This window comes from Delphinus delphis, chromosome 6, assembly GCF_949987515.2.
Source record: "Delphinus delphis chromosome 6, mDelDel1.2, whole genome shotgun sequence".
Lineage (NCBI taxonomy): Eukaryota > Metazoa > Chordata > Mammalia > Artiodactyla > Delphinidae > Delphinus > Delphinus delphis.
The window spans coordinates 98,957,803-99,234,817 of NC_082688.1; the positions used below are offsets into that span (position 1 = coordinate 98,957,803).

The 277,015-nt window shown below is 51.7% G+C and overlaps 14 protein-coding genes and 1 pseudogene across 28 annotated transcripts; 9 read left to right on the forward strand and 6 right to left on the reverse strand.

Moving 5' to 3' along the window:
- Positions 1–7,492: 7,492 nt before the first annotated feature.
- XPO7 (exportin 7) lies at positions 7,493–46,175 on the forward strand. 2 transcript variants are annotated; one of them, XM_060015116.1, is made up of 28 exons: positions 7,493–8,035; positions 8,552–8,698; positions 10,979–11,072; positions 11,611–11,777; positions 12,811–12,903; positions 15,218–15,322; positions 16,945–17,110; positions 18,965–19,038; positions 20,819–20,938; positions 22,664–22,810; positions 23,574–23,746; positions 25,317–25,510; positions 25,966–26,071; positions 28,393–28,528; positions 29,045–29,118; positions 30,284–30,364; positions 31,289–31,352; positions 31,767–31,875; positions 32,851–32,957; positions 35,242–35,330; positions 36,069–36,176; positions 38,366–38,448; positions 38,622–38,836; positions 39,068–39,206; positions 41,045–41,205; positions 42,554–42,652; positions 43,191–43,318; positions 44,565–46,175. In XM_060015116.1, exons 1-28 carry the CDS (start codon positions 8,015–8,017, stop codon positions 44,656–44,658), a joined length of 3,294 nt encoding a protein of 1,097 aa, XP_059871099.1. In that variant the 5' UTR covers positions 7,493–8,014; the 3' UTR covers positions 44,659–46,175. The 2 variants fall into 2 exon arrangements, with proteins under 2 accessions (XP_059871099.1, XP_059871100.1); XM_060015117.1 differs by having other exon boundaries at positions 7,497–8,035; positions 12,811–12,876.
- LOC132427530 (mitochondrial transcription rescue factor 1 pseudogene) lies at positions 17,154–18,938 on the forward strand (annotated as a pseudogene).
- An 8,159-nt stretch (positions 46,176–54,334) lies between the features above and the next one.
- Positions 54,335–73,352, forward strand: NPM2 (nucleophosmin/nucleoplasmin 2). The gene is given in 7 exon segments (XM_060013555.1): positions 54,335–54,603; positions 54,870–54,950; positions 55,107–55,192; positions 55,359–55,484; positions 71,872–71,965; positions 72,753–72,948; positions 72,950–73,352. Coding segments are annotated over 6 exon segments (744 nt in total). The 5' UTR covers positions 54,335–54,603; positions 54,870–54,892; the 3' UTR covers positions 73,134–73,352.
- A 6,885-nt stretch (positions 73,353–80,237) lies between these two features.
- FGF17 (fibroblast growth factor 17) lies at positions 80,238–85,255 on the forward strand. 2 transcript variants are annotated; one of them, XM_060013556.1, is made up of 5 exons: positions 80,238–80,272; positions 80,444–80,480; positions 83,424–83,601; positions 83,842–83,948; positions 84,962–85,255. In XM_060013556.1, the coding sequence occupies exons 1-5, from the start codon at positions 80,238–80,240 to the stop codon at positions 85,253–85,255; spliced, it is 651 nt and encodes a 216-aa protein (XP_059869539.1). The 2 variants fall into 2 exon arrangements, with proteins under 2 accessions (XP_059869539.1, XP_059869540.1); XM_060013557.1 differs by having other exon boundaries at positions 83,457–83,601.
- A 7,378-nt stretch (positions 85,256–92,633) lies between these two features.
- Positions 92,634–115,144, forward strand: DMTN (dematin actin binding protein). The gene is made up of 16 exons (XM_060015119.1): positions 92,634–92,773; positions 103,239–103,444; positions 103,682–103,756; positions 104,149–104,304; positions 105,231–105,275; positions 105,615–105,714; positions 106,099–106,155; positions 106,410–106,562; positions 107,031–107,155; positions 107,777–107,882; positions 112,727–112,791; positions 112,959–113,007; positions 113,181–113,188; positions 113,370–113,435; positions 113,719–113,799; positions 113,934–115,144. The coding sequence occupies exons 2-16, from the start codon at positions 103,427–103,429 to the stop codon at positions 114,045–114,047; spliced, it is 1,218 nt and encodes a 405-aa protein (XP_059871102.1). The 5' UTR covers positions 92,634–92,773; positions 103,239–103,426; the 3' UTR covers positions 114,048–115,144.
- A 4,125-nt stretch (positions 115,145–119,269) lies between these two features.
- On the forward strand, positions 119,270–132,308 carry FHIP2B (FHF complex subunit HOOK interacting protein 2B). Of its 3 annotated transcripts, none has more exons than XM_060015120.2 (17): positions 119,270–119,363; positions 123,836–123,914; positions 126,073–126,245; positions 126,907–127,011; positions 127,297–127,419; positions 127,637–127,864; positions 127,971–128,167; positions 128,480–128,588; positions 128,821–128,897; positions 129,225–129,447; positions 130,042–130,187; positions 130,277–130,405; positions 130,572–130,662; positions 130,865–131,008; positions 131,348–131,488; positions 131,701–131,801; positions 131,931–132,308. In XM_060015120.2, exons 1-17 carry the CDS (start codon positions 119,319–119,321, stop codon positions 132,172–132,174), a joined length of 2,355 nt encoding a protein of 784 aa, XP_059871103.1. In that variant the 5' UTR covers positions 119,270–119,318; the 3' UTR covers positions 132,175–132,308. The 3 variants fall into 3 exon arrangements, with proteins under 3 accessions (XP_059871103.1, XP_059871104.1, XP_059871105.1); XM_060015121.2 differs by having other exon boundaries at positions 132,036–132,308; XM_060015122.2 differs by having other exon boundaries at positions 129,258–129,447; positions 132,036–132,308.
- A 2,857-nt stretch (positions 132,309–135,165) lies between these two features.
- On the reverse strand, positions 135,166–137,961 carry NUDT18 (nudix hydrolase 18). The gene is made up of 3 exons (XM_060015130.1): positions 137,709–137,961; positions 136,565–136,778; positions 135,166–136,315 (listed from the first exon to the last, which is right to left on the reverse strand). The coding sequence occupies exons 1-3, from the start codon at positions 137,868–137,870 to the stop codon at positions 135,720–135,722; spliced, it is 972 nt and encodes a 323-aa protein (XP_059871113.1). The 5' UTR covers positions 137,871–137,961; the 3' UTR covers positions 135,166–135,719.
- Positions 137,962–143,473: 5,512 nt separating this feature from the next.
- HR (HR lysine demethylase and nuclear receptor corepressor) lies at positions 143,474–158,126 on the reverse strand. Of its 6 annotated transcripts, none has more exons than XM_060015127.1 (19): positions 157,988–158,126; positions 156,059–156,709; positions 154,537–155,320; positions 153,178–153,328; positions 152,912–153,099; positions 151,339–151,503; positions 150,380–150,469; positions 150,086–150,201; positions 149,159–149,240; positions 148,602–148,765; positions 148,267–148,485; positions 147,903–148,068; positions 147,634–147,703; positions 147,328–147,458; positions 147,087–147,206; positions 146,779–146,988; positions 144,857–145,021; positions 144,317–144,445; positions 143,474–144,179 (listed from the first exon to the last, which is right to left on the reverse strand). In XM_060015127.1, the coding sequence occupies exons 2-18, from the start codon at positions 156,668–156,670 to the stop codon at positions 144,339–144,341; spliced, it is 3,540 nt and encodes a 1,179-aa protein (XP_059871110.1). In that variant the 5' UTR covers positions 156,671–156,709; positions 157,988–158,126; the 3' UTR covers positions 143,474–144,179; positions 144,317–144,338. The 6 variants fall into 6 exon arrangements, with proteins under 6 accessions (XP_059871110.1, XP_059871106.1, XP_059871112.1 ...); XM_060015123.1 differs by having other exon boundaries at positions 151,339–151,506; XM_060015129.1 differs by having other exon boundaries at positions 146,873–146,988; positions 157,988–158,123.
- A 26-nt stretch (positions 158,127–158,152) lies between these two features.
- On the reverse strand, positions 158,153–158,659 carry HRURF (HR upstream open reading frame). The gene has a single exon (XM_060015131.1). It carries the CDS (start codon positions 158,268–158,270, stop codon positions 158,166–158,168), a length of 105 nt encoding a protein of 34 aa, XP_059871114.1. The 5' UTR covers positions 158,271–158,659; the 3' UTR covers positions 158,153–158,165.
- A 7,080-nt stretch (positions 158,660–165,739) lies between these two features.
- Positions 165,740–169,567, reverse strand: REEP4 (receptor accessory protein 4). 4 transcript variants are annotated; one of them, XM_060015133.1, is made up of 9 exons: positions 169,549–169,567; positions 169,079–169,176; positions 168,191–168,263; positions 167,721–167,797; positions 167,509–167,629; positions 166,979–167,092; positions 166,429–166,564; positions 166,109–166,263; positions 165,740–166,015 (listed from the first exon to the last, which is right to left on the reverse strand). In XM_060015133.1, the coding sequence occupies exons 2-9, from the start codon at positions 169,108–169,110 to the stop codon at positions 165,950–165,952; spliced, it is 774 nt and encodes a 257-aa protein (XP_059871116.1). In that variant the 5' UTR covers positions 169,111–169,176; positions 169,549–169,567; the 3' UTR covers positions 165,740–165,949. The 4 variants fall into 4 exon arrangements, with proteins under 4 accessions (XP_059871116.1, XP_059871115.1, XP_059871117.1 ...); XM_060015132.1 differs by lacking the exon at positions 169,549–169,567 and adding an exon at positions 169,340–169,542; XM_060015134.1 differs by lacking the exon at positions 169,549–169,567 and having other exon boundaries at positions 166,118–166,263; positions 169,079–169,542.
- Positions 169,568–172,968: 3,401 nt separating this feature from the next.
- On the reverse strand, positions 172,969–181,486 carry LGI3 (leucine rich repeat LGI family member 3). Its single transcript, XM_060013558.1, has 8 exons — positions 181,266–181,486; positions 180,319–180,390; positions 179,434–179,505; positions 179,047–179,118; positions 178,875–178,946; positions 178,050–178,219; positions 177,732–177,896; positions 172,969–175,658 (listed from the first exon to the last, which is right to left on the reverse strand). Exons 1-8 carry the CDS (start codon positions 181,469–181,471, stop codon positions 174,841–174,843), a joined length of 1,647 nt encoding a protein of 548 aa, XP_059869541.1. The 5' UTR covers positions 181,472–181,486; the 3' UTR covers positions 172,969–174,840.
- Positions 181,487–187,671: 6,185 nt separating this feature from the next.
- SFTPC (surfactant protein C) lies at positions 187,672–190,348 on the forward strand. The gene is made up of 6 exons (XM_060013560.1): positions 187,672–187,784; positions 188,507–188,662; positions 189,005–189,127; positions 189,356–189,466; positions 189,817–189,964; positions 190,152–190,348. Exons 1-5 carry the CDS (start codon positions 187,743–187,745, stop codon positions 189,952–189,954), a joined length of 570 nt encoding a protein of 189 aa, XP_059869543.1. The 5' UTR covers positions 187,672–187,742; the 3' UTR covers positions 189,955–189,964; positions 190,152–190,348.
- Positions 190,349–190,887: 539 nt separating this feature from the next.
- On the forward strand, positions 190,888–231,342 carry BMP1 (bone morphogenetic protein 1). 2 transcript variants are annotated; one of them, XM_060015136.1, is made up of 20 exons: positions 190,888–191,383; positions 198,460–198,573; positions 201,492–201,656; positions 201,846–201,963; positions 202,266–202,444; positions 203,189–203,294; positions 204,794–204,918; positions 205,426–205,541; positions 213,547–213,649; positions 215,118–215,234; positions 215,497–215,642; positions 215,744–215,939; positions 217,202–217,327; positions 218,104–218,264; positions 218,664–218,844; positions 222,666–222,791; positions 225,862–225,989; positions 226,375–226,588; positions 228,452–228,702; positions 230,621–231,342. In XM_060015136.1, exons 1-20 carry the CDS (start codon positions 191,230–191,232, stop codon positions 230,753–230,755), a joined length of 2,961 nt encoding a protein of 986 aa, XP_059871119.1. In that variant the 5' UTR covers positions 190,888–191,229; the 3' UTR covers positions 230,756–231,342. The 2 variants fall into 2 exon arrangements, with proteins under 2 accessions (XP_059871119.1, XP_059871120.1); XM_060015137.1 differs by lacking the exons at positions 222,666–222,791; positions 225,862–225,989; positions 226,375–226,588; positions 228,452–228,702; positions 230,621–231,342 and adding an exon at positions 221,975–222,197.
- A 5,231-nt stretch (positions 231,343–236,573) lies between these two features.
- On the reverse strand, positions 236,574–247,499 carry PHYHIP (phytanoyl-CoA 2-hydroxylase interacting protein). Of its 2 annotated transcripts, none has more exons than XM_060013562.1 (5): positions 246,948–247,499; positions 243,269–243,462; positions 241,906–242,080; positions 239,931–240,048; positions 236,574–238,771 (listed from the first exon to the last, which is right to left on the reverse strand). In XM_060013562.1, the coding sequence occupies exons 2-5, from the start codon at positions 243,431–243,433 to the stop codon at positions 238,237–238,239; spliced, it is 993 nt and encodes a 330-aa protein (XP_059869545.1). In that variant the 5' UTR covers positions 243,434–243,462; positions 246,948–247,499; the 3' UTR covers positions 236,574–238,236. The 2 variants fall into 2 exon arrangements, with proteins under 2 accessions (XP_059869545.1, XP_059869544.1); XM_060013561.1 differs by lacking the exon at positions 246,948–247,499 and adding an exon at positions 246,058–246,190.
- An 8,572-nt stretch (positions 247,500–256,071) lies between these two features.
- POLR3D (RNA polymerase III subunit D) lies at positions 256,072–263,673 on the forward strand. The gene is made up of 9 exons (XM_060015138.1): positions 256,072–256,195; positions 256,423–256,592; positions 257,576–257,619; positions 258,232–258,383; positions 258,546–258,670; positions 258,881–259,049; positions 259,382–259,647; positions 260,064–260,216; positions 260,389–263,673. Exons 2-9 carry the CDS (start codon positions 256,428–256,430, stop codon positions 260,509–260,511), a joined length of 1,197 nt encoding a protein of 398 aa, XP_059871121.1. The 5' UTR covers positions 256,072–256,195; positions 256,423–256,427; the 3' UTR covers positions 260,512–263,673.
- The last annotated feature ends 13,342 nt before the right edge of the window (positions 263,674–277,015 follow it).

Genomic DNA, 277,015 nt, shown 5'->3' on the forward strand with positions numbered 1-277,015 from the left:
ATGCAGTGTGTGCGTTAGTGCTCATTTACTAAAATCACAGTACCTAAATAGTATAAATGGCCATTTAAACAAACATTTGAGTCATCTGCAAGAGTTTGAGGGTTACGTAGTTACATAAGTTAATAAATACCTCTCTTTGAACAGATGCCTACAACAATGGTAATATAGTCCTGTTTCTATGGGGAAATATGTACTGAATATCACCCAGTACTGGAAATGTGTGGAAATACAACTGATCCTCATTATTTATGGTAGTTTGTTCTATAAAGTCGCTGAGAACACTGAATTAGCAAATACTGAACCCTTTCTCCTATAGGATATATAGGGTTAAGTTCCTGCCAACCTCTGGTCACATTTTCATCAGACAACCTATAACCTTGTTTTATTTGTATTTCTATTTACAGACACCTTTTTAACACACCTGAATGAAGCTTATCTAACACGTTTTTTCACACAGCCTTCTTGAGCTTAGCAGCACTAGACAGCACTGCAGCACTGTTCCTGGGGCCATTTTAAATGGCAAAATCGGCAACAAAAAGCACAAAACCGCAAAAAAACGTGTCATTAAGTAAACTACAGAAAGGACACTTATACTCTCATTGTTTACGGTATGAGAGCTGAAGCAAGAACACAAAGCATTGCCTTGTTCCACCTCAGCTGGGAACATGTGTGTCTGGCCACTCAAGATTTTCACCATTCTGTGCGTGTCTACAAATGACTGCACAATTGCTGAGAGTTTTGATTTGGGGATTACAAATAAATTTCAGCAGGTAGGTAAATTTGCAAATAGGGGACCCATAAACAATAAGGGTCAATCGTATATCCTGTCCCCTAGCCCTGCAGGGAAAGGCATTTATAACCCCTCTAGAAGAAACTGCAGATTTTATATGCATTTATGCACGTGCTTAAAAAGCTGCTGTTCTCCAGTTGTTAGTAACCAGTGTATGCCATATGAGCAAGTAATAAACGCAGTTTACATAACTTACCTCATTGACTTTTACATTGATTGTGAAACAGATATTATTTCTACTTAAAAGAAATGAAAACTAGTTTGAAAGATTTGAGGGGAGTGGGGATTTGCCTGACATCTGAGGTCTTAACTCAGATTGTACTGAACCTCCACTCCAAAAGGATCCTTGTTCCTGCTGCTAGGTCACGGGATGTGTGGGAGTGTTCACCTGGTTTATTTTTTGTTGAATTCTCTCTTTTAAAAATATTTGCCTGATTGTTTTCATGATCTTTTTAATTTTAGTATTTGCTTACTTTTAAATCTGATTTACTTGTATAGTTAAAAAGTATAGAATTTAGAGGCTTCCCTGGTGGCGCAGTGATTGAGAGTCTGCCTGCCAATGCAGGGGACACGGGTTCGTGCCCCGGTCTGGGAAGATCCCACATGCCGCGGAGCGGCTGGGCCCGTGAGTCATGGCCGCTGAGCCTGTGCGTCCAGAGCCTGTGCTCCGCAACGGGAGAGGCCACAACAGTGAGAGGCCCACTTACCGCAAAAAAAAAAAAAAAAGTATAGAATTTAGAACCGGGAGTATCTTTGTTCAATAACATAATAAAATTCATTTACTTTACCCATGAGAAAACTGAAGCTTCAGGAAATAAACTTGCCCAAAGTCACACCGTTAGTTACTAAGACCAGTATCCACATTGCTTAACTCTCAATCTAATTCTTTTCTCTGCCTAAGCTTTATGTAGCCCCGTGTACTCAAAAGATTGTTTTAACCAAGTTTGACAAAGAGTTAGTACCCAAAGTTAAGTCAAAATCTATTGTAATATGATATGCTCACTACTTTTTAACTTTGACATCCGGGAGTGAACCACTGATATGAGACAAAATTGCATTACAGCAGGTGGAGAAAACTCCGCTGTCTACAGGGGCCAGACGCTTAGGAACTGAGTCAACTAGAGAGAGCCTGTCCCCTGGGAAGCACTGTGCTCTTACCGTCATTTGATTAGTGACACTTGAAAATGCAGGTCCAGTGTAATCAGATCTTCTAATTTTTCATGGAAAGCTAGAAAACCAGATATCACTATGAAATATTGGCAACTATGTCAGACTTTAAAATGACACTGTAAGACGAAAAACAAAAATGTCTGTGGGCCAGTTGGAGGCTACCAGTTTGAAACCTGTACTTTAGAGGATTCAGCTCATACTGCAGCTTTCATTTCTCTGCACCATTAGTGACTATGAGAAGGAACCAAAACTGGGTTCTAGTGACATGTTAAATGGAAACTCTTGAGTTAAATTTATAAGTCAATAAGCCAGGCACAGTTAGTCTGGCTGTTTACCTCATGAAATAAGTTTTTTACATGTGTTCTGGCTATGTGTTACCCACAGTGCAAACATCATATGTGTTTATTACAAGTTAGGATTGATACATATTTTGAAGTTAAGTGTAGAATTTTGCAGTCTCATATGTTAGCAGACTTGCTGTCCTTATCTAATGCACGCAAGGCTCTGGCACTGCGTTATCACCTACTGAAATACGTATTTTATCTAGATTTACGACAGTAGACATTACATAGCATCTGCAGCCAAAAAACTTCACTCACCCTCTTAGTACCCTCAGAAATAGAATGTCCCCACGTGCATCCAAAAATCTTACCTTATTTATTTCCTGAGCAAATAATGGGGGTTACAGTTTTAAAAGCAGGAATTGGTGTAAAACTAAAGCATTCTAAACCTAATGTGCAATTGTCAGTTATTGATGCACTTCTTTTCCATAAGTATCAGAAAGAAATAGATGAGAGTAAATACCTGAAGAATTTGGGGAGAACTGTGTTATTCTTCCATCTTTCTTAAAAACGCATTGAAGTATAACATACTTATACAAAAATACCCAAATTACAAATGTACAACTCAATGAATTTTCTCAAAATGGACGTGCCTCTGTAATCAGCGCCCAAATTAAGGAATGACACATTTATCCATATTACTATTGGTGGACATTTGGCTTTCACATTTGGGAACTATTACATTTAGTGCTGCCATGAACATTCCTATACAAGTGTTTTTAGCATGTATCTCTGTTGGGTATATACATAGGAGTGGAATAGCTGGGTCATAGGATATTTATATGTTTAGCTTTAATAGATCCTGCCAGTTTTCCAATGTGTTTGAACCAATTCCGACTCCACTGGCACTGTGTGACAGTTCCAGCATCCTAACCAGTGCTTGATGTTGGCCTTTTCATTTGAGTCATTCTAATGGATATCTCCTTGTGGTTTGGATTTACATTTCCTGATGATTATCGAGTTGAGCACCTTTCACTTATTGGCCCTTTGGATATTTTCTCGTAAAGTACAGATTCAGGTCTTCTGCACTGGCTTTGTAAACTTTTTTTTTAACTTTTTAAAAATAAATAGTCTGCCTATATAAATATTCTCATTCAAAAAATGAGAATATTCCCCCCCCCCCCGCATTGACTCCACTGCAGTTGTTAACATCTTAGAGATCTGCTGATGTATGTATAAAACTAAAATGGCTTTGGCCCACAAGATTGCCTTCTAGGTAACTTTATAAACAAGAAGAAACCTTGCGTGGAATGTTCTTTTCAGGCCATTTAAACTATCAGCATTTATTATTAGTAAGAAAGAACAAAATAAAAGTAGTAATAAACACAGACATAACTTTTTAAAACTTCAGCCATTAGAATATATTGCCTTTTTGGTTTCATGGATTTGTTTTATGAATTCTGATTGGAAACAATCAGCTGGTAATATTACTAATTAGAGTAGTTAATTTAGAAAAAGAAGGTAGCTTAAATTTTTCCTTTTAAAAAATATTTATCTGTATAATTGTTGGGGTTTTTTTCTGCTTACAAGTGATACCTGGTTGTGGTCAAAATTTTTAAAGTTATGGAAATACATGACAGAAATTAAAAGTCTCCCATAACCTCAGTTCCCAGAGATAATTGTTGCTGTGTTTTCATCCAGATTTTCCTTTATGAATTTGCCAACATATATCACAAATAATATACTCTACATACTGTTTTCCCACTTGCTTTTTTTTTAATTAGAGTATAGTTGATTTACACTGTTGTGTTAGTTTCTGCTATACAGCAAAGTGAATCAGTTATACATATACATATATCCACTCTCTTTTAGATTATTTTCCCATATCGGTCATTACAGAGTACTGAGTAGAGTTCCCTGTGCTATACAGTAGGTCCTTATTAGTTATCTATTTTATATATAATAGTGTGTATATGTCGATCCCAATCACTCACTTTTATCCCCTCTGCTTTCCCCCCTGGTAACCATAAGTTTGTTTTTTACATTTGTGACTGTATTTCTGTTTTGTAAATAAGTTCATTTGTACCATTTTTTTAGATTCCACATATAAGCGATATCATATGATATTTGTCTTTCTCTGCTACTTGCTTTTTTATACATATAAATTTTTTTTAAATTTATTTTTGGCTGTGTTGGGTCTTCGTTGCTGCACGCTGGCTTTCTCTAGTTGCGGCGAGCGGGGGCTACTCTTCATTGTGGTGCGTGGGCTTCTCATCGCTGTGGCTTCTCTTGTTGCGGAGCATGGGTTCTAGGCGTGCAGGCTTCAGGAGTTGTGGCACGTGGGCTCAATAGTTGTGGCTCGCGGGCTCTCGAGCGCAGGCTCGGTAGTTGTGGCGCATGGGCTTTGTTGCTCTGCGGCATGTGGGATCTTCTGGGCCCAGGGCTCGAACCCGCGTCCCCTGCATTGACAGGCGGATGCTTAACCACTACACCTGCCACTTGCTTTTTTAACCTAACAATAGTTGTTGTTACTGGATTTTTAGGAGTTTTGAAAAACATTATCTATGATAATTGGATATTCATTATTGACAATAGGAACGCTTTATTGAATAGATAAAAATAAAATTTAATTAGTATATCAATTTTATTAGCCTTATACACCTCTTAAATCATTCATTTTCTGGCAGGTTCAGTATGCATCTTTTAATTTACCCAACACAGTTTTTTTCCGAATACACAGAAAAATTTCAACTAAGGAAGATCTAAATTAATAGAGTTTATGAACAGGTTGGAAGTGGCTTGATTTTTCAGCAATTCTTTTTATATTTCAGGCATCCTAATCATGAAAATTCAGCTACCAAATTGATAATTCTGACTACATATTCTTCGTGAGAACTTCTCTGGATTGAACCTGTACTTTTCACTTTGTAATAGGGTGGTGCTTCTGATCATTTCAGGTGGTTTGGGTGGCTGTCAGATCAAGGATGTACTTTGTAGAGAACCTAGTCATCCAAGGGTTATGCTTGTTTTCTAGTTCACTACTCAGCATTATTGGGAATGTCATCAAATCCTTCCTAAAAGCGAGTATCCTGGTGTCTGATTGGAAATCTCCAAGTGGATTTTTTTTTCCAAACAGTGAGGCTGAAAGTGTATACTGTCGGGCTTTTTAAAGCAATATGTGACAAATTAAAATAAATTCCAAGGTATTCTGCTTTCTGGTGTAGTATAACATCTAATGCAGAGACAAAGTCCTCATTTTCCTGTAACGTACAGGCAACTCTCCGGATAAATCATTAAATTCTGAGGTCTGTAGTCTCAACTGGTTGCACCTTATATTGAAATGAGAATAATTGAGCTGCATTTTCTCTATCCAGGCTTAAAAAACTGTATAAAATAACATTGTTGCTAAATATTAAGGAAGATATATTCATTTAATACCTTCATGGTAACTATTGTTGGTGAAATCCAGGTGGTTTAGGTTTGGAGGTTTGACTATCTTGAGTTTCTTGTACTAAAGTAGTGCTTTGCTAGTTGAAGATCACTTTCCAGTTTTGTTAAGTATTTCACCCAGACATGCTTTTATGTTCCAGTGGGACCAGATGGACGTTTCTCTGTGGATTATCAATTTGGCAGCCTCAGGAATAGAAAATAGACATTCTTCTCTGGAGGCTCTTCTGTGACTGAACCGGCATCATGTAATAGATGTCCTTATTAAGAACTGGTTGAATGGAAGAAGGGACTGCGTCAAAGGGGAAACACGGTGGTGTGTTGGCTGCTAAATGTGAAATAACTAGTTTCAATGGCTAATCAAACATTGTAGGGTAAATTGTTTTATTCTGGGTCCCCAAAAAAGGTGATTCAAAGTAATCTGTTAGATTTGCTTTTGAAACATTAGGATCCAAGAGAACAGAAATGTAAACGTCTCATTCCCCTCTCCTTCAATGCGTAGTACTGGCAACCCAAATAAAATGACTTCGTTTTTAGATGTTTTCACTAATTGTTTGGGAAAACAAGATTGTTTCCCATTTGTTCTTCTGGAAACAAAGAAATAGAGCTTCGGTTCTTCAAACTGTTTGTGTAAATGGTCAAATTACTCTTTTGTTTTTTGTTTTTTGTTTTTTTCTTTTTTTACTCTTTTGTTTTTTAAACGGTCTTGTTTCCTAAGCTGAGAACTCATTAACAGACTTACCCTGCAGTATGTTTTTGTCTGCTAAATTAAAGCAAATCAAAACAAAGCAACAACCAAAAAGCCCACCATAACCTGCATGTAGTTTTTTAGCAGTAAGGAACTACCGGTGACAGATGCTTAGCCATCGTCTTGTGAACAACTTTGTTGTAGTAAACGAAAACAAGAGTTGCACTGGGGGAGCTACCAGAACTGATTGATCAGACTTCAAGGACAGTCTATACCTTAAGCAGCCGGACTCTTTAGGGAGTGTCTGTTGAGGATATTGGGAAGCTCGTAGTGCGTGGTAGCTGTGGAGGTTAGGAGGCTACTGCTGCTCCCTGACACCTAATACCAGATTGTATAACTATCTTTCAGTTTCAGTTAGGGTGTCTTTCTACTGATGTCTTCTGTGTTACCTATTTTGAAAATAATTTGTCCCCTTTTAAGTTAGTCATTTCATGGGGTCGGGGAGGGGGGAACCAGCCTGCTGGGTTGAAACAAAAACGTTGTGAAAGAGATTTAATCCCTTGCTTAGGAATGTGGGGATTTATAATTAAACCGATTCATTGGATGTTTGGCCAGTACTGGCAGGCCTAACACTGACTTTCACATGTGTTTTATGGAATAAATGTAGTTAATTAGCCTTATTATCTATCCCTTGTATTTATATGCTATATGAAAAAATCAGCTGTTGCTTATAGAACTTTCATTACTTGAGATCTGGCTTTGCAAGTAATTTTCTCTGTGCTTTTGAATTGAGGAGGGTATTAAGGGGGACCTCTGGAAGTCAGAGAGGAACAGATTAAACGGGAGCCTAATCAGAGTCCCAGGATGTTTTGAAGGGTGGTTTGTTTATCTTGTTTTGGAGTGCAGGTGGTTGGTTTTTAGAGAGCTCCCTGAAGTGAGACTGGTGATCTCCGTGGGTCAGTATTTGTCTTTCTTGTTTTCTTTAGGTTAATGTTTGAAATTTATTAATCAGATTGAATAAAATAGGTATCCTGCCCTAAGGGCTTTACTGCTTAGTAGAAAAGCTGTGATTTATAAAGTTACAGCATAATGAAATAAAGTGATAATGAAAAGCCTTGGGCAGACTGTGTAATGTATTTTAGGCTATTTACACAGGTTGGTTTGTCTAATTATTATTTTGTTGTTGTTGTTCTTGTCAGAATTGTCTTTTCTAATAGTAGGATCCATCAAACTATTTAAACCAGATCTTGCTCGCTACCGTAGAAAATACGCTCAGAATTTCTTCGTAACGTCCAAACTGGTCCTTTGAAAACTAGCAGATGTTTGCCCTTCTCTCCAGTCAGTGAAAGGTGACAGTTACTTGAACCCTTACACATTCCTTTCCTCTTCGCTTTTGAACACATTAAGTGGAAGTGGATTTGCATCCCTTTGGGGTTTTGACCAAAGCACGTACCCACCTCCTTCCTGCCTCCCTGGAACTGGTTCAAGATTTGGAAAGAAGGGTTTGTTTGAGGGCGTTTCCCATGTCTTATCTCTGAGCACATGCTAGGGTTGAATTTATTTTGACCCTGCGTTTTAAATTTGGATCCAAAGCAAGAGTTTAAAGTGCAACAGAAGAGAGTCCTCTGAACTTTAGACATGAGGGATCCGGGGAGGAAGGTACGTACTTGCATTCGGAAGCTTTCTCATAGAGGTTGGCCATCTTTGTGCATACACATAATTGTAAACTGATGACTACTAGGCAAAGTATGTAAAGATCTGTGTGATGCTTACATTGTGTGTTTATGTGCTTAATTGTACAGTGATGACTCTAGTATTCATAATCTTGAAATTGATGGCGGAGCAAGTAAATTCTGAATTTTTATTTGAAAACCTTTTGGAAAAGCTTAGGATAGGTATTTGCAAGGAAAAAAATATGTCATTTGTGATTGATCTTTAAGGGAATGACTGAAAAAGTATCTAGATATTTTAGGCATTCTATCATTTTGTCTTCTAAAGCATCAAATAAAGAAGGCTATAAATGGTTATTATTAAAGGTCACCCAGATTCTCCTTCATGTTGAGAAGCAAGTCTCTCTTCATTGATTATTATTTATCTTTATCCAGTAATTTCGAGCACAGTACCTTGTATCTATAGTAGGCTCGACTGATTTCTTTTTTGACTGATCTTTTCCAGAGCCTGGCCCAACTAGAGAATCTGTGCAAACAGCTGTATGAAACAACAGATACAACCACTCGACTCCAGGCAGAGAAAGCCTTGGTTGAATTCACCAACAGCCCTGATTGCCTGAGCAAGTGCCAGCTACTCCTCGAAAGAGGAAGTGTACGTAAGATTTGAAAAATCCTAAAGGGTAACAGCTTCAGGAAAATATATTCTGGTTCTGAGTTTAGGGGTGGATTGGGATAACTTCTGTTCCTTGATTTTTCTAAGTACCTCTGCCTTCTTAATTTCACTTTTAAAACGCACCACACCTGCCAGGTTGGCAAAAAAGGCCTTACAGACTCATCAGGGAAAATCTCATTGAGGAAGAAAAAAAAAAAATGTCATCGAGCGTATATTTTTGTCCTGTAATTTTTCGTCTTGAATCAAATTTCTGGGACTCCTTTTCTGTTTTTTACACTTAAGTACCACTTCGTATCCTTTACAAAGAAGACAGGGCTGTATATAATTGACATTTCTTATCCACAAAGTTCATGTCACCTTGTAAGATCCCTAGTCTTCTCTGTTTTTCCTCCCCTGTACCACAGCTGCTTCTTGTCTTAGAAGTGTAGGGGAAGAAATTACCTCAACAATGAAAATTACAGGAAGTTACAGTTTTTAAAACGGAATTAGAACCTCTTCCAGCTTAAAAATGGCATGCAATGATCAATAATGCTCTTAATGAGACATGATTTGATTAAGTTAATATTTTTGGCAAGATGGAGGTCTTGGGAAGGGTAAGCATCCAACCAGGGTATCACGAAAGGGCATCAAGAGAGGTAGAATCCCAGCTAGACCGGGAGCCAGCAGAGTAGACTAGAAGGAAATGTGAAAAGGAGGAAAGCAGTTAATTTGTTGAGAGTATAGAATTCTAGATGACTTCATTTTTGAATTTGGTTAGTAGTGTTACAGAATTTATTCAGTAAACTGAACCAATTATAGTTGGCTAAATAATATCCTTTAGTAGCTGAGGGAGCTAACTGTTTTCCCAAGTTTACAAGATTAACAGTCATGGTCAGAGATTGTGTAGGGGCTCTGTTCTATTTTCAGATTTTTTTGTATTTCCTTTCAGTGCCTTGGTTCTAGGATTGATCCACTTAGATTTGTACTGTGGGAGATGCACAGCTAGCTCTCATTTGACTCCCACTGGAGCCCCACAGTGTATTTGTGACACGGTTAACTCCAGTTCCTCATGTTGTCAGTCAACAGGCTGGAATAAAACAGGGTTGGTGCAATACTAAAAACACTTAATTATAGTGGGTTCTTCCTTTTTAATCTCTGTTGACTTCTTAGTGACTTAGCAGATTTATTGGAATTATATGCAGAAACCATTTACATGTTATATAGTGTATAGATATACACTATGTTCTATAGTTATAGTAGCCTCTCTTGCATTATTAGTGATTCGACACACCTGCTTTAGTCAGTTTAAACCATGTTCAAGGGTGTTGAATAAAAATCACATGTCAGAGTCACTTTTATAGATTTTTTCCATAAATTTAAGTTATTTTTATAACTGATGCGATGATGTAATGCGTATGGATAGCCTACTGTCTTAAGGACTTACAGTTTTATGGGAAATTATGTTTGACCCTTGATTAAATTATTTTGATGATTCTGAGTCTGTCCCTGTTATGTGACATTATATAATATAGCCACATGGGGGAATCTGAATTTGCACATGGCTCCTCCTTATACATTATGATCAGATAGAATACTCTGATTCTCCGTAAGGTTAAAATTCATTAAAATCCACACTTGAGAATGATAATGCTATTCCATTGCTTAGGGCATAATTTTTCTTTCTCATAAATAATTGTTATGAATTTACTACTAAAACCAGCATATACATTCCCCAAAGCTGTAGCTGATTGGTAGTTGTGTTGATGGGAAGATAGAATTGGGGGATTAACTACCCAGCATAACGTGGTGGTTCCTTCTAAAACTACTTCTTCTTGTCTTCTTTTTTTTTTTTCCCCCTCTTTCTAATGCCATACTATAGGAATATTATGAGGTGGAACTTTTTGAAACATCATTATAACAAGGCTGTTGGAGGGAGAAGATTGCTTGATTTAAATGAAAGAAGAGATCTAGCTTCTTTTCTGAAAAGAGCCCGTCTAACTTCTGCCCCCTCAAAGTGATACAGATACCTGTATTAGATTCAGTTTGATCAGCCATTCACTTTATCCTGCCCTTGGTTCATGATTGAAATCAGCTTATGAGCACATATGCTTTGTGGGGCTCATTTTTCCTTAGTATGTGACCCTTTAAAATCCTGAGGATTAAGTATAGCAAAACCGATTAATTTTCTTGAATTTGAGAACAGATCTCCAAGTTAAAAACTTTATGACTGACTAACTCAATAAAATTGAATTCTAAGTCCTTTCCCCCCTCTTTTCACAGTCATCTTACTCCCAGTTACTGGCAGCTACATGCCTTACAAAGCTTGTATCGCGCACAAATAACCCTCTACCATTGGAACAACGAATAGATATTCGTAAGTAGAGAGTTGTCTTTTTTCTCTTAAAGAAATTAGTTTAGTGGTGTTCTGGTAATAGTTACATTTATGTTGCTTGTCTGATAATGTTCTGAAATTGCTAAGCATACAGAATATCTAGAATCCAGTTTCTTTCCAGAATTTGGGCTTAAAAGTGAAGAGGACCCAATATAACTGCTTCTAGATAAAGCCTGCATTATCCCTTCAGTTTTCAGAAGGTTTCTTTCATTCAGTCTTTACTGTCGCTAATAACTAAGAAAAACATTGTTATGGATTTTGAATTCTGTGCAGACCATGCTATTTAACCATCGAGGGATAGATTCAAGGCTGCCTTACCTCAGATTCTTCATTGTGACACATTGTATATTCTGAGTTGGAAAGCCTATGAATCTTAAATTCCAAGGCCCATTTCTCAGTAGTGTGAATAATTAGGGAAGTTTAGAGTAAATAGTTTAAATTTACCACTTCTTAGACATTTAAAGATGTACACCCTTCCCTGGCAGAGCCTTCTACGACGTAGATTACTTTTGTTTTATAGGGAACTATGTGCTCAACTACCTTGCCACTCGGCCAAAGTTGGCTACTTTCGTGACACAAGCACTTATTCAGTTATATGCCAGAATCACAAAACTGGGCTGGTTTGACTGTCAGAAGGATGACTATGTCTTCAGAAATGCAATCACAGATGTCACAAGGTTTTTACAGGTATGATTTATGTATTTCATGGACTAAAAATGGGTGAAGCAATATATGCTTACTTATATATTGATCTGTAAGTGGAATTACTTGGTATATATTCTTCTGTGTCTTTTTAACTCTTCATGTGTCTCGGCTTTACATGTTTAGATGTCAGTACAAAACCTGCTTCATTCTTTCTAATGCTTACATACCATTCCAGTTTAAAATACCATAATTCATTTAACTCTTATAGGTGGGCATTTAGTTAGTATCTATATCTTGACTTAAATAAATACTTCAGTGAATATCCTAGTGTGCGTGTGTGTGTGTATATATATATATATATATATATATATATATATATCTTTTTATACTTTGAGTTAAGTGTGTTTATAGTCTGAATTCCCAGCCTTTGAACTATTCAATCAGAGGGATGTGTGTATTTTGGGTTTGCAAGGATATTTCCAAATTACCCTCAAAAAAAAGTTGTTCCCTGCACAATTAAAAGAATGCCTATTTCCCTGTACCTCCACCCTGTGACCTCAGCTTTTTTATTTTTCCAGTTTGGTAGGTAGAAAGAATTGGTAGCTCAGCATTTGAGTTACAAATGAGACAGAACAAATTTTCATATGCTGATTTACTACTTATTTTTGTTTTTCTGTGAACTTCCTGTTTATATCTTACGTACATTTTTTTATTGGGTTCTTTGTCCTTTTTTGTATACAGTCTCTTTGTAAATTATCTTACACGTTCATCGTTTATCTTAAATGTGATTTGCTAGTTTCTCTTTCTGTGATATGTATGGTATGATACTTAAGGGTATTTTTTAAATACATAGGGTTTCAATTTTGATGAAGTCAGATTTAGCAGTCTTCTTTTATGGCAGGTTAGATTTTATGTCCTGCAAAGCAGCAGTTTTAAACTACAGTTTCTTGCTACATTGTCTAGGCAGTTTTAATAGCAGCACGGGACTCTGTTATTTCAAAAGTATGACTGCATTCCAAATGCTGAAATCAAGCTGCACAGGCCAACTCTTTCTGCCTTTTTTTTTTTAAACCAGGATAGTGTTGAATACTGCATCATTGGTGTCACAATTTTATCTCAGCTAACCAATGAAATTAATCAAGTAAGTGCTACAGCCTTCCTCATTGAAGTAAGTGCCATATTTTTTCTCAGTATTGGTGTTTTCTGCTGTGTGTGGGATGATCTTTTTTGGCAGTTGTGTGCTTTTGCGGTAAGTGATTAATGCCCTTTTGAAACAAAATAGTTCCATTGGGTTTCCCTCTGTAAGTGCAGTCTACCTCACTCTTAATATCCAGATCCCCTTCTGTCTCCAGAATATTTTTTCCTCTCATCTCAGCTTTCCTCAGTGGTATTAATGTTCATTGTTAGAGATGAGAGCAATGGTCCTAAGTCAGAACTTAGGAAACCAGCATCATTGGTGTGCCCCTTCTGCTGTATAAATTAATGTGTTTGTAAAGATTCAAAAATCAGTTCTCATGTGCTATTATTGAAGATTTTGCTGATAATCTTTTCAGAATGCACGAAACGTTCTGCTAAATGCCAGGTAATTTTTTTAAATAGTCATTGACGTCACAGATAACTACAGAGGAAACACCAGTGGCTTTCTTTTGCTCTGGCTATTATTTTTAGTCATTTACTTCTGTATCCAGCTAAAATGTTATAATTATTGAACAGGCCAGAATTAATATTAATTGTAACATCTCACCCTTCAGTTGTCAGCTATTAATTACATTGGCATCATTGTTGCTACTGCTCATATTTATGCAGACATTTCTATTAACCCTGAGAAATTTTAACTGTGAGTTGGTACTATTTTAAATGCACTAGCTTATAGTCTTTTAAAATCTGGAGTCCATATTGTGTTCTCTGTCACATGCAATCCCCATTGTGTTTGGTAATTATCGAAATAATAGCTCACACTTCTGAGTGATTTCTATGTGACAGGCACTGTTGTAAGCACTTTACTTATATTAATTTTATTCTCACGGTAGTCCTGTGAGATAGGGACTCTGGTTATCCCATTTCCTAGATAAGGAAACTGAGGCTCATAAAGGTTGAATAATTTGCCTACAGTGTCACAGTTACCTGGCAACAGTATATGAATTCAAACCCATATAGGCTTATTGCAGAGCCTGTGCTCTTAGCAACTAACTTATTATTACCCACTATTACCCCTGTAGTAAGAGAGCATGCGTTAACTAAGTACAGAAATTGTGGGGTTAATGCTCTCCCCTTTGAAGCTTGGTTCCAGAAAATCCATCAGTGTTGGTATTTTTAAAATCTTCGAAATTTTGTCTTTTTTAAGAAAATAATAGAAATGTGTGTGACATACTTAAGATGTAATTATTCTCTGTATTATGATCAGTATAACAGATTGTATATAGCATCTGGTATATAATCTAGCATCACCTTTTTATCCAAGACATTTATGATAACACAGTGACACTGAAGCTAAAATTGGAACACTTTGAACCTCTATGTAACTTAGTTTTCTGTTGGCTTTTTTTTTTTTTTGGTTGTCATTTAAATCAGAAAGCATATTTCTGTTACCATTCCTATTTGAACTTAGAAATAAAATTAAGGGGGCATTCCATAACTTGGTTGTCTATCAGAAATCTTGCTGCATTTTTTCTTTAATGTGCCAGAAGCAAAATGAGCTCCCTCCTGGTTGAACTGAACAGTATATAGAAGAGATTTAAGCTTACAGTAAATGGTTGGACTGAAATTACTCTAGGCAACCTTGAAATTCCTTTATTGCACTCATTGAGTACCTACTGTGTGTCAGAAATAGAGGGCATACTAAAGAAGTAAAAGACTTAATCCCTGACCACAAAAACCTTTAAAATATGACGAAGAGACAAGAACAGAGGAGTGAATGAGAGACGAATACAACCACTTAAGTACTCACTTCTGTGGTATAGACTACATGTTGAAATAGGTTAGAGAAGGAAGAGAGTATTACAGGCTATCGTCTATCTTAAGTTCATGGCTGTTAGTCAATGACTGTTTTAGAAATTTTGTAGTAACTTCAGCCCTGACTGGATTGTTTACCAAAACCCAAGCCTTGCTACTGTCTGGTTTTGAGACTAAGCCACAATACAACATGATAGAAATTATTAGCAATGTCTTCCAACAGTTTGTTAAATTTTACCTCCCTGAGTGCAGAGGAAATTAAAATTTTGCAGTGGAGATACTCACCTCTCCTTCTGTCTTCCCTCTGTATGCGGTAGAGACATGATATCCTGGCTAGCTGTTATTAGCAGCTTACTGTCATCTGCATTCTCTCACTAAATATGGTCTAACAGTAACTTAAATGTTTAAAATGTATTTTGTTATTTATGTTGGTCTTATTGAAAATCCTTCTAGTTTACTTGAAGTCTACATGAAAATTTTTTTCTTTGCAACTAATTCTAAAACTTGCGTTGGTTTGTTTTTCTGCACAGGCAGACACCACCCATCCTTTAACCAAGCACAGAAAAATAGCCTCTTCTTTCCGAGATTCATCGTTATTTGATATCTTCACTCTTTCCTGCAATCTGCTAAAACAGGTGAGATTGTATGCTGGGACCTGATTCACAGATCCTTTTGAAAGGATGAGAATAAGTGGGGACTTGTTATGACCCCATGAGAGTTTATGCATCTCTTTAATCATCGTCATGTCTCACGTAATACATATGTCCTAGCTGTTGAAGAAACTTACCAAACTGAAAGAAAGAATTGTGATTTCCCTATTTCACATCTATTCCCCTAGGTAAAGAGCAGTATGTGAACACTTATCCCATGCTCCTATTTTAAAGGAACTAGTTTACCACGAAGTTTGAGGTTTTTCTTGTTTGCTTTTTTTATATCCACATAAGACCTTCCTATGTGGAGTAAAAGCATCTTCACTTTATGGTGTTTGGATTCTCAGTGCTTTGAAAGCAGTCTCAGACTACATTGTTAGCATACTAAAACAAGCTGGCTCCCCTGTCCCCTGCTGAGTTACAGGCAGCAAATAAACAAGCAACATCTGTAAGGAAAAGTAGATTTTGAATTTTTAACATCCACTTAGACTTCATAACCTGAAGGGGTAGACAGTGTCACAGAAGGAAATTACCAGTTTTAAAATAGCAAGTTGGTATTTCATTTATTGATAGACTTGAACTGAGGAAGAAATGTTAACTTGTGAGTTCTACACATGTATAACCATGTTTGGATGCTTTGTCGCTCTAGAAAGCCAAATGGAATTAGCCTCTGGCTTCGTGTTCGTTTGGGGGTTTTTTGTTTGTTTGTTTTCTTGTTCTTGTTCTCATTTTCCAGTGTGTCTCAATTGTAGTATTAGAAGCAGGTTTGGATTTTTCTTTTGTCCCAGTTAATGATGTCCATCTTTTCCTTCAGTTACCTAGTTTTACTTCAGAATTCCCAAAAAATTCTCAGTTTGGGCAAGCTGCCTCGCAAAAGCTGTTGTAGCTCACAAGCTGCCTCGCAAAAGCTGTTTCTAGAGGGAAAAAGCTTTTGAGAAAACTGAGCCTTGAAACCTCCTCTAATACTGATTCTGTCAAAAACAATGAGCCAGCCAGTCACTGAGGTCACAGCTGGTAGAAATTTGAATCTCATAGTCACCGTAGCTCTGGACCACTATTGAGCTATAGGCCGGTACACTGCTGATGAATAAATAAAATTCAGTGGTGATTTTGTTTTGATTGTGGTTTGAAAGATTTTTGTTGATGCTGGCTATGGTAATGTTAAAAAGAGGAAGGAAGATGGGGCAGGGTGTAAAATTTACTAGAACTCCCTCCAGAGTTTAGTCCCAGCCCTGTCTAGAAATAATAAGGATCTAAAATTCAAATAAAGTAACCAAACATCCCATATTGCTTCAGAATTCACTGTGGCCACGATGCCTACAGCATATAAAGAGTAAGTGTCAAAGGGGGAATTTCTTTAAATACCAGCTTCATGTTTTTATAGTAAATATGTTTTAATAGTAAATAAGGAGCTAGGAGTTTCATAGTGATGGAAGGACTTTGAAGGTGATGGAAGTGCAGCATCTTTGGGGAGAGAAACGTCACTTGACTGTGTTGGAATACCTCCCTCCTTTTCTGGCTTAGCAGCCTCCTCGTAAGTAAGTCTGGTAGCAAGCTTGGAAGAGAAGAGTGATTGTTTGGGGCTCATTATGTGGTCATTTTTACAGGCTTCTGGAAAGAATCTGAACTTGAATGATGAAAGTCAGCATGGCTTGCTGATGCAACTGCTCAAACTCACTCATAACTGCCTAAACTTTGATTTCATTGGCACTTCTACTGATGAGTCCTCAGATGACCTGTGCACGGTACAGATTCCCACCAGCTGGCGATCAGGTAATACAGTCGCGCCCTCTGAAACAGGTGGCCTCTCCACTCTACCTGGAGTCTGCAGGGTGGTCTCAGGAACCCCTGGCAAATCCCCTGCTTGCTCTTAGAGAAAACTTAGGATGTCAGTATGGGTCTTTTTAAAGTCAGAGAGAGGCTGTTGGAGGATCCTCCAGCCGGGGAGAAGTCTTTAATTACTGGGTTCCTGGCGGATGTGAGTTTGACCTTGTGTTGATCACCTAGAGACTTCTGATATCTTACTCATTTGAGGGAATTTCTAACTTTAAAAACAAAATCAAATAAAAGAACTTGTGCTTATGCTTGGTATTGTATTCCTAAGGATAAAAATTCTTGCTATGAACAGAGTTCTGATTGTCTTAAGTTGTTTGAGAATCAGAAGAATGAATCCATTTCTTAGAGGAGCTAAAAACAAGTGCTTAAAAAAAAAAACAGAAAACAAAAAGCCCCTATTAGCTTATCACTTTCAAATGAAATAAACATTCTGTAAGATAAGAAAGCAGGAAGATGTGTGGAGTCCTGCGCTCGGCGAAGCCATGGGGTGGGGGGGCGGGGAGGGGGGAGAGGCGCTGACGTACAGGTAACTGCGCCGCTGCCCGGTGTGCGGTGCCCCCTGTCCGCTCCCGCTTCTGTTTCTTCACAGCAAGCACATGGGAAATACGGGCAAGGCGAGCTCCAGTCCCCCGCCCGCGCTCCTGCCAGGTCTCCGCGTGAGTCTCTGGCGTCCTGCCCCAGCCGGGCCAGCTCGGGACACCCCGTGGATCTGGGGGCTCTTAGGGGCCTTGCGAACCCGGCGGGCCGAGGCCGTCTTCCCCTGGACCCGGCCGTTCCTGTTGGCTGCAGGCGCAGACCGCGAGCTCGAGGACGCTGGTGTCCAGTTTCCCTTGACCTTGAGGACCCGGGAAGGTCGTATGAGCCATGGCTATGACTAGCGTCAGATTGCCCAGCAGCGTTTTAAGAAAGCCAGATGCCTGGATTGGGCTCTGCAGAGCGCTACGAGGGACACCTTCACATAAACACTGTGCTTCCTGGAATCGATACTTATATTTGTCTAGTACCAAGTTAAATGCTTCAAATTATAAAACACTTTTGCATAACATTTTCTCACTGAGACTCTCAGGGCTTTTAATATCTCAAGAATATATTTTCCCATTTTCCATAAGACTCAAAAGTAATGTAAGCTCTAAAAAATCCACTAAAAAGACTCTGCAAAAAGTGGAAGATGAAGGGGACTCTGATGAAGACAGTGAGCATCATGAGATGAGTGAGCCGGAAGAGGAGCCAGAGGACGACCCCAGTGCGGTCAGAGAGCATAGGGACCTGGGCAAAGTAGTGCAGTCTTTCCGATATGATGTTACCCTGAAGACGGGCCTGGATATCGGGAGAAACAAAGTGGAAGATGCATTCTACAAAGGTGAACTCAGGCTGAACGGGGAAAAATTATGGAAGAAAAGCAGAACGGTGAAAGTGGGAGATACATTGGATCTTCTAATTGGAGAGGATAGAGAAGCAGAAACAGAGACAGTGATGAGGATTCTCCTGGAAAAAGTGTTTGAAGACCAGCAGTGAGAAATACAGAGTGGTGTTACGGCGGTGGCAAAAGTTAAAATTGCCTAAAAAAGTACGCTCAAATAAATGGATTGCTTTTTAGCGATAAAGCTGCTTTCTAGTGGTGGAGGAAGGGGCCAGGTTAAAAAGAGGACGTTTTTATTAAAATAAGGTTCTCCTACCAAAAAAAAAAAAGCAAGCAAGCAGGAAGATATGCTCCCCGATGACTGTATAGCACCAGAGTGTGCCAGCGGCATTGTGCAGACATACTCAGCAAAGTGCTCTTTTGTCTTTCAGCGTTCTTAGATTCTTCAACTCTGCAACTGTTTTTTGACCTGTATCATTCCATCCCTCCTTCGTTTTCACCTCTGGTGAGTCAGGACCACAATTTCTATTTCTAGAACGTAGCAATGGTGAATGAGCCTTATGTTCATTTTGTTGTACAAAATCATAAAAGTAAAGCATAGAAATACTAGGGTTAGTTATCTAGGCTTTTGAGATAAAGCTTGTCACCTAAAGGTTCTCACAGTAAAGTCTTAATTCCTTCTAAATTGTTCCTGGGAATTCCTTGGCGGTCCAGTGGTTAGGAATTCACGCTTTCACTGCAGGGACCCAGGTTCAGTCCCTGGTTGGGGAACTAAGATCCCACAAGCCGCACAGTGCGGCCAAAAATAATTGTTCCTGTCATTAATGACAGATTGCTGCAGATATCAAGCTCTTTCGGTCTCCCTTTGTATCTGACTTTATACTATACCTCAAATTGACACAGGCTAGAATGTGGGGAATTCACCTTATATTGTCTATTTGAAGATTGTCAAGACTTAAGAAAATTTCTGAAAATCCCTCAAGCATATGTTACATAAATGCTAAATGGAAGCTGTATTGGGAAGGCATATTTGCATACTTATCCTGAATAACATTTGAAACCTCTTGGGAATGCTGCATTTCTCCTTTAAAGCAATAATTAACCTCCTCAAATCTCAAAATTCAGGTCCTAAAAGGCGTTGGTCTGATATTTCAGATTGTTGGTATAAAATACCATTGTACAAAACATGCAGAGAAAATACAGTAAAGTAAATGGGTGTTTCGCATAGTTTTTCTGCAGTAGACTACTTTCCTGGTAGTAGTACTTTTCCAAATTAATGTGGACCTTCACTTTAGCAGAAACATGAGTTCGTGTTTTTTGTATCGTTAAGTTTACTTCAGGAGAAGGTAACACACTTAAGAAGGGTAATTAATGAAAGGACTGTTTGTAAAGGGGTGGGCAAAATTAAGGGAATCCAACAAGGGGTGGTGATGTACGCCCCCTGGGGCTAGCAATAGTGGGGAGCCTCAAGGGGCAAGGGAAAGAAACCCTGGAGAGAGCTGAAGCTGGGACTTAGGGGAGGGCTGTTCACCAGAGGTAGAGAAACTCTGCCAACCATGGCCCAGCTGGGGATGGGGAGGGGGCTCCTCTTTCTTCCTGCCCTTGATCTCCTGCTGGTACTTTCCAGTGGTTGAAGCCAATGAGAAGCAAGAAGGCAAGGGAACTTGGCTGTTGTTAGTCAACAGAGGTCAGCCTCCCAGGGAGCAGAACAGGGAGGAGAAGGGCAGAAAATAGATCTGGAGGGGCAAACAGAATATAAATATCTAGCACAGTGGGGAAAGGGGAAAATGTTTTCATTATAAAACCTGTTTTCTTTAGGGCACAGATTGACTTGGTTATTTCATTATAGCACTACAGAGCAAAGGCTGATCAGCCAAAAGGCCTTAATAAAAACAGAAAAAAAAACTAAATCTAAAGCATTATTTAAACTATGAATTGCTTGGTATTTTCAAGCTTTAAATATATATCTTAAACACAAATCAAAGAAGCCATCAGGGTGGTCAAAGAATAAAACGTAGATGAATTTCCAAACTATGGATTTAACTAGTTGTTACAATCAACCTGGATCTGATGCTCTTTTTATTTTTCTTTTAATAAAGCTGTTTCAGATATCCTAAGCTACATCCCCCTTGATCGTTTTTTTATATCATTATAATGGTAGCAGGGGTTGAAACAACAGCATTAGTGCCATATGTAAAGAAGAATATTTACAGCAGGGGAAAGGGTAATGAAAATAGCTATACAGTCTTTTTGATCATTTGTGTTTGGGTTGTGCCCTGCTTTAGGTATTATCCTGCTTAGTACAGATTGCCTCAGTTAGAAGATCCCTGTTTAACAATGCAGAGAGGGCCAAGTTTCTCTCTCACCTTGTTGATGGTGTTAAACGAATACTGGAAAACCCACAGGTAAGATTTTTGAGAATGTATTTTTATTTGTGTGTGTATATGTGTGTATGATTAGTATATGCCTATCTGTTACGGCTCCAAAGAAAAATCAATCTAGAGGTCACACTTAGCAGAAATCATAGAAAACAGTTCAGTCTGTTTAAATCTTCAGAAGATTTAAGTGAATCTTAATTTTTGTAGATTTAAATAATACCCAGAAGAGGAGCTTGTATCCTCTAGCTTCAGGAATGTAGGAATTGTGGGAAGGGATCCCCTTTGGTTGTTGTTGTTGTTCATTTTTATTGGAGTATAGTTGATTTACAATGTTGTGTTAGTTTCAGGTGTACAGCAGAGTGAATCAGTTATACATATACATATATCCACTCTTTTTTTTTAGATTCTTTTCCCACATAGTCCATTACAAGGTATTGAGTAGAGTTCCCTGTGCTATACAGCAAGTTCTTATTACCTATTTTATATATAGTAGTGTGTATGTATCAATCCCAGTCTCCCAATTTATCCCTCCCCCTCTTATCCCCTGGTAACCATAAGTTTGTTTTCTACATCCGTGACTTTACTTCTGTTTTGTAAGTAAGTTCATTTGTACCCTTTTTTTTAGATTCCACATGTAAGCGGTATCATACAATATTTGTCTTTCCTTGTCTGACTTTACTTCACTCAGTATGACAATCTCTAGGTCCACCCATGTTGCTGCAAATGGCATTATTTTAGGGAAGGGATCACTTTGAAGGAAAACAAGGACAGAGCTAGTCATTTTTCCCAAAGAAACTAAGAATCTAAAATTTGTTTTTTGTTTTCATTTCCATTTTTTTGAATGTACATTATTTACCTAAGTATATAGGGCTACATTTAGGTGGGAGGGGAGTTATTTCTCGTTCAAATATTTATTCCATAACTCAGTTGCCCTTTTTGTCTTTTTCAGTCCCAGAGACTCAGCTAACACCTCCTTTTTTTACGTATTTCTTCTTCACACTAGAAAATACCATAAAAACAGTTCACTTTTAAATATACTCTGTTCTCTCCCTCTTTTTAAAAATTCATTTATTCTATCAACAAATTGTATGGAGCCGCCTACCATGTGCCAGGGACTCAGTGGCAGCAAAACAAAACCTGCCCTCCTTCTCTAATAGAGGAGGACATATGTAAGGAAACAAGTATGCTGGTGTAGTGTGCAAACAGATGAAAAGTGTTTGATATAAGTATATAATAAAATACATAAACACACTAATATAGGAGTATGTTTATTGTAGCAAAGATGATATAATATATGAAATATTTGTGTAACTTTGCTACTGTAGTTTAGTTGTGCTTAATGACAGATTTGACAGATGTGAAAATAAAAATCTCATTACTTTTCATTTGATTGGTGGGAAGCAAACAGACCAGTCACATCTTAGATCGTGCCCGTTTTCTGCCATTAATCAACTTTACAGCCCTGGGCAAGTAGTGTTGTCCTCCTGGGCTTCTGTTTCAGACTTTTCCAATTGAGACTAATAACCCCATCTCACAGGATGATTATTATGGACAGATGAGATAATAGATGTAATAATCCCTTTTAAAAGTGACTTTTTAAAAAAATGCTTTTAAACATTATACAAATGTGTCATTCTGAATGATGACCTGCAGCAGATTCCCCCCTCTCCTCATGCCATCCCAGATGTCATTCGGGAAGAAGTATAATGAACCACATTTTACATTTTATTTTCCTCCCTGTGCTGTCACCAGAGTTTATCAGACCCAAACAATTACCATGAGTTTTGCAGACTACTGGCCCGATTGAAGAGTAACTATCAACTGGGAGAACTAGTAAAGGTGGAAAACTACCCTGAGGTCATCCGATTGATAGCTAACTTCACAGTGACCAGCCTACAGGTTTGTCTTTAATTGCTTGTCCTTTTCTTCCTAAACATTGGAACCTCTTCTCTTACTCACTGGTTTTATTTAACCTTGTAAGAATTTTTTTTTCCCTTGGCAGAAGTGAATGTAAGTATAGGGCAACCCTGCACAGAGTGCTTACTATTGCAGCCTACTCATTCACATTACAGAAGTTCAAGGAGTGTGGTTAGAGGAGCATAAGGGAACTGCAAGAGTAATATTTAGATTCAAGACTGGGAGAATTCCCTTGTAGTCCCCCAAAAAAGGCAAGATTGCAACAGGGAGCTGGGCAGAAGAGTGAAGAGAGACTCAGCGCCCTCTCTTTCTTAGTCACGTGTAGGCAGTGGTTCTCACAGGCGACGGCTTGCATCAAAATCATCTGGGGAGCTTGATGAGAAATGCAGGTGCTTGGGTCCTACCCCCATAATTTCTGGCTCACTAGGTCCAGGGTGGAGCCTTGGCGTCTCTGTTGCTAACAAGCTCTCCACGAGATGCTCGTGCTACTGATGTTTGAGAGCCAGTTACTCAGCCAGCTCAAAACAGCTCTTGTCATTGGATGTTTAATCTCTGAAATACCACTAAACACATTAGACTAGTTGCCATGCACAGAACAAAGCCCATCAAAGTTTATCCTCATTCTCTCGCTCTCTTTTTTTTTTTTTTTAAGAAAACTCTTTATCCTTTGTGTCAGATGGCATGGGACTAATGTATTATGTACAAAAATGAGAACTGTGCCTCCTATTCTCTTGGTTTTCCTTAGCATTGGGAATTTGCCCCAAATAGCGTGCACTATCTCCTGAGCCTGTGGCAGCGGCTGGCAGCCTCCGTGCCATACGTGAAAGCCACAGAGCCCCACATGCTGGAGACTTACACTCCTGAGGTCACCAAAGCCTACATCACATCCCGTTTGGAATCTGTGCACATCATACTGAGGTAAGGAAACTGGGCCAGCCTCCCTCTTTCCCCACAGGTATCCTGGCATCCGACTTGCCAGAGATCAGACACCCAGTTGGCAAAAGCGTACTTGATATGAGTCATATCGGAGCTAACACCATAATGGGCATTTTTTTCACGTTAGCACAATAGCTGAGGAGAGCATAAAGTCCAAAAGAAGAGTTTTTCTCTTTAATATCCTATTCATGTCCCTACTTCACCAACCACAGCAGTATCTTTGAATACAAAGTATATCAGTATAATGTTTGTCCTTGCCAGTGATTTCCTTTAAACATGAGAGAAGCATTTATAAGCTATAGATGACAACAATTATGATGTGTAAAATATAGGTGCTTAATGTGAACTTATAAAGAAATGAGTAGATAAATAAGCTACACAATGCAGAGCTTACTAGAAGATGTAAGAATTCCAGGCAGCCGATCACTGACTGCATTATACTGACACATGGTTTCTGTCTTCCTTGACTACTAACTGGACCAGAAGTCTATAGTAAAGAAATGTCAGACCCTTTAGAAATGACCTATGTAAAATGGAGTTATTCTAGGGACTTCCCTGGCGGGGAATGGTTTAAGACTCTGAGCTTCCTGCGGGGGGCATGGGTTCGATCCCTGGTCAGGGAACTGAGATCCCACCTGCTGCATGGCGTGGCCAAAAAAAAAAAAGAATGAGGCTATTCTTTGTGTAGGGACTTATCTTGTATACTTTTTTCATTGGCTATTTCTCAGGGGAATTTACTTGGACTCTGAAGGTTTGGGGTGTTTTGGGGTTTTTTTAACTCAGATTCTTAATTTGCTCAGAATCAAATACTTTTTTTTTTTTTTTTTTTGCGGTACGTGGGCCTCTCACTGTTTTGGCCTCTCCCGTTGCGGAGCACAGGCTCCGGATGCGCAGGCTCAGCGGCCATGGCTCACGGGCCCAGCCGCTCCGCGGCATGTGGGATCTTCCCGGACCGGGGCACGAACCCACGTCCCCTGCATCGGCAGGCGGACTCTCAACCACTGCACCACCAGGGAAGCCCTATAGTCATTTTTTTTTAATTCTACTTCGTTTGACTATTCATAATATTTATACATTTTGCTACAGGAATATTGTATTTGACATGCCACAGCCCAGGGAGGGTTCGTATTACATGGTAGAAGCATCATAGTGCCTCCCTAAAATCTGAAGATTTCTGAATTCCAAAACACATGTGGTCACAATGGCCTCACACAAGGGACAGGTTACTTGTAGTCACAAAGTTTACTTAGTCAGGAACAAACAAGAGGCTGAGAACCAAGAGCTTTTAGGGGTGAGAAGCATAGGACTGAGAGGATCATGGCAGACAAATGTTAAGCAACTGGGAATTGGAAGACTGGACACCAATGGGCAGAGCATACCTACAGGAGACTGATGCTAGGTTGAGACACCTTCCTTCCTTGGTAAAAAGTGGGGTTGGGATCTGGGCCTCTACAACGGCACGGGGTGGATAAATGGAGAAGGAGAACTGCTGCGACAGAGAAATCAGTAGGCATATTTTAAGAGAGCGCCTTCCTTCTTCCCTTGGGAGTAGAGATGGACTGGAAGATCCCCTGGAGGATACAGGTCTGGTCCAGCAGCAGTTGGACCAGCTGTCTACAATCGGGCGCTGTGAATATGAGAAGACGTGTGCACTCCTCGTGCAGTTGTTTGACCAGTCTGCCCAGTCCTATCAGGAGCTGCTCCAGAGTGCCAGCGCCAGCCCCATGGACATTGCAGTGCAGGAGGGTGAGTGGACAGTGGACTGGGCCTGGCAGAAGGTGCTGTCAGCACGCTTTCGCTCGTTGCTACCTCTCTTTCACCCTTCCCCCCAGAATTCTTCCATCATCAGTTAGCTCCATACACACAAAAGAATATTTGATAATAAATGCCACAGGGAACTAGGGAGGAGCACCTGAAATCATACCTGCAGCGGGTATGTTTAACTTTAAGAAAGTACTGCACTGTAAAAATAACGACCCTGTCTGATAGGGGAGCCTTGGTCATCTAATGAATTTCGCCCTTGGCATCACCCTTACCGGAGCAGAGGAGTAGCTATTCTCTGGAAGAAAAGTTAAACTTTATGACTTTTTCAGTTTCTTGAGATTAAGGAAGCTCATAGTAAGAAATGAACCTCACAGTGTGGAATTTCTTCATGAAATGATCACTGGTGGTGACACTAATGGGTCTTCTTCCTGTTGCAGGAAGGCTGACATGGCTGGTTTATATCATTGGTGCAGTGATTGGTGGCCGGGTCTCTTTTGCCAGCACTGATGAGCAAGATGCTATGGACGGTGAGCTTGTCTGTCGGTAAGTGCTCCCATGGAGGCTTCCTATTTCACTGCTATGACCCTCCCACCCCCTTTTGGGTCGTGAGACCAGGGAACTTGACATGCTTCTGTTAGTGCATTTCTCCCCATTTATAGAATATAAATATAATCTAAGCTGATTGACCATGAAGAACTCTTACAAGTTCAAATTCAAACCTTTTATTAAGTACAGCAACAACCATGCCTGCAGTCCTTACTAAAAAACCATCTGCAGTAATTCAGCAAAGGAAATGATGGATATAGAATTAAGCATATTGGATACAGAGTGGAGAGTAGCTTTTAGTTCTGTTTAAGTGCAGCATCTCAGAGTTAATGAAATGTGGACTGCTTTTGCCTTACCAGAGTAAGTCTAATAGGAAGCTGTGGGTCTTCAACTATCCCCAAAAATGGAATTACAGAATTTCTACAGCCTTTCAAATCTCTTGACCATACACTTTCCCTCATACAGGATCTCAAGTTACTTCGTGTCTGTGATTCTAATCTTACTAAAAACCTGTAAATGAGCATTTAGTGATTTCTGAAACTTTACTTAACATAGAAATAAAAAGGCAGGACTTTTTAATAGCCTGCAGAGGTTCTCAAACCTTTTCTTCAGGACTCTTTACCTTCTTAAAAAGTATGGAGGCCCTCAAAGAGCTTCTGTTTATGTAAGCTATATCTATCGATACTTATTGTATTAGAAAGTAAAACTGAGAAGTTTTTAAAATATTTATGAATTTGTTTAAAAATAACAATAAGCCCATTTCATGTCAACATATGTTTTTTCGTTGTTGTTTTATTTTTTGTTGTTGTTGTTTGTTTCTATTGTGTGTGTTACGCGGGCCTCTCACTGTTGTGGCCTCTCCCGTTGCGGAGCACAGGCTCTGGACGCGCAGGCTCAGCGGCCATGGCTCACGGGCCCAGCCGCTCCACGGCATGTGGGATCTTCCTGGACCGGGGCACGAACCCACGTCCCCTGCATCGGCAGGCAGACTCTCAACCACTATGCCACCAGGGAAGCCCCATAATGTTGTTTTTAATAACTATTTTTTCAGAAGAAGTGAATGAGAAAACTGGCTTTGTTTTAATGTCTGGCATAGTAGAAGTCAGCTGGATTCTCCTTTCTGCTTCTGCATTCAGTCTGTTGTGGTATCACATGTCTTACAGCCTCTGGAAAACCTCACTGCAGCCCTCATGTGAGAATGCGAGTGAAAGGGCAAATAATGTTTTAGTATTTTTATGAAAGTGGTTTTGTTACCTTGCAGAGAACTGCTACCCTGAAGGGTTCTAAACTTTCAGATGCTCTCCTTAGAGATAAACACATTTTAACATGATGCCTTAGAATTTATTGGTCCCCAGACATTTCAATCCATAATTTTTATTCTTATTCTGAAAATCCCCATTGGTCTCTTTCCACCCCCACTTTATCTGTCAGATGCCTATCTGCCCTTAGGTGCCTTAATCCTGACTAAAGTCTCCACGGCATATCACACTGGCATTTTTTGAAGAGTTGATCAAAGATTTAATAAAGATGAAATCCAATACCTTTCTGATTCTGTAGCCTGCTGTGATACTGTGTGTCATAATATAGATTGAGTTTAGACAGTGTCTCATATACTGGTTCTCAACTTGAGTGTTCCAACACGATGAATGAGTCCAATTCACTCATGATGTCACAAATAGTTTGTTACCTATTTTCACTATCAAAATGCCAAGTGACTCACTTGTAATCGCATCATTCTTATTCATCCCAGCATTCCAGTATGCTTTCTTTTGAGGGGATGGGTGCAGGGAAGAGGGATGAAGTCACAGGTAGCATATCTGCTCTTGGTCCCTGGAAGTGTCACCTGCCTGTGAACATCGTCCTTCATGTGTCTCCTTTCCTTTTATGGCTCCATGAGAAAAAAGATTGAGAGCCACTGGTATTTAGTCCAATTGACCTCATTTTATAAATGAGGAAGTGGGGCTCAGAAAATAAATTGCTTTACCCAGGGTCTCACAGAAGTTTCAAGGATGACCATAACCCTGGTACTAGTGTTTTTTCCACTATTTTTAAGCAATTATGAGTTCTGCCTCCATCTACAGTCTCGGGCGACTGGAAGTTTTAAACATGTAACCGGTCCTTCATACTCCTTGGCTGAGGTTCCTGTAGGTCAGAAATGGAGAATTTTGTTCCCTCAGTGGAGCTTAGAGCCTGCAGAGAATGCCTTTCCAATAGGATGGGTGAGGAGAGGGGACGTGTGCCTACTTCAGGGGAGGTTGGTTTTCTGCAGTGACCAGGATATCCTGCTGTTGAGAGAATCATTGCTCTTCCACCTCTAGGGTGCTCCAGCTGATGAACCTAACAGACTCTCGCTTGGCTCAGGCGGGTAACGAGAAACTAGAATTGGCCATGCTGAGCTTTTTTGAACAGTTTCGTAAGATCTACATTGGGGACCAGGTGCAGAAATCCTCTAAGGTAACAGACTCTCAGTTGGCTCCATTTAGTTCTCACTTCTGGTTGTGGCATTTCTGATTAAGAGAAATGACAGAGAGCAGTTTAGATACAATCTCCAGATTTCATGTATCAGGATAAACCAAATAGCTCCTCTCGGTCTGTAGAATTTGGGGAGACTCATCAAAAAATTGGGTCCATTTTTCTAGTACTTCATGTGCTTAATAAATGACCAGTCAAAACATCTGTTGGTCTCCCCCAAATTGGCAATTCTCAGTCTCTGTACATGAGTTGATGTTCAGAACAACAAAAGGTTTTGACAGTCTTTTTGTAATTTCAGGGTTGAAGATAACTCAGCATCTATCCAGTATTTAGTAATACTTAGAAACTAGCTCATTCCTTCAGTAAAGACTTCCCCAGCATTGTTGTCCATTTTCTTCTTATATCTTAGGCTCCTGAATGAGGACAAAACAATACTGGGATATGATTTTTCTAATCCATATTTTCTGGTTACTTTCTCTTCCCTAAACACACCACCAGCTGTACCGCCGACTCTCAGAAGTTCTGGGCTTGAATGATGAGACCATGGTCTTAAGCGTCTTCATAGGAAAAATGTAAGTGTTTTGGCTTGCCATCAGCAAGAGTCCCTTGCAATCCTGTTGCAACTGTAAAATGTGATCTTGGCATTGTGCTGCCAGTGCCTTGGTATTCCGGCATTGATCGTTTGCGTCAGAAAATTGTGCATTTGAGTGTGTGACAAGCTGTGCTTAGAGATATGGCCCGGCCCCAGAGCATTCCAGGCTTGTACAGGCAAGGATTTCATTTTGTTCACACGGAATCTCATCTACAGCCTCTGGAATCACGGGTGAAGCCCTGCCATGGCATTAGCAAAACAGACCTTCCTCCCCAGCGATTGGTGCTCAGCTCCTCACCAGATCACCCTGCTGCCAGGATGCCCAGAGTGGGCTTTCACTTTCTGGCACTGATTTCCACTAGGTGTGCCCCCAGGAGCAGAGCCCCCCTCTAAAACAAGGCTTACTCCTCTCAAGAAGCATAACACCCTTCGAGAGTCTTGAATCTCCAAAATCTAGTGCTATTGTTTGGATTGTCATCAAAGTTGGACCTCCTGATTGGCCCTTTTTTATTTTTTGTTTGTTTGTTTGTTTGTTTTTTAAGTTATGCCCCTTTGTTTACATTTCCCCCTTTTTAGGAGCTCAATTTATCAAAGCACACATTAGGAGCCAAATAAATATATTACCCAGGGCTGTGTGCAATGTGACGTTTTGCCTCCTTCCAACCATCCCAATCCTAAACACTCGTATCCATGAGCTGGTTAATCACTTAAGATGAAAAAAGCAAAGGGGGTCTAAAGGACTCTGCCAGCCAAGAACCCAGAAGCAAGGGCTACTAGAATTCTGCAGCTGACAGTGGATGGTGCAGGTGCAGAATTGCATACGTCTGCATGTTATCACTGCCGCAGAAATCTCTTACCCTTGCTGCAGAAATCAGCCCTGGAGTGCCCCAGAATTCCAAGGGCCTGGGTATGGGCCAGTGTAGCTTTGGAACCAAGTAGTGAAGATTATCTGAAGGATAATTTTTCTAGTCAACCAAATGTAAGTACGGAGATTTTATACCCATTTTTTGTGGTTGTGATGTCTGTGAAGTGGTGATGCAGATGTGTGGTGACTCTTGATGGATGATTTTCTTCTTCTCCCAACTCTCAAAGATACCAGGCACATCAAAAGTGTCTCCTGCTTTTTTTTTCTTTTTGTCCTCCAGCATCACCAACCTGAAGTACTGGGGCCGTTGTGAACCAATCACCTCCAAGACACTACAGCTTCTCAATGACCTCTCCATTGGATATCCTTTTCTAAGCTGGCTTCTGGGCGAAACAGGAACTGTGGAGTGCCACAGTCTTAGAGATCATGGCCTCCTCCATTTCTCTTTTAATTTAGCTGTATGTGTACTTAAGTATCTTCCATTCTCATAGGAACCAAAGACAATACCCAAACAGAATCCAGGAATAATTCCAGACCCTAAAAAATGAGCCAACAGACAAGCTAATAGTCTACCACAGATTAATTCCTGTCTATCTCTAAGATCCAGAAATACCCAACAGGTCTGTCTGATAGGTACACACTCTTTGTAAACAAGGTTTTAGCATAGGTGGCAGCAAAGTCCATCTGAATTTTTCTATCAGCTTATAGGTGGAAGCTGCCTGATTACAAACTTTGCAATAAAAGTAGCCACTACACTTCCTCTTGACTTGGACTCAGTCTGCTGTAAAGGTTGAATTGCTCTAAGACAGCCTTTCACAACCAGGGGTCTGCAAGAGAAGTAAACCCTATAAAAATGATCTGAGTGACTTTTTTCTCAGTTCTCCCAAAGATCGTACATAGCTAGTCTCATTCTAAATGCATAGGAGAGAGGTTAATTCACCACACAGTGGATGCCTGACGTGGGCTTTAGGGCTTAATTCTCTCTTAGAAGCCCCATTGAGAAAAGCTACTCTAGGATATCATGATTCTTGGGGGAAACTGCTGAGTTTTATCTCTTTTCTTACAGATAGGACTTTGGTATGGGTATTCTCTCACTAATCAGTTAAATTCTGCTTAAAAGAGAACACCTGTTTTTCCCATTTGGCAGTGCCATACTCAAATGGTTAAGAAAAATAAGATAGCTGGGTATGGAATTCATAGTACTCTAACCTAGAAAGTGCGCATCCTGCATTAAAGATTCTTCGTTTGCCTCACACTTTCCTTGACCCTCTTCCTTTGTCTTTACATACAGTAGTGTAAGGAAACTGGTGAAGCTGAGTGCGGTACAGTTCATGCTGAACAATCACACGGTGAGTGGTTGAGCCCCTCGTCCTGGTTCTGCTCTCCAGCCACACACACACACACACTCTCAGCAAACAAGGGAGATGTTTAAGTTGAGCTGTTCCGCGCTGCTGCCGCCAAAGGCTGTGCCCTGACTCCTGTCACACTGCCAGGTTACACTTACTGTCGTGAGAGCTGCTGTTTGGGATCCAGATAACCTGAGTTATGGTGAAGTCACCGACTGTTACTCATATGGAGATAAGTTAGTTGTAGGTAACAATAACAACAGTTTTTTTAAAAAAATTTTAATACCCCTTACACCCTTAAGGAATGATAATAGAGCCATTAGCTTGAAAGGGCTCAGTAATTCTGAAATTACTGGCTTGCATTCTACCTCTGACCCATGTTTTTATCTTTTTAACTTGTTTTCTTTTTTTCAATAGAGCGAGCACTTTTCATTTTTGGGTATTAACAATCAGTCCAACCTGACAGACATGCGGTGTCGAACTACCTTCTACACAGCACTTGGGCGTCTCCTCATGGTGGATTTAGGTACTGCAATAAGTCCTAGAGGCTCATGAAGTAATCTGGCATGGTTCTAAATTTTCACTTGAGGCTAGAAAACTAGATGTGGGGGAGGTCTTTTTTGTTGTTTCAACAGTAACAAAACTAGCTGAAATGACAGTCTGATTTCACCAAGAACAGATCATGCTATCATGGTCCCTGTAACTGGAAGAGAAAAACAGTATGAGTCTGAAGTTTTCATTTGATGTGCAGTGGTTCTAAAATTCTATTCATAATTCTCATCTATAAAATAAGGGAATTGAGAATTCCTAAATGCATCTTGTTAGCCAGATAATCCTCTCCTCCCACACTGAGGTGCAACCCACCTGAGCCGGCCAGCACTCCTCAGTACCCACTTCACTGGCACATGTGAACCAGGAGAGCTTAAGCACCTTTCTGGCTCTGGTTGTGATATTAGCAGTTTGGGCTCAACTTATAAACTGAAGCTTAATAGTATCATAATTTTTTAGCTATTTAAATTTAATCCTACTAAAATTACATTATAAAACCTTCTATATTTACGAAAGATTACTTAAAAAAACAAAAAGAAAGGTATAAAAAGAAGGGCCTCTCCACAAGCGCCTGAATGAAGTTCAAGTCTCATCTAGTTCTCATACCCCAGCCTCAGTCCTTTCTCAACTGACTATAGTTCTCAATTAAGGAAACATAAGCAACATAGTACGTTGTACACATCAGAATCTCCGATATTGAATCTCAGTATTGAAAAAATTGGGGCATCCCCAGACTAGATGATTTCTGCCGTGACGATTTTTCTAGTTTAAAAATTATTTCTATACATACATTTTATTCTGAAATTGCTACTAGTACCTATTGGGATTATCAAGGGACCCCCTCTGAATTATCCTTGGGTCTGCTCATCTGTCATACCATCTTATTTTCCATGCATACACAGCCTTGCATTTTTTTCTGTTGGGGTCACACCCCGGCTTGTTTTCCTTGCAGGAGAGGATGAAGATCAGTATGAGCAGTTCATGCTGCCGCTCACAGCAGCGTTTGAGGCTGTGGCCCAGATGTTTAGTACTAATAGTTTCAACGAGCAAGAGGCAAAGGTGAGTCCTTCACCCACTGATTGATCAGCTTCTGGTTGAGGGCAGTCCCTGAGAGAGACTTGATTGGGTAGCACTGCAGAAAATAGTGCTTATCCATAAATTTTCCACTAATTTAGCTTTTTACTCAATCTCTTGGACTCCAAGGATTTTGAAATAGAAGAACCAGTGTAAGTTTATAAACTCTATTTTTATGTTAAAGTGTGTTCTTAAAACAGCCCTTAGGATTTTTTATCTAAGTTTTTAAATGTATTAGCATCAAGTTATTTTATATGTTTTCTCATTGCCTTTTTAATCTCTGTTGTATATTTAGTTATGCCCCCTTTTCATTTTCAATACTGCTTATTAGTGCTTTCTCTCTTTTTTCTAGACGTCTTGCCAGAGATTTGTTACTTTTTGCTTTGTTTTAGCTCCATTTTATCTGTGTTTTGTATTTCATTCATTTCTACTCTTTATCGTCATACTTTTTCCTTGGTGTTATTCTGTGGTTGTAACTTCTTAACTTTTCAGCCCTTCTTTCCTAATGTAATCATTTAAAACTATAAATATCCCTCTAGGTATATTATTCCACAAGTACTTTTTGGTTTTGGTTTTGGTTTTTTTAATTGGCATAAAACTTACTGTCTTAGCCGTTTTTAAGTGAATGGTTTAGTAGCATTAAGTATATTCATATTGTTGTGGAACAGGTCTCCAGAATCCACAAGTTTTGGTAGGTAACATTTTCCATTAGCATTCAGTTCTCTGTATTTTCTAATTTCCATTAAGATTTCTTCTTTGACCCACGAGTCATTTAGAAGGGTTTGTGAATTTCCATACAAATGGAATTTTAAAGTTACCTTTAGTTATTGATTTCTGGCTGTCAGAATGGTCATTTCTTGGTTTTTTGCTTTCCTCATCTTTTTACTTCATGCACACCTGCTCTCTTTACCTATAGATCTCTGTACCAAAACCAGAAAACACTAGACTATTAATATTTGTAGGACTTTTTTGCAGTGTTCATAATGATACTGATACTGAATTTTAGACCCACCAAATAGCTCAGGGGTATTGCCCCCCAAAATGCCAGACTTTACCTGACATTCTAAAATTCTCCTTTTTCATCTTTAGAAAGCCTCTTAGTTTTCTCTCTCCAGATTAGCAGGGAAGTCAGAGAGCAACACCATTTGCCCAACTCGCTCCTCTTTACTTCAGTGTTCTGGGGTCTGAGATGGGTACCATTCAAAGCTAAGGTTAATGTGGAACAGATCAATAACAGGATAGAGTATCAACCACTGTCAAGGATAAATGAGGGATATCAGTGAATATCAGCCCTTTCCCCCATCAAAAAACAAGTAAAATTAATGAAAGAACCACCTTGGCCATGAACTACAACCATCACCATATCTCTCTCGTGCCTCATATAACAAGTCTTTTAGATTGCCCATGTCTTAGACTTAAAATTGAGCTTATGGTATCTGTTCAGGAATAGAACTGTTTGCTTAAAGCAGACTGTTGGCAGAAGTGCAGACATTTTTGATAAATGAGTCAGAATACCCAACTGTGCCTACTGACGACTGTTAGCTTTTGAAAGCGCTTTTATTGCTGTTCAGAGCCCACTAGTAAAAGTTCTGCTGAGAAAGAGAGCACTGGATTTGGAGTCTTGGTGTTGTAAGTCCTAATCCTGGCCCTCTTGCCACCTGCCAGCACAACTATGGGCAAATTATTTGACCTCATTGGGTCTCACTCTTTTTCTGTAAAAGTATAGTATTAGTACTTTTATAGGTCCAAGATCCGGCACATCAGTCTAATTTCCAGACACCCCAACCAAAGGGCAGATACCTGTAGACTCTTGTCTTGCTTCTGGCGGAGTCTACATTTGCATTCCTGTGGCACTGGCACCTTTGTAATTAGATGTGGACCAGACCTTTAGGAATATGCCTCTTCTCCCTCTTCTTGTATGTACTTTTTTGCCTTTTTTTTCCCTTATTCTTCCTGAATAAGCTTTTTTGCTTTTCTCCTTGTTACATATGATTTATCACATTAATGTCTTAAAATTTTATCAGCCTCTATTTTTGCCATGATGGGCCAGGAACCATCCCTTTCTCTTGGAATAAAAAGCTTCCAAAATTAATTTTCCAAGTGAAGAGATTCCATTCTAGTATGGAAGAGATCGATTGAGAATATTTGGGAAGGAGTATTTGTTGAATGATGGGAGGAAGAATTTGATTACAGATATGTGAAATCCCCATCAGGTGGTTACAGGTTTGGTTTTTCTTGTATCTTAACATATTTTTGCCTTCTACTACAGCGAACTCTAGTTGGCCTAGTAAGAGACCTGAGAGGGATAGCTTTCGCCTTCAATGCCAAGACCAGCTTCATGATGCTGTTTGAATGGATGTATCCTAACTCAAACTAGGAGCGTACCACAGCAAGCCTTGACTGGAGTGTGAATGGGTGATGAAGTCATCAGGGAAGGTGGGGGGAAGGAGTTGTGAGGCAAAAGAAGGTGAAGAGTTACCCAGAAGGCCTGCCATATGTCTTGTAAGCTGTCATTCCACAGTGGTCCAATAATATGATGCCGCCTGCTTTGGTCACTGAGATTGGGAAATGAGTGAGGTGGCTTCTCAGTTTCTCTTTTGGGTCCCAGTTATATACATGCCTGTGGAATTGTTGCATGGGAATTTTGCTACACTTAGAAAAGAGAGACATTACAATCTACTAAAAAAAGACAGCTGTACTAGGAATTAGAAAGTCTGACCTTACTAACTTCATAACCTTCAGCAAATCACTTCAAATCTAAGTGCCTCTGTCTCTCGGATAGTTAGGTAAAGGAACTAGCTGCTCCCCTGTCACATTACAGAAGTGGTAAGAGGACAGAACAGTATGAAATACATTGTGCTCCTCAGAAGAAAGGCATTATGTAAATTACAGTGTGTCATTAGATGCCTATTACAAGTTAAAGGACACACATGGCTTTAGCACCTTCTGGTTAGAAAGACTCTTAAGATTAGCAAGGAAGAGACGGGAAATTAGAGAACTATAATTTGGCAGACTGTGCTTGACCAGTGCTGAGAAATTATTGTAAGTTCTGTACCTTTCTGGATTCAGAATTCTTCCTTAGCTTTTCATTTACAGCTACCCATCCTACATGCCAATTCTCCAGCGGGCAATTGAGCTATGGTACCATGATCCAGCCTGTACCACACCTGTGCTCAAGCTAATGGCTGAATTGGTTCATAATAGGTAAGCAGGGAGATTTTCAAAGGGTACAGCTGCCCTTTTATCTGAAAGATCCCTAAGATAATTTGCTTTATCTAGTGTTTTCAGCAGATTGTGGAAGATATTAAGATTCACTGCTATCAAAATTTGAAAACCTCTAAAAGATTATAGTGTATGTTTTTATTTGTTTGAAAGAAGGGTGTCCCCAACCACACAATGCCATAGCTGCATGCAGGAAATAAGTCACTTTAAAAAGAGTCTCAAGGGGCCTCCCTGGTGGCGCAGTGGTTGAGAGTCCGCCTGCCGATGCAGGGGACACGGGTTCATGCCCCGGTCCGGAAAGATCCCACATGCCGCAGAGCGGCTGGGCCCGTGAGCCATGGCCGCTGAGCCTGCGCGTCCGGAGGCTGTGCTCCGCAACGGGAGAGGCCGCAACAGTGAGAGGCCCGCGTACCGCAAAAAAAAAAAAAAAAAAAAAAGGTTTCAAGATAGCCACTCTTAAGAGAAGTGAATTTGGCGACCAAAATTCTGATTTCCCTGCCCACATGTATAAAAGTTAACATTTAGTGATGGTGCCACGTCCATCACATTCTATAGTTCACATTTCATAGAGACTGTTGAGAGGGATGCAGACATGTTAGAACACTCAACACTCTTTCTGCAGAAAGGGATTTGTTGGGCAGATTACAGCTGGATTGGTAAAGGTTTATCTTAAAAGTGAGAAAGATTTCCAAAATACCACATTCTAGATTTGCCCAGCAACTTAGGGATGGAAAGGAAAGAAAACTCTAGCACCTTGACTTCACTAGGATTTCAGGTCTGTATCTGCCTCTTAAGGCACCCTGAGAATTAATAATTTTTAAAACTGTCTTAGTGAAGAAGTGGGTAATATTCATAGAAGCTATAGCCTCCCATGAGGCTTATAGTTAAGACTTGTTCATTTATACAATAGACATTTAAGAACATCTACTCTTTGCCACTTAGGCACTTTCATCTCGATTGTGCCAGACAAAACCCCTGCCCACTTAGATGTTGCATTCTGGGGGGACGACAGTAAAAACAAAGTGTGGAAGATAATTTCAGACAGTGGTACATGCTATGAAAAGTTAAATAAGGCAATAAAACAGAGGGGAATTGGAAGGAGAGAAGGCCTCTCAGAGAAGGTAATATGAATGAGCAGAAAGATTCTGGTATCCCTGCAAGGATAAGGGGGGAAAGCATTCTAAACAGAAAACAACTGCAGAGGTCCCAAGATGGGATGAACTTGCTGAGACAGCAGAATGCCACTGGCTGGAGCCTGGTGAAGGAGGGGAGGTCAAGGTAGGCGACGAGTCAGACAGATCGTGTGGTGACTTAGTACAGCAGTAGTGAAGAATGGCGTGTACTCTCATTACACGGGAAGCTACTGGAGTATATTAAGCAGGAATTAAAACGGTATCATTGACATTATTTAAAGGTCTCATTCTGGCTACATGTGGAGAATGAGACTACAGGGGCAGGAGTGGAAGCAGAAGGACCACACGGGAGACGGGTGGGTTCAGGGCATATGGTAGAGCTGGATCTTGGTGGATTCTGTGTAGGGAGGGGAGGAAGAAAGAATCAAGAGGACTTCTGGGTTTGAGGCCTTAGCAGCCATGAGGTCCGTGACGCTCATTAAGCAGGAGAACAGACCAAGGAGGAGGAGCTCTGGTCTAGGGCACAGTCAGGAACCCGAAACTCAGGTTGTCGACATTGTCTGCCCTTCTGACCCCACTCCCCTTGTAACATTCTCAGTTCCTTTACAGCTTTTCCTCTTCTAAAGTGGACACGATGCTCGTACCCCTCCTTCAGTTGCCACTGAAGCTGTAAAGGTGAATGTAGATTAAAGTCTGAAGGGCTGTGAGCTAGTACGACCAAGAAGTGACTGTGATAAAAGCTAAACTTTAAGCAAATTGAGAATTTTAAGAGAATAATTTTATATACTGCCTCATTTTCTTTGTTTCTTTTAAACGTTTTCAGCTTGAGCAGCAGAACTTGAATCTAGTATGTTGGTCTTCAAGATACAAGCCACATCACTGTTATCTTGGGTTAACTTGGTTATTTCACATTAGGATAAGTAATCTGCATGTCTTCGTGCAAAAAGTATCACCTAACGTACTCAGGGGAGAGCCTGAAGTAGCCTAGTCTTCCAGCAACATACCTCTGACTTTGTCTCCTCTGTGTTCTCTGCTCAGATCCCAGCGACTCCAGTTTGATGTCTCTTCCCCCAATGGCATCTTACTCTTCAGAGAAACCAGCAAGATGATAACAATGTATGGTAAGTGCTTAAGAGGAGCAGAACCCTGGAAGTGAGTTCCAGCTCAGTCACCACTCTGCAGTGTGGGTCTCATACGCTCGTGTCACAGCGCCAGCTGGTGCCAAGAGGACTGAGGCAGTATGTGAACTGTCAGTTACCACATGATTGAGTAAATATGTATCTTGTCTACTCAGGCAATCGCATCCTGACACTAGGAGAGGTCCCAAAGGATCAGGTCTATGCACTGAAGCTCAAGGGCATCTCCATCTGCTTCTCCATGCTGAAGGCTGCTCTCAGTGGGAGTTACGTCAATTTTGGAGTCTTCCGTCTCTATGGGGATGACGCCCTGGACAATGCTCTACAGACCTTCATCAAGCTGCTTCTCTCTATTCCCCACAGCGACCTCCTGGTAAGCCCTAAGTGTCGTTGACAGGATCCGAGCCCTACGTCATGTCAGTCTTTTTTTTTTTTTCCTGCTGAGACCATGATTGAATGTTTCTCTGAAGAACTAGAAGCTGGCTCCACCTAGGTCTTCTGTCTTCCCGTCTGAAGGGAGCTAAGCTATTTTACTGAAGATCTTGCTCCACACATGCTGAGGTACACAGCAGCTAAGCCGATTTTCGTCCTCCTTCTCCCACAGGATTACCCCAAGCTCAGCCAGTCTTACTATTCACTACTGGAAGTCCTGACCCAGGACCACATGAACTTTATTGCAAGCCTGGAACCTCATGTCATCATGTATATTCTCTCTTCCATTTCTGAAGGACTTACTGCACTTGGTAAGTACCTGGGTGGGCGGGCGGGTGAGTTGGTTGGTTGGTTTTTACCACTTAGCTAAACAGAAGAGAGAGTCTTGCCCCAGCATCCAAAAGGATTACTGCTTTGGGGAGCGCATCCTAACAACAGAGTGTATAATTCATGGGTACGTTCTCAGGCAGCAAATACTTAGTGATGCCTTCCTGTGGACCAGGCACTGTGCTTGGCACTAAGGGTACAGTAATCAGTCCTGTCCTTTAGGAGTTTTTTATCTGGTAGATGAAATAGACATGTAAACAGACAACTGCCTGTTTACCACCCTTACCTGTGTACACACAGCAGTAGGGTAGGTACGGAGTGCTGTGGGAGGGCTCGGGAAGAATACCTAAACTCCTGGCTTTGAGGAGGTAGGGTCCTGCAAGGCTGGCTGAAAGAGTTGGCATCAAAGCGTAAACCTAACAGGTGAACCGGCCTTATCAGATTAGTGGAGGAAGAAGCTTCCTAGGAGCAGGAACTGCAAGTACTAGCACCTGTTGGCAAAAAAAACCCCAGGAAATCCAGATGGCTGGCACACTCGTGCAGAAGAGAAGAGGGGGAATGAAGTGAAGCCGGAGGGAGAGAGAGAAGCAGGGGCAAATCTGGAGATCACAAAGGCTGCCCTTAAGCCATATCAGTATGTTTGGGTTCTATCCTTGGGGCAGTGGAAGGTTTTACACAGCTAGCTCCATAAGTCTTTTCATCCTGTTCTACCTGGTTCTTGTCAACCATTTTGTTACCAAGCTGCATTCCAGCAGTCTTAGTCAGTGTGTATGTGTTCAGAGAATACAGTACATTTTTATCTTAGGCTGAGCAAAACATAAATAGGAAGATTAAGTCAACTGCAAAATAATCACAAAATATTGCAAATGCACAGAGAATGACTTTGGATTGTCTGCTGTGGTGAGTTAGCCACACCTCTGCTCTGGGCCACTTCTTTGATACGCACTTACCTCCAGCAGGGGGCGTAGCCGTATCTAGAACAGTCCAGCCGGGGTATCAGACCCTGCTTTGGAAGGCTGTTTTTTAGCTTCTTGAAAATAGAGGGACCTCTGCATGAACGGAAGCAGCATGCTTTACTCTTTTAGGCCTGTGCCTCACCTAGTCAGCTCTGTCTGCAGGCTGTGCTGCAGTGTCCCCTTAATAAAATGAATAGACAAGTCTGCAGCTTCCCACCGCACACTCCCCCAGAGATGCTATAGATAAACAAATATTACAGCGCCCCACTCTAACGAACTGTAGGTGTTGATAGGCTGTATTAGTTTAGTGACAGTCACCCAGGTAACTCAGAATATAGGCTCACACTTCAGACTTGGATTCTAATCACAGCTCTTCCAGTGACTAGCAGTGTGACCTGGAGGCAAGTCACATAACCTCTCCAAACTTCAGTTTACTCATTGGTAAAATGGAACACCTACCTCCTGGAGTTCTCAAGAGGATGAAATAGAGATGATAACCTGTAAAGTCCTTAGCACAATGTCTGGCACAATAAAAATACTTGCTATATTGTAAGCTATTTGATATTTTTTATGAAGCATAAGACATAAATCCACATCATATTGAGTCAATAATTTCAATATTGTTTATACTATTATCTATTGTGACAGGCTCATTTTCAAACTTAGAATTGGACCTTGCTGTATGATGAGGGTGAGAGGTTAACAGGCAGCATCCCAAGCCGTGGTCTTGGCTGCACTGACCACAGTTCCCAGTCTGACTGGGGACCTCTGTGGGAGCTCAGCTAAGGGCAACTTATGTTCACCCGAGTCACCATGAGCAGCTTAGCATCCCTGCTCTATTCCACCCCTCCCCCTCTTTCTTCCAGACACCATGGTATGCACAGGCTGCTGCTCCTGCTTGGACCACATTGTGACATACCTCTTCAAGCAGCTTTCACGTAGCACCAAGAAGAGGACAACGCCCCTGAACCAGGAGAGTGACCGCTTTCTGCATATCATGCAGCAGCATCCAGAGATGATCCAGCAGGTAAGGAGTATGAGGGCTAGGAGGAGTATGAGGGCTAGGAGGCAGTGTGGGTGTCCCACGGTGCGAGAACCTCTCTGTGAGAGAGGAGAGGCCAAGCGAGATGAAGAGTCTGACTAACATCTCACCTGGTTAATGCTGCCAAGCTGAATTTTACACCTTAAAATTGCAGTGGATTTTCAGTTACCTGAGTAATCACTGGATATGGATATAGAAAATCTGAAAAAATCAAATTCTGAATTGTTCTCCGAGTGTCACACTAACCCCCATGCCTTGGGCCTGTCCCATGAGCACTATCCTCCTTCCGTGACAGTGACTTTGCTCATCCATTGCTGTAAATGGAGCATGAGTTAGCAGTATCCAGCTGTAAAACTTGTACTGCCACTTGCAAAACAAAAACAAGAGTGCAGGACAGGGAATTTCCTGGCGGTCCAGTGGTTAGGAGTCCAAGCTTTAACTGCCAAGGGCGTGGGCTCGTTCCCTGGTTGGGGAACTAAGATCCCCGCAGTCCTCGTGGCGCAGCCAAAAATAGATTGTACCACCTTTGCTTTCAATTTAAAAAAAAAAAAAAGAGGGGCTTCCCTGGTGGCGCAGTGTTTGAGAGTCCGCCTGCCGATGCAGGGGACACGGGTTCGTGCCCCGGTCCGGGAAGATCCCACATGCCGCAGAGCGGCTGGGCCCATGAGCCACGGCCGCTGAGCCTGCGCTTCCGGAACCTGTACTCCGCAACGGGAGAGGCCACAACAGTGAGAGGCCCGCGTACTGCAAAAAAAAAAGTGCAGGACAAAAAGAGATAACTGACCATGTGGAGATCAAACCATATGCTTACCCTAATTTTATTTGTATGCAACATCTTTTCAAAAATAAGATTTGCAGGAATGTACCAGATAAAAATACATAAGGAAAAAGAATCAATGGAAGTAGACTTTTAGCCAATAATATTTTAACCAATCTCATCTTTGTCTACGTTGTTCTCTAAAGGAGTAGTGAACATCCCCAAAATGTTATAAAGCTCTCTCTTCTGAGAAAAGATCCTGGGAGCTATAGTGCAAGGTGATTTTGCCTATTATAATCATTTACTTGACCCATCCCATTACCCACAAAACTCTAGGTTAACTGGAAAGGCCCATTTTTAATTGAATTTTCAAACCAATTTAAAGAACAAGAAAGGAAGTATCTTAGAAACAAAACTTACCTTGTAATAGAAGATTTAAATGAAGCTTCATGAAATATTCGTCTGGTTTACTCTAGATAGAAAAGACCTTCAACCTAATGAACACCTGTTTGGAATCTGTAATTCTATCTTGAGTAGCCACACACTAGGTCACTGCCTCAGATTCTCCATTTCCAGATGCTGTCAACGGTGCTGAACATCATCATCTTCGAAGACTGTAGGAACCAGTGGTCTATGTCCCGACCCCTACTCGGCTTGATACTACTTAATGAAAAGGTAAGAGAACAGCTCCCTGGTGTCCAGGGCACTGAGAAACACTTACAGCAACACCCTACGGTGGTGAAAGAGGGAAAGTGGCCCATTCTCTGAGCATGTCCTATTCATGCTCTGAAAGGCATATAATCACTTAACGGTTAGAAGTCAGCACCTGTGGCAGTTCAGACAAAAGGGAAAGGATGAGGAAGTGTGACAAGGAGAGGAGATACCTAGAAATCAGAGCACCTAAGGCCTAAGGTCTAGTTCCAGCTCTGCCATAAACAGACATAAATAAGTCTAGAGATTCCTATGAAAGAAGAATCTGGATCAGATGATCCTCACAGCATTTACAAATTTAAAACTCTAGATTTTTAAGTAAGATAAAGATATATTATCCTACAGGTACTTGCTTGAACTTTAAGAAAAACCAAGTATCCAATTTTAATAGATATTCCATTTCTTGGAGGAGAACACTCCTTCCACTCTGCAGATGATGGAGGGCTAGTCAGCCTTTCCCCATCTTCTCTCCTTACTGCCCGCCCCCCACTTTGCCCTACAGTATTTTTCTGACCTAAGGAACAGTATCGTGAACAGCCAGCCACCAGAGAAGCAGCAGGCTATGCATCTGTGTTTCGAAAACCTGATGGAAGGCATTGAGCGAAATCTTCTAACGAAAAACAGAGACAGGTGAGTGTAGAAGGCTCTGGCAAGAAACCCTAGGCAAGTGTTACTTTTCAAATCATTGAAATGAGGGAGACTCCTTAAAAGTCTTTTAGAGGCCGTCTAAAGCAGTGCTGCCCAATAGAAAAGCAAGCCACAAAGTAATTTTAAATTTTCTAGTTGCCACAACTAAAAAGGCTAAAAAGAAACAGACAACATTCATTTTAATATATTTTATTTAACCCATGTATCCAAAATAATGTGTCCATGTGTAATCAATATTTTTAAATTGAGAATTTTAAGATTCTTTTTGTTGTACTAAGTCTTCAAGATCCTGTGTATTTTACACTTAACAGGGCATCTCAATTCATATGCTACCTTTTTTTTTTTTTTTTTTTTTTTGGTGGTACGCGGGCCTCTCACTGTTGTGGCCTCTCCCGTTGCGGAGCACAGGCTCCAGACGCGCAGGCTCAGCCGCCATGGCTCACGGGCCTAGCCGCTCCACGGCATGTGGGATCTTCCCGGACCGGGGCACGAACCCGTGTCCCCTGCATCGGCAGGCGGACTCTCAACCACTGCACCACCAGGGAAGCCCCATATGCTACATTTTCATCGGAAATACTTGATTTGTATTTAGATTTCATAAAACTTACAGTTGCAATTAGATTCCCATACTCAAGTTGTTCCAAACATACTTAGAAGTTGTCCAATAACTGAATTGAACGTCAGGTTTTTCTAAATTGATTTTTAAATTTTCTTTAATTTTAATTAATTTAAAAATGGCATTTTAATTAAGGTGCGATTGGGGAACTGAATTTTAAATTTCTTTTAATTGGATTCGGTTCCTCAGTTGCACTGAGCACAGTTCAGGTGGTCTACAGCCACGTGTGGCTAATGGCTGCCATACTGGACAGCACAGGTCTCTTGGCATTAAGAAATGAGACAGCTTCATCCTCTCCCAGCTCTCACTTTGTGAGGGTTACTTCCCGTCTCTGTCAGTGAGATTCCTTTTGTGCTGCCATGAACCCAAGGTGATCCTCAGAGCCCCAGATTTGACCACATCTCGAGGCCTGCCATGAAGTTGTCAGGTAGAAAGGGGTGCAAAACTAGCCCAAACTTTCCCTTAAAGTCTTAAGACTGAGATTAACTGACCTTAGAAACAACCGATTCATACGTTCTGCCTCTCAGTAGGCACTTGTCTGCTAGAAGCATTTTAGGCAAAGATCTTTCCCTTCCACCCTGCTCCCCCAACCTACATGCATCCTCTCTGTAGGTTCACCCAGAATCTGTCAGCATTCCGTCGAGAAGTCAACGACTCGATGAAGAATTCCACTTACGGCGTGAATAGCAATGATATGATGAGCTGACACCTCCTTGGACTCTACCTGTACAGAGCAGCGTCCCTTTGGTCTGGCTCAGAGGGGCGAACAATTACAGTGGAGAGGGCCTGGCTGATCCCGGCCCCCTCCTCCAGGGGTGTGGGGAAAATGGCAAAGGTCAACTAGCTTCTTCCCCAGGGAATAGGGGTGTGAGTGCACTCACTAGGGGGGGCAGGGCGCTGCTGGTTCCTGGGGGATTGGGTGGGAAGGGTGGTGGGAGGAGATAGAGACACAAATGTGTGAGACTCCAGCCCCCTCCTCCTGGGGCCGCCCACGGGGAAAGAACCCCAGTGTCCTGTCACAACCTGCCTTGTATAAACATGTACATTTTTTCATAACATTTTGAACAAGGTTTATATTGACTCAAGTTTAAAAACAAAGTGTGACTGAAAAATTTTTACAGAGTCTAGTGCACCAATGCTGATGTGAGGGGTTATGTATGCGAGTGAGGAAAAAATGTGTATTCTGGTGGCCTGAAGCTTTACTGGACGAGGATGTGTGAACGTGCAGAGATATATTTAGTGACACAGTGTAGAGAGGCAAAAAGAAAAAAAAGACAAAAAAAAGTAAAAATTCCAAATGTATATTTTTTCTTATTACCCTTTCCTTGCCCCCCAAATTATCACTTCCTGTTACTGTATCACCCTTGTTATTAGGAACTCTAAGCCATGCGGAGCACCATCCCTCCCCCTTCAACCTAGATGCTGCCCTAGGTCCCTTGGCCTCTTGCGGTGACAGACAACTCCAGCTAAAAGTGTTTGGTGTTCTTAGCTTCATCCTCTTTCCCACTTTGCTTATCCCCATCCTCAGACATATGCCTCTTGCTTTTAAAAGCCAGATGTAACTCTATGATTTAGGGTTCTCGGTCTCTGTACAAGTGGAGACCAGAGAGAAGGAATTAAGCCAGTTGCTCTCCTGTTGAGCAATCTGGATGAGTCCACCAGAGGCCCAGTCGTGTGTGGCCAATAACGTTTAGTCTTCCCCAGCCCTCGAGGCAGTGTGTGTGGATGTGTGCGTGTGGATATTTATATATGTACCCTGCACTCGTGAATGTATGAACTGGAGGAAGTTACTACAGCGGAGGGGTTCTTAATAACAAGGTCTACCTAGCATGAAGTATTTAACATTCTCCCACCCCTTTAAAAATATACATTTTTATAAAATGAAAACCATAATAAATGTTTTGAATATTAAAAAAAATTAACCTACGGAGGAAAATTAATGGAGAAAGCTATTTGCCTTGTACTTTTTCCACAATTGTTGCTGCTAGTTGTACGCATCTCTAGTTCAGCTCTTGCCCATGGGACACTCATCAATTAGGTTTTTTTTTTATTTCTCTCCTCTACCCCCAGAAACAAGCCTGTTAATTTTTTTTTCCTTCTCCTCTGGCGACTGTGTGGTGAATCCTTTCTTGCGTGATCAGGTTGCGGATAGACTTGTAAGGGTGTTTGCTGCATACAGTGTAAGCATTGTGACCGCCAATAAACTTCAATGGTTTCTACTGACCTGGTTTCAGCAATCAAGTCTAGTGTGTCTGCAGGGACATGTCTCACTCTGAACTCATGAAGATGTTTGGAACATGCATTCCTAAAAGCTAGTGGGTGACAGGCATCCCTCAACCTTGTGAAATTAGCTTCTCATTGGACTAAGTCTGACTCAATGTCATTTAAAAATAGGATTCATTTAGTTGATATATATCTGTATGTAAAAAATGTGCTGGGTCCACAGTTATAAAAGTGAAGCCACTTTACGAGCTTCCAGGTGGTAACCAAGAAAGAATAATTGCAGAAATCCCAGTTTAGTTAATGTTCTGACATATGCTCCTTAATGTGGGCTGGGTTTCACTCATTAGACCCCGACAAGTTCAAGGATAAGTCTTATCCCCCAAAATACTTGGCAGACCTCATGAGCCAGAACTGTCAAATGAAGAACACTACCAGGAACAGGGACTGTTCCTCATCCCCCATGCTATGTAGTGCCTAGGTGTTAAAGAATTTAGTTGCCAGGAACACTGAAAAGTATTAAGGTTCTGCGATACCTACCTGTACCTTAATGCAGAGTTGTATTCAATAATCACAGACTCTAGAGAGCCACTCTTGTCCACTACACATACTGCTTACCTTTGTCTGCTGTTTCGGTCTCTGGCCCAAAGTTATTTCACACGCCCCCCCCCCCAAAAAAAATGTATTCTAATAGCTGGAAGGCAAATAGAATTGATTCATCTTAGCCAAGTCTATCTCTAAACCGAATAGAAAATGGTCAGGCTGCATTAATATGTAGAACACACCAGTCACATGTTCCAGTGACCTGGAATTCTAATTCTGCAGTAAATAAGACCAAAAAATAACTTTCTCACGGGTACTTGAAGAAGAAACCGTCTCCCCCAACTATCCTGAGCTGCTGATTGACCAGCAAAACCCCATACCCCTCCCTTTCCTTCCACAAAAACAATTTCAGAAGAAACTCACCAGAGCTGGTGTCTCCTCAGTGCAGCCCTAAGCACAGTCCAGTCATGACTAACTGCCATGGGGAAAATCTTCCCCAACCACATCAAACTTTTTAAACAGTGAAGCTGCTCCTTTCTTAATTGACAGTTATAAGAGGGTGACCCAGAAAACAGCCTTTCTTTCTGATCAGTTATCAGCAATTTCACATGACTCAACCTAGTAAATGTGCAGGCCAGTTATCTTTAAACCTTGGTTTCCTCAAGACATCTTGTGGAGGTCTTATTCAGTTGAAGCATGAGTTTATTACCGTCTAGGCTATCCTGGGCATCAAGTCAAGTGTCTTTTGGCAGTGTTTCCTGACACAAACTGTACACTGACAAAACACCTAAAGTCTTGACTAAGGATTATTAAACTGTGTTATGTATGTATGTATATATTGGTTTGCTGGCTCTGCCAACGAATAGGGTTATTTATTCCCACGAAAGTATAAATCAGACAAAGGATGAAGGATGAAATTTTAGGTTTTTAGATTTTAAGAAGCAAGGACTTTCAGCCAAGTATCATTTTTCTAATGACAAATGACAACCTACTAAGAAATAATAGTTTTGTATTCTGCAAACACAAACTTATTCTTCAGAACTTGTTTTCTTCCCCCCAAGTGGAAAAATATTCTAATACCTTATGAAGTTTCAACCAAGTTGAAAAACAGACCACTTTTCAAAATATCCATGGTCATGGGGTAAGATGAATTAACTCCAGAGAGCCCAAACACCTCTCTATATCCTATCTACCACCAGCCAACCCTCCCGCCACCCAAGATTTTCAGCTAGATCTACAAACGTTAAGTTGCCATGTGCAGCTACCCAAGTGCCAAAGCAGAAAAAGAAAGCAAAGATAATTACAGGGAAACTGCAAAAGCCGTAACTGATTAACAGGGCCTGGGAAAATGTAAATGACTGTAACTATTTTAAAGTCCTAGTTCTTTAAATATTTTTAAAGTAAACTTGAAAGGATAAAAATGTACTCACCAGCCATAATTAATACAACAACCGATTAGGTGGTAAATAACGTCTAAGAGGATTCTTGCCTCCGTAGCATGTCTCCTGGGTCCATCACATCTACTTTGGGTTTCTTAGATACCCTGGAATTCACTGGTCAGCCACTTTTGTGTATTTCAGGTCAATGGGTCACTAAACAAATCAGCTGCCAGACAGTGGGACATCAAATGATCAGACTGGAGGATGAAATCAAGCTTGCAATATTATGCCTCCTTCCTCAGAAAACCCTTATGGTTCTCAGGACTGCCTGACTGCTGCCGTCTGTTCATTCATCAGCATCCACTATAAGCCAAATATCTTTTTGAGGGTCAGCAACAGAAAAGGAAACTAAACAGAAAAGCAAAGAACATCATTTGCAAAAGGCAAATTCATTGCCACTCTTGTGTGTAAGATCCCCAACAGTACAAACTGATTCCAAAACAGTGTAGTGAACAATACTTATACAAGCACCGTACACAGTTATACTTTAAATTCTGCTTGACAATCATGAAGACAGACAACTCATAATAAATGTTAAGCATAACAGCATCACCTGTATGGCCCAAACCATCCCATTACTGGGTTACAAAAGAATGAAGAGTGACAAGTGGGGAATCTCCTAACCCCTGCTACTGGATAACAAATTAATCAAGTCCATGCATATCTGGATTCAAGGTCTGGAGGACAACCAAACCCAGGATAAAAACTGATTAACTGGACAATGGATTTGGCCTTATGTAAAGCTCGGAGGGGCCACTCTTCCCACGTCTGATAGCAGTGAAAGGGTGGGCAAAGGTAAGAGCAGTACCTTCGAAGCCAGAACCCACACCATACCTCCTCAGCTCTTAAAGACTGATGACACTGCAGTGAGAGTAAGGCCTCCTCAAGGCTGAATTAGTTCACCTGGAAAATTAGTGGCAATGAAATCACTTTTCAGTTTAAGTATATAACAGGCCATTATCATTTATATTTACCAGGAAACCAGTTCCCGACCCTTTAACACCTTGCAGTCTGGGACATGTCACACAGCAAACAAGTCATAAACTACCAGCCGAGGAGCTGGGTGCAGGAGAACGCTTCCACCCAACTAGGCCGCGGCCGCTGCCATATCTTCCTCCACATCCTACCTCGTGCCTTTAACCCCGTCTGCAGGGCCCTCTCCTCTCCGTCTAAACTTTCTTGCCCTTTGCTCACCTTTACAAACCCAAAGTAGAGTCCCACTTCCTCTGTGAAGTCTCCCCCTACTGTCCCTAAGTCTCACGGGTTTATCTGAGTTATTGCTAACCCCACTCCCTCCTCGTCCCAGCAACCAAAACGTGCTCCTCGGGAGCCGGGGCCACACGGAAAAGATCATAATGATTGAAAGGATGTGTATCTGGGGCGTGGGAAAGTCTGCAGAAGATGGGAAGTGGGAGTTGGAGAGTAACCGCACCTTCATTTGGGTGAAGCCCCTGCAAAGCGAGCCCTGGGCTGCCTGCGTTGAGCGGGTTAAATTCACATCGTTACCACAGGCCTCTACCAAACGGAAAAGAGCAGAAGCCTCTGACACCAGCCGCACGCGCTGCGAAGGAAAGAGAAACAACTCACCCCCAACCCGGCACAACTTCCGAACAAGCCTCCGCGCCCCGGAGGCGTTTCGGGGCGTTCCTTCCGTCCCCGCCGCGCCTGCGCACTCTCCCCAGGCGCGTCCTCTCCGCGTCGACGCTCACCCCACTTCCGCCGCTGTGCGCAGGCGCAGTCATGACTCCTTAAGGCTGGTGTCCTCTTTGGTTGCCGGGGCGTTCTTCTTGGGCAAGGCCCCAGTTGGGCCGTGTGCCCGGTGGGGGTATCCACGGTGATAGTCACAGAGGCACTGTTCAAGGACTTGATCCCTGGATGGGAAGAACTCAGTGGAGTGGGCAAACAAGCTGAAAAGGTTGATCATTGCGCGCTCTGTTTGCTCTGGGATAACTGAGGAGCCACCAAGAGGAGCGTTAACGCAGGAACGAGCTAATCGGAAGAAGGGAAGAACACTCAAGCAGCGCAAAAACCCTGAGGCATGAAACATCTTGTACCTTTTTAGGAGCTGCAAAAACAGTATGACTGGAGGGAGAGTGCAGTCCCCTACGTGTCTGGATGAAGGGTGGGGCACAAGAGGTTGGGATTTGATCCTAAAAGCCATTAAGTTTGAAAGCAGCCTAGTAACCAGTCTGTAACTCACCAACTAGTGAGTAATAAAGATTTGAACCAAGACGAGGGCTGTGGAGAGAGCTGGGAAATACTGGGGTCAAGGGGTGGAATCAACAGGACTTTGGGAGAGTACAGGAAAGTGGATTGTAGTATGATTCAATTGTAGTATGCTTCTGCTTTTGCAAGCAGAGCACCTGGAATTCAACAAAAAAATCAGAAAATAGAAGAGGGAACACTCCCAATCATTTTATGAAACAAGCACTCCCTCATACCAAAACCAAAGACATTATAGAAGAAAAAAGAAAACTTCAGGCTGATATCCTCATGAACATGAATGCAAAAATACTTAACAAAATATAAACAAATCAAATCCAGGAATATATAAAAAAGCATAATACATCGTGACCAAGTGGGATTGGTCCTAGAAATGCCAGGTTGGTTTAAAACATTCAAAAAATCAGTAACTAATTCATATAAACAAAGGCAAAAATGTTGGTCCTCTCGATAGATAAAAAGCATATGGCAAAATTCAATACTCATTCATAATAAAAAAAATTCTCAGCAAACTAGGATTAGAAAGAAACATTCTTAAGAAGACATCCATGAAAAACCTACCACCAACAACATACTTAAAGGCGAAAGACTGAATGTTTCCCCTAAGATGGAAAACAAGGAAAGGATGCCCACTGTTACCACTTCTATTCAACATTGTACCTGAGGTCCTAACTAGAGCAAATAGGCACAAAAATAAATAAATATACAAATAAAAGACACACAGATCAAAAAGGAAGAAGTAAAACTGTCTTTGTTCACAGATGTTGTGATTTGGGGTACAAAAAAGCTACTGGAACTAATAAATGAATTTAGCAAAATCAGAATACAAGGTCAGTATATGAAAGCCAACTGTATTTCTATATACTAAAAACAAATTATTAGGACATGAAATTTTGAAGTATATACTATTTGGTATAGCATCTGAAAACATGAAATACATAGGAATAAATTTAATAAGAGGTGTGCCGGATCTGAACACTAAAATCTGTAAAACATCGCTGAGAAAATTAAAGATCTAAATAAATGAAGCGATTACAACGTGTTCATGCATTGGATGTCTCAAAATCGGGATGACAATTCTCCCAAAATTGAACTATGCATGCAACAGGATCCCAATAAAATCCCAGAAGGCTTTTTTTTTTTTTTTTAGAAACTGGCAAGCTGATTCTAAAATTTATAAGAAAATGCAAAGACTCTGGAAGAGCCAAAACAGTTTTGAAATAGAAGAACAGAGTTGAAGGACTCAACTACCTGATTTCAAGATTTACTATAATGCTACAGTAGTCAAGACAGTGTGGTATCAGCACTAGGGTAGACAGACCAATGTAACAATAAAATCCAGAAATAGACCAACATATATGGTTAATTGATTTTTGACAAAAATGCCAAGGTAGTTCAATAGAGAAAGAGTCTTTTCCAAAAATGGTGCTAGAGGAATTAGATAACCACTTAGGAGGAAAAAAAGGAACCTTGACCCTTACCAAACACTATGCACAAAAATTAACTTCAAATGGATCACAGTTTTAAAAGTGAAAGCTCAAACTACAAGGCTTCTAGAAGGAAACAGGAAAATTTTTAATGGGTTAAGCAAAGATTTCTTAAAATACCAAAAGCATAAGGCATAAAAGAAAGAAATATTTGACTTCATCAAATTTTTAAATTTCTGCTCTCCAAATGATACCATTTTTTTAAATGAAAAGACAAGCCATAGATGGGAGTGAAAAATCTTTGGAATACGTATACTTGACACAGAACAGGCATCCAAATATATATAAAGAACCACAATTCAATAAGAATAACTCAATTTTAAAATGAACAAAATATTTGAACAGGTATTTTTGCAAAAGAAGATACACAAATGACCAATAAACATTTGAAAAAATACTCAACATCATTTGTCATCAAAAAAAGATAAAAACCACATGTCACTATATACATCCACTAGAATGGCTAAAATTAAGAAGACTGACAATGCCAAGTGCTGACAAAGATGTAAAGCAACTGGAATTTTCATACATTTCTGGTAGTAATGCAAACTGGTACAGGATTTTTTTAAATAGTTTTACAGTTTCACATAAAGTTTAATGCACACCAAATGATCCAGCAATTCCACTCCTAGGTATTTATCCTAGAAAAACTAAAACATATATCCATGCAAAGACTTGCTCTCAAATGTTCATAGCATTTTTATTCATAATAGTCCACAACTGGAAACTACCCAAAATATCCATCAACAGGTGTTATCAGTCAGGGATGTAGCACAAGGAATTGGCTAATGCAATCATAAGAGGTGGCTAGGCAAGTCTGAGATCGGTAGGACAGGTTGTCAGGAAGAGCAGGCTGGAAGCTCTCTGGCAGGAGCTGAAGCTGCAGACCACACGCAAAACATCTTCAGGGAAACTTCAGTTCTGCTCTTAAGGCCTTTCAACTGATTGGATCAGACCCACCCATGGTACTGAAGGTAATCTTTCCATAAAGGCAACTGATTGTAGATGTTAATCACATCCACAAAATACCTTCAGTAGCAACTGCCAAGTAGAAGGTGTCAGCCACACCCTCAGTGTGATTGAATAACTGGGTGCAATAGCCTAGCCAAGCTGACACATAAAACTGACTAGCAGGGCTTCCCTGGTGGCGCAGTTGTTGAGAGTCCGCTTGCCATTGCAGGGGACACGGGTTCGTGCCCCGGTCTGGGAGGATCCCACATGCCGCGGAGCGGCTGGGCCCGTGAGCCATGGCCGCTGAGCCTGCACGTCCGGAGCCTGCGCTCCGCAACGGGAGAGGCCACAACAGTGAGAGGCCCGCATACCAAAAAAAAAAAAAAAAATTGACTAGCAGGTATCTGGATATACAAGTGTGGAGCACTACTCAACGATACACAGAAACAAACTACTGATACCACAACTATGGATAAATGAATCTCAAACATTCTGCCCAGCGAAAGAGGGCAGACCAAAAGACCCTGTATGATTCTACTTATATGAACTTTAGGACAGTCTACTAATCTACAGTGTCAGAAAACAGGTAAGTGTCTGATGCCAAGTAGACAGTAAGGGGAGGATATGCACTGCAAAGGGAAACGAGAAAATTTGGGGGCGTAACAGAAATTGTGACTTGGCTGTGGTGATGGCCACATGGTGTATACATCTGTCAAAATTCAAATTATACACTTTAAACTGGTACATTTTTGTATATGAATTATTGCTCAATAAAGCTGGCATTTTAAAAAGAAAAAAAAAACTGATTCTTGCACAGCAGAAGCTCCAATCAGGGTTGCAGAAAGATAAATCCAGTTCCTCCAGCACCATTTTTGGAAAAGACTATCCTTTCCCTTGACACCTTGGTTGAAAATCAGTGAACTTTATATGCAGGTGAGAAGTTTCCAGGATGCAAATGATGGATATGAATGCAATGAGAGAGATTCCTGGTTATTTCTGTCTCCCAAACAGAGGTGTTACTTGAGGGCGGTGGTCAGCTGAAAAGCTTCCTCCTCTTCACTACCCCCCACCCAAACAAACGTTTAAGGGCATCACTGTGCTGTGTGAACTGCTGTTTGTGAAATGACGCCCTTGTAAGGTCACTCGCAGTGCCCCGTGGTGTATTCCACCCCTTCCTAGCCTTGGGAGAAGTCATCCTTCTGGAAACAGGGCTCTTCCTCTCCGAGGACCACAGCCCTGAGGGTCAGGCCCTCTGGGCCTGGCAAGAGGCCCACACTTAGAGGGTAGGGAAAGGACACGAAGAAAGACGATGAGCACGAAGGGCCGACAAGGCTGCGCTTCCTACCTGGTAGCAAAGCATCTCCACGCTGGGCGCTGGGCGGGCTCCGGCAGCAGACCTCAGTCAGTCCCTATTGGTCAGGACCGTGGTTCTCACGGTGCGGTCCTGGCCCACCGGCGTCCGCCTCACCTGGCACCTGTTAGAAATGCTAATTCTCTGGGTCACACCCAGACCTCCCCGTGGGAAACGATGGAGGTGGGTGAGGCCTAGCGCTTTGTGTTTTAACGAGCTCTCCAGGTGCTTCTGAGGAGCGGAGAGGAGGAAAGAGTGGAAGAACGGAATGGGGCTGATGAGACATCTCCCGTTGCCCCTTCCCAGGCTTCATAACCGCCCGCTGTGGGCGGCCGGCCCTCAGGTGAGGCCAGGATGAGGCCGGAGGGAGGGAGCCCAAGAGGGAAGCGATCCGAGGAGGAGCCTATGGCGTGAGCCTTGCACGCGGAGTAGCGACGGTGAGGTGGAGGAGGGGTTGCGAGAGGGCCGGGGCCCGGGGCCGAGTGGACATGAGACCGGGCACCGAGCCGCCTTGCCCGCGGCTGACCGGCGCTGCACCCCTGGGGTGCTGGGAGGGCCGGCGGGGCAGCCGGGCGCCTCGGTCACCTCTCCCGCTCTGGGCGATCTAAGCACCGTCCTTTGGCGGAGCGCTCCGCCGGGGTGTCCCCAGCTCGGGTGTGGGCTGCCTTGTCGGCCGGGGGTTGTAACGCGCCCTTCCTCGCAGCTGCTCGGCCCCCGCCCCGCATCATGAATCGCAGCCGTACTAGCAGCACCTCCGAAAAGGCGACACTGGCCTTGCTCTGGGGTGAGTGAGGCTCCAGGCTGTTCTCGGAGCACCTGGGGGGCTGGGGGTACGTCACCGGGGGCAGGGGGTGCACCTAGGGCTGGAGGCAGAGAGGCGCGCCTCCCTGGAGCCTGCCCGCCCCACGCCACGCCTTCCGCCCTCCGTCTCCCTTCGCAGGCTGTGAGCTGAGCCAGGAGAAGCCGACTTGGACCTTCAGACCCCAGAAGGTGGGGAAGCAGAACTGTATGCTGCTGCTTAGTACGGTGGGTACCCCCCAGCCCCAAGGAGGGGCGGAAGGACGGAGCAGGGAGGGACTTGGACAGCCACAGAGGAGCAGGTGGGATTGTCCCGTGCCCGCAGCTGGAACAGGGTTTGCCTCCTCCGCCCTCTGGGTGAAGAGGAGCCCTGCTCGTTTTCCACCCCTCTCAGATTTGCCTGGGGGAGAAAGCCAAAGAGGAGATGAACCTCGTGGAGATCCTGCCCCCAGCAAGCCAGGACGACAGAAGGAGGAAGCCCATCACCCTGGCCTCTCTTCGGGCCTCCGTCCTCCCCATGGTGAGCCTTTCCCTGCGGGCCTAGGACACCCTGGCTCCAGCCCTAGGAGGCCCTGCTCAGGCCTCACCCGCTGCGTGGGAACGGACCCAAAGGTGGGGTACAGGCTCCTGTACAAGTACAACCAGTGCTAGAGAGGCATATAGCCCAGGACTAAAAGCTTGGACCCAGGAGGCAGGGAGCCCTGTTTCCATCCTAGTCCATAATTTTTTTTTTTTTTTTGGTGGGCCGGGGGCGGGGTGGCCGGCTGAGTCCTAACCACTGGACCGCCAGGGAACTCCCTCCTAGTCGGCTCTTTACCAGCCGTGTGACTTTGGGCAAGTTAAATAACCTCTCTCCAAATCACATTTTTCAACTGTTTACTGTTGGAGACCAGTGTTGACGATTTACATACTGCCTGTGTATCCAGATTGTGTATCCAGAAAGTCTCACTCTAATAACTTATTTTGAGTTTTCTATGCAGATCTTCTTTGTGAGTAATGGCAGTCTTTGTGTTGTTTGTTGTTGTTGTTGTTGTTGTTTCTTTTAAATCCAGGTACACTGGCTAGGACCTCCAGTATAATATTGGATAAAATGATAATGGTAGATGTCCTCGTTTCATTCCTGATTTATTTATTTTTGGCTGCGTTGGGTCTTCGTTGCTGCTTGCAGGCTCTCTCTAGTTGCGGCGAGCGGGGGCTACTCTTCGTTGCAGTGCAAGGGCTTCTCATTGCAGTGGCTTCTCTTGCTGCGAAGCATGTCCTCTAGGCACACGGGCTTCAGTAGTTGTGGCACGCAGGCTCAGTAGTTGTGGCTCGCGGGCTCTAGAGCGCAGGTTCAGTAGTTGCAGCACACGGGCTTAGTTGCTCTGCGGCATGTGGGATCTTCCCTGACTAGGGCTCGAACCCATGTCCCCTGCATTGGCAGGCAGATTCGTAACCACTGCGCCACCAGGGAAGTCCCCCCCCATACCTGATTTTTTTTAAAAGGAATGCTTCTAATGTTTCTCCGTTAAGTATGAAGTGTTTGGTAGATACCTTTTGTCAGGTTAAGGAAATCTCCGTCTAATCCTACTCTACTTTGAAAAATTGAATTTTCTTCTTTTTAATCATGATTATCAAATTGGTTATCAAATGCTTTCCTATTCATATTATCAGGGGCTCTCTCTTCTTTAATCTGTTAATGTGGTAAGTTATACTAATAGAATAATATTCAATCAACTTTGCATTCCTGAGATAAACATTACTGATCGTATTATAAACTTCTAGATTTGCTTTGTTAATAAGACTTTTCTTTAAAACTTATATACTCATAAGTGAGGTTGGCCTATAAATTCCACATCTTATTTGGATGTCAAGGCATATTAGCCTCATGAACCAAGGCGTGGCGTGTTCCCTCCTTCCATGCAGCAGAACAGTGAATATGAGACCAGGATTATCTGCCCTTAAAGACCTGGGAGGCTGATCTGTAAAACTGCCCTCAAACCTATTTTTTTTCTCTATCTATGAGATCTCCCTAAATCTCATCCATTCCCATAGTTTTAAAGACCACCTATGCAAATGAAGACTCTGACATTTATTCTGTAAACCCAGCCTCTCTGTTGTGCTCCAGATCCTCTGTCCAACTCAAAACACTTAACAGATATCTCATAGATATTCCAAACTTAGCATGTCTAAATCCAAATTCTTGATTTCTATCTATAATCTCTTCCCCCATCCCCAGACCTGATCCTCTCCCAGTAAATAGCTATTCCTCCAATTAGCCAGGATAAAACCCTCTTTCTCTAACACCCCATATCTGACCCACCAGCAAATCCTGTTGGCTCTACCTTCATCTAACCACATCTCACCACCTCCCTGCTACGCTCTGGTCCAGGTGACCATCACCTCTTGCTCAGGCTTATTGCAGGGCCTCCTATGAGATATACCTGCCTTCATCATTGGTCCCCTTTAGTCAATTTCATGTCCCCCCATGCCAGGGACACACTTGCCCCCGACTTCAATCTGGTCTTTGTTCAAATGTCATCTCATTGAAGGGTCTTCCCTGGCCACAAACAGCGCCCCCATTTCTACCCCACCCATGATCACTTTTTCCCCCATAGGACCCATTACTGACATGAGGTTTCATTTGTGCATTGTCTGTTCCCCCCAACCAGGATATAGACTCCAAGAGAGCAAGGATTTTGCCTGCTTTGCTGCATTATCCATACAGCCCCTATACTAGTGTCTGGTATGTTGTAGGAACTCAATAGATAATGAATGAGTGAGTAAATAAGTGAATGAACTGTGTGGGACTGGTTTGATTTTTAAACTATTGTGATTTATTTAATAGGTTTAGGTCTTCTCAGATGTTTCTATTTCTTTGAGTCAGTTCTTTTATTAGCTATATTGAGATATAATTTATATACAGTTAGATTCACCAGTGTTAAGTGTGCAGCTCGATGCATTTGACAAATTGTGCAATAGCCACCAACATCAAGGTAGGGAATTTCCACCGCCCTGCCCCCAGTTCCTCATGCCTCATGCAGTCTGTTCCTTCCACCTACTACTGCCTCTGGCAACCATTGATCTACTTTCTGTCACTATCGTTTTGCCTTTTCTATAATTTCATTTAAATGGAACCATACAATATGTAGTCTCTTGTGCTGGCTTTTTTCACTTAGCACAATGCTTTTGAGATTTATCCCCGTTGTTGATAAAACAGTAATATGCTCCTTTTTTATATCTGAGTAATATGCCACTCTACAATTTATATAAAATTTGTTCGTTCACCTGTTAATGGACATATGGACATTTTGGGTAGTTTCCGGTTTTTGGACTATTGTCAATCAAGCTGCTAGGAATGTTTGAGTGTATTTGTATAGACGTGTTTTCATTTCTCTTAGGTAAATACCTAGGAGTGATATTGCTGGATCACATAGGAAGCATATGTTAAACTTTATACAAAACTGCTAAACTATTTTCCAAATTGCTGTACCATTCTGCATTTCTACCAGCAGTCTATGAGAATTCCAGTTGGTCCACATCCTCACCAACACTTGGCATTGTCAGTCTTCTTAATTTTAGCCAATCTAGTACATATACAGTGGCACCTCATTGTGGTTTTTATTGTTCCTTGAGGGTTGGTGATATTAACCGTCTTCTTATTTGGGTTTTGGTCTTTTGTGTATCTTCTTCTGCAAAATACCTGTTTAGATGTTTTGCCCATTTTTAAATAATTGAGTTATTCTTATTGACTTGTAGGAGTTTTTTTTAATATATTTTGGATATAAGTCCTTTATTACAAATATTTTCTCCTGATGTGTGGCTTGCCTTTTCATTTTTGTAATAATGTTTTTTGAAGAGCACAAGTTTTTAATTTTGATAAAGTTCAACTTAACATTTTTTTCTCTTATGGTTCATCCTTTTGGTGTCCGAAGAAATCATTGCTTAAACTAAGGTCACAAAGGTTTCCTTTTATGTTTTCTTCTAGAAATGCTATTGTTTTAGCTCTTATATTTAAGTCTATGATCCGTTTCAAGATAAGTTTCTTGTATAGTATGAAATGAGGATAGAAGGACATTTTTTCCAAATTGATATCTAATGCTCCAGTATTGAAAAGACTGCTCTTTCACCGACACAGTTACCTTGGCATTTGCCAAAAATTGGTTGACCAGATGTGTATGCATATATGTCTATACACTATTCTGTTTCATTGATTTATGTTTACCCTCATTCCATACCAAACTAATTTGATTATTGTGCTTTTATAGTAAGTCTTAAAATTAGATCGTGTGAGTCCTCCAATTTTGTTATTCTTTTCCAGAACTGGGTTGACAAGTCTAGGTCCTTAGCATTTCCGTATAAGTTTCAGAATCAGCTTTCTTTAAAAATAAGTCTGATGGGATTTTGATTGAGATTGTATTGAATCTATAGATTACTTTGGGGGGAATTGCCATCTTGACAATTTTGAGTCATCGATAATTGAACATGATATATTTCTCCATTTGTTTACATCTTTAGCTTTTCCCAGGAATGTTTTGTAATTTTCAGGGTCCTGGTCCCCTATGTACTTTGTAAAGTTTACCCCCACATATTTCATGATTTGGGGTGCTATTAAAAATGAGATTAGCATATTTATTGGAAGAAAATTCACATACCATAAGCTTCACTCATTAGAGTATATAATTCAGTGATTTTTAGTAAATTCAGAGTTGTGCAACAATCACAATCTAGGTTTAGAACACTTTCATCAACCCAAAAAGGAACTCCATACCTACCAGTGGTCACTTCCCATTTCCCACATTCACTTACCCCCAGCCTTAGGCAACCACTAATTTACTTTATGTCTATAGGTTTGCCTATTCTGGCAAATCATATAAATGGAATCATAAACTGTATGGTCTTTTGTGACCACTTTCTTTCACTTAGTACAATGTTTTTAAGGTTTATCCATGTTGTCGCATGTATCAGTACTTGACTCCTTTTTATTGCCAAATAATATTCCATTGTATTGATATACAACGTTTTGTTTATCTGTTCAGTTGGTGGACATTTGGGTTGTTTCTACCACTTGGCTATTAGGAATGCTGTTATTAACATTAATGTACAAATTTTTGTATGAACATAAGTTTTTTTTAACATTTTATTTATTTATTTATTTCTGGCTGTGTTGGGTCTTCGTTGCTGCATGCAGACTTTCTCTAGTTGCGGCAAGCGGGGGCTACTCTTCGTTGCGGTGCGCAGGCTTCTCATTGCGGTGGCTTCTCTTGTTGTGGAGCATGGGCTCTAGGCATGTGGGCTTCAGTAGTTGTGGCTCACGGGCTCTAGAACGCAGGCTCAGTAGCTGTGGCTCATGGGCTTAGTCGCTCCACAGCATGTGGGATCTTCCCAGACCAGGGCTTGAACCCATGTCCCCTGCATTGGCAGGCGGATTCTTAACCACTGCGCCACCAGGGAAGTCCTGAACATAAGTTTTTATTTCTCTTGAGCATATACCTGGAGGTGCAATTGCTGGGTCATATGGTAGCTTCATATATATAACATTTTGAGGAACTGCCATATTGTTTTCCAAAGTGGTCACACCATTTTACAATCTCACCAGCAATGTTCGGGTATTCCAATCTCTCCACATCCTCACCAACACTTGTTTTTGTCTTTGGTTTTGATTAGTCATCTTAGTGGGTATGAAGTGGTAGCTCACTGTGGTTTTGATTTGCGTTTCTCTAATGACTAATGACGTTGAGCATCTCTTTATGTGCTTATTGGCTATTTGTATATCTTTTTTGGAGAATTTTCTTTCTTTCTTTTTGTTTTTTCTTTTTTGGCTGTGTGGCTTGTGGGATCTTAGTTCTCTGACCAGGGATTGAACCCGCACCCTTGGCAATGAAAGCATGGAGTTCTAACCACAGGACTGCCAGGGAATTCCTGGAGAATTTTCTGTTCAAATCTTTATTAATTTTGTAAAACTGTGTTTGAGTTTAATGTATTTTAATATTTGTCTTTTTACTATTGACTTGTATGAGTTCTTTTTTTTTTTTTTTTTTGCGGTACACGGGCTTCTCACTGCTGTGGTCCCTCCCGTTGCGGAGCACAGGCTCCGGACGCGCAGGCTCAGCGGTCATGGCTCACAGGACCAGCCGCTCCGCGGCATGTGGGATCTTCCCGGACCGGGGCACGAACCCGTGTCCCCTGCATCAGCAGGCGGACTCTCAACCACTGCACCACCAGGGAAACCCGAGTTCTTTATTTTACATACAAGCCTCTTATCAGCTTATTTGCAAATAGTTACCCCCCTTTCCCTGGGTTGTCTTTTTACTTTCTTGATGATATCATTTGCAGCACAAAGTTTTTTGTTTTCATATAGTCCAGTTTATATGTGTTTTCTTTTGTTGCTTCTACTTCTGGTGTTGAATCTTAGAAACAATTGCCTAACACAAGGTCATGAAGATTTACTCCTGTGTTTTCTCCTACGAGTTTTAAAGTTTTAGTTCTTATATATAAGTCTATGAGCCATTTTCAGTTAATTTTTTTATATGGGATAAGGTACAGAAATGCTATTTAAAATTTTTATTTTATCATTATTCAGTACTAGTATATAGTTATATAATTGGTTTTTGTATTATCTAACCTTGCTAAATTTGCATATTAGTCCTAGCAGCTTTCCATTGATTCCACAGAATTTGCTATGTATTTATTCATGTCTTCTGTGAATAAAGTCAGTTTAACATCTTAACTTTCTATCTGTATGCCTTGCGTTTCTTTTTCTTGTCTTACTTCACTGATTAGGACATCAAGTGCAATGTTGAGTAAAAGTTGTAAGAGCAGGACTATCCTTGCCTTTTACCGGAGGGAAAGTATTTAGTCTTTTACCATTAAGACAGACGAAGGATTTTGGTAGATGTCCTATATTAAGTTTGAGGATGTTCCCTTCTATTCCTAGTTTGCTGAGATATTTTATCATGAGTGGGTGTTGAATTTTGTCAAAGAATTCTTTTCTGCATGTAGTGAGGTGATTTTTTTCTCCTTTATTTTGTTATGTGGCAAATTACATTCATTGATTTTTTTCAAATTTTAAACCCACTGTGCATTCTTGGTATAAGCCCCATTCAATCATAATGTATTACCTTTTTATATATTGCTGGATTCCATTTGCTACTATTTTATTAAGGATATTTTTGTCTATGTTATAAGCAACATTGGTCTATGGTTTTCTTGTCATGTTTTTGTCTGATTTTAGCATAAGGTAATTCTGGGCCTCATAAAATGAAAAGGAAGATGTTCTCTTCTATTTTCTGGAAGAATTCATGTAAATTTGTTTTGTTTTTTCTTTTTCTTAAATGTTTTGGTAGAATTCACCTGTGAAGCAATCTGGTTAACTACAAGTTAAATTTATTTAATGGATATAAGACTATTTGGTTTATTTTGTTTAGAGAGCTTTATGTTTGTGTTTTTTAAGGAATTTTTCTGTTTCATCTAAATTGTCAACCTTTCTGGCATAAAGTTGTTCATATTATTCCCTAATCCTTTTCTGTATTATCTGTATTAAAGTTTGCTCTTTTGTTCCTGATGTTGGTAATTTGTGTCTTCTCTCCTTTTTACCAGGTCCAGTCTGGCTAGAGGTTTAACGGTTGTATCAGTCTTTCTCAGGAACCAAGTTTTGGTTTCATCAGTCTTTCTCTATTGTTTTTCCACTTTTGTATTTAATTGAGCTGTTCTTTATTCCTCTCTTCTGTTTATTTTGGTTTCAGTCTGATCTTTTTCTGATTTCTTAAGGCATAATCTTATATTATTGATTTTTTAGACCTTTTTCAGATATAAGCATTTCATGCTATGATTTCCTTCTAAGCATCTTTCTAGCTTCATCCCACAAATTTTGATAAGTACTATATTCATTTTCATTCAGTTCAAATTATTTTCTGGTTTTATTCTTCAGTCCCTGGGTACTTAGAAGTATGTTTGCTTTTTAATTTCCAAATAGAGATTTTCTAATTCTTTCTTTAATTGATTTCTATTTTAATTTCATTATGGTCTGAAAATATGCTTTATATGATTTCAGTCTAAACAGTGTTGTGACTTGCTTTATGGCCCATAATATGTTCTATCTTGGTGACTCTTTCATTCACACTTGAAGAATGTGTGTTCTCCCATGGTTGGGTGTATTGCTCTATAAATGTCAATTGTACCAAGTTGGTTGATGGTTTTGTTCGAGTCTTCCATATCCTGACTCATTTTCTGTCCACTTGATCTATTAGTTACTGAAAGAGGAACGCTGAAGACCCCAACAATAATTATGTCTTTGTCTATTTCTCTTTTTAATTATCAGTTTTTGCCCCATGTATTTTAAAACTCTTTTATTAGGTGCATCCTAATAAATCCTGCATTTCTAGGATTGTTATATCCTTTTGGTTAATTGATCCCTTTATCATTATGAAATGCTCCTCTTTATCCCTGATAAATATTCTGAAGTCTACTTGGTCTGACTAATATAGTCAATCTAACTCTTTTTTTTTTTATTTGTCTATTTTATTTATTTATTTTTGGCTGTGTTGGGTCTTCGGTGCTGCACTCAGGCTTTCTCTAGTTGCAGCAAGCAGGGGCTACTCTTCATTGCAGTGCACGGGCTTCTCATTGCAGTGGCTTCTCTCGTTGTGGAGCACAGGCTCTAGGCACGCGGGCTTCAGTAGTTGTGGCTCACGGGCTCTAGAGCACAGGCTCAGTAGTTGTGACGCACGGGCTTAGTTGCTCCGTGGCATGTGGGATCTTCCCGGACCAGGAATTGAACCCGTGTCCCCTTCATTGGCAGGTGGATTCTCAACTACTGCGCCACCAGGGAAGCCCCAATCTAGCTCTCTTTTGATTAGTGTTTGTGTTGTATATTTTTCCTATTCTTTTATTTTGTTATTTTACTTTAACCTCTGTATCTTTATGTATAAATTGGGTTTCTTTTAGATAACACCTAATTGAGTTTTACTTTTTTATCCACTTGCTATCTCTGCCTTTTAATTAGAGCACTTAGACAGTTAATATTTAACCAAATTATCAACAAGGTTGAGTTTAAATCTATCATCTTGCTATTAGTTTTCCCATTTGTCCCATCTGTGCTCCTTTCTTCCTCTTTTCTGGCTTTTTGGATTAACTAAGTGGTTTTTTTGGTTACATTTTCATCCTCAATATTGGCTTCTTAGGTGTACCTCATCTCTTTGGTTTTTTTCTTAATCATTGCTCTAGAGTTTACAGTATGCATTTTTAACTTACAACAGTCTATAGTGAAATAATATTATACCATTTCATGTACAATATAAGAATCTTAACTACAGCACACTTCATTTACCACTTCCCATCCTTTGTGCTATTGTTGTAATAACTTTTGTTTCTACATATGCTATAAATCCTACTCTACATTGTTGTTATTTTTTTCTTTAAACGGTCTATATTTTAAAGAGATTAGAACTTAGAATAAACCATTTTTATTTTTACCATTTCTGGTACTTTTCACTCCTTTGTGTAGATTCAATTTCCATTTGGTGTCATATTCCTTCTGTGTGAAGGATTTAAACATTTTTTGTAATGCAGATCTGCTTATGATGAATTCTTTAAGCTTTTGTATGCCTGGAAAGTCCTTATTTCATTTCAGTTTTGAAAGGTATTTTCACTGGGTAAAGAACTCTAGATTGACTTTTTTTCCTTCCAACACTGGAAAAAATTTCTCCATTGTCTTCTAGCTTGCATTATTTGGAGAAATCTTCTCACATCCTTGTCTTCATTCCCCTGTATGTGATGTCTTTTTTCCTCTGGCTGCTCTTAAGATTTTCTCCTTGTAACTAGTTTTGAGCAATTTGATTATAAAATGCACTGGGGTTCACTGCACTTCTTAGATCTGTGGATTTACCATTTTTGTCAAATTTGGAAATTTTTGGCCATTATTCCTTCAGTCATTTTTTTCTGTTCCCCATTCTCTCTCATCTCCATTGAGGAATCCAATTACACGTATACTTGGCTCCTTAAAGTTGTCCCACAGTTCATTATGCTCTTTTCGTTTTGTTAAAGTATTTGTCGTCTGTGTATTCATTTTGGATAGTCTTTATTTACTCAGTTTCATTATTCTTTTCTTCTGCAATATCTAATTTGCTCTTAATCTCATCAGTATGTTTTCATCTTAGATATTGTCGTTTTCACCTCTACAAATTTCAAGTCTTCCGTGTCTCATTTTCAATCTTTCATGAACATGTGGACTATGTGGACTATAGTTTTAATGTTCTTTTCTACTAATTCTCATTTATGTCATTTCTGTTTCAGTTTTTATTGAATTTTTCCCCTCTTCATTATGAGTTGTAGCTTCCTTGTTCTTTGTATGTCTGGTAATTATTTTTTAATAAACTTATTTATTTATTTATTTTTGGCTGTGTTGGGTCTTCATTGCTGTGTGCAGGCTTTCTCTAGTTGCGGCAAGCAGGGGCTACTCTTCGTTGCGGTGAGCGGGCTCCTCATTGCGGTGGCTTCTCTTGTTGTGGAGCATGGGCTCTAGGCGCACAGGCTTCAGTAGTTGTGGCACACAGGCTCAGTAGTTGTGGGCTCTAGAGTGCAGGCTCAGTAGTTGTGGCACACGGGCTTAGTTGCTCCATGGCTTGTGGGATCTTCCCAGACCAGGGATCAAGCCCACGTCCCCTGCATTGGCAGGCAGATTCTTAACCACTGTGCCACCAGGGAAGTCCTGTCTGGTAATTTTTGAGTGGATGCTAGACATGAATTTTACTATTTGGATGCTGGATATTTTTACAGTTTTATAAGTATTCTTGAATTTTGTTCTGGGATGCAGTGAAGTTACTTAAATACCATTTGATCCTTTTGTGTCTTGTTTTTAAGCTTTGTTAGGGATTTAAGCTGAATTTAGTCTAATTTTGCCCCACTACTGTAGCAAGACTCTTCTTAGTACTCCAGTAGATGCCCCATAAATTATGAGATTTTCTACTCTGTGAGCTCCAGACATCTTTATGATGATTCTTTCTCCAGCCTCAGGTAGTTTGCTTGCATGGATGTTCCGATTACTACTTAACTGCATACTCAAGGGGGCCTTCTACAGATCTCTGGAGTGCTGTCTTTTATACAATTTTGTCACCTAAGTTCCTATATCCACCACCACAGCCAAGATACTGAACAGTTCCAACACCCCAGGCGTCCCTCATGTTGCCCTTTTATAACCACACTCACCTCCCTCCTGCTCCCTCACCTCCCCCTAACCCCTGGCAACCACCAATCTGTCCTCCATTTCTAAAATTTGGTCCTTGAAATAGAATCAGACATATGTAACTTTGGGGGAACTGGCTTTTTTTTCTCAGCATAATTCCCTGGAGATCCGTTCATTTTACTGCTGACTGGTATTCCGTGGTATAGTTGTACCACAGTTCAACAATTCATCTGTGGAAAAACTGGTCTGATTCCCATCTGGGGCTCTTACAAATAAAGCTGATATGAACATTTGTGTATAGGTTTTTGCGTAAGCTAAGTTTTCATTTCTCCTGGGTTAAATGTCCAGGAGTGCAATTGCTGGGCCATATGAGGGTGGTTACACATTTAGTTTCTTAAACTGCCAGACTGTTTTCTAAAGTGGCTGTACCATTTTGCATTTCTATCAGCAATGCATAAGTGATCAAGTTTCTTTGCATCCTCATCGACATTTCATGTTGTCACTATCTCTTTTATTTTAGCCTTTCTAATGTGTGTGTAGTGATGTCTCATTGTGCTTTTAGTTTGCATTTTCCTGATGGCTAATGATGTTGAACATTTTTTCATGCGGTTTTTGCCATATGTATGTTCAGTTAAGTGTTCATGTCTTTTGCTCATTTTCTAATTGTTTTGTTACTGTTGAATTTTGTTAATTTTTTATATATTCTAGACACTAGTCCTTTGTCAAATATATGGCTTGCAAATATTTTCTCCCCAGTTTATAACTTGTCTTTTCATCCTCTTCACATGAGCTTTTATGGAACAAACGTTTTTAATTTTGATGAGGTCTATTGTATTCTTCCTTTTATGACTTTTGATGTTAAGTCTAAAAACACATTGCCTAGTCTGAGATCATGAAGGTTTTCTACGTTTTTGTCCAAAAGTCATATAGCTTTATGTTTTACACTTAAGTCCATGATCCATTTTGAGTTCACTGTTGTATAAGCTATGAGGTTTAGGTGAAGGTTCATTTCTTTGCCTATGGACGTCCAATTGCTCCAGCTCCATTTGTTGAAAAAGCTTCCTCCATTTAATTGAGTTTGAACCTTTGTCAAAAATCAGTTGCAGGTATTTGTGTGTGTCTATTTCTAGGTCTTCTGTCAATCTATGTGTCTATCCCTCTAATATCACACTGTCTTGATTACTGTGGCTATAGTTTATGTATGTTCAGACTGTGTTGTTGATGCATATAATTTACAGGTTTAGCTTTCTTGTAGAATTTTTACTTTCCTTGTATAATTGTAAATATCTTCCTTGTCTAAATTTTTTCATTATGTGGTGACCTTCTTTATCCCTAAAATACTTATTGAATTAAAGCTTATATCATCTGATATTAATTTGTTTCCCAGATGTCCCTCAATCTCCATTATTCCTTTATTCTTTAGTAATGGATTCATGACTTTTAGCTGGTCACAAGGCTACTGAGAATAAAAACTATGTTCCCTCTAAGTTTGGCATAACCATGACGTTCTGGCCAATGCAATGTAAGCAGAAGTGGGATCTACAACATCTGAAAAATGTCCTTAAAGAGAGATCATGTGACCACTTTTTTGTCCCTTCCTGGAGTGTAGATGTGATGACTGGAACAAGAGCAGCCATCCTGGGCGAGGTGGGAGCCGTGTATTGAGAATGAGAGCAACACGGTACAAAGAGCCTGGATCCCTGGTGATTGAGGAGTGGTGTACTCATAGCTTATGTATGGACTTAGTTTATGTGACAAAGAAGTGAGTTTCTACCTGTGTAAGCCACTGTTATGGAGTTTTCTGTCACTTATTACCAAACCTAATCGTAACAAACACTACTAGCTTCATTTTTTAGGGACTTTATTTTTTAAGAGCAGTTTTAGGTTTACAATAAAATCGAGAGGAAGTTACAGAGATTTCCTATATACCACCTACCCCTACACATACATAGCCTCCCCCATTATCAACATCACTCACCAGAAAGTACAACTAGCTTCATTTTCATTTTAGTCATGTGTGGCTGCCGTAACAGAGACCCAACTATAGGGGCTTAAGATTTATTTCTGTATTGCGTAGAAGTCCAGAGATGGGCAGTCCAGAGCTGATGAGATGACTCCATGGTCACCAAAGACCAAGTCTTCTCATATCTTTCTCCTGTCTTTAGTGCAGACCTACCATCCTCAAAATCACCTTACAGTCTAGGAAGGCTGCTGCAGCTCCAGCCCTCACTTCTACAATTAATGTAATAGGAAAGAAGCAGCAAGGGAAAACCACAGGGACTTCTCTCAGTTCTCTGTCCACCTTTTAAGGAGTCTTCCCACAAGTACCACCTTCCAAATTCTGCTTATAGCTCATTGATCCAGAAATTAGTAACATAGTCACAACTGCAAAGGAAACTGAAGAATGCAGTTTTTGGCTGGGTATAGTATTTCAGTAATATCAGGGTGCTGTTATTATGGAAGGAAAGAATGGCTATTGGATAAGCAACTGGAAGCCTCTGCTGCACCTGGTATGTATATTTCCATCTCTTTACTCCAGCATTTCTTCGTCCTTATAAGGTTTCTTATAAGCAGTATGTAGCTAGACCTTGTTTTAATCTATCCAGCCAGTATAGTCTGTTTATATTGATTGTGACTTGCTAATATACTTGGATTTACTTGTAGCATGTAGTTTGTGCTTCTATTTTCCTTGCCTTTTAAAATTTTTTGTTTCTTTTTTCTAGTTTTCCTGTCTTTTATTAGATTGATTAAAGTTTCTTTTCCCCTTTTCTCTTCTACTGGTTTAGAAGCTATAGAATCTCATTCTAATCTTTATTTGTTCTCCTTAATTTTTTAACAGTCATGCATGATCAAAGTCAAAAATTAATGTTTTCTTCCTCCCAAACCAGGGGATTCTAATTACTTTCATTTTAACATACATATTGTCATCATGTAGCATTTTAGCTCCAACGTGTTTTAAACCAGCTCAACACTAGTCATGACTAGTGTTGTTTTATTTTACGGCAATGTTTCCTTAGGTATTTATTTATTTATTTATTTATACCAATTTTTTTTCTCATCACTGCTTCTTGCACCTACTTCTCAATTTAATTGCCATCTTTTTGAACATCCTTTTGTAGACCTGGGAGTAGTAAACTTACTTGGGCTTGCTCAGAAATACCTTTCTTTTACCCTCATTCCTTCATGATAGTTTGGCTGTGTATATACTTCTAGGTAAGAGGTCTGATTCCTGACCTCTTTCTGATTCCTGATGTTGCTGTTGAAATCTCAGTCTGCCTGGTTATTGTTCCTTTTTTGGAAATCTGGCCTCTTTGGTTGATTTTAAGCTCATCTCTTTGTTCTCATCTGTCATTTCACCATAGTATGTTCAGGTGTGGATTTATTTTTATTTATCTTTTCAGGGATGAGGTTTCCTGCATATGAGGATCTGTCTTGGATCATTTCTGGAGAACTCTTGGCCGTTATCACTTGGAACACTGACTCCATTCTCTCCAGTCCCTACCTCTGATTGGATGCATGTTGGACCTTCTCACCTGTCCTCCACGTCCAGCTTCTCTCTCATATTTTGTTCATTTCTCTCTGTGCTTCATACTGGGTAATTTCTTCCCAGCACTTCTCCAATTTACTGATTCTTCCTTCAGCTGTTTCACTCTGCTTTTTAACCATTTGTTCACTTTACTTCAATGCTAATGTTTTTGATGTCTAGAAGCTGCTTTTGGTTCTTTTTATTTTTATTTTATTTATTTATTTTTTTTTGCAGTACATGGGCCTCTCACTGTTGTGGCCTCTCCCGTTACGGAGCACAGGCTCTGGACGCGCAGGCTCAGCGGCCATGGCTCACGGGCCCAGCCGCTCCGCGGCATGTGGGATCTTCCCGGACCGGGGCACGAACCCGTGTCCCCTGCATCGGCAGGCGGACTCTCAACCACTGCACCACCAGGGAAGCCCTCTTTTTCTTTTTTGTAATATCTTGTTCTTATTATTTTGATTCCTACTCTTATATTTATTTGATCTTCGTCACACATTTCATGTGGTTTAGGTTGTTATTCTCTTATCTCAGGTTCCTGGTTGTACATTTTGTTTTGTTCTGCTGCCAGACTCTAGCAGGGCTGTTTCAAACCTCTTCCAGTTTGGTTTGGTTCTGTTTTGTGAAGGAATTCTGTGTGAAAAGAATTCAGAGTGTCCCTAGAGACTGGTTTTGTGTTTGCATCTGCCATTTGCCACAGGAAGATCGCAAGCCTGGGATTTTATACAGATCTCTTGGCTTGGCAGTGCCCACCGAGTAAATTCAGATTTGCTCTAAGTGAGAGGTACAACCACAGCTGTTAGCTTCTCACAGGAGACTCTGTTATCCCACCCCCAGGTTCTTGTTTCCCTCCTTTGATGGTGGGGCCTTTCTAGTTAGATGGCTTAGGGTCCTTCAGTCCCTTCTCCTCAACCCTCACCATGGGGCTTTTTACTGAGATGTAGCCCTTTGAAGGTCCCCTCCCCAAGGGTTTGTCTCCTGTCCACATGAGTGTCACAACCCAAAGTCCTTGCTGTTTTCAAGGACATCCTCCCTTCAGCTGTGGCATCAGCCTCTGCACAGGCTGCTCTTCTTTCTGATGCACAGGGACACTTCTTTCTGTCTTACCATTCAACCAAGCAGTAAAAACATTGAATTACGTTTTATCCAGCATTTCTAGGTGTTTGTGATCAGTTTTCACTTATCTGCTTCCTCTCTGAACCAGAAACTCTAAGTTAATCTCTCTAAGCCTCAGTTTCCTCCTCTGTAAAATAACAACACCTCCTTTGTGGGCTTCTTGTGAAGATTTAGATGAGATAAAGCAGGTACAATGTGTGGCATGGGGCCTGGCACATGGTAAGAACTCAAGAAGTTTAAGTATCATCATTGTTACTCTAGAAAATTTGCAAAGTTTGGAAAAGTGTAAAGAAAATAAATGTGGTACTGTCCACTGAAAATTATGGTTAGCACTGTAATATATTTCTAACCTTTACTCCTATGAATATTCACACATTACTTATAAGATGATAGGAAGACTATAATACAACTTTGCATCTGCTTTTCTCATTTGATCAATGCCTTAGTCAGCTTGGGCTGACATAACAAAATACCATGCAGTGAGTGGTTTAAACAACAGACATTTCTTCCTCACAGTTCCGGAGGCTAGAAGTCTGAGATCAGGGTGCCAGCACGGTTGGGTTTTGGTAAGGGCCCTCTTCCTGGCTTGCAGATGGCTACCTTCTTTTTGTGTCCTCACATGGCCTAGAGAGAAAGCCAACTGTCTGGTCTCGTCTTCTAAGGGCACTAATCCCATCACAAGGTGCCCACCCTCATGACCTCAACTAACCCTAGTTACGGTCCCAAAGGCTCCATCCCCAGATATCAGCACATTGGAGGTTAGGGGCTTCAATGTAAGAATTTGAGGGGACACAGTTCAGTCCATAGTTATCAGACTATTTAACGGCTGCACCGCAGCTTGGAAGACCGTTGTGATCTTGGCAGGAATGAGATTATCAGATCCATGTTCTTCTCCAACAGAGTCCACCTCAGCAGGAAGGTCCAGGGGGCTGAGAGTGCAGAGAGGTCCAGGAAAGCCCTGAAGCATGTGTGGTTGAGGGGAGGGAATAAACCAAGTATTTCTGCCTGAGGCCAGCCCCCATCCCCCACCCCCAGCCAGGTACCAGGCCCGAGTGGCCTGTCCTCTCTACTCCTGCCCCTACCCTCTACCCCCTACCCCTGCAGGTTGTCCTGGCGGGATTGGAGCTTTCTCCTCCTGTCACGTTCCAGCTCCGGGCTGGCTCTGGACCCGTGTTCCTCTGTGGCCAGGAATGTTATGGTAAGTCCAAGCTTGGACCCGAGAAAGGTCTGCCGGTACAGTGCTCAGCACAGGGCCAAGGACATAATAGGTACTCAAACACTCGAGGGATTCTTGAATTATTGGAGAAGATCCCCAAAGGCAACAGAATCACCAGCAGCCTGGACCAGGAGGCCATGGGCACGCCTCCTAGCCCCACTTCTCCTTTACCTCTCCGCCACGTCCTCTGTGGGCTGCAGCCCTCCAGCCATAACACGGGGGTGGGGTTATACTTGGTTCCATCTTCAAGTGTATTCCTCCTAGTTGTGAGGAATAAATGGCATATTCAGAAAAAGCACTTAACATAACGCCTGGTACCAGAGCACACTCAAAACTTTACCTGCTGTGAAGTGTGTAGCTGTAGCAGTAACATGGACCCTGGCAATTCGCTGTGCTTTTGACTCTTTTGACAGACCTTTAACTGCCTTCTTCTCTGTCCAGTGGTGCCTCTTCCATCAGGGTTCTCTCCTGCTCCAAACCCCGGGCGGGTTCCACCTGCCTCAGGATGAGGCCTGAGTTCCTCCGCTGCTGTGTCCCCACCCTCTCCCTCCTTCCCCTCACACTCTCCTTCCCAGTGTACATCCCCCTCCGGCCTGGCCAGAGCTGCAGCTTACCACTTCCCCTGCCCTCCTGCCGTGGCCTCAGCCCTCACTGCCCTCCCCACCCCGCCAGCCGCACTTTGGGCAGGTAGATCTGGGAAGGGGAGCCTGGCAGAGACCCTCGGGCTCAGAGGCCCTGCCTTCCTCCCACACCATCGCTGACACTTCAGACCAATCCTGGGAGGAAGAGGAGGGGGAGGAGGAGGAAGAAGAGGAGGAGGAAGAAGAGGAGGAAGAGGAAGAAGATGATGACGACGAAGACACAGATGTGTCCCTGGAGAAGGAGACCCCTGTCAAACAAGTCAAGAGGCTGGCGCCCCAGAAGCACACAAGCATTGCCAAGGTGAGGGAGGGACACCCCCCCACTGCAAAGGCTCCTCAGAAACCTGGACCAGGCATCCCCAGTTGAGTGCACTGAGGCCCGGGGCAACACCTGCCAGGTGCCCGGCGGGAGTCTGCTCTGCCCCTGGGCCTTGCCAGAACTCCCAATAATGCTTGTGTTTGGTTTCCAGAAAAAAAAGGTGGAAAAAGAGGAGGTGGCAGTGAGGTAACTCTTTCCATCTATTAAATGAGCCAAAATCTTTTAGTTGAGGTACATCGTGCTTGAAAGAGGATGATGCACGTGTGTGTGCAGGTGTGTGGTACACGGAGACACAGGTGCACAGGTGTGCTGCCACTGTCGGTTGGCACAGTCTTTTTGAAAAGCATTTAACAGTTCTTATCTTCTGACTTCTTCCCACTTATGGCAGTTCCTTCCAAAGAATCCCATCCAAGATATGAGGGAAATATATGCACTAAGAAACTTATATCACTGCATTATTCAAATAATAGTATAAAATGGAAGCATTGTAAATGTCCATCAATATACCAGTTGCTTAAACGATGTCACGTCTTCTCAGTGGCATGTGATATAATGCCCATGAAGAATATAGCAAACTGGAAAGTGTTTCTAGAATTCAAAGAGCAGGATATTAAATTATTTTCATTTTAATATTTAGTTATTTACTTTTTGGCTGCATTGGGTCTTAGTTGAGGCACGCGGGATCTTGGTTGGGATCTTCGTTGAGGTGCGCAGGCTCTCTAGGTGTGGCCCGTGTGCTCAGTAGTTGCCGCGCACGGGCTTAATTAGCCCACGGCATGTGGGATCTTAGTTCCCCGACCAGGAATCACGTCCCCTGCATTGGGAGGTGGATTCTTAACCACTGGACCACCAGGGAAGTCCCAAATTATTTTCATTTTATTTCACAAACAAAAAAGTTCTGAAAGGAAACAAAATGTTAATATTAGTAGGAGGTAAAGAAAAGTATAGGCAATTTATTCTCTATTTGCTATATTTTGCGCAATGTGGTTAACGTTACTTTTATGATAAGAAACATTTGTGTCTTATACACAAATAAAGGCAAGCAGATAGAAGCTTAAGAAGAAAAAACATCTTGTTTAAAAAGAGAGTCAGGGACTTCCCTGGCGGTCCAGTGGTTAAGACTCTGGGCTTCCGCTGCAGGGGCCACATGTTCAATCCCTGGTGGGCGAACTAAGATCCTGCATGCCGCGTGGTGGGCCAATAGATAAATAAATAATTTTAATTTAAAAATTTTAAAAATAAGAGAGAGTCAGAGTGGTCCCTGGCGGGTGACAGGTGGAGAGGCAAACCTCTGCAGGTCACAGCCCCCTGCTTCCTGGAAGTGCCCAGGGCCCAGCTCTGCAGCCTGGGCACTAGTAAGAGGGCCCGGGGCTACTGGCATCAGACTGAGCTCTCTCTTTCCCACATCCCCACTCCTTGCCCAACCCCACCCCCGTTCCAGATACCATCCTAAAGACAGGAGCCCTGTGGGAAAGGTGAGTGCTGATAAGAAGGGGCTGGTCCTCCTGGGGGAGGAGGGATGTTCTCTGGGAAGGTGCCAGGATGGGGAGAGGGTGGAACACTGGAGCAACGCCTTCTCTCACAGGCCAAAACCACACCCAGACCTAAAAAGCCAGGATTTAAGAAATGAGGAGCCAGGACTGGCCTGGCCACAGTGACCGAGGGAGGGCCCGTGAGACCACCGTGCTGAGTCTGAATGTGATGGACGTGTTGGGGGCGACACAAGAGCTCCTCACCCCAACTCTCGGTTGCAGCAGGACCTGGAGGGAAGAACCCCGACCTCTCAGACCCACAATAAAGTTTGCTTTGCTAGGACCTTGTTGCAGCTTGTCTCTCCCTTCCCCGGGAGCTGTCCTTGCCGGCTGCAGTGAGCCCGTGAGCCCGGCAGAGGGCAGCCGTGTGCCAGCACACCCTGGCCTGCCTGCCTGCCTGCCAGCCAGCCAGCTGTGTTCTGCTCTTTATCTCCCTCTCCCTCCACCGCCCCCACCACGCCCCCCCCCCCCACGCCCGGCACCACTACCCCATCCCCAGCTTTGGGGGAAGGACCAAGTGTCTCAGCCCCTTTCCCAGCTTCGACCTTCAGCCCTCAGGCCTGAGGGAGGGAGCTAGAGCTGGGGTGGGTCTTCCTGCGTCCACACTCCCTTCTGACAGGGCCTGGCTCTCCAGATACAGAACTGAAGGGTGACAGCTGCCCGCCGCCCCTACCAGGAAGGGACCAGCCTGAGGGTCTGCATCTCAAGGGCCGGGCCTAGCTCTGCTGTCCCAGGCTTGCGTCCTGTTAGGTGAGCTGCTCACAGGGACGTCACTGGTGTGATCTGTGTCAGGCAGGAGCCCAGAGGCCTGCACCTTCAAGGAAACCTCCCAAGTGGGGAGACAGGCAGGCTTCCTGGAAGCTATAAAGTATCTCTTCAGGAGGTGGGCAGGTGAACAACTCCTGGGCTAGCATTCCCCAAGGGCAGCAGTCAGAGCCACAGGAACGGGGTTCAGTAAATTGTTGGGGTGAGACCAACAGAGGATTGGAAGGGGGGTGAATGACCCATTGCGTGGCTCTGACCTTCTGCCCCCTCCCAGCCTGCAGAGCCACTTTGAAGCCGGGTTCACCCACGGTGACGTGCAGGTGGCCGCCCCCCTCGGGGTCTACTTGCAGGGCCTCTGCTGGGCTTCTCCCTGCCCCTAACCAGCACCCCCATTGGCCAGGCCTGAAGTGGGCCAGTGGAGAACTGGCCCTGCCCTCTCTCCCCAGGACCCCCAGGTATGGGTCCCAGAAAGTTGGAGGTCTCTGAACACCTGCATGGGAAGGGCAGCCGGCAGGCTTGAGTCTCCCCATTCAGCTTCTCTTGATGCCAGAAGAGATAGAGGAAGGCAGGGCTGGCATTCTTGCTTCCGCTTTCTACACCCCACACGGCAGATGTGGGCTTTGTCCCACCCTCTAACAAAGGAGAACATGCTACTGACCTCAGTCCCCCAGAGCGACAAGGGACATCAGTTCAGGTCTGGTTCCAGGTAGGCAGCTGGCACTGACCATGGCTTCATGCCACCGCGATACAGGGTGGGCAAGACAAAGTCCTCCCTTCAAGTTGCCTACAGTCTAGTGGAAACACAGGAGCCAACAACATAATTTCAGTTACTGTCCAGCGCTTTGGAGGACATAAAACAGGCTAATTTCCAGGCTGGGGAAGTGCTGGTGGGGTTTTTTTTTGGGGGGTGGGGGATTTGGCCATGACGCATGGCTTGTGGGATCTTAGTTCCCCAATCAGGGATCAAACCCACACCCCCCAGCAGTGGAAGTGCGGAGTCCTAACCACTGGACCACCAGGGAAGTCCCAGGAAGTAGTTTAGTTGGATCTGAGAAGGTCCTTCAGAGGAGACGACTGACAAAAAGGGAGTGGTGGCTACATGTAGAGCTGGCAGAAGGACATTCCTAGGAGCAGGAACAGAGGGTGCAAAGGGCCTGAGGCAGAACAAGCAGAGTGGTTTGGACAGAAAGAAGGCTGACGTGATTGCAGTGATAACGCTGTGAGCTGGGTGCTGCTCTAAGTGCCTTCCATGGATTCACACCTTTAATCCTCACAGCCATGCCTAGAGGTGGGTGTTATTAGCCCCATTTCTCAGATGTGGAAAGTGAGGCACAGAGAGGTTAAACAACTTGCCCCCCAAGGTCACACAGCCAGGATTCACACCCAGGTAGTCTGGCACTAGGGCCCTGTTTTTAACCACTCTGTGGGTGAGAGGGGGACGTGGAAGTTTGAGGGTGCCAGGAAGCCTCAAACTGAGAGTGGGAGTTAGAATTGAGTCCACGGTATAACTGGAGACCAGGAGGGGCAGCTCCGGAGCCAAGGTATTGCAAAGCCTGTGTTGTCGCAGGTACTTCTCCGCTCCGCCAGCCCCAGGCAAGCGCCCCTGTTCTCTGGCTCCGCAGCAGGACTGCACAGAAGGGCGCTTAACAGCTAGACGTCTGACAATTTGATTTCCACGTGCCGGCAGGCGGTGGGGATCAGATAGCAAAGATGCGGGGGTGGTCTGCCCGCATTGCTACAGTGCTCTTTGCCCTTCACCCTTCCCCAGCTCTAGCCCTTCTGTTTGTCAACAGGAAAAGGGTGGGCTGGGGTCAAAGCAGGTGGTGACAAGTGGCCGGCATGCAGGTGGACTCTGGGTCTGCAAAAGCTGGGCTGCTAGGAGCAGGCGTGAGACGCCCCCTTTGTGGGGGGAGGTGTTGAACTTGGCACTGTGGAATGGGATTAACCACCACGGCCTTGACTACTCCTCACTCCCCTTATCACCTCCTGCCACCCCCCATAAATGGTAATGAACCCTACCCTTCTCCCCCCACTGCCCCCTCCCCCGCTCCCAGGTCCCTCTGGTGAGGGGAGAAAGTCAAAATTTAGGCAAACTGAGGCTGGACCATGTAAGAGGGTCTCTGCCCCTCTCCCTCGTTCTGGCGGCACTTGACACTTTTCAGGAAGTGTCCTTCCTCTCAGTTGACAAGATAGCAGGTTTGGCAGCATCAGCAGTGGCCATTTCCTTTTTATAAATTAGGAAGCTGAGACCAGAGAGGTGAAGGGACTTGCCACAGGTCACATAGCCTGTAAGGGCCGGGGTCAGGGAATGGGGATAAAATTCAGAGTCTGGGACTGGAACACTCCCCACTTGGAGCCCACCACCGGCCTTCCCATGGGGGTAAAGGGGCAAACGGAGCCAGAAAGCCAGGCCTGCAGGTGCAGAATGGGCTACCCAGCTGTGCCCCAGAGCCCCCTGGCACCAGCCCCCTGTCTGAGCCCCAAGGCCAAGCTGGACTGTGGGCATCTGTTACCATGGAGACCCCGGCTGGGCTGGGGGCTGGCCAGTGACAGCAGGCCCTTCCCCCACTGATAGGAACCAGGTTCTCGGGCTCAGAGACCTTGGGCCCAGATGGAACTCCCCACACCTGCCTCTCCTCACTGCCTTCCGTCTCCCAGCTGACCCCTCCACCCCTGAACCCCAAGCCTGAGCTGTCTCCTCCATGCCTCTCTGCTCTTACCTGTGACTCCTGGGGATTGAGGTCCGGAGGAGACAGCTTTTAATACCCTACCAGGGAGCTAGGAGCTGGTGAGCATGTGAGCATGTGGGCATGAGGACAAGGTTTTCCCAGAGAATAGAGACAGAACCAGCACCGATCACAGTGGAGAGGTAGATTCCAGATGTTTCCATGGAAGAGGGAGAGTTTAAATGGGGCCCCAAGTGGTGGTGCGAATGTGGAAAATGGAAATGATTGGTACCTTGTTCCAACTATGCTGCTAACTAGCTGTGAGACCCTCTCTGGACCTCATTGGTGAATGAGTCTGGACCAGATGAAGAATCTCTAAGGTTCCCTTCCAGTTTTTTTTTTTTTTGCGGTACGCGGGCCTCTCACTGTTGTGGCCTCTCCCGTTGCAGAGCACAGGCTCCGGACGCGCAGGCTCAGCGGCCATGGCTCACGGGCCCAGCCGCTCCGTGGCATGTGGGATCTTCCCGGACCGGGGCACGAACCCATGTCCTCCGCATCGGCAGGCGGACTCTCAACCACTGCACCACCTGGGAAGCCCTCCCTTCCAGTTTTGACATTCTTTCCAACTGATTCCAACCCGGGACACCCCTAGTTACAAAGGTCAGGGCCGGAGCCAACACTGCATTCCCCAGGCCAGCTCGGGCTCAACTCACCCTTGAGCCCCCAGCGGGGCACCTGGGGCGGAGCTGGGAGCCAAGTGTGGAGCTTGACCGGGTGGGCTGGAGGTGTCCCTGCTTGTCGGTGGGTGGGGAGGGGTGGCAGACAACTTTGTGGATTGATCTAGCTCAGGAAGGTGAGAAGGAGGCCTGGAGGTGAGAGTTTCGCCCTCCCACTCATCTCTTTAGGTAAATAAATCCACAGCCAGCATTTCCCCTTCTCTTCCCATCCTGGAGGCACTGAGACCTCCAGGCAGCCCAGAGCTGAGGTGTAAGCTTCCCTCAGATTCCCCCCCTGAGCACTAGCCCCCTTCCACAGTCATCAGCCACCTTCTGCGGGGAAGGAACCGCGTAGAGTTCCTGGTCATCAGCTTCCAGGACCAGGAATATTGGGACATCATGGGTGGGCGCTCTGCTGGCCCCGGCAGGCGTGGGCACAGTAGAAGGAATCTGTGTGGGAGAGAAAGAGCATGGACTTTGGAAACCTGGCTACGCTGTTCACTAGCTGGGTGATCCTGAGCAAACGACCTACCGTGTGCCTCAGTTTCCTCCTCTGCAGAATGGGGTGATACCTGGTGTGGTACAGAGCAGCGTGGGACCGGAGGTTAGAAAAAGAAGAGGCCGCTGGGCACTTCATCCCAGACCGCTGCTGAGGGGCCGCAGGGAGGAGGCCCTGGGTTCCTCCCAGCTCCCGGAGGTTCTAGGGATGGCTGCTGTCATGGGAGGATGACAAGTGAGGCCCAGAACATACACCTTTGACTTCTGCCTCAGTGCGGCCATCTCACTGGGTCCTCCAACATCCCGAGGCACTACTGTGCCCATCTCTCAGAGGAAACGGCCAAGGCCCGGAGGAAAGCGGCTGGTACCAGTGCACCCGCTCTCCTCACCATGGGGTCCTTCTAAGGCCCCACCTGCACCTGCCTCCCTACCCCTGGTCCCCAAGCTGTGGCGCCCACTGTGTGATGCCCGTCGGGACAGCCTTAACCCCTCCTTCCCGGTGGCCAGACAGCAGACAGGGGGAGTAAGGGATGACAGAGGCAGTGGAAGCTACGCTCCTAGCCAAGCCCACCTCCTGCCCCCTGGAGGGAGGCTCCTCCTTTTAAGGCTGCTGCTGGGAATTTCCACCCCCAGACCCAGACCCAGCGACCCCAGGCCTGGAATGATACCTGCAGCTCACCCTAGGGGAGGTGGGGCAGGGGAAGCTTGCCCTGAGAGGGGAGGAGGGGCCCTGCCGTCGGGTCCGTGAGGGTCAGTAAGAACGCAGGAGCCAGCCTCTGGGTCTAGAAGCCTCCAGCAGCTCCATCCTCTGCGCTGGGGTATCCCAGAGAGAGGCTGACAGCACCCTCCACCGACCCCCGCCAGCAGCTGCTTTGCAGTCTCACTGGCCAGGAAGGTGGACTCCTCACACCTCAGTCTCCCAATTACGCCCTCCTCCCCCCTCGCCCTCCTCCCTTCTCTCCTCTCTCCTCCTCCTCCCGTCTCTCTCCTCTCCCCACTGAAAACCTGTGGCTTGGAGAGACCTTGGCTTCTCTGGGACTCTGCCCCCAGGGACTGCCCACATCTGCTCCTGACTCTGGGGGCAGGAGGGCAACGGCCCCAAGAAATCTCTCCGGCGATGGGAGCCGCCCGCCTGCTGCCCAACCTCACGCTGTAAGTGCGCTACCTCTCGGACTGCCGTCTTGTTGCCATTTCCAGCCTCGGGGGCAGACCCAGTCTTCCTGGGACTCGCACACGGACCGCGTGGGGCAGGGGTGGGTGCCTGCTGCGCCCCGGGGCTGGCTGCTGGCACCCACACCCAGGCCCGCCTCGTCTCCCACACAGGTGCCTGCAGCTGCTGATTCTCTGCTGTCAAACTCAGGTAGGCGGGCGCCCCCCACTAGCTTTTCCCCTTTTCTCCCACACTACCGATGGGGGTGGTCAGTCTCCTTTCCGTGGACAGAGGCAGATCCTGGCCTCACCCTGAGTCCAGAAGACTCTGAGGTTTGGGGGGGCGGTGGGATGGGGTAGGAGAAGGGGCCACAGCAGATTGGGGGATTGATGGAAGTTTTGATTTCAGCCCTCCTTCTGACACCCCTCCCGTGTTGCCCTGGGGTCTCTTCTGCTCCCTCCATCCCTCCACACTGTGTTCCCCCCAAGGCTAAGCGCATGGGGCAGCCAAGCCTGAGGGATGGAGCCCGGGAGTGGTCGGAAGAGGGCGGAGGTGATGGCTCAGGTGAGGCTTGCACTTGCGAGTACCTGAAAGAACAGGTTTCCACGCAAAACCGCCTGTCTGTTCCACTCACCACCCCGCTCCCACCAACACGGAGGTCCTGTGGGTCGCGGTCCTGGGTGATCGCGTGGGCAGTCAGAATGCCCAGCCAGGGTGGGCGACTCCTTACCTACAGGGCAATGAGGTCAAGCCCGAAGAGGTTTGTATGGGATGAGATTCAGGGTTTGCTTCTCCACACCCCCCACCCCAAGTCAGCGCCCGCCCCCCCCCCCCGCCCCAGCCTCAGCCCCCTATGTGAGGCTCGGTCCCTTTTTGTGATCCTCCATAAAAGTGCAGCTATTAAAATGCACTGGTCCAGAACCGCTCTGGGGAGAGATCCCTTGGCTTTCCCAGGCCAGAGGCCCGCTTCTCTTCATATCCAGTGGGGACTTTTTTTGAAGGTAAATGCCTTTTCTCTGGGAGAGGGAAAGGGGCTGCCTTTGAAGCAGTGGGGGGGTGGGAGGGAGAGAGGGAGAGACAACCCCCCCTTTCCTTCCCCCTTTTGCTCTAGCCCCCGTTCCAGGCCTTTTGCTTCACACATCCAGGGAGAGCAAGAAGAAAGCCCCCAGCCTGGCCGGGAGGGGTCTGGGGGTGGGCCCAACCTGTTCTGGAGGGGGAATTAGCACAATGGTGCGGCGGGCCGGCGTTTATGGCCTGGCTGAGGCCCCATTCAGGACCCGGGGAAGGTGGCAAAGCTGTCCTTTCCCCCTTGAAGTGCCCCCTCGCCCCCCCTCGGAGGGGGGGCCAGCAGGCCGGACCGCAGCCATGCTTGAGGGGCCGTCTGACAAGCAGCTGTCTGCGGCAGTGGAAGGGGAGGTCCCCCTGCAGCGGGAACATGAAAGGGACAAGCAAGGTCCCGCGGGGAGAGCGACTTGTGGGCTGTGGGCTGGGGGGGGGCGTGGGACTGCTTTTGTGCAGGGCTTGAAGGGGGACGAGTAGAGGAGGGGGCTTCGGGGGGGCCCTCTCTGCTCCCGACCTGGAACAGACAGCCAGAAGGAGGCTGCCCGCCAAGAGGGGCGGAGGGCCTGAACCTGGGCCAGGAGGCTCGGGGGGGCTGGGGACAGGCCGGACCCCACCCCCTGGCAGGGAGGCAGGTCCCCCACCCAAAATGCTGGCCTCAGGTTTTCCCAGGGCGGGATGTGGGGTGGGCAGACCCTGCCCTCATAGGCTGGGAATCCAGGCTGTGGATGAGCCGGGGTCGGACCTGGGCAGTGACACCCGGGAAGGGTTAACCCTGAGCAGGTTCCGCTGAATGACAGCCTGGAGCTGCTCCCTCACCTCCCCGCTCCTCAAAGATGATACTTCCCACCCCTCCCTCCAGGAGAGAGAGGCCCCTCACAGATGCTGGTCTGGGTCTAGCTCTGTCCGGATGGTTGCGATTGGGCCTGGGATAGCGGCGGACTTAGGGATATAGGGCAGGGGAAGGCTGTCCCAGCACAGGCCAGCAGGATCCAGGTGGAGAAACTTTCTAGTGCTAGAGCTGAGGCTGTCACCAGCGACTGGGAAACGTCATCCCGGTTTGCACCTTGCTGGAGAGAGAGGGCAGGAAGTGGTCTGTTTCTCTCCTACTCAGCACTGCAGATGGGTAAGGAGACACCAGGCCCAGAGGAGGTACTCGTCCTGGCTTTGTATCGTGTGCGGGTGGAAACGTCCCCTCTCCACTCCCCTGGAAGCAGCGGGCGGTAGCATCACCCCGGCTGGCCACGAGCCTCTGTTACACTGTGGCACACGCAGGTGGCCTCACAGGGCAGCCACTGGGCCACTACTGAGGGCACCTCTCACCACCGCCTCCACCGCCCTCAGCTAGAGGGGGAGGAACGCTGGAAGGGGCACTGGCTTCTCTGAGGGCCCTGAGCACCCAGAGGGAGCAGCCGGGGAGATGGGCGTGAGCTCAGGAGTCCTTCATTAGTGCTATAAAGAAATGCTTCCAGGGGCCCTGCAGGAGCCTACAGAGAAGGGTCTTAGAGCCCCCAAAAAGGTCTCCAGTGACTCTAACAGACCAGCTGCTGTGTGTGCACACATGTGTGTGCGTGAGTGTGCCCACATGTGTGTGTGCATGTGCTGGGCATGGGCTCCTTTGAGGCCAGTGCGGAGGACTGGGGAGACATCTGGTCACCCTGGCTAACAGCGCCAAGCCCCTGGAGTTTCGGAGAGGAGACAAGCTTCCGTCCTAGAGGCGGGACAGGCGTCTGTCACTAATCAGCTGTGCGGCCCTGTGCACTTCCTCCCTAGACCATGGGGATTAGATGCCAGCAGCTTGAATGTTCCTTCCAGCTCCCAGAGTCGTGATTCCAGGCCTGAGCTGTATCACCAAGTGTCCCCAGAGCTGGGCAGCTACCAGTCCTGTGCTCCAGGGCAGACGAAGAGCCAAGTCACAATGACTGGCTCACACGCTGGCCTGGGAAGGTCATGGCCAGATGCCCCCTGCACCTCAACTTCTCAGGGCAAATGACCTGCCCCACCACACTCGCCTCCGCACCCCTCCCCTGGATGGACCTGCGGTGGTGTCACCCAAAGCAAATTGACACTATTTTTCCCTTGGTAACCGCAAAGGGGGAGAATCACCCGTCTCCTAATTTTAACCAGTACGTGAGGGACCAGGGTGCCATGACCGACCAGCTGAGCCGGCGGCAGATCCGCGAGTACCAGCTCTACAGCCGGACCAGCGGCAAGCACGTGCAGGTCACTGGGCGTCGCATCTCCGCCACCGCTGAGGACGGCAACAAGTTTGGTGAGGCCCAGCCCTCCCCGGAGGCCACCCACACCCCTACCCAGCCTTGCCTGGTCCATCCTCAGACGGGTCAGGGTGGAGGCTGCAGGGGTAGAGCAGGGAGAAGCCTCTAGGAGGAGAGGCCCCGAGGGCCCCCCACCCAAATTCAGAGGGCAGGCTGGTAGGGAGGGGTTCCCTGCACACCCCTGGGCCAGCAGCCCCGAGGGACAGAGGTCTTTCTCCCCCGCACCCCCCCCCCAGCCAAGCTCATAGTGGAGACAGACACCTTCGGAAGCCGCGTGCGCATCAAGGGAGCTGAGAGCGAGAAATACATCTGTATGAACAAGAGGGGCAAGCTCATCGGGAAGGTGAGGCCCAGAGGGCAGGGCGTCATGAACGAACCCGTCTTCCCGGGGTGGCGGCATGCAGGGCCCCACCCAGGGCTCTGACTTCTGCTCTCATCCCACCACTCGGCCTCTCTGTGGTCTCTCCAGTCCCTGTGGGTCTAGAAGCCCTCTGAGGACACTGGCTGACCCATAAGAATCCTTGGCTCTGAGGTATGAGGTACTTTCCCAGCAACAATGAGGAAGAATTTTAGCACCTACATCATGTCACAGCCTCTGTGTTGAGGGCTAAGAGCTGATCAGGGCTGAGAGGCCAGAAGCCACGCCCCCTCAGGTCAGTGGGGTCCTGGGCTCCAAGTAACAAGATTCGTGCTAACTGCCTACTAGCGTAACCACTAGTTACACTCTCTACAGTGGTGGGTCCAGAGTTGCTGTGCAGGGAGAATTCCACTTCCTTTGGCATCAGCCAATCCTGGCTTCTGATTCTGGCTGTTTTCAAATATTGGCTTATTTTTGTCAAGTCTCAGGCTTCTCATCTGTAAAATGGGCACAGTGTCAAGATTATCTATAGAGCCAGATGGGTGGCTGCCTGGCTCTTTACACAGTTGGTGTTCTACAGACGTTTTCCCCTTCTTTCCATCAGACTGTCGCGTCCCTCCCCTCCACCCAGCAACACCCTTCACGCAGACCAAGGAACGTTCTCCTATATATGAGTGCCCACTGGGTATGCACTGAACTGCACAGTTACCTTGATCTTTATGAAACAGCTGGGTAAACGGAGGCTCAGCCTGGCTAAACACCTTGCTCAACGTGTACAACCTCCAAATGACAAGGCTGTATTTAAGTTCAGATCTGACTCCAACAAAGGTTGTTCCTCGCCCCCTCCTTTGCCTCTCCAACAAGGGTGCCCGTCTCACCGGGCAGGAATTCTTGGGTTCACAGCCCCTGTCGCTCCCTCCTCGGTCCTACAACATAGGTCCATAAGGCAGACTAGCCAGCCAGGGTAGGCGGACAAACTCCCCTTCCTTCCCCTGCAGCCCAGCGGGAAGAGCAAAGACTGCGTGTTCACAGAGATCGTGCTGGAGAACAACTACACAGCCTTCCAGAATGCACGGCACGAGGGCTGGTTCATGGCCTTCACACGGCAGGGCCGGCCCCGCCAGGCCTCCCGCAGCCGCCAGAACCAGCGAGAGGCTCACTTCATCAAGCGCCTCTACCAGGGCCAGCTGCCCTTCCCCAACCATGCCGAGAGGCAGAAGCAGTTCGAGTTTGTGGGCTCAGCCCCCACCCGCCGGACCAAGCGCACTCGGAGGCCACAGCCCCTGACATAGTCAGGGACACCCCCGGGGGGGCAGCCGCCCCTCACTCATGGGCCTTCCCATCCCCTTCCCTTCCTAATCCAAAGACAGGGCTGGGGTGGAGGCAGGGGAGCCAGAGCCCCCAAGGAGGATGCTGAGGACCACCGAGCATCAGAGACCCCCCACCGGAAAGGCGGAGGACTGCCACTAACCAGGGCTGGCTCCTCAGGGCCCCACCCTGGCGTGGCCCCCTGGGGGTGGGGCAGGCCCCCCAGAAGGGGAAGGTAGAATAACCCGAGGTCAGGCTCCCCTGAACCAAGTGGGCAAAGTCAGCGGATTCAAGGCTCTGCAGACACGGTCTGGAGGCGGCTCTCCTCGAACTCTGCTGCCCCTGTCTCCCTCAGTCTGCCCCCCAGCCTCCAAATTCCTCCTGGCCAGACTGTAGGAAAGGACTTTTGTTTTGGTTTCAGGAAAAAAAAGAGGGAGAAAAAAAAAAAGAGGGCTGGCCATTCTTCACATTCCACTACCCAGGCCTGCACCCTCTCCCCCAACTCCCAGCCCCGGAATAAAACCATTTTCCTGCAAACGGGTTATCTGAAGCGGGGTGGGGGGTGGGGGAAACAACTGCAAAGCTGAACTGGGGACAAACTTGCTCCTCCGAGAGAAGAGGAGGCCGGCGCGCAGGCCCGGGGGTGGCGCGGCAGGTGGAGGCCAGGCCGGGCCCCGCACGTACCCGCAGGGACAGGGGACAAGGAGGCAGGAGCAGCGGCAAGGGATGGCCCGGCAGGCCCGCACCTCCGCCCCGCGGGAGGCTGGCGGCCCGGGGCGCGCCCCTCCTCCGCGGGCTCAGGTTTCCTGGCTGGCACCGCGCGTCCCGTGCTACCTGCTGGGGCGCAGAAACCCCAATCCTGGGGCCGGTCCGAGCCTCCGGGGCCGGGGCCGCTGGCCGGGCAGCCGCGGGCGCTGCAGCCTCCTCGCCGGGAGCCAGATTACTTTTTTCCGGTGAGGAGGTCGGGTGGGGGAGGAGGCGCGGACGGGCGGAAGCGGAGGGAGGGCGAGACCGCGTACAGTGCGCCCAGGTCCCCGCGGGGGGGCGGGGCGGGGGCCACACCTGGGGGGACAAGGCGATTAGAGGCGGCGGCCCGGGGTGTGGGCGCGGGCGGGGGGGAGGGGCAATCCTCTTCCCTCCCCTCCCCCTCCCCCTCCCCGCCCAGAGCTCCTCTGGGGGGCTTTCCGGACGGCTCCAGGTGTGCATTCGGGGAGTGGAACTAAGAGGCCATAAAACCCGCCTCTTTCCTCCTTTGCCACGGTTTTTAATTTTGTCCATTGGGGAGGCCCTTCCTAGCAGCGCCCCTCCTCTGCTCTTCACGGGGAACACCTCACTGAGCCCGCTCTTCTGCGGACGGACCCCCAGCCTCAGTTTCCCCTCCCTCCTCTTTCTGAGAAAATGTTGGGGAGGGGGATTTTGGAGAGAGAAGAAGGAGGATGAACGACATCTCTTCCCATTTCTCCCAACAGTGGCCTAAAAATGAAGAAAGAATGGGAAGCTGGGGGGGGGGGGGCTGGTTTAGTCAAAAGGGGAGGTGAGTGGCGCGTAGTCCAAGTTGGGGGGCGCGGGGGGGGGTCACTCACCTCTCCCTGGGTGAGGACCGGAGCCAAGGCTGACACCCCCAACTCGAGGCAATTTAGACAGCGGCAGCCAAGAGGGAGGTCCCCAGGCCCCAGCCATTCTCCCTCCGGCTTGTCGTAATCACTTTTCACCAGGTTGCTTTTTCCTCTCCCCCCCAGTCACAAAGAGCCTTAATCCTGCTGAAGACTGCGGGAAACGTGTTGGGGGTCGTTTTCGGGGGAGGTGGGGAGAGTGTAGGGAGGGTGGTCTGCAGCCACAGCTGATAACTGGCGAGTTCAATGGGATTTTCCACGCAGGGGCAACGCCCAGCAATTACCTGAGGACAAAGGGTCAGGGCCCCCAGGTGTGGAGGACTGGACTTGGGGGGCTGGGAAGGAGGTGTGCCGGGGAGGGGGAGCTCTTACAAGCCCTCTGATTTCCGCAGGAATTTGAGACATTCTTTAAAGCTCAGGCCCACCCCCCCCCCCCACCGGCTCGGGTTAGAGACAGCTTCAAAGGTGGATGGGGCCCTTTGTCTCGCCTCCCCTTTCTTCTCTGCCTTTCTCCGGCCCCTCCCTCCCTCTCTTTGACCTCCCCAGCACAGACAGGCCTCTGGGGGACGGCTCCAGAAAGCCCTCACTGTTTCCTTTCTTGCTTTCTGAGGTGAGACCTGGCAGGGAGGGACAGAGGACGGGGAAGGGTGAGAGAGGAAGGCCGCTCTGGAGGCCTGTGCCATCTCAGACGGGGCCCTTGCCCCAACCCCAGCCGGAGCCCGGCAGCTCTGACGCCCGCTTGTGGCCTTGGGTCCCCCAGCTGTTGGTGCTTCCAGGCTCCATAGCCAGGGTGCCTCTTCATGCTCTGGGGAAGTCTCTTCAGCTCGTTCTCTCCTACCTGGTGGTGATTTCGAAGATGCTAAAAGGAAGAAGGCAAAGGAATGGGTCTCTAATAATGGGATGGGGGGACGGGATTTAAAGTATCTGTGTGTGTGGCAGGAAGGAGGCTTCCCGTGGACCTCTGATGGCTACAGCAACCCTGGTTGCTTCTGGGCGCCCTAAAGCTCCAAGGAGGTGGGCGGGTAGGGATGGACACAGGGCAGGAAGACAGGGTGAGTTGAACACATCCGTTTCAGGGAGGGTGTGACAGGGGGAGGGCGGCGGCGGCGGCGGCAGCAGCGTGCCTCAAATGCTATGCCTGTTTAGGATTACCAAGAACTCTGGCTAAGAATAGCCTACATATAGATCCTGGCTTCTCTGTCCTGTCCTCCAAACGGCCAGATGAGGCGGAGGGGAGCCGAAGCAGGAAGTCGGGGCGGTGGCAGGGGGCGGGAATCCATTCACATTTTAGCCCTCGCCACGTCTCTCTAGTCAACCCTGTCCCTCAGACTCCGCTGGCTGTGACTTCCCAGTCACCCAGCCTCAGCCTCACAGCCCTGGACAGCTACGAGGACCACATGTCCTTGAAGCTCTTTCCTCCCTCACCTGCCCTAGGCGGTCCTTTCTTCCTTCTCTCTGGCTCGCGGACTCTTCTCTTTCCTGGCCCCTCTTCACAGAAACATGCCCCGAGATCTGTCACTCTCTCCCCTCCCTGAGCAAACCAGCATGTCAGCTGTCACCCCCTTTCACACGACTGCTTTCTCCTCCAAACTCTGGAACCCTGCACCATGGCCGGACCTCACGGGGATCTGTCTCAATGAATGCGGTAGCTCTCTCAGCGGTCTTTCTCCCTCCTGACACACACACACACACACACACACACACACCCCTCAGCACATCACGTAATTTGTTCAGCTCACCTTACCTTACCACAGCTCTGCCCCAGTCACATCATCACTAACAGACTCAGCATGGCTTTCAAACCCCTGCCCAGTCCTGCCAAGGCCCCCCGCCAGCCCTGTGCCTCCAGCTCCCCTCAAGAACTCTGGCAAAACTGCAACCATTGGGGCTTCCCTGGTGGCGTAGTGGTTGGGAGTCCGCCTGCCGATGCAGGGGTCCGATGCAGGGGACACGGGTTTGTGCCCCGGTCCAGGAGGATCCCACATGCCTGAGCCTGTGAGCCATGGCCGCTGGGCCTGTGCGTCCAGAGCCTGTGCGTCCAGAGCCTGTGCGTCCAGAGCCTGTGCTCCGCAACGGGAGAGGCCACAACAGCGAGAGGCCGCATACTGCAAAAAAAAGAAAGAAAGAAAAAAAAACTGCAACGCTTGCAGTCCAAAAGACACTCTGGGCCCATCTTTTTTTTTTTTTTTTTTCTGGCCACACCACGCAGCTTGTGGGATCTTAGTTCCCCAACCAGGGATCAAACCCCTGCCCCCTGCAGTGGAAGCGCGGAGTCCTAACCACTGAACCACCAGGGAATTCCTGCTGGGCCCATCTTTTTTTTATTTTTACATCTTTATTGGAGTATAATTGCTTTACAATAGTGTGTTAGTTTCTGCTTTATAACAAAGTGAATCAGTTATACATATACATATGTCCGCATATCTCTTCCCTCTTGCGTCTCCCTCCCTCCCACCCTCCCTATCCCACCCCTCTAGGTGGTCACAAAGCACCGAGCTGATCTCCCTGTGCTATGCGGCTGCTTCCCACTAGCTATCTACCTTACGTTTGGTAGTGTATATATGTCCATGCCTCTCTCTCGCTTTGTCCCAGCTTACCCTTCCCCCGCCCCATATCCTCAAGTCCATTCTCTAGTAGGGCCCATCTTTGCTCATGAGTTTCCCACTGCCTTGCATGCCCTTCTCCAGAATGCTGGCACGTCCAGACCACAGCCGTGTCCTCGGCTCTACAGACGCCCCTCACTCTCCCAGGGGCCGTGGCCGTCTCTGCTGCCCCCAGCCCCTCCGGCCATTGACTTGCCCTGGCCTTAAGGCACATATCACAGCTCGTCCAGAACTGTACTCATCTATGCTCGTGTCATGGTTCCGCTGGACAGCAAAGGCCTCAGATGTAGAACTAGTCAGTCTTTGTCTCCCCCATAGTACCCAGCACAGTACGTTACACAGAATAAGTATTTCTTGAGGAAATAACCCAACTGAAGACCCAGAAAGAAGTCGCTGGCCATTGGCCCAGCACCCTGTGGTCCCTGAAGGTAGAGGTAGGATGAGAAGCCAGAATCCTGCCTCCAAGCTCCATCCTTAGGAGGACTTGGGCAGGAGGGGTCCTAAGCAGTTAATCCAAATATTTGTGTATTCCCTACAATGTATAACGATGTGCTAGCCCTTCAGTTAATAAAAAAAGATGGACAAGATAGTGTGTCATCCTCTGTCAAGCTCTCAAGACACTTGAAATTTCATTGGGGGGGACCAACCCATAAAAAGGCAGTTCTTTTGAGGACTTTTGGAAATCTGTCTCTTACCCCTGAGATAGCAAAGCAGCATTTGGTACATCCCCAAAGAGTGAAAGGGGAGAAAATAAGGACACTGCTGTGTACTGAGCTCCAGAGATGTGCCAGGCAGTGTGCAAGGTGTGCTCACATGAAGCCCCTCATCTTGCGGGGTGAGATTGTTCCCATGTTGTGTGTGGGCAGGCTCAGATGGAGAGATGTTAACTCATCCAAGATCACAGTCCAGATTCTCGCCTGTCTCTGTTTTGTTTTGGGTTTTTTTGGCTGCATTGGGTCTTCGTTGCTGCGTGCGGGCTTTCTCTAGTTGCGGCGAGCAGGGGCTACTCTTCGTTACGGTGCGCATGCAGGCTTCTCATTGCGGTGGCTTCTCTTGTTGAGGAGCGTGTCCTCTAGGCCCTCGGGCTTCAGTCGTTGCGGCACGCGGGCTCAGTAGTTGTGGTACGCAGGCTCTAGAGCGCAGGCTCAGCAGTCATGGTGCACGGGCTTAGTTGCTCCGCAGCACGTGGGATCTTCCTGGACCAGGGCTCGAACCCGTGTCCCCTACATTGGCAGGCGGATTCTTAACCACTGCGCCACCAGGGAAGCCCTCTCACCTGTCTTTTAACACCTCGAGTGGGATGTTCTCCACTCCTCAGCCAGGCACAGTGGGTTCTGGGATGTACGTGGGGCAGGGGCACTGGAAAGGGCTGGGGTTTGCTTGACCTTGAAGATAGGAGCAGGATTTCCGTCAGCAAAGAAGACCCACCAGGGGGCAATATTGAGAGTGAAAACAGCATGGGAAGAAGGGCTTCAAGGCAGGAAAATGTGAGGTCTGTTGTGGGAGCGGGAGGGTGAGCAGGCGATCGGCTTGGCTAGCACTGAAAGTTTGCAGCCAGAAGTGGCAGGAAAGGATTGGGCCGCGTTATGGAGAGCTGGGTCTCTGCTGTGACAGGAGGAGACAGTGAGGGCCTTCAAGAAGGGGAGGGACCAGACGCGATTGTGGGGTTGGGGTTCAGGGGAGAGGCTGGTCTGGTGCAGCTGCTGGGGCTGAGGCTCTGGGGTCCAGGAGTCAGACAGTCCAGTGATCGGAGGTGGGGGACGTGTCATCCAGACTGATGGGAAAGGGTCACTTGGAGGCCCTCGTCCTTTCTTTTGTTCTGCCGGCCCAGTTCTCTGTCACTGTCCCTTCTTAGGTGCCCAGGTACCCAGTCAGCCTCTCCAGGAGTTAATGTTTAGACCTCCCCGGGCAGGTCGGTGCAGGGGGCGGGGCAGGGGCAATGGAGTGAGACGGAGAGAGGACAGAGAAATCTACGCACAGCCCCTGGGGAGGGGACAGGCGGCAGGGCCAGCGTCTGGTCAGGACATCTGGCAGCAGTGACCTTGCTGGGGAAAAGAGCCAAGAACTAGGTATCCTGGGCCTGGGACCACCCGCCTGAGAGGGGCAGGAGCCCCAGCCCCCTGCTGTGGACGCACGTGCCCATCGTCAAGCCTGAAGGCGCTCCTGAGCCTAAAGGTAGCTTGTGCTGTTAGCCGCCTGCTGGGTTGGGTGCGACCAAGCCGTGCCCAGGAAGCCCACCCCGGGGCCTGGGCTCACAGGCACCTGGTATTCAGTGTTGCCTGCTTCCGGGGGGAAGCTTGTGCCTCCCCTGTCCTCCCAGCCTATTGGGGTGGCAGGCAAGCAGTGGGGGAAACCCGACCGTTCAGCTGGCCTTGAGGAGTCTGGGGTCTTCCCAGGAGGAGGGGGCTAGAGGCAGAGTAAGTCTCCTCATAGGGCGAGGCCAAAGATGAGGGGGAGGCAGAGCCTGGCAGGCGAGGGAAGGGTCTTCTGGCCTGGCTGTGCCCTCCCACGTCCCTCCCAACACCCTCCCCCACCCCACCCCCCCACACATCAGGATCCCTCAGCAAGGAATGACCTTGACAGCTACCAAGCCTCAGGTCGACAGAGGGAGCCCTAACTCTGCAGTCCCCTTGGTTCCAGGGCTGGCTTGAGGGGGACTATTCTGCCCAAGGTGCTCTCCCGCCCCTGGAGGGACATGCCTATGGAGAGAGGGGCAGTGGGAATGGGCCTTGCGGGACTGGAAGAGTGCTGTCCCAGGCTCTGACCTTCTCAGCCCATGGCCCACATGCCTGCCTTAGCCACACCCGGGGTCTCTCCTTCCTGCCAGAAACCACCCTCCGATCCTTCAACATAAGCCATCCCTCCCTTGTTCCTATCGCTCTTCCCAGCTCCACGCTGAGCTTTCTGGAATGGGGGACGTGGCCCAGTGCCTCCCAAGACCGGCCTGCTATCTGGCCCTGAATTAAGGTTCTCATTAGGTCGCCCCAGGAGCCAATCCCAGAGCGTTACGGAAGGAGAGGGAACGGGAGAGGTGGGGGGGCTCAGTGGGAGCCCCGGTTCCTGAAGCTCCCCCACCCCCACCCCGGCACCGAGGCCCCCTCCCTCCATTGCTGAAGAAGAGGCAGTAGGAGCTACAGCCGCCTCCTCCCCCCTCCCTGCCGCTGCTGCCTCCTCGGCTGAGCCGGCAGGTTGTCTTGGCAACGGGAGGCGGAGAGGAGATGCGCTGAGGGATGGAGGTGTATGTCACCGAGGAAGCTGCCGAGCCCCACGCCCCAGGCCCTTGAAGGTACCGCAGACCCCCTCCCTTCCCCCTCCCCCTGCCCTCTCCCCTAGGCTTCCCCACTCTATCCAGAGCGCTCGTTTCCCTGAGGAATGCCCCCCTCCTCCCAGCCCAGCGACTCCCACCCATTCCTCCTGAGCCACCTCATTCCAGGCCCCTGTCCACAGCTGTCCTTCCTGGCAACCGCTCATTCCAGCCCTGCCTCTGGGGACCCTTGCACCGGAAGGCAAATATCCTGGAATGGGGTCTTGGGGGGTGGGTGGCGCATGAAAACAGGGAAGGAACCGAGATAGTGGGGAAAAAATCAGGAATCCTAAAGGGCTACCTGGCACTTGGTCTCCTGGAGAGGGGGAGGGAGGCTGTGCAGCACTAGGGTGGGGACAGGGCAATAAGGGTGGGGTTGAAGGGGCAGAAAGCTGAGAGGCCGGGCTGGTTGTCCAGAAAGGCCTGGTTCCCCTCTGCTAAGGCTGTGGCCCACTCCTGCCACATCAAAAGTGCACTTCCTCCTGCATCATCTCCTGGCCTTTTTTTCATGGGTCGATGGAGCCTGTGTTTCTCTCCCACTCCCAGGCTTTCTAGTACCTTTCCACGGGCCCCTCTCCCGCCTCTGCCGTACATGCAGCAGCTGAGCCCAGATTCTTTCCACCCTTCCTCAGCCACTCGGCTACCTGCCTTTTTCATTTCTCCTTTCTTTCTGGAGCCCATCCTTCAGGATTCATTCTTCTCTGTCTCCCACTAACCCAGACACATCCCCCCCCTTCCTGTCCCTACCCGTCCTCGTCTCTTTGAGAAAGAGGTCCCAGGGCACACCCTCACCTGTCCTCTCAAGACCCTCCCCGCTGTGGTTTTTCCATCCAGACACCCCAGAGCCCCCTCCCCAGATTCTAGATTTCCCCAACGACAGCTGATACCATCAGCTGACCAGCTGTGGGCAGCGGTAACCAGGGCAACAGTAAGGGCTGCCTAGGTAGGCAAGTCTGCACAGAGGTGGAGAGGAGGCCGTGCTGGGGCCAGGGTCAGCTGGCCGGGCTCCCTCCCCTGCTCCCGGGGGTCACAAATGAACCAGGCTCTGCTCTAAGCCCAGAGGGAACGAAAAGGCCAATGACAGGGGCCTGGAGTCGTGGAGGTTTTCCCAGAGACATTCCTGTAGTTCAGTGCTGGGACCTGGACATCACCTGGTGAGAACTTCTCTTGAAGACCCCGCCTTGGAGAGAGATTGGGGTCCTTCCCACTCACCACCACTGTGCTCTGTCCCCGGGGGATTTGAGTTACCCAAGGGCCAACCCGGTCTCTTGTGCTGAGCACCTGGTTTCTCGAATCCTCCCATTCTGTACTCCCCAGGAGAGGGTTAATCCTTGGGTAACCAATTCTGGCATCTAGCCCACACCCCTGCCCCTCACCATCTATGCGCTGTAGCACCCCAGGGAGGCAGGGACCCCAGCGGCCTCTGTGGTGCTGGTAGGTGATGAGTGGGAGATAGAGGTGCTTGGGGAAAGCGGGTGTTGTCACCCCTCTGTTATCAGTAGAGCCCCTTCCCCCTGACTCAAACTCTGGCTGTTGAGGAGGCTGGAGGGGCTGTGTGTGTGAGCGTGTGTTGCAGGGCTGGGGGTGGGTGTGGGAAAGGGAAAAAGGCCAGCGGCTGGCCAAGAGTCTGCTTCCGATTCTGCTTCGTCATGATGCCCAGTTAATGGTCCTCTTGTTTGAAACGGATTGAGCTGCAGCAAGCGAGGTGGAAGAGCAGACACACAAACACACACCCGCAGGCCAGTGGCCACACGCTATCAGCTGGAGGTGGGGAGGGTGCAGGGGTGGGTGGGAGCCAGCGGCCCGCCCACCTGGCCGCCCGCCCGCCCCGCCTGGCCTGCCCACCGGCGCACACACCCGGCCCGGGGATTGCGCGCCAGGCTGGCGGAGAAGCAGGGTGGCGGCGAGGGGGTGGGGGCCTAGAAGGGTAAGTCCCCTCCTTCGCCGGCTGCCCACCCACTCACCCACCGCAAGCCAGCTTTTTTCTGGTTATTTGTGCTCTGGGAAAGCACGCCGGGCTCCTGGAAGAGCCGCCTGTTACCTGGGCTTTCAGGAAAAGCCGCAGCCCCGGGATCTGCGCCTGTCCCCGCCCCCACCCCGGGGCCTCAGAGCATCTGGGCCACCCTGTCCGGGAAGAGGTAGGTGGCAGGGTCTCCCACCTCTCTTCCCCTCTGTGGGCACTTTGGCCACAACACCTTCCTAGAAGTGAGGCTCTGGGTGGTGGCAGGGATCCCGGGGTGGGGGTGGGGGTGTCAGCTATGGCCCCTTGTTCAGTGGGAGAATGGGCCGGACCCTGGGACTAGCTGGGTTTGATCTGACCCAACCTCCTTCCGATTCGGGGAAGAGGGGCTGGGGTGTCACATGCTGCCACCCGGGGACCCCTTCCCCCAGCTGTGCTGGTCAGAAGTCCAAGTGCTTGGGGGGTGGAGGCTCTGCCTCGAGTGGGCTGGAGAGCTGGGCCGTCTTTGCTGAGTGGTGGAAGGGAAGGGGGCGTTGCCGGCTCCCGCCACCGTGCCACAGATGCTCCTGTTGTGGGGGGAGCAGTTCACTCAGAGGCCTGAATGCCATTGGTGTGAGGACGGCCCCTTGCGGGGAGGGGCCTGAGGAGTCTCCTGCTAGCCCTTAGCCGGCCAGGCTGGGGTGAGGACCAAATGCAGAACGAGGCTGGGTGGCAGGGCATGGCCACAGGCCTGACCACGATGCTCTCCTGGTGCCGGCTGTTGAAGTGCTTGCAGGGGCTGAGGGCCGAGCAGACACGCAGGCCTCCGAGGATCGAGGCGCCCCCTTGCTAGCTCTGCCCCTCCCTTGGCCTGGCAGGCCAGGCGCCCTTTCCCGGGCAGGCACACCTGGTGGTTCTTTCCCAGGGCACTGGGTTGCCGAGTTGCGAGAGGCAGGGGAGCAGGGACGGGTGTAGGAGAAGGCAGGCAGTCTTGCTTTGGGAAGGGGTGGGGCCCAGAAAGCGCCCACGGGATGGGTAAGTGGGCGCTCTGTGCCAGGGACAGGGTGTCAGCACGTGGGGTGGGTGGCTGTGAGCGTGGAGAACCGGAGCCAAGGGGAGGATCGGTGGGTGGCGTGAGTGGGTGTCACAGGCACCGCGTGTCAGCGTGGGGGGTGCCTCACTGGGAGAGCGGGGGCGTGCGTTCTGCAACCGTGTTTCGGCGGGGGCCGCATGTGTGGGTGAGGTGCCCGTGCCCACGGGGGAGGCTGGCCTCCGCGCTGCTGGCCTCGCTATGGCCACATGTCCAACGCCGGGGCCAGCCTGTCCACCTGGGGGTGCAGGTCTGAGGAATTCCTCATTCAGAGCTCATGCGTGTGTGTAACGACCAGAAGAGGGACGCCCCCAGGATTCAGAAAGCTGAATTTGGGAGGCAGTCTCCCTTGCATCTCCCCCAGCCCTATCAATCAACTGGTACAAGTGACACCACAACCCGCCAACAGGACCAGCTGTAAATAGAGACCAGAGCAGGAACAAGCTGAGGACCAAGCAAACCTAAGGGGCTGGGAGGGGGGACACAGAAAGAGGGCCTTCTTCAGGGGTGTGTAGAGAGAGGATACAGAAACCCAAGCGAGAGTGCTAAGAGAAACTGTGTGACGAGATGCATATTTGTGTGGGGGGAGGAAGGAAGGAAGGAGGCGCCCGGGCCCACTCCTGCTGTCATCAGAAGCAAACGGGGAGCAGGGCCTTGAGCAGGTGGGTTCCCAGGCTGGGACCCTGATTCTGGGCCCACCTGCCCCTGCCTGATGCTTCCCCAGAGTGCGAGAGGGGGTGCTGTTCAGGGTTAGCATTCAAGGAACCCCAACTCTAGTCCTAGCAGATAGAGCAGGGCTTAAAAATGGGGGTGCAGGAGAAGGATAAAATGAGAGGAAGGGAGTGGGAGCTTCATCAGTCTTAGAAAAGGCGCAGGCGCAGGCTTGGCAGAGGTTAAGAGATGTTCTGATGAGCCACCGGCCCGGAGCAGGGCGATTTTGGGGGCGATTGTGGGTGCCCCCTCCCCACGCACACACAGACACAGACCCCACCCTCAGGGCATGCCGGGGGGGCCTCCCCTGTTGGGCTGGTCTGCTCCCACCCACCTTTCCCCTCTCCACCCTGGTATGCTGTTTTGGGAACTGGTGACCTAGCTGGATCCTGCCTTTATTTCTGGCATTGAGTTGTTGCCACAGTAACTGCGGGGGTGGGGCTGGGAGGGAGAGAGGGTGAAAGGGAAGCAGAGCCGAGGGAAGAAAGATGAAGAAAGGAAAGAAAAAGGGAATGGAAAGCAGAAATAGCGAGATGGGGCCCGGAGGCACAAGGCAGGCAGGCACACTCTGAATGAAACTGGTGAAAAAGGAGAGCAGCGGAATGCTTGCCCACCTGACCCCCAGCCCACTGGGCCAGCTCAGCCATTTCGCAACTCGTTTACTATCTGCAAGGCCGGCCTCCAGCCCGGCTTGTCCCTGCCCCAGGGCACAGAGCCCGCGGCCCCCAGCCTCTCTGCTCTTGTCCACAGGCCAGTTCAACGAAGCAGGATTCTGGTGGCTCCACGGTATAAGGTTAGCACACGGGACCCCAAACCCCAAGTTCAGATTAAAGTGAGATCCTTGGGGACCCACTGAAAAGAGCATTCATTGGCTTTGACCTGAGACAGACCTGGGTAGGAATTCCAGGTTGGCTTCAACGGGCCGAGGCGTGGGGGGTATGGGGGGAGGCAGGTCAATCTCTCAACCACATTTTCATCTCCTAATTGGGAGACATGAGCTTTGGTGAAGCTAGAGAGGATGGGTGAAAGTCCCTGGCCCAGAGCAAGTGATGGTTGGTTTAGAACAGGGCGGGAAGCTGGACTAGAGGATACCAGGCTGCGGTTCTGCCGGTTGAGCCTTCATTTCCACAAGTCGAGGGAACCAAGGCCGGCTCAGCCCCTACCTGTAGCGGGCGCCCATGGGAATGGGTGGGCGGGCCTTATCATCAGGGCCGAGCGGCTCCAGTTGCCATGGAGACGGGGCGGGCGGTGTGAGGTGGGGCCCGGCTGGGGGCTCAGATAAGGCGCGGCTGCACAGCTGGGGTAGGGTGGGTCCGAGATGGAAGAACTGGGCGCCGCCGGGGCAGCTGAGATGGCCCTTCCGCCACCTGGGCTGGCCTTCCTCCGCAGCTCTTTCCCTTTCCTCCCTTTGCGCCCTCCCTTCCTGCTGCAGTCTGCCCTCTCGGTCTGTCCACGGGAGGCGGCCCGGGCCTGGGAGCGCACATGCAGAAACGTGGGGTGTGCACGGGTGCGGACGCGCGAGGAAACTGGCTTTGGGGGAGGGGCTACGAGTGGGTGGAGTAAGCTTATGCGGGGCGTGATGTGATTTGGGAGAAGGCAAGAACAGCCTCTCCCTTTCTTTCCCCTCCCCCCTTTCCCCCTCCCCACCCTCTCTCCCTCTCCCCCCACCCCACACTCCTACTCCACCCCAAAACATTTTCCCTGATGGCTTAATATTTAACGAGTAAGACCTTCACTCCTCAAGGTTAGCCCCAAATTAAAATGCCATGTCCCTGGAAGGGTAAGACATTAACAATTTCCGCAGCGTGCTTTCTAACACACCAGGCGCTGGTGTGCAGGTTCCTGATGGAATGTGGCTCAGGGCAGAAGGCGAGGAGACCCAGCCTAGGGGATGGGCAAGGGGCTGTGGACGGCTGTGGAGAAGAAGGGGCAGGGGACAGAGCAGGGACATCATTATTCTGAATCGTCTTTCCGAGTGGCTGTGTCTGTGGGACAGTGGTCGTGCACAGGCGAGTGGGGGTCTCAGTGCAAGACCTTGTAACCTGTGACCTGGCTCATCTTGGACCCCTCCTCTCCCTCCCTGGGCAGTGACCACTCTGAGAGGCAGTCATTACCCCACTCTGTACCCACCCGCAACTGGTGTTTGAGGGCAGGGTGCCTGGACCACCTCCAGGTTCAGCCTGAGGCTCCAGGACACTTAGAAGCTCTCCATTCTCCACCCCTCCCCCGTGCCACACTCTTCCCCCCCCCCCCCCCCCGCACCACCGCCCCTCCCCCGACTGTTCCAGTCCTTTCTACTCTCTTCAGTCTCTGCCTAACCCACCTGTAGGGTCTGTATATGACCTTATCTCTCACTTTTCCTGGGAAAATAGAAACCTCCCAATCGGCCTGCTCCAAAGGCCCCTAGATTGCAGTTACCCAACTTTCCCTTTCCTCTCCTTTCAGGGAAGCTCAGGCTTTCTTTCCAAAGGTAGTCCTTCACTTGGGCCTGGACCCAATCCCTCTCCCCTTCCCCTGCTGGGACCTTCCTCCCTCAAGTGCCCCCCCTCTCCTGCAGCCACAATTTCTTTTCTACTCTTCACTCTCCACTGCCTACAAACGTGTTCAGGTCTCCCTTTTCCTAAAAAACCTTCAGCCAAGCGCACCTCCTGCAAAGTAACTCTCCTAACCCCCTCCTGCCCTTCTGTCACACTTCTTGGAAGTACCCCTCCCCCTGCCTGTACACCCTGGCCACCTCTCCCCACCCCCATCCCTAACAAGGAGGCCTCACTATTCCTCTGCAGATGCTCTCAGAAGCCACCAGGGCTTGACATCCAAACTGGCGAGCTGTCACTCCTTTCTGAATGTCTTGCCTTCTCTGGGCGATGGACTCCTGGCTTCATGACATTCTTTCTCAACCCCCCTATCCCTCCCCACAACTCTCTCTCAATGTTTTTGGCACACTTACTGTGTAGTAGGTCCTTTACTAAAAATACAAAGAATCACTAGATACACTCCCAGCCCCTCGGGGACCTGGCCATCTAGTCTTCCCCCTCCCTTTCATGCCATCTCCAGCTCCCTTTTTCTTCGAGTCCCCTAGCGTTTCCCAGGATGCTGGGTTTTGACCTTCTTTCTCCCTCGGCAACCTCATGGGGCAGACTACCACCTCTAGCTCAAATGGCTCCCAAATTTCCGTTGCCAGGTACTGCCCCCACCTCAGCCTCAACTGGCAAGAAGTGAACTCATTGCTTCCCCTTCTCCTGTCATTGCTACCTGTTCCTCCCCAGCGGTGAGGGGTGGGGGCGGGGGCGCTGTCTCCAGATCAAGTTCTGTTTTGCACATTCTGCCTCTAGGATTCCTCCCACTTGGCCCTTTCCATCTTGGGCTCCAGGCCCAAGTCTAGAGCCTCACAATCCCCTGCCTGAACTACTGCTGTAACTTCCTGGCTGGTCTCTCTGTGGACCGCCTCTTCCTGTCTGTTCCATCTGCCAGCCTGCAGCCTGATTCATTTTCCCAAAGCACTGCTTGGATCCGTCACTTCTTTGTTTTAAATGTTTCTAAGCATTCCATAGCCCTAGTTGCCCACAGAATACATTCGGAATCCCCTAGTCTAAGTTCAAGGCATCTACAAATCTGGCCCCCAACCTCCTGCCCCAAACCAGTCTCAACCTCATGAGCTCCACGGTTCAGCCGTATTTGCTGTCTCCAGACAGACCCAGTGCTTCGCCGTGTCTCCAGTTTCCCTCATGCTGCTGTCTCTTTCAAGGATCCCTCTTTTAGTTTTTGCATGATCCCAAACCAGGCATGTTTCAAGGCCTGCCTTAAACACTTCCTCCTCCAAGAAAACCTTTTTATTTTCCCCTCTTGACACCCCAGCAGGAGTGATTCCTCTCTCCTGTGACCTCTCACAGCCCTTTATACTATCTTATCAGGCACACATAATTTTCTGCTTTGCATGGGCGTTATCTATACATATGGCCTCATTTCTGGAGGGGCGGCTTAGCTCCTTTGACTCATCTTTCTGTTCTCCACAACACCACAACGCTCCGCTCCGTGGTCATTGCAGAACAGGTGCTCAGAAAGTAGTGAATGAATGGATAAAACAATACGTGACTGGGTGGGCGGGTGGATGTATATGGGTGGGTAAATGAGTGTTTGCCTCTTGGCTAAGCCAGTGTATAGCTAGTTTGACAATGTCTGTTAACAAAGTAAAGACGAAATAGGAGTGAGAGGGAGCTAACAGCTCTTTATGTGCTCGAGTTTATTCCAGTCCTCACACATCTAGTTAAAAGCATTACAAAGTGAGTGTTAAGAAAGCAAGAGAAGGATGAAGCTCTGGGATGGAGCCCTTCCATGGGCACCTAGTCACCAGTGTGACTCTGATGGCCAGAGTCTTGTCTTGGAGAAGCCTTGGCTCTAGAATTCCAAAAAGACTTGAGAACTGTGGCAAATGCTAGTCTATCCCCACAGTGAACCTGACACAGTACTACGGAGGCACTACGAAACATGCCAATGCTGAAGACATAGTCACTGTCACCTCCACGACTCTGGACAAGTTTTTAACCTCTCCGAGCCTCGGTTTTCCGCATCTGTAAAATAGGTCTACCTTATAGGATTGTTGTGGGGATGAAACAAAATAATCCTTGTAAAGTGCTTATCAAAGTACCCAGCATGAGCATTCAAAACATGATAGCTATTATTATTGTGGTAGAAATTAGCAGTCATTCTAGTTAGCGAGAAAACATGTCAGGCAACATAATCAAGGACTAAGTTATATGCTTCTCTTTTTAAGTCCCACTGGAATTCAGAGAAGAGTTTGTCAATGCGGACTAGAATAACAGGGGAGGCCTCCAAGAGGAGGAGGGTTTAGCATGGCCCTTAAAGGATGGGTGGCATCTGGGAGATGAGAATAGCGCAAGAGCATGCGCAAAAGCAGGGAAGTGGGAATAAGGGCTGCTGGTGCAGCAAGTAGGTGGTGGAGACACAGCAGAAAAGCGGCCTGATACAAAATAACAGGTGATAAAAGTGGGAGCACCGATGACCTCAAGTCTTTCATGACCTTCTGTGGCAGAGTGGCTACAGAAAGCCATCTAAGGTTATCAGTCCTCAGGGAGATAGAAATAATAAACGCTCTACGTAAAATCTATGTTTTAAACGCTTCACATGTTGTAACCTACCTAATAGTCAGAGCAACCCTATGACACAGATACTATTACCACCTTCCATTTTGTGGATGAGAACGTGAGGCACAAAGAGGGTAACTTGCCCAGGGTCACACAGCTTCTGAGTAGCAGAGTCTCCTATCCCCAGGCATTCCTGTCCAGAGTCCATGCTCTTAACCACTACATTATTGCTGCCTCTTTCCTGTACGTTCTGTAGTCATCAGCTCTCTTCACTCTACGGCTTACTGCCAGCCGTTGGAAGACAGTTCCACTGCCACCATCACGTCAGAAACTCAGCCAGGCGTTCATTGAATGGTTATTTTTATTTATTTATATAAATTTATTTTATTTATTTATTTATTTTTGGCTGCGTTAGGTCTTCGTGGCTGCACGCTGGCTTTCTCTAGTTGTGGCGAGCGGGGGCTACTCTTCGTTGCGGTGCGCGGGCTTCTCATTGCCGTGGCTTCTCTTCTTGTGGAGCACGGGCTCTAGGTGCGCAGGCTACAGTAGTTGGGGCACACGGGCTTAGCTGCTCTGCGGCACGTGGGATCTTCCCGGACCAGGGCTCAAACCCGTGTCCCCTGCATTGGCAGATGGATTCTTAACCACTGCGCCACCAGGGAAGTCCCACTGAATGGTTATTATGTGTCTGGTCCAGGGGTGTGTGGGGAGGATGGGAGGGTTGCTAAGGGAGTTACTGAGGAAGGAGACCTGGGCTGTGGCCCCAGGGAACTCCTACTCTACTGCTGCAGACAGGACTCAACTTCTTAGGAACCAGGAGAGGGCAGTGCCAGCCTGGAGGTCTTCCTGCTGAACTAGGGGGCCGTGACTTGCAGCAAAGTAGCCCTTCAGAGGGCAGCCTCAGCTCGAGGATTCCGAGATGGTGGGGAGCTGGGACGTGGCCTTGGCCCCCAAGGTGTTTTACCAGATGCCTGCAAGTGGGATTGCCTGCTGTACAGGGACAGGCACATGGGGGTGTGGCTCCCTCCAGCCGCCCCCTCCCTTCTCCACTGGGAGAGCGGCAGCCCCCCAGCCAATGACCTGAGCGCTTCCCACCAAAAGGCCTTCGCTCTGTCCTCCCCTCCCCCTATTAACGTCTCATAGTATTACTAAGTTCCTCTGTGTTCAACCTTTCTGGGCAATGAGAGAGGTGTGGCACCGTGGACATAGACTGAGGGGAAGGAGGTCAAGGGCACCAACACAGCGCCAGGGAAAGGCCACGGCAGAGGCCGAGGCGAGTGAGAACCTGGGCCTGAAATTGACCCGCAGCCCCGGCAGGGCAGGTGTGAGGAAGCAGGGATGTGTAGGCTGCCCCGGGAACGGCTGAGCCCTGCCGTCATTTCCTTTCCAGCCAGAGAACAATGGCTCAAAAACTAGTGCAGCCGGTCCACCTTCCCGTCTCGCCGCGGGCCACATGCGATCTCCGGTCCCCGAGGCTGAGCGAACGGAAAGCCGGAGCCCCGCTCCCGGGAGACACGCGGGGCCAGAGGGGGCTGCCCTCGTCCCCGCCCTCTGAGATCGCGGGGCTCGACAGCCCCGGCTGGCACGTTCTCCCTCCCCTTCCAGGCCCTGCACTCGGCCAGCAGCCTGGAGAGTCACCGAGGGATGAGGACGCCACAGCCCGGGGGAGCACCCTTTCTGCTCTCGCGGCCCCGAGCGCGCAGCGCCCAGGAGCCGGATAGAGCCTGACGCCCTGTCGTCTCCCCTCGCGCACAGGGCTCTGCGAGTGATCCGGCCGGCCAGCTCCCTGCTGCATGGAACGGCTGCAGAAGGTGCGCGGGGCTACACCCACGCCGGGGCAGTGGGGTGCCGGGGGCACGCGGTGGGGGCCAGGCTACCCGCGGAGGGTCAGGTCGGGAGTCGAGGATGCCACCTGGTGGTTGCCCGCGGCGCCGCACCCCGGGGCCCCAGAGGCCTAGAGAAGCCCTCCCCTGCCCCAGCCCCCTCCCTCCGGCCCGGCCCTGGCACCCACACACATTCCCACCCGCCCGCCTTCTCGCTCTCCCCAGCAACCACTGACCTCCCCTGGGAGCGTCAGCTCCTCCCGAGGCTCCAGTGTTCCGGGCTCTCCCTCCAGCATCGTGGTGAGTACCTCTTGGCCACCAGCACCCTCAGGCTGGGAGGAGGGAGGGGTGGGGCGCACGCCGGCCGCCGGGCAGCTTCACTCAAATGATGATGGTCCTGCCAGGGCTGGCAGGCAGAGAGAACCCCAGACCCAGAGAAGGTTCTGCACACCCCCTCCTGCTGGTCTGGTACTGTCTCGTTGTACCCAAAGGGCTAGGTGAAGGACTATCATTGTTTTAAGGTGACACTCTAAACCTTTTAAATGACAATAATAGAAATATTAACTTACAGGAGCTGACATCTAAAACGGCCGCCCATCTTCTTCCTAATAAATTGCAGGTCTGGCTTGTAGGGCCAGTATTCTAAGGGAGGCTTTTGACACCTCTGTTCCATGTGTACCATTTCCCTTCAGGCCAAGATGGACAATCAAGTGATGGGCTACAAGGACTTGGCTGCCATCCCCAAGGACAAGGCCATCCTGGACATCGAGAGGCCTGACCTCATGATCTACGAGCCCCACTTTACCTATTCTCTGCTGGAACACGTGGAGCTGCCCAGAAGCCGGGAGGTAAAGGGTGGGAGGTTCCTCTTGGACAGGACTTGGGGGAAGGGCTCACCCAGCCACACTGGGTGGGAGGCAGAATCCCTCTCATGCTTTCTTTCCTGGAGGCCAGACTTCAAAACAAGAAGGGGACCTGTGCACAGGAATCACCAGTCAGTTGGTGACCTGGGTATTTGTGCAGAGCAGGCAGAGATGGGCTGGCGGCTGGAGGCTAGCTCCAGGTGGAGAGCAGGGGAGGCCGTGTTTGAATGGTAGCAGCACAGAGCGGGGTCATGTAGGAATGGGGTGGGACTGGGCGGAAAGTGAGCAAATTTGTGGAAAGCGCTCAGGAACACTGAGCTCGGAGGCCGGAAGTCCTAGCTGAGTGTGACCTGTGTGACGGTGTGGTCTCAGTTTCCCTTCCTATAAAATAGAGGTGAGACTTTGACCCGTCCACCTCACCAGGGAGTCAAATGCATGAGATACCGGAGGACAGGTACTTTGTACACTGTGTTGGAGAAAGGGGCAGTGTCATGGCTGAGCAGACAGACGGGGCCAGGCTGTGGGGAGACTTAAATGACTGACAAGGGGCCCGACTCCATCCTGGATGCTGTGGGTCTTGTCCCTTCCCCCTGTTGCTCATTGGCTCTGAGGTCAGAGCCAGAGCCCCTCCAGCTGGCCCTCAGAGCACATGCACACTGCTCCAAGATCCTCGACTTCTTCTGCTTCTTCGTGGGTCCTAGGGAAAGACGTAGGACCCTGTCTAGGGAGAGAGAGGACGGAGGGCCAGCCCTGGGAGCTGGCAAGGACGAAGAGAGAAGAGGTGGCCCAGAAATTGGCTGGGCAATTGCAGAGTTGAGTGTGTGGGGGGGTGAAGTGACCCACCTGGGGTCCTAGGGACAAGGGTTTAATCCCACCCTTGTGGCTCTGACCAGCCTCCTCTCCATTCACAGCGCTCGCTGTCACCCAAATCCACATCCCCCCCACCATCCCCAGAGGTGAGTCTGCCCCGCACCTGACACTTGCCCAGCCCTGCTCTGACCGGGCTCAACCCCCTTCCCCACACACGTCCAGACTGGGCTTGGCAGAGCCTAGGGGGTGATGGAATCAGTGGACCTTGTCCTGTCACTGGCCAGCTCTGGGTCCATCTACGTCTGACCCAGGATCTCTTTTAATCCTTTCTCCTGGGTCAGGCAGCATCAGCAGGTCGAGTCCTTGGATAGCCTTCCTCTGCCCTGGGGTTGGGGGTGTGTGTGCTAGGGTGGGAGGATGGAGATGGTGGAGGGGGCGGGGTGGGGGACCTGGGAGCTGCAGTGAACCGTACTTCTGCTCTGCAGGTGTGGGCGGAGAGCCGGTCCCCTGGAACCCTCTCTCAGGCTTCAGCCCCAAGAACCACTGGCACGCCCCGGACCAGCCTGCCCCATTTCCACCATCCTGGTAGGTTTTGGTGTCAGCATGGCGGCATCCTTGCCCTAGGTCCTCTTTTCTTCCTTCAGGAACCCAAGCCCCTTACTCTTAGTCCCCCACTCTCTGGAATACATGCACACCACAGAACTGGCCAGACCCCCAGATGCCGGACCCCAGGCAGAGCTCCCAGAGGTGGTGGGCCCTGCTGCATCCTCCCTCCCACCCAAACAGAGAAGTGCAAAAATCCCAACCCCTGAGGGGTAATTTCAGGATCTCTGGTTCTGTCTTGACTCTCGGCAGGAGCCCCTGAGTTTCCTGCCTTCTCCCAATCCATGTCTCCATTCCCTCCTCTGACCCAGCCTCCCCGCCATCCTCATAGCCTCCTTCTCATCCATTCTTGCTCCCTCTCCACAGAGACCACCCGCCCAGATTCCAACATCTACAAGAAGCCACCCATCTACAAGCAGAGAGGTGAGGGTTCCCCTGACCGACCAGAGCCCCCTTTTCGCCACGTGCCGGGAGGCTGTCCTGAGGGTGGGGGGGTGATGGGAAAACAGATGTTCATAACAGCATGTACACTGCCCTGTGCTCTTCCTTGTGCATTGCTTTTACACCCAGGAGCTCACAGGTGTGAAGAGGGAGAGAGGAGGGAGTGGGGGGCTAAGGTGGGAGGTGGCCTCCGGGGGGGAGGGTGTGCCCGGGCTGACCTTGACCTCCCCCCGCAGAGTCCACAGGAGGCAGCCCTCAGAGCAAGCACCTCATTGAAGACCTCATCATCGAGTCGTCCAAGTTCCCTGCAGCGCAGCCTCCCGACCCCAACCAGCCAGCCAAGATCGAAACAGACTACTGGCCATGCCCCCCGTCGCTGGCCGTTGTGGGTAGGCGAGAGAGGCCCTGCCGAAGCCCCAGGAACCCCCCACCCCCCGACCTGCATGAACCCTCCAGGCTCCTGCTTCCCCCGTCCCCTGCAACCCCATCGCTCTTGGCGTAAGCGGCCCTGCTTGTTAGTCATTTAACCGCTTTCCGTTCATTTCTTTGGCCGCTCAACAGACATTTGTCGAATTTCTACTGTGTCCCAGGCTCTGTGATGGGAGCTCTGGAAAGAGAAAGAGGAATGAGATGAGGTCTTGGCCCCCAATCGCTTTCAGTCGTGTGGGCGTGTGTTGCCCACCCAGCTTCACCGCGAGGCTAGAAAACGTTGCTTTTATTTTATAATAATAATCTGCGGTGTTCGGTGTTCCCTTCAAGGTCGCAGCCCCGGGACATGCACAAAGCAGCCCCTGACAGATGCTCGTTGAGCGCGCGGTTGATTGACTGATGTGCCCGCTTTGGTCCGTATTTCCCAGAGACAGAGTGGAGGAAGCGGAAGGCGTCGAGGAGGGGGGCAGAGGAGGAGGAGGACGACGACGACGATGACTCCGGGGAGGAGATGAAGGCTCTCAGGGAGCGTCAGAGAGAGGAACTCAGTAAGGTAGCATCTCGCTGCCCCACCCGCATCCCTGGGCCACCCTGGGGATAGAAGTTCCATTCTGATCTAAATGGGTACATGTCTGAAGAGCGTCCTGGTGAGAACATGTGAGGAATTCCCTTTCTTTGCCGGGATGTCAGGCTGCCGCTTTTGAAGGGACACTAGGATTGCATGTTGCTTTAGGGGGACACCGCTTACTGTTAGGGCCAAAAGCACAGAAAGGGGTGGTCCCGCCAGTGCCAAGCTTCAGCAGGCGGAGTAGTTCATGGGACGAGGAGAAAGGAGAGAGTAGGCTGCTGGCCTCCAGGGGAGGAGAGATGGTGTAGAGAGTCACGGAAAGGCCACTGATGGTGGCATGGGCCTGTACTCTGGGCCTTGTGACCTGGTTTGCAGAAGCCCCTGGGGCAGAGTTACACTGAGCGGCTCTGACTCCTTGCTCTCGAGGGTGGCCAGACCCAATGTGGCCGAGCTTCTGGCCAGGACAGGCTCCATGGGCTCCAGGCACCACACAGCCCCTCAGGAACTCTGTCCCCACTTCTGCCTGGGATGGACCCAACTCTGAACCTTTTGGGGATGAGAAACAGGTATCGACGCCTTGGATCCATCTTCCTCTCTCCTTGCCAGGTTACTTCTAACTTGGGAAAGATGATCTTGAAGGAAGAGATGGAAAAGTCACTGCCTATCCGACGGAAAACCCGCTCTCTGCCTGACCGGACACCCTTCCATACCTGTGAGTGTCACCAAGGGGGCTCAGAATCACCTGGCCAGAATCAAGTAGTCTGCTGAGTCTGTCTGTCACACGCCCAGCGCTGTGCTACTGTGGGTATAAGAGACATAGAAGTTTCGGTTGCTGGCTCAAGGCTCTGGCGCTCTCCTTAGGGCAAGAGTACCAGTCATGGAACAAGATGAGATGACAAAGGATGGCATCAGCTAAAGCAGAATTAGCACATTTTGTTTAATTCGACAAACATTTATTGGGTGTCTACCATGTTCTTGGCCCTGAGGATATAAAGAGTAAAACACTATAGTGCTGCCTTCCAGTAGCTTCTGGTCACGGGGAAAGTGACGTGAAAACTGGGGTGTCAGTGCAGCATAGCAGGTGAGAGGTACACTTCAAGTGCTTTGAGAGGACGCTGATAGGGCCTGGGTCCCAGAGTTGGAGTCTTGAAGGACAAGACAAAGTGAGTGGGGGAGAAGGGCAGCACAGACCCCAGGGACAGTGTGGGAGCAAAGGCCAGGAGCAGCAAACATCCAGCCAGCAGAGAGGACCTCCAGGAGCCTGGAATTACAGCGCACAGAGCGTGCTCTGCGGTGGCTGGGGCTTTGGTGCCGTGCTGCACATCACTGAGGCTAACCTGGGTTTCCTTCAAGCATGATGGCTGGAGAGGAGGGGGGCAGATCTGAGAAGCCCAAACTGGAAGCTACAAGTCCTCTTAAGAGCCTGGCCTCGGAAGCCACAGGGCATGCTTCTACTGCCTTCTGACGGTCAGAGCAGCTCCCAGGCTGCCCAGACACAAGGGAGAGGAAAGAGATTCTGCTTCCTGCTGAGAGGAACCACCCAAGGGCACACAGGCTGGGAGGTAATGTTGCGGGCCATCTTCAGAGGCAGTCTACCACACTTTCCAATCATCTGGGTAAGGGCTAAAAATATACATAGGTCCAGAGAAGACGGAATGGGTTTGAGAACTATACAGGCACAGTCTGTATAGAAATTGCCCCGGAATTACAATTTTTCATCTTTACGATGGTGTGAAAGCAATAAGCATTCAGTAGAAACTGTATGTCCAGTTTTGAATTTTGACCTTTTCCCAGGCTAGTGATGTGCGGTATGATGCTCTCTTGGCTTTTTTTTTTCTTTTTTTTCTTCTTTTTTTTTTTGGCCGCACCGTGCGGCATGCAGGATCTTAGTTCCCTGACCAGGGATTGAACACGCGCCCCCTGCAGTGAAAGCGCAGGCTTAACCACGGGACAGCCAGGGAAGTGCCACGATGCTCTCTTGAGATGCTGGGCAGCGGCAGCGAGCCTCAGCTCCCCGCCAGCCACATCATCACGACGGGAAACAGCCCATACACTTACAACCATTCTGTACCCAGACCACCATTCTGTTATCCACTTTCAGTACAGTATGCAGTAAATTACATGAGAGGTTCAACACTGCATTGTAAAATAGGCTTTGCCCAGCTGTAGGCTCATGGAAGTGTCCCGAGCACGTTTAAGGTAGGCTGGGCTGAGCGCTGATGTTCAGTAGGTTTGGTGTATTAAATGCATTTTTTTTTTTTTTTTTTTTTTTTTTTTTTGCGGTACGCGGGCCTCTCACTGTCGTGTCCTCTCCCGTCGCGGAGCACAGCCTCCGGACGCGCAGGCTCAGCGGCCGTGGCTCACGGGCCCAGCCGCTCCGCGGCATGTGGGATCTTCCCGGACCGGGACACGAACCCATGTCCCCTAGCATCGGCAGGCGGACTCTCAGCCACTGCGCCACCAGGGAAGCCCTAAATGCATTTTTGACTTAACGATGGGTTTATCGGGGCGTGACCCCATCGTAGGTCGAGGAAGATCTGTAGAGGAGATGGAATCAATTGGACTTAGTGGCTGATTGAATATGGGTGGTGAAGGAGAGACGAGTTGGGGTTTTTGTCTTGGGTGCTGGGTGATGACAGACCTGGGGCTGAGATCATGAAAGAGGCAGGTTTCGGGGGAAAGCTGAAGAAACTGTTTTGGGATGTGTTGGGTTTTAAGTGCATGTAGGTGGGAGCTGAGTTTGACTGAGTTGCAAGCTTGAGGCGCAAGTCAGGGTTCGAGCAGAATCTTCAGCTTATAAATGGTAGTGGGACCATGAGAGAAAATCCAGTTGTGTAGAAAAAGGGGAGGGAAGGGCAGGGTGCCGAGGGCTGTTCCTTGGAGAGCACTCACACTACAGTCCCCTTGGAAGGTTGGCTGGGAGGAGGTCAGAAGGGAGACCCAGCCTCAGGATGCAGGAGGCTGGCCTTGAAAGGGTCGGGGACTTGCTTTGGGAGCAGGCCACATCAGAAGCTGAGGTTCGGGACTTCCCTGGTGGTCCAGTGGTTAAGAATCCAAGCTCCAACCTGAACAATTTCAGAAGTTCGGACAGGCATGTCCTTCAGACGTAAGGGTAACATTGAAATTAACGGTCACTTTCAAACATAAAAAGGCAATCTAGAAATCATTAGGAGTGAACATCTTATACACTTTAGGGACTTCCCTGACGGTCCAGTAGTTAAGACTCTGCGCTTCCAATGCAGAGGGCACGGGTTCGATCCCCGGTCGGGGAGAACTAAGATCCTGCATGCTGCGTGGCTAGGCCAAAAAAAAAAAGAGAGAGAAGTTGACGTTGTCTGCTGAGCACACGGAGGGTGAGGCTTGGTGAGAACGGTGAAGGTTCGGAACAGCTTCTGCTGGGAAAGGGAACTGATGAGAGGCTGTAGGGGCTCTAGTGATGCTAAGGTACACGTTGTGGGCTTCATCTCCATAACCTGTGGGCAAAAGGGGAGCCCTGGGCTGATGCAGGGTTAGAGTTTGGGTGCTGCTGAGTGTGGGTGAAAGTGGTTATGTACCCACCTATGGGTCAAAGGTCAGGGGGAAGTGGGGGATCAAGACACTGGAGGTTCCCCATGATATTGACCGGCAGATGTGCCAGGAATGTGGCTGAGGGAAAGCTGCGAACAAAAAAGGGCGCTGTGTTGGCTTCCCTGGTGGCGCAGTGGTTGAGAGTCCGCCTGCCGATGCAGGGGACGCGGGTTCGTGCCCCGGTCCGGGAAGATCCCACATGCCGCGGAGCGGCTGGGCCCGTGAGCCACGGCCGCTGAGCCTGCGCGTCCGGAGCCGGTGCTCTGCAACAGGAGAGGCCACAACAGTGAGAGGCCCGCTTACCGTAAAAAAAAAAAAAAAGGGGCGCTGTGCCCGCAAAGTGTGATACCCAGGCTTCAGTGTCAAAGCGAAGCGGTTGTGGACGACAAGATCCAGGGGCTGGCCACCGGAAGGGGTTGCATGCTGTAGAGTGGAGGTGAAAGCCACTGGCCTGGGGGACTCAAGGAACCGTTAAGGCTCGTATATGGCTGGGACATCCATAGGGTCATTGAAATGATATTTCACCAGGATGATATTTCATTGTGGGTGGGAAGAGCTTCTAATAGGTCTTTTTAGAGAATGTGGAATAAACAGTTAAGGCCCGAAGAAGGAGGCAGAGAGAGAGAGATGCCCCGAAGGTTGGATTCAGTCTTCATGCTCCACCAGGATTTGCTAGTTAGGCAAAATGAGCTCTTTAATGTGCATTTGGCCTTGCAAAGTTGAGTAGCGAAATGTCTGCCTCAGTGTCACTGTTGGCATCCTTGAACTCGTATGGGATCAACGGTCATATGATTGCGTAGGTTACTCTCATAGCTGATCAACCTGAACAATTTCAGAATTACGGACAGGCGTGTCATTCTGACTTAAGGGTAACATCGAAATTAACGGTCACTTTCAAACGTAAATAAGCAGTCTAGAAGTCATTAGAGTGAAAATCTTACACACTTTAGGGACTTCCCTCGCGGTCCAGTAGTGAAGACTCCGTGCTTCCAATGCAGGGGGCACGGGTTCAATTCCTGGTTGGGGATGCCATGCAGCATGGCCAAAAATTTTTCAAAAAAACAATCTTATCAGTCAGTTGAGGGAGAAGTGTGTACTTATCACAAAAGAGAAGCGCTTCAACAATGAGGGCCGTGAAAGTAGACAATTCTCTACACAAAAATAAGAAGCATTAAGGAAAAAAAAACCACGAGGGTCCCCAAAACACATTTTGTTCTCACCAAACTTCCAAATAACATATTTTATTAAAACGTTTGAAGAAAACAATTCTTCCTTATACTTTGGAGTCTGTCCAGGCTAAACCTTCACACACAAAAATGCTGGTCAAAACAATTTCTAGTCATTGGAGATGCAGGAATTTTGAGATTAGTGCAAACTAAGAATCCTTCTAGGAAAACCTGTTACCGAAAACCAATTTTCTTGAATTATAATCTGCAGTGCTTGAAAGCTTAGTGATATTATTGGACGTCGAGTTGAAAGTGACATCCGGTCATGCGAATGTCAAGTCCAGCGACTGCAGTACCATCTAGCAGCTGAAGGTGCTGGGAAAACTGCAGCTTCTGTTTTATAACATCAAGCATTTGAAATTTGATTACCAACATTGCTAAACATAAAATTGTAATAATTCGATTGTTTCGACTAAATTTTAGATTTATTTTCATATTCCAGAGGTTCATTTTATGATGGTAAGCCTCCTCATCTGACTATCACTGGCTGACTATCAATTTGAACACTCGGACATTTGGCCCAAATGTCTATTTTGTGCACGTCTGTTAGAGAGAGGGGAGGCATTAGGGATAGTTCAGAGCTGCCAGCACAATGTCACCTGCTGAAGGTTACGGGCAGGAGCTGGAAGCCAACAGAGGCCCACCGGCTTCCCCCAAGTCCCCCCTCCACTGCCCTGCTCCTGGCAGGGAAGGCCAGGGAATGACCCTCTGGAATGACTGGCAGGCCAAAGGGTCTGAGACAGGGCCTCCTACTCTCTTCCAGCCTTGCACGTGGGAACATCGAAGTCTTCTTCCCTCCCCGCCTACGGCAGGACCACCCTGAGCCGGGTAAGGTCCCAGGACGGAGGTCACAGGCCTCGTGAGAAGAGTGTGCGTGTGGGGCCCGTGAGGGACTGAGCTACGTGGGCACCCAGGGGGGGCGGCCAGACCCTTACAGTGAAGGGAGACGATGTGGAACGCTCCAGCTTCCTCTGATTCCTTCGTGTTCTTTCCAGCTTCAGTCCACAGACTTCAGCCCATCCGGGAGTGAGACCGAAAGCCCAGGTGAGAGGCAGGGCCGACCTGATGCTGGGAAAGGGGCTCAAGAGGCCCCTGGAGCAGCCCGTGTCTGCGATGTGGGCAGGGCTCTGGCTGGAGGTCGGGGAGGCTGAGCTGGCGGGTTTGGAAGCCTGCTGACCTCAGAGCTGCCTCTGAACAATGGCTCTTCTCTCCCACAGGCCTGCAGGTGAGTGCCTTCTGGAGGGAGACACGTGGAGCGCGGAAGCCACGGACGGAAGGGGGACTGTCAGCGTTGGGGGAGGGGTGCGGGGCTACGGAGCCACCTGGTGAGGACATAAGAAGCCTAGGGTAAGGCTGGGGAGGCCTCCCTGCCCCACTCTGGCTCACTGCGGCTTTGGTCTCCCCAGAACGGAGAGGGCCAGAGGGGGAGGATGGACCGGGGGATCTCCCTTCCCTGTGTGCTGGAGCAGAAGGTGAGGGGCAGGGGCAGAGGCAGGGGATGGTGGGCAGGGGACAGAACCGTCTCTATCGGGGGCTGGCCAGCTTGGGGAGAAGCCAGGGAAGTGAATGCACTGAGGGGTTCTCCTGGCTGATGATGGGAGGGGCAGCACGGAAGTTGGGGGAGTTGGATGGCAAGATGGCATGAGCCCCCATGGCCCCTGCAGGCTGATAAGGGGGCCTGGGGAATGGAGGGGGTTATGCTGACAGGGACCTCGAAGAGCCTGATACTTACTGCCCGCCTCCCCTCCCCGCCAGATCTATCCTTACGAAATGCTGGTGGTGACCAACAGGGGGCGAACCAAGTTGCCTCCAGGTGTGGATAGGATGAGGCTTGAGGTACGCAGGGAGAATGTGCTGGGCGGGTGAGGGGCTACTGACGGGGCAGCGTCCCCTGCCCGGTGTGGGGGAAGGTGGCCCAGCCCCACCCTGTGCTTCCTGTCCCTACACTGCCGCTGTGTGTCCCCCTGCAGAGGCACCTGTCAGCAGAGGACTTCTCAAGGGTCTTTTCTATGTCTCCCGAAGAGTTTGGCAAGCTGGCTCTGTGGAAGCGAAACGAACTCAAGAAAAAGGCCTCTCTCTTCTGATGGCCCCCACCTGCTCTGTGACTGACCCTCACCCTTGCTGCTTCAGGGCTCTGGAGCTGGGGTCACTAGACCCCAAAGCATCATCTCTGGGGGGAGCAGGGTGGTGGGGCAGAGGTGGGGTTGGCTCCGTTGCCGAGGTCGAGGGAGAGCGAGGCCTCTGCAGTGCTGGGGCTTGGGGACATGGACCTCCTTCCCCATGATGAGCTAGGGGTGGGGGCCCCTTCTCTCATCCCTGGTCCTCGCTGCACAGGGCAAACCCAGCGTGCACTCCAGCACACGCAGAGATAGTGTCTGCACCCTCTCCCTGCCCCCACCCCCGTGTGAAGGTCCCCAGAAGAGAGTGACGAGATACGAACATGACACTTAATGGTCAGGCCTGTCTGCTGTCCCGACCAATGGGTGGGAAGAACCCTCGGGCCTGGTAGGAGGCACGTGAGGGTGGGAAGCAGCCACGCAGGCAGAGAGCGCCCAGGACCCTGTGCACCCAAGCACTCCTCCGCAGCTCACCTGGGACGGGTTCCCCTGCACCTGGGCCTCCCGCCGCTCAGCCTCCAGCAGGGAGGCCACCCAGCCCTCTAGCTCACCCTGTCCTCTCCTTGTGACCCCCAAGCTTCAAAGCCTCTTGCTCCAGCCCTGAGGCTTCCCTAGAAGCCTCGGCTTAGAGTGGAGATGTCGCCTATACAGACCCCCAGCCCAACATCAGCCTTCAGGCTGAGTCGGCTAGAATGCTACCTTCTAGCATCCAGGGCCCGGGCAGAGCCCAGGCCTTTGGGCTCCCCTGGACGGGATGAGGAGCCAGGCTGAGAGTCCTGGCTACCAGGTCCCACCCACACCCCTGCATCCCCCACCATGCTCTCTAAAGAATGTAATTTATTGGGGCACCCCCCAGCTGCTTTCCTCACCTAACTCTCTGCCCTACCTTAATCACGCTCCCAGCTTTTCTTCTCTCCAAATACACGTGTATATAATTATATATATATATTTTGGCCGGGGTCTGGGTTTTGTTCCTGCCCAGACCCCGACATCCCTTTCCGCCGTGTGTGTGTGATGATGCTGGGGGAGGGGCACTCTGCTTGGAATTAAAAGGTTGCATCGGGGCCCCAAATCTACTTGTTCTTTATGAGCCACCAGATCTGAGCGAGAGGGACAGGTGATGCCAGGCTGAGAAAAGCCACGGAGCGAGGGTTCAAATGGCGGGGTACACGGAGCTGGAGGAGAGAGAGCGATGGCATACCTCCTACCCTCCCCCATCCCTGGGCCAGAGAAGCGGGGGGCAGTCTAGCAGGTCCTGTCTGCCTCCTCTCCTTCAGGGGCTGTGCAATGGTGACATGGATGAGGGGACAGAAACTCACACTCTGGAGCATGAATCTAGAGCCAGCTGGGAGAAAAGGCTCTGCCCTTCACTGGGCCCCTAAATGCACCCCCTTGGCGGTCAAGCTCATCAGCAGCTGACGTGGTTGTACCCCTCCAGGTCTATGATACTCACAGTTCAATAGGGAGGCCAAACACCCAGTAAAGGTCAACTGTGTAGGAGTGGGCAGTGAGCTGATTGTCGAGGGTCAGGCGGGGAAAACTAAGGGGTGGAGAAATGATGGGGGAAATCCAGCAGGAGCAAGGGTCAAGTGGGGGCCAAGGGAGCAGGAGTAGCTTGGTCCTGGATGACTTGGCAGGACCGCCCAGGGGCAGTAGACATGGAACGGGCCTGCTGCAGTGGGTGGACGGGGTGAAGACGGGACTGGAAGATCAGAAGGACTTTGGGTGTGAGGGCCGGCGGGGATGGGGCCGGCTCACCTGCGGGGAACAGAACCTGGGTTTGGGCACCTGAAGAGGTACGCAGTCCAGAGGACCCGGTGAGTTGGAGGGGGCCCTGCGTGTGAACCCAAGACTGGACCTGGCACCTGAATCAACTCTCCTGCCCTTGGAGGAGTTTCTAGCCCCTTTGGCTGAAACAAAAGCAAAGTGGATAAGAACTGCTCAAGTGTGAATGATTAAACTGTAGGAGTTCTGCTACATGCACAACATTGATCGTCTTAACAAACTTGCGAGGTCAACGGCACAGGTTGTTTTCATCCTTCTCGAGAATGAGAAAACTGTGGAAGAGAGACATTTCACAAGCCTGAAGCTACAAGCAACTAATGATTGCAGACTGGAAACACACATCCCAGTTTCTTCACTGCTAACCTGGGTCATTCCCAGTATAGACACAGTTGCCTCTGCAGGGGCAGCAAAAAGAGGAATGGTACCCACACACACGTACCCAGGATTAGGTGTTCAGCAAAAGTTTGGAAGGCTTATCCCGTTCTGGCATGAGGGAAACGGGTGACGAGGCCAGCACCCCCCTGTCCACGGAGCTCCCAAGCTCTTGAGCACCAAGGGGTGTGAGGAGTGTTTGATCACAGTGCACTGGGAAACGTTTGTGGTGCGAGCAGACTGGACTCGAAGTCCTAAAGGATCTGAAGTTCCTGAGAATTTAGAGCGGCGCAAAGTGGAGGTCTGTCCTAAAATAAAACCTTGGTGATTATTTAGTCCATTGGTTTCCAAACCTTTTTAGTAGTCAAATCTTTTTAAAAATTAGATCTTACTATGAGCAATTAGAATACATTTATAAATTTATTTATTTTTTTGGCCATGCCACGCGGCATGCGGGATCTTAGTTCCCTGACCAGGGATAGAACCTGTGGCCCTTGCAGTGGAGGCACGGATTCCTAACCACTGGACCGCCGGGGAATTCCCTGTAAGTTGAAATGTTAATTATTAATGAAATCAATCAATGAGAACAAGGAAGCTATTTGATGGATATAACAACTTTAAGTCAAGCGTTGTATATGACAGCCGCCCTTTCACCAAGCACAGGATCTAATTTATTCTTGTATTTGGTTGCACAGTAGGAGAGAATTCTGATTCACACAGATAAGTAGTTACAAAGTTGCCGTGGTTTAAAAATGCATGCAAATGTGAACGGTCACATTCCTCACGTTGTTGAGCGGCAGCAGCTAAGCCCCATCTCTTTGAATCTGGGCTTAGTGCCTTGCTCTTTCAAACTGTTTATTCTGCAACAGCCTTCTACCTTCATTTACGCTGACAGGAGGGAAGGGTTTATTCAAACATCTTCTTCCCAATGAGCTAACCTGGCAGCAGAATTTAAATACATCGGTGGGCTCTATCATATATACAAGTATGTCCACTGACTTTTATTAGAGCTTTTGAAATAAAATTTTAAAAGTTAAACCAAATAAAAGGTTATAAATTTCTTATACACTTCCCCTATATTCTACAGTTCCTTGAAATATCTTGAAGGAAAACAAGTAGATTTAATCCATCCAGCCTGCTTCCTTTACCTATGAGGAAGAAGACCCAGAGAAGAACAGTGTTGGACTGACTCCAGATTGCTTTTTTTTTAATTAAAAAAAATTTTCTGGCCACGCCATGCAGCATGCGGGATCTTAGTTCCCCGACCAGGGATCGAACCACTGGACCACAAGGGAAGTCCCCTAGATTGCTTCTTGATACACAAAATAGGCTTGTTTCTTCCCTTTGTTCTTATACTTTTTGGCCTAAAAGCCTCCTCTCATTTCCCGTAGGCTCCTCACCCGGGACCAATTGTAGACGAGCTGTTTGAAACATCTATTTTCCCTAAGCAGCTGCCAGTGAACTGAGATCCAAATACTAGCTCAGCCGAACCCTGGCCTCCCCGTGACTCGGTCTGGACTGCAGGCTCCACTCCACAGCACATGGCCAACTCTGGGCAGGCGTTGCCTCCTGCGCCTTAGTCCTACTGGTGAAAGGGGCCCCAAAGGCAGAGCCAGTGCAGTGAAACCCTAGTACCCCACAGCTCCAGGTCCTCAGATCTGTGACAGGGGCTACCCACCTTCCCTCGTGGGACCCCTGGTGCCTCACCCTCTCATCAGATGGTGTCAGGGCTCAGCAGGAACACATTTTGAACAGATGTCAGCCCTATCCTCAGGAAGAATCTCTTTCCATTCCTGGGGTGTAGAGGTGGGAGATGGGAGCAGGGAGATGGGGAACGGGCTTTGAACTGGCAGAGCTGGCTGCTAGAAAGCCCCCTCCCTAAGGTCCCAGCTTTTGACATTCCTGGGAACCCTGCTCTGGCTGAGGGTTCTGCCTGTTTAACTCTTGGGTGTAACTTTCCCAGTGTGTCCCCGACACCGGAGACCCACCTTCTGTTTCTCTCCTTGGTGCATCTAGAAGGGCAAAACGAGGCCAGTGTGACTTCCTCTGCAGGACCTCTGGACCAGCACTGTATCCACTTAAATTAACAAGCAACCGGTGAAATAATTTTTATAATATATTTGGTTAACTCGATTTATCTAATAGATTACGTTTCAACTTGTAATCAACATAAAACATCATTAGTGACTATTTTACATTCTTTCCTTTGTCTGACATGTCTTCAGCACATGTTAATTAGGACTAGCCCGTTTCAGCTCTATAGCCACGAGTGGCCAGTGGCTACTGTGCTGGACAGGGGTGGGGGAAAGAAGTCACGCCGGCCCCGTTTTGCCCTTCTAGATGTATCAAGGAAAGAAACAGGTGTGTCTCGTGTGTGTGTGTGTGTGTGTGTGTGTGTGTGTGTGTTTGCTGGGGGGGGACACACTGGGAAACTAATGGCCAAGAATTACACAGGCAGAACTCTCAACCAGAGCAGGGTTTCCCGGAATGTCAAAAGCTGGGACCTTAGGGAGGGGGCTTTCTAGCAGCCAGCTCTGCCGGTACAAAGCCCATGCCCCATCTCCCCGCTCCACGCCCCCATTCCCCCAGGAATGGAAAGAAATTCTTCCTGAGCACATGGCAGTCAGCTGTTCAAAATGTATTTCTGCTGATCCTCGACGTCACATGATGGGAGGCTAAGGCATTATGGGGTCCCACGAGGAAAGTCTAGAGACTTCCAGAACCCACAAACCTTCTCATCCCTCATGGGAAAAACCTGTCTGGTTCCACTCGCCCTTCTCTAAGGGTAGTTCGCTCGCTGCCTCCTGGTTCACCAAGAGGCCCCGGCGGACTTGACCCTGCCCCTCCGCTGCCCCGGCTGCCGGCGCCCCCGACCCCGGCACCCTTCCTTGCTGCCCGGCCCGGCCACGTCGGCTGCCGGCCTCTTCTCCTACCCCAAGCTAGGCCGGGCGGGGGCGGTGGGGCGGGGCGGCCGGGGCCCCGCCTCCCTCGCCGCGCCTCCGGGTCGCCGCCTGCGCCCGGGAGCTCCGCCGCCGCCGCCGCCGCCACCGCCGCCCGGGAACCGGGAGCCGGGCCGCCGTCATGCTGAGCCGGCTCGGGGCGCTGCTGCAGGAGGCCATGGGGGCGGTGAGGCTGGGGACGCTGGGGCGCGTGGGGCCTGCGCCGGAAGGGCGGGCGCGGGGCCGGGGGAGGAGCCGGCCGGCACGCGGGCGGGCGGAGGGCGCGGGCCGCCTCCAGGAAGGGACCCCCCCCACCCGCGCCGTGGTGCCCCTTCCCGGGCCTCCTCACTCCCCCGGCGCGCCCCTCCCGCGGAGCGCTCCCCGCTTCCAGTGGCTTCTTTCCGAATCGCGCGTGTTCCCAGCTCCTCTCCAGGTCGCTCCGGCCCCTAACCCTTCTCCCCGGATTGCTTCCTGTTTATTTCTCCTGCTCCCCGAGTCTCTTCCAATTCCCAAACTCCTCTGTGCCGAGTGATCCCTAGTCACCCAATAGTTTCTTCCCAAAATTCCCCCCAAGGCCCCTCCCCCAGCTTGGGTGCTTTCCTCCTCCCCCACGCTCCTCCCTCCCTGGTCACCCGGCCTTAAAAAATAGCTGCCCCTTACCCTGGTTCCGAGCCCTCGGCCGCTTCCAAGACCACACTCAGGCGCACTCTGCCCTCTCACCTTGGACTTGGGAAGTGCAGGCTCCGGACTGGCCAAGTCCCCAGGAAGGGTACAGATACAGTCGGGGGGCGGGGGGGGGGGGGCGGGAAGGGGGTCGCCTGGCCCAGGAAACAGCCGTCTGCAGGGTACAAGCGCGGTTTCCAGAATACTGTCTCAACACCAGGCCAGCCCGAGCCCCACTGACCTTGAGTCAGGAGAGGCCAGCTGCGGTGCGGCCTGAGGCGGCCAGCGGGGACGAGGAGTGTGTGTTTCTGCCATTTTCTGTTGGGGTTGAAGGCTGGTGAGAGGCGCCCACGGCGGCTGTTCTCTTCATTGAGCGAGATAAAAGTGCCGTTTAGATAGGGTAGGCGGGATGCCCTCCAGTTAAAGCAACCCTGCCAAGATTCTGCCTGTAAAGTTAACAGTTCTTTTGTCTCACAGTATAAACCCTCTCCCTAATTGATCAGTTGAGTGTATCACATGTTCGCAGGAGAAACACCCTTGGGTTGCATCCCCTTCCTCCCCAACACGCACACCAAATCAGAGCTTGTTAATGAGTGAGAACAGTCTCAGCCTTAAGCAGACTTGTGAAGAAAGTGAAAAGCTTCAGCTCTTCCTCCTCTCCCACCCGCCCCAGCCCTGCCCTAGCCGGTGTTCAGGAGCCTCCGGCCATCCCGCCTCAGGAGGGGGTTCCAAAATGATCTCTCCTCCCTTCCTCCCCATCCCCAATCAAAATAACTGTCATTCTAGAAAGTAATCTGACACTCCTTCATACCTCTCTGGAAAAGCTCCGTACACAAGGTGGGTGGACTGGATAGACAGGACCCCAGCCCTGAGAAGTGAATTTCTAATGCTTCCTATGTGGAAATTTCAGTGTCAGTGGCTGCAGGAGTATTGCTGGTCAAGGGGGATATTTTTAGGCAGGTGATCTTAGGCCCCTCAGTATACAACATATAGATGACGCCCTGGAAATTTGGCTGGCCCCGTGCGACCATCAGGAGAGATGGGGACCCCTCTCCCTCCCACCCCCAAGCTTGAGCATAGGTCTTCCCAGGGCTGGGTCACCGGGTTAAAACCCCCAGCAAGTTGCTTGACTCCTAGTTAAGGAGGAAGAGTGCTCCTTCCTGCCCTCTTCTGACAAAATAGAATAGCAATCTTTAGTGTTATTTGTAAATATAATATTATCTTAAAAAATTAATCATTTGGTGCAGTTTCCTTGGGCTGGAGTTACAGTAGCTAATAACAGATTCAGGTAAAGATTACCCCCCTGCTTTCTTAGCTCTAACGGTCTGTTTTGGCTAATCTTTGTTCTCCTGTTTCTCCTTTTCTTGCTGGATTTTTTTTTTAATTTATTTTTGGCTGCGTTGGGTCTTTGTTGTTGCGTGCGGTTTTTCTCTAGTTGTGGCGAGCGGGGGCTACTCTTCATTGGTGGTGCACATGCTTCTCATTGTGGTGGCTTCTCTTGTTGCGGAGGACCAGCTCTAGGCGCGTGGGCTTCAGTAGTTGTGGCACACAGGTTTCAGTAGTTGTGGCTCACAGGCTCTAGAGCACAGGCTCAGTAGTTGTGGCACACGGGCTTAGTTGCTCCGCAGCATGTGGGATCTTCCTGGGCCAGGGCTCTTACCTGTGTCCCCTGCATTGGCAGGTGGATTCTTAACCACTGTGCCACCAGGGAAGCCCCTGGATTGTTGTTTTTCGAGTTAAGTCCAGCTTAAGGCTTTAGGAGACTATAAATGAATTTTAAGGCTAGATGAGACCCCATCACAGGCTTATGCGATGACTGTAGCGTGGTCAGAGGGCTTTCCCAGAGACAAGGAACTATGGAAGGGGCTGAAGGAGTTTGCTGAGATATTTAGTAAATATCAATGAGTAATCACTCTGTGCAGAGCCCTTTAGGGGCAGGCAGAAACAGAACCCTGGCCCCCAGGGAGCTCACTCAACAATAATAGCATCACGTAGAATGTGATAAGATGCTGTCACTCCATATGGATGGTGTGTTTGGAACGACTGTGCGAGGTGCCACTCCTGTAAGAGTCGTGGTCCCCACAGCGAACTTTGAGAGAAGACAAGACTGCCTGGGCCGCCAAGGCCGGGGGAATACTTCAAGGCCTCTGATTCAGTGTGATTGCTTCCTCCTCTTGTCATAATGGTCTGCTAAGCATTCATCCTGCGTCTGTCTCCTACACACCCGCAAGATGACTCTTCCTCACACAGTTCCGATGTCACTGACCTGCACCCGGCGGCCTGCAAAACAATAAAAAATTTAAAAAATTAAAAATAAAATCAGACTTCTTGGTTTGGCCAAGAAATTCAAGGCCCCACACACTCATCAATCCATCCTTGGCCCCGACATGCTTTGCAAAGTTCCTTCTTCAGGAAATGTCTCTCCTGTTTCTCTAATTGTTGAAATCAGACCCAGCTCTTCAGGTTTTAGTTCCCGCACGACCTCAGTAAAGCCTCTTTGTTCCACTTGTTGGAAGTGACCCCTCTTCGCCCGAAGGTCATTCTCCACCTCTCCTGTGTTCTCACACTACTTCAGTAGTTGAGTTATTCAGCGTGTTTTATATTCTCTTCTCCCCCACGGCATGTTTCTGGAGGACTGGCTCTTAGACAGCCTCGTATGGCTTGTAACATCAGGCGTGGTGTCTTGTACGTGGTAGGCACTCAACAGATACCTACTGAGTGAGTTATGGAAGGAGGAGACACCCCGTCCTGTGGTGCAGTAAAGCGTGAATTTAGAGATGCAACTGGGGACCACAGAGATGGCTTTGTGGAGGTGGTGCCCCTGAGCTGGACCTCACTGGGGACTGCTAGGACCTAGACACGTATAGGGGAATACGGGGCCTCCTGGACAGAGGCGTGGCCGGAGCAAAGACTAAGAGGTAGGGATATAGGTAGGGACTATGCGTTTTTCTCCAGCAAAAATTTACCCTGCAAGAAAAGAGAAGAAATGTGCTTTTTTGGAGAAGTTTTTAGGGGAACTGGTTGTTACCAGTTCCAGGTTAGTTCCAGCTGGGGCATGGAAATGGAGAGAGCACTTTGGGAAAGCGGGGAGGTTCGGGGGGTGCTCACAGCAGATCAGAATTCCCCCTGGGGCGATCGAAGGAGTCAGAGGAGATGTGGACAGGAGCAGAGCGGAGAGGAGCTAGGGGTGCACGGCCTGTAGCCGTGGACAAAAGATGCAGCACATTATAAGTAAGGTACTTTCTTAATATTTCGCTAACGTTATCCATCTGGCTGAACTGAGCTGTCGTGGCCTTCAACCCGGATTTTCAGACTCTCAGACCAAGAGGGACCTGAAAGCTTTGTCTTTGCCACATTTTCCATCTGTATCATTTTGATTTTGTTTTGGTGGTGCTCTCCTGTTTCCCTCTATGTACCTCTGTTGTAGCATAACCACGATATATAGAAATGATCTGTTTCTGTGTCTGTTTCCCCTACCATCAGTCTTAGCTGCTCTGGGACAGGGGATATAGAATCATGACATGTGCTCATGTCACAGCATTTCCAGGAGGGGAAGGGGGTCTAAGGAAAGGAACCAGGAGATGGTTGGCAGATACAGAGACAATGTGCAAATGTCCTGGAGAAAATGCTTAACTGTTCAATTTGAGAACCCACGATCACGGTGCCTCGTCCAGGGCCTAGCACACGTCCGACACTTAGCAGACGGTGGAATGTCCTTTCTTTTTTTTTTTTTTTTTTTTTTTTTGCGGTACGCGGGCCTCTCACTGTTGTGGCCTCTCCCGTTGCGGAGCACAGGCTCCGGACGCGCAGGCTCAGCGGCCATGGCTCACGGGCCCAGCAACTCCGCGGCATGTGGGATCTTCCCGGACCGGGGCACGAACCCGTGTCCACTGCATCGGCAGGCAGACTCTCAACCACTGCACCACCAGGGAAGCCCTGGAATGTCCTTTCTGATGAGTGCGGCGACCACTTAGGTTGTGTCTGCTCTCTCCACAGCGAGAGCCCAGCATTGACCTGCTGGAGGCCTTCGTGGAACACTGGAAGGGCATCACGAACTACTACATTGAAAGTACAGGTGGGGCCTGGTCTCCTTCCGTGCAGGGATCCCTGGAGGGAGCAGGGAGGAAGGTGTGGGTGGAGTCACCCTGCAGCTCAGAGATGCAGGTGTCCTGAGGAAGGTGACATCCGCTGCTCACGAGTTCAGAGTGGGGGCTGCCCCACCCTGACCTTCTGGGAGGGGACCTGTGTGAGGTAGGAGTGGGGACAGGGAGGCTGAGGTCTCACTGGCCTGACTCTGCAGCCCAGGGGTTGAATGCCACTTGCCCCCAGCTTCCAGTTGGGCAGAATGTCCAGGCCTTCAGTCTCCAAGTGCCTGGGCCCTGTGCCTAGGGCTTACTGATTAAAGAAAAGAAATGGAATAAATTCCTCTTTTCCGTGAGCCAACTTACAGGGCATTTCTCTTGTAGAGACCTGGCAAGGCATGTAGCACACCTGGTCCTTCTCCCCAAGCCGACACTCTAAAAAGCCAAAGCCTTGGGTCATCTGGGCCCATCAGGATCACTCACCGAGGGGGCAGCGTCTCATTGGCTGCTTTGTAGTCAGTATGCTGGGATTGGTGGAGATGCACTGGTTGCCAGGTAACCTTTCCTGCATCCCTAGCCTTCCACCGCCTGGAGTTCAGACTGGGGTTTGATTCCAGCCTGCACCTTTCCTAAAGGCTTTTTTTCCAGCCTCAGCCAACCCAAGAAATTAAAAGTGGCCTTTGGACACTCTGAGGGACCCTCTGAGCGTTCTGTTAGACCAGGTTCCTCAGTCTTGGCACTGGTGACACCTGGACTGGATCATTCTTTGTTGTAGGGGGCTGGGGGGGGGTGTACAGTGTATGTTTAGCAGCAACTCTGACCTCTACCCACTAACTGCCAGTAGCACCCCTTCCTTCCCCATTGTGATAACCATAAATAGCTCTCCAAACATTGCCAGATATCCCGGTGAGCAGGGGCAGGATCACCCCCAGTTAAGAACGATTGCTTTAGACTGAAGATCCCTTTTGTTTTTTTAAGCTGAGATATAATGGACACATTAGGTTGGCCAAAAAGTTCGTTTGGGTTTTTGTAGCATCTGACGGAAAACCCGAACGAACTTTTTGGCCAAGCCAATATAATTGCTGTAATCAATTGAATATACTGATTCAGTACATGGAGATATGGAGAAATGATCCCCACAATGTCTAGTTAACATCTGTCACCACACATAGCTACATTTTTTTTTCTTATGATGAGAACTTTTAAGATCTTCTCTGTTAGCAACTTTTAAACATACAGTAACGTATTATTAACTATAGTCACCATACTGTACATTACATCCCCAGGACTTATTTTACATCTGGAAGTTTGCAGCTTTTAGACTGAAGATCTCTTGACAGGGAGCCCCAAGCTACCAGAGACTAGGAAAAGATCTAGAACTGCCTTGGGTCCACCTGGGGCTTCACCTGGGCCCAATCCGTTAATTTCCAGACTGGTCCCTGGACCGGAGATGCAGGGGCGGGCGAGGTGAGCTGCCCTGCTTAAAAGCCAATGCTTTCAAGAAAAGCTAGGGGGTGCTCCAAGGCCAGTCCCAAAGTACCAAAACTTTCTTTATAAAAGTACTCTACCCTCTGAGACTGACTAAGAAAACCCCACTAATCAGCTTCTGCATTAGGACCTGGGCACTGTGCAGTGAGTTTGAGTCTGAACCCATGGTCATGCATGGATTTTTTTTTTTTTTTTGCTTTATAAAAAAAATAGAGTATTGCCTTCCTTGAGTATAAAAGAGACATAAACAGGCCCCAGGAGGTTATCTGTTTGGAAGCTGATGGAAGCTGGCTTCTAAATAGTATAACAGAGACCCCTGAGCCCACAGCTTTCCACTCAGGCCCAGAGCAGGCCTGAAGCCCTAGCAGGTGTGCTTCTGTAGGCCCCAGGGTTCAGAGAAAAAATGCTGCTGCTTTGCTCTCATAAAGTGCTGGGGCCTGCACACATGCTCCGTCAGAGGGCTGTATCCCGGGCTTCATCTAGGAGGTCTTTTGTCTTTTTAACTAGAGAGGCATCAACTGTAAACTTCCCTTTTCTCTGGTCTCTGGCCTGCTCCAAGTTGGCCTCCACCTCCCTCCACCCCCTAGGCCCTGTGGGCTTGACCCCATCCAGCCAGAGTGCCTCTCTTCACCCCATTCACCTTGTTTGCTGAATCTTGATTAGATGAAAACACCCCGGCCAAGAAAACAGATATTCCCTGGCGGCTGAAGCAGATGCTGGACATCTTGGTGTACGAGGAGAAGCAGCAGGCGGCGGCCGGTGAGGCGGGGCCGTGTCTGGAGTACCTACTGCAGCACAAGATCCTGGAGACCCTGTGCACGCTGGGCAAGGCCGAGGTGGGCAGGACCCCGGGTGCCTCTGGAGCTTTCCACCTGAGCTGGTGTCCGGCAGGTCTACCTGTGCTCCTCCCGGTGCCCACACTGGGGGCGGGGCACTGAGGCTGTCTCAGAACACCCCGAGGCTTCGGGCCCTTGCTTATTTGCTTTGGTGGCGTGTTCTCGCTGTCGTCGGGGTTAAGGACATGTTTCCTTTCGTTCAGTCCGCGTTCGTTCATCAAAGATGCACTGAGGACCAGCCGTGTGCCAGTCTGTGTCCTGGGCACTGGGGACCCGGCAGTGATTGAAACAGGCGAAAACTCTAGTGGGGAGAGGCAGAATAATCAAAGGAGCCCACGTATAGTATGTTCAGTAAGGACAAGGTTATGGACGAAAATAAAGCAGGAAGGGGGCGGGACTTCCCTGGCGGTCCAGTGGTTAAGACTACGCGCTCCTGATGCAGGGGGCACGGTTGGATCCGTGGTCGCAACTAAGATCCCGCATGTGCGGCCAAAAAGGAAAAAAGCAGGAAGCGGGCTTGGCAGCGTAGAGGAGGCCAGTTTCCAAGCGTGAGGGAGGGAGGCTGGCGGAGAAGGCCCCTCCGCGCAGTGAGGGGAGGAGCGGTCTGGGCGGGGGCGTGGCCTCGCCGCCTGACTGACAGGCACTCTCCCCCGACCCGCAGTACCCGCCAGGCATGCGGCAGCAGGTGCTCCAGTTCTTCAGCAAGGTTCTGGCCCAGGTGCAGCATCCCCTCCTGCATTACCTCAGCGTCCACAGGCCTGTGCAGGTGAGGGGCCCAGAAGCTAAGGGGCGTCTGGGGGTGAGGCCTATGCTTTCAAGAAAAGCTAGGGGGTGCTCCTAGGCCAGTCCCAAAGCACCGGACCTTTCTCGACAAAAACACCCTCTGAGACTCTAAGAAAGACCCCAAATCCAGCTTCTCCATCAGGACCCGTGCCGCAGGTTTGAGTCTGAACCCACAGTCGTGCACGGGTTTTTTTTTTCTGCCGCCCCATTCTTCCTTCTCTTCCCTGCCACCCCATTCCCCTCTGTCTCTGTCCTGCTCCGCTTCCAGAAACTTCTCCGACTTGGTGGGACAGTTCCTGGATCCCTCACAGAAAAGGAGGAGGTGCAGTTCACCACTGTCCTCTGCTCCAAGATCCAGCAGGATCCAGCCCTGCTCACCTATATTCTAGAAGTGAGCGCCTCTGGGGAACAGGAGCGGGAGGGCCCAGACCCCAGGGCAATCCCCCGTGGCCCTTCTGAAGAAGCAGGAGGATGGAGCAGGAACCGGGGAGGCACTCAGGCAGCTTCCCCTCCAGCTCCACGCTGAAGCCGCCCACCCCGTATTCCCAAGGGGCCATCATGGGGCGTGGTCTGCACCACAGCCTGGCCTCACGCAGCCTCTCTTGCAGGGTAGAAAGACCGTCGGTAGGAAGGAGGCATCCAGAGAAGCCACCGCCCTGCCGAGAGAGGCAGCCGGCGTCAGGAATGAGGAGCAGCCCCACAGCAAAGCTCCTGACAGGGGTGCCCGGGGGGCCCGGGCCTTGAGCACCCAGCTGCCTGCTGAGACCGAGGAGCCAGATGGAGGCCCTGGGGAGAGCACCCTCATCACCTCGCTGATTGGCTTGTGCAAGAGCAAGGTGCCGGCTGCCGAGACGCAGGGAGCAGGGATGGGGAGGGCGAGTTGCTGGGAGGGCACTTGGGGGATCCGCCGCACGTCACTGAAGTCGTACCCTTATCCCCTAGAGAGGTCGGGTGGCCCTGAAGGCCCAGGAGAACCTGCTGCTCCTGGTAAGCGTGGCTTCCCAGGCAGCTGCCACCTACCTGGTGCAGAGCAGCCCTTGTTGCCCTGCCATCGTCGAGCACCTCTGCCAGCTGTACCAGTCCCTGCCCAGCTTCCTGGACCCCGCAGACATTGCCACTTCAGAGGGCATCAGCTGGAGGTAGGCGCTCGGCCAGGGAAGGCTGGGCTGCATCTTCAGTGGCTAGAAGCCCTGCCCGTCATGTTCCCGGTAGCGGCTCTTCTTGTTTTCCAGGGGGCATGGGGACCGCTGCTGGCCACCGTCTTCCTGAGGTCACAACCCATGCCCAAGGGCCTTCTCGCCTTCCAGGAAAGCATCACTTTGGCTTCTGCCCTCAGAGCCCCCAGTAGAACTGACCCCCCGCAACAGAGGTTCTAGGGCAGAGGGCAAAAGGGCCCAGCTTCCTGGACATAGCTGAAGCAGGCCTCACAAACCTCCCTCGCTCTCCCTCAGGTTACCCAGTGCCCCGTCTGATGAGGCTTCCTTCCCCGGCAAGGAGACCTTGGCTGCCTTTTTGGGCTGGTTTGATTACTGCGACCACCTCATCACAGAGGCACACACGGTGAGCGGGGTGGGCGATGGCAGGGCTCTCCTTGGGTGTCCCCCGCTTCATGGTGCTCTGTTTGTGTCTCTACCTCAAGGCCCCAGGGGGTCTCTTGGGAGCTGGGTGGGGCCCGGGGTCAGCAGAGACCCTCTACCTGTTGTTAGGCTCTGTGCAAGGACACAGCTGTTTCTCAGTGGAAAATTGCCGATCGGAGGTAAAGTGTGTTTGAGACGTGTCCTTTGGCGCCCAGGTGGTGTCGGAGGCCTTGGCAAAGTCTGTGGCTGAGAAGTTATTTGTGGAGATTCTGCAGCCCCAGCTCCTGCATGTGTAAGTTCTGTGCAGTTCCCTTGGGCGTAGCCATAGTCTGGGCGAACCACCCACCCCACCAAGCCCCTTCCTGCGCCTAAGACCAGGGACCTCCTTGTCCAGAGTCATGGGGGTCTGTGGGCTCCGTCAGTTGATGTTTGCCTGTTCCCCTGACACACTCGTGGCTCAGAGCTACGTGGGCTAACAAAGGCCTCCCACCCTTGGACTCTAGGACCTCAGGAGGGGGTGGGGTGTGAGCAGAGAAATACCAGCCAAAAATGCAAGGGAACCAGGAAAGTGCGCTGCCCCCTACACCCCTTCCCTCCCTGCCCCTACTCTGGTCTCAAGGGCCCCGCCTGGCTCAGCGCGCCCTGCCTGTAGGTCTGAACAGAGCATCCTGACCTCCACCGCCCTGCTCACCGCCATGCTGCGCCAGCTCCGCTCCCCTGCGCTGCTGCGGGAGGCCGTGGCCTTCCTCCTGGGCACGGACCAGCAGCCTGCAGCCCCCGAGGACAGCCCTCACACCCTGGGCGGCCACCTCGTCAGGCACTGCGACCACCTCTCTGATGAGGTGAGGCGGGCCGGGCGGGCCTTCCTCTCTAACCGCTCCCTGGCCCCCAACCCCTGCCCAAGGGACTTCCTGAAGCTTCTTCCCGTTTGCATTAGCTTTCCAGGTGGTTCTACCTTTGAGGCCATTGAAATCCAACTCCCCACCCCCACCCCCGCCCCCGCCCCCAGCCAAAAAAAGGCAGAAAAAGGCAGTGACCCAGTGATTGGTAGCCAAGCTGCTTTTGTCAGGCAGTTAATTTTCTGCGATCACATACTTGTGATGCCACGTTTTATTTTGCAAAATGCTTTTATATTCATTTGGCTTGTTTGAAGCTGACAGCTCCAGGCCGTTTGTTAGACGTGGAAACTGAGGCTCTGAGGAGCCAGTGGGCTTGCCTGATACCACGCCTCAAATTAGTAATGGGACAGGGACCAGCCAGACTTCCGGTTCCTGGGCCAACACCCATCTGCTCCCCTTAAAACCTGCCACCTGAGCCCCCGGCTGGAGGAGGCGACCCCCTCCTAGGGGGACTCCTCTTAGCTGGGTGAGCACTTCCCAGGCACCCCTAGAGGCCAGGGTGGGGAAGGGTGTCCTGCTGACCGCTTCTTGTCCCAGATCAGCATCGCCACGCTGCGGCTGTTCGAGGAGCTGCTCCAGAAGCCCCACGAGCAGATCATCCACAGCCTGATCCTGTGCCACCTCGAGGGCCGCCCTTACGTGGCCCGGGGCTCGCCCGAGCCCGAGAGCTATGAGGACACCCTGTAAGTGAAACCCAGTGCCTCGGGGAGGCCTCAGCACCCCACACCAGTTCCTGCGTTCACTGGTGCCTCGCTTGTCTGCCCTGGCACAGAGATCTGGAGGAAGACCCCTACTTCACGGATGGCTTCCTTGACTCTGGCTTTCAACCCTCCATGAAGCCTCCCCCTGCCCCCGTCACCAACCCCGATGGCAAAACAGCGGTGACCGAGATTGTCAACAGGTAGGAGCAGGTCAGGAAGTCTGAGCCACCTGAGTTTTGTTCCGTCTTTGGCCACAGCCCTGCTGGGGTGCAGCCAGGAGAGTGTTCCCTCGGGGCTGGAGGTGGAGCGGGGAGAGCAGGGCGGCCCAGGCGGGGACACCTCCACACCTAGGGTCCTGTCTCTTAGTTTCCTCTGCCTCGTTCCTGAGGAAGCCAAGACCTCAGCTTTCCTGGAGGAGACCGGATATGACACGTATGTCCACGATGCTTACGGACTGGTGAGTGTCAAGGCCTCTGCCAGCGCCCAGTTCTCACCGCTCAGAGCGTGGGGTTAATACACTCTGCCTCTGCGATCTCCCGCCCGAGGTGCTCCCAGCTCTGGCCAAGTGCCCGAGCCCCACCTGCCTGCGTGGCTCCCTCTGTCTGCTGGTGCCTCCTGGCCGCTGGGTCCACTCTTTTAACTCTCCCCTCCTGTTTCAGTTCCAGGAGTGCAGCTCCCGAGTGGCGCCCTGGGGCTGGCCACCAGCTCTCCCACCCCTGGACCCCCATGAGCCCGAACGGCCTTTCTTTGAGGGTCACTTCCTCCGAATGCTGTTCGACCGCATATCCCGGATTCTAGAACAGGTGCCCGACAGGGCTGGGCCCCTGCCACAGGGCGAGGGCCTCTGGAGTCCTTCAGGAGACCAGGGCCCAGCCGTGGGGGTCCAGTCATCTTCTCTGCTCTGGCTCCACGACCCCCCTCAAGCCCCACCTTTCCCCAGGCGGGAAGCCCCGTCTCGCCTCTGCTCCACATGCCCTGACGTGCCCTGGTCCTCAGCCCCAGGGAACCCATGACACACACATCACATGCATCTCCAGCCCCCGCGCGCGTTCACACTGGCCAGGCGCCTTGCTGGGGGATGGGGGGCGCAGAAGTGCTCACTGCCTGTGCCAACCCTTGCTTGTCCACCGTGCTCTCCACAGCCGTACAGCCTGAACCTGCAAGTGACCTCAGTCTTGTCCCGGCTCGCTCTCTTCCCCCACCCCCTTATCCACGAGTACCTCCTGGATCCCTACATCAACCTGGCCCCTGGCTGCCGGAGCCTGTTCTCTGTGCTCGTCAGGGTAAGGATGCCCAGGCCAGAGGGAGCATGCCAATGCTGAGGACAGGAAGGGAGGGGGACAGGACAGGGGTGCTGGGGGCTGCAGGAGTGGGCACCCTTGCCAGCTCCAGGGGAAAGCACTGGTACCACCCCCCTCCCATGGTGCGACAGAGCAAGGGACCCTGCGGCAGTGTCGCTGGTCTCCTCCTCAGTCCCCTCTTGTTCCCACTCTAGGTGATCGGGGACTTGATGCAGAGAATTCAGAGGGTGCCCCAGTTCCCAGGCAAACTGCTTCTGGTGCGCAGGCAGCTGATGGGCCAGGTCCCCGGGGAGCAGTAAGTAAGAGAGGGAAGCGGGTGCCCAAGGAAGAGCCCTGGGGTGGAAAATCTAGGGCTTCCGGGTGGGGGAGGCGCCAGGCCGGGGACAGAGGAGGGCCCGTTGCTGAGGCCTGTGGTTCCTCACAGACAGAGGTGGCTGCCGCCGGGTGATCCCTCACAGACACTGGGATACCACGCTGGCACGCTCCCCACACCTCCCAGCCGTGACCCCCGCCATGCTGTCTCCTTCAGGCTGGACCACCAGACCCTCCTCCAGGGCGTGGTAGTCCTTGAGGAATTCTGCAAAGAGCTGGCTGCCATCGCTTTCGTCAAGTTCCCCCCACATGGTCCTCACCTGCGCCTCTCTGAACCCCCGGAAGGGCACGTCTGAACCAGGAACACGACACCTCTGCCCAAGAGCTGCCTCCCGCCTGGCACTGCCGCCACCACTGTCCTCCCGGGGTGGGGGCTTGGCTCCGTCTCCTTCACATCCCGGGGACCTCCGCCTGGGTGGAGGTCTGGGCTTCCACTCTCGGGTTAACTCAAGACGACCTTGGCCTGTTGGCTCCACCAGACTGGGTTTCAAGGAGTGGGTCTCCGAGGTATCAGAAGCCAAGTAGCAAAAGAGGTGGCTTTCTGGGCAGCATGGTGTCCTCGGGGCCTTCTCTGGGGAGCTGGGTGACGGCCAGGTGAGCCCCCAGACCCAGAGCTTCACGTGTCCTGTGCCTGTCACCTGTCTCTGTGGGCCATCTGTGGCGAAGGCCAAGACCTGAGACTCATTCCAGGGGCACGAGGGGGAGTGAGCTGATAGCTCTGAGGCTGGTCAGGACCACAGGCCAGAGAGATGCGGGCACGACCCTGTCTCTGCCACACCAAGTACCGTAGATGCTGCCGAGACTCGACGTTTCCTCTCCTGCCTTCTTGGCTTAACCCCTGGGGGAGCGGCCGTGGACAGCAGGGGAAGCCCCTCTTCCCCCTCAGCCCTCCTGGAGACTGTTGCAGGATTGCCGACAGCCTCACGGCAAATGCCCAAAGCATGCTCCGCACCCAGCCGGGGGCAGCCGCTTATGAGAAGCTTGATGCAGCTGCAGCCAGGGTGGGAGAGGGCCTGGGGAGCCCGGGGGGCTGGATGCCAGGCTCCAGCTCCAGCTGGTTTCTCTCTGACGCCTTCTGAACTTGTCTCGGCAGGTCCACGACACCTGGGCAGAGGGGCTCAGAGACCGGGGGAGGCCAGGCCTTGCCCTTAGCATCCTGCCAGGGTTCTCCATGGAATTCAATCCCAGCGGTGCTGGAAGCTCTGGGTCCGGGTGAGGCCAAGATGCCCACCGGACCGTGGGCCCCACCCCAAGGCCTGGCCGGGGAGTGGGGCTGGGGCACAGGCAGCCAGCCGGTCATGGTGTGGTTCTCCCTGCATGACCTCCACGGCTGGGGCCGCCACCCCGCCCGGCCCGAATATGTCTCAACCTGCAGGAGCACCCAGGCGGCGCCAGGCATTACCTCACAGCAAACTGCAGTTGCTGGCTTCACTCCTGGGCAAGGAGGAGCAGGCCAGAGCCCCACTCGCTTCATTTTTCTGCCCATGCTGCTTCTAGAAGCCGTCCACAGGTTGCCAAGAGGTGACGTGAAAGAGGAGGAAACTCAATGACCTCTACCTCTCCTGCACCCCTCCAAGCTGAGGAAGATTTAACTGCTGCCCCGGAGGACACTGTGCACGTGCCTGCACGCGTGTGTGCACACGTGGGCGTTGGTGTGGGACAGGGGAGCAGAGCTCAGCGGGCGAATTGGGTCTGGACTCTTCGATTCAGAAAACGTTTGAGCGTCTGGGAGTCAGACAGTCCGCTCCCCAATGCACTCGGGCATTCGCACCGTGTCCCCTGCTAGACAGCATGGCAATAAATGGTGTGGTTGTGTGGACGCAGCTGCCCTGTTCTTCTGCCCCCTTTGTGTCCTTCTGCCCAGGGCTCCACTGCTGATTCAGGCCCATCTTCCCAAGGAAGGCGAATTAAATTCCTTTTCCAGCACAGGGGTGTACGGGGGCAGTGTGTGTGTGGTGGGGGCCGGAGGCGGGAGTGGTAAACAGAGACAGGCTCTGGCAGTGCTGATCTGATGTTCCCCGGCACCTACGAGGAGCCAGCCTCTCGGCCAAGCAGCACTATTTTTGCGCGGCTTGCCTACAGCTGAGAGCCGGCAGCCCTGGAGACGCCACGAGGGAATGGGCCACCTGAGGCATCTGTATGCAAGTCTCCTTTTTAGTGTTTATGTTGTGAGCGGTATGACTGCTTTAGTGGTGAACAGTGGGCCTGATACTTTAAAAAATCTTGTCCCTAAGTGTATGCGTGTGGCGACCCTCTGAGGGGGGGGGTCCCCAAGAGTACTCCAAGGCAGGGAAGATGAAGATGCAGAGTGAGGCCTGATCCGTGGCTTTCGCCTCGTTGCTTTTTAAAAGCATCCCCCTGTGGGTTGCCTTTAAAAATACCACTGCTCCAATCCCGCCCTCCACCAGTTAATCATGTCTCTGAGGGTGGGCCCACAGTTGTTTTTAAAGCTCTCCAGGTGATTCTAATGGGCACCCAGGGTTGAAAACTACTATAGGCTAAATAATGGAAGATCACTGTCTTTCAATGTGGATGTGGACCGGCGGGTCTCTCAGACGCTGAGAGAAGGGAAACCAGAATGAAAGGGTTTGTCTCCCTCATTTGGAAAACGTCTGTCTGTAGAGGGAACAAGAGTAGTCCTACCACAGCCCCAGAGGCCAGAAAAACAAGATGGCAGCACAGAGAGGCAGGGAAGGGGGGCTTTGAGGTTATCCTGGTCCTTCGGTGTCAGAGTGGAGTTACTTCAGAAGGGAAACCCAGTCAAGTATTTCCCTGCTCAGAACAAAACCTGTATGTTAGTGGTGAGTGTATAGCAGTAAGTGGCGTGAAATATTTTCCTCATTTCCTTTGGTTTTCCCTTAAACTTTAGTAAAATTCTTTTAAAAAATAATTCCTACCATGATTCAGCTGAGCTGAGGGGAAATGAAGAGAGGGTTTTGGTCTGGCTTTGGGCTGGAGTCGTACCAAGGCAGAGGCAGGAGCCTGGCGGGCAGAGCGAGGTCGGGAGGGATCTGTCGGAGAAGCTCAGGCAGAAAGACTGGGGGAGAGAGGCAGGGGCAGCTCTCACAGCTCCTCGCCCACCTGAAGCTTCTCCTGGCCTTCTCACTGCTCAAACCTTGGAGGGGATGTAGTCACATCCCACCCGGCAGGCAGATGAAGGAGCCCCAGCGGGCCCAAGACAGGCTGTGGTGGACGAAGGAAGCCTGCCAGCCAGTCACCTGCAGTGTCGCCTGCTGTCTGGGAAGGCCTGGGTGGTATCAGCGGGATGAGGGAAGGAGCTTCTCTTGATGGCAGCCCCCCTTTCCTGCTCACTTCCAACCCACAGAGACATTTAGGCGGGAAGGCAAAGTAAACAACACCTATTTACTCAGCCAGGGACCCACTCCCTTGCAATGACCTCCCCCAGCACCCCTTCCACGTTCTAAGTGCCTGAGAATATGGATGAGGCCCTTACTGAGGCGGGCACGGAAAACGATGAGGAGGTGCCACCTCAGGTCCAGAAAGTCCTCACATCCCCTTAGGGAGTCGTGCCCTCATTGTGCCCTCAGGGCAACTGGGTCCTCGAGCTCTGGACTCCTTGCTTGGTTGAAGGCACTGTCCCTTCTGATGCAGCGCAGGGACCTGCTCCATGGCAACAAGTGATGGAAGTCCCCCTGGGAACCAGAACTGCCCTGCTCCCCATGCAACAAGATCTCTACCAACCCCCTGCGCCTCTCAGAGGCAAAGCCTCCTCTGAAGCACAGACGCCATCACACAGGGGGTCAGACGGCCTGTGTGTAAGCGCAGGTTGTGCAATTACCGCCCATGGGAACCCAGCTCCTGGCCCACTGACGGCAGCCTCCTATCGGTTGATTGGGACAACAGATGATTCCTGAAGCCTCTGTAAGAGCTGGCTTTGTAGGTCTTCCTCCACCACCTTCCACCAAAAGAAGTTCTCGCCCCGAACCTTCGGGGGCTCATTTTGGATACCTGGATTCCGAAAAGCCACCGTCACCAGCACGTTCAGGCAGATGCCATCGGCTTGGTCTTTGCCCAGGTGCTGCAGTCCAAGCAACCCCTTGGTCTCCACTGCCAAGTGGTGCAGGGTCAGACACTCCTGTAGCAGACGCAGGACGGCCATCTTGATGCCACCCCTCTGCTCTACGGGAGCAAAGCCACAGGCGGTGATGGGCAAGTGAGGCATCCCCACTGTGCCCACCAACACCCACACTGTCTGGACACTGGTAAAGGTGGCTACGAGCCGCTGGCAGACCAGACTGCAGGGAAGCTCTTGGGGCAGAAGGAGAGGGTGCCCGGCTCGCTGGCGATACTGGGCGGCTAGCTCTATCAGATGCAGAATGTCGTGGGCTCGCAGCGGGGTGGGCAGCGAGGTTCGTGGGTACCAGCCAGCCTGCAGGGACTCCGCATCTGCCTCCTTGGGAGTCTTGAGAATTCCACCTGGGGGTGATGTAGGTGACAGGGTAGGGGGAAAGGTATTATGTTGAGGGAAGTGCTGGGCCCGGCAGAGTAAAGGGCCACCCAGGGATCTAGCCCTGACCCAGGGGAGGCCCCGAGTCAAGTCCTCAGGCTGGAATCTGGAGATGCCAGGTTTGTACCAGCCAGAACAGGGGCTCATCTCACCTGAGGACAAGCTGGGGAAACGGTGTCAACTGCCCTCTGCCCACACTGCCATCCACTGGGCCATACCTGTGGGGCGAGCGAGAAACACAAAGCGGATCCAGGAGGGGCCCCGCTCCTCCACAGATAGCAATGTCAAAGGCTCACACTGCAGCCCGGCCTCCTCCTTCACCTCCCGCTGCAGCGCCTCCACAATGGTCTCCCTGGGCTCCATCCTCCCCGCGGGAAGGTACCACGACCCACGGCACTCCTTCTTGGCCTCCTGGATCAGTAGCACCTCATCCTGAGGGGAGAGGAAGGATCCTCACCCACCACAGCCGGGATGGGAGCTCCTGGGGAGCACACAGCCAGCAGCCTTTGCTTGCCCTGGGTCCATAACAAATCTCAGCTATAGCTGCTCAATACCCATATTCTGGGGGACACCCTGAAATTGCTGCGCTCTCCAGACGACTGGCCCTTGTGTGTCTGGGGACTGCAGCTGCCTCTGCAATTCATCCTTCCTTGCACTCAAGTTTCCGTTTCAGAAAGGGGCTAAGATTCCTGGGAGCTGCTTCAGGGGCTGGACATTAGGCCTCCCAGCGAGGGCTGCCACGTGTCCTGCACTGATTCATGTCTGCATAAGTCACTGCATATCTCTCACCTCCCCTTGTGCTCTATAAACTGCTTGTGGCCAGTCCTCACACTGGAGTCTAGACTTTGAAACACACCCCAAACCCTCACCCCGTACAACTCCTACCTATGGCTCCGGCCCCTTCTAGCTGTTGTCACAGCAACTTGTACAGGGATCAGCACCAAAAAGAGCATCACACAGGGGGTCAGAAGGCCTGAGTGTAAGCGCAGGTTGTGCAGTTACTGCCCATGGGACCCAGGGGAGGTCTCTGAAGCACTGGACAGGTCTTTAAGAGAGCCCACTCCGCGGCGGGCACTGTGCTAGATTCTGGGGAAGGAAGAGGCGTAAGATAGCCTCAAGGAACTGAGGCCTAGAGGGATGGGACGGGCAGGCTCCTGGGCCTTAGTTTCTTTCTTTGTACATCGGGACAATGGCAGGGTAGGGCTGCACAAGGCTCAGATGTAACTGTGAGAGTGCTTTGCAAAACTGGGAAGAGCCACACACCAGAAAGCGGTGGCTGTTGCCGGTATGTCCTCTGTCCCCACCGGGGTTGCCTGCGAGCCCGGGAGGCCTGGTCGGTGGGCCTGACGGGCGGACGCTCACCTGCTCGTTGAGGAACACGGCCAGCACCACGTAGCAGACGTTCTTCCGCAGCCGCACCTGCGCCGGCGTCTCCCCGGCCGGCCCCGAGTCATAGTTCTGCACGCGCAGCCCCCGGCCCCCCAGAACGGCCGCCAGTGTCCCTGCCAGGTCTTCCGAGGCCATCGGGTCCCCAGGGAGAAGGCGGGCCCCCCGCAGACCGGCCAAGCCGGGTGGGATGAACTTGGGTGACCGTGGAACGCGTCGCCCTCACACCCTCCCCCTGCGAACTCGGGCCAGACGCGCTCGCAAAGCGGAAGCGCCCGGCGAGCCCTGGCCGCTGATAGGCTGCGCGTCACAGCGACCGGCCCGGATTGGCTGGCTCGCATCTGTCACGGTGGGGCGGGGGCAGTCCGTAAAGGGGCGGGGACAGTCCGTAAGGGGGCTGGGCACCGCGCCCTGGCAGTGCGGACCCCGCCCCGCTTCTGCCTCTCTATCGGTTTCTCCTCTCTCTTTCCCGGCGCAGCCAGCCGCCAGCCAAGCTAATTCCTCCCGCGCGCACTTGTCTGCACCGGTTCCGACGATGATGTCATCCTGCCCGCAGGCTGCGGAGCGCCGCAGCGGCCAGCGACGGTGACGTTACAAGCCCGAGGACGTCCCCGGGCCCGAGGCTTGGACCCACTGTCCAGCTTTTGTCGTAAACAAACCATGGCCTTGCCCGAAATGACACTTCCCAGATAACCTTTCTTCACTAAAAATGGACTTGGCTGTCACGTGGCAGGGAGGACACGAGCTCCTGCCTTGGAGGAGATATTGATCTAGTTGGAGACGTGGACATAGACATATAATGGAAAGTCAACTGATTTATAAGCCAAGGACTAAAAGATTGGTTTGGGCACGAGATGCTACAGGTGCTCAGAGGAGTGAGGGAGCAGGCTGGGATGCTCAAGGTGTGCCTGGCGATGGAAGGCGGGATTTGGGGCAGAGATCAGCCTGCCCAGCCCTCAGTATTCTCCCGGCGCCCTGCCTGCCGCATTTCCCTCGAAGGGTCAGGGCCCTCTCCCCTGCAGGGGCCGGGTCCTGCTCTTTGTTGTCCCCCGCCCCCCGCCCCCGCAGTTAACGGAGCCCTGGAATATTGAGAGATGGTGTGTGGGTTGATTTGGGGAGCTCCTGCTTCCCCCGCAGCCTGATCTTTCCTCCTCAGAGCTTCCTTTAACCTCCTCTCAGGACAGGAAGGCAGGGCCAGCTGGAATGAAGCTGAAATCAGCCAAGTCTGAGCTCTTCAGCCCCAGTGAGGGCTCCCCTTTCCCTCCTGCTGGCTTTGGGCATGTCCCTTTGGGGGGAACAGTAGCTTGGTGGAGCAGACAAAGCGCTGGACTTGGAGCTGGATGCCCAGCCACTGCTCCCTGGCTGGCTCTGTACCCTGAATAAGTTGTGGGCCTGTTTGCTCATGCTGTATGCTCCTAACAGCTCTTCCTTCCCAGGGCTGTCGGGAAGGTGAGACATCATGAGAGGAGCTCTGTGGGCTGTCTGGCGAGGGTCACCACCACCAGGCAGCCCACCAACCCTCCAGGCTGGGCCCTCCTGGCCGCAGCACTTGTTGCTACCACACAAAGGCTCATTTTCATGAAATGTGCCTACAGGGCCACGGTGAACTAGACCTTACCCTCGGGAATTCCAGCCACACCAGATCAGCCTCCTTAGGCCCTTCTCACATACTGAACTTACTGCAAGGTCCCTGGAGGCAGGGTGCTGGATTAGGCTGTGGAGTATCCCCAGGGGACCCGCAATCTTTTGAGGCACTTGGTGAACGCTGCTGCCCCTACCCCTATCCAAGACCTGTCACGTCCCAAACAACTGAACTCACAGGGCTGAAGTCAGGCCCCCAGGACTGCAGAGCAACTTGTCGATGTATTTGCCGCACATACATGCGTGCGTGTGTGCGTGTGCGTGTGTGTGTTTAGACCTTGATTTTCCCATCTGTGAAGTGGGGACAGTGTTAGTCCCAGACTCCTTTCTGCCTCCCAGGGATGATTTGAGAGAGAGTGAGGTCATGTCTGGGCAGGGCTCGGAGAGTCTCAGAGGCAGCCTAAGATAAATACCAGATGTCCTAACTGACCGGAAGAGCAAAGGCTGCAGCAGACCGTGTCTCCACTCCCCCCAGTATCACCGGGAAAAGCGCTCCTCTCCTGTTAAGTGGACCTAGTCACCCCTGTGATGAAGAGCACATGAGAAACTTGAAAACCAATTGTAAACTGTGAAGGGCCCCACGGGCAGAAGGCCCTTGAGGGGGTGTACCCAGGCCTTGGCAGATTCTGAGAGGGACAACAGAAAGTAGACTTTCTCAAGATGTTGGGAGACAGAGCACACACCAAACTGAGTCAGGAGAAACCCCAAGACAGAACTGGAAAAGCCAAGGGAGGGAGGGGGGCTGAGATAGAAACTTCCAGAACGTGAAACAAAGGTAGGTCTCCATCAGGTTTGCTCTGCATCCTCCATTCCCACAGGGGGCAGAGCACTTGCGGGTGTGGGTGGCTGAGCAACACAGTGGACGGAAGTGGCTGAACTGGTTGGCCCCGCGGTGCAGTGCTCCCAGCACCCACAGGAGCCGGGCCTGAGCCAGCCATTTTGGGGCCTGTGGACACACGTGCATGCGAACAGGAAGGCAGCATAGGCAACCTCGGAAACAGGCCGGGCAGGCAGGGTGGGGCAAGGGTGTCTGTGAGGCTAAAGTCATTTAGGGAGCAGCAGCCCTGGCCCTGGACAAAGCAGGAAGGATGAGGAGGACAGTAGCCCAGAGTACGGGGAGGAGGAGGTCTGGCTTCAGCCTGTGCCCTGCCACTAGCTTGCTGGGTGACCTCGCGGGAGCCACATCTACCCTCTAGGCCATCTGTAAGGTGGTTGGGTGGCTCCTAAAACAGACAACTGGTGAAATCCCAATAAAATCTGTGGTTTAGCTAATGGTAGTGTTCATATCAATTTCTTACGTTTCAATCATTGTGCCACAGTTCTATAAGATGTTACGGATGAAGGGGACCTGGGAACTCTCTGTAGTATCTTTGTGACTCAACTGGAAACCTCAAATCATTTCAAAATTAAAAGTCTAAAAAAAAAAAATAGGACTTCCCTAGCGATCCAGTGATTAAGACTAGGTGCTCTCACTGCCTAGGTCCCGGATTCAGTCCCTGGTCAGGGAGCTAAGATCCTGCAAGCCGCATGGCACGGCCAAAACAAAAAGTCTAAAAAATGTACTTAAGGGCTTCCCTGGTGACGCAGTGGTTAAGAGTCCTCCTGCCGATGCAGGGGACACAGGTTCGTGCCCCGGTCTGGGATCCCACATGCCGCGGAGCGGCTGGGCCCATGAGCCATGGCCGCTGAGCCTGCGCGTCCGGAGCCTGTGCTCCGCAACGGGAGAGGCCACAGCAGTGAGAGGCCCGCGTACCGAAAAAAAAAAAAAGTACTTGATAAGAAAAAAAAAGGCAGCATTGGATATATACACTCTGAGGTCACTTCCAGCTCTGAGGTTGTGCCTCTGTGGTATCCGGGCCAGTGAGCAGGGCTGGAGCAGGTGGCCAGTGGGATACAGGGAAGCAGAGGCCCAAAGTGCAGGGCTGGACTGAGGGGTGGCCTGCTGAACCTCCTTGAGGAAGAGGGCCACCAAGTGCCCCAAGCTGTCTCAGGGTCAGTCCCTACCTGGACCGGTTTTATTCCCAGGTCGAGTTCTGAAACATTTGGTCCACCTGCTGCTCGCTAGGAGCCAGACCCAATATGCCCTCAAGGGTGCTGTGACCTGCCATGAAAGGGGAGGCCTCAAAGAGGCCTGGACGGGAGACAGGGCCTGTCCCGGGGCCATCGCCATCTTCCCACAGGAAGGACACCGTGTTTGGGGTTCTGGGGTGACATCAGGACACGGCTATACAAGGTGAAGTGTAGGTAAGGATGGGTCACTCCGTGCCACTTGGAACGTGACCAGCTCTGAAGTGCATGTACCGGAAGGAGGAGGACAGAGGGGACAGCAAGCCCATCTGCAAAATCCATTAACCATGAAGACTGTAATGTAAATGAGGCGGCTTAAGTCAGGAAACTTGGTTCAAGTCCCAGTTCTGCCACTAAAATTGCTGTGTGACCTTGGGTGACACACTTAACCCCGGCCTGCCTGTTTCCTCTTCTGTAAAATGGAAATAAGTAATATCGACCCCAAAGTTGTGATAAGGGATTCAGTGAGATCCCTGGCACATAAAGTGCAGCAGTTCCTTAATTTTTTCTTTTTGCTTTTTTTCCTATCCCGTGGAAAAAATGAAAATAACCTAGCTTTGTAAACAATGAAGAAACCTAACTTTTTTAAAAATGAGAGATGTTTATGGAAATCACTGCCAAGCCACTTAAGGGAATATACGCAGACATTTAAAGTAAAGGTTACATAGCAACCCGGGAAATGATTACATTTTTTTTTTTTTTGCGGTACGCGGGCCTCTCACTGTTGTGGCCTCTCCCGTTGCGGAGCACAGGCTCCGGATGCGCAGGCTCAGCGGCCATGGCTCATCGGGCCCAGCCTTTCTGCGGCATGTGGGATTCTCCCGGACCGAGGCACGAACCCGTGTCTCCTGCACCGGCAGGTGGACTCCCAACCACTGCGCCACCAGGGAAGCCCGATCACAATACATTTTTACAGAAGGAAACCCAGCATGGCTTCCCTGGTGGCGCAGTGGTTAAGAATCCGCCTGCCAGTGCATGAGACATGGGTTCGAGCCCTGTTCCGGGAAGATCCCCCATGCCGCGGAGCAACTAAGCCCGTGCTCTCCACGACTACTGAGCCTGTGCTCTAGCGTCCGTGTTCCGCAACAAGAGAAGCCACCGCGATGAGAAGCCTGCGCACCGCAACGAAGAGTAGCCCCCGCTCTCCGCAACTAGAGAAAGCCCACGCGCAGTAACCAAGACCCAACACAGCCAAAAATAAATAAATTAAATAATAAGTAAATTAAAAAAAAAAAAAACAGGAAACCCAGTACAAAGCACCCCAATTCATCCATGTGTAAAACAGATCCCTGGAGAAAAGAATAAATAAAGGAAATACATCAGAAGACTAATAGTGGTTGGATTGGAGGTGAGTGGAGGTGGGTCTACAGGTTTCTTTTTCTTATTTTCTAACTGTTCTGAAAGTATATTAAATTTATAATAAAAAATTTATTTCATAAAAAAACATTCCCTGAACCACTGCAGGAACAACTGTAACACGACTTGGAGGATGTTGTGGTGAGATGTACAAGGGCGGGGGAGTGGGTGGAGTCACACTAGAGGGTCCCGGGCGGCGGGGGGGGGGGGGGGGGGGGGGGTGCTGTCAGCTGTCTCAGGTGACCGGCCAGCGGGCATGGGGCTGGCCATGGGCACCGAGGGCAGAAGGCTGGGCAGGGGCTCTACCCGGCCAGACTCCCGGAGCTCCAGGTCAGGTCAGACAGGAGAGATGGGGTAGCCTGGAGTTCGTGGGGAGAGCGAGGGGTCCAGAATCTCTGGTGCCACACAGGGAGATGGCCTTGCTGCTGTGGCCCAGACCTCTGCCTTGCCCGCTGTCGCTGTCAGGAGTATCCTCAAGGGCAGCCCCCTTGGAAGGCTCCACCTGCTTCTCTGCGGGAGGGAGGGACCCTGCCCCCCACCCTAAGAAGAACAGGCAGGGGTGTTTGAGGTCCCCGTCTCCACAGCCTCAGCCCCCTCCCACCCTGCTCCATTTCCATGTGTCCCCTCCCTCCCCAGTCCCTGTGGCCTGCAGGAGCAGGGCCAACCACACGGCAGCATTCACAAAACAACAGCCTTTAATGGAAATCAAGAAGGAAGGAGGCGAGAGGAGGGTGCAGGGATGGGGCTTCGCCCATATCAACCCCTCCAGCCAAGCCTGGGTAGTGGCCTGATACCGCCCCCTCCCCACACTTCACAGCTCTCTGGCAAGAGGGCAGGATGTCGGTGGCCCTTGTCCAGCACGCCTGCAGTGCAAAGGGCCACCCGGGAGCCCAGGAGGATGTGGGGGGGTATAAGCAGAGCTCGGGCACAGGTGAGACAGCAGGAGATGAAGCAGCAGCAGCAGCAGGTGTTGCTTAAGCCAGGATGATTTCCGAGGACCCCAAGGAAGGGCTCTTCGTCTCCTGGGTTGGCGGGCAGGGGTTGGAGGGAGACGGTCACCCCCAGGGTGAGTCTGGTGCCATGGAGAGGAGCTGGGGCCGGAGCAAGCGCCAGCCTGCAAAGGGCAGGTGCGAGCTTCAGTGGCACTGTGCTTGTCGGCCTTAGGGCCCAGGGCAGGCGCAGGGAACGGGGTGCCCTGCTTGTGTCCAGAGTGCTGCTTGCAGGATTGAGCGGAAGTCCCCGTTCTCTGCTGAAGCTGGGCCTGGGCTAAGCACTGGTCTGCCTGCTCCCAACCCCTAACCCCAGACACCTGGGATCCCCCTATTTAGCCTCTTGCAATGTTCCCACAGCCAACTTCACTGCTTGGAACACAGCCCAGTCCATCTAGGAGAAAAGGAGACGACAAGGAGTTTACAGTCATGCCCCGGGCTCTCCCTGCCGAGAACACCCTCCCTGGGCGCAGCTGTGCTGTGGGGGGAATTGGGCAGCACACTCAGGCTCCCGGCCAGTGTCACACTCACCTGGGCATAAAGCAGGCGGCAGTCAGGGGGCAGGCTGGGCCCCTGGTGGCAGAGCTGAGCAGAGAGGGCAGAGGTCTCGGGGGACAGGAAGTGCTGCGTGACACTCACTGTGCTGACCAGCCCCTGCACCTGTGCCAGGGAGGGGGCGGGCAGGAGGGTCAGTGGGGACCCAGGATGACGCACCCTGCCCCACTTGTTCCTGAAGTCTGCTTCCCCAAATGACCCCCACCCAGCTCTCAGAGAGCAGAGGCCCTGGATGCAGCACTAGCCACCCCCAAAGGGCGTGGCCCAAACCAGGCCAAGGGGATGCCAGAGACGGCACAAGCAGAGTGGGCACCCAAAGCCCAGTTGGCTTGCTGACTTCAAGACCACTAGGCTTCTCTTCCCTGCAGCGGAGGCGTGACTTCCTGCTCTGCCTAGCTCCAGAGGGGAACTGAGACGGACGAGGGTGTTCTCAGAGGGACTGAGAACACGCTGGGGAATGCTTCCGATATTCTGAGCTCTCCGCAGGGCCCCCGCCTGCACGCGCCGGGGAAGCACCTGGTGGGGAGCCCCCGCGGGCACCAGCACGGCCTCTCCGGGGGCCTGCAGCAGAGTCCAGCAGCTCACACCCCACTCCTCCCGCAGGCGCCGCCGCAGCCCTGCGTCCAGGTAGCAGCTGCCCGGGGTGCCAGGCTCCAAGTTTCCAGCCCCGGCCGGGCACACCTCAAAGAAAAGGAGGAATGAGCAAGGCGGGAGGCTAGGGCGGGGCTGCAGGAAGATGGGGCATGGGCTGCCCAAAGGCCAGAGGCACAGGAAAGAGCTGCAGGGGTCAAGTCTTGAAGGGCAGGGGGAGGACGTAGGGGTGGGAGAGAAAGGAGCAGGATGGTGAAGGGCTGGGGTCACTCAGGCTGGCAGAATAGAGATTTGGCTGGAAGGAGCTGAGAGGAAAGGATTAAGGGCTCTGAGGCTGGGGGTCTAAATCCCCTCTTTTCCCAGGGCTAGATGCCTTGAGTAGCCTCTGTGGCCCTGGCCCTGGGCCTTCTGCTCCCTCCTTCAAAGGTACCCCTTTCTCCAAAACCCAGGAAGACGTCCTGCATAACCTCAACTCAGAAACTGTCTACACCGGGAGCTCTTAATTGTGGAGTCCTGTGAAGATCCTGAACTGTGTGCTAAACTGTGGGTGAGCAGGTAGCTGTATGTCCCTGGGGAGACAATCCAAAGCATTCGTCAGATTCTTCTGTGATCCCAGATCCACGGAAGTTCTGACTCCCCAGTGGATGGACCGACCGGCTTGCCTGTCCAGGCTGAGGCCCCCACAGCTTTGGGGGCCTTCACCAGTCCAACCAGAGCGGGGAGCTCCTTGGGTAGATGGGACCTCGTGGAGGCCAGGGCCCAAGGAACACCTGCAGAGGTGAACCCAGCATCGTGCTTCAGCTGCCCATCAGCTCCATCCAGCCCTTCAGCTAGAACTTCAGCCATTACTCCTGGGCTTAGGGCTCAGGCCTCCAAGACCAGGCCATGGGAAGAGGGGAGGCTGGTGAGTCAGGCTGGACCCTAGGGTAACCCCAGGCAGGTGCCAAGGAAGTCCAGCCTGGAACTAGAGCAGTGTTTCCCAGGCCACCCAGTGAGAACATGCCCCTCAGACCTTCCCGGTGAATTATACCGGGCTTGGCTATGCGGGACTGCCCACAGCCAGCCACACCCAGCTCAGACAAGGCCATCTATGTATGAAGGCGTGCTGCTGTCTGCTCCCCTCTGCGTGTTCCAGCACCTGTGTGAGTCCATCCGTGTGTGTGCATCTCCTGTGGGCAGGAGGGTGGCAGTGGACAGCCACGTTGACACCTGCACGTCCGTGTGTGTACATGTGCCTGAGCAGGGGTGACACTTGGTGGGCGTCCTTTCCCCAGGACAGTCAGGGCTCAGCTGGACTTTGGAACCACGGGGCCTTGCCCACCTCCTGCTCACCCCCTCCTCTTCTCCTGCCCTGCCCCCTCTCCTGGCCCCATGTCTCTCTCCACCTACCACACTGCCCCCCCTTAGCCCTTCCTTGCTAGCACCTCAAAGGGCACCTCCTCATAAGGTGCAGATTTCCGAGAGGGGAGCAGTGGGACGGATTCTCAGGTGAGCTTCCTGTTGCCCTTCGGCCAGCCCCACCTAGAGCCTGCAGCGGGGAGGCTGCCTGCCCCCAGGGGGAGCACAGTGTAGCGACCCGGGCTGGGAACAGCCACAAGCTTGGGTCCCAGCTTTACCACTCAGCCTCAGTGTTCTCACCTGCAAAATGGGAAAGCAGCAGTACCTACCACACGGGGTGGTTGTGACAATTAACAGAGATAATGTACCCAAGGCCCTGAGCACAGTGCGCAGCCTGTGGCATCTCTTGCTTCATTTCATCACTAGGTCCCCCACTTTCTGTGTGCCCCACCGCACACCTCTTAGGAGGGCCTAGTCTGCCTTCTCTGCACCAGTGGAGTCCAGCTCACCTGAGGCAAGGGAGCGAGCACACGGGGCACACACACAGAGGGAGAGCTTCTGGGGCTGGAAGGGGAAGGGGAGAGCTCCCGGCTCCCTCCTCACCATCTGGAGGAAGCGGCGGATGCGCTGGGCATCCTGTGCCCGGAACACGTGCCACACGGTGCTGACCTGGCTGCCCGGAGACCAGAGCCCCTCCCCGTCCAGGGCTGAGAGGAAATCTGGGGGAGAAAGACAGCTCAGGAGGGCCCAGGGCCAGCAGAGACAGCACCTCGCATCTGCAGCCTGCGCCAACCCTTGCTTCCGGCCAAGGACGCACCTTTCTGTGTCCGGTGCCAGGCAGGCAGTGGGGCTTCAGCACGTACCAGGACACTGACCAGGTCGGTCACCTCCACACAGAGGTTCTTGGTCCCCAGGTGCCCACACTGTGGGCTCACACCTGTATGGAGGTAGAGAAAAGACACTTGGGAATGGGCCCCAGGACCTCGGCACTGACGCACGTGTTCTCGGAGATGACAGGAAGTGGGTAGGGACTGGGCAGGAATGGAGTGGACACTCACCATAGGCCGCCCACAGCTGGGGCTCCAGTGGTCGCAGGACAGAGCCCCAAGGGAGGTAGGAGGCCAGGTTGAGTTTCCCATGGCGCGCACAGTACTCTGGGAGTGGCAGGCTGGCAGCCAGGCTCTCCACCCTGTGTGTATGGGGGGCGGTGTCATGCCCAGCAGGCTCAATCCAGGCACCGGAGACCCCGTCGAAGCCCCCAAAGCTAGAGTAGCTTCCCAAGGCAAGCACAGAGCACTGAGCATCACAGGGCCGAGGAGGAGAGGCAGGGAGGCCCGGCCAGCCAGCCCTATGGTACCACACACCTGCTGGTGTCCTCGTCCCCCAGAGCTCTGTGCAGCAGGAAGACTGAGCCTTCATCTGACTTTGGGCGAACTAGGGGAAGAGACAGAAAGGCCATTGGCCCAGGGAGGAACCTCCTTGGCCCAGAGGCCCTCCTCCCGTGGCAGCAACAGAGTCCAGTTTCTGCTCTGAGCTCTGCTTCCAGCTGCCCCCAGGGTCACTCTGGGACTTCGATGCCCCCCCAGCATCATAGGGGCTCCCAGCTCCTCTACCCCACATCAGGGATACTCACTCTCAGGCCGGGAGAATCCCTCCCAGAACATTGTGCTGCCCAGGCTTGCGGGCTGGGGAGGTCTGAGGGGGGTCAGTTCCTGCACCTGGCCTCCAAGCGCCCCTAGGGCTTCTGTCCCCCACAGGTGGCCTTGCAATGTCCCCTGAATCCCTGACACCAACACGGGCTGTAGTGGGGAAAGAAAGGGGGACACGGGCAGAATGGATGGGGTACCCAACATGGCCAGGCCGGGGCATGTTGTAGGGGCACCAGAACGGCGTGGGGACAGGCCCTGTTTTTCCCTCCGAGTGACGGACCAGGTCTGCCTGGGCCTTGGGATCAAGGCCCTGAGGGTAGGTGCGGCTGTGAGAGCTGGGAAACTCACCTGGCCCTGCCTCCAGTGCTCCTGGAAGAGGTGGAAGCCTCGCGGAGGCCTGGGCTCCTGCAGCCACAGCAAAGCCCCGGGGGGAGGCAGCCGGGACCGCACCGGTGAGAGGGGCAGGCCCGGCCCGGCCCGCAGCCCCGGCCCCAGGGCTCTCTCCTGAATCTTCCGTTCCACTACCTGCGCGATGATGCTGTCCAGGATGTTGGTGATGCGGTCGTCCTGCGGGGAGGGAGGGGCGGAGAGGCAGGCGTGCTCAGGACCTGCCTGACCCTGCAGGGAAGGCCAGCCCAGTTTTGGCCCCAGGCCCCCAGCCCTCCCTTCGGGCCCTCGCTCACGCTGGGCAGGGCCGGAGTGACAGGAGCGAAGGCCATGTGTATCCGTTCGTGCCCCAAGCAGAGTTTGACAGCAGTGGAGGCCAGTAGTTCACAGAGAGAGGGACAAGGCAGGGGCCCTTGGCCAGCACGGTCCTCTGCCGGGGTCTCTCTGGAGTCTGGGGTCTCTGTGAGGAAGGAGAGCGGTGAGGGTCTTCACCTTTCTCTCGAGGCTCCATTGCCCATGTGCTCTTCCCTCCTCTCCCGGCGGAGTCTGCTCTGTCCTCACTGGCACTGCCCATCTCAACTCTGGTCTGGATGCACTTGCCTCCCACCAGCCTTCCTGCCAGCGTGTCTAGGACCTCTCCAAGGAGGGGCTCAGAACAGGGGTCTGGCTGGAGACGGGTTAGGAGGCTTGTCCTAGATTTTATTTAGATTTATTTTCTTTGGAATGACTTGAGAAGAGAGATGGTGACGGGGGGGCTGGGGGGATGGCTAAAGCCATTCCAATCTCTCCTGGGGATTCCAGCCTGGCTCAGCCTCCCCCGCACAGTCTGAGCAAGGCGCAGGGGGCTGCTCACCCTCTTTAATGTCCTTGGTCCTGTTGGTATCCCTGTTGCAGGAAGGTTGTGGAGTTGGGGGAGTTTTCTCCGTCGGCTCCTTCTGTTAAACCCAGCCGCCACCCACCCCCATCCAACCAGAGATTTAAAAATGGCAAATGCATCTCAGTCCAATTCAACCCACAGGTATTAACAGTAGACTCAATGTTAAGTCCTAAAGTCGTGTTTACAAGGAGTGAAATGTCATACGATACAACGTTAGGTGGAAAAAAGTTGCCCGTGGACTTATGCATACAGCACGATCTAAAGTATACTCAAAAGAGGCTGGAATAAATATACAGGCGAATGACTGGAAAGAAATTGTCAAAATGGTAACGGTGGTATTGTAAGCCACTGCTGTTTTCTTCCTTATCCTTGTCTGTATTTTCCAAATTTTCCACAGTGGGAATGTGTACGGTGCCTGGCACACAAAAGGCATTTGATAAACCCTCTCTTGAATAAATGACTTTTATAATAAAAACATGAACTTCATAAAAACTCTGTGAAACGCACACTGAGCACCTGCTCCGTGTCAGGTGTGGGGAATGCTGAGAAGGTGGGCCGACACTCCACCTGTAGGAGCCTGCGCCTGGGGAGTGGAAAGACGGGACTCCAGCAGCTCTAGCAAGATGCTGGAACGAGCACAGAGAGGGTGGGACCTCCAGGCAGACAGAGAGTGCGGACTGCTGCTGGGCGGGGTGGGGGGAGGTGGGGCGGAGGCTAGAGCTCTCATGGATCCTCATCCCCAGGGGAAGAAGAGAAGAAGCCTGATTTCACCCAGCTTCCATGTACCTCTTCGTTCCCCTCGAAAGAGAAGGACCAAACCCTGCCAAAGTTAGGAATTTGCAAACACACCGCCTAACCCTGGGGCGCACCAGCCAGTGCCCTGTCCCGTGCCCTGCTTCTTACCTGCTGGCCCCCATCCCCAGGGGTCCACATCCGGGCATCAGCTTGGCAGGGGCAGTGCCCCCGGATGTCAAACTTGACCCAGACCTGGTGCATTGCAGTGCTCAATTCCGCCATAGCTGTGAGGGGGAGAGGGGAGATGGAATTTGCCAGTGACTGCAGACAGGGGGCCACTTCCATGCTGCTCGGCCTCATCAACCAGGAGAGCATGGGATCGGGCTGAGAGACATCCAAACAGGAAGCTGGTCTCCCCCAGGACCTGCCCTCTGTACGCCCCACCCCTCCAAGAGGGCTCACCCTGGCTGGAGACAAACTGGGTGAGCATCAGGGAACAGGCACTGTGCCCAGCCTCCTGGGTACACTTCTCCATGGACTGTTCCTGAGAGCCTGTTGGGGGTAGGAAAGGAGAAGCTGCAGGTCAGGAAATCAAGATAAACCCAGGTTAAGGTCAGGGAAGAAGAGCAAGGGCATGATATCAAAATCGGGGACCTTGAGAATCTACAAAACATGGGCTTTCTGGGAAACCTGAGTTCCCTAGTGACATAGGATCCTTTGCTTGCAGAACGCAGAGCCGTTAATATGCTGAGTGCGTTGCAAGATGCAAGACGATCATGTAGAATATGGTATTCCGAAAGGTTTCTGACCCTGGCGCTCTTTTTGGCCATGTCTATTGGAACACTGGGAAATTTCAAGTGTTGAGGTGGCGGAATTGAGCCAAGGGAGAGAAAGCTGAGAACCTTGAAGAGAGCAGGACTTGGAATCAGAAGACCTGCCTTTAAATCCTGGGCCCAGCACTTACGAGCTGTGTGACCTTGCACAAGTCACTTAACTTCTCTGAGTTTTTCTCACCTGGAAAACGGAGGCAGTAATACCTACTTCACAGTGTTGTGAGGTTTAAAAAGGTGCAAGCTGAACAAGGTGGGAGATAGAGAGTAGGCACTCGGCTTCTTCTAAGGATATGGGCATGGCCCTCTGATCTGGGGAGAGGAAACGGTCTGCTCTAACGGGCATTGAGCAGTGGTAGCCGAGGCCGCGGAGGGAGACTTTCTCAGGGAGCCACAACCAAGAAATGACCATGAACTATTTTTTTTTTTTTTTTTTTTTGCCATGCCACGTGCGGGATCTTAGTTCCCCAACCAGGTATCAAACCCGTGGCCCCTGCAGTGGAAGTGCAGTCTTAACCACTGGACTGCCACGGAAGTCCCTGGCCACGAACTCTAGAGCAACCCTTCCGAAGCCCCCAGCTCCTTTCCCACCTTCTTTCTCCCTGGTCCTCCAAGCGCCCGCCATGCGACCACAGGCCACACACAGCCGGTGGCTGCAGCAGGGGCATCGCCAGTGGGTGTTGAAGAGTCCATGGTGGCAGCGGCTACAGCAACGTGGAATGCCTGGGTTGTCCTCTGTCCCGGCTGGCCCCTGGCCTGCTGACCACAGGAGAGAACAGGGTCAGAGGGGCCTCAAGTCAGTAGCCCCTTTGAGGACCTCATGTGGGAGGCCTCCAGGAAGGGATGGACACACAGGAACAGTTTCCACTGAGGGGCTGCCCCAGAAGGGAGACAGGCTCCCTTACAGGCACCCTTGAGTGCCCGACAGCCCCTGTAAAGAACCTACTCGCTGCACCGTCCGTCTGCAGCCAACCCTCCCAGGCCAGTGCAGGCTGCACCCCCCTGGCGCCCGCCCCAGGGCTCCCTGAGCCACAGGACTCCCCAAACAGTCCTTCCTCCCCCCAGCCCACAACACAGTGGTGTTTCCTCAGCGGATTCCTCTGTAGCTCAGAAGAGGAAACCTTGGGGGGCTGCTCCTTCCCTCACCCAGAGTTTCAGACCAAGCCCTTGCTGGTAAGTGGGAGGTTGCCAGTGTGCACACGTTCATATACTCCTCAACACACACTCGTCCCATCCAGGGCTGGGTGCTGGGCGGGACCTGGCACTTGCACTCCCAGCACTCACGTCACAAGGGGGGAGATGGGCCCATAAACATGGTAATGCTCGTGGCATCATGGGGTGGGTGCTAGGGTAGGAGTGGGATGGAAGGAGGAGGGTGGGGACAGCTGCACAGACGGCCCTGAGTGATGAGTGACTTTTCATTCACCAGGTGGGAATGGAAGGGAAGCGCGTTCCAGACAGAGGGAGCAAAGGGTGCCGAGGCCGGAGCGGGCAGACAAGCTCAGGTGAGCCTAGAGGGCCGGCAGACCATGATGCCAGAATCGGGGCGGAGGGAGTGGCAGGGTGGACAGGGGCTGGCTGTGAAAGGGGGAGGGGCTGGACTTTCTGGGACAAGAGGGAGCCAGCAGGGGGTTCCATCCAGGGAGTGACAAGACGGCAGGAGGGTCTTGTCGTTCCCCATGGAAGGGATGCAGGAGGGAGAGCCTGGAGCCAGAGGGATCAGCTGATTGCCTCGAGCTCCTCCCATCTCTAACCTCGGCCCCAATCCTACCAGCTTCCCAGGGACCGACCGCCTGCCATCCCGGAAGCCTTCCTTCCCTTGCAAAGCTGCAGGGAGCTCTGCCCGACCCCCGCCTCCCTCCCGGTGCTCTTGCAGACACTTGGCATTCAGTCTCATTTCCCCAGCAAGCCCAAAGCTCTTAGAGGGTTGGGCCAGACCAGGTTTTACAGCTTCCCAACATCCCCCGTCTAGGCCAGAAACTGGAATACAAGTTGACTCAGAGCCTGAGCTGGGAATAAGGGCGCAGTGGGGCAGGAGCTCTCCAGCGCTGCCAGCTGGTTGGTAGACAGTGCTGGGGGAGGGAGGTCCCATGCTCCTTGTGAAAGCACTGACCACAGGACCCGGCCGTCCCGGGGTCCTGAACGCCTGGTGGGGCCTGCTCACCTTCCCGCTGGGCCCAGGCCAAGACCTCCCGCTCCCTCCGCAGCACGCGGCACAGTCGGTCTCCCAGAGCACTTAGCAGGTGCTTGGCGAGGCCCATGCTGAGCCCGGCCTCCTCCGGGCCAGACCCTCCTCCCTCGGAGCTGGCTGCCGAGTCTTCCTCCTGCCGCTGCTCCCCTCCCAGAGGCAATCTGGAGGTAGGGCAGAGGAAGGTGAGCAGGGAGCCCCACTGGGAGGATGCTGGGGGCAGCCAGGGGCAACAGGCTCACCTGGGCACTGGCTGGGAGTGGCAGGCCAGCCCTCCCGCCTCACCAGCTGCCTGGGCACAGCTTTGGCACTGAGTCATGCCTGCCGGGGGAGCCGCGCAAGGTGTCTCCTGCAGCCCCGGGTCCTGGAGGCTGGCCCTGATGTCTTGGGGTCCTGAGGGGACAATGTTGCTGGTCAGGAGGCTGGGCTTCCTGGGTTTCTGTGAACCCCAGGCCCTGCCTTAGCACCCAGCCTGTCCCCACACGGAGCCAGCGCTGCCCCTAGGCCCGGGCCTACGAGGCCTGATTCGGAACGAGAGAACCAGGCAGCCGGAAACTTCAAAAAGGCTGAGCCCTAACATGGAATCATGGGCCAAGTTTGGGGCAGCTGCGGCGCAGGATCCAGTCGGTGTAGACTTGGGTTAGCTCCGCCTCAGCCTCCGTGATACCGTTGGCCGTGTGACAGTGTGAAGAGACAATCCCGACGTGGACGGAGGGCGATGGAAGGTGAGAAGGCCGGAGAGTTTCAACACAGGCCACAGGTGCAGTAACCCAAGAAGTCAGAGGGGCCTACAGCTTCCCAGCCCAGGCAGAGGCCTGGAAGAGCACAGACAGACCCATGCCAGGTACAGGGGTGCAAGACCAGCGAAAGAGTCCTGATCCAGGCCCAGCGGTCTGGGAGGCCAAGAAACCGAGATGACCCCGAAGAACCGAGGCTGGGACCAAGCAGCGCCAGAACCCTCCGTGAAGGGCAGAGCTTGACAGAGGGGTCCAAGACGTGCCCAAGTCCTAACACTGGCAGAGTCCAAACTGAGTCTCCATGATCCAGCTGGCCCAGAGAGTAGTTGTTCGTTCCTCAGGCAGGACAAGGGGTCCTTCAGGAGATGTAATCCCCCCAATGGGGGATTCGTGGCACAAGTAATCACAAAAGTGACTGTTCATTGAGTGCTTGCTAAGTGCCGTTTACGTGAATGATATCGGTTAATCTCTGCAGCACTGTTTACGGGGTAGGTGCTGTCTTTACCCCCATTTTATAGATGGAGAAACTGATGCCCAGAGAGGGGAAGTAACCAGCCCAAGGTCACACAGCACCAATCAGCAAAGTCAGGAGCCAGGGGTTCTGACTCCGGAGTCCACACTCTGAGTCCTGTCATTATACTGTCACCAGAACGCCATGGCTCGGGAGTAGGCACACGAAAATAGAAGCCACATGCCGGACGGGTCTGGCCTGTACATGCTAAGGACTCCCAGAGAGCTATCCCGTCCAGGTGGGCAGCTGGACAGCGGGGTGTGATCCACTCATAAAAGACTTCATGCAAAGCCCCAGTCCCGGCTGCACCCTCCCAAGTAGGGCCCCCTGCAGGCCCTCCCCTGTGCCCTTACCTCTGTGGTCATCACGCTGTTCTGCCTCTGCCTTGTTCCCAAATGATGAGTCCAGCAGCTCCTGCCAACCTCTGGCCCCCTGCCCCGCACTGCCCGGGAAGGGGCCGGACGGGCGCTTAGCAGCTGGGCTGCCCACTGCTCCCTGGACCTCGGGGCTGCTCGCCCTCTTGAGGGCGCGCAGCTGGGCCGCTGGGCTTTCCTCCTCCCCAGAGCAGCTGTCTGGGCACCCAAACTGCTCAGAGTGTCGTGTGAGCCACGTCTTCTTCAGCTTGGTGTGATGGCTGGGCGGGCAGGCCCTGGGACCAGGGGCCTTGTTTACTTCCTCGCTGGACTCACTCGGCCCACTGGTGCCCCCCTCCAGGTCCTCCTGGTACTTCCCACAAGGGCCAACACCTCCATCTCTAGCTGGTGGGTGAAGTGAGCAACGGTCCACCTGCGTGGTAGGAGGCCCAGGAGAGGGGCACCTTGATGTGGCCGACGGCCCCAGCTGGTACCCAAAGCTCCCGCCTCCCGGTACAGCCCAGACAGTGCCATGAACCAGGCCTGGGGAACAAGTGGGCCACGGGGTCGGGGGAACAGTGTCTGGATGCCCCAGGACACGGGGGCAAAGATCCTGATGCCTGCCGACTCCTGTCTCTCCATCTCTCTGGTGAAGTGAAGGGCGTTCCACCTCCCCAGTTCTCTGGAGATGCCCCCCAGGCGCTGAGCCCAACAACCCGGGTTCCACAGTTGCCAGTGGCTCCTTGGCCAGCCTGAGAATGCTGGGATCCTTGCGGTAAAAACCCTAAAGAGAGGAGAAGGGATTAAGCTCGTGCTGACTTTGCTTCCTAGTGCTTAAAAGGATGGGCAGAACTGACAACCAGCAGGTGTGAGCCTGTGTGGCTTTAAGGGTTGTGCAAATACTGAAGAACATACTGGTTAATAGGCACTGGTCCCCTAACTGCCTCCGCTGCAGCCCTGGCTACCCCAGATCCTTCCCCAGGATTTCTCAGGCCTCCCCATAACCCAGCAACTAAAGGCTTAATGCCTGGCACAGTCAGAGGTCCTCCAGGATCTGTTCAGATTGTGTGATGCCCTGTACCACACTGGATTTAAAATATTTTACATCTCATCCCTGAGGTGACCCTGGGGGTCCCTTGTGGGTGAGGTACCAGAGGTACAGGCCATGGGGCCACCTGCCCGTCCCACTCCCAGATACAGGGCCTTGTCTGCCCCTCCCCCCAGGACAAGACCACACATTCTGAGGCCCCAGTTCCCAGGGCCTTGTTCTGGGTGGACAATGCATGAGTCAATTCCTGAAATGGCCCAAAGGCAGGTGAGGCCTAATGAAATGGGTTTGCTCAGAAGAGGAATTGCTTGGGGTTGACTATGTCTGAGCTGACAGGCTCCTCCTCTGCCTGGGTACCACCTTATCTTTTCATCCGAATGGAAGGGCAGAGTGGTTTGGCCCCGGCAGGGTTGCTCAGGGGCCACTGAGCCCCGCTGCATGGCCCCCAGGTACCCTCTCTGCTCCAACACTCACCTTGCTGCCTAATCCGAAGGCAGAGGGCACTTTGGGCTGGACTCCGGAGCACCCCCAGGGGTGCGGGGTCAGGGGCCAGTCACATGGACGCTCTGCGGGCAGGCTGGACACTAGGTAGGGTGGCAGGCAGCTGGGCACCCAGAAGGGAGCTTGCTCAAGGATCTTGGTCTCCAGAAGAAAGGGGCAGTGAAAGGGTCGGAAGGCCACAGGGTCACTCTTGGGAGGGCCACCGTTATGCTCAGGAATCAGTGGGCCGTAGCAAGGCGGGCACGCTGACCCACGGAACGCCAGCGGATGGGTAAGCATAGCCTCCTTCCAGCCCAGCGCCCCCTTGCTGCCTGACCAGCTAGCCTTCCTCTCCCCGTTCCGGGAACCTTTGCCCTCCACCAATGGGAGCGTGTCCTTGGGGATCTGGGGGAAGCCAGGGGGGAGCCAGGAGTCTGGGGTGCTCAGGACACCCCTCCAGAAGGGAGCAGGCTCTCCCAGGCACAGTGCTGCAGGGCTCAGGCCATCTTGCGGTGGGGTATCCGGCTCTGGTCCCACGATGCCATTCTCAGAGGCTGTCTTCTCCCAGGCTGGGCTGTCCTTCAGGAAGCTGGGCGTACTCTCCATCACTCTCCTGCCCTCATGGGGCTCTCCCAGAGGGAGTCCCTGGAGCATAACCACCGAGGCGTGAGCTGCTTAGACACATGCCTCAAGCACCCTACCGCCTGGTACAGAGTGGGCACCGCCCTGGCAGCACCAAGGCACCCCAAACCAGTAAGACAAGTGCCAACCTACAGCTGGGCTCCACGTTGCCTGCTACAGGAGACTCGAACGACCCGCCTGAGTGGGATGTTCCAGTGTGGGAGGTCATCCCTTCCCCTGAATGCCTGGAACTTGACAGCCCACCTGGGCCAGAGCCCCTCAGCAGAGACTGCTGATTCTAGGATGGCATGTCCTGGCCTCGTCGAGCCTGGAACTGGTCATGAGCCATGCGGAAGGACAGAGGGCAAGAACCCAAAAGAAGAGCTCCGTGGAAGGCACTGCACTGGGAGACGAGAAGCTTGGATCCTGGCCCTGATCCAGTGACCTGCTGTGTGACCTTGGGCAAGTCACGTCACTCCTCTGGTGCCCTTGTGTAAAATAGGGCTGGGAAATGGGCAGTCTCAGAAGCCTCTTCCCTGCGCTGCAGTCTGTGGTTCTGGGGGTGCTGCTTCCCCACCCCCAGCCCTCAGCCCCACCTAGGCTTGTTTGGGTGGGAAGTGCAGACAGGGTAGGCTGGAGTCACGGGGGAGAGCAGGGCGGCTGGCTGGAATCTCTCCCTACACCTGGGCAGCCCCGAGTCTGCCTCTTCCAGGTGCTGTACAGTTTCTTGGCTTCTGAGGCAGAGCCCAGGACAACTGCTGGGGGCTGGGATCTCCACCACTGCCCCCAAGGGAAGGAGTGAGCCGGCACAGGGGAGGGGAGTTAGATCTAGGCCTCAGCCGGGATGGGTCAAGATGCCCCAGTCCAGCCGACAGTGCTAGGGCGGCCGGTGGACGCTGGTAACTGCAGCCTGGCCGAGGGGAGGGAAGGAGGCGGGGAAAGCGGGCTGGGGCCCAGAGAGAGGCAAAGGAGGGAAAATTGAACGTGCGTGCAAAGGAGCAGGATGACAGGTGGCACCAGAGCCCCGGCGCTCTCCCAGCACGGCCACGTCTGCCCACTGGGGGAAGCTCCAGGAAGGAGGGGAGGGAGCCCAGAGAGCCGTGACACAGGGCGCTCGGGTTTTCTGGGGCCACCGCTCCGACGCGATCCAGCCCCGTCGGGCATCCTAACTTTCAGAGGTGTGGCCAAGCCCAGAGGAGCAAGGGGAGCTCATTCCCTGCGTGCGGCGCGGGCTCGGCTCAGAAATGCCCTGCTATGGGCGTCCCCAGAAGGCGAGCGCCCGGCGCCCCTCTCGGCCCTTACCTGGGCTTCACGCGCCGGGCGCGGCGCGGGCGGCGGCGGTCTTTGTGGCCGACGCCGGGTGCCCTCTCCCCATGGGCTGGTTCCGGGGCCTCCCGGCCGGCGGGCGAGAACTCGTTCGTTCTCCCGCTCTCTGCTCAGCGCGCTGGCTCTCTCTTTCCCCCGGGGCGGCGGGGGCGCTCTAGGGCCGCAGGTTGGAGGGGTCGGGCTCCGGGATCTGCAGGATGCGGCACACGGCGCGGATCGGCCGCACCAGCTTCTGGGCCGAGGCCGTGGGTTGCGCCATGGGACGCCGAGACTCCGTGCTGCGCTGCGGGGAGGGCCGGGCCGGGGCTAGGGAGCGGGTGCCCCCGGAGGGAGAGAGGGAGCCGGGCCGGGGGGAACGCGCGCCCCGGGTCGGAGATGGCGGAGTGGGGGGAAAGGCCGAGGGGCCGGGGGAGGGGGTCGTGCCTGGAAGGGAGGCCGATCCCGTGACCCGGGAGAGAGGCACCAGCTACGGCGCAGCACGGCGCGGCGCGGCTAATGGAGGGAGTGCCCAGCGGAGAGCGCAGCAGCACCTCTGATCGCCATCGCCAGACGCGCAACTGAGAGTGGGGAAGCTGCTCCGCCGGTTTCCTCCTCCAGCACCCTGCGGGGAAACAGGAGCCCGAGATTCGGCGGCCCCGCCTGGGCCTGCCCCCTCCCGGGCCCCGGGGGCTTCCGCCAACGCCCCGGCGATGCCACCGGCTGCGCACGGGGAGAATGAGCCCTTTGTTCCCCCCTCCCCCCCGCGGCACCCGGGCGCCTGCCGAGAGAGGCTCCCCCGGGGCAGCGTGCCAGCTTCCCAGCCGCCCCACCCTCCCGTGGGCCCGGCCCCGGAGCCTGGCAGGCGGGCAGCACCCCCACTATAGGTGCCAAGCCCGGGAACTGGAGCAAAGGGCGGGAGGGGCCGGACCAGGCCACGATGGGGCGGGGTGCCCCCAGGGGTGCCAGGGCAGGGCTGCTGGGAGGGGTCAGTGCCAGAGCTGGCAGGGGCAGTCGAGTTCTCACGGGTCAATGATGGGCGCTGTGACCCACGCCAGCCACCCCGTGCTTTCTGGACCACTGGCTCTTGATCCTCTCCAGCTCTGGCACGCGGGCACACACGCTGGCCCAGGTCTGCCCTGCCCGGTTCCTCATCTGGCCAAGCTGCTCTTCACCGTTCCAGACGCAAGCCCCCTCCCAGGGCACAGTGTCCTAGAAGGGTCTAGGCTCTAGTCTGTTCCTGGTCTAAGGGCCCCAGTTTCACCAATCGTCCAGAGAGGAAGTGGGACCAGATGCGCTCCACCACCTGCTCCAGCCCCGTGTCCTGGGGGTCTGCGCCATCCCGTGCTCCTAGTGTTTCCAGGCCCGCCCTGGAGAGGAGCCCATGGGAGTGGCTCCTGGGAGGGAGCAGAGAGGAGGAGAGGAAATGGGAAAGCAGGGCACCCTCCACCCGAGGAAGCATCCTGGCCCTTCTGCGAGGGTGGTTCCAGAGCACAGACACAGACAGATTCAGACACACACAGACAGATTCAGACACACACAGAAACCCACACGCCCAATGGGCGCTTCCCTTCCCCTCAGGCACCCACGTCCCACCCCGTGACTCCCCTGCCTCCCTGTGGAAGCCATCCTTGGCCTGCCTTCACCCAGCCCGGGACAGAGAGCACCACCCACCCACCCCCATTCCATCGAAGGGATGAGGTTTTGGACGCCTCTAGCCTTGTCCCAGGTCACACCACCATCCCTGGAGCAGGAAGCCATGAGGGTGGCGCCCTTCCAGGGACTGGAGGGGCGGCCGGGATCCTTTCACCGGTTGAGGAGAAGAGGAGGGGTGCTGAGGAGAGGAGGCCTGAAGGGGTCGGCACCAGGCAAGACTTAGGTCATGTTGGCACAGATTCTCCTGGCCCCTTCACCTTCCCCCAGAGGCCGGTTCTGTGACAGGGCAGGCTGGTAGGGGTTGTTTACATGACTGAGTTATTAACACTCCCTTCCTCCTCCAGCTCCCCGAGGGGTGACCTGGACCTGAGTGTGCCAGGGGAAGTGATCCTGGAGGGTCTAACCCAGACTGCAGGCCCCAAGCCCCAAGCCCCAGCCTTCCGCTCCCAGGCTGGCTCCAGGATGTGGATGGAGGGCTGGGGTGTGCCTGTAGTCCCCCATCTGTGTCCTCTGGCAGCCAAAACTTGTGGGAGATTCCAGGGGGAGATTCCTGCGGCTTGAGGCCTAGAAGAGGCTGGGCAGGGCAGGGTGGGAGCCTGGGCTGTCCAGGCCCCGAGGGGATGGGGACAGCCCCAGGGGAGTGGGACAGACACCTCCCCCCACCCCCTTTGCCCAGTCTTTCTAGTTGAGATCACTGTCTCTGGACTAGACCAGGATTCTCAGGACAGGCTCCTAAAATGCCCAGGGGGTCGTGGGGGGATTGGGGTGGCGGGGGAAGGAACCCCTTTCCACCCTCGCCCAGCTCCCCATCCTGCTCTACAGCCCATGCCACAGGCCCACGGAGCCCTTGGAGCCGGCCGTTCTGTGCCTGAGGACAGAGCAGATCTGAGGAGCCACACAGAGACACAAACAGAAGGAAAGCCACGCAACGTGTGGACACGGTGCCGGATCCGTGGACACAGGCGAGCTGACCAGCACCCCCAGACTCGCGTGGGTCCGCTCCGGCCCCGCAACGACCCCTCAAGAGCACTGACACACACACACGGATACACACGTTCCCGCTGACACGCGCAGCAGCACTCCTGAGCCAGCTGCCCTCACGCTGTCCCCAGAGCCCCTTACCTGGGCAAGCACAAGTGCCCTTCGGGCGGAGCAGCCCCCTGCCCAGGGGAGGGCAGCAGGCGGGGGCGGGGAAAGGAGCCCCGGAGAGTCAGGCCAAGCTGCCACTAATCCGGGCAGGGAGGGGGGGCACCCACACGTCAGAGCGGGGACTGCCGGGTGGAGGGCATCTGAGGACATCCCCTCCCACACACGCGGCCGTCTGGGCACCTAGCCCTACTTCCCCAGCCCCTCCATCCTTCAGACAGCTGAGGCTGGCCTCCCCCCACCCCACCCCCACCCTTGTGGCAACGCCTGGGGCGGGGGCATGGGGGAGGGGGAATACCGGGGAGAATTCTCCCAGGACCTGGGGGGAAGGGCAGAGGCAGGGAAGTGTGGAGATGCTTCTGGAGCCAGGAGGAAGCTCCGTGGCAGATGCCCCCTCCCCTCTCACCCACCCACCCACATCTCTGACCTAGTTCCTCTTCTCAGTCTGCACCTCACCAATGCCCCTTCTCCTTTCACCCAACCTTCCCTCCCCTGCAATCCAGCCACCCTGGTAGAGAAAGCTACCTCATTCCACCCCGGGCTCAGGACCTTCTGCCTAGTAACCCAGCTCTGGCCCCCGGGAATTCCTAAGCAGCGGGCCTCATCCTCCTGCCGGGGCTTCTACGCCTACCCAGCTATAGGGCATCCCAGTCCCTGATGCTGGGCGGGGGACAAGGGGGCGAGAGCCGGAGTGCTCACCTCCTCAACCCCGTAAAGGGTGGGGCAGTGCCAGTCACGACACCCCAACTCAGCCTGGGCCAGGGCTGTGTTGAAACAAGAGGCTAACCACGCTGCTGCCGCCCAGAGCGGCAGCGAAAAATGCAGCAGTGGGGCTAGTGCACCTGGAGGCCAGAGTAGGGAAGGGGGACCGGGACCGGGAGGGGCCGAAGAGGTAGGGAAAGAGAGGAGCCACCAGAAAGGTCCAAGGGACAGCTGGGCTGTGGGGAGGAGGGAGAAGGGAGGGCTGGGAATGAGGGGCCACCTGCTCCTGGGAACTCGGAGGCAATGGGGGCATCCCTCAGAAGCAGGCAAGATGGGTGGGGAGGACAGAGCGAGCGCAAATCAGGCAGGGCTGGTACCTGGGCCAAGCAAAGGTGCGTGCTTCCAAGGGGACTAGCCTAGGCTCTTCATCTCCCTACCAGTGCCCGGCGTGATTCTGCCTGGGAAGACAGTGGGCACGCTGGTGAGTAATAGAAGGTGGGGGGCCGTGGGTAGGCCAGAGGAAGGCCTAACCTTCCCCTAGGAGCCAGGCCAGAGAGGCATGGGCTGGGCCAGTAACCCCATGCAGAGGGAAATGGTGCTGGGCAGATGTGTCAGTGATTCTCAGAGGGACAGGGCAGGCTCTGAGGGAAGCCCAGCCCACACCCAATGCCCCAGTCTCGGGATCACATGTGCTTGTCCAGAACTTGGAATTCTCCTTGCCCCTTCCCTTCTGGCCCCAGGATGTCTTGGAATCCAAACAACTGCAGCAGACATTCGCCAAACGTGTTATAGAGACCTGGGCATATTCAAGGCTCTGTGATGGCCACCAAGGAGATGCAGGGTACAAAGATGAATGTACAAAGTCATCCCCGGCCTCGAGGAGCTTCTGCTCACTTGGTCCATGTTCTTTTACCAGCAAACATTCCCTGAAGCACCTTAGGTGTTAGGCCCTGTGCTGGGCACTGCAGGTAATGATTGGAGTCGGGCATATTAACAAACGTTAACAACGTTTCCAGTCCCAGCCTGGAAAAATCAGGGGAGCATCACAGAGGGGGTGATGCTTAGCTCAGAAATGAGGGAATGAGTACTTCACCACGTACTACAATATTTCACTTGGTCTAAACCACCATTTGCTCCAGGCCAGGATACAAAAGTAAGACACAAATCTATTCATTATGAAGTCACAATGTAGTGGGGAGGGAAATACGATGTGCTCAAGGCAAAAATAGAAGTCCATGCAAGCACAGAGACAGCGTGGTCTAGGTGAGCAATCAACCCCAAGGGCAAAGGTAAGGTTACAGAGGGCTTCCTGGAGGAGGTGATGTCTGAGTGGGGTTCAGAGGGCAAATAGGAATAGGACAGAGTGTTGCAGGGACAGGAGAAGAGCATGGAGACATGAGAGAGTCCAGACTGATGAGGTGGGGAGCAAGTAGCAATTGGGGCCTAGGGGAGTCTGGTTGGTCAGGGAGCGGAGGGGGCGACGGGCACATGAGCACAGCCCACGGCATCGTGCCCCCAGGACAGGGTGAGTGGGCCAGAGGTCAGGAGCCTCAGGATCCTCAGGAGGGGTTGGAGTCAGGGGAGGATTCTTGGAGAAAGCAGATCATGAAGGAAGACCGCGTCGGCCTGGATGGAAGACTCTTGGGAGCACAGGGGATGCACACAGTGCAGCAAAGGCCTGGAGGCCAACGTTGGAATGAAAGTGATGCGTTCTGCGCGTTCTGCAGATAGAAATAGGAGCAGCGGGGCAGCCAGGCTAGCCAGGAGGCTGGGGCTAAGACAGCCATCAGGGACCATCTCTGATTCAGCCCCGGGGCCCAAGTGACCCTGCCTGTCACTGTAAGGCCCCATCCAAGGAATGAGGGCTGGTGAAGCCCAGCTCCCAGGAAAACTCCCTCACCAGCCGGCACCTTCAGGCCTCCCTCAGCTGCTCCCCGCTTTCAGTTTTTATCTCATTTTGTCCATTTATCACACACTCCTCTGTTTTTCTCTCTCGGTTCAGGGGTGTGGATTCTGCCATTCCACCCCCACCAAGGCGACTTCTGGACAGACTTGCATCAGGAGATGGGGCCCTGACCCACAGACAGCACAATCATGGACAAGTTGCTTCACCTCTCCAAGTCTCAGTTCTTCCATCTGTAAAATGGCTATAACCCCGACCTGACAGGCTTGACGGGAGGATTTAAGGAAATCATCTATTTAAAATGCCCAACACGAGGTCAGACAAACAATCAATGTTTCTTTATAAATTTATTTATTTTTGCCTGCGTTGGGTCTTTGTTGCTGCACACGGGCTTTCTCTAGTTGAGACGAGCAGGGGTTACTCTTCACTGCGGTGTGCAAGCTTCTCATTGCAGTGGCTTCTCTTGTTGCAGAGCACGGTCTCTAGGTGCACGGGCTTCAGTAGTTGTGGCTCACGGGCTCTAGAGCGCAGGTTCAGTAGCTGTGGCGCATAGGCTTAGTTGCTCCACAGCATGTGGGATCTTGCTGGACCAGGGCGCGAACCTGTGTCCCCTACATTGGCAGGCGGATTCTCAACCACTGCGCCACCAGGGAAGTCCCCAGAATCAATGTTGGATAACTGCTAGTTTCCTTCTCCTTGCCTCCCAGGCAAGAAACTTTCTCATTTACTCTAGCTCTGCACAGTGGTTAAGTACACTGACTCTGGAGCCAGACTGCCTGGTTTCCAAGCCCAACTCTGCCACTTACTAGCTGTGTGACCTCGGGCAAATTACTTGCCCTCTCGGTGCCTGTTTTCCCATTTGTGAAATGGAGATTATAATCATAGTATGTACCTCATGAGATTGTTGTGAGTATTAAATTAATATATGTCGGGGGCTCAGAGTAGCCCCTGCTGGGGCAGCCACATTCTAGGTGCTAGCTCTCACTTGACTTTGCATCCCCAGTTTCTTGAAACATGCCTGGTACCTGGGAGATGCTCAATAAAGATTTTTGAATGAATAAATGAAGAGATAAATCAACCCCATGATGCAAGGGAACACCAAGATAGGAAGTCATTGAACACCAATCCGTGAGGAGCTAAGCCACCCAGCAGATTAAGTACTTCTCCCAAATAAACTCGGATAATCCCCATACCCAGAGTTAATCCACACTCCTCAGGTCACTCCGGGTGACCACCCCATTTCCCCTCTTCCTACCCGACACTCTCACCCATCTCTTGACTTAATCGAAAGCGGGAAAGAAGAGGAGGCATGTGGGTGGGAGAGGGGAGCAGCCCGGGGACAGTACAGTAAGACCAGCATCCAGGGGCAGGAGAGGGCAGGGCTGGGCACTGGCTGCCCCAGGGATTAGAGTAGGGGATGGAGTGGAGCCAGCAAACAGCCTGGGTCTCAGAACAGAGGAGATTCGTGGATGGGACTGGCTGATGATCAATGACCACGAGCAGCAGGGAGGGCCTTTGGAGGCCGGGCCAGAGTCCTGCATCATCCCTCCAGCCAGCTAGCTGACAGGCCAGCCTCCAAGCCCCGCCCTCCTTGACCTGGAAGCTGGGGGCAGCCCAGACCCTGGCAGCTGCTGCCCTCTCACGGCCACTCCGCAGAGGTGCAAAGCTCCCGTCAACCTAAGTGTTTACGAACTCGATGCACCGGGAGCTGCCTAGAGGCCTGGCAGGCCCTTGGAGGAAATCGGCCTCCCCAGCCCTCATCTTCCGCACAGCTTTAGCTAATCCCCATGAGATTATCGTGCTGCCTGAGGTCCCTCCACACCTTCGCTCCCACTGGTTTCTACTTCCCGTCAAGGCCTGATCCCATCCCCTCCGGATTGCATTCTTAGACTCTGGACTGCCCCCCCGCGCCCCCTCCCCGCCACTCTCCCATCCGTGTTCTCAGAGGTCCCCAAGAGCTTTCCATAATAGTACTTGCCGCATCGCAACAATCTTCGATGGCTACCTGCCCCGAACACTGGGCCCCTCTGGCAGTCTGTCTGGCCTTTTAGCACCAGGCCCAGACTGCCCTGGGGCAGGCTGTTTAATAACACGTGCTGTGAGGACCGGGGCTACAAACCAGAAGAGACAGGGCACTTTGACGCATTTATTTATCAAAACTTCCGCAAACCTGGCCTCATTCACCAACACAAACCAAACAACCAGGACACACACTTGGCCTTGGAGAAGGCTGTGAAGTACTCGGAAGGACAGGAAGGAACGAACACAGCTGGGTGGGCTTTGGGTTTCGTTTTCCAGGGGGCTGGGGAGGGCTCTGGTTCCACACCTGGGAAGGCAGAGCGGCGAGGAAGACAATAAATAAAACCCTGAGCCCGGCCTGCTTTGGTGCATCGTGGGTGCAGCCCCACACATGGCCTGTAACCGACAGCAAGAGTCAGGAGGGCAGCACCCGGGCAGCTGGTGCAGGCAGGCCAGATGTGCAGCCAGAGGTCCCCTCCAAACAGTCCCAATGCCCTGCAGGGCACGAGGTAAGACCGGGCCAGGCTCCGTAGGCCCTAGCTGTCCATGTCTGAAGGCGTGGTCTTTTTCCTCGTCCGAACCTTCAGGGAGCGCGTGGTGCCCTGTGGGGAGAGAGAGCAGGCACCCCGTGAGAGATCCGGGCTGAGGCGGCCACCAGGGCAACTCGCTCCCCTTGTGCCTTCCTCACCACCGACCTCCCGCACCGGCGGCTTCCTCTTGACCACACGCAGACTCTGGGTACGGCCCAGAGGCTTCTCTCGGGGCCGCGCTGATGGCTGGGGGACCACTTCTGTGTCTGACCAACACTCATCCTCGGTGTCACTGTCCTGCAGGCCCCCTGACCGGTACCCTGTTGTGGAGGAGAGGGAGGCCGGGAGGCAAAGCTGGGCACGGACACAGTCTGAAGGCCTGGGGCCAGCTGAGCCAGGCTTTCCTCTGGCCCTGGGGGGAGCCACAGCTGGCCTGGAGGAAGCCATCCCTCTCGGGACAGCTCTGGCTTCCTCTGTCCACTCACCGATGGGTGGCCTGCGGTGGGGTACCTGGTCCTCCAGGTAGAGGGGATCCTGGTAGGTGGGGGCGGGGGCATCGGAGATGGTGCGCAGGTCCTGCATGGAGAAGCTCCGCAGCCTTCCGGCCAGTGCGCCCTGACTCTGCAAGAGAGTGGGATCAGCTGCACCGCCTGACGGAGGGGGGCAGGGCTCCTGGCAAGAAGGGGCCTCAACCAGGGGAGCTGCCCAGGAAAATCAAGGCTGACCTGCAAGCAATTCCTGGGGCACAGGCCTCAGAACCGAAAAAAACACGGCAACCTCCTAGCCCTGTGCCTCTGTGGCGCCAGCAAGAAGGTAGGGCCTAGGGCCCAAGAGCAGCCGCTCACGGTCAGTGTCAGCCAGGGAAGTCTGAACTTCCAGCTCTGTGCTCCTGCCAACGCCCCACCTGCCACCTCTCGTCCCTGTTCCCCCGGCCTGGACAGCTGCGATCTCTCGGCTCCCTGACAGACAGCTGGACTCGCTCAAAAGGCCCTGGGGGTGGGGGTGGGGAGGGGGGAGGGCTGGGGCCCAGGGCACCTTGGTGGCTGCCTGCACAGCAGCCGAGGCGGCAATGTTGAGGCCCCGCTTCCCAAAGCTGAGCACCGTCTCGTAGCTGCGCTCCTTGGCCTGCACGATGTAGGTGTCGATCTCCTGCAGACACGGTGTGGGGAGGGGGAAGCTCAGGCGCACAGCCCTAGTCACTCCTCTGTGGCCCAGAGAAATCACTGGGAGCCACGCCTCCCAGCCCACCCCACCCACAGAGCACAGGGCTCCCCATCCACTCACCGGATCCTACACCTCAATGATCGGCCGTGCTCCAGCCTCCCCCCACCATGCCCAAACCAACTTCCAGCCGGTGTTTCACACCCCCTAAAGGTCATTCACATGTGTCCCCATTTGATTTTCCCAGAAGAGGAGGAAGGCTAGGCTCTGTCAAGGCCCCATGGCTAAACAGCAGTAGGACTGGGATTAGAGCCTAGGTGTCCCCAGTGTCTTGAGCTGCAAGTCCAGGGCTCTTCGCCTCACACCCACTCCTACACTGCCCGCCCTGCCTCCCGCTGCGGTACCTTCTCATGGCGAGACAAGGATGGGTGGACGAACTTGCGGTAAAGCAGGCTGGCCCCCTTGGTATAGGGCGAAAGCAGCCACAGCACAAAGGCCATCTTGATCTCGTAGTAGAAAGGGAACCTGTCAGAGCAGAGCGGGTAAGGTCCGCCCGGGAGCCAGGCCAGGGAGGACCACCCCCTCCCCGCAGCCCACAGAACCCCAGTGCCCATACCAGGAAATAAAGACGTCTGTGAAGGTCTCCACTGCCATGAAGAGTGCAAAGACGATCCAGTACATCATCCAACGGACCTGGGCGGGGAGGGGCGGGCAGAGAGGTCAGAGGCCAGCAGCTGCGCCTGCCGTGCCAAATCCCCTGTCCCGGGCTGACCCAGCCCCGAGATTCCAGAAAGCCCGTCCCACTGCATTCCCCTGGCACCTGGCTGGCCTTAGAAAGTTGCCTCTGAGAAGCCGCCACTCATTCCTGTACCCACCCCAACAGGCTGCACCCACAAGATCCTGCAAAGAATCCCAAGAGCCCATCCTCCATCCACACCCACTCTGCTCCAGGGTACGCCACCAGATTGTACCCCTGGAGGAAAGGGAGGCCAGCTCAGACTCGCCCACCTCGCCAAATCCTACCACACCCCCAAGGCTGTGGTCCCCCCACCTGAGCTGAGCCCTCCTGCCCACCCCCGCACTCACATATTCACGAATGTTCTTGGTCTTCACAGCCTTGTAGGAAGCATAAGTTGGGTACAGCATCCCAAACACCAGCCTGAAGAGCAGCCCCCAGAGCAGAAGGAGAGTGTGAGGGGCGCCACTCCCCACGCCCCTGCCAGGCGGCGGCCTCCCCCGCACCCCACGTTCCAGGTGGCAGTGCCTGCCCTGTTCTTCCCGCTTGGCTTGCGCGACCTGCACCTGAGTCAGTGCCCTGGAGGCCGCCTCCCCACCCTGCTGTTTACAAACATCCCAAGCCTGCCCAGGCCTGCACGAGTGGCCCATGGGTGCATGATGCCGCGAGAGCACAGAGAGCCACTCCACAAGGTGAGTGGGAGGCAGGCTTCTGAGCCATGAGAGCACCCAGGCAGGCTGTTCCCTCCCCTGGACGTGCAATCAGGCCCAGGGCCACCAGACCTGGCACTGCCAGGTTGCAGGCAAGGATATTCCAGCCAGGTGAGGAGTAGGACAGAGTGGGCAAGCTGGGGCCAGGGTGGTGAGTCACGTGACTGACTGCTCAGCTGGGAAGCCGGCACCTGGATTCTCTGCCCACAACGTGCCACATCCTGTGTTTGCCAAGGGGTGGCTGGCCGGCCTGTGGTCCTCCGTCCCACTCACCTGCCTGCAGTACGTGTGTGACTGCAGGGGGTCGCCATCAGCCAAGTAGGCTTGAGTGCGAGGGGACAAGCACATGGTGCCCAATGCCTTGTGCAGGCCCGCAGGCCCCTTAAGCCTTGCGGTGAATGTTGGAGGGAGGGGAAAGGTGTGACATAGCTCAGAAAAGCCCCCTTTTCCACCAGACATTCCCAGCTTCCACCCCAGGGGCGGGCTGACATCCAGGGATAGAGAGGGTATTTGAGCGGCCATACTCACACCACCAGGCGACAGATCATCCAGGACACCATCCTGCAGTCTCGGGAGCGAAGGGAGATCCCTCCAGGAAGACGCGCAGAGGGACGCTCACGCCTGCGCTGGGATGGGATCAACAGTGGAGGTGTGGAAACCACAGGGGCGCTCGGGCTGCCCCTTGGTGGAGGCGGAGCCCACCGCCCACTGACTCCTCAGTGCTGGAAGCCTGAAGAATGGGGAGACCAGCGGGCCGGGGCAAGCAGGAACTGAGTTGGGAGCCGGTACCGGCCGGCACGCTCTTCCGCCCCGCCGCTCGGGCAGTTACGCTCCGATCCGCACTTCCTGCCCCGGAGAACCAGGCGTTCGGCCCTTGCCGGGGGCTCTGTGGGTCCCGAGCCAGAGGTGGCTGGTCGCAGCCTGCGTTCGTGCGGGTACCCACGGCCCCAGTGCGCCAGGACACCTGCACAGTCCTCGGGGCGGAGTTTGCAACTCACTTGAAAGTTGCACGGAACTGGGCCCTGCCCAACCCCAGGTCTCCGGCGCGTGGCGCAGGCGCAGTGCGGCCGCGGAGGGGGCGGGGCGAGGTCAGGGAGGTGAGAGGCCTGCCCCTTAAAGTGGCGATGCGCCTCCGACTGGTGGATGGGGACCGTAGGTTGAGTAGCCCTCCGAATGGGAAAGATTTGGGGGTAGGAAGCGGAAACAAAAAGGTGCGGACTTCCCTAGTGGGGTAGTGATTAAGAATCCGCCTGCCAGTGCAGGGGACACGGGTTCAAGCCCTGGTCCGCGAAGATCCCACATGCTGCGGAGCAAGTAAGCCCGTACGCCACAACTCCTGCGCTCTAGGGCCCGCGAGCCACAACTACTAAAGCCCGCGTGCCTAGAGCCCGTGCTCCGTAACAAGAGAAGCCACCTCAATGAGAAACCCGCGCACCGCAACGAGGAGTAGCCGCCGCTCTCCACAACTGGAGAAAGCCCGCGCGCAGCAATGAAGACCCAATGCAGCCAAAAATAAATTAATTAAATAAATTTTTAAAAAAAGTGCGACGGGGGAAGAAAGAAATGAAGGAAATCTGGAGTCCAGAGTTTTCGCGGATCTTCACTAGCTCCCCTCTTTTGCCTCGTTTTCTCCTTCTGTGAAATGGGAATGGGCATGAGATGGGTCGACGTCCCCCGTTAGAGGCTCAGGTGAGAACTAGAAGGTTTGGCTGGGCACCAGCAAATCCGGGTCTTATAGCACTAGGTCGGGAGATCAGTAAGCGCCTCAAGCGCCTCAAAGATGCTGAGGTGACCTGGAGGAAAAGTGGGGAGGACGTGGAGGGGAGAGAACCTGAGGGACTCATCACCCCCATCCCGCTCACCCTGCTGAAGAGTGGGCTTCAGGAGTTGACTTCTCTCTGGGATACCTTTCCAGAGCCCACATCCTTGGGCAGGCTGATTTGAAAGATTCTGGGTGGAGTCCCCAGCCCCCCATATCTTCTTCCCCCAAAGTTTGAAATCCCACCTATTTCCGAGAGTCAAGAACACAGATATCCCTGAGACCTTAACAGTATCAACGACTGCCATTTTGTAGTGCATTTTTGAGCGCAGAGACTTGATCTTTACAAAGATCTTTTTTTTTTTTTTTTTTTACCATTTAGGAAATAGGCTCAATGGTGGAAAGTAACTTGCCCAACGACACCTGATGGCGAACGATAAATAAGTGCTTAGAGGGCGCAGTGGTTGAGAGTCCGCCTGCCAATGCAGGGGACGCGGGTTCGTGCCCCGGTCCGGGAGGATCCCACATGCCGCGGAGCGGCTGGGCCCGTGAGCCATGGCCGCTGAGCCTACGCTCCGCAGCGGGAGAGGCCACAACAGTGAGAGGCCCGTGTACCACACACACACAAAAAAAATGCTTAGATTAATCAGTCTTCTGAGGGCAGCCCTGGGAGGGGACAGGGAATGGAAAAGCTCCTCTAGGAGGAAGGTGTGTATCTGGAAGAAGTTGAGAGGCTCAAAAGAAAAGGCTTACAATATTGTAAATCAGCTATACTCCAATAAAAAGTAATTAAAAAAAAAAAAGAGAAGGCAAACGTTGCTGCTTCTACAACTTTCCACGTGGGGCTGCATTCTTTGTACCTCTTCTGCTAGGTGCCTCATTCCTCCCTCTGAAAATGGGGAGCGCATCATCCCCCCCGCACCCCGCACAGCTTCCCTTCTGCCTCGTAGGGCTGAGGTGAGGGTGACAGCAGAGCTGCCCAGAGCGTGGGGGTGGAAAACTTGGGCAGTTATTACTTTTTATTAGAGCTACAGTTAACACTCACCATCTATCAAAAGGATGGAATAGCTAATGATGGAGGGAAAGGAGGCTTCTTGGGAATAAATAAACACTCAGTGATTATATAGTCATAATTATCATCATCAGTTTTATTGGTGTTGCTGAGTGGGAGAGCTTGCAGTGAACCTGGCCCACAGGAGAAACTCCCCCAAGGCCCTGATGCCTCCCTCCCCCCACCTAATCACCTCCTCACATTGGCCCTAGCTCCCACCCTAGTTTGGAGGAACAAGAACCACCCAGGGCTAGGATCCCCTCAGGAAGGTCCTGGCCACCATCCATCTCTGGACACAGACATTGTAATGAAGGTGAAAAGTATCCTTGTCTCCTTGGAGCAAAAGGATATGACTGACCCTCTGGACAGCTCAGGAGGAGCAGGGGGTACAGAAAAGGGAATGGACATCCATTCCTCCAGAAGTTAGGGTACCTGGGCTGACTGTGTGCATGTGAGCCTCGGGCCTTTGGTACCTGCTGCAGAACTGCCTCCCCTCCCCCACCTTCGCTGCCTTCCAGAGTCACCTGACCTCAGCATCACAGGCCTCACTTTACCCCCATTCGCTGGAGAGGAGCTCCCCTGTGCCCACTCTAAGCCAACCCAGCGGGAACGTCTCTCACATGGAGACTCTTGGTCCCGATGACTGTGCTTGGAAAAATCTAAGGGACAAGATGTGAGAGGTCTGCTACTGAGAGCACGGAGGGGCGTGAGGCTGACAGCTGAGGGGGTCACCCTCCTGGGCTTTGGCAGTGAGTGGACTCTGCCTGTCACGCCCATTGGTCCTGAGCTGTTGACACAGTCACCCGGTTACACTGAGTTGCTAAGCAGCTCTCTGGACATATGATGACCCACCTCTGGCAGGTGACCAGGCAGGTATACGGTGGGCTCCATTCCCCACGTGCAGAAAGCTGGGCATTCAGGGGGAGAAGTGTCTTCCAACCCTGGCGGGTGCCCTGGGGGAAGTGACAATCACAGTGATGTTTATCTTTCTACCGGGCAACAGAGTGCCAACATGTCTGGGAGACCCAACCCTCTTTCCCTGGCAACCTCTCCCTGGCACAGCGTGAGGGCCCATTCCCCATTTGAGAAAGCAGGAAGGCATTCCCAGGACAGTGTGGCTGGGGGGGTCCCAAGAGATACCTGCTAAGTCAAGAGCACGTGACTGTGGTTTTAGGAGGTGGAAACCCAAACACATCACCTATGAGATTCCCTATTATGAGGAGTGGGCATCTGAGGCTAAAGGTAAGATGTAGGGTACAGGGGCTCTGAGACTGAAGATAGGTCAGGAACCCTAATCCACAGACAGAAGGTCTCCCCAAAGATCAACCTTCTCCTCGCCCACAAAGCAGCCTTCTCTGAGCCACCTGGGTATCTCCTAGAGTCCTACAATCAAAAAAAAAAAAAAATCTTAGTTCTGTGCCAGACACACGATTCTAAGCCTTACATATATTAACACATTATAAATCTGATGCATTCAAATCTCATTTTAACCCTCTCACATAGGTAGCACGATTATCCACATTTTCCAGATGAGGAAACTGAGATACAAATAGGCGAAGGAATATGGTTGAGACCTCCAAGCTAGTAAGTGGCAGAATCAGGATCGGACAAAGTAGGTTTTATTATTTACTTTACAGAAGGAGAAGCTCAGCTTAGAGAAATCAGTCGACTTGCTTGAAATCTCACACCCAGGGCCGAGGGTGGCAGCGATGACACATATTTGTCCAGCAGAGGGGGGTGGAGAGGAGACGGACTGCTGAGCTTGTCCTTGGCCCTGTTGGTTGGATTTGACCTGACCGAGGGACAGCCTCCAGTCCCAGCGGGCCCCAAGACTGTGATCTCCAAGAAGGAACACTTGGCCGTGAGTCAGCCCCAGGTGACGGAGACGAGTCACACTCACCCAGCACCTGAGCGTCATCACCATGAACTTCTGACCCCAGCACCAGCTACTCACTCCTCAGAGGGAGGGGAGCAGGGAGGAAGGGGGTCTGCAACTGATGCTGGCCCCCTGCAAGCAGCAGGGACAGACAACACAGCTCTGTTCTTAAGGAAACAGGTGCCGCTCACCATCACCATCGGATACCTGAGAGCCGTCAATGGGGTGGAAACTTTTTATTTGAAGCAAGTGAATCAGAGCATTGTCCCCAAGTGCCCCTGGGCATCCTCCTACCTGGAGGTCCCCACACAGTCTGGGCACAGGGAAGAGACTCCTTGCCCTGTGCCTTCCCTACCAGCCTAACATCTCAGAGCCCTCTGTTCCCAGCGTACAGCAGAGGGCAGCAGAAGCTTGGCTGCCAGGTGCCGCTCCCACAGGACCCTCCCTCCCTCCCCCCTGCGGCACTCAGCTTGCACTGAAAGGCAGTGCTCCTGGGGTGTGCCTCTGTGGTTTGGAGGGGCACCAGGGCCCCCAGGATGCTCTTCAGCCCAGCTCCACTCCTGGCACCTGCCCAGATGCCTCAGGTACTTGCAGTGACCCTGGCTTGGCCAGCCCTTGGACGCACCCAAAGGAGCCAACACAGCGCAGGGTCCATATCCCAATGGTGGGGCTGAACCAGGGTGTGGTCTGGGGCTGGGGTGGCTACAGGAAAGAAAAGCAGAAAGGCTTTCATCTGGGTGGTCTCCTGTTCACCAGTGAGCTGGATTCAGGGTCAGAGAAGGAAACTCCAGTGAGCACTGAGACAGCGCTGGGAAGAAGGCAGGGTCTGCTGGAGCTGTTGTTATTGCTTCGGGCAGAGGGGCTTTGCCCCCAGGAGGTCAAGCTGGTGTCCAGAGGTTGGCACCACCATTCCAATCGTTTTCAGCTGCAGGCTGGCCACACCAGGGGTGAGCAGAGGAGGACAGGTACTCTGTGCCCCTCCAGGAAGAGAGGCAAGGTCATGGAGGGGACCCAGCACTGAATCTGCATGTGTGCCCATGGAGATGGGAGTGTAGACAGGTGTGTGTGCGTGTAACTGAGGGAGTCTGTCCGTGTCGACGTGTGCGTGCAGAAGGCGGGGAGCGTGGGTGAGTGCACCCGGCAGTATGAAGGATGTGGCCATGGGCTGCGATGCAGAGCATAAGCAGGTAAACAGACACCTGGAGCACCAACAGGAAAGACCAGAGGGTCAGAAGGATAAGCTGAAGAACAGGAGGGAGCGGTTCAGCCTCCAGCCCTCCCAGGACCCCTCCCTGGGCCAGAGCATGTGGAAGGCAGCAGAGCAAGGGAGGTGGTGTGGGGTGAACCGGCATCCACATGTGGGAGGGCACCAGGGGCTGGGTTGTCTGGTGCGTATACAAGACTTCATGCTGATTACAGTGAAAATTAAGTGGCATCCCTGGGCTAGAGTCCACAGTACGGTCCATGCTGGCCGGGGGGATGTGTACGTGAGGGCATGTATGCAGGTTGGCTACATGTGTCTTCACACGGGCAAACACGCTGCTCCCCCGGAGGCTCCACCCAGCCTCCAGTGCTCCGAGGAACCCAGAGGCCTCGGACCCCCTCTAGGCACTGAGATCCACCACCACGTGTCGGTACACAAGTGTCTGTCCCTTGAAGCTGGGGGCCAGGAGCAGCTGGGCGTCCCCAGCAGGCACGTAGCAGAAGGCCCGAGGGGCCTGCACCGCCAGCTCCTGGAACCGCACAAACTTCTGCCGCCCCTCATCCCACTGGTAGATCTGTGTGAAGGAGAAGTCGCTGCCCAGGGCCAGGTAGCGGCGGCCACCCACCAGGAAGGGCTGCAGGGCCAGCGAGCCCCTGGAGGGCAGCGCCTGCACCTCGGAGAAGCGGGTGCCCTCCCAGCGCAGGATCTTGGAGTCACCGATGTAGCGGCTGAGACACAGGTAGCTGTCGCGACCTGCGCGGAAGTGTTTCACAGCCTGGGCATCAGGCACCTGGGTCACCTCGCCCTGGGCCACAAACTGCTTCTGGGTGCGACTCCACTGATAGATGATGGGGGCCTGGGAGCTGCTGGACACGATCAGGCGTGGCTTGCCCTCGCCGTCTACAAATTCCAGGTCAGTGTCACGGTGCCAGGCATGCAGGGCCTGCTGGGAGTAGAAGCCGTTCTGGTGCCAGCGGTAGAGGCTGGTGGCCCCCGCCTTGGAGCTGTCAGCCACGGCAAAGTACCAGTCGCCATCGATGCGGAAGGCCTCGAGGTCATTGGGCTTGCGCACGCGCTGAGGGTCGATGTCCTGCAGCTTGGTGAAGCGCGTGGTGTTGGGGTCCCAGTGGTAAATGTAAGAGCCACCAAACAACTGGGCCACCACCACATACAGCTGGCTGTCCACCACCATCGGCTTGCAGTGCACTGCAGAGGGGGCTGCAGGATGGAGGGAAGCGAGTCAGGCAGCGTCAGGGGGCCTGCGAGCCCCTGCCCCACGCCACACCCTCAGAAAAGTGGGTTGGTCCCTTCCAACGGTGGGCGAAGACTAAGTCTCTTTGCTACAGTATTCTCTCCCTGCTGAATATCCACTGGGTGCTCGATGCTTTCTAATTGTCTCACAGCTAATAATCAACCTCAGCGTCACCCTCCCTTTGCTCTTGACCCCAAGGTTCAACTATAAGCTGACACTGAGCACAAAGTAGGCGCTGCTAGATATCGACCGATTGTATAACCGTCATGTCCATTATTGAACTTTTATCGTGTACAGTCACTGTGCTAAGTGGGACCACATTGCCTCAATGAATCACGCTGAAATACACCCTATTATTTTGTAATTTCACACAGAAAGTAACTGAGGCTCGGAGTCTTAGTGACTTGCCCAAGGCTACCCCACTGGCGAATGTCGAGGCAGGTGAAGGAGAAAGAGTTTGAACACAGCCACAGCTGGTGACAAAGCCTAGGTAAACAGAGCCTTGGAGCCTTGTGTATGAAAACACAATCCCCCAAGAGCTCCCACTTGTGAGAGGGCTTTTATGTACAAGAACATCTGCACCACAACCAGATTGCCCGGATCCGTTCTCAGGCACCGGAGTCGTGTGCGGACACACTCTCGCCTCTCTTGGTGTCCCCAGTCATCACCTCTCCTCTCCTGCTTGCCAGCGCTGCTTCACCACCCTCCTCCTCCTCGTGACCCCACCTGTCTCCCAAGGGAAGCCTGTGCTGAGCCTCAGGCTCTGGAAGTCACCGCCCTGAGTCCTTTCCACAGCCTTGGTCTGTGCACCCAGATGCTGATGACTCCCCCAGCTCCTGAGCAGCAGCTTAGACCCTCCTTCCCCCCACACCCACAAGCCTCTCAAACTCTGGCATTGCCGAGACTGAGCTCCATATCTACCCCCAAACCTGTGTTCTTGATTTCAATTGGCGGCTCCACCCAGTCACCCCATCCTGAATCCTGGGAGCCATCCCCAACACTGCCGCCCTCTCCCTCACCCACCGCTGACCGGTCCCTAAGTCCTGTCAACCCTCCCTTCTGCTTTCTCATACAGTTTGTGTAAGATTGGTATTATTTCTTCCTTAAATGTTTGATGGAATTCACCATCTGGCCCCGGAGTCTTCTTTGGGAGAAGGGTTTTTTACGTAACGACTTCAAGTTCTTTCATAGATACAGGGCAATTTAAACTTTCTGTTTCCTTTTGTGTCAGTTCAATCCCCCCTTATTCTACTTCTCCATCCACACTGCTGCTGTCCCAGTCCAGGCTCCAGCTGAACCCCTTCTGGTGTGCCCACCTGTCTTGCTTCATGCCTAGCACTCTCCACACTGCTCACAGAGGGAATTTTCCAAAATACAGATTGGATTGATTCATACACTCTGCTCAGAACCTGTCAATGGCCTGGTCCTCATCTCTCTCGGGTCTCGTCTGCCACTCTCCACCTGGAACATTATGCTGTCATCCGGTGAGCTGCTAACTATTTACACGTGCATGCTCTCGCATGCTAAGCTGTTGCACACCCTCTTGACTTTGCTCATGCTGTTTTCTCTGCCAGAACACCCTTCCCACATTTTTTCTCCTAGCTAAGTCTCCCTCAGCCTTCTAGACTCGGCTTAAACTCAGCGGATCCCAAACTGAGCTCACTGGCCACTCCTATATCTCCCTTAGTTCTCTGGCACCGTCCAGTTACTTAAGCCAGGATCCTGGACATCACTCCTCCCTCTCCCTCATCCTTCAAGATTCAGCTTAGGCATCTACTCCACCAGGAAGCCTTCCTTGATTGCCCAGGGTAGGCCTCTCCTTTGTGCTCCCAGAGCATTATGGTCATATCTTCCTCCTAACACCTACGTATTATCTGGATGTTATGTGTGTATGTGTCAGCCTCCCCCCAAAGACTAGAAAGTTCTTATGTGCAGAGACCATGTTTCATCTATCCTTCTACCTATAGGAATTCAATGAACAGGAACAATGGAGCCCACCCCACCATAAGGACCACCGCAACCAGGCCAGGCACAGATACCTGGGATTCTATCATAGTCTCGAAGCCGCCTTTCAACATAGTCCCACTTGAGGATGGTGCAAGCGCTGGCTCCTGGCTGGGCCAAAGCCAAATAGAGGTCACTGGAGTAAAGGAAGGGCTCGGCCGACACCGCTGGGAAGGACAGGGTCTGGTACAGCACGAAATCTGCAGGGATGGGTCGGGCGGGGGGTGTGGTGGTTAGGGAGGAGGGTAAGAGCTTTCTGGGTGGTGAGGGTTACTCGACTGGCAAGGCAGGGTGCTGGGAGCTTCCCTGGGGAGGCCCAGCCTGATGCCCGAGGTGGGGCAGCTTCTTCCTACCTGTGGTGATGCAGTCGAACTCCCGCAGCGGCAGATCCTGCACCTTGTGCTCTTGGAAGCGGGGCGGGCTGGCGCAGTAGATGGGCGCCACCGTGGTGTTGGTGTGTGCCAGCCACTCCACCAGCCACTTCACCTTGCAGTCACAGTTGAGCGAGTTGCCCCGCAGGTCCCTGGATCACGAGGGTAATGGAGGGGCCTCAGAGAGGGACAGGCTCCCAGCTGCTCTGCCCACCCAGGCCATCTAGGTTTTCAGAAGTAGATATTGTCAAGGCTGCTGTTGGTTGCTCATGTGGCATCTTTGTGCCAGTTAGGAAAATGTTCCCCTTGGCGTGGGTGCAGCCCCGTGGACACGTGCTTGGCCAGCAGAGTGCAGGCTGAGTTTCATCCCCTACTTGCCTCCTTGGCCAGGTGCCTTTTGCAGTGTATGACCTGCACGACTATCTGTTGCATCCCAATTCCTCCAAACCTTCCACAATCCAGGGCTTTTGTGTTCTTGTAGAAATACTGATCAATGACTGTGGCTATGCTATCAGCCTTTAACGTAGATTTAAATCAAACATAGCTTTTAAAAGCGCATGTTTTAAAAAACATATATACATAACGTCTCGTGTGCATTTTAAGAGGGCCCACAGATGCCTTGAAGAACCCCAACTTGAAAGGCTGCCAATCTATATATAACTCAACCTAGCCTTCTCCCCACCCCAAACCCAAACCCTCCCAGCCTGTCAAGACCTTATGATCTTCCCAATTCTGGCTCCCACACCCCTCCCTCCAGGGACGTGTCCCTCTGTGCCATTGTCAAAAGAAGTAGGACTCAGGCCTTACAAGTCACTCAGGATGTCCAGGGGCCGAAAGATGTCTCTAGGCAGCGTCTGCAGGTTATTGTTGGCCAGTGAGCTGCAAGAGAGACCCCTGGGTCATCCGAAGATCGTGACGGAAGCCAAAGGCCACAGGAGACAGGGGGCTTTGGTCTGGTGTACGAGTGTGATGTACTCACAGGTGTGTCAAAGACTTGAGTCCTCTGAAGGTAAACTTGGAAAGTGCCCAGATGTCATTGTTCTCAATGAAGCTGGAGAAAAAGAGAACTTGTCTCAGCCACCAGTTGGGAATCCCGGACCCTCGACCAGCTACTTCCCATGCCCCACCTAGATTCCAGCCCATGACCCTAAGACAGGCTTCCACTCTGAATCTGGCGACATTAATGACAGGGCATCCGGGCGGGATGGTTTAGGCAGGGGGATGGATGAAATGACCTTCTGCTTGGGTCCTGCAGTCAGAGGATTCAAGGGCTCTCACCCCCTCACCTCCCCCCAGCCCTCCTCGCTCCCCTCCCCCTCAGCCCTCCTCCCTTCCACTTCCCAATTCCCCTTTCCTTCCCACGCACAGGTACTGCAGGTGAGACAGTCCTGTGAAGGCATTGTCTCCAATCAGTGTAAACTTGTTGGAATTGAGTAACCTGCAGAGACAAAGGTGGATTAGAGCTTCCAATGGCACACCTGCCTCGCCAGCCCCCAGCCGGCTGCCTCACCCCCGGGCCATGCCTCCCACCCTTGGGACCCCAGCAGAGAACCCCAGAGCAGCCTGGGCGGCAGGTCTAGGCAGGAGCCTGCTCTGGTCCCAGAAGCTCCCAGGGTCCTTATTTGCTCCTAGGGTAAGAACAGCCAGGGGCGGACCTTTCCTGTCAAGCTGGGTCCTTCCCCACTGCTCTGTGCTCCCACCCTCACCCCAGCTCTCTCCAGTCCCTCCCAGATGGATGGCAAGTTTGAGGATAACCACATATATTCTCTCCTGCAACTGGGGCTTCAAACATAAACAGCCCCTTTTAGAATTCCAGACCCTCCCGTCTTCCCTCCCTTTCAGTCCCCCAGCCTTTTCTTCAGAACCTGATCCCTGGGGTCACTTGTCTCTAAGATGAGCTCTCTCCCCTGCAGTGTCCACCCTCTGGCACCAGCCTAAGTTATTGCACCCAATTCTTTGGGATCTGCAGAGGAGGAAAGTCCATTCCTAACTGGGCCCCAAATACCCCCTTCTTTGCTTTTGTGGGCAACCCCCATCTTCCTTCCCCAAAACTGCTGGTCCCTGCAACCCTCCTGACTCCCCACTGCTTCACTGTTTGTGGCTCTCCCATTGGAGAGAAAGTAAGGGACGCCTGCCTCTTAACCTCCCAAGGCTACTCACAACCTCTCCCCTCTCCCCAGTCCAGGATCTGCCCCTTCCCCTGCCCGCCCCCACCCCTCCCCTGCCTCCTTCAGCAAGGCTCTGTCCATACAGGAACTGCAGCAGTGGCAGGTGGGAAAATGCTCCATCGTGGATCTCTGAAAAGGCAGCATTCACCAGCGTCCTGTAGGGGACACCTGAGTCAGTACCGAGGGGAGTATGCAGGGACTCTGCTGGGGTGGCATGAGGTGGACAGGGCAATGGTTTCTGCATACCCTCGCCCTGGAAACTCCCCATGTCACCTGGCTCCTCCCCCAACTTGAGGCTGTCTTTCCCTTCTCACAAGCTCACTGCCTGCCTTCCTCATCATCCTCCGCTACTGCCTCTCTGAGCACTAAGGACCTCAGCCCAAAGAAGGTTCCATTGCCCGCACCTTCTCCATCATCCAGACACCCGCCGTGTGCTGTTGAGGGATGGGGCACTGGGATGGGGGGGGGTGGATTCGCATCTTGCTCTCAGGGACCACACAGCCTGTCTAGTTCCTGAGGCCGCTTGCTGCAAGTGACAGGCTGGCTGGCCCCGTGCAGAGTGGCTGGCGAGACCAGTGGCAGGCATCTGCCCGTGCCAGGGCACTGTAGGAGTGTATCTCACTTTCACCCCTCCCCCTGCTGCCACCCTTCCCCCACAAGAAGCCTTCTGTCCTTGGTGTGACATCACAGGCAGGGGCCCCCATGCTCATGTAAACAGCCCCCTCCCTCCAAGTCCAGAGCCCTGCACACAGTAGGTCTCATTGATGCTGATGGTGGTGATGATTCATTCTTGGCCGTAAACACCAGCTTTCCCAGCCACGGCTGCTGAGCCTGCACGACTGCAGAGCTCCCAGCCAGGGCTGATGCCTGAATCTGCAGTCCTGAGGACCCCCTGGAGCCCTCCTGGTCCCCACACTTTGTAGAGGTGGAGCAGGGGTTCTCCCCACCCACTCCCAGAGCGGGTTTTTGCCTTCCTCCCCTCTCAAGCTCTCCCACCCCACCCCACCCGACCCCAGACGAGACCACTCACAGAGAGATGACCTCGGAGGGCAGGTTCCTGGGCACTGCCTTAGAGTCCACGCAGAAGGCGGTGTCCCTGGTGCAGGAGCAGCTGGGCGGGCACGGGGGCGTCTTGGGGGGCCTCTTGGCGCCGACTTGCAGCATTAGGCAGAGGCCCAGCGTGGACAGCGCCAGCAACCCGAGCCCCGAGCCCAGCCTGGCCCGCAGCCCCGCCATGCTGCCTGCGAGCTCCCGCCCCACCGCTCTCGGCCACCCCGCGCGGGCGCCACAGGCAGCCGCTGCCGCAGCTAGGGCCCCAGCCGCCCGCTGCGGAGAGCGACTCCTCGGGCCCTCGGGCGCCGGCGGCCGTCCCCTCCCCTGCTCGTTCCCGCGAGCCGAGCCCTCGGAGAGATGCAGAGATGCGCGGAGCCCGGGACGAGCCGAGGGCTGACCAGCTGGGAGTACGCGGACTGCGGCGGGCGGCGGGGGCGCGCTGGGCGGAGCGGGGAGTCCCGGGCGGGGAGTAGCCACTGAAAGGAGTGGTTGCGGCCCTGGCCGCTGCACACCCTGCGGGCGGTCTCTGGGGCCATCTGCTCGTGGCTGTGCGTGAGTGCGTGTGTGCGAGGTCTCCTTGTGCATCCTGCACGCGTGCACACCTGTCTCTGCACGGGCACAGGCACAGGCACATATTCCCCCGGGCAGGCATTTCTGCGCTATGTATAGATCCATGAACCTCTGTGTACCTGTGCGTATGTCTTGGCGCTCAGCGGCCTCTAAGCAGAGTTCATGGGCATGTCATGTGTCATAAGTGACATGTGTGTATCTGTGTTCACGTCTCCACAGGCTAGTAAACAGAATGTGCCTTTGTGTCTGTGGGAGCTGAAAGGGGAAATATCACTGGAGTTGGAATGGGAATGTGTGGAATTCCAGAACATTCCTCACTGAATAACCACAGCCTGTTGGAGCTGGAAACGGCCTTGGACATTTCCAGTCCAGCCCTTTGTTTAACAAACGAGGAAACTGAAGCCCGTATCAAGAGGAAAGCAGCCCAGCTTGATAGCACATCTACTACGTGTTGTGTACTCTACTTACTTAAGTGCCTCAACCTTCTGAGGTCTTTGATATTAATCCCCTTCTACAGATAAGAAAAGTGAGGCCCGTAGTACCCGAAGAAGAAAGTGACAGAGCAGGGATTTAAATTCTCCTGCCCAGCTCCAAAGTCCACAGCCGTTCTTCTACACCAGGGGTTTTCAAAGTCTGGTCCAGGGAGCCCAGAGGCCCTTGAGAACCTTCCAGGGAGTCTTTGAGGTCCAAACAGTTTTCCTAACAATGTTAAGACATTATTTGCCCTTTTCACTTTCATGCTCTTATAGAAGTACCCTGGAATTTTCCAGAGGTATCTTCTATTCAACTGAATTAACAAAATTAAAGAAATTTCCAAAAATGTAAAACAATGACAGTCTGCTCCCTAATATTTTTGCTTTGTAAAATAGTTAATCTCATAAAAATTTTTATGTTATGTATGTTATAACATAGAATGGGTTTATTATTGCTATTTTAATTAATTCATATTTTAAAATTTCTCAGTAAACATCAATGTGGTAAATATCAATAGGTATAACCCACATAAACAAAAGCACTTTGGGGTCCTCGCTACTTTTGTAAGAGTGTTAAGGGGTCCTGCAGCCAAAAAGTTTGAGAACTGCTGCTCTCTACTACGTTATTTCCCAGGGGTGTGGAGGGGGTGTTTGATTGTCCCAAGAGCTCACAGTTACAGTCAGTTGGCTGGGCTGCCAGTCCAGCGCTCTTTCCATTAGTCCAGGAAACTGAGATCGCTAGGTATAAGATGCTTCCCCAGCTGTCCCCAGCCTCTGCTAGCAGGGGATTCTCTGGTCTGAGCTTAAGTCCATGTTCTCCCAGCCAGGGATGCCCCTGCCCTTGGGTGCTCACTTGCTACTGCCCATCCAACTGCCCGTGTTGCCCTCTCCATGCCAGCTTGTGGGAAGACAAGCAGTGGGGGTGGGGAGAGTGGCTGGGGCAGCTGGGCAACCATCCCCCCCACCCCCGTCCCTGGCACGGCTCTGCCCAGCACACAAAGGGCAGAGTGAATCTTGTTCATTCCCTGCTGCTGAGGGGCTGGAAGGAGGAAAAGGGGAGGCACAAACAGGAGTGGCTGCCATGGGGTTCTCCATCACCCACATTCTCAGAGAGGTTTAACTCAGAGACAGACAGAAAGGGGGACTCTGGGTCCTATTCTTTCCTCTCTGTTTTTTTAAAGATTTATTTATTTTTATTTTTGGCTGCGTTGGGTCTTAGTTGCGGCACACGGGATCGTCGTTGAGGCATGCGGGATCTTTCGTTGTGGCACGCGGGCTTCTCTCTAGTTGTGGCGTGCAGGTTTTCTCTTCTCTAGTGTGGCACACAGGCTCCAGGGCTCGTGGGCTCTGTAGTTGTGGTGTGCCGGTTCCAGAGCGCGTGGGCTCTGTAGCTTGCGGCACATGGGCTCTCTAGTTGAGGCGCACGAGCTCAGTAGTGTGGCACAGGCTTAGTTGCCCCGTGGCATGTGGGATCTTAGTTCCCTGACCAGGGATCGAACCCGCGTTCCCTGCATTGAAAGGCGGATTCTTTACCACTGGACCACCAGGGAAGTCCCTGGTCCTATCCTTTTTTTCTTTTTCTTTTTCTTTTTTTTAAAGAATACTCTCCAGCCCTAAAGCTCCACAAATTTTGCTTCCAATTTCTGACCATTTAAAAAAATTATTTATTTATTTGGCTGTGTCAGGTCTCAGTTGCGGCATGTGGGATCTTCGTTGTGGCATTCGGAATCTTTTGTTGGGAAGGAATCTTTCCTTGTGATGCACAGGCTCTTCGGTGCAGCGCAAGGGCTTCTCTCTAGTTATGGCATGAGGGCTCCAGAGTGCATGGGCTCAGTAGTTGCAGCACGCAGGCCTGGCATGTGGGATCTTAGTTCCCCAACCAGGGATCGAACCTGTGCCCCCTGCATTGGAAGGTGGATTCTTAACCACTGCACCACCAGGGAAGTCTCCGTCTGGGTCCTATTCTTAGCTACTGAGAAGAGGTGCCCTGGCGGTGAAGTAGATGATGATAGTCGTGAAGATTGGACTTTCACATCATGATGTCATTGGAGCCTCACAACAGCTTGGAGAGGGGGACAGGACAGGCTGTATTAGACCCATTTCGCAGATGAACACACTAAAGCCAAGAAAAGCAGAATGACTTATTCAAAGTCCCAGAGCTGAGCTGGCCAGTGAAGCACTGAGGACATACTGAAGGCATAAACTACTGACCCCTCACCAGGAGCCCCCCCCACGTTTGGTGACAGTCTTATTATCATTGAATAGAGTTACATGTTGGCTGCCTGCATGCTCCTTGCCCTGAGGGAAGCCTCAGGAAAGCATGGTCTCAGGGCTGGTCCCAGGGCCGGCAGGATTTCTGGGAAGAAAGACAACCAAAAAAACCCATGTAGCTGTTGGGGACAGCAGTGCCTGCTAAGTGGCAGATGAAAGTGCATCAGGAAGGCTGGGTGATCTTGGAGGAGGGAGGGGGCGCCATAGGCTGGGGTGGTGAGCACAGATGAGGCGTCATTGGTTCTTGCCTGGCCTTTTAGGGTCGGTGGTATTCAGAGAAGTAAAGAGGCGTTGAAGGTGCGTTTTCCAGGAAGGAGAAATGGCCTAAGTAAAGGCCAAAAATGTAAAAGCCTGCAGCAGAGGGCTGGTGTGGGGGACGAGGTGACAGCCATGCATGCCCAGCGGAAGGTTCTGCCCCCATTCCTGAGAAGGAAGACAGGAAACCTCTACCAGGTCAGTGCCAGCATCTGAACTTCCCTTATGAAACTTGAGATCACCCTTCCTTCCCCAACCTCCAAATAGGCAAAAACAAGTTAAAAAAGAAAGAAGAAAGAAAAAAACAAAGTTGTAAGAACCACAGTCTAAGGGCAGCCTGCAGGGGAGACTGAGGACCCAAGAGAGCAGCGGCTTCTTTCCAAGGAAGAGATCCCTTTCCCAGCAGCCAGGGATGATGGCAAGCCCTAAGCACAGCACCTGCTCAGAACAAGCCCCACAGCTGGACTATGCGCCCCCTGCCCCAGATGCCCACAGGGACCCCCGAGATGCTTGCCATTCTCCTTGGTTCTCCCGCTGGCCCGCTGCCCACCTGGCTCAGGTCCAGTATTCGTGAGTCAGCCAATCAGTCCCAGTGTTGCCAGGACAACCAGGGGCGGGAGTGGGGGCCCTGGGGTGGGCAGGGGTGGGCCCTGCAGGCAGGCTGTCTCCTGCATCTGGCACCTGCACGCAGCTGAAGCTGCGCACAGTTGAGAGGAGGATGCTTCTTCCCCCTTTCTCCCCGGAGCCCCCTCCCCCTCTTTCACTCCTCCTAGGACACTTGCTGCTAGAGGCTTAGGCAAATATTTAAAGTGGCAGCTGGGGGGTGAGTAGGGTGGGGGAAACAAACACTTCTGTCCCTCTCTCCTTCTCTGAGCTTCTCGGGGCTCTCAGCTCAGATGCCATGCCATTGTGCAACCTGGCGGCTGAAGGCTTTCCAGCTGGAGAGGGGGTCCTTGTGGGGACACGGGATCCTGCAAGGGCTGGAGAGCTGGGGGCGAGCTCATGACTGAAGGGCAGGGCCAAGGTGCGAGGGGGCCCCAGCAAGGGACAGGAATTGGGGTGAAGTGTTGGAATTCAAGTACAAGGAGGACAGGGGGTGAGGCCAAGAGAGGAGTGAGGTATGGGGCTCTGACTTAACACTCGCGTGAAAGTTTAGAGGTGGAGGCGCTGTAGGGACCACCTGGCCCAGCAAGTGGAGGGAGCCCAAGAGAAAGGATGCAGCCATTAGTCAATGTGGTTTAGTACAACAAAACAACAGAGATGGCTTTGGGCAAAGAGGCAGGAAAGAGGTAGAGAGGAGAAGAAGATCCAGAAAGTGGTTCATATCTGGGTGAGTAACATTCTCAGGGCAAATATAGGATCAGAGGATATAGAAAGAAGAGTGTCGAGAGGGTAGGGTGCGAGGCAACACCAAGCAGGTGGGCTGATTCAGGGACGAGGAGATGGGGACCCCATCAGTCACCACCCTCAGCCCTGTGCAAGGCTGTCTGGGACTAAGTGTCAGGCATGGAACTGCTATCATAAGCCTCCAGCTTGATCTCTGAAAATGGTTTGCTATTCACTTGATACAGAAAACCCCACAGAATCATGCAAATCCAGAAGTTCAAATCTTCGTGTTCATTTTAGGAACATCTGTGAAACTGCTCAGGCTATCGAGGGTATGCATATCCAAAAAGCCACCAAGTATTTGAATGATGTCACTTTGCAGAAGCAATGTGCGCTGTTCCCTTGTTACAATTGTGGAGCTGGTAGGTGTGCTCAGGCCAAACACACCTTTTTACAATTTGGGGGCTGGACGTAGGGTCGGTGGTTCAAAAAGAGTGCGGAATTTTGCTGCACGTGCTTAAAAATGCAGAGTGATGCTGAACTGAAGGGTTTAGATGTGGATTCTCTGGTCATCAAGCACATGCAGGTGGACAAGCCCCCACGATGTAGCACAGGACTTCACAGAGCTCACGGTCGGATTAATCCCTATAGAACACCCCCCGCCACGTGGAGATGATCCTCCCTAAAAAAAAGAGCAGATTGTTCCTAAACCCGAAGAGGAGGTTGCACAGAAGAGAAAGTTGTCCCAGAAGAAACTGAAGAAACAAAAACATATGGTCTGGAAATAAATTCAGCATAAAATAAATGCAAATAAAAGTAAAAGCAGGTTAGGAAAAAAAAAAAAAAAGCCTTCAGCTTACGAACAAGCCTATGCCAAAGAAAGAAAAACTGTGTGTTAGTAAGCATTTATAACCAGGGGGGACAGTGTTCAGAATCCGGGCAAGAATGACTGGGGGCACGTCTGAGGTTAGGTACGAAATGTGTGGGAGGAGGTGAGGCAGATACTTGAAGTGAAAATCTGATGCTCTCAGAGAACTTATGAACCATTTATGAACGCCCACACTGATGCCAAAGCACCCTGTGCCTTTAGTACTGTCCCTGCGGGTCCACAGGGGCTCCCCTTCCTGGAGCCCAGCCCTATGCTTAGGGGAAATTCTGTTGGGAAATGTGGTGGACCCATTGGGTCAGACCCTTGGTTGCCTAAGAGGTTCAGCCTGGCAGAAGATCAGGAAAAGCCAAAGGACTGCAGGGGCAGGCGCCAGCAACACACCCACGCTGAGAGGTGTACATCACCCAAGGGCAGGTTGGCTCACCTTACCTAGCTTTGCTCTTGCTGGGGCCAAGAGGACTCATGCGCCAGCGCCAAGGGCCCTTAGGCACTCTTGCAGCTAGCTTATCGGGCCCTCAGCTCTGGAGGACCAGGAACAAACAGGCTTCAAAGCTGAGGGCTTGGCTGGCAGACAGGGGCTGGGTCTTTCACCTCTGTCCCCTCTCTCTCCTGGCACATATAAGACCCTAGTCACACTTGGAGATGAGGAGGGGAAGGTGTCTACTGCAAGATGGATGTGGGCAGCAAAGAGGTCCTGATGGAGAGCCCGCCGGTGAGTTTGATCGTGTGTGTGTGCATGTATGCGGGAGTGTATCTGTGTGTAGTGGGCCCTACCTCCTCCAACCTCTGGGCCTGTTTCCTCATCCAGATTCATTCACTCAACTAACTTAGGACTGTGCTAAATCAAGATAAGGACACCAAACACTAAGACAGAGACCCTTGGAGAGATAGACTCGTCAGCCACTAACTCCCATATGAGGGGCCGTGAGTCACCACAGGGGTCAGTGAAAAGGGCTGTAGAAAGCACTGGGTAAGGAGCTACTACTCGGGAGATCACAGGAAGCTTCGCAGAGAAAACAACATTTGAGCTGGCTCCAGAGGAACTAGTTGGAGCTCACCAGCTTGAGAAGAAGGAAGGCATTGCAGAAAGAAGGGATAGTATGCATAAAGGCATGGATGGGGGGTGGGGGCAGGACAGAGAGGGACTGGGCATGGTTGGGATGCCAGAGGTCTGGAGGAAACAGCAGGAGATGAGACTGGTGAAACAGTCTCTCTTGGGTGTCTCCAAGCCAGACCTCACTTCTAAGCATCTATGGGAATCCAGGCCCCCTCCTCCAGGAAGCCTTCTCCGATCTCCTCAGCCCTTCTCTGCATGTCCATAGCATTGGTTGTTCAGCCTCGGGAGAGTGTGGGAAGGTGTCCTGGCTGTGCAGGGAGAAGAAAGGGCATCCTCATGACCTCACACCTGTCTCCCTCCCTGCCCCACCACGACAGGACTACTCAGCAGTCCCTGGGGACCGGTTCCGAATCCCCTGTCTTGGGAAGATCAAACGCCTTCTCATCGTGGTCGTGGTCGTGGTCCTTGTTGTCGTGGTGATTGTTGGGGCCCTGCTCATGGCTCTTTACATGAGCCAGAAACATACTGAGATGGTGAGCAGGCCTGGGATGGGGTGGGCAGTGGGTACAGGGCAGGCCAGACAAAGGCCCTGAGATGGGGTGGGCAGATAGCAGATTGCCCAAGGGGAAAGAGGGGAGGAGGCAAGTGGCACCTCAGAGAAGGACAGAGGTGGGAACAGGGTGGCAAACCTGGCCTGGGCTTTTTCACCAGGCCCCTGCCCCACGGTGGGATGACCTGTTCCCTCCAGCACCTGGTTCCACTTGGCCTCTCTGAGCTCCCAGGGAAGAAAAAATTGCATTTGAGTAAAGGGGACTGAGGGTGGGCATGATGAGTGGGGAAAGAGGAATGCCAGGCAGCACTATGCCCTCCCCTAGGTCCTAGAGATGAGCATCGCGGGGCCGGAAGCCCAGCAACGCCTGGCCCTGAGTGAGCGTGTGGGAACCACTGCCACCTTCTCCATTGGCTCCACTGGCATCGCGGTGTATGACTACCAGAGGGTGGGTGTGCCTGGACCTCTTGACCCTAGGGCTACACTGTGCTAGACCTATGCAGCTGTGGACTCGTACATGTCCACCTCTCCCCACCCCCCCAGCACTTTTGCCTGAGCCCTAGATTCCAGTATGACTCCCTCCCGTCCCCAACCTAGAGGGAGATGGCCAAGGACCAGAGTTAGGAGTGAGCTAGGCAGCGCCTTCCCGAACCAACTCTGGGGTTCCTGTGCCCAGCTCCTGATTGCCTACAAGCCAGCCCCGGGAACCTGCTGCTACGTCATGAAGATGGCTCCGCAGAGCATCCCAAGTCTTGAGGCTCTCACTAGAAAATTCCAGAACTTCCAGGTGGGTGTGTGGGTAAGAAAGAGTGGGCTGTCTCCCTCCCAGAGCTGCTACGAGGAGCATTGAAGATGATGGTTCTTTGTCACCTGTAAAGCGCTGCTCATCGTGGACTGCCAGGTGAATGCCCTCCTGGGATTCCCCTGCACCAAACCTTTCCTACCCACTTACCATCCCCACCCCACAGCCAAGCTGCTGGCCTCAGCTGAGCCCACACACCCCCTGGGGGCTTCTGACTCCAGCACAGCCCCTTCTTTACTCAGAGAGTTTGCCTGACACACCTGAGGTCCCACAATAAGGGCCGCAGGTGAGACAGAAACTCAGTTCCCAGCCTCCAAATCAGGTGCTCTTTCCAGGCCGAGCCCTCAGTACCTACCTCCAAGCTGGGCCAGGAGGAGGGCCGTGACGCCAGCTTGGCATCCTCTGGGGACCTGGCCTTCCTGGGCAGCACCATGAGCACCCTGTGTGGCGAGGTGCCCCTCTACTACATCTAGGACCCATCAGGTGAGCAGGTGTGACCTCCAGGGCACTGGAGCAACAGTGGCCCAGGATGGTCATGTCAGCTGACCAGGCACTGGGGGAACCACGGAGGCGGGGTCACCTACAGAGCTCAGGGGAGGGAAGGTTCACAGACACCACCACCCCACGTCCCTCTCCCTCACGTAATAAACAGTGTTCCTTTGCTTCGCAGGGCCTCAGCAAGGGACAGCAAAGCTCCAGGAGCAAAGGGTCTTGTGCAGACAGGCAGGAGGCCGCTCCTGCCAGTACCACTGGGACTGGTCCTGGAGAAATGGGAGCTGTGGGGAGAGGTGGGCAGAGGAGAAGCAGCTCCCAGGACCCAAGGGGGTTCCTACACCAAAGAATAAAGCAGCCTGGTTGAAAAACGAAGGGTGTACCTCGTCTATCCTCTCACATGCCTCAGTCCCGCGCTTGGTGGGGGCCAGCCAGGGGAAGGCTAGGGCCTTGGGCACGCCAAGCGGGCTTTCCCATTCTCCCCTGGTCCCAGGGTGATGAGGCGAGGGGACTGGGGAGCAATCCGCGGGCTTCAGGCGCCCTCCAGTGGCGTCTCCCGAGGGAGGGAGCGAGACGGAGACGGCGAGAGACAGGACAGAACTAGAGGCACAGGGACCGAGATGGGAGAGCGCGAGGGTCCGAGAAAGGCAGAGTGCGAGAGCCGCAGGCGGGGAAACACGGCCCCAAATCGGGGGACGGAGCGAGGCGGAGGCGGCAAGATTGACCCGACGGCGTGTTCCGCGGCCCGGGACGGGCGCCGGGCCGAACACCCCGGGGCCCGGCGCCCGGAGCCCCCTCCCCGGCCCCGCCGCCCCGCTCCCCGCGCCTCCCGAGCCCCCTCCCGGCCGGCCGGCTCTACACCCTCCCCGCCTCCGGCTGGCGCACGTCCCGGCCCGGCCGAGCACGGTCCCGGCCCCGAGGGGGGCCGAGCTCCAGGCGAAAACCCGCCCTCCAGCGAGCTCATTTCCCTAAAGAGGGGGAGAGTGAGGGAGGGAGAGAAGGAAAGAGACGGAAAGAAGGGAAGGGAGAGCGGAGAAGCCGGGCCGGAGAGGGGGCGGGAGACAGGAAGGAGGGAGGACGAGGAGAGGGAAGGGGAAGAGGTAGGGAGAGCGCGGGGGGAGAGCGGGCGGCCGGGAGCGCCCTCCCCTCGCCGCCAGTCCTCCGCTTCCCCTCTCGTCCGCTCCCGCGTCCGGGCGCGACCCGCCGCCGCCGCCGCCACCGCCGCCACCGCGTCCGCCGCCGCCGCGCCCGCCAGCATGCCCGGCGTGGCCCGCCCGCCGCTGCCGCTGCTGCTCTGGCTGCTCCTGCTCGCGCGCCCGGGCCGGCAGCTCGACTTGGCCGACTACACCTATGACCTGGGGGAGGAGGACGACGCGGAGCCCCTCAACTACAAAGACCCCTGCAAGGCGGGTAGGCGACCCCCACCCCACCGGCCGGTCCCGGGGCGCCCGGGTCGGGCGCGGGCGGGCCGGGGCTGGGAGGGAGGCGCGGGCTGCTGAGGGTTCGGGGTTGGGGGAGGACAGTCCGGTGTGGGAAGCCGGGAGCTGCCTGGTTGGCAATGCAGTGGGGAACAAAAGAAAGAGGGAGAGAGGGAGGGGGAAGTTTGGGGGACTTTTAGGGACTGAAGTTTTGCTGCTGTTGGTGGGAGCTGCCGTGGCTGTCTCTGGTCTCTCCCAGAGGATTCCTGCCTGGGTCCCAGGAGAAACCTGCTGCCAAGGAGGCTTTTCCTTCTACTGGAAACTTTTCCGGCCAAACTCCTCTGTGTGTGTGTGTGTGTGTGTGTGTGTGTGTGTGTGTGTGCACTTTTCCCTTCTCCCCCATCCCGGGCTCCAGCACACTGGTGTTTTCCAGCCTGTCTGTCTAGGCTGCCCGGGGGCTGCACGTCTGTCCCGCTGGGTTCAGGGAGGCCTGTATCTCCAAGGAGCAGGTCTCCTGAGGCCCCCACCCAGCAAGTGGAAGAAGAAAGTTTTTCAACGGATCCTCTGAGATCATGCCCACTGGGAATCCCATGTTCCCCACCAGCGGCAGCAGGTTTCTGACCTCGGAGACAGCTGTCAAAGTTAGAGAAGCCAGCCCAGGACAGGAAGTTAACTTCTGCCCGTGTGCCAGAGGACCTACTAAGGCCAAGTGGGGTGGAAAGGGGAAAAACAGAGAACTCAGATACTGTATATCGGTCCTCTGTGTCCCGCAGACACTGGAGGCTAATTAGTCCAGGTCAGGGCCCCGGAGTGTGTGTGTGTGTGTGTGTGTGTTCTTTGTCCATGAAGACCCCGTGTAACCCTTTCACTCCTGCTGGGCCCAGAGGGATTCCCCCTCCTCCCCGCCACACAGAGTGACCAGATGGTCATGCACTCCAGCCGTTTGCCTGATCGGATGACCCTGACAGGCTGCCTGGGACAAGAGAACACACAGGGTATAAGATATCAGAACCTTTCCTCGACTTCCTGCCTCTGACTTCAGACTGTCTCCACATAGCCAGAGCCAGGGCAGTGGCACAGTGCCTGGAGTTCTAGAAGTGCCTGTGTGGAGCATGAGGTGTTGGGGCGCAGGTTGCTCTGGTCGTGACCCGGGGGACCCCTCTTTGGGTGATGGATCAGAGCAAACTGCAGGAATAAGAGTCCTTCCAGTGTGAGGAGGAAAAGCCAGTCCCTCAACCCTTCCTCCTCCACCCCTGCTGGGCTGTGAGCAAACCAGACATTAGCCTCCATCTTTCTCGCTGGGCTTGGGGTGGACATGAGGCTAAGTGGACAGAGCGTGGGCTTTGGAGGCAGGCAGACCTAGCTCTCAATCCTGGACACACAACTCATTAGCTGTAGTATCCTGGGAATGGTAATTATCATCTCTGAACTTTGCTTTCCTCACCTGTAAAATGGAACTGATAATACGATTCTCTGATTCCCCGTAGAGTTGGTGGTAAGGATTATATGTGAGAACATATATTAAATGCATATGAGAGCATAACACTCAGTAAGCACTAAATAAATGTTGGTGGCCTACCCCCTGTTTTCTGTGCCTCACGCTCTGACTTCATTTTTTTCTGAGGGAATAGGCTTGGTTTTCAGGAGAAGGGAGTGTCTCCTTAACCCCATCCTGGTGTCACTTATTCATTCAACTGGTCTACATTTACTCAATGCCTAAGAGGTGCCAGGCCCTGGCCTTGATGTTGTGGGAGATACAGAGAATTATAAGTCATGGCCCCTGCCCTCAAGGAGCTTACAGTCTGAAAGGAGCACAAGACACACGTGGACATAACCAACTGCGCAAACCAAGGAGGGAAAGCCCGAAAGGCTCAAGGAGCCTCTTTCCCCTCTGCAGCCCTGGTGGTGCCTCTTGCCCCTCTGCAGCCCTGGTGGTAGTGGTGGCAGAGAAACAGTGATCACAGCAAGCTGGGAAGTTTGGGGAGGTCTTTGTGGAGAAGGAGGGCTGGGCAAGGTCTTAAAGAATAGGTAGGAAGCCAATCTGACGGATTTCACTACCAGTTGGAAATTGGAGGGGTTTGAGCAGTGGGAGGCTGAGGGCTCTATCCCCAGTCTCAGATTTCATGGAAGGGTGGGGCTAGCTGAGCTGGAACTTCAAATGAGGACTCTGGAGAAAGTTCTCCAGCTCGTGGGGCTCGTGGGGAGCTGGGCCAGGCCTGGGGGTGGCCAGGAGGGCCTGACAAGGCCAAGATTCAGGGTCAGACCAGGCTTCCCTCCTGGGTGTGACTGGTGCAGCCCTGCCTCCCTCCGGCCTGACTCCTAAGACCCCACACCAACACCCTCAGGCCTCAGGTCCCCAGGCTCTTTCCTCTGTTTGTGTTAACCTCTCCTGCCTGCCTTCACCTCTTGCCCCCTCTGAGCCCTGCCCTCCAGATGCGGGAGGTGGCAGTGGCAGGCGTGTCTGGCTTTACTTCCTTTGGACGCACCTGGCTCTCCCTGCTCCCTCTACCCACTTGATGCTCTCCAGCTCTCTCCTCTTCCTCTCCTCCTCCTTGCACGTGAAGGACCAAGAATGAAAGCCCCATTGACTCCCTGGCTCCCCTGTGATGTCTCAGGAGAGCGGGGCCTCTTCATTTGAGGTCACCTCTTGTTATTACCATCAGAGTGATGGTTTACTGTTGCAGTAAGGACAAAGTTAAGACCCTTGATACCCTGGAGAGGTGCCTGGATCTTCTGGACGAGACCAGAACAACGGGCAGGAAGCCAAGCTGGCCTGTGTGTGCTCAGAGCTGGTTCCACCAAGCCCTCTCTCTCTCTCCCAGGGAGATTGCGAGTCAGCCCTGATTTCTTGTACGTTGGGATGCGGAACCATCAGGGGAATCCTTCCCTAAGATTCCCAGTTCCATTTGGCTGCCCCAGATGACTCAGGACTCTGGGAGGGACCCTAGAGGCAGGAGTTGGGACACAGCTGCTCCCATCAGCAGAGAAGCCCACAGGGATTCTCCTGGGCCAGCGAGGACCTTACTGCAGCCTCACCTGGCAGCTCAGAGGTCTGCTTTGGGGAGGTGAGTTGGGCCAGTAGCTCACCAGCCTTTGTCAGCATCCTCATCCCAGGGGCTTTGTAGCCCAGGTTTGGACTTCAGGGGGCCTCAGAGGAGTAGGTTATCAGCTCCAGAGGTTGAGAAACAATTCCTTCTCTTGCCAGACCACATTCCCCCTCCAGACATGCTGAATGAGTCACCCACCCACCTATACCCCTGCTCCATGAGTCACCTTCTCTTTTAGGTGCCCCAAGGGAGGAGGAAAAGTCTTACAATCTCCCTGGGCTCCAGATGGAGGGGGACCGATGGGACTCCCCCAGAAGAAGGAACTCTCAATAATTCTAGTTTCTCCAGGGATTTGGGGAGAAGATATTGGGGGAGGGGAGGGAGTAGAACGTGTCACTCCTCAGGCCACTAAAGCTTACCCCCTAAGGATAGCTAGGGGAATCAGCTAATCTCTCTTTCTCTCCTCTCCCCTCTCCATTTCTAAAGGTGCCCCTCTCCTTCTGGGGGTGTAGCCTGTGAAATGGGGTATGCACGTGCAGTTCTTTGTGTGTTTGAAAACACTAGGGCTTGCACAGGGAAGTAGTCAAGAGTGTGTTTTTTGTACGTTTGTGGGTGTGCCCCTGCTTTATGGGCAAGTCTGTTCAACTGTGCATGTTGGTACCCCTGAGTACATGTAAGTGCATGTGCAAATGTGCACCTGTGTGTAAATGTACACCTGTGATTAAGTACACGCAAACACTTGCAGGAGCTTAAGCATGTCCTCCCCCAGCAAGAAGCTCGCATCTGTGTAATGGGACATGCGTAGTATGCCTGGTACACATGGCTTTGGGGCTCCGTCACACCAGCCAGGCTCCTCTCCCTCCCCCTAAAAGGGGAGGAGACTGCAGTGAGGAGGCTGACCTGAAGGATGCGCTGCTTACTCTCTTCTTTCCTCTCCTGCTGGGGGGCGGGGGTGTGTGTGTGATGGGGGGGAACTGGCTATGGAGCAGCCATAAGTGCTCCTGGCTGGTTTACATGGAAAACAAAACAAAAACTTTTGATCCTGTGTTGAAAACAACTACTATCCTGACCTTGACCCTGACCCAGGGCTTCCTTCCTGGTAAGGAGGGGCATCCTGGACTCTCCAGGATCCAGATTCCCTAGCTTCCCCGGAGGGCAACCCAAATGAAGAGGGCTTTCAGGCCCAGCTCCTGGCCATCAGGCTCTCCTGCCTACCCCCATCTCTCCCCTCCCCCCTCAGTTCCCACACATTCTTCAGTCATGACATTCCCACCACAGGGCACTGCTGACAGTGAGCTCCACGGCTAGGCTAGCCCAGAGCTTGGCCCACCTTCCGCTCACCCTGTCCTCCACACCGCCTTGGTCCCGCAGGCCAACACAGTTCTGTGGCCTCTGTACTTGGAATTTAAGGTTCTGCTTCTGAGCACCTGGGGGCTTCACTCAGCCAGGAGGCCAGTGTGGGTGAAGACTCTATGCCCTTGAAAGTAGAGCGATGAACTTGAGATTATAGGGCTACTATTGGGGCGATATTAACAGTGGCCATTCTGTGGCTTCTTACTGTGCTCCAGGCTTCGTGCTAGATGCTTCCTTTCCATGCCTTATTTCGTGCAGTAATCCTGGGAGACAGATTCTTTTATTTGTTCCTTTTTTATATAGGAGAAAATTGAGGTTTAGAAGAATTCGTATGACCTGTCAGTGAGAAGTAGTCAAGCTGGGATTCAAAGACAGGTCTGTCTGACTCCAAAGACCTTGCTGTTTGCAGCTATGTCTGAAGATGAGTGTAAATGTCCAGCCACGTGTGTACTTGGTGATGTCTGCGGGTGTGGCTGTGTGAGCCTGGCAGTACAGCGTCTGTGCAAAGGTGCAAAGTGAGCAGAGGCGTGAGGGCATTCACGTGGGACATGAATGCCCGTATGAACACTGGCATGCAGGACCCGCCAGCACCTCCATGGGGTGTACCTACCCTCCCATATCCTTGCTAAGGCCACCCTTGCACGTCAGCTGAGAAGCACCTTGTATTGCTATCCCATCAGTTGCTGAGCCCAGGCCGCCAAGGGTGATGTTTTCAATAAGAGAATCTTTCCCGTGTGGAGGAAGAACTTCTGGGCCACCTACCAGCTGGTGACCTTGGCCAAGTCATTTCCCCACTCACATCCAAGTGTTTTGATCTCTCAAGTCAGGGAGGTGGGCTCAAATCTAGCCACTATCTTATCTCTCCAAGAGTTTGTAATGGGACACTCCTAGGCAAGTGTGTGGGTGGAGCTTGGCTCAATGGGCATGTCCCTGGTGGGCCAGGATTACTGAATTCATTAATAGGAAAGCACTTTGTCAACTGGAAAGCACCACGTAAATTTCAACAGACATTTACATAAGGTGTCACTCTTGCTACTATTACTGGCTTAATGGGCTTGGAACTTGCAGTTGGGTTTGTGTGTGTTGGAGCTTCTGCATGTGTGTTTTAGGACTGTCTGTGATGTGTGTATTTTCTGGTGGATGTGTGTGTCTGAGTGAGTATTTAGAATATGGGTTCTGCAAGATGATGAACTTCAGTGCAGTGAGCACTGGACCGGGAATCAGGAGGCGTGAGTTATAAATCCAGCCTTTGTAGCGACTAGCAACGTGGTCTCAGTTAAATCATTGCCCTTCTGGGCTTCAGTTTCCACATCTGTAAAATGGAAAGTTGGCCTAGATAACTGCTAAAGTCACTCCCGCATTCTGCCCATCCAGCTCCAGGTCACATCTATGGAAGAGTGTGTGTCTGGGGCACGTGTTTGCAAGCCCAAAGCATATCGCCGTGATCCTTCACTTGAACGAACGTTATTGAGTGCCTCCCACCAGAAGGGGTGGTATGGTGCTGCTTGTGCGTGCAGGGTTGTCTCTGTGACTTTTATAGCATGGCTGTGGATGTCACCGTGTGTCTGGAGGAACACTGGCCCATGTGTCTGATTCTGTGTTGATGAGTAGGGGTGTGTGTGTGTATGTGTGTGTGTGTGTGTGTGTGTGTGTGTGTGTGTGTGTCTGTCTGTCTGTCCACCCAATGGGCCATCTGGGGAGGAGAAACCTGTGTGCAAGGCTTCAAGGTTAAAACAATTTGTGTAACGCTGCCCACCAGGCCTGTGTAGCTCTTGGGATGAGAAGCAGATGTCACTGTGGGTGGAGCTGGGGGGAGGCTGCTCTCTGCTCCACCTCCAGCCCAGCCTCTCACCTCCCCCACAGCAGCCCAGCATGAAGCTTGCATCTGAGCTCCTTCCAAAGCGCTCAGCTCCAGGGCCTCTGTTTCTCAAAACGCAGATAGACTGTTTAACCCATCCCTCTGGAAACCTCACCCCCCCAGCTCCAGAAATCAAAATGTCCCGTTAGCGGAGTTCTTTTCCCCCAGGCCTTTCTTCCTCCAGAGAGGGGACTCTGAGACTCAGAATATGAATCACTTGAGAACTATTAAACCTTTTCCTCCAAGCCCATCGGGTGTCCTGGCTCTCCTCAGTATAAGCTCCCCTCAGTGTAATTGAAATGGCATTTGTTAAGTGAATTCCAAACGCTCAGCACAAAGCTAAGGTTATGGGCCCCCGAAGTAGACACTCTGTCCTCTCATCCCCTTTTATTTTCTTGGTAGCACCCATCCCTTCCTGGAATTCTCGAGCTCCGTATTTGTTTACTTGTGTTTCTTTGAAGGTCAGTTTCCTGCGAGCAGGGACCTCTTCTGTCTTGCTAATCACTGGAGTAGCGCCGGCCCACAGTAGGTGCTTACTAAGCATTTGCTAAAGAATGATGGAATAAATGACACGACTGTGGCTTTCGGTAGCTAACAGTCTGGTGGGGGTGGGCATCCGCTTTGCTGAGATTCCAACTGAAAAATGATCATGAGTCTCCCTAGAGATCCTCAAAGCCCCCATGTCCCTTCCCCTTCGTCAGAAGGCACTTGAGGATGACAGTTGCTGGGGCCAGGGGCTGTGCCCACAGGGCTGGGCTTTCAGTGCTGGGTAAGGGGGGACTGACTCGCCCCGGCCTCTTCTCTCTCCAGCTGCCTTCCTTGGGGACATCGCCCTTGATGAGGAGGACTTGAGGGCCTTCCAGGTGCAGCAGGCTGCGGATCTCAGACAGCGTGCCACCAGCAGGTCTTCCATCAAAGCTGCAGGTACACCCAGTACGGGCTGGCCCCTCTCTGTCCCAGAAATGGGTTCCAGAATTGGAAAAACAGGGAACCTCCTTGTTCCCAGCCAGGTCCTCCCAGGACAGAGGCCATGAGCTTCAACCCAGCATAAGGGCTTGTCTTCCCTTGGGATATCTTTATCCCTTCCCCAGAGCAGTGGCAAGTGTAGACATACCCAGAAGCTAAGCACCCACATTGTTTTTATTTTTATTTAAGAATCTTTTTTTTTTTAATTAATTAATTAATTAATTTATTTTTGGCTGTGTTGGGTCTTTGTTTCCGTGCGAGGGCTTTCTCTAGTTGCGGCAAGCGGAGGCCACTCTTCATCGCAGTGCGCGGGCCTCTCACTGTTGCAGCCTCTCTTGTTGCGGAGCACAGGCTCCAGACGCGCAGGCTCAGTAGTTGTGGCTCACGGACCTAGTTGCTCCACGGCTTGTGGGATCTTCCCAGACCAGGGCTCGAACCCGTGTCCCCTGCATTGGCAGGCAGATTCTCAACCACTGCGCCACCAGGGAAGCCCCCACCCACTTTGTTTTTTGCTTACAGTTTACAAAGTACTTTCAAAAGCATTGTCTAACTTGACTGTCCCCGATCACCTTCACAGGTAGGTCAGGACAACTCCCACTTTACAGACACAGATCTTCCTCAACTTGTGATGGTGTTACATCCTGATAAAACCATCATAAGCTGAAAATATCTTAAGTCAAAAATACATTTAATACACCTAATCTACTGAACATCGTAGCTCAGCCCAGGGTATCTTAAAGGTGCTCAGAACACTTAACACTAGCCTACTGTTGGGCAAAATCTTCTGACACAAAGCCCATTTTATAATAAAAGGATGAATCCCTCACGTAATTATTGAATACTGTCCCGAAAGCGAAGAACAGAATGGTGGTCTGGGTACAGAATGGTTGTGAGCGTATGGGCTGTTTCCCGTCGTGATGGTGTGGCTGGCAGGGAGCTGCGGCTCACTGCCACTGCCCAGCATCTCAAGAGAGGATCACACTGCCTATCGCTAACCCAGGAAATGCAAAATTCGAAGTACGGTTTCTACTGAGTGTGTTATCACTTCTGTACTATCAAAACGTTGTAAGTAGAACCATCCGAAGTCAGAGACCATCTGTACGGAAACTAAGAGTCACAGAGGTAATGTGACATGCTTAAGGTCCCAAAGCTAGTCAGTGGCAAAACTGGGACAGGAGCCCAAGCCTTCTCACTCCAAATCCCAGGCTCTTCGCTGCACATCACAGTCCCTCCTGGCTTCCTCTCCTGCTCCCGCTTTGCAAAACTCTACGCATCCTTTAAAGCCCATCTCAAGAGCTTCTCTTGTGAAATCTTCCCTGATCTCATCCCCAAGTCCTGACCATGCCACCATTCGCTGTGCTCTTTCCTCTGGGCTTACACTGTTAGCATCTCACAAGTCGCACCACACTGCAATGATTTGTTTATAAGTCTGTCTCCCCAGCTGGACTCAAAGCTCTTCAAGGTCAAGGGTGGGTCCAAGTACACCCCCCCCGCCCCCCGCAGCGAGCCTGGCACTTGTGCATGTGTGAGGGAATGGGAGGGTTGAGGGCCTGGGCTGTCTTGGTTCTGTTCAGCCTTCTCACCGCTCTGGAATGTGGTCCTGCTCACAGGTAACCCTCCCATTGCCCAAGTGGGGGATTCTCACCTGGCCCCTGTTCTGGGCACACTCTGGTGGTGCCAGGCAGTTGTCCTGTCTGGCAGGAGGGAGGATCCTGGCATGGGCAGGCCATGGAGTAAAGGTCAAACTACCCCAGAGAGCAGCTGGCATTGGAGGGTGACCTGGTAGCCTGGTAACTAACAAGGCTTACTTGACCTTAGTGGGGACGAGTAGACATGGGACAAGAGGAAAGTAGAATGGAGATTTGGATAACGTGGACTTGCCACTAACCCACCATCTGACTTTGCACAAATCTTGGGCTTTAGTTTCCTCATCTGTCAAATGTAGATAGCGACACTTGCCCAGTCCATCCAGAGAGCTACTGTGTCAAATGAGGACGTGTACTTGGGAATACTTAAAGAGGACATCAAGTTCTGTATGCTCCATAAATATGAAGGTTTATTGGCTGAGACGGGACTGTTTCCTAGTCTCAGGTCCCCTGCAGGTCTGGGGAAACGAGTACACCGCTGTTCTCTTTTTCACTGACAGTCAGTTCTCTCTGTTCATGGTAGTTATGAATAGAGTTATAGAATAACCTTACAGTCATTCCATAAAGTCACTGCGAACACTGAATTAGCAAATTCTGAGCCGTTACTCCTAGGAGAAATACAGGGTTAGGTTCCTGCAAGCCTCTGGTCACATTTTCATCAACTCATTAATACGTAACCCAGTCTTATGTGTGTTTCTATTTAAAGACACCTTAATTAATATAGCATTGATTCACTAACGTTGAACTCATGGCCAACAGCGCTGTAACTCATGCCTGAACAAAGCTTCTCTAACCCAGGTATTTTCTCCATAAGGTACATCCCAGCCCTCTTGCACTTGGGAACACTAGACAGCCCTTCAGCACCACAGGGGGGCAAGGGGAGGCTCATTTTAAACAGCAAACTCACCGAGAAAAAGCACAAAATGCAAAAAATGTTGCACTAAATAGATTGTGAAGAAGATATTTACAGTATAAGCTGCAACAAGAAGGCAGCCTGTCGCCTTGTTCAGGCTCAGCTGGGATCATGCCTGTGGGTGACTGAAATTCTTCACTGCTCTGTGCATGACAGCAAGTGACCGTGAAAGAGCTGAGGGTATTGATTTGGGGGTTACAAAGAACTTTTACTGAGTGGGCAAATACGGAATCCCTAGATAATGAGGGTCGGTTGTAATTTGCTTTCTCTTGCTCTTCATTCCCTTGCTACCAAATGCCTTCTTCTTTCAATTTCAGGAAACTCTTCCACCCTCAGCTGTCAGAGCACTAGTGGGCAGCCACAGAGGAAAAGTCACGGGAGATGGAGAAGCAGGTCCCGGAGCCGGAGGGCAGCAACGTCTAGACCAGAGCGCGTGTGGCCCGATGGGGTCATCCCCTTTGTCATTGGAGGGAACTTCACTGGTGAGCATGATGTCGGGCGTGTGGGGAGCAGCCTGCACCGTGGCCTGGCCTCAGGACAGCCCTGTCGTGCATGATGGTGTGAGTGGTACCTTCTGCCTGTCTGTCCAATGAATGGCTGACTCTTTAGCAATGGGTGGAAGTGGGCCCACCCGGACAACTGTGACAGCCTGGCCTCCCTTGTCCTGGCAGGCAGCCAGAGGGCAGTCTTCCGGCAGGCCATGAGGCACTGGGAGAAGCACACCTGTGTCACCTTCCTGGAGCGCACAGACGAGGACAGCTATATCGTGTTCACCTATCGACCCTGCGGGTGAGCAGGGGCCCCTGGGCACTGTACCCTCGGCCATCGCCCCAACCCATGTTCTGTCCTGAGCACTGCAGCTGTCCCATCTGGGCACGGCCCTGCGTCATCTGTCCCCTCCTGCCATGGGGCATCTCCCCAGGAGCTGCCCCGGATGTGGCTCAGGCCCCAGCACACAGTCCGGGCATCCCGCACTCGGGTCCCTCCCCAACCCCTCCGCTCCCTGGCCCCCCTGGCAGCCACACCCGACCCCTGAGTGGATGCACTCCCCCAGCTCGGGACCGCCCCCCTGAGCTGGCCCCGCCCTCCAGGTGCTGCTCCTACGTGGGCCGCCGTGGTGGGGGCCCCCAGGCCATCTCCATCGGCAAGAACTGTGACAAGTTCGGCATCGTGGTCCATGAACTGGGTCATGTCATCGGCTTCTGGCACGAACACACGCGGCCTGACCGAGACCGCCACGTCTCCATCGTGCGCGAGAACATCCAGCCAGGTACGCTCCTCTACCTGCCCCTCCAGGGCTCCTGGTCAGGGTGGGAGCTGCTCCCTCAAGCCATCGCCTTTGGTCAACTCAGCATTGTAGTCCCAGCCAGCTGGGTAGTCACAGCCCTGCCTGGGGTCCAGACCCTTCCCCTGCAGCATCTCCTCCGGGTCAGTAGCAGCTCAGGGACTGCAAATCAGTTGTCAGATGGGGAGCCAGGAGAGGTCCAGGTCCTGCACACAGCAGCTGTCTGGAGCAGCCAGAACCCCCCTGGCCTTTAGGGGTGCAGGTGGGAAGGGGTCGGCCCATCTCCCATGCTGCCTCAGCCTTTCTCTTCACTTTTACCCAGTCTACTGCTCTTGGCCTATGCTGTCCTCCAAGGGTTTTTTCCTCTCTCCTTTCTCCCCACCGTGCTCTTTCTTCCCTCCCTTCCTGCTTCCTCCCTTTCTCCCCAGGCCTCCTCCACTCTTCACTGCTCTCATCTCCCTGTGGTTCTAGAAATGGGCACCTCCTTCCCATCTTCCCTTGAGCCTTCCCTCCAGCAAGTCCTCAACCCCACCCACCCCCCTGCTGGACAGACTCTTCTAGAGACCCGCCCCTCCCCCAGGCTTCCCCTGGCAGCTGCCTAGACCCTCAGGTAGGGGGGCACCTCTCAAGTGCAGGGAGGACCCCATTCCCCACCCGAAAAGGTAGCACTGCATCCCTCACAGACCCGCCCGCTCCCACCTCCCCACACCCTTTTCCTGGTCTTCGCAGGGCAGGAGTATAACTTCCTGAAGATGGAGGTCCAGGAGGTGGAATCCCTGGGGGAGACCTATGATTTTGACAGTATCATGCACTATGCCCGGAACACATTCTCCAGGTGAGAGATGGGGCCCAGCCTCTTCTGGGGCAGCCCAGCCCTGCCCTCCGTAGGCCTCCCGCTTTGCACTAGCCTGCCCTGCTGGGGTCGTTGGCGAGGACAAGGGTGGGCCTCTGGGTGGCTGCGGCCCCCGAGCAGAGGACCCGTGGGTGCTGCCTGCCCTGCTGTCCTCTTCCACGGTGGGTGCATGGCAGGGCCGGGACTCACAGAGCCTGGGTTCTTCACCTAGTACTGGGCACACCTGGCCCGGGAGGCTGAAACCCAGCTGCCGTGCAGCCGCGTGGTGTGCTGTGGCCCCGGAACCGTATCCGCCCGAAGGAGCTGAGCTTTTCCCTCAACCCTCAGCCAAAGGGGGCGTGTCTCTCTGATGGGTCTACCTTTGCGTAATTGGCTGACTGGCACAAAGTCTGGCTTCTGTCCTGGACCAGCCCTGCTCCCCAGCTCACCAGCACGTATACACCTACTCTTTATCCTGGGCCTAGGTTCCCAGAAATCACAGCCAGAGCCCCCAGAGGTAGTGGCCCGGCCTCCCCGTCCCAGCTTCTCCTTAGCAGAGTGTGGGAAACAGCCCCTCCTCCTCCTCTGCCTCCCCCCAGCACCCTAACTCGCACCCCCTCCTGGCCTTTCCCCTGCCTGGCTCTGTCCTCATGCTCTGTCTCTGCTCTCCCAGACCCTGGCCCTCCCCCTCTCCTCAGATGCTCCTTCTAGACCCACTCTTCCTGCCTCCAGACCTGAGGGAACAGAGACCAAGGAAGGGTGGTGAGGTCATCCCACCCACCACACCCACAGACCACCCCCTGTACATTTCCCACCACATCCCACCCCGCCTCCTGCTGAGTTCTACCCAGCTGGGTGTGAGTCAGGGGCCCTGGGGAGGTGGAGGGATGCCTGCTGCCCCTTCCTTCTGCTCCTCCCAGATGGAAACATCCAGGACCTAGCAGGCAGGAACTGAGGGGACAGGGGACACTGATGGATCAGGAGCTAGCGGGGCTGTCCCTGGGGTCTGGTCTGGCCACGGTGGAGCCTGCCCTTTGGCCTTGTCCCAGGTCCCATCAGGAGTAGCCCGTGCCAGCAGGACGAAGTGTTGGCCCTGGGTAGTCCTGGGAGAGGTGTAGTCAGGGCTGAATCAGCACAGGGGGCCTCAGAAGCAGGGCCGGGCAGGGCTGAGACATGACTGACGAGGGGTCTGGAGCTCTCCCGGGGCTGGGAGTTGGGCCAGACTGAGCCGGAGCACCGGTGTGTCCCCAGGGCCTCCTAGGTCCATGTCCCCGACCTCCCAAAGTGTTCCTGGGCTCCCCCAGGCCCTGTGGTATGGCTGCCACGGAGCAGGGTGGCTGGTGGTCAGAGGGCAGTGTAATGACAGGGTGAGATGTCTCCACCCATCCCTGACCCTGCTGAGGAATGTCTGGGCTCTTGCGGGGTCGTGACCTTCGGTGCACGCATGCCAGCCACCCTCCTTCCCGTCAGACTCTCACCCAGGCTGGTCTTCTCCTCCTCAGGGGCATCTTCCTGGACACCATCGTTCCCAAGTACGAGGTGAATGGGGTGAAGCCTCCCATCGGCCAGAGGACCCGGCTCAGCAAGGGGGACATTGCCCAGGCCCGCAAGCTCTACAAGTGCCCAGGTCGGGGCAGGGGTGGGGACAGGCCAGGGTGGGGTGGAGGGCAGGCCCTGGGGCCAAGAAGGTTGAGGCTGTGAGACTTAGAAAAGGCTGAGGCTGTCTGGCGTCGGGGGAGGGGGCACCCAGGGAGGGGGAGTGTTCAAGTTACAGACCCAAACTGGGGCTTGGATCAGGTGGGGAGATGCTGAGCCACCCATCTTCTGAGGGTGAGAGTGAGGGACAGTGGGAGCAGAAAATGGGGGGCGCAGAGCGATTCTCAGTGAGTGAGAGGGAGTGAGGCCCTCCGAAGGAGCTTGACCTTAACTCTGGAACCCATGTTGCCTTGACAGCAGGGCATCCTGCAGCACTAGGTAGAACGGAAAGGAGAAGGGATGGATCTTAGGGGGACGGGGCCATCCCAGACTCTCTCCTCTCCCCCAAAGGATGCCAGGGCTCAGGGCAGGGAAGCCAGAAAGTTGGGGGGATTGGGCACCTGCAGCCAGCAACCCAGTCATTTCCTTTCCTCGACAGCTTGCGGAGAGACCCTACAAGATAGCACGGGCAACTTCTCCTCCCCCGAGTACCCCAACGGCTACTCCGCCCACATGCACTGCGTATGGCGCATCTCAGTCACACCTGGGGAGAAGGTAACTGAGCATCCTCTCCTCTGCCAGGACCCCTGAGTAGGAGAGCTTAGTCCATGTGGCTGTGAGTGACCTACCTGGGGAAGGTAAACTCATTCACCCTGCAGGATGAGGAGAGGCTTCTAGTAGTTGTATATAAATGCTAACTTGTGAATAGCATTTACTACGCGCCAGACATTTTTCTAAGTGCTTCTCAGATCCATTCGCAGGCTTTTCATGTGGAGTCTGGACCTCTCACCCACCCCTGGACCTTCCATGTCCTTCATATTTTTATTGCTCCCAAGAGTCAGCTTTAAGGCTTTATTTCCCTTGATTGGAACTTGGTTCTTAATGTCCTAGTGCAACCTTGAGCTGGGTTAGATTTTATTACCGGTTGCATTGCTCATTCCAACAGCTCTCAAGATCATTTTGAATCAGAATTCCACCATCCGGCAGGTAGCCGTCCTCACTCTGCCATGAGCTCATTTGATAAGCATGTCTTCTGGGTGTTCCGAACCTGGCCTTCGATCAAAATCTTGAACAGGACATGAATTAAAGCAGATCTAAGATCTCCCTCTGAATTGACATCGACCCAGTAATCTGCAGGCTTTGGGCAAAGCTATTCCACTGGCTATGACTATGCTAAATGTCATTACCAGCCAGCCACCGGTCACCACCTTATTGACCAACCACCATATGAGCCGCTTCTGAGACCAGACCTTTGTCGTCTTTATGTCTCTGGCACAGGAAGTGATTAATAAATGCCGAATACATGGATGAATTGCCTTACCAAAACAAATCCACTGTTTCACCAGTTGGTAAATCCCCTTTTAAAAAAGAAGTGAGATTTGTCTGATGTACCTTGTTTCAAGTGAACCCAAAAGTAGTCAAGTGTTTCTTTTCTAAATGGTCATAGACCATCTGTTTAGTTGGGGATCACCACTGAACTCAGTGGTTTGCAATTCCCAGAATTCACTCTACACCCCCTTCCCAACACACGCATGTGCATGCACACATGCATACAAACCCCTTTTGAAAACTGGGAAAGATTTTGTTCTGAGTTCTCAAGATTACAGACACTGCTCACATCTGCAAGTTATTTGAATGTCCTCTGATGTCATTTTTGAGTCTAGAGGCAAAAGCCAATTTAAAGAGGCGCTCGCTGACTCTCCTTCTGTATTATTGAGCTTCTGTTTCCTTTCCAAACGATGCTGCTTTTATTTTTTTATAATTTGAAGATCATCCTCCCTTACGACAGACTTTTATTGAGAGCGGAGTAATTCCCTATCTCCCTTGGTTAACTTTCTAGCAGCTTCCCTCAAAAGTGAACCCACCCCTTCTTTGTTCTTGTTCTGAATCTAAGTTAAAAATTGCATCCTTTTCACTGTCTTGTAGTGACCTTGCCCTGGTTTCCTTCATTCCTCTGCTGAGGGTTTCCAGCCTTTGGAAATCTCACCGCAGATAACAATAATAATAATAACAACTAATGATCATTGAGCATATGATTGGCCAGGCATGTGTTAAATCTCTGTGTCATGTCTTTTAGCACAACGTTATAGGCTGGGTGCTAATGTTAGCCTCATTTTGTATATGAGAAAACAAACTTGGAAAAAGTAACTTGCCCAAGATCTCATAGATCCTGGATTATGACATAAAAGTCTGTGATTGAAATACCGTGTGAATTCCAAAGCCTTGTCCCATTCCAACAACTAAGTGCCCTTCGGCAACTTGTGTGGCCACGAGGTGCCCAGTGCTGGGCCCAGCCCTGGGGATGGACAGGTGCACGAGACAGTTCGCGGCCCCACGGAGCACAGAGGAGGGTAGAGCATCACTCTCTTTCCCATTCAGGAGGTTTGCTCAGTTGGCAGGCATATGGCAACTTGGTCAGGACCCTCTTCTTTCCTTGCTTTGCGGGCTGGCATGGGCTGGCCCTAGTCTCTAGAGAGCACACGGCCTTGCCTTAGGAGCCTCTCTGTGCCTGGGACCTGCTCCCTTCATAGCTCCCACAAGACTCCCCATCCTTTTTCAGAGACCTGCCCGGAGCTCCAGGGAGAGAAGTGGGCTACGGATAAAAATTCCAGATTAACCAATGCATGATTGTAGAAATGCAAAAAGTAAAACCCACCCATGGTCCTGGTTGAAATTGTAGAGTTGTAACTGAACCAAAGATGGAACCCTGGGGGACAGAAACATTTAAAGGCTGGGGAGGCAGAAGAGGATGGTACCATCAAGTTGGCATGGCCACTTTTTGTCACTTACCAATTATGTGCCAAAGTATTGGCATCTTACGTGCATGATCTCATTATTCCTCACAACCGTTTCATGACGTAGGTACTGTCATCCCTACTGGAGAGTGGAGGGAATTGAGGCTTAAAGTGCAGGAGTAGGTCTGGCCAGGTTTGCTCAGGTAACGATGGTGGAACCAGCATTCAGTTCTAGGACTATCTGACTCCAAAGTCTACTCTTTCAACAGTAAACCTTAAATAAATCCACGTGTGTTAGCGGATGGACTTTGACATCTGTTTGGCTCCTGAGAGGTTGTTTTTCACTTGCCTCCCAGTTCTCAGCTTATTGCCAGACATGCAAGTGATATGTAAAACTTATCTCGTACAATGTGCGAGTCGTAGGGATGTCAAACGAGAAAGAGCCACTTTGGAGGACTTCTTGGAGGATCCTCAAGTCTTTACACTGCACGTAATTAGCAACTGCCCTGAAGGGGATTTACAGTGTTTCCCAAGCAACGAAGGGAACTCCTTTATTAGCAGGAAAGCGGTTTCAGGAGGAGACCATAGTCAAATGTTGCAGAGGAGCCAGGAAGATAAGAACTTAAAATGCTTTTGGATTTGGCCGTATCCACCCTCATTCCCATCAAGGTCCAACCCAAATTCTGCCTCCTCCCATCCCCCAGCTGGGCAGAGACGACCCCTCCCATCCCTCCTCTGCAAGGCCTGGGCTGGGTCCTCCCTTAAGTCCCTCTTCTCAGGCACCAAAGGGCGTAGAGCTCTGAGCATGGAGGGAAAGTTGATGCTCATTCTTTGCACAGCCGTTGGGCAAAATTGATCGGTAGGCCTGGGGAGGCCACACGGAATGGAGGTTAAGGGTATAAGTTTAAGATCCAGAGTGCCTGGGTTTGACTCCCAGCTGTGCTCTTTACTGGATGTATGATCTTGGGGAAGTTGCTTACCCTCTCTGTGCCTTTGTTTCCCCATTTGTAAAATGAGCCTGGTGATAGTACCTCCCTCATGGGGTTGATACGAGGATTAAGCAAATTCATGTACGTTAAGTGCTTAGGGCACTGCCTGGAACATAGCGGGAATTCAATCAATGTTAGCTGCTAGTATCATTCTCCGGTCCTGATCTGTGAAATGAGTGAGCCCTGGTCAGCTTCCCCGGGTACCTCATTTGCCTCCCTCTATTTCCTGCATTCTGATCCGGACCGTCCTGTGAACCCAATATCAAACTATCTAAGCAAATTCAACTCCAGGAGTGAAATTAGTGTTTATCAAGTGGCATACACTGTCGTATGGATGTGTGACACGTATGTATTGGTACCCGTGTCAGACAAGGTCATAAATTTTACATGTATTAGTTTAATTCCCCTAAGTCCTATGAGGCTGGTACTATTACCGTTACCATCTTACAGATAAGGAAACAGAGGCCCAGAGGAGTTAAATGAGGCCTAAGATGTGACTGTAAGCCAGACAACAGGTCCCCCCGGGTTGGCGTGTTCTCCCAGCTCCTCCCTGAGAGCACCCAAGAAGCATGAGGAATACTTCCCACACGCAGGGTGCACCTGGGGACTCTGTACCCGTATCTCATTTACCCCCGACTCCCCAGCGGAGTCGTTATGGTCACCTCCATTTTTCGGACAGAGACAGCGAGGCACAAAGTCACCAGCCAGGAAGTGGCAGAGCTGGCCCAGTTTTTCTTGGCAAAGGGCAGTGCCCCTGCCACCAGCGCACAGCTGTTTCCACACGACAGAAGTTGTTACAACTCTTAATTAGACACCTCCGGTCTCAGTATAGCCGTGGCTGCGCCTCCCTGTAGGATGCCCCTGACTGCTCGCCCAGGTCTGTTCCTTCCACGTGAGGTGGCCTCTGCTTCCTCCTGCCTGTGGCAGGTCTTGGGTGAGCCCCGTGGGGCTCTGCCGGCTGGGCACGGTTTCTTCTTCAGAGGCCTGAATCCATCCCCCCTGGACAGAGTCACAGTTGTTTCCGGGGAGGGAGGGAAAGTGGCTGCCGTTCTCAGGGCTGCTTGCTGAGTGAAACGGATTGGCAGGCCCAAGGAGGCCACGTGGAGTAGGGGTTAAGGGTGTAAGTTTAGGAGTCAGGGAGCCCTCACTCGGCCCTCTGCATTCCTTCTTCCGCCCAGCAGCTCTTCGAAAGATATTTTTGTTGTTTGCTAGATATAAAGATAACAGATGCATGTTGTAAACATTTTGAGCAATATAGGAATGCGTACGGTAAAAAGTGAATTTTCTCCCCTTGATCGTCCTCCAGATCCCACTCCACAGAGACAACTAAGCATTGGTAACACTTGGGATGTCCTTCCAGACCCTTCTAGTGTGGGGGTGTGGGGGTGGGGTGGCCTTCTGTAACTTGCCTTTCACTCAACAATAAATCACAGTCATCGTTCCACGTCAGCACATATAGATCTACCTCAGTCACTTTCGTGGTTGCTTGGCATCCCGTCATCTTGACTGCCCTTAATTTAATTATTTAATCATCCCCTCAGGTCTCCTGATGGATGCCGATTTAAGTTTTGCCAAGCTTTCATTACTACCAAAATAAATACCTTGAAACTTAAATCTTTATACACTTGGGCAAGTATATTAGAATAGATTCCAAAAAGCAAAATTCTATTCAAGAAATATTTATTAAACAACTATTATGTGCCATGCACCGAGGATTCCATAGTGAATTAAACTTCCTCTGTGGTCATATGTGGTCTTTTCTAAAAAGGTAAAATATTGGGTCATAAGACACTGGCTCTATAGCAAGAGTTAGAACAGATTTTCAACTTCAGTTTTTCAAAATGCCAGGACTTGTATTTTTATAATAATAATAATAATACTCCCAATGATGATTAATCATCGAGAGTAATATAGTGCAGTTTTCGAGGGCTCCCTGGCAGCCTAGTGGTTAGGATTCCGGGCTTTCAGTGCCGAGGCCCAGGTTCAGTCCCTGGTTGGGGAACTGAGATCCTGTAAGCCATGCGGCGTGGCCAAAAAACAAAAAAGAAGTAATATAGTGTACTTTTCGTGTTTTTTTAATTTTTATTTATCTTTTGGCTGTGTTGGGTCTCTGGTGCTGCACGTGGGCTTTTGCTAGTTGCGACGAGCGGGGGCTACTCTTCCTTGCAGTGTGCGGGTTTCTCATTACGGTGGCTTCCCTTGTTGCAGAGCATAGGTTCTAGGCGCACAGGCTTCAGTAGTTGCAGCACTCAGGCTCAGTAGTTGTGGTACGCGGGCTTAGTTGCTCCACAGCATGTGGGATCTTCCCAGACCAGGGATCGAACCTGTGTCCCCTGCATTGGCAGGCGGATTCTTAACCACTGCGCCACCAGGGAAGTCCCCTGTAGTGCACTTTTCAAAACGTGATCTCACTCGATTACATCTCAGAGTAACAAAATTAATGAAAGCTCCCCCAAACACAAACATATTTAAACTCATGTGTGAATCAAAAGAAAATATGAAAGATTGGACCATGGGTTCCAAGCTAGGTCAGAAGAAATGTAAGTACACGGGGGTGAAAGTACAACAGGCTCAGTAGATTGAAGGTTGCAGTGAACTGGAAGGATCGTTGAGCTCTGTGTACAGAGGGAGTGAGCAAGGAAAGATTGGGGCACATGGATGTAGAGTGGGGTCCTTGGATTTGACATTATGGATGATAACAAGGTCCAGGGCATGATGTGCTGGCTGAGAAGGGGCAGAGAGAGGGTGAGAGAGGAGGTTAGGGAATGCGAAGGTCAGGAAATGGCAAGGATAGTGCAGGTGGATATTGAAAACACCAAGAAGGAACTTCCCTGGTGGCGCAGTGGTTAAGAATCCACCTGCCAATGCAGGGGACATGGGTTTGAGCCCTGCTCCAGGAAGATCCCACATGCCGCAGAGCAACTAAGCCCGTGTGCCACAACTACTGAGCTGTGCTCTAGAGCCCACGAGCCACAACTACTGAGCCCATGTGCCACAGCTACTGAAGCCCGCACGCCTAGAGCCCGTGCTCCGCAACAAGAGAAGTCACCGCAACGAGAAGCCCAAGCACCACAAAAAAGAGTAGGCCCCGCTCGCCGCAACTAGAGAAAGCCCGCGCGCAGCAACAAAGACCCAATGCAACCAAAAATAAATAAATAAAATAAAATAAAAAAGTAAAATTAAAAAAAAAAGAAAACACCAAGAATTCTGACGGGGTCGGTGCTAAAGTGACCATGAGCCGGGAGCTCTTCCTTGACCAGTGGTTTTCATTCTGGCCTCTACTCTGTCTGCCTCTAACACTGCAGTGAGCCACAGGGGAGATGGACACCCTTGTCCCCTTCTCCAGCGGGGAACCCAGCTAGCACCTAACAGGTGGGCCCCTTGGGCCTTCTCATGCCCACTGCACACTCCTCGCAGATGGGGGTGCCATTCTCTGGAGTCCCTGCTTGTTGGACTCTGAACATACAGCAGGCTTCAGGGCTCACTCCGGAAACTACTAAGGAAGCAGTTTCCCTCCTAGTAAGGGTGCTTCTCTACCTGTTCATATGCCCCCCTGCTGGGGAGACTTGGTACTTACCGAGGTATCAAACGTTCCTCCAGTATTAGGTGAACGTTTGACGAGTTCAAGGGCTGAAATAAGTTTATGTGAAGGAGGTCCTTAGGGCAGTATCTGTACCTATGTATTGCTGTGTTAGGGTGAGATGCTCTTTCCTCATTTTATGCACCATTTTATGCAGAGGCAAGATTCAAACCCAGGCTCGTATGACTGGAATCTGAGTTTTTCACTAGGTGGTCTTTTCATGCATATGTCTTATTCTTCTAAGTCCTAAGCTCCTTGACAGGGACGTATCTTTTTTTCTTTTTCTTTTATTATTTATTTATTTTTGGCTGCGTCAGGTCTTTGTTGCTGCGTGCAGGCTTTCTCTAGTTGTGGCGAGCGGGGGCGCCTCTTTGTTGAGGTGTGCGGGCTTCTCGTTGCGGTGGCTTCTCTTGTTGTGGAACACGGGCTCTAGGCGCGTGGGTTTCAGTAGTTGCGGCACACAGGTTCAGTAATTGTGGCTCGTGGGCTGTAGAGCTCAGGCTGAGTAGTTGTGGCGCACGGGCTTAGTTGCTCTGCGGCATGTGGGATCTTCCCGGATGAGGGCTCGAACCCGTGTCCCCTGCATTGGCAGGCAGATTCTTAACCACTGCGCCACCAGGGAAGCCCTTTGTTTTTTTTTAACTGAAGTATAGTTGAGTGTCTTAAACCCATTCTTGGGAGGCATGCAGACCTGATACTCCCTTCAGCGGTTAGCACGAGCCCTGCCTAGAACCAGCACTCAGTAAATGCGCGATGATGGGTAACTCAGGCCTTCTTCCCTCTGCTCGTCCTCTCTGGACCCTTCATTCCCGTTCAGACCGCCCCCTGCCCCCAGTCCCACATGCCTCCCTGGGCCCTTCCTCTCACCAAGGAGACCTCTTCCCTCTAAAGATGCTGTAATTTATATCATTTAAGTTGACCATGAAGAGAGCTGGGTTTGTTTAACCCTAAGCAACGGCTCCTTACTAAGGAGATCAGTAAAATGAGACCCCAGGTCTCAAACATACTTTCAACGCGGCTGTGCATTTTAAGTGAGGCCTGACTTGGGGTATCTGGGAAGAATGCTGACTAGAACTGGCAGATGGCTGTGGACGAGGGACACTTCTGTGCCAGGAGCTCCTTTCTGGAACACTTAACTATTTATAACCCATGGCAAACAGCCTCACGAGGCAGGCAGCGGTCATGGGGCTGGTGGGCGAGACCGGCGGGCGATGTGTGGGCAGCGGTGTCACCTTCTTCCTCCCCCATTTCCCCAGATCATCCTGAACTTCACGTCCATGGACCTGTACCGCAGCCGCCTGTGCTGGTACGACTACGTGGAGGTCCGAGACGGCTTCTGGAGGAAGGCGCCCCTCCGAGGTACCGGCACAGCCCCGCCTTACCTCCTCCACAGCTGCGTCCTTCTTAGAACTACTCACATGACACGCTGTGCATCCTCCCCCCAACACTAGCACTTGGCTACGGGCAGCACCCTAGCATGGGAACCAGGGGTCCTGGTATAGTCAGTGCTGCAGCTTCATCACTAAATGTGTGACTTTGGGCAAGTCTCTTCCCCAGTCTGGACCTCAAGGTCCTCAGTATGGGCTTCCAGGCCTCCCTCAGAGGGTGGCTGTCGGTGTATAGGTGTAGGCAATCACACAGGGTGACAGAGGGAGATGGACAGGCCTGTCCTCTCAGCTCCAGGCTCTCTTCCTCATCTGGGCAATTTCAGAGGCTCTGTTTTCTGTCTGCGAGATGTGGCCTGAGGGTGCCCACAGTGCAGCCTGGTGCACCACAGAGACCTACATTCCTGGCACGGTCGCCCAAACCTGTTTGCACAGGGTGCCTTGTCTCGGGGGTAGGGGAGTGGGTAAGTGGGGGATGGATGGGTCAGAACCACAGGACAGAAGATGCTGTAATGGACACAGAGTTAGAGCCTGAGGAGCTACATGAATTCTTCTTCGATCTGGATGTGAGCCTAAGTAGCTCAGGACCGCTCATTGGCGTTAGAACTTTGTCTCACAGCCCAGCCTCTGCCTGAAGCAGGCTGACGAATCCTCGCTCACCATCTCTTTTTTCCCCCAGTTTCTGATGTTCGAATATTTCTTATTAGTCACCCAAAGCAGCTGTCATTACGACACTTCTTGCTACAGAAGAGTTAGCATTTCCAAGATTGCTGTTTCTTTCTTTTTTTTTTTGCAGTTTCTTTTTCATAACTTACATTCCTAGGCCAGCAGCCTCTGTCCATTGCTGTAAGTTGGGAAACACCCATATTATTACGAACACACACATCAGCCCTAGTCAATTCTTGACTACAAAGAATTCCACAGATGGCCAGCCTCGTCCACTTATGTGGATTCTTGTCGGGTTTTGTTTCAAAGAGGACATTTTCTCACCCAGTCCCCGGATTCTGGGATTTATTTGGGGTCCCATGGCATCCCCTGCATTTGAGCAAAAGAAAACTGTTGCTTGTTTTTGGTTATTACTTGTTTGCATGGAGAGCAAATAAGAAAGGATAAGTAGTGATGATAATGCTCTTTTTAAAAAGTAAATAAAACACAGATACTGTTGGCTAAGGTGAGGAGTCACCGTTCCTCCCAGAAACAGACTCCTATCCTTTCCCTCAAGGGCAGGAAATCTTCTAGAGTGGACTCTGGCCCTTCAAGGCCAAACTGGACCTTGGACCAGATGCAGGCCAACTTGAATGTGTGTCAAGTGCAGACCAGGGCCAGAGCCCCTGAGCCCCTCAGAGAGGTGGGGAGGGCTTCCTGGAGGTGCAGCCCTGGTGCGGGAAGGGAGAGGGCCTTGCTTTGGGCCTCACTGCCCCCTGTCCACGCCGTCTGTCCAGGCCGCTTCTGCGGGGGCAAACTCCCGGAGCCCATTGTCTCCACCGACAGCCGCCTCTGGGTTGAATTCCGCAGCAGCAGCAACTGGGTCGGGAAAGGCTTCTTTGCGGTCTATGAAGGTACCGAGGCAGGGGGACGGGGGAGTCAGAGGTGGGGTCCCTGGGCACCCTAGAACCACTCCCTCCTGGCACCCCAGAGGCAAGGCCGAGGGCCCGTGAAGGAGGAAGTAGAGATCCCACTGGGACTGGCCAGGGCTAGGGGCACTGGGAAGCTGGGAATGTGGGTGGGCAGGGCTAGAAGAGGGGGTAGAGGGGCTCTCGAACATTGCAGAGCATTCTGACCGACATCCTCTTTTTCCCAACTCGTCCCCTGTCCCCAAAGCCATCTGTGGGGGAGATGTGAAAAAGGACAACGGCCACATCCAGTCGCCCAATTACCCAGACGACTACCGGCCCAGCAAAGTCTGCATCTGGAGGATCCAGGTGTCCGAGGGCTTCCATGTGGGCCTCACCTTCCAGTCCTTTGAGGTGGGTCAGAGACCCCCAGGACGGCCCACCTCCTGCGGGCTTCCGGGGCTTGGGTCTGGGCCGCCAGGCCTCCTCCTGCTGACGGAGCCCCCGACCCCCAGATTGAGCGCCATGACAGCTGCGCCTATGACTATCTGGAAGTGCGCGACGGACACAGCGAGAGCAGCACCCTCATCGGGCGCTACTGCGGCTATGAGAAGCCGGACGACATCAAGAGCACGTCCAGCCGCCTCTGGCTCAAGTTCGTCTCTGATGGGTCCATTAACAAAGCTGGCTTCGCCGTCAACTTTTTCAAAGGTGCCTCCTTCCCCGCACCCCTACCCCGGCCCACTCCTGTGGCCAACCCACCTCCTTTGTTCCTTCTTTTTATTTTTTAAATTTTATTTGATTGAAGTAAGAACACTTAGCGTGAGGTCTACACTCGGAGCACATCTAAGTGTACAAACCAGTATTGCCGACCAAGGCACAGTGCTGTGCAGATCTCCTTGCTTGACGGAAACTTTATGCCCGCTGATTCATAACTCACCCCCCCTCCCCCAGCCCTGGGCACCCATCATTCCACTCTTCAGTTTTATGAATTGGGCTATTTTAGATACCTCATGTGAGTGGAATCATGCAGAATTTGACTTTTGGGGACTGGCTTATTTTACTTAAAATAATGTCCTGAAGGTTCATCCGTGTTATCGCATATGGCAGAGTTTCCTTCTTTTTTAGGGCTGAATAGTATTCCACTGTGTGTCTGAACCACATTTCCTTTAGTCTCATCCGTGGATGGATACCTTGGCTATTGTGAATGGTGCTACCATGGCTTCATTCGTTCCTCATTCACTCACTCAACACACTGTGAGGGATTCGTAGACCCTGGCGCCCTGCCCTTGAATTTATGGCCTAACTGGGCAGAAAAGGTCCCACTGAAAAACTACATACCTCACTGAGTAAATGACAAACGTAGGTAAAAGTAGCTGACACATGGTAGGTGGTCGACAGAGAATTGACATAACAATTCAGGAGTTGCCAAAAGTTTGTACTGAAGGAATGTTGGTGAGATATGCAGGCAGAAAGTACCGTAGGAGCTCAGGGAGGAGACAAGGCAGCGTGGACGTTTTATCGGCGTGACCCTGGGCATTGAGGGTGTTCTGCCCAAGCCTCATTTCCTCGTCTGTAATCTGGGCACAGTTACAGCCCCTCCATCACAGGCTTCATGTAGGGATTGAAGCAGAGGTGAAAGAATGGTACTCAGCCGGGGATGGCGCATGAGAGGGCCCAGTGAATGGTGGTGGCCACCAGCCCAGCCAGTGTGGTCAGAAGGAAGGCTCCATGGGTCCACCTGTCCCCTCCTTCAGGGAACTGCCTGTCCCTTTGGGGTTGTCACAGACAGGATCCCCTGGGGACCGGGTGGGGTTCTGAGCAGGTCACAGCTGACTTCCTCCCCCTGGAATGGGACTGGGGGTGGTCCTAGCAGCCTGAGGGATCCTGGACTTGACTCCCAAGCAGAGGGCAGGAGGAGGGACCCAGGCCCCGGACTGGGAGTCACTGACACCCTTTCCTTACGACCGCAGAGGTGGACGAGTGCTCTCGGCCCAACCGCGGGGGCTGTGAGCAGCGGTGTCTCAACACCCTGGGCAGTTACAAGTGCAGCTGCGACCCTGGGTATGAGCTGGCCCCTGACAAGCGCCGCTGCGAGGGTAAGTGCCCCCGGGCTGCCCAGGACCCTGTTCCCTCTCCCACCCCAAACCCTCCAGCCCGGGTCTCTTCTGCCCTTGGACAGACCCCTTTCCAGAAAAATGAGGATTCCCTGGCACTTTGGTCACTACTCATGGGTAAGGAATACATTGTCTCTTTCAATCCCCCGGAACACACTGTGACCAGGTGTGATGTACTCTGGTTTGGTTTTCATTCTTGTTCTTCTTTTTAAATGCTGATCTTGATTGATTTCATCACCCAGCAGAAGGTCACGATCCACAGTTTGGAAACCACTGTTCTTAGACAGGCACTGAGTTCCAGCCTCTCATTATAAATGTTCCCAGGAGGTAGTGAAACGCTCTCTGGCTGTCTCCATCTCAGCCTGATCTTGCTGCCGGGCTTCTCTCCACTCACCTCTGAGCAGCTCCCTCTCCCTCCGTGCCTCCCAGTCCCTGCCCCCTGGTCCTCCCTGCCTCCCTCCCAGCACCCCCTGCCCACTGGTACTGCCTTTCTGGAGCCCCTCACCCCACCCCCCACCTCTAAGCAGACGCCTGGCCTGTTCTCTCGCAGAGAAAATTGAAGTGCCCACACAACTCCTCCTACTCTGAAGACACCCCCCCTCCCCTGCCTCCTTCCCCATAGAGACCACACACCAGCCCCCCAGGCTGGGGGAACCCACAAACCCACTCCTCCTCCTTCATGCACCCCAGCCTGTGTCCATGCCCTTCTCTAGAGCCGGGACTCCTGGTGGGTGACGCCACCTCCCTTGTCCCCCCAGCTGCCTGTGGTGGATTCCTCACCAAGCTCAATGGCTCCATCACTAGCCCGGGCTGGCCCAAGGAGTACCCCCCTAACAAAAACTGCATCTGGCAGCTGGTGGCGCCCACCCAGTACCGCATCTCCCTGCAGTTTGACTTCTTCGAGACCGAGGGCAATGATGTAAGTGCCCGCCTGGGGCTGAGGAGACGCAGGGAGGTCTGAGGCGTGCGAGCTCAGCCTGGTGCCTGCTTCCTACCCTCCGAAAGAAATACTCCAGGAATGTAGAGGCAGTGTGTGTGTGGGGGGGGGTTCAGAGGAAGCAGGGGAGGCTCAGGGAGGAGGGCCTTGAAGGCCAGGGAGCACGTGGCACATGGGAATGAAGGACGTGGAGTCCAGAAGCCTGTGGGGAGAGGCAGGGCTGGGGGCTTGTGTGGGGAGCACAAGAGGAACTGATGGGGTGGGGTGGCAAAGCAGGTAACTAAAGGCGAAAGGACCCACGGAACAGGGAGCCTCCTCAGGCGCAGGTGGTCAGGAGAGGCTTCCTGGAGGAGGTGGGCCTGGAGCTGCGCTGCCCCACAGGTGTGCAAGTACGACTTCGTGGAGGTGCGCAGCGGACTCACGGCCGACTCCAAGCTGCACGGCAAGTTCTGTGGCTCCGAGAAGCCCGAGGTCATCACCTCCCAGTACAACAACATGCGTGTGGAGTTCAAGTCCGACAACACAGTCTCCAAAAAGGGCTTCAAGGCCCACTTCTTCTCAGGTAACCCCGGACTCCCCAGCTCCGAGCCCCGCATCCCTTTCTTCCTGCCGCTGCGCCCCTGTACTCTGCAGCCCCTCTGGTGCCGGGCAGCAGGGTCTGTCCCCTGCTCCCCCCACTGGCCCTCCACCACCAGGACAGCCCTCCCTGCCTGAACCCCGCTATTCCTGAGCCCTCAAGGCTGTATGGGAGCCGACCTGAGGCCGGGCAGGACATAGGCCTGCAGAAAGGAAGGGAGAGGGCGCTCCAGGCCTCAGGGGCCGCAAGCCAAGACCCGAGGGAGGTCAGGCCCTGGGAGCAGGGAGTGCAGTGAGGCCGGAGGCTGCCGCATGCAGAAGAGGAGGGTGTTTGCATTGGACTGTGGGGCAGGTTATCCGGCAGCGGTTGACTCTTTAATCAGAACCAGCACACACCAAATGGGGTCATGCCGGGGCCTTCAGAAGTGATAAGGAGCCTCCCTTCCCTCAACCCCAAAGCCTTCCCACTCCCCCGAGGCCCACGGTGGGGGACTCAGATCCAACCAGCACATGTCTGTTGACAGCTGCCCCATGTAAGGCTAGGGGTCAAGTCCCTTTAAGGGCCCCATCTCCGGGCAGACAGGAGGCCATGGGCTGGCTGGAGCAGACAGTTTGTCGGGGAGCAACCCAGGGGTCCTCATCCCCAGCACGCCTGGTGGACCAGGCATGGGCGGCGGGAAGCCCAGAAACCTCCGAGCGGGTCCACGCTGCCTTCCTTCTCCCCTCCTTTGCCCAGGGTCCTGCATCCTCAAGCCCCCTATGTGGCCGCCCTGCACCCTCACCTGCCCCGCTGGATGCCATGCACTGCCCCTGTGCACTGGTTCCCTGCTTGGTACTGCCAGCCACCCCGCTCTGCTTACAGTGCCTCACAGCCCCTGCCCCACTGCTGGCTGAGACCCTTGCAATGCGACTCCCTCTCTTCCCTGGGCCCACCTGGAACCCGTGTGAGGTGCTCACCCGAGGGCTGAGGGGACGTAACATCCACTCAGGGATGGGCTCGGCCCTGGGGAAACCATTACCTGCTTACTCTTGTCTCTTCCTGCCCTTCTGTTGCTCCAGTCTTGGTAGGGGGGCGGGGCGGAGGGAGACCAGCACCGCATCTGTCAGACCTAGAGCCCAGGGCTCTCCACCCACGGTTACTGCCCTGCCCTGGCCCGACACTGCTACCCTCAGCCCACCCTCAGCTCTGCACAGACGCGCGCGCACACACATGCACACACACACCTGCACACGCACACTTGCACACGCACACTTGCACTGCCCCTTCTCACAAGAAACCTGCAGAGGACCCTCACCGCTGGGCATCAAGGTTCAGCCCTCAGGGTCCAGGGCATCTGCCTCTGACCCCCCAGGAGGGGGGCTATTTGGACTTTTGGGACACCCAGCGAGGAGACCATAAGGCAAGAAGAAGAGAGAGCCTGAAGACCTTCAGTGTGACCCCAGCCACCTTCCGGGGCATTGGGCACTGGAGGGTGAGTGCCATCTCCTTGTCCCAGCCCGTGTCCACTCCCTGCTCCTGCCCCTTCTGCAACCTGCATCCCTGGCTCCCAGGAGAGGCTGCCCCCGACCATGGCAGAGCCCCTCCCCGGGCACTAAAGCAGCCCTTTCTCAGGGCTCACAGCGCTCAATACCGCACTCAGCACTCACTCACCCACTCACTCGCTCATTGGGCAAGTATTCCTTTTACCCCTACAGTATGCCAGGCACTGTACTCGGTTTTGGGGGTGCAAATACGAGGAAGGCATGGGGGTCAATTTCAGGACGATCTTTGCTCATTCCGTGAGCTGGAACTCCTGAAGCTCCCAGCATAGTCATCAGTGAGTTACTCGGTGAAACCCCAGGATGGGTTGTAGGGTGCCCATCACCCCACATTCTCACAGGGCTTGTGCAAAGGCAGCTTCCACAGGGCCCTCTGTCAGGGTCCCTCACGATGCTCTAACTGAGGAGACCTGGGGAAGGACTTGGGGACTCCACCTCTTGACCTTGGGTTGTTTGGGTCCCACGGGGTCTGGCTCACGTGAGAGTGAATTGGAGAAGCAGGGCCATCTGGGAGCCAGTGCTCCAGCCCTTGGGCCCCTCTCCCAAGGGAGACCCGGAACAGGGCCGCCGTTGTCACAGACTCCGCCTGGCCATGTGAATGTCAGCAGGCATCTTTCTACCTTGGGGCTCATCTCTGGAACTCTGTGTGTCCACTCCCCTTCCCTGAATGCCTGCCTCCGTTCCAGGCACACAGTACCCAAAATGACCATGGAGAGACTGGAGAATATGTGTGTGTGATGTACCCGTGCCTGTGACCACGTGTCCCTCTGTGTGTCAGTTTCTGTGTTCACGGGAGAGCGCATGTGCAGATCCGCCCGAATGGGAGCAGCTGCGCCTGTGAGCCCTCCTGAGTCCGCAGTGGCCTGTTGATGAGTCCGTGGTCTCTGCATCCACGTGTGTCTCTGTTTGTACCTGTGCCTGTGTGTGCCTGTGCATGCTTCCTCACGCACAGGGAGTGAGCCAGCAGCGTCTATCCCTGGCACGTGTACGCAGGTGGCCGATGGCTGCCGTGTGTGAGTGTGGTGTCTGTGTGTGAGGGGCTGACGTGTATCCTGTCCGTGTGTGTGTGTGTGTGTGTGTGTGTGTGTGTGTGTGTCAACCTGTGGGTCAGTGTCTGTGCTGCCGTGTCGGGACGACGGTACAGGGTGAGGGATAATATGTCTGTGGGTGTGTTGGCGTGAGTGTGTGTCTGTGTCTGTAACACACTGTAGTTGCAGCACCAGGAGAGAGCCGAGCTCTGGATGAGGCCCCCTTCCCATGGACTGCTCCCCTCTGCTAGAGACTCTGCGTCTCCTTCCCCAGCGTGCGGGCCTCATTCCCACCCCCAAGGCCTTCTCCCTGCCGCAGGCTTCCTCCCGTCTGTCCCCTGTCGCTGTGCCTCCTCCCACCCGCTGGCCCTCCGTGGCCTGGCTGCTCCGGACATGGCCGTCCTGCATGTGTGTCCCGCTGCCCCCCAACCCCGTGCTGCCCGTGGACCCCCCTCGGAGCCCGGCCTGGTTTTCACTGCTCTCCCTCCCTGGCCCCCGCCCTCCACCCGCACCCCTTGGTCCCTTTTCTCCTTCTCTCTCTCGTTTCAGAAAAGAGGCCAGCTCTGCAGCCCCCCCGGGGACGGCCCCACCAGCTCAAATTCCGAGTGCAGAAAAGAAACCGGACCCCCCAGTGAGGCCCGCCTGGCCTCCCGGACCCTTTGTTACTCAGGAACCTCACCTTGGACGGAATGGGCTGGGGGCTCTGCTGCCGCCCACCCCAACCTCCGCTCTGCCATGCCGGCCCGGCTCCCTCCGGCCGGACAGAACTGGTGCTCTCCTCGCCCCCGCCCCCGCTCACGTGGACAGGGGACTCTCCCTGCCTCCCGCCCCTCCCATTTTGATGGTGTCTGTGACATTTCCTGTTGTGAAGTAAAAGAGGGACCCCTGCGTCCTGCTCCTTTCTCTTGCAGTCTGCTTGTCCGTGTGTCTATTTTTCCACTTGTCCGTCTGTCCAGTAAGCAGGTAATGGTAGAGGGTTCCCATGCTGGTCAGCTCCAGACCCCAGCCTCCCTCCGTCCACTTCTCCTTTCTCTCCGCACAGCTGGGCCCCCCTCAGCCACCTCCGCTTGATGCAGTGCCCTGGACCCCCACCATCGCCTTGACCTCCGCTCCCCACCCTGCCTGTGGGGGGGCGGGGGGAGGGTGAGGTGGACGCCCAGCCGGTCCTCCCACTTCCCCTGGGGTGATGCAGCCCTCATCCCTGCACAGACCGGTCTGCCCTTGCTTGTTCCCCCTGCAGACAAGGACGAGTGCTCCAAGGATAACGGCGGCTGCCAGCAAGACTGCGTCAACACCTTCGGCAGCTACGAGTGTCAGTGTCGCAGCGGCTTTGTCCTCCACGACAACAAGCACGACTGCAAGGAAGGTAAGCGCTGCCAGAGCCCCCGGGCACCTTCCCCTGCCCCACGGCCTGGGGCCTGAAGGGCTCAGCGCTGCCATCTCCTCCGGCCTCTCTTTGGACTCAAGAAGCTGAGTGACCTCTGAGGTCACCTCGTTTTGCCTCCCGCCTAGTGCACGGACCCTCCCCATCCCTCCCGCGCCCCCCCCCCCAGCAATATCCAAGCCACACACACTTCTGGAGAGGAGGGGCTGCCCCCAGGCCCCATTGTTAGGCTGTTCTGGTAATTAGTGCTCCTTAAAATCCATGTCCAAGTCTTTCTCTTTGTCCGACCTCCCGCTGTCAGGGACGCAAGCTGGGACAGTGGTGAAGAGCACAGACTCTGGTGCCAGGCTCCCAGCCCTACCACTTAGCCAGCCACGTGCCCTTGGGCAGCAGACTTCCTTTCTCCGCACCCGGGTTTGCTCACGAGTGACTCCTGGATGGTACCAGCACCCTCCTCCTAGGGGCAGGGCGCTGTGATGTGCTCCGAGCAGCGCCTGCCTCATAGCAAGCAGTCACGTATGTCACTGTTATCGGTCACATCTCTGACCCCTGGGGACACCCAGAACAGGGCTGCTGCCTCCCTGACATTGAAGCCCTGCAGATCCTTGGAAACAGCTCTCAGGTCATTGCCCATATCACGTGATACCTCTCTGGATGCAATACAACCCTGGCCTGCTCCCAGTTGCTGATTCCACTGTGGCCCGTGCCTGCTGGGGATGTACTATCCCAGCAGCACAATGTAGACTCGCCTCTGACACTGAGAGTCTGTGTGCCGTTGGGTGAGTCATTTCGGTTCTCTGAGCTTCAATTGCCTCACCCATGAGATGGTCCTACGCTTTAGAGCCCTTGCTTTGAGCACTTAGCACAGTGCCTGGCAAATGCCTCTTCTCACCATTACTAGGTGGACAACCAAAGTACCAGCAAATAAACTGCCGACTAGGATAAACAGAGGTGAAGCACCCAACGGACGTCCCAGGGCTTCCATCCCCATCGCTTCAGGCTCTCCAAATATAGAGTACCTGACTCACGGAGCCCCCGTATCTTTTAGCTAGGGGAGACCTTCTTCTGATGTTGTCTAAACTGTATGCCATCTCTGTACTCTCTATGAAAAACAGGGTTTTGCTAAAGAACCCTCAGCATTGACATCAACAAGATAGCAGGAGCAGGTGTAAACCTCCTGGGAAGATGGCCTGTGCGTAGCTCCGATTCACTTTAGAAGAACTCATCGTTTCTTACTCAAGTGCTAGGCTAGTAACAAATCAGTATTTCCTGACCCTCTGTGGGGGGTGTAGCTCTGTGCAAAGTTCTGTAGGGGGTTCAAGAGGGGATCCCTCTGCTCCCGAGGAGACTGCAGTGTAGCTGGGGAGAGAAGTGGGCATGGAAGGAGAAATCAGAGGGTGGGGAAAACTGGTGTAAAAATGGGGTGGGGGGCAGGGAGTGTGGACATGGGAAGCTGAAGATGGGTAATGGAAGCAGCTCATAGCTCAAATGTGGAGGCCAGGAGCTCCACCTGCCTCCACCCGGGCCGCTGGGTGGCCTGCAAGGGCACTGCCCCTCTGGACCCTGGCGGCTGTGCATTCATCCTGTGAGCCTCTGACTATAGGCACAGCTGTTCAGCCTGCACCCCACCCACCCCTCTCTCCTCCCCAGTCCAGCGGTGCACTGGCTTTTCCTCAGAGGGACCTGTCAGATTGGATGATAACGCTTAAGGAGCATCAGCCTTGGAGTTTGTGAGGCCATGCTGTTCCGAGGCAGAAGGCAGATTGCAGTGGATCAAGGAGCCATGAGTAGTGAGAACATGGTGTAGCAAGTTTTCTTGAAGACAAGGAGACAGGATGGGTGGTAGCAGGAGGAGAGCGTTGTTTCAGGATGGGCAAAGCGTAGGAAGGGTTCGTGGCCTGGCCGAGCTGGCAGAGGGAGTGAGCGCGGGTAATGTGTGACATGAGGGTCCCCAGATGGTGGGCAGCAATGAGCTCCAGCTCAAGGAAGGAAAATCCATTCCTGCCCGGGAGGAGTGGCACCTTCTCTAAGACAAGGCAGGAGGGAAGGTGAGCGGGAAAGGTGAGTTTGCCGGTAGGGGTTGGGAAATTGAAGTTGTTCATATCTGAGGTCCCTGCTTTTCTCCAGGAGGCAGGAGGTGAGGTGGTCTGCTGGGAGCGGGGCTGGGAGTTGAGGAGAGGGCCGAAGGTTCGGAGCCGTAGCTGAGGAGGTGAGAGATGGAGCTGGTGAAGGACGAATCCAAAGAATATCAAGGGGTGGGGGCCCAGCCACGCTTGGAGACCACGAATGGGGTTTTCCAGGACGGTGCCGCTCAAGCACGGCCCTTGATGAGCAGTTGGGGTGATGGCCCACATGGTGCAGCTGATAGAGAAGCAAGTCAACCCAGGAGGAAGTGTTGGGAGGAAGTGGAAGGGTCAAGGCCATGGAGGCCTCTCTAAAGCTGGAGAGCTGTTAGGGAAAGGGAGGGCCTGAGCGCCCTGGAAGAACGGGAGGCGGCCACTGCGAGGGTGATGTGTTTGTAGCATCGAGAATTGGAGGGTGATGGCGAAGCCTTGGTGGTGAGAGGTGAGAACCCATAGAGCTGAGAAGGTCAGGGGCGCGAGGCATGTGGGTGGACCATCCACGTGTGTGTTGACATCACCTAGGATGGTGGCAGGAGTGGGGTGGAGAGAACTGAGTCAGATGCCAAAGTCTTCTGTGGATGTGGAAGCGTGGCAGGAGGTCAGAGGATGCCGGCTTCGTGGAGAGCAGAGGTGGTATGGCCAAGTGGCCTCAAAGGTCCAGGAGTGTACACAGGGTGCCTGGGAGGGCTGCTTCCATGGCTGGTGCCAGGTGAGGTCCAGCTTGGAACCGAGCAGCTAGATTTCCCCGGGCTGGGTGACTGAATGGAAAAGAAGTGACGTGAGCTTTCATTCCATTTCTAAGTGGGGGACAAGAGAAGCAAGAAAGGGGGAGGAGGGGAGGGAGGGGCTTCTTCCTTCCTTTCTTCATAGGGGTCATTGGAGCACTGGGGTCCCTGCTGATCCCCTTCCCCTCACTCACCTCTCCACAGCCGGCTGTGACCACAAGGTGACATCCACCAGCGGCACCATCACCAGCCCCAACTGGCCTGACAAATACCCCAGCAAGAAGGAGTGTACCTGGGCCATCTCTAGCACCCCCGGGCACCGGGTCAAGCTGGTAAGGTGCCCGCTCCCCACCCCGCTCCTCCGTGCCATCTGCGCATCACCTATTTCCTGTCAGCTCCAAAGCCCCATGTCACTCAGAGCACTGCTCAGGGCCATGCAGGCTGCAGGCTGGTGGCCTGGCTGAGCCCACAGGGCTGCCATCCCTGTGAGAAGCCCAAGTCTGGTGTGGACAGAGGCCCTTTCCCAGCATACAGTGGGTTTGTACCTGCCATCGCCTCATTCCTAGATCCTCCCCGTCTCCCATCCACCAGCAGTGGCCACTGCCCCGGTGTCCATGAACTGGGGTCCGGGGGCCTTGGTTTGGTGCCACCTGTTGCCCACGCCTCCTGCCCCGGCCACATAATTCCTAATTCGCTGTCCTCCCTCATGCCCTCCAGACCTTCATGGAGATGGACATCGAGTCCCAGCCTGAGTGTGCCTACGACCACCTGGAGGTGTACGACGGGCGTGACGCCAAGGCCCCCGTCCTGGGCCGCTTCTGCGGGAGCAAGAAGCCTGAGCCCGTCCTGGCCACGGGCAGCCGCATGTTCCTGCGCTTCTACTCTGACAACTCCGTGCAGAGGAAGGGCTTCCAGGTGTCCCACTCCACAGGTGAGCCCACCGCAGGCCAGGGTGGGGGCAGCCGGTGCCCTGTGTGGTCATTTGTCCTGGAGGCATCTGCTGATCCTGGTCTCAAAGGCAGGCCCTGGGCTCCAGTCGGAGGTTTACAAAGAGCTCCTGAAGACACAGACAGGCCCAGCCCCTGGCCGGGTGGACAGACAGCATGTCCTGAAGGCCAGACCAGAGGGGCAGAGAGTCAGCCTCCTGGGCCAGGGAGAGGAGGTCCTGATTAGGGGTGCGAAGGTCAGAAAGAAAACAGGGCGGTGACAACAGTGGGTAGAGAACCAGAGATGGGGAGGGAATCCCCTGGAGTCCCCAGAGGTAGGACACTTGTCTGTGCGGTAGGCCACCCACATTCTACCCCCCCAGATTCACGCGTTCATTCATTCCGCAGACATTTGTTAACACGTGGCAGGTACGCGGCAGCATCCTAAGGGAGGGTCACAAAATGAACGAAGCAGGGCTTCCCTGGTGGCGCAGTGGCTGAGAGTCCGCCTGCCGATGCAGGGGACGCGGGTTCGTGCCCCGGTCCGGGAAGATCCCACATGCCGCGGAGCGGCTGGGCCCGTGAGCCATGGCCGCCGAGCCTGCACGTCCAGAGCCTGTGCTCCGCAACGGGAGAGGCCACGACAGTGAGAGGCCCGCGTACCGCAAAAAAAAAAAAAAAAAAAAAAAAAATGAACGAAGCAGACAAACCTCTCAGTCCTTGAGGGGTTTACTCTGCATTTACTTGTTCGTTTATTCAACAACCTTCTACTGAGCCCTGGACCCTGCAGGAGACTCAGAGGGGCACGGAGAGGTGAATCAGGCATAAGCCCTTCACCCTGCCCACACGGGAACCCACAGCCTAGGGGAGAGACAGGACACAGACAGATAATTACAGCAGGAGACAAAACACGCTAAGGGCCTCGCTCTGGGTGTGAGGTGATGGGTCATTGCAGGTAGGGGAGGAGCCCAAGCACAGCCACAACCCCAGACAGCTCTGGGTGTACACAGGTGACTGCAGGTCATTTAGTTTGGCTGGAGCAATGGGCGTGTGAGGACAGCAGTGAACTGGGAATGGTGTGGCTACAGAGAAAGGCTGGAGCCCAGTCCTGTGAGGCCTGGGACATCAGGCCAACGGTGACCGCTGGGGGCTTGGCAGGCTTCTTGTGGGTCTTAAGCTACCTGTTGGGGAGGCCCCAGAGCTGATGGGTCCACAGTCCCGCTCCTCCCTTTTAACTCAGCCCCTGACCCAGGCCTCGCCCATCCACACCCCACCCGTGAGCCCAGGTGTCCTGAAGGCCAGAGGGCGTAGGAAGGGGTGGACGGGATGACCCTGCCCTGCCTGCTCTCGTTTGCCCTTCCCAGCACAGGGTCACACACTGGAGGCCCGGAACTCCATCGGGCCCTCAGACCTGCTCTGTTTGGCCCACACTGTGTCTTTTAAAAACATGAGCCACCGTTTAAAAATTAGGAGTTTTCGCATAAAATCCACGAGTACGTCTTCTCGCTTAAGAAAGGGAGCTCAGGCGACACAGGGCCCACATTCTTCCGTGATAGCCATCAGCTGGAGCAAATTAGCAGCAACCTCTTTCAACAAGCGTGCTCTCCCTGGGGCCTCTGCTCAGAGCGGCCTTCCACCCACCACGTCCCCAGGCCTCCGCGGGCATCTCTCCAGAGGGAAAGCCGCAGAGCACTTGTTCCAGGCCAAGGCCTGGGCCGGGTCCAAACCCACCTATCACTAGCCATGTGGCCTCGTCCCAGGGCCTCCATCCGGCCAGGAGGCCTGAATACGGGGAGGGACAGTGCCTGGGCCACAGCCGTGCTCGGGGTGGGGGGGGTGGCTGATCTTGTGTCCCCCTCCCCCCTCAGAGTGTGGAGGCCAGGTGCAGGCAGAGGTGAAGACCAAGGACCTTTACTCCCACGCCCAGTTTGGCGATAACAACTACCCCGGGGGCGTGGACTGCGAGTGGGTCATCGTGGCCGAGGAAGGCTATGGCGTGGAGCTGGTGTTCCAGACCTTCGAGGTGGAGGAGGAGGCCGACTGCGGCTACGATTACATGGAGCTCTTCGATGGCTACGACAGCACGGCCCCCAGACTGGGGCGCTACTGCGGCTCCGGGGTGAGACCCGCCACCCCTCACCCCAGCGCAGGGACCCAGCGCCTCTGCAGGCCGGGGGTCCCGGCGCGGGGGACAGCCCCTGCCTGGCACGTTGTAGGAGCCAGAGACCTACAAAGTGGGTGGTCGCTCACAGAGGCCCGCCCCGCCCTGGGCCATCCCCACCCAGGAAACCAGGTCCTTTCTGGTCAACACAGAGGTTCCTGCAGCCTCTGGGATAGGCCCTGCCCTGACCCAAGCCTGCTCAGCACCAGTTTGGTTGGGTCTCCAAGGTAGTTTGCATCTGGAGAGGAGGATGGAGTTCCCTCTGCCCTCTGATTCCCTCGTCCCAGTCCAAAGGCAGCTGACCAGGGCCCGGAATGAGGGCAGAGGTTGGGGCAGGAGCCAGAGACCAGGACTGAGCTGAGTCGTGCTAGGCAGTCGTTCTGGCGGAGCCATAACAATACCCTCATCTCTTCCACTGCCCGTTTCTCTTCTTGGTGAAAGGCCAGCTGGCCCCAAAGCAGATACTGATGCCGCTGTCCAAGCAGATACTGAATATTACCTCTTGGTCCATAAAATGGCACTTTCAGAGGCAGTGGGCAAAAGTTTGCTCGATGCGGTTTTAACTAAGGCCACAGGAAAACCGCAGAGGTGGGTTTATTTTCCTCCAGGCAGAGCTTGTGAGTTCTTTTGTTTTTTTCTTTTTCTTTTCTTTTTAATCCTCTCCTCCTTCAGTGAATGTCATCTTTCCCTCGCCATTCCACACACACACACACACACACACACTTTTGCACATGTACTCACACTCATATGCACACTCAGACACGCCCTCCTTCCCATCACTTCCCTGGTCCCCTGCCTCTCATGGCCGTGCTCCAGGGCTGCCTGGGTGCCCCAGGAAGGGTTAAACTTCCCAGGAGCAGCAGTAGCTGCTGAACCCAGCATTGGCCGGTGGAATATCCCCTTAGGAGCAGAGCTTCAGCCTTTGTCAACTGGCAAGGGCCGGGCAGGGCTGGGACAGGGTGGAGAGCTGGGGAAGCGGAGCACACAGCCCCCCTGCCTGCCTGGCTCAGCCGCTCCAGGATCCCCAGGCGACCAAGCTAGTGCCCCCTCCCCACTTGACTCTTTGTGACTCCCTTGATCTGACACCTTTGGGTGAGTCACACACCAAATTGGGTGTCCCCAGGTGGCGTCTTCCAAAGACTTCCATCAGGCTGGAGCAAACGGGAAGGGACCTGGGGAAGGAACCCAGTTCCGTCAGGGCTTCCTGGCATGGTTGCTGGAAATGTCCCCAAGGTTTTCGGAGGGCTTTGAGGGCCAGGGCCTCTTCGTGCTGATGCTCTGTGGGCGGCTGTCATGCTGAGGGCCTGCACACAGAGGTGAGGAGGGGCTCGCAGGCGCCTAGGAAGGGGCATCACCCGGAGCTGACCATGGCCCGCATCGGGGGAGGGCAGGAGCGTGGTGGCCGAGTCCGGATCTGGGGGACCCAGCTGTCCTGTATTCTCCAAGAGACAGCCGGGACAGCAACAAGGCGGCCACTCAGACAAGCTGCTCCCTTTCCCAGCTATCCTCTTTCTGTTCCTGCCACCAGCCCTTCTAGGCTTGGAGAGCAGAGAGCTTCTGAGGGAAGCCAGGCCCAGCGGGGGGGCAGTGCCTTGCCTAAGACTTCACAGCTAACTAGTTAGTAGCAGCGCTGGGTGTGGAATGAAAGTGTAACTCTGCACTTAAGACAAGCTCCTCTACCCCCTGCTACCTCCCCTCCTCCAGGCACCCCATTAAACCCCTGCTCCTGAGAATCCTACTCCTGCTTCCAGGCGCTGGGGGAATCTGGCAGAAGTCGGGAGCTGCCCGCCTTCCTCATAGCTGGGGAACTCGGGGAGGGAAACGGCAGCCCTGCCCCTGGTCCTCAGTCTCATGCCCACCCCCTTTCCTCTGTCAGCCTCCCGAGGAGGTGTACTCGGCGGGAGATTCTGTCCTGGTGAAATTCCACTCGGATGACACCATTACCAAAAAAGGCTTCCACCTGCGATACACCAGCACGAAGTTCCAGGACACGCTGCACAGCAGGAAGTGACCACTGCCCTCACACGGCGGGGACGGGAGGCCCGCTGCCCTCAGTCAACTGAGCCGGACAGCGGGGGCTGGGCAGAAGGCGGGACCCCGTCCCCGTCCCCCAGGTGCCAGGACCTGCGGGCCAATGGTCCAGGTGAGGCAGGGCGCTGGACTCCTACATGAGCCACTGCCCCACGATCCCTTCCTCCCTTGCCCCCGCCAGGAGTGAAGGGCCAGGGCCAGGGAGCCAGAGCTTTCCCTGAGACACTTGAAGTGGCCATTCCTCTCTGGGGGCCCAGCCCGGTGGGAGAGGGTCTGTCGCCGGGACCCGCCCACCTTCCCTGCCCGTCTCTACACGCTGTATTGTGTATGGCCGGTGGCATATCTTCATTGTAATGTACATTTCCCACCCCTTCTCCAACCCCGATTTGGTTTTATTTTAAGCCTCCACTTCCCCCTGTTTCCTGGGGCGTGAGTTTCCGTACATGTCCCACAGGAGCCAGGGTGGGAGGATGAAGGGGAGGGAGTGGGGCAGCAAGACAGGGCTTCTCTCAGGCCCAGTGGCTGGTCGGCCACACCAGGGCACCCCAGCCAATAAACCGAAAGTGTTACAGCCAGTATCCTGTGCCAGGTGCTGTCTGGGGTATGGGGCCGGCGGGCGTGGGGTGGCTCGTCTCACTCCAGATGCGCAGGCTTGCTGTGTCTGGGGCCGGCCCCCAGCCAGGACACCTGGCCTCACTGGCTGCCCTTCCTTCCGTCAATTCCAGGGCCCCAGAGGGTGGGATTTCACGGTCAGGCACACACAGATACGCCTCGCACACGTCAGCCTGCAGGCGCCCCATGTACACACACTGCTCGAAGCTCTCCCACACAGCTGAAGGGGAGGGACATTCTGCAAACAGGCTGTTCGGTGAGGAGGGAGGAGATATGTAAAAGGGGATGGCGTGTGTCTGTCCATCCAGTGTCCAGCCGGGTCTTCTGTCTCTGGGTCTGGGTGTCGGGCTAGGGGAGCCCACCAGGACCCAGAACACCAGCACCAGCCAGAACAGATCCACCAGCTGGCCCCCAGCGCCTGCCCTCCTGAAGGTCGGACCCCACGTGCTGGCCCCTCGGATCCTTCTCTCCTCAGTGAGACAAGAGCCAGATGCTCGGCAGCCCCTGAGCAAACGCTGCAGCTCTGGCCTCCTCTCCCAAGGGGACCCATGGCTTTGTCTTGTCCGGCTTCGTCCTTCCTGCCATTGCCTTCTCCCTGTCCAGGCAATAGTGAGGCACAGACCTGTCTCCCCTAGGCCAGGTGGAGAGAAACTACATCCCCACTCCTTCCCTTCAAAGGAGCCTCTCTCTACCCTTTCTCTCCGTGGATCTCACAGGGAAAGAAAGCCCAGAGAGGACCCAGGTTCTCTGCCTGGACTGGCCACTCCCAGGTTCCAGTGCGAGCAGGCAGCCTGTTTCAAGCCCTGGGGCTCCCCGAGAGCCTTCGGGGGACCGTACGTCTTTTACTGGCCCCAAACTCCTTCCCGTTGCAGAGGCAGATGTTGTGCCAGCTGCTGTCTGGACTATGTGGGGGGACCGACCCCCAGGGAGCAGTGCAGCACGGTGCATCTCATATTGGTCCTTTAGGCAGAAGGCAGCAGTGGAAACCAGACACACGGCTAGTATCTGATGTGCACGCAGGACCAGCTCCCATGGTCAGGCTGCAGCCTTCTCTTCTAGTCCTGAGCACAGGTGAGGGAGTGGGTGCTGGCCGGAGGGCCAGCGAGGTCACAGGCTGTGATGCACGGCCACCCCTCCACCTCCTCTGACCAAACTGCTCAGGGCAGCTCAGAGGGCCGTGAACAGAATAGAAAAACCCCCAAACCATTGGAGCGGCCCAGGCATCTCATCTGGACACTTTGCCAACACACTTGGCCTCGGCTCCATGGCAGAGTTCGTAGTCAGTGGTCACAGCTCTCCTCACCAGCCCTGCAGGTTCCTCCGAAGCTCAGAGCCAGTTTACAAGCCACGTGTGCCAAGAGAGTCAGGATCACAGCCCCGTCCAGACTGCGGGACTGCGGCCCAAGAGAGTATCCAGTCCTCCCCGACCCAGGTCAGGGCCCCTGTGAACAGCAACAGCACAGCCGGAGGCAGCTCAGGACTGACCCATGCAGCCACCCTGGGCACCCGTCCCAAGACTCCATCACCACCGTAGACTCGGGCCCCTCTAACGACTCAGGGGCCCGTGCTGGTGGGCCCTGCCAGTCTTCCCTGGGCCCATCGTCCCAGAGGCTGCCTCTGGGCGCTGCAGGCTGATCAGGAGCTGGCTGCAGGCCATTGATACACATCCCAGAAGTTAATGAATGTGTTCTCCAGACCCGACCTACCCTCACCTTCTGCCTACTTCAGGCTTCTAGACTAGATGACCTCCAGTGCAGCTGCCCAGCCGCTCAGGTGATTCCACGTCAGAGGACGGAACCCTTCCTCGTCCAACTGTCTCCAAGTCCCTGAGGTTTCCTGGGTCCTGAGTGTGTGGCCAGCAGCAGAAAAGCTAGGATGGACCTGCCCCAGACTGCGCTCCCAACCTGGTAACCAGGTTAAGATAACCACGTATCCTGGAGCTCCGGCCTCCTCCCTCTGGGCGCACCTCTCTAGCCCTCGGAGGACAGGACACCAGCCCTGGCCTGGCGGTCAGGAGATCTGGCTCTGCCTTGCTTCGCCCTATGACATTGACCAACTGTCCCCTCCCTGGGCCTCTGCTCCCCAGCCTATCACCTTTCCCCAGCAACCCTTCCTGTCGGGGTCTAGTCTCCAAGAGCCAGAGGGCAGGGCCACGCTTCTGAGGCAGCTGGGGGCTTCCAGGGCCAACTGTTGGCTCAACTGTAAAAGAAAGAAGGTTGGATGCCCTGCACTGCCCCCTCACTCCTTTTTATCCCTCCCCCTCTCCCTTACCCCACATTCTTCTCAGTAGGTCGTGAGAAGGTTATAAGCTTGAATGCAACACAGCCAGTTTGGGGCTTCCCTGGCGGTCCGGTGGTTAAGACTCCACGCTTCCACTGCAGGGGGCACGGGTTCAATCCCTGGTAGGGGAATTAAGATCCCACATGCTGTGCGGCACGGCCAAAAAAATTTTAAATAAATAAAAACATAGCCGGTTTTGAATACAAGCTTTCCCATTTGGTGGCTCCATGCCCCTTGGTGAGTCAATTAACTGCTCTGAACCTTGGTTTCTTCATCTAGATACAGAGGATGATAGCACAGTGTTTCAAGAAAGGAAGAGATAGACTTTGGAGGGAGCCTGTCACAGCGCCTGGATAATAAGCTCTCTGTAAATGGGCCTTCTTTTCCTGTCATCTGCCAAACAATTCTCCAGTTCCTGGATGAAGCTCTTCCTATGCTAAAAGGAAACTTCTGGGTTCACCAGTTTCCAGTCGTGCGTTAGGAGTTTAGCACAGAACTACATGTGCCAGAGAGGGCAATGCTTAACCCACAGCAAGGCGGGGCTTGCGGGGCAGCGGGGGACATATTTCTGGCTAGCTGGTAGCCTTTCTGGGCACCTCCCAAGTCACACCCTGTGCTTGACTGTCCCTACACACAAAGCTGATTCTAGAATATGTGAAAAGATTTGCTGCCCCAGTTTGCAAAAATAGTAGTGCCTGACTTGGGGAGAGGAGTAAGGAGGGGAGAAGGAGGCCAGATGTTTTCCCCCGAGAGTCAGAAGGCCCACCCCCTCACTGACCAGCCTGCTTCTCCTGCTGCAGCCCCCTCCCAGCCTCCCAGCCCTCCCCTCCCCCATCCCAGGAACATCTGGTTCCAATCTCTTCCAGATGCTGTGGCCAAGCTGTTTTATGGCCAATCACCTCAGCTCAGCTTCCTGAAGGCCTCCCTCCATTTCGGGGAATGGTCCCTCCTCGTCCCTTTCCTTGGGACCTTGGCCACCTCTTTTCCTAACATGGAGAAGAGACACATATTGAAGCCAAATGAAACTGTGAGGGTCCTCAGAACTGGCACCTTCCTTCCCACTTCCTTGCGGGGGGTGGGGGGCTGTCATCCAGCCAGGATTAAAAGAAAGATGCTGTCCCAGAAGGAAAGGAATGGATAGGGAGGTATGGGTGTGTGTGTGTGTGTGTGTATATGTGTGTGTGTGTGTGTGTGTGTGTGTGTGAGGTATGAGTGTATGAGGCTGTGCCTATATATTGGGTGTGTCTGTGTTTGTGTCTGCACAGCAAAATATCCCACTGTAACCTGGAAGTGCCCCTTGGTGGCCACCACCTCATTTTCCCTCCCTGTCTGCACTAGCTAACTCGGGGCCCCTCTGCTGGACCGGCAGCTGCAGCCCAAGGTTGTCCCTTACCTTGCAGCTCTCTGTGGCCGCCAAAGCTGTCTTCCATATCCAGCCCAGGGAGGTGGTGTGTGTGTGTGTGTGTGTGTGTGTGTGTGTGTGTGTGTTTATGCACACATAGACCTCTCTCCCTCCGCCAGGTCAGATTAGAGGGACACAGGCCAGAAGGGACCCTGGGGCAGACTCTGGCAGATGCCCTGACCCAGCTCTATCTGACAGGTGCCTGGAGCTGCCCAGGGCTGGCCGAGTGCCGGAGAACGGCCATCTGGAGAGAGGAAGGAGGGGCAGGCTCTCTGGAGGAAACCTGTATGCAGCGCCCCCCCACCTCAACCGGCTCCTTTGTCCCCCACTAAGAGGACCCTGGGAGCCAATCTCTCCTCCTAAGAAACCCAGAAGGGTTTTGCAAAAGGAAGATTGAAGCCTGTGCCTCTGGGGGACTCTGAAAACCCCTCAGCTGGTGCTGGGGGGTGGTCCTGCCCAGAGGCGGAAGGATGGACCCTGGAGGTCACCCCCCATCCTTAGAGTCCTGGACTCCAAATATTCCCCACTACTCCTTCAAAATAAGCTTCCTTGGCATTTTTGGCTCCACAGCCCCCCCTGGTGTTATTCGGGAACTAGGCATGGCCATGGTCCCCCAGAAGCTCTGAGGAGACCCTGGGGTGGGCCACTGTGTCTGAGACCTGACCCGCCCCTGTCTTACTGTCCCAGGTGGTCCCTGGCATACACTGGGGAGACAGGGCAGTGAACTGGAAGGATTCTAGCTTCTGAATCAAATCCTGGATATTGTTGCCTACTGGCTGTAAGACACGGGCAAGCCTTTTAACCTCTTTGTGCCTCAGTTTCTTCACCTGTTAAATGGGAATCATACGGTGCAGGGACATTGCGAAGACTAAAGGAGCTGATGTGCGTGAAGGCACCTGGCTGGATGCCTGGCACATAGTAGGCCCTCAGGAAGTGACATTTGACCTTCAGCTTTCCTTCCTAGTGCAAGGAGGCTGTGCCCCAAGCTTTGGATGACACATGTTCATTTGGCCCTGAGCCAGGCAGTGTCAGGGAGGTGACTCTGTTTTTTCCGGAGCTTTTCCACTCCAGCAGAGGATCATTTTAATAAGTCCATAATAATAGACGCAGAGGTGACTCAGATCTGCAAACGAGGAGCCCTGCTGGGGAGCGGACACTCGGGCTCTGGGGGAGGGAAATTCAGTGACATCTGAGTCTGATGCAGTGGTAGGCTGCTGCAGTGGGAAGGGCTCCAAACAGGGGGCCTGTGGACCTCGGCTAGGCCTCCAGATTGCTACAGGTTGTCCCCTAGGAGGCCTCAGTTTCCCCATCTGCAGAGTGCATGGTAGTGCCAAATTGACCTCCAAAGTCCTTTCCAAGCTGGAGATGTGGCTCTGCTTTCGGAGCCCTGCCTCTCACAGTGAGATGTGGAACAACCTTGATGGTTCCAGGTGGCCTGTCCTGGGGGGCATCCTCATTGGAGCTCTTCTGTGACTATACAGCTTGCCCACCCCACCCCTCCCAGAGCCCAAGGAGAGGCGGGGCTCTCAGGCCATGGTGGTTTATTGATGCACGTCGCAAGCACAGCACACAGGCGGGTGTGCCCCCAGCCCAGGGCAAACACGAGGCCAGGGGAGGGCAGCGGGCCTTTTCCGCTGCCCTCAGCAGAGGGGAAAGGGCCTGGGGCCCACGTCCTCTCCTCCATGCATCTCCCACGGCCCCCAGCCCTGATCCATGCCACGGAGACAGCTGACCACACCACTCCCTGTGGCTACAGAAGAGGCAACCAGCTGTCCTATCTGCCCACTCACTGAGATATGGCCTTGTTGGCCTGCTGCCCACTTCTGTCCTTCATCGCAGAAATCCGGCTGTCACCTTGGGGGCTGCTTCCCACCACCTGACATCACCTCTGGCATCCCCCAAACAGCTGCCTGCCTTAACTGACACCTCTCCCCGTCACCCCACGCAGTCTGCTTGTCCCCAGGGTCCACTCTCACCACTCCCATGACCCGTACAAAAGTAGGAAAGAGGTGAAAACGTTGAGTGGCCCAAGAAAGACCTCACCAAGAACTCCCCAGGGAAGGGCCTCTCCGCCAATAGGCTAGCTTCTCGGTGGGTACCCGACAGGGCCAGTGGGCAGGGGCGCGAGGGGGCGCGGGGCAGGGAAGCCACAGTCCAGATGACACACAGGCACAGGGCAGTGGCGGCGCCGCGGCAGAGCGAGCGAGCAAGCGCGCAGCCAGGCGGGGTGCCAGGGCTCTGGGGGAACGCCCTCACTTCCAGTTCCACGCCGGGTCCCCCCGGCGTGAGGCCGCCCACTCCCGGCTGAGGAAGGGGTCCCTCCGGGTCTCAGGGGTCTCTTGCCCCCTCCTCGACCCCAGCGGCTGCCCTTGCAGACCCAGCACTCTGAGCAAGGGAGAAAGTACGCCGGGATTTACACCATCTCCAGACGGAAGAAGGGGAAACACCAGCAGCCAGGTGCCCCCGAAGCTAAGAGAAAAAGAGGGCCCTTTCCTAGAGGGCAGGTGGAGAAGGGGAGGCACAGCCCTCCCCGTGCAGGAAGAGGGTGCCTCGGGGTAAGAAGCAGGGGGTGGGGTGGGGGCGGGATGGGGGCGGGGGGGGTCACAGCGGTGCAGGAGACTATTTATAGAGGGAGAGGGTCGGGCCTGCGGTGGGAAGCCCCCAGGCCCGACTCACGGGGAGGGGCATTCTGTGATTGGCCCTGAGCGGGAGGGGGTGGGGCTGAGGAAGATCACGCCCACAGCTCTCGGCTCACCTCCGGAGGCAGGCAAGCTACAGGTGGGCCTTGGAAGGGAAGGCTTCCCCGGGAGAGCCCTAGGCGGCAGGTCTCCTGAGATGGAGGCCTGGGATGAGGCAAGAAACAGCAGGGCAGGGAAACCAGAGGAAAAGGGAAGTCTCTAGAAAGCCACCCGCCCCCCCACTCCCCACCAACCTGCTGAGGCTAAGAAGCCTTCCCAGCCCCACCAGGCATGGGTGGGCCATGCCTACCAAGGGACCACCCTCCGTTGCCTCCAATGCCCTGGGGAAGGGAAGGGAAGGGAAGAGGGAGATGGATGGCATGGAGGGAGCAGGGCGGCAGGGGAGAGAAAGCCAGCTCCCTGCACCTATGCCACCCATCACCACCCTGCCTGCCATCTCTCCCTAGCCCCCCAGCTCCCCAGAAGTCCCTAGCGGCCCACGCTGATGTTGCAGGTCTTGCAGCTGGGGTCTTTCTTGGCGTCAGCAGTGGACAGGCTCATGAGCTGGTGCCCGCTGATCTCCCCCAGGGTGCCCAGGGACAGGTCGACAGGCTCGGTGTAGATGATCTCCAGGATGAGGTCCTGGGCGTGGCGGAAGACCAGCTCCCCATCCTCCACGCTGCAGGTCAGGAACTTGTTGCAGGCAATGTCCAGGAGGGGCAGGCGGTCACGGCAGAAGCGATCCCCCAGGGAACCCTTGGGGGCCAGCACCAGGATGGCATAGTGGTAGGCCGTGTACATACAGTAGAAGTCCGCAAAGTAGAGGTTGGTGCTAGGATTGAAAAGGCGCTGGGCAGGGATCTGGAAGCGCCAGCGGCCGTAGGGGGAGTCCTGCGGGGGCTGGCCTGTGTTGAACTCCGTGTTGCAGCTGAAGAAGACCCCGTGGAGCATGCCGCTGGTGGGGGAGCCGTGGCTGCCACTGTTATCCTTCAGGTAGGGCTGCAGCATGTTCCCGCAGTGGGTCCTGCCCACCCCAGGCGGGGGGAAAGGCCCAGGGGAAGAGAAAATGCCGTTGGTTAGCTGGACTGAGGCTTGGCTGCTATATGCAACCTTGAAGGGTGTCAGCCCAGCTCCCAGCTCTCCTACCAGCTACCGCCTCCACCAGTCACAAATAGAACATTCCAGAATGCAAGAGAAGGGAGGGCCCCAGAGACGGGCTGATCCAGCCCACCTCTTCTCGGAGGAGAGATCTGAACGCGCCACTCCCCAGCTTACAACCCTTTGATGGGACTTGCACAAAAAGCAACGCCATAAAGATCTGTTCTTTCGGGCCCCACCTCCCAACACCCCCAAACGCACAGGTAACCGGTAACATCCTCCAGCGGGAACCCCACCCCAGGTCTTTCCTGCCTCTGTGCCTTTGCAGTGCTCTCCCCTCTGCCTGGGCTGCCCCTCCCACATTTTCCCACCTGGCCTGGCAAACTTCTGATCATCCCTCAGGTGTCCCCTCCTCTCCAAAACCTTCCAGGAACAGCAAGCGCTTACATTCAACAAAATTTTGACTGCCTACTATGTGCAGGACACCGAACTTTACTCAGCAATCACACATACTTATTATATTCCGTCTGTCTGTACTTCCCCTGATAGACTCTGAGGTTTGCCAGAGGCAATTAAATTGAAGCGTCTCTGGTTGGGTGACAGGTGCGGGGCTCAGCAAGCCTCATCCTCTGATTTCCTCTCCAGTCCCTCGGCACCACCTTAAAGGGCGCCCTGAGACCCTTCCCCGGAGCCTCCAGGTTTCCCAGTGCGCAGTAGGAAGACCACAGCCCTTCGTATTGAGGATCCTCTCACTCTGTATTCCCCTCACCACCTCCCTTGGGACCCAGGGCCTGAATTGGAGGGACAGCTGACCTGCAACCCTAGAACCCAATGAAAGGAACTCTCCAAAAGGAGGATCAAAGCCAGGACCTCGTCCACTCATGACTGTTAGCGTGGTGCCCCAGGCAGCCCCATCCTGAGAGCCCTCTCCTTCCCTGGAGCCTAACATCCCCCCCAGATCCAGCCTGGGTTATGAGGGTGGTGAGGACTCCAGAGGAGGATCTGGCAACTAACAGGGTGGGGGTGACGTCAGACGGCTGGGGCGGCGGGCAGATCCAGGGCAGGAAGGAGAGACCCAGGCGTACCTGGCGTGCTGGAAGTACTCCTTGTGATGGTTGCGGTAGAAGACGGAGAAGCGGAGCATGCGGCCTGCGATCTGCTCGGCCTTCTCCTGCAACTGGGCCAGGTGCTCCTTGGCGTAATCTGCAAGAGTCCAGGTGGGTCAGTCGAGGGCCAAGCGGGGGATCGCAGCCTGCCCCACAGATCACCCACTGCATACCGTGAACGCCGGCCCACCTCTGTCGTCAGGGCGCAGGGGAGACCAGACAGTCACAGCACCTTGGACCAGTTAGGAACAGACCACTTGGCCTGGCTGGGAACATGAGCAGCTGGATGCTGTCTCTCCTTGTCACCTCTGGGCCCTGTTGCCAGAGGCTCAGGGCTCTGCGTCAGAAAAGGGCAGAGGGCTGCCCAGTTTATACAGTCATGTACAGCGAGGGCCCCAGAGGCTATGATCCCAGACCATCCTCGTGTGAAAAGAGGACCAAGAGGCAAAAGACTGAGAGGAGACAATCTGAGGTCCTTTGGGGAGAGCCCCTCAAATCCACCAGCTAGGAGGCTGCCCACACCACCGCATGGAAGCCAGTTGTAATTTCAGGTGGAGAGTCAGGAGGAAACTGCAGAGAACCAAGGTGAATATTTAGGCAGACCAGCGTCTGGGGCATCCCATGAGAAAGGGGGAAGGTTGGAAACAGCATAGTCAAATTGGACTCCCTGGGCCAGGGCCAGAGGCTGGGGCCGTGGAGCCCAGGCAGGGCTGCTGCTAGCCTAGACGGTGCCTTTGCAAAGTAGGAAGAGGTGCCCTTTCCTCCTTGCTGATGCAGCCCTGGCCAGGGTGCTGGGTTTGACCAAAGGAGGAGGAACTGAATTGCAGCCATCCCCAGCTCCCCAGTTTGCATGACCTCCCACTACATGTAGAGTTCTGGGGTAAACCAAGAGGCTTTCCCTGCAAGGTGTAGGAGCACCTCCAGAGAGTGGCGTTTTGCAGCTGAGCTAAGAAAAAAACACCAGTCAAAAGAGAAAGGCAGGTCAAGGAGACTTGGGGCACAGACTTTGGCAGAGGATGGAGTCAGCAGCCTCCGAGGCCTGGGGCTAAGGATGTTCATGCCCCTTCCTTGTGACAGAGGGAGATCTGGGGCAGTTCTCACCGTGGGCACCAAAAGAATGGAATATCATGGGGCCGATCCTGGGTCATCAGTGAGCAAGTACGCAGAAGCCCAGTATTTGTTCATGTTGGAATTTGCAAGGTAATAGGTGAGTTTGTGGGACGGTTTTCCCAGCCTACGTGGAGGCTCAAGACAAAGAAAATGTGATTGTCCTACAAAGTGTCCAGCAACCAATGATCAATAAACAAAACATGGTCCATCCACACAATGGGGTGTTATTCAGCCTTAAAAAGGAAAGAAATGCTGACACATGCTGTAACATGGATGAACCTTGAGGACATGATGCTAAATGAATAAGCCAATCACAGAAGGGCGAATACTGTGTGATTCTCCTCACACGCGGTACCGAGAGTGGTCAAATTTACAGAGACAGAAAGTGGAAGGGTGGTTGCCAGGGCGTGGAATGAGAGGGGAACGGGAAGTTGTTGTTTAAGGGGCATAGAGTTGCAGTTTGGGAAGATGAAGTTCTGGAGATGGATTGCACACCAATGTGAATGTACTTAACGCTACTGGACTGAAAAATGGTTAAGATGGTAAATTTATGTTATGTGTATTTTCCCCCACTTATGCTTGCCCCAAGCCAGAAAAGTAACTCCATCCCTTTCTGGAAGAGGTATTGTCAATGTAATTAGCAGTGCTCGCATCTGCCTCCTGCATCAGACTGCAGGCTTTGCGGGGGCACGGGTGGGTCTCATCCATGGGTGTCTCCCCGTTGACCAAAGCATGGTACCTGCGTACAGCAGGTGTTCCTAAGTGCATGCCGGGTTAAGAGGAAGTCCCCTCCTGACCATTACTAAACCAGATGTGCTGAAGCAGCCGGACAGCAGGGCCTCACCCCCAGTGCAGAACTCGACCGTCTCGCTCCAGCCAGACACGAGGTACTCCCCGTCGCTCTGCTTCACGGCGGTCTGCACTGCCACACTGTACTCCGTGCGGGGGCTCAGGAACCAGTGGCCTCTCACCGTCATGGGCAGCGGCACAGCCTTGGCCACGAGCTTGGTGGGGACATCCTGAGAAATGGGGCGCGGACAGAGAGCCTAGAGTCAGATTGGGGGTCACGTCCACTCTTGGCATTCCCCCAGACCTCCCACTCCCCCAGATGGCCGCCTTCCTGCTGAGGAGAGCCAGAGCCTCGGGGATTCAATGGCTCGGTGCCCTGGCCACCATTTTCCCGCAGAAGCAAGCAGTGGCCATTGGGAAGGCCATACAGACACTCCCTGGCCTCCACGCCCTTAACCCCCGATGCCCGTTCTCTTGGGAACTGAGGAGAAAGACCACTGGGGTGGAGGCCTGCAAAGTTGAGGGCGGCGAGACCTTCTTTTCCGAGGGAGACTTCGAGAGCTCTGCACACTGCAGTGCCGTCTCCACGGCAACGGCAAATGCTGAGAAGCCAGGGAGGAAGGGAAAATATGCCTTCTTCTTTGGGGGGGAGGGTTAAGGGGGTGGTGTTGAACAGTCACGTCACCGTGGCAACTGGCCTGCCAAAAGACACCCAGATTGGAAAGCCAGTTCCAAAGAGAGAGAAGGCGAGTAACCCACACGATGCGGTCGTCGTGGGAACCAGCTCTTCCCACCTCACTCTTCCCCCTGCCTCTCTGCCAGCTTGAGAAGATGGGAGCCTTCCTCCCACCCGCCCCCACGCCGGCTCTAACCCAGGGGAAGGACATCCCAGCCAGTGCAGGACTCGCCATCCCTCTTCTAAACCCAGCAAAGAATAGGCCAGAGGGTCGGGGACACAGAGGATCACAGGGGCCTGAGGACCAAGCAAACGGGCACAACCCTGTTCGTGGCCCACGTTGCCCACCGGTCAACAATAAGGCTGCTTTCTTAGTCGGGGGCTTTGTCGGACCCCTGAGACGCCATCCCCAGGTGTGGCATCTGTGGCCGCACCCTGGGTTTTCCCATCCCATGTGAAGGTCCAGTCGTGATGCCGATGATGGTGTTTGCCGTGTGCTGGGCCGAAGCCAAATACCACGCAGACAATTACCTCAATGAAGCCTCTCCCAAGCTGGCATTATTATTATTCCCTTTTTACCAGTGGAGGAGAGAGGTTAAACAACTTGCCCAAGATTACACAGTAAGAGCTGGACTGGAGTCGGGCCTCTCTGACTCCCAACTGTCCCCTCTAGGCGTTCTGTTATCCTGCCCCCTTCAAGAGCAGGGGCTCGGAGGAGGCGCTCTGGGCACCCTGCACTCACCCGGTGCTTGAACTTGTTGGAGTTCTTATTCTCTTTCTTGTTCAGGTCAATGAAGTAGTGGGTGACCCTCTCCAGGTCACTGTTCTCCATGGTCCAGGAGATGCGAAAGGAGTCACAGGTGATGTTGCTGACCTCGATGCTGTGGGGCGTGGACAGCAGCTCCATGCTCCCCACTGGTTTGGCTTCTGTGTGGACTGAGGAGAGAGGAAGACTCAGCACCTCCCTCCCTGCCACGGAATCTTCTAGAACATCTTGCTCCCAACATCACTTGCAAGGTGGAACCTTGAGGAGCCATCGATTGCACCTGCCTCATCAGATCTGATGGGAAGATAGCACGAGGAGGACTGGAGGGGTGGGGCCGAAGGTGGGCTGGGGTGGCCCCCTCGGGGGCTCTTGGCTCTCCTGGGAGGTGTCTGCAGAGCAGATGGCACCTGACAGGTGGCGGAGGCAGTGGGAATGCTTCAAACGTGGGGCAGGACAGATTTGCAGCAGATGGAGCCAAGGAGGGGGGCCCTCAGCCAGCAGGCGTGAAAAGAGAAAGGGGTGGGGTGGAGAGAGCAGTGCCAGGCGGTGGAGGAGTGGCAGGAAGCCCCCACCGGGAGCAGGGTGTGAGGGTGAGGCAGGCAGGGGGCTCTGGCAGCCAAGAGGCCCAGGATGCCAGGGCTCTTGGGTTCAGGCCCCTCCTCCCTGGGGGTGACTCAGCAAGGGCCACCACAACTCGGGGCTGGGAGTACGAGTGCCACCGAGATGACGTGAATCCACTGGTCGTGGGAGGGGACAGCGGGGCCACGGTTCTCTTCCACCTGTAACATTTCAACTCTCGTTCTTTTTCTTTCAGCAGATCCTCTGTCGCTTGACTCTTAAATTACTAGTTTTTACCTTTGCATCTCTTGCAGGCCAGCTACGTGCTAATAATTTCACAAACGTCATCTCATGCAAGCCTCACAATAGGTAGGTACCATGATTATCCCCATTTTACAGATGAAGTAGCTGAGGTCGGTGGGGTGGGGGGTGGTACTAAGATGTCGAAGGTCACACAGCTGCAAAATGATTTGAACTCAGGTCTGTCTGATTCCAGGGCCCAAGCTCTTTATCATGAAGCTAAGGTTGTGTCCCCTTGTGTGTGTGTGTGTGTGACACATGTGGTGTGTGTGTGCACAGGTGCACGTGGTTTTACCGCTTTTTATTTTTCCTCCTTCCATCCTTCCTTTTCAAGGAATTGCTCCGTCTCTCACTCCTTTGCTTCTACCCCTGGCTGCTGTTCCAGGTGGGAAAGGACCACACCACCATTACTCTCAACTGTGCTTTAGCTATAGGACGAGCTGACTCTGGCCTTGACTTTGGCCTGGCTCACGGGAGCTCCGGGGAACAGGGTGGGGCGTGAGAGGAAGGGGAAGTGACTGTCTCTGGGACAAGAAGGTGAATGTGGTTGGACTCTGTCCTGGGGCGTGTGCTCATTACCCCATAGAGCTCATGCCTGCCTCAAGCTCAGCCCAGCACACCTCAGATTTCTGGAGTGTCATCTCCTTTTCTCCCCCTGCCCTCTTCCTCACCCAGGCGCTAAGGGTGAGGGCACCTTGTGCCTTCGAAAGCAGGTAGTTCTATTTATAGCTCCCAGAAGGTCCAACCCACACTTTCCTGTCAGTTAAGCCTGCTCCGGAGACTGGCATCTCTGGGCTGCCTGGGCGGCCAGCACAGGGAGCAGGATATGGGTGATGGCCCTCACCTGTCCCAGGATGTCACCTGAATCCTTGTTTCATCTTAGCTTCCCACCCTAAAGTGTGTGCCTGCCTGTTGTGAAATTCAGCCAAATGCCAGTGGCTTCGCGTATGGGGAATCCTATGGTGAATAAGCACAGGGGTGCTACCAGGTCCACCCCGAAATCAAACAGAATGGAATCAGTGTCTAGAAACAACTGTATGATAATAAACCAGCTGGTAATTCCCGGGGACAGGTGTGGAGCAGGGGGGGAGTTGCCATCCCTCGGGCTCCCAGTGAGGAGCTCCCCCCGGGAGACACATGTGTGCCCCCCACATGCACACACACACACACACACATGCACCCACGCACACCAACACAGACACACAGCCACCCCAGAGGGCCTGAGTGGCCACCTCCCACCCTCATGGGACACAGTCTACGCCTAGCCTGTGGGTAGACACCTATTCCTGTCCCCGTACTCCTCAGTCTTCTTAGAGGCAGGGGCAGCAGGGGCAGCCGTGTTTGGTGGCAGGGGTCTCCAGGACCTGGCTCCTCCTTTCCTCTCTCCAGTTCTAGGAGAGCTCAGATCACTTCCCCATGCTAGCTTGGGGGGAGGCAGTGAGTGACACTGGGAGAACAATGAAGCCGAGTGGACCAAGGATGGGCGTGCACCCGGGTCTCCAAGCCCTGATGATGGAGAAGGGCAGGGTTTGAGGGACAAGCTGAGACAGCACCTGAGAAACACCCACGGTCCCGTGTAATCCACCCCAAGACAAGCATTTACACACCCACACACAGGCAGGCACACACGCACGCACACAGATGCACTGGGTATGCCCACCCACACCTGCCACACACGGCTGCACACACCTCCTCAGACATCCTCGTCCCACACACTCACCTACGCACTCAGGTACCCTCCGCCACCTTCCACGTTCTAAGAATGTCCCACAGTTGTCCCTCCACAAGCTGTCACCTCCACACAGACCCACGCATGTTCACATCCGCAGGCTCTCACACACACACGTAGGCACACACGCCTTCCCACAAGCCATATTTGGGGAAGAAAGGAGGCCACAGGCACCAACATGCATGAGTGCCGCCTCCACAGAGGCACGCTACCCCTCCGCCTGCCTGCACACATGTGTGCATTCGCATCCACGTCAACCTCTGCCCATATTCTGGCGTTCTCTCTCATGGCTCCTCCAGGCTCAAAGCCACAGACTTTGAAAACACGTTTGGCTCCGCCAGGCTCCGCCAGCCCTGATCCTTCACATGCCAACAGGTTTGCGCACCTACGCACGCGGGCCTGCCCACGGACAGAGGCTTCTGCCCGCTCTCCCCACCTCCATCCCCCTTCTGCTCTGGAGTTGTGCCTCCCCACGTAGAAACCCTCTGGTCGCATGCAGTCAGCCCCCCAACAAAATGAACTCCCACACGCGTGACAAGTGAGATGTCCACACCATAAATATACTGCCTCACACCAACCCCCGCCCACACAGCCCCCAGGCTGCTCAGATAACTGATCCCCCCCCACGGACCTCACATGTACATGTATGTTCCCAGACCCACCACGCGTGAGCATAAGTGCAGGCAGACAGAACTATGTACGCAAGCAAGCCTCCACTTCCCCGGCAAGCAGGTACTCTTGCTGAACACACCGATACCCCCGGCCCATGCCCATTCAGAACAGCCGCCACACGCCAGAGGGGAGGCATCCCCCCAGCCCGCTGTCCCCGTTGGCATCGCTGACTGCTGCAGAATGGTCATGGGCTGACTGTGGTGCCCCAGGGACTGGATCCAGCTGTGAACCCCTTTGCCAAGGGCCTGGGGGAAAGGGGACAAGGTCGTCAGCCCCGGCTATCCAGGTGGGCACCTCGGGCAGTGGCAGGACCCTGGCGCCCCCTAGTCCCTGGCCACCCGAGTCCCTCTCGGGATTGACAGCTGGATCAATGCTCTGGGGAGGAAGGACACTCACCTGGCTCCACCGGGCTCTGCAGAGGAAGATCTGGAAGGGAGGGAGGGGAGAGACCTCTGCGTGGACAGTCTCCCCAGGCTGAGGGGCAGCAGCTGGATGCCTGGGTCAAAGGCGGCAGCGCTCTCTCGCTCCCCTGGCTCCTCTCTCAGCTGCCAAGGAGGCTTCTTCCATGCCCCGCAGGCAGCTCCTCCCTGGCTCTGCAGCACAACGCTGCTGCCCCCCGAGAGGCGATGTTCCCAGCCGAGCGCCAGGAGAGAAACGAGCGAAATCAAAGCGGCGGCGTGGAGGAGAGAGAGGCAGAGAAGGCGAGAAAGAACGAGAGAGCCAGACCGAATCTGGCTCCACCAATGGGATCAGTGGCTGCCCAGCGTCAGGTGACAATAAGCAAGCTTGGTCCCTGCTCGCCTGGGCTGGTGGGAGGGGGAAAGGGCAGAGGGTCTCCCAGGGAGCTACACCAATGTCCTTGGAGACAGTGGCAGTGAGCACCTTTCCCCCATTCTTCCAGGACAAGCTGCCCTCAGACGAAGTCCCTCCAGCACACCCCTGCTTGGAAATCTCTCACTTGAAGGCAGCCCCTAAACTTCAGGATGCTGGGAGAGGGGTGGGGCTTAGCCTAAGGGCTCAGGAGCTCCAAAGCAAGGATTCTGATTGGCGGATGGGAAGGGGGGCTGTGAAGGGGAAGGGTTCACATGGGGTATGTGAGCTGCAGGCGGGCAGGAGGGGGGTTCTGCCTACAGTCTGGATTCTCTCCTCAGGGCCTTTTGCTGATCTGTGGCTCCATTTTCTTACCAACTCAGTCAAGAGATATCAGACCTGCAGCTCCAGGGCCCCCTGACAGTCAAGGGAGAATGTCTGGCTACTTAAATTCCCCAGGGGGGGGAAAAAAAACAAGAGAAAGAAGTTGTGGGGCAGTGAAGGAAGAGCAGAGGCAAGAAAGTGGGGGTGGGAGGGACACACAGAGCTTGGAGTGTTCTCATCCCAGCCAACCACCTGGGCTCAGAGAAGCCAAGCCCTGAATACCTTGACCAGAGAGATTCCTATCTGCTGTCTTAACAACAGGAAGCTTTTCTGCCACCCAGAAATGAGGACCCTGAGCATGCCACCATGAATAACACTCAAGGAAATCTGAGTCAGGCAAACAACAGTGACAAAGAGTATGTACGGTGTGGAAAAGCACAGGCTTTGCAGTCAGACAGATACGGTCAAAATTCTTGCTCTGTCACTTTCTAGCTGGGTGACCTTGGACAAGTTACTCAACCTCTCAGAGCTTCAGTTTCTCCATCTGTTAAGTGGGATAATAACACAGGTTTGTTGTCATCACTGAATGAGAAATCACATCCTAAATCTCAAAGCTCTGGCTGATCTACCAGATGTGCCCAGTCACGCATCAGAGCTGTTATCATCACCATCATTATTGACCGTGCCTGCCTGCAAAGAGCCCACTGCCTTTTAGGGGAGAAAAGATGGGCATTTAGAGACCCAATTAGAGAACAAGGCGTATACAGCTTAATTGAGGGTACAGATGTGGATGCACAAAAGGAGTGAGGACCAGCTCCAGAGAGCAGGGGGAGCGCAGGCAAGAGGAGAAGGTGGAAGCAGCAGCGTGGTGGAAGGTGGGGAGGTCTTGGTGCAGACACAGCAGACACAGCAGGCAGGCCCTGGGTGAGGGCCTCAGAGAGCCGGAGGAGGCCTGAGCTGAGTGTAGGGACACTCCCTGAGAGGGACTCAGAGGCTGCAGATATCGGCAGCAAAGGTTAGAGGAGGTGACAGTGGACAGAAAGTGAACAGTTCACAGAAAGCAAAGACAGCAGAAGCCAATCCTACCCTAAATGGGCATGGAGAACCCGGGCAAGTTTGGTCAGATCCTGAACCTCACAATGCGGTGTGGGGTGTTACACCGAGGCAGGGTTAAGCCCTCCCTTGGCCAAACATGAGTAGGTCCCGCTCCTCACACACCTACACTGAGAAGTTGAAACTCCAAAGAGATGCACCGTGTCATCTCATGGTCATGGCCAGCATCAGACATCTGGACCGACACCTGGCCCTACAACCCACCTATGGACAGCAACTCAGTTTCCCCATCTGTAAAGGAAGGCTAGTCTCAGCACACCCCCACCTCCGACCTTCACAGGATGGCACACAGACCGCATGAGATCACGTGTCCCAAGCAGAGAACAGTCGCTATCTGAATGCACTTTCGTGGAGCTGGGCGCTAGTGTCAAGTGAAGACGCAAACCCTCTCAGAGCTCCTGCCTCCTCTTGCCTCAGAGGACTTCTCTGCAGATCACATGAGAAAACACATGGTAAGAAGAAAGCATGATGAGCCAAATATAACTAACTCCGGATGAAACCAAACAACTGCCAAGATGCACTTTGGCTGCATTTTTTTTTTTAAATAACTTTTTTTTTTTTTGCAGTACGCGGGCCTCTCACTGTTGTGGCCTCTCCCGTTGCGGAGCACAGGCTCCGGACGCGCAGGCTCAGCGGCCATGGCTCACGGGCCCAGCCGCTCCGCAGCATGTGGGATCTTCCCGGACCGGGGCACGAACCCGCGTCCCCTGCGTCGGCAGGTGGACTCTCAACCACTGTGCCACCAGGGAAGCCCTAAATAACTTTTTATTACACAAGCCATACGTGATCATTGTAGAAAGACGAGAAGAATTAATTCTAAAATTTGAGAGAATTAAAATTGCTGGTTTCCTCACCATTCAGAAATAGATGTATATGATATATACTTTATTAGCAAAAATAGAAAGTATAAATACTGTTTCATAACCTGCTTCTTTCACTTACCAATACTTTTTCTGTTCATTACATAGTCTTTCTACAGTTGTGTTTTTGTTTTTTGGCCACACCGCTCTTAGTTCCCTGACCAGGGATTGAACCTGGGCCTACGGTAGTGAAAGCACCAAGTCCTAACCACTGGACCACCAGGGAATTCCCTACAGTATTGTTTTAAATTTAAATATGTTCTATTTCTTTGGAGCCAATTCCCATCTCCTCTGATTAACTTAGTTTACTTTTTCTCCATTCTAAACAACACTGCAAGGGACATTCTTGCAGCAAAATCTCTTCCCACGCTTTAATTATTTTTTCCAGCAAAATATTACGAGGTATAATAAATATAAAGGGACCTTATCTGGATACTGATTTCACAGCAGTTAAAATTTGAATACTAACTGGATCTTTGATAATATTTAGGAATTATTAGTTCTGATAATGTTTTAGTTCTCTTAAGTTCTTTTAAGAGAATATCCTTCAGCGATACACATTCTAATATTTATGGATGAATAACATCATATCTGTGATTTGTTTCAAGATAATCTCGGGGGGACATGGGGTGTGTATATGAAAGATCAGCATGGGTGGATAATTATTGAAGCCAGGCACTTTGAGATTCAATAAGCTATGGTCTCCACTTTTGTGCATGCTTGGAAGTTGCCATGTTAAATATTATATCTAAGCTATGATTACAATTATAACAAAAGCGTCTATTAAGCACCAAGACACAGTGCTAGGCATGCGATTCTCACAACGACCTCGAGGGGTCGATCTATCAACCCCATTTTCAAAGGCGGATAGTGGGAAATGAGACTCGATCCATAAGGAGTCAAGCTAGAGTCAAATCACGTCTGAGTACAAAGGCTGGGTTCTTCGTGGTAGAAGGGCACAGAGCAAATATAGAGTCTGAGGTAACAGAGAATGAGTCTGTAAGTGAAAAAAATCTACAGTCTTAACATTGCTCATGCACTTTTTAGACTCAAAATGTTTACGTCTGTTTCCCCATGGTTGAACTACGTGTGGAGATCTCAGGGGCCAATGAATGCAGACACATCCAGACAGCCTATAAAAACCACCTTGTTCATTTACAGGTGTCGACAATGACAGGAGAGGGCAGTGACTGTTTATGAGAACTGTGTGGATTTCTCAGTGCTTATTTGTTCAAAATTATGTTTAGACCTCCTACAACCCTCACCAGTCACCTATTTCAAATTTACTAAAGAACATTAATTCTAAAATCTGGACACATTCCTGAGTATTCATTCAACTAAAGAATATAATATGTTTTTTTAGCTTTTTTAAACTTAAATATGTAACAACTTTAAGACATGGAAAGATACCGAATTATATTTAAGGACTCTGAAAAGCTATTAGAAGAGACACTAATGAAACGTTGGAGGGGCAGAAGAAATTTCAAGGGAAGATCAAGAACAATGAAGAAAGAATCACAAGTGAAATGAGAAGGGGAAGGACTAATCAGATAGAATGAAGGTACTGGAATAGTCACTAAACTATACCTGAAGTGGACCAGCATAGCATAAGAACTATGGAATACCCCTGGGCACAGCATGGCAAGATACAACACATACTGAATACGTGAACTCCTGCCAGGCTGGAAGGGCTTCCCTCCACACTTACTCTATTTAGAGAGTTGCATAGGAAAGAACCTATAGAGAAGACATAGGAAAATGCAAGGCAAAGATGGCTTTTACATCAATGGTGCCAAAGTTAAATTACAGTTACAATCCACCTGGAAACAATCCACCCTTCTTTTTCTTTTTTTTTTTTTCAAGATTTTTTTTTTTTTTTTTGGGATGTGGACCATTTTCAAAGTCTTTATTGAATTTCTTACAATATTGCTTCTGTTTTATGTTTTGGTTTTTTGACCGCAAGGCATGTGGATTCTTACCTCCCCGACCAGGGATTGAACCTGCAGCCCCGACATTGGAAGGCGAAATCTTTTTTTTTTTTTTTTTTGCGGTACACGGGCCTCTCACTGTTGTGGCCTCTCCCGTTGCGGAGCACAGGCTCCAGACGTGCAGGCTCAGCGGCCATGGCTCATGGGCCCAGCCGCTCCGCGGCATATGGGATCTTCCTGGACCGGGGCACGAACCCATGTCCCCTGCATCGGCAGGCGGACTCTCAACCACTGTGCCACCAGGGAAGCCCTGGAGAGTACTCTTAATGGGAGATGATAATAATTGTTGTTAGGAAGTAAACCCCAAAATGTAAAAGGTAGAAGGCTTAAGTATTCTTTCCTCTTGTCCTTTCGGCCTGAAAAGTGCTGCGGAAATCCAAGAAGCACTGCAGTAAGGAAACTGGTAAAGTATGATGTAAGACAACAATTTGGAATAATATTTAGCCATTAAAAACCATAATTTAGGGCTTCCCTGGTGGCACAGTGGTTAAGAATCTGCCTGCCAATGCAGGGGACATGGGTTCGAGCCCTGGTCCAGTAAGATCCCACATGCCGTGGAACAACTAAGCCTGTGCACCACAACTACTGAGCCTGTGCTCTAGAGCCTGGGAGCCACAACTACTGAAGCCTGCGTGCCTAGAGCCCGTGCTCCGCAACAAAAGAAGACACTGCAATGAGAAGCCTGCGTGCCTCAACGAAGAGTAGCCTCCACTTGCAATTAGAGAAAGCCTGCGCCCAGCAACAAAGACCCAACACAGCCAAAAATAAATAAATTTTAAAAACCATAATTTAGAATATTTAATAACTCAGAAATGTTTATAGTATATTAAGAGAAAAAAGCAGATTATAGAACCATATATAAAATGTTTCCATTTTTAACTTTGATATAATTTTTAAAGGTTACTTTCCATTTACAATTATTACAAAATATTGGCTACATTCCCCGTGCTGTACAATACATCCTTGAGCCTATCTTACACCCAATAGTTTGTACCTCCCACTGCCACACCCCTATATTGTCCCTCCCCCACCCCCACTGGTAACCACTAGTTTGTTCTTTATATATGTGAACCTGCTCCTTTTTTGTTATATTCACTAGTTTGTTGTATTTTTTAGATTCCACATATAAGTGATACCACACAGTATTTGTCTTTCTCTGTCTGACTTATTTCACTTAGCACAATGCCCTCCAAGTCCACCCATGTTGCTGCAAATGGCAAATTTTCGTTCTTCTTTATGGCTGAGTAGTATTCCATTGTGTATATATACCACATCTTTTTTATCCATTCATCTCTTGATGGACACTTAGTTTGTTTCCTTGTCTTGGCAATTGTAAATAATGCTGCTATGAACATTGGGGTGCACCTATCTTTTCAATTAGTGTTTTTTTTTTTCAGATATATACCCAGGAGTGGAATTGCTGGTCATGTGGTAGTTCTAATTTTAGTTTTTTAAGAAACCTCCATACTGTTTTCCACAGTGGCTGTGACAATTTACTTTCCCAAGAACAGTGTACAAATGTTCCCTTTTCTCCACATCCTCGCCAACATTTGTTATTTGTAGACTTTGATAATAGCCATTCTGACAGGTGTGAGGTGATATCTCATTGTGGTTTTGATTTGCATCTTTCATAATTAGTAGTTTTGAGCATCTTTTCATGTGCCTGTTGGCCATCTGCATTTCTTCTTTGGAAAAATGTCTCTTCAGTTCTTCTGTCCATTTTTCAATTGGGTTGTTTGCTTTTTTTGATGTTGAGTTGTTATACTTCATTTATAGTTATTATACTCCATTTACAGTTATTATAAAACACTGGCTGTATTCCCATTGTTGTACAAGATATCCTTGTGGCTTATTTTACACCTAATAGTTTGTACCTACTGTTGTACCCCTACTCCCAGATTGACCATTCCCCACTTCCCTCTTCCCACTGGTAACCACTAGTTTGTTCTCTATATATGTGAATCTTCTTCTTTTTTGTTACATTCACTAGTTTGTTGTGTTTTTTAGATTCCACATATAAGTGATATCATACGGTATTTATCTTTCTCCATCTTACTTATTTCACTTAGCAATAATGCCCTCCAAGTCCATCTATGTTGCTGCAAATGGCAAATTTTCATTCTTTTTTATGGATGAGTAGTATTCCATTATGTATATGTGTCTCTCTCTCTCTCTCTCTCTCTCTATATATATATGGATGCTTTTTAAAAATTTCCAAATTTTCTACAATGAATAAGTATCTTTGTAAAAAACAAAATAAAACAAAAACCTAGGAGCTGCTAGAAAGCTGCTGGACCTCAAAGCCCAGAGAATGAAATCAAAGCAGTTTTATCTAGTGCCCCAGTCAGAAGCTAAGAGCTGCTATGCGTAGCTCTGTAAGGGACAGGAAGAGTTTTCCTTTGTTTAGGTTTAGTTATATAAAACCAATATGGAGAAAAGAAGTTGAAAAAAGTCTGGTTTAGAAACCAACACAATATTAATATATTATTAAATTGACAACAATTTAAAAAATTTTAAGAGCCAATACTCAAAACAATGTGGCAAAATGTTATATATATTCTTATATATGACATACATTTATGTATACGTTTTCTTACTGGTGATGCATATCAACACAACCCTTTGAAAGCAATTCAGCAAAATGGATGAACAACCATAAAATGTGCACCTTCAGAATGGTACAAGCCACTGTGGAAACAGCTTGGCAGTTTCTGATAAAATTAAGCATACAACTATCATTCAACTCAACAATTGCACTTGTGGGCATTTATCCCAGAGAAAGAAAAACTTGCACAAAAACCTGTACATGTGTGTTCATAGCAGCTTTATTTGTGATAGCCCCAAACTGAAAACAACCCAGATGTTCTTCAAAGGATGAATAGTTAAACAAACCATGGATATTCAGCAATAAAAAGGAATGAACTAGTTATACGTGCATGATACATGCAACAACTTGGATAATCTCCAGGGAATTACGCTGAGTGAACAAAGCCATCCCAAGAAGTCACATATTGTATTATTCCATCTTTGAATGATTTTCACTCTGGAAATAACAAAAGTATAAGATAGAGAACAGATTAGCAGCTGCCAGGGATGTGTGGGAGAGAGGGAAGTGTGGCTGTAAAAGGGCACTAGAGGATCCTTGTCGTAATGGAAATGTCTTGTATTTTTCCTACCAATGTAGATATTCTGGTTGTGATAGTGTCCTATAGTTTTACAATATGATACTATTGGGGAACCTATGTAAAAGGTACTTGGGATCTCCGAATTATTTCTTACAACTGCACGTGTATCTACTATTATCTCAAAATAAATTTTACTTAAAAAAATAAAGTACGTCTTCTTTTGGCCAGTTATCAGAAGTCTGGAAATTTGTTCTAGGAATATTATCCAGAAGCAAAAACTTTAAAGGCACCAGATGTTCACTACAGTGGTATTTACAATAGGGAAAAGAAACAATTTAAGTGTCCAAACAGGAACACAGACAAATCGTGGCATAGCCACCCAAGAATTATGCAGTCGTTTGATGCAACAACAAAGCAACGTTATTTGAAAAGGGAGGATTCAAAACTGTGGTACAATGTGAAATCTCTGTGAGGGGGATTGTAATATATTACAGAAGTTTTAATAGTTAGTCTGTGTGAAATTCTAACAAATGTTTTCCTTCCCTCAAGCTATCTGTAAAGTTACACGGTTTTTACATGGTTTGGGGGTGGAGGGAACGACAGTAAAGGACATTTTTTTATGTTAAATTACAAATGTCGGAGTCACGATAAAAGTTCTTTAAATCTGTCCCTCAGAACCAACAGAACAAACTTCGTTTTTCAGGTTCCAGGGTGGGAACAAGAGTGCATACAAGGGCCCACAGTCACGAGTCCAGGGCAGGTGCCATTAGGCACCCGATTCATCCGCTGCAGCTGCTCCAGCGCTATGCCCACAGCCCAACCCCAGGATCCCACCAGGAGTCCTGGGAAAGGACCCCCGAACAAGGGCGAGGATGCAGCCCAGAGGTGCAGTGACCACTCCAAGGTCACCAGCGAGCTGGCAGTCGAGGCTCGGCCCGGCCCAGCCCGGAGCTCCCTGACTCTGAGTCGGGGTCTCGCTCTCTCCCCCGCGTCCCCCGCCCCAACCCAAGCTTCGACCCCAAGGCTCCGCAGCGGCGAACTCCCACGTTGCGTCCAGGCGGCCACCCGGCCCCCAGCCCCTGAGCTGGCGCCCCCACCTCACGCCGCCGGCCAAGACCCCCCAAGCGCTGCAGCGTGCGTGACCTAGACCATTCCCCGCTTCCTTTTTCGCCCTCTCAACCCAGCTTTTCCCGACTCCGGGAAGAACCGGGAAGAGAAGGCGGAGGGGAGTCAGGCGCCGCCGGATAAATACTGTGGCTCGGCCCCGCCCACCGACCTCACTTCCGCCCCGCGACAAGATGGCGGCGCCCGCGCCGTGCCACGCAGACTTCCGCCCGGCGCCGAGGCCCGGGGCCGACCGCGGGTCGCCTCGGAGGTGAAGTCGGGACGTGCGTGGTGCGGAGCTGCAGCCTGGGTGCGCTGAGGTGCGTCGTTGCCTCGTGCCTGGTCGGGAGCCTGGGTAGACGGCGAGCCAAGGGGTCTGGCCGCGGTGGTCCGGGGAGTCTCGCCACGTGGGAGGGGGAGGAGCTGAGACGCTGCGGGAGGGACGCCCTGACGGGGGGCGGGAGGCCACGTGGGTGGGGTTTCGCCCAGGGTCCGCGTGTCCTCCCCCTCGAGTGACTTCGTTACCCCTTTCCTCCTTCTCTCCCAGGCACCATGTCAGAAGGAGACGCCGCGGGCGAGCCCAGTGCTCCAGGAGGGCCCCGACCCCTCCTTTCTGGGGCGCGGGGGCTTATCGGGCGGAGGCCGGCGCCTTCCCTCACCCCGGGCCGCCTTCCCTCCATCCGCTCCAGGGATCTCACCCTCGGGGGAGTCAAGAAGGTACCCGACGGCACCTTTCTAAAGAAACCCAACTACCCTGAATTCCAGGCACCTGGGGGTTTGACTGATGTTCCTGGAGGGCCTAGCGAGGTGTTGGGCCTCAGGAATCTTGTCCTCAGACTTACGCCGACAATTTCTGGGGAGCCTACCCTACCTTCAAATCAAGACACTGGGTGCAAAATATTGACATGGCTCTCAGAGATGACTGAAGAGCAGAGAATCCTAATTAACTCAAAAGCAACTTGAGCAGTGTTTATTTCGTTTTTGTGTGTGTCTTGGATACCTTTAACAAACCCAGGAAAGCCACGCAGACATAAACTTTGCCTTCAATTTAAGAGAGTTCTGAATTTGACCTGGATCCCAGTGTGCAAACTTCTGATCCAAAGTATTATGATTCTTAGACATGGTATCAGAGGCTCTGAGTCCTTTCCTGTTATGTTTATGACTGTAGATGTAAAGGATAGCCCTTAAAGAAGATGGGGAGGATGACAGCATAAAAGCAGCCAGTTTTTGAAGACCAAAGTTTACCTTTGGAAATTCTGGTGGCAGTCTAACCCGATCCTCTGTTTGTGAGTGCTGGCAGATCTGTCTTCCCTACTTGAGCCTTGCTGCTAGAGCCCTTTCCCTATGATATTGTCTGGTCTCTATAGCAGTTTGAAGACAAGGGGTGAGGTTAGGTAAATTGCTTTGCTATTAGAAGTCCTGAGGGCTCTCCTTTCAGGGATCAGAAGCTGAGGCTGCTATTTAAATGTTTTTTGATGCCCCTTTTCTTCTATGTGTAACTCCACTGTCACCATGACATGACATTCCTCCTTTTCAAACACATGTCCCTTTCTGTAAGTCTTTGACAACAGTGTGGAATGTGCAGAAGAGAGCCATGTTGGTCTTTGTCCACAGAAGTTGCCCCTTTGGAAGTTTTTATTTTCCCCTGTACTTTGGGATCAGAATTTACCAAATCAGTGACTCCTGTATTTTACTTTCAGAAAACCTTCACCCCAAATATCATCAGTCGGAAGGTCAAGGAAGAGTAAGTAGCTAGGCCTTCTGAATACTTGCCCCTTATTTACTTGTTCTGAATTTGGGCCTTTGGGGAAATAACTAAGTATGTGGCTCAGAAATTTAAATTTGTAGATTTAATTCTTTTCAGTAGTGATTTTCAACCCTGGCTCCCAGGTGATTCTAGCGTGCAAGCTTTAAAAAAATACGGATGCCTGGGAGTCCATCCCTAAAATAGTGGTTTAACTTGTTTGCAATGAAACAGAGTGATTATCTTTTATAGCCAGAGTTGAGAGCCAGTAGTTTGGGCAAAGATGTATCAGGTTTTCTCTTAAGCTCTTTTGCAATGCAGCTTTCCTACTTTCAGTCAATACCAAAAAATCCACATTTTGGGGCAGTCTCTATAATTCAACTTTTGAGTTATAGTTCTAACATACACTCTCAAACAGAAAGGTAAAGTACAGTAAACTGAAAGGACTCTGCCTCCGCAAGGAAGTGAAAAAGGTGCTAGACTTAAGATTGGGTGTTCTGCTTCTCATGATGTGGTTGTTGGCTCATGTGGAGCGGAGTGTATGGGAGAGTAAGACCAGTTCTCAGAGGCAGGGGAAGTGAGTGGTTTCCCTTAATCCAGTGTCTTTTCCAGGCCCAAGGAAGAAGTAACTGTCAAGAAGGAGAAGCGTGATAGGGATAGAGACCGACAGCGAGAGGGCCATGGACGGGGCCGGGGGCGCCCAGAAGTGATCCAGTCCCACTCTATCTTTGAGCAGGGCCCAGCTGAAATGATGAAGAAAAAGGGTACAAAGCTGCCAGGGCTCCGGGAGGAAGGAATTGGTGGATTTCAGTTGAGACTGCTCACGAGAAGGGCAAGGGCGGTGGCATTCCCCTGCTTGCTCCCAGTTAGTGTTCCTTGCTGTTGGCCCCTTCCTTACTCCTGGTGAACTGGGTGGTTTCCCACAGGGAACTGGGATAAGACGGTGGATGTGTCGGACATGGGGCCCTCTCACATCATCAACATCAAAAAGGAGAAGAGGGAGACAGATGAAGAAACAAAACAGATTCTGCGTATGCTGGAGAAGGATGATGTAGGTACCAGCAGGCTGGGGGGATGGGGCTTCTTTGTGTGATGAAAAGCGCTTCAGGGGAACCAAGTCGGGGGAAGCAGAGCTCTCTGATGTCCCGGAAGCCTGGTGAGCGGCGGGAATCTTCGATTAGAAAAGGACTAAGGTGGACTGCACCCCCAGGTATTTGTGTGTGCTGGCCCTGCCATGTGACCCCCGACTCCTCTTTGGCAGTTCATCGATGACCCTGGGCTGAGGAATGACACTCGAAATATGCCTGTGCAGCTGCCGCTGGCTCACTCGGGCTGGCTTTTTAAGGAAGAGAATGAAGAACCAGATGTTAAACCTTGGCTGGCTGGCTCCAAGGAAGAGGACATGGAGGTGGACGTGCCTGCTGTGAAAGGTACTCTGTGTCAGTTAACGTCTTGTCTCCTTTTCTCCAGCTGTCCCCCAAGAGCGAGTTTCCCAGACTGCTGCTGCCAGGCCAGTCCTCTCCCACTCCACAGGACCTGAGCACGCTCAGTGGGTTCACGCTGACGGGGATCGGTGGGCCCAGCCTGCGATACTCCTTTTTAAATAAGTCACACCGCTCCTGGATCCCTCTTTCAAAGCAGAGTTTCCTTGCAGCTTCCTGGCTGAGTGACAGTGGAGCAGACCAGGCCGAAGGGATGGGTGCAGTGAGATGGCATAGGGGCTGGCCACTGATAGCCCTTCCAATTCTGTTATCTCGGGCAGTGAAAGAGGAGCCACGAGATGAGGAAGAGGAGGCCAAGATGAAGGCTTCCTCCAGAGCAGCCAGGAAGACCCCGGGCCTCCCGAAGGACGTATCTGTGGCAGAGCTGCTCAGAGAGCTGAGCCTCACGCAGGAGGAAGAGCTGCTGTTCCTGCAGCTGCCAGACTCACTCCCTGGCCAGCCGCCCACTCAGGACGTCAAGCCTATCAAGACGGAGGTGCAGAGCGAGGACGGACAGGTGGTGGTTATAAAGCAGGAGAAAGACCGGGTACGTTCACGATTGAGTTCTGTGAAGATGCCGGGGACCAGGAGGGGAAAGAGCCACCTGCAGGGGGAAGCAAAGGTGTGCCGCCCGCCCACGCTGAAATGCGAGAATAATGTGCATTTGTTCTTTCTGCCCACGAGGGCCTTGGGGCTTTGTACTTCAATGCCAGTTGTATGTGTGTGTTTCACAGTGAGATATTTTGAATGTGTACAAATCAGAGAACGTAGACTCTCATATACCATCACCCAGCTTTATCAGTTACTGATATTTTGTCCGTTTATTTATGTTTGCTGTGGTTTGGGTTTTGTTCTGTTTTCTGACCAGTGTCAGGCAGCCCCAGGAAAAGGCCCTGTCTGGGGAGCTAAAGGATGGAGGGAACGGCTCCTTACCCCGTGTCCATCCCCTCGTTGTCTTCGCAGGAAGCCAGGCTGGCAGAGAATGCTTGTACCCTGGCCGACCTGACAGAGGGTCAGGTAGGCAAGCTGCTCATCCGCAGGTCGGGGAAGGTGCAGCTCCTCCTGGGCAAGGTGACTCTGGACGTGACGATGGGGACCACCTGCTCTTTCCTGCAGGTGAGAGCCTGCTGGGTCGGGACGGAGGCTCTTTGAGACATCGAGGAGCGTTGAGGACTCGGTGCTGAATATGGAGGAAGGGTTCTTGGGATTATCACGTTGAAATCACAGGACTGAGCGAGTGATAGCCTATGCGGTTTTGGTTCTCATCTCTGTCTCTCTTCATTGGCAGGAGCTGGTGTCCGTGGGCCTTGGAGACAGTAGGACGGGTGACATGACGGTCCTGGGACACGTAAAGCACAAACTTGTATGTTCTCCCAATTTTGAATCCCTGTTGGATCACAAACACCGGTAAAAGGAGCAGATGGAGGATGGTGGTGATTGTGTCCACGGCTGCTGCCTGCTCCAGACGTTTTGTTCTCAAATCTGTTCAACCCAGAAGGCGCCTGTTTAGCCCACCCACTCCAGCCATCGTCCCAGTTTTCCCCACATGGCTCCTTCCCGCAGCAGCTGTGAACGGCGCAGTGACCTTCCCACAGCACGGAAACTGCACACCCTCACTGCTGGGGGGCTTGTCCCTGCTATTTATTTTTATATTTATGGCTTACCTCTTCAACTGACTGCACCCTCCCCAGGTGGAGAGGCGGCACGGTCTGGGAAGGGACAGGCTCCTTCTCTAGGTGACGTCTTTGTTCTCAGGGTAGGAAGTGTAAGGACAGCTGCTGCTGCTGCTCCCGCCTTCCTCCCAACAGGCGGCACCAGAGAGAGAGCAGGGACTTCTCGAGTCTGAGACTCAGCCCCAGCTCTGCCCATTACTAGTTGTGTGATTGACAAACTACCTAACGTTTCTGAGCCTCATATTCCTCATCTGACAAAAATGAGGACGATACCTACCTCACAGGGTTGGCATGAGGATGCAGTGGAATATTGTTGACGAAAACTTGCACAAGGCCAGACATACACAGTAGGCGCTCAATAAATGTTAGTTTAGTTTCCCTTCGACTGAATCTATTTTCAAACAAAAGAGAGATTCTGAGAATCTCAGATAAAGTGAATGGAGCTGCTTTATCTCACATTCTTACTCCGTGTCCTATCCCCCCAGCCTGATGCTCTGAAGGTTTGGGTTTGGGCCCTTCTATGCCCTTTTTTTCCTAAGCACTCTTAGGCAAGTGCTTCCTGTCCATTGCTGCGAGGCCCTAGCTGTAGGTGCCATCAGAAGTGACAGAGTCAGAGACTCACTCTTCCCAGTGCCCTGCAGATGCCTTCGGGTGACATGGTGGTCCCAGGACTCCCTCCACCCTCACTCCTGCAGTAAGTAGCTGCTACTCTTCCAGTAGCAGCTACTGGAAGAGTAGCTGCTTCCACTATTTCTCAGAAGAAACCTGTGACCACTCCTGGAGAATTATCACCACACCGAGTCAAATACTGCTGAAAAACAACCCTGGCTGAGATAGTAAGTAGAAGATTTATTGAATAATGGCCTCACTTTGAATTTGAGAGGCCCACCTCTGTCTCCTGTCCTGGCATCAACTTGGATTCCACTGCCACTGGCCGCACTGTCCTTGTAGTTCATTGGTCTGTGGTCTTGTTCCTTTCAGCAGCTCACCACACTCTTGACCCTTCCAGTGTGTGGTCCCTAAGGAGCAGCTTCTCTTTCCTCGTCCCTTGTCTGCAGGGCAGGGTTGGGGAGGCACCTCGGAGGTTGGGGAAGGCCTCCTGTTGCAGTGTTCGTGGTCATTAGACACTGGCAACTCGGCTCCCTTTGCTGTGAGCTTAGCAGACCACCTCTGGAACAGGTGTGAACCACACAGACTCCTCTTAACTTAGGTGGCCCAAGAGGTTTTGGAAAGATATGCCTTTCTTTAGTCTCACCTTCTGTTCCTTGAGGCTGTTTTTCATTCATCACCACTGGGGCTTCTCCACCGAGCCCCTCAAGCTGCCTAGCCAGCAGCTAGGAGGCAGGATTGACTGTGTAGTCCCCACATCGCCCCTTCTGTAGCTAAGAGCTCACGTGAGCTCTGTTGGATGTACTGTTCTGGTCTCTGTTCTCACTGTAGAGGACGGGTGAGCAGAAAGGGTCTTGGAGATGTGTGCCATGAAGTCCTGTTTGGTCTGATGCTGAGCTTTGATGCACCAACTCCTTTTTTGTTCTCTGGGCTTCAGTGTTTCCTGCTTCTCCTTTTCCACAGCTAATGAACTGCCAGTGAGTCTCCATTGTAATCCTCTCTTTCTCTTGGCTACTTTGGTTCAAAAACACTCTTCTGCTTTTCCCGGCTAGCTCAAAGGCCCTGCCTCGTTAGATGTTTGGTGTTTTGCAGTCTTGAGTTCTTTGACTCCTCCATGGAAGCTTGAGGAAGAGTGTGTACCACTTTAACGTTCACCACTTTGTCATTTCAAGTATCTTGGGGATCGACCGTTATGACCCTGCGTCACAGTCCCCACGATCTGTCTCTACATTCCTGATACACAGATTGAACATCGTTAATAAAAGTGTGGCAAAAAGACGAGGCAAGTCTGCTTTCTTGGCCAAGCCTCCAAAGCATACATTTCTACCAACAAATAAATGCAAATGACAGGAGTAAAAAGCCCAAAGCCAAATTCATGTATGAGTGCAAATGGATGCAAATTTATTACTACCTGCATCTGTGTGTATGCATTTTGTTAAGATGCCGAAAGCAAGCTGTAGGCTTGTTCATTTCTTAATTACATGATTAAGTGACAGAGTGTGGGCCTTAGAGTCAGGGTGGGGTTTGAATCTAACTCCACCAGTATAACATTGGGGAAAATCATTTATCCTCACTAAGCTCAGTTTTATACATTTTCTGTAAAAATGAGATAATAGTAGCTTTTTAATAGGGTTGCTTTAAATTACAGTGGACATAAAGCATTTATTTCCTGCCAGACAGAAAAGTGCTTCTGTCAGGACGTGATCAGCACAAGTAACAGAAAACTAGACTGACAGTGACGTAAGCAATAAGAATGTTTAATTATCTCATGTAACGGGCAGTCTGGAGATAGATGGTTCCAGAGTTGGGTGGCAGCCAAAACATCAAGGTTTTCTTGGATGCATTTGTTGTGCCATCCTTGGTGTCACAAAATGGCTGTAACAACTCAGCATCATTTCTTCAAATGACAGTGTCCAGAGCCAAAGCAGGAAGCAAAGTAGACAGCAGTTAAGGAACTTCCTCCTCATTCTGCTCATATCAGGGAGGAATGTCCTTCAGAGGCCCAAAGAGACTTGCCCCTATGTCTCTCTGATAGAGCGGACCACATAACCACCCTTGGATGGGCACTGGCAAAGAGGGATGGGTGGACCAGTTTGTCCCTGGCACTGACGTCTTGTTGCCTTTGAGACGGGGTTTTGTTAGTAGGGGAGAAACAGGAATGTCACTTAGGTATAATCAGTCCGTGATAGTTGCCACCGTGATTAAAAAATACCATCTATTGTACTAAACTCTAACTATATCTAGGTAGAATTTTTTTTAATGTTCAATTACCTTTTATTCTAAATAAACCAGTTTTAACATCTTAGTGCATATTCTTTCAGACTACAAAATTGTGTATGTTACATATAATGATATAAACATGCTGTTTTATCACATTTCATCTCACTCAAAAATACAGTTCTTCCATGTTAATAGTAAGCCTCTTGTACTTCAGATACTTCTGATCTAGCTGAAAATATCAGAGACAGCGCCCTTTAATCCTCCCAGACCTACCCACATGGTCCAATTGATCACTCACACTTGGCTCTTTAAAGGAAGAGGCTTATTTCCTAGGTATAGTCACAGTGAAAACAGTGACATCCATTGCCTATTCATCCCACCCCCAGCCTAGTGCAGGATACTTCCACAGTTGCGGCATCCCCCTCTTAAGATGGCTACAGCTATAGTGACAGATGCCATGTTGACAGCTGCTCTTGGACTGTGGTTCAGCTGCCAAAGTTCTGATGGAGGGTCGGAACTGGAGTGGGCTTAGGTCTCAAGGGCATCATCTGAAAAAATGGAGATAGAATGCCAATTCTAGGAACCCCTCTGTGTGGCCAACTTCTGACTCAGCTCTTCTGAAGCATTTCTTCCGTCCCCTTCCATGGGAGCAGTCACTGGTCCAACTCCCTGAAAGCTGAGGCAGAGGTTAGACTTCCTTCTGTTTGGCTCATTTACATTTAAGACCCAGTCAGTTGGAAAAAATGCAGTCTTGATCATCATTGGCCCAACGGTTCTATCTTGTGTACTTTTCAGGATTCAGTGGAGAAATAGAAACCATTCTAGGTACTCTAAGCAAAAAAGTTTAATACAGGAAGATAAGTATTTTTAGACTCATTGGAAAGCTGGAAGAGTGAGTCATAGGTTGAGTCTCCAGGATTCAGAACCCTAGAGAACTGATATACCAGGGGAGCTACACCCTCTGCTAGAATCAGGAAGGCGGAGCACCTGGATCGAGCTATGAGGACACACTGCACGGCCGCAATCTAGGGATCAGGCAGGGCCCGCAGTCTCAACTGCCTGGGGAACCACAGAGCTAAAGGTTGCACCCTGGAACACCTGAAGACAACCCCCGACATGCCGAGTGCCCTCTGTGTGCTAGGTACAGTTCAAGGGTAGTATTTGTCAGTGACAAAACAGAAAGGTCTCTGTCCTGGTGGAACTTGCATTCTAGTGAGGGAGACAGACAATAAGTATAAGTAAGTTACAGAGTATTTAGAAGGTGATGAGTGCTTGGGAATTTTTCTTTTAAAGGGTAAGGGGAGTCTATGGGTGGTAGTATCACAGTAAGTAGGGTAGCCTTCATTGAAAAAATATTTGAAGCGAAGCAGCCGGATCAGTAGGCAGTGGGGACAGCTAGGCGCTGACACTGTGAGAGAGGGGGCAGTATCAGAGGTGGGGTGGGCAGCCCAGGTCCTGCAGGGCTTCGAAGCCGTCATAAGGACTTTGGCTTTATTCTAAGGGAAATGATAAGCTGTTGCAAGTGTCTCTTAGGTTTCAAAAGGCTCCCATTAGCTGCTGGGTTGAGACAAGGGTAGAAGCAGAGGCACCAGTTTGGAGGCTGCTACATTAACCCAGGCAACAGACGGCAGTGGCTTGGACCAGGGTTAATGGTGGAGGTGTTGGGAAGTGGTTGGATGCTAGATACTTATTTCAAAGGTAGAGCCACCTCGATCTGCTGATAGAGTAGATGTGGGGTGTGAAAGAGCAGAATCAAACAGCCAAAGCAGTAGGAAGGTGGGCCATACTTCCACCTTTCAAATCCCAATTGATAGAACCTAACTCACACCCAGCATCCTCGTGCAGGTGATTTTGGGAAATGTAGCATCCGCCTTCTAGCCCCAGTAATCCAGGTTGGCACTTTATAAAGTGGTGGTGGTTGCGTGCATGCTCAACCACATTCAGCAGAGTTGGCTTAAGGATCCAAAATTTGAAGGTAAAGCTTTCTGTGGCCATGTCGTGCTGCCAATACAAAGTTCTCTGATTCATTTCCTCAAAACAGTATACTCCAAATGAAAACACAATACCCAAGGCTGACTGTACTCAGTGTGACTCACGCATTTTCCCAGGGCAAGATAATACAGGAATTCTTTTGGAAACAGCTCTTACGCTGTACAACATAACATTAATGGCTACATTAGAATGCATCTTTGGACTATCAAAACTGACCCAAATATTCCCTGATTTCTGGACAATTTTGGTTTTTCCAATTTTTCACGATTTTAAAAGTGATGTGATAAACAATTTTGTAGTTAAATTGTTTCTGATAGCCTCATTATTTCCTTAGGATGTTTTAAAATTAAAAATGGCTTTTTTGACATTAAAAGTGTCAAATTCTATGCCATCTTTAAGGCTTTTGGTAGATAACGCCCTCCAGAATGTTTGCACCTGTCCACATGCCCATCAACAGTGTGTAAGAGTTGCTTGTGCATTTGTAAAGTTAATGTATTAATCAAGATTCTGGTTTTGAACTATATAAATATAAAAAGATGCTGAGTAGAGACCTGACCTGTACTCAGCTGACCCTCAGGGTAGATAACTAATGTTTCCTCTCTTCCCTCTGTCAGACATCAAAGGGAGTTGATGTGTAAAGAACACGCTGTCCCCGCGGTTGGGTTATATGCTTTCCAAAAGTCAGTTGTGTTTTTCCCAAGCTTGCTTTTGCCAGTTGTGTTCACTATTGTACTTACATAATTCAGTTAAACATGGTATAAACTAATAAAATATGAGGATTAGAAGGAAGTATTTCTGATGAAAATAAGGTAAGTACATAATTTAAATATATAAACTGATGAAATATAAGTGCTAAAATAAAGTTCTTATTTCTGTGTAAACCAAGGTAAATGCTTTGGAAAGAATAAACGTGAGTCACTAAATACTACCATTGAATTAAGTTTAGGCAAGATAACGTAAAGGCGGGGGCAATCATAATTATCTAAAGTAATTCTGCATTCACATTTCCCCGCCAGGTGTCTAGTGCTTTGACTTCACATTCTGCTTTTGGAGACATCAAAACTGGTGATCTTAGCAGTGCATTGTAGGTGTGTGTAATTTTCATGGAATGCTAATCAGTGGACCCGTACTCAAAGAAGAGGACTTGTCCCTACACCAGAAGGGGATGAATGTCCATTTATAAGTGTTAAGTTAAAATATTTAAAATAGATACATTTCTTTTTTTTTTTTTTTTTTTTTTTTTGCGGTACGCGGTACGCGGGCCTCTCACTGTTGTGGTCTCTCCCGTTGCGGAGCACAGGCTCCGGACGCGCAGGCTCAGCGGCCATGGCTCACGGGCCTAGCCGCTCCGCGGCATGTGGGATCTTCCCGGACCGGGGCACGAACCCGCGTCCCCTGCATCGGCAGGCGGACTCGCAACCACTGCGCCACCAGGGAAGCCCTAAAATAGATACATTTCTTGTATTAAAATTTTTCCCCAAAATATCAGTTAAGATTAGGTTCAGCTAAGAGACATAGAGCCCCGAAATAACAGTGGCTTAACCAAATAGACTTGTCTCTCATAAAAATCTAAAGATGCACAGTCTGAAGGGGTATGGCAGCTCTGCTCTACAGAGCCCCAAGGGTCTCCGCTCCTTCCAGCTTACCTTCCCATGGTGTCTAGGGTGTGGCTCAGCCTCAACTTCTAAATTGAAACCAGACCTCTGTTCATTGCATCCCCACCCCTGGCAGCCAGATGAATGAAAGGTTTACATATTTCCCCATCCCCCCACCCCTTGCCAAATGACAGGGCATGTATTCAGTATTATATCTTCTTTAAGGAAGACACCTAAGAGCTGTCCCATAACGTTTATGATTACAGTTGACCCTTGAACAACACAGGTTTGAACTGTATGGGTCCACTTATGTGGGGATATGGAAGGGACTTGAGCTGACTGTAAGGGATTGGGCATCCATGGATTTAGATGTCAGCAGGGGGTCCTGGAGCCAATTCCCCTGGGATATGGAGGGGTGATTGTACACACCATTGTCCAGAAAGTAGTGATATAGCATCAGCCTCCAAGGAGGCTGAGAAATGCGGTCTTGATCTGGAATGAGCAGGCACCCTCCTAAAAATCAAGATTCATTATCATGAAAGAAGGAAACTGGATACTAAGGATCAACCAGCAGCCTCTGGCACATCTATTTCACTTGCTTTAAGAATAACTGAACATCTACTGGTCTCAATTGTGACAGAGAAGAGCTTCCAATTTACATCGCTTGTGTAAGCAAACCCTCAACTGCCGGCACAGATATAGTGTGCTGTCGTTATAACCACTTCCTTGCATACACTCTCAGTGTCCTTTCCCCTCTCTCCTGTTTACTCATAGGACAAAAGCCCACTTCTGGGTAAATCTAAATCTCTGCCTACTCTGCATCTCTCCTGAGGGCTTAAACCTGGCTGGAGAAGCACCTGACACCATGCTGAGTCATCTCACTTCAAGACCAATAATCTAGCACATTTTCCTTGTCCATTTACTCCTCGCACTCCCCAGAGAGTACTGTGTTCTCAAACCTCCAACACCCCACTCTCAGCTGGTGACCCTGCTTCTTACCGCAGTAAGAAAATAGAAGCAGTCAGAACACCACGTGTTCCCACTACTGTATCTGTCAGTCTGTTTGCAGCTGTGTCCAGGTGCACCGTCTGGCCTGTTACTATGGATGAACTGTCTGTCCTCCTCGCGGAGATCAGACCCTTCACAGGAGCCCTAGATTCCATCCGTCTTACCTACTCAAAGGTTAGTGTTCCAGCAACCCCCTACACACACATCTATTTCCCTCTATTAGGTCAGTGTCACACGATCCAAATAGGCTCTTAGGGATCCATCTTGAAAATAAATTTTCCTTTGAGGTAGCATTCATCTCCAATTATCACCTCTTTTCTCTGCTCCCGTTTGCAGCAAAACTTGTTTTTTAATACATTTATTTATTTATTTATTTATTTATTTTTGGCTGCATTGGGTCTTCGTTGCTGCGCACGGGCTCTCTCTAGTTGAGGTGAGCGAGGGCTACTGTTTGTTGTGGTGCACGGTCTTCTCATTGCGGTGGCTTCTCTTGTTGCGGAGCATGGGCCCTAGGCGCATGGGCTTCAGTAGTTGTGGCATGCACGCTCAGTAGTTGTGGCTCGTGGGCTCTAGAGCGCAGGCTCAGTAGTTGTGGCGCACGGGCTTAGTTGCTCCGTGGCATGTGGAGTTTTCCTGGACCAGGGCTTGAACCCGTGTCCCCTGCATTGGCAGGCGGATTCTTAACCACTGCACCACCAGGGAGGCCCTGCAGCAAAACTTCTTGAAAGAGTTGTCTTTGTTTATCTCCACTTCCTCTCATCCATTCTCTCTTGAACCCATTCCAATCTGCCTTCACCACTCCTCCCAACAGCTCTTCTCAAGGTCACCAGTGCCAAACTCAATAGTAAACTTGCCATCCTTATGTTACTGAATCTATTATCACATTTGACATAGTTGATCACTCTTCCCTTCCTTAAATACCTTCCTTTCTTGGCTTCAGGGTCACTGTCCTAACTGTTCCTTCTTGTCTCACTGGATGTGCTCTCCATCTCCTTTCCTGGTACCTCCCCATCAGGCCTTAGAGCATATCTCTTGCCTGTCTACTCTCGTTCCCTCAGCCATCTCACTTAGAATCATGGCTTTAAACTCTCCATGCCTATGACTCCCAATTTATTATCTGCAGCTGAGACCCCTCTCCCAACCTTACATCCAACTGCCACTCCCTCATCTCTTCTTGCATGTCTGGCAGGCAACTCACCCCTGACTACCAATTTTGGGAAATACAGGGACAAAGAAACATCTTAAAATAACCCATGAGAGTCCTGTCAGCAAAGCCTTGAATCTGTGGGACAAATGACTCAGGTTCTTCAACAAATTGTAAGGGAAAAAAGAATGAAGGAGGAACCTACAGATAAAAAGAGATTTAGGATATAATGTCAATCATACAATGCAATGTATGAACCTTATTTGTATTAATTTTATTTTTTAAAATTTGATCGAAGCATAGTTGATTTACAATGTTGTGTTAGTTTCTGGTATATAGCAAAGTGATTCAGTTATATATATATATATATATATATATACATATATATATATATATATACATTGTCATATTCTTTCTCATTACAGTTTATTACAGAATATTGAACATAATTCCCTGTGCTATACAATAGGACCTTGTTGTTTATCCATTTTATATATAATAGTTTGCATCTGCTAATCCCAAACTCCTGAACTATCCCTCCCCCAACCCTCTCCCTTGGCGACCACAAGTCTGTTCTCTATGTGAGTCTGTTTCTGTTTTGTAGATAAGTTCATTTGTGTCATATTTTAGATCCACATATAAGTGATATATGGTATTTGTCTTTTTCTGACTTACTTCACTGAGTATGATAATCTCTAGGTCCATCCATGTTGCTGCAAATGACATTATTTGTATGAACCTTATTTGGATAGCGATTCTGAGAACTGCAGTGAATCTCAGCGTGAAGACTCCATTCAAACTCCTGCACTGGGAATTCTCTGGTGGTCCAGTGGTTATGACACTGCGCTTCCATTGCAGGGGGCATGGGTTCCAAGCTGCATGTTGCGGCCAAACCAAAACAAACAAACAAACAAACAAAAACCCTGCACTAGGAGAGTCTCCACCAAACTTTAACATGGCCTCTAGCAGTTTAAGGCCATGTCTCTGGGACCACCCAGCCTGTTTTGAGTGCCTGTTTGGAAAAGCTCAGAGCTGTCAAAAAAATTTGTTGTTTGTCAAAAAACTTTGCTGTTTGTTTTAGCTAACACCTGACATAGTCCCCTGGCCTCCCTTTATTAGAGCATTTACTCAAAAAGGGCTTATAATTGTGAATCCTTCCTCTGTCCCTTTGAGATGATATGTATCTTCTATAACTGCGGAGCGTCTTGTCTTAAGGACCCGAAAGCCATTCCTTTGAAATGTAATTATCCGGAAGGAGAGGGCTTCCAGTCTCTGGGAGGATAGAATCCTAACTTCCATAATCGCCAGCAGTCACTGCTGGCCTAATCACGTTTACAGTGACCAACCCTTTGTAATTTTTCACTTGAGTCCTGTCCCCATTCTCCCTTTACAATTCCTCTTTGCAAATCAGGATGGAGCTCAACTTTTTTGCCTACTGTCAGTAGCTACTGAATAAAACCTGTTTTCACCATTTTAACTAATACCTGGCTTTGTTTATCTTTGATATTTTTAACAAATTTTTTAAAAAATCATGAGGCAATCAGGAATGTTGGCATGTTGACTAGATATTTGATGATATTAAATTATTATTGTTTGTTTTTTTGGTATGATAATGGTGTTGTTATATTTTCAAAATAATCATTAAAAAAAATCTATCCCAAATGTTATCACTTCTTCCTACTTATCCAGCATTATTACCCTTGACCAAACTAACATCCTCTCTTGCGGGATTTTTTTACAATTGCTTCTTAAATGATCTGCCTGCTTCTACGCGCCCCCCCACGCCACCAGTCTGTTCTCAGCACAGCAGCCAGAGACACCCTGGTAAAATGTACCATATTATACCACTTCCCATCTCATTCAGAGTAAAAGCCAAGCCTGTTCAAGCTACAAGACCTCATGGGATCCTCCTATGATCCCTGTGACCTCGTGTCCAGCTCTTCTGGGTCATTCCACTCAGTCCATTTCTTATGTAAAAGAGTAGGCAGGCTCCAGCTTCAGGGGTTTTGCATTATTTCCCCCCCCCCCCCGCCTAGAACCCACTTTCCCCAGAAACCTTCATGTCTTGTTTCCTCATTCCCTTCAGGTCTCTGAGACTCTCCCTGACCATCCTGCTTAAATTAGGAAAGTTCCACTTCTACTCCTTCTGCCCCTTTCCTTGCTCTTTTTCTCCATAGCATTTATCACCATCTGACATATTATCTATTTCCTTTTTTCTTTGTCTGATATTCCCATTAGAACATAAGCTATGAGAGACTGTTTTGTTCATTACTGTGTCTCCAGAACTTAAAATAGTGCCTTGTACATAATAGACACCAAACAAATGTTAGTTGAAAGAATGAAGGAATGACTGCTATTGTGTGAAGGCTGTGTGTGCTAAAGTATTGATAATTGCATTTCTGAGCAAGTGCAAAAAAGACTTTTGAAGTCTTCCAGGCATCCTCCCAAGGGAAGAATGGCCCTCACTTTTCCAGGGACAAGAAAGGAGCTGGCCAATCTTGTGGGCAGGGCTTTGGGCCAATTCAGTGGACTGTCCTCGTGGCTTCCACTGCTGGGTGTGTAATTGACATTGGTGTTTTCCATGAACATTCCGTGAATTCTCATAAACGCCAGAAGGGATGATACCTGTGGGGAGTTGCTGCATGTAGAGAGGTGCTAGTGCCTTTGAGACCCCACAACCCTATGATCCCTTTTTGGTTTTTAAAATTAATTTATTAATTAATTTATTTTTGGCCGTGTTGGGTCTTCGTTTCTGTGTGAGGGCTTTGTCTAGCTGCGGCGAGCAGGGGCCACTCCTCATCGCGGTGCGCGGGCCTCTCACTGTCACGGCCTCTCGTTGCGGAGCACAACCTCCAGATGCTCAGGCTCAGTAGTTGTGGCCCACGGGCCCAGTTGCTCCGCAGCATGTGGGATCCTCCCAGACCAGGGCTCGAACCCGTGTCCCCTGCATTGGCAGGCAGACTCTCAACCACTGCGCCACCAGGGAAGCCCTCTATGATCCCTTTGAGCTAAAAATCTTTCTGATTGATCATTTTTCTGATCAGAACATTTGGGAGGCAGCCTCCCCTGGGGGGCATCCACTGATGGGGTTTGTTGCCTCCCTAATGGTGCTAAGAGGTACACCTCTTTTGAAAAACATCTCTTACCTTGCTCTTGGGTTCTTTTCAAAAGTGAACACCCGAGAGTGTTAAACACACATAGAGGCCTTGTGACTGATATTTTGAGGGGTAGGGTAACTGGGACTTAATAACTAACAGTGTGGGGAGGGCCCAATAAATCTCCCTTGTCAGATGGAAACGGTGTATTTAGGTCTCCAGCTGGCCTGGCCCCAGTGGGGTTTTCAGCTTTACATGACAAACAGACAGCCATCCCTTTGGGGGAAATGTTATCCTCCATTCCACAGCCTGAAGCAAAGTCACTTGCTCAGTGGGGCTTCCATTCCACAGTGGTTCTTCTAAATGCCTGGGCCTGGTTCGCTGATGGTTCGGCTAAGCTAAAACCCATGGTGTCCACTGGGTAGACACCACGCTGTGGCTGTTCAGCATCCGCGCCATCTACTTGGAACAGAAAACAGATGTGGTCTCTCTGCTCCGTAGGCAGAACTCAAAGCTATCCTCACGGCTCCAGCCAATACTCCTTGACGAAGCTTGTTATATTTTTGCTAACTCTTGTTTGGGCTGTTGACAATGTCCTAGCCATTTGGTCTGCCACTTGGAAAACTACAGAGTGGCAGATTAAAGATTTCCCTCTTTGGGGCCATCAACTATGGAAAAAAATCACGGCTGCTAATGGAACCATCTGGGTGACTCCTATAGGTTCCCATGGTGAGGACCCATTCTCTGATGAGACCGACTGGAATCAAGCTGTGGATTGAGCCTGCACTGCCCAGGCAGCCACCTTTGCTGCCTGGACCGATCACTGAACCAGACATGCAACATACCCACCACCGTAGACTGGGCACCAGGCAAATGACTCTATGTTTAAGATGCACACACTACTACTGCGTGCTGGGCCCGCACGTCCTAATAAAAGTTGAACTGTTGGTCTCGGTGAGGGAGGCCCATTGCACAGGGCAAAGCCGTCGAACCTGTGCCCCACTCCTGGGGCTCACCACTGTTGACAGTTTTTCAGGTTGCAGTGTTGCTGTCTCAGTACAATCAGCTGACTCTGCCCAGACCACTGTGGTCCTTGGAATGAATCTTTGCTACATTTCTGGCTTTCCAGACGTTTGCAGTCTGATGATGATGCATCTTTGATTGCAATGGACTCGCAAGCCAGTCACGGTATTTGATGGACTTTCTGCACAGGCCACCATCCACAGGCATCTGGGCTTGTTAAGCATTGGAAGAGCCTCCTCAAAAGTCAACTCAAAGGGATTTTTGACCCTATGTCTATCACCTCTTCCTGATCCATGTGTGTTAACAAGGCAGCATGGCCACTAACTGTGACTATTCTTAGAAAGTGATCTTTTGTTCTTGACCGCTCCCTGGGTACTAATCAGGATGAAAAGGTGGAGTGTTATGTAGACCTATTTTGAGAAATTGGGATTCCCTTCTATGTCCAATGTTTCTTTCTTTCACCTAATGGCAACCCCAGCAGGCCTGAGTGCTTCACCCTCTAGTAGCTGCCCAGCCAAAAGAAAGACCTAGGGATTTCAAACTTAATGCTAAGTTTTTAAAAAAATATTAACTCTTTGTGCAGTTTGCTGACATTCAAACCACGAAGTAATATCAAGTGTGACAATCTGAGTTTGAATTTTTTCCCCCAAGAATTTTGTCCCCCAAACTGAATAATAATTCTGTACTAGACCCACAGTTCCTAAACTGTGTTCTGAGACACCCCAGGGTGCCTCGGCAGCAAGCCCATGGAGCACCGTAGAATACAGTTGACCCTTGAATAAATGGGCTTGAACTGCACTGGTCCACGTGTATGTGGGTTTTTTTCAATAGTAATGCTATGGTACTACACAATCTGTGGTTGGTTGGATCCGTGGATGTGGAAACTTGGGTACAGACGAATCACGTATAGAGAAGACTGACTATAAATTACACGCAGATTTTCGAATGTGCAGAGGGTTGGTGCCCCAGCCCCACATGTTGTTCAAGGGTCAACTGTATTTTAAAAGTGCAAGGGAAACACAGTGATACTCATCATCTGTCGGAAACTACGCAACTTACTAGTACAAGGTAGATCATGACTGCAACATTAGATTGTTTTCCTTTTGATAATGTCATATCTTTGCAAAGTTGGGTTTTCTGCAGTTGGTGTGATAAAAAGCAAATACTGCATGAATATCAGTGTGGTACAGGAAATGAGTATGGTAGTGCCCAATCTGATTCCAAGGTTTGAGAAGTTGTATGGTACCCAGCACGTCCCAGGGAAGTAAATATGATTGCAGTAGTCTCCCTTATCCTCGGGGGACATGTTCCAAGTGGATGCCGGAAATCTAAGATAGTACTCAACTTTATATATACTATGTTTTTTCCTATACTAACAGGCAGTGTATACAGCATGAATATGCTGGACAAAGGGATGATTCACATCCTAGGTAGAACAGAGCGGGGTGGTGTGAGATTTCATCATACTATTCATTTAATGGTGCACAATTTAAAACTTATGAATTGTTTATTTCTGGAATTTTCTGTTTAACATTTTGAGACAGCAGTTGCCAGAGGGTAACTGAAACTGTAGAAAGTGAAACTGTGGATAAGGGGAGACTACTGTTCTTTAAAATAGAATAAACGTATTATTTTTTTCTTTCAATTTATATGTATTTTTTTCATATGGCTACAAAACTGTGACAACATAAATATGTGTTAAGATAATTGGATCTGACAACTTAATAAATGGAATTTTTAGATATTTCTTTTGTCCTGAGTTGCTGTAAATTAAAGAGACACTAGAAGCACAACTGATTAAATTTTTTTAAAAATACACTTGTCCCTCTTTTACCTGATCCTTCTGAACAAAAGGTCTAGGTGTGACAAAGGGTAAATTTATTGGAATGGGACCCAGTGGAAGGAGAGTACTGACTTAGGTACCAGGGAGGACCACTTTGGTCCCCGGGATGGGGGCATGGGACAGGGAGGGACATTAATGATTTGTCTCTGGAGAATTGCCTCTGGAGCTTCCTCAGAAAAGAAGACACCCTGGTTCTCTCCAACTGTGGCAAGCCCTTTAAGTTGACCTGACTGCTGAGTTGGCCATTCCCTGCAAGACGGTTGGACCTTGATTTAATCACCGTTCTCTTTAATCTCAGCTGAGAGCCTGTTGGAAACAACAGGGCTTGGTCCTCGCTCCTGTCCCTTCTACACAAAACACCCATCAGATCTCACCATCATTCCCCTGGCCATTGCTCAGTCATTCCATTGGGTGGATGAATGCCAGTTGGCTCGTAGCAAAGAAGAACTGTTCACCAAAGTCATGGTGACTTGCACTTCCTCCCTTCCTTCTTTCCTTCCTCCCTCCCTCCCTTCCTTCCTTCCTTGCCTGCTCTGTTCCTTTTAACCATTTGACTTGCAGTCTTTCTCTATTATTATGTTTTATGTCTATCTTTTTCTTTTAAACACCGTATAGGTGGATTTTGTTTTTAAATCTAGTTTGGTAATCTTTGCCTTTTACCTAGAAAGTTCAGCCCACTTATGTTTATTGTAATTATTAACACTGTTAGATTTATTTCTACCACTTATTTTGTGCTTTCTCTTTGTCCGGATTTTTCTGTGACTTATTTTTCTTCTTTCTTGCCTTTTTTATTTGGATTGATTGTGTTTTTCTCATTTTATTATTTTTTTCCCTCTACTGGTTGGATAGATATGCATTTTATTTCTTTTTAAAAAATTTAAAAATAGAACAACCATATAATCCAGCAATTCGATTTCTGGGTATTTATCCAAAGAAAATAAAAATGCTAACTCCAAAAGATGAATGCACCCCCATGTTCATTGCAGCATTATTTAAATAGCCAAGATATGGAAACAACCTAAGTATCTACTGATGGATGAATGGATAAAGAAAATGTGATACACACACACACACACACACACACACACACACACACACACACACACACACAAAATGGAATATTACTCATTCATAAGAAAGGATGAAATCTTGCCATTTGTGACATGGTTGGACCTTGAGGACATTATGCTAAGTGAAATAAGTCAGACAAAGATGAATACTGTATGACTTCACTTATATGTGGTATCTAAAAAGACAAATAAAAACAAAAAAACTAAGCACATAGATAAAAAGAACAGATTGGTGGTTGCCAGAGATTGGGGGCAAGGAGGTGGGAGAAATGATTGAACGGGGTTGAAAGGTATAAATGTCCAGTTATAAAATAAAAAGTCCTGAGGATGTTATGTACAGCATGGCAACTATAATTAAAAATACTGTATTGCATATTCACATATGTATTCAAATATGTATTGCATATTGCTGCTGAGAGAGTAAATCTTTTTTTTTTTCAGTTAACACATTTAATTATTCCTTCCTATGAAAGTAATATATAATCAATATACAAAATTTTGAAACAAGAGATTTGTGACTTGCCTAAGGTCATGCTGGTCTAATAAGTGGCACAGTCAAGGCTTAACCTTCCCTGGGAATCTATGCTGCCAACCACAGTTTTGTATGAAACCATTTCCCTATGTTTGGCTGACTCACATACAG

Coding starts and splice junctions, on each gene's coding strand:
- FGF17 (XM_060013556.1), top strand. CDS start 80,238: ATGGGAGCCGCCCGCCTGCTGCCCAACCTCACGCT. Junction 80,273..80,443: donor CTGCTGCCCAACCTCACGCT/GTAAGTGCGCTA, acceptor TCTCCCACACAG/GTGCCTGCAGCTGCTGATTC. Junction 83,949..84,961: donor GGGGCAAGCTCATCGGGAAG/GTGAGGCCCAGA, acceptor CTTCCCCTGCAG/CCCAGCGGGAAGAGCAAAGA.
- FHIP2B (XM_060015120.2), top strand. CDS start 119,319: ATGCTGAGCCGGCTCGGGGCGCTGCTGCAGGAGGCCATGGGGGCG. Junction 128,168..128,479: donor TCAGAGGGCATCAGCTGGAG/GTAGGCGCTCGG, acceptor GCTCTCCCTCAG/GTTACCCAGTGCCCCGTCTG. Junction 130,406..130,571: donor GTGACCGAGATTGTCAACAG/GTAGGAGCAGGT, acceptor CCTGTCTCTTAG/TTTCCTCTGCCTCGTTCCTG.
- PHYHIP (XM_060013561.1), bottom strand. CDS start 246,127: ATGCGAATGCACACATGTGTGCAGGCAGGCGGAGGGGTAGCGTGCCTC. Junction 240,049..241,905: donor GGTCGAGTTCTGCACTGGGG/GTGAGGCCCTGC, acceptor GGACTCTTGCAG/ATTACGCCAAGGAGCACCTG. Junction 238,772..239,930: donor GAGTACTTCCAGCACGCCAG/GTACGCCTGGGT, acceptor TGGGGTGGGCAG/GACCCACTGCGGGAACATGC.
- HR (XM_060015123.1), bottom strand. CDS start 156,670: ATGGAGAGTACGCCCAGCTTCCTGAAGGACAGCCCAGCCTGGGAGAAG. Junction 148,069..148,266: donor AGCACTGGAGGCAGGGCCAG/GTGAGTTTCCCA, acceptor TCCCCACTACAG/CCCGTGTTGGTGTCAGGGAT. Junction 144,446..144,856: donor CCGCGGGGGCTCCCCACCAG/GTGCTTCCCCGG, acceptor TCCCTGGCACAG/GTGCAGGGGCTGGTCAGCAC.
- XPO7 (XM_060015116.1), top strand. CDS start 8,015: ATGAGGGATCCGGGGAGGAAG. Junction 23,747..25,316: donor TCTGTGCACATCATACTGAG/GTAAGGAAACTG, acceptor CCTTGGGAGTAG/AGATGGACTGGAAGATCCCC. Junction 38,449..38,621: donor CAAGATGATAACAATGTATG/GTAAGTGCTTAA, acceptor TTGTCTACTCAG/GCAATCGCATCCTGACACTA.
- DMTN (XM_060015119.1), top strand. Junction 103,757..104,148: donor GCTCTCCCTCCAGCATCGTG/GTGAGTACCTCT, acceptor ATTTCCCTTCAG/GCCAAGATGGACAATCAAGT. Junction 113,436..113,718: donor CCTGTGTGCTGGAGCAGAAG/GTGAGGGGCAGG, acceptor CCTCCCCGCCAG/ATCTATCCTTACGAAATGCT.
- SFTPC (XM_060013560.1), top strand. CDS start 187,743: ATGGATGTGGGCAGCAAAGAGGTCCTGATGGAGAGCCCGCCG. Junction 189,128..189,355: donor CGGTGTATGACTACCAGAGG/GTGGGTGTGCCT, acceptor TCCTGTGCCCAG/CTCCTGATTGCCTACAAGCC. Junction 189,467..189,816: donor GAAAATTCCAGAACTTCCAG/GTGGGTGTGTGG, acceptor TGCTCTTTCCAG/GCCGAGCCCTCAGTACCTAC.
- REEP4 (XM_060015133.1), bottom strand. CDS start 169,110: ATGGTGTCCTGGATGATCTGTCGCCTGGTGGT. Junction 167,798..168,190: donor CCAAGAACATTCGTGAATAT/GTGAGTGCGGGG, acceptor CTCCCCGCCCAG/GTCCGTTGGATGATGTACTG. Junction 167,630..167,720: donor ACAGACGTCTTTATTTCCTG/GTATGGGCACTG, acceptor CTGCTCTGACAG/GTTCCCTTTCTACTACGAGA.
- HRURF (XM_060015131.1), bottom strand. CDS start 158,270: ATGGCGCAACCCACGGCCTCGGCCCAGAAGCTGGTGCGGCCGATCCGC.
- NUDT18 (XM_060015130.1), bottom strand. CDS start 137,870: ATGGCCTCGGAAGACCTGGCAGGGACACTGGCGGCCGTTCTGGGGGGC. Junction 136,779..137,708: donor CCGTGTTCCTCAACGAGCAG/GTGAGCGTCCGC, acceptor CTCTCCCCTCAG/GATGAGGTGCTACTGATCCA. Junction 136,316..136,564: donor GTTTCTCGCTCGCCCCACAG/GTATGGCCCAGT, acceptor CATCACCCCCAG/GTGGAATTCTCAAGACTCCC.
- BMP1 (XM_060015136.1), top strand. CDS start 191,230: ATGCCCGGCGTGGCCCGCCCGCCGCTGCCGCTGCTGCTCTGGCTGCTC. Junction 204,919..205,425: donor CAAGCTCTACAAGTGCCCAG/GTCGGGGCAGGG, acceptor TTTCCTCGACAG/CTTGCGGAGAGACCCTACAA. Junction 226,589..228,451: donor CCAGGTGTCCCACTCCACAG/GTGAGCCCACCG, acceptor CTCCCCCCTCAG/AGTGTGGAGGCCAGGTGCAG.
- LGI3 (XM_060013558.1), bottom strand. CDS start 181,471: ATGGCGGGGCTGCGGGCCAGGCTGGGCTCGGGGCTCGGGTTGCTGGCG. Junction 179,119..179,433: donor CTGTCTCACCTGCAGTACCT/GTGCGTGGGAAG, acceptor CTTTTTCTCCAG/CTTCATTGAGAACAATGACA. Junction 178,220..178,874: donor CTGGACATCCTGAGTGACTT/GTAAGGCCTGAG, acceptor CTCGTGATCCAG/GGACCTGCGGGGCAACTCGC.
- POLR3D (XM_060015138.1), top strand. CDS start 256,428: ATGTCAGAAGGAGACGCCGCGGGCGAGCCCAGTGCTCCAGGAGGGCCC. Junction 257,620..258,231: donor AGTCGGAAGGTCAAGGAAGA/GTAAGTAGCTAG, acceptor TGTCTTTTCCAG/GCCCAAGGAAGAAGTAACTG. Junction 259,648..260,063: donor TAAAGCAGGAGAAAGACCGG/GTACGTTCACGA, acceptor TTGTCTTCGCAG/GAAGCCAGGCTGGCAGAGAA.